Source organism: Microcebus murinus, chromosome 14 (assembly GCF_040939455.1).
Source record: "Microcebus murinus isolate Inina chromosome 14, M.murinus_Inina_mat1.0, whole genome shotgun sequence".
NCBI classification, from domain to species: domain Eukaryota; kingdom Metazoa; phylum Chordata; class Mammalia; order Primates; family Cheirogaleidae; genus Microcebus; species Microcebus murinus.
The window spans coordinates 3,863,374-4,109,569 of NC_134117.1; the positions used below are offsets into that span (position 1 = coordinate 3,863,374).

General features: G+C 50.2%; 2 protein-coding genes and 1 long non-coding RNA gene across 11 annotated transcripts; 2 read left to right on the forward strand and 1 right to left on the reverse strand.

The window, feature by feature from the left end:
* The first annotated feature begins 61,575 nt into the window (after window positions 1–61,575).
* Window positions 61,576–94,421, forward strand: MKI67 (marker of proliferation Ki-67). 4 transcript variants are annotated; one of them, XM_076009701.1, is made up of 15 exons: window positions 63,345–63,679; window positions 66,605–66,781; window positions 69,462–69,540; window positions 69,636–69,751; window positions 72,425–72,491; window positions 74,413–74,458; window positions 74,951–76,024; window positions 77,398–77,573; window positions 78,539–78,854; window positions 78,943–79,061; window positions 79,175–79,346; window positions 81,207–81,362; window positions 82,280–89,760; window positions 90,625–91,068; window positions 94,307–94,421. In XM_076009701.1, exons 2-15 carry the CDS (start codon window positions 66,690–66,692, stop codon window positions 94,370–94,372), a joined length of 10,404 nt encoding a protein of 3,467 aa, XP_075865816.1. In that variant the 5' UTR covers window positions 63,345–63,679; window positions 66,605–66,689; the 3' UTR covers window positions 94,373–94,421. The 4 variants fall into 4 exon arrangements, with proteins under 4 accessions (XP_075865817.1, XP_075865816.1, XP_075865815.1 ...); XM_076009700.1 differs by lacking the exon at window positions 63,345–63,679 and adding an exon at window positions 66,179–66,306 and having other exon boundaries at window positions 66,582–66,781; XM_076009702.1 differs by lacking the exons at window positions 63,345–63,679; window positions 66,605–66,781 and adding an exon at window positions 61,576–61,660.
* Window positions 94,422–96,561: 2,140 nt separating this feature from the next.
* PTPRE (protein tyrosine phosphatase receptor type E) lies at window positions 96,562–240,983 on the reverse strand. Of its 6 annotated transcripts, none has more exons than XM_020280765.2 (21): window positions 240,783–240,983; window positions 183,545–183,567; window positions 136,919–137,037; window positions 130,668–130,767; window positions 130,330–130,403; window positions 128,527–128,663; window positions 123,442–123,532; window positions 119,370–119,446; window positions 118,660–118,696; window positions 116,797–116,894; window positions 114,219–114,338; window positions 112,947–113,110; window positions 111,441–111,576; window positions 110,812–110,961; window positions 110,371–110,464; window positions 109,171–109,247; window positions 108,564–108,698; window positions 106,514–106,639; window positions 103,667–103,833; window positions 101,822–101,957; window positions 96,562–99,452 (listed from the first exon to the last, which is right to left on the reverse strand). In XM_020280765.2, exons 3-21 carry the CDS (start codon window positions 137,028–137,030, stop codon window positions 99,378–99,380), a joined length of 2,106 nt encoding a protein of 701 aa, XP_020136354.2. In that variant the 5' UTR covers window positions 137,031–137,037; window positions 183,545–183,567; window positions 240,783–240,983; the 3' UTR covers window positions 96,562–99,377. The 6 variants fall into 6 exon arrangements, with proteins under 6 accessions (XP_020136354.2, XP_075865820.1, XP_075865821.1 ...); XM_076009705.1 differs by having other exon boundaries at window positions 112,947–113,107; window positions 240,783–240,884; XM_076009706.1 differs by having other exon boundaries at window positions 108,564–108,662; window positions 240,783–240,884.
* Window positions 124,346–126,489, forward strand: LOC142875414 (uncharacterized). Its single transcript, XR_012922769.1, has 3 exons — window positions 124,346–124,478; window positions 125,418–125,836; window positions 126,281–126,489. It is a non-coding gene; the product is annotated as an uncharacterized LOC142875414 (long non-coding RNA).
* Window positions 240,984–246,196: the final 5,213 nt, after the last annotated feature.

Consider the following 246,196-nt stretch of genomic DNA (forward strand, 5'->3'; position numbering starts at 1 on the left):
GGCGATGTCAGTGCCAGCTGCACCTCTGGGCACCGTTTTCGAGGGTTTCGTTCAAGCGGCTCGTGGCGAAGAGGAAGTGCTCCAATTCGCGCTGCAGGGTAGAGGCACTGCTCGAAAGTCCTGTTGCTTTTGTTAAAAGAAAGAAAAAGAAAAAAGAAGGCTGTTTAAACTACTTAGCCTGTTTTAAAGGGTTTTAGTCTAATTATATTTTCTCGGTTCCCATGCCTGTGACACCTGGTTCACGTGAGCTTCTGAGAAATGCAAGGAAAATGAAGGGGCAGGGGGAGCAGGAGCAAGAGGGATCCAGAGGTAGCACGGCACAGCACGAGATCAGCCTTGGGGGCCTTTAAGAGTGACATCTTTAGGGCACCCCCCCACCCCAGGGAGGTATGAGGCAAGAAAGTGTACCATAAAAACATGGCGGTTCCAGTTTGGCGTGTGGCAATGATCAGCGGTGACTTAGGAACATGCCGCGGCCACATGCGCCCTGGGCAAGTTGACGGGTCTGTTTGTACAGGAAGTTACCTTGGTGGGACGCCATCTGCTCCTGACTGAGGGTTTGCTGTGGGAAAAGTGCAGCATTCAGGGTCAGGATTTGACGGCAGGCGTACATTGGCCCCTGCGTCTGAGACCCTTTCTGAGCTTTCACGGCTGCTGGAAGTTGGAGATCAGGCTGCCCCACGGCACCCTGGGGAGACTGGGTGCGGAAACACCTAGGGAATGGCTTTCGGAGCCGTGAAGCACTCTACGCATCTCAGCGTGCATCGATTAACTCTAAGGTAACCTAATCAATACCGTTGACATAACAGGGCAGGACCGGTAAAGGTACCAGCTAGAAGTCCGTAAGGTCTCATATTCCTAACAAATTAGCAAACAAAGCCTTTCGCTTATTTTTACCAATTTGCCTGTGATAGGCTAGCACTCTCATGCACCCATTATGAATTGATATAATATTTTTGAAAATAAAACAACAATGAGTATTTGGACTAGGATATTATACAACTGTTAACGTTACACTCAAAACAAACTTGATCGGCAAAGGGAAAATTTTCCCTTATAATGTTAACAATCACACATATTATATAATATTGTATATATGTAAATATCTATATTGAGGTCAGCAAACTGCAGCCTGTGGGCCAAATTCATCCTGCTGCCTGTTTATAAAGTTTTATAGGCAACTGGCCACGCTCATACGCTTACATATTGTCTGTGGCTGATTCCAGGCTACAGGAGCAGAGGCGAGTGATAACCACAGAGACCTGCAAAGCCTCAAGTGTTTATGATCTGACTCACTACAAAAAAAATTCCAACCCTTGATCTATGTTAAGAGAAAAAAAAAGGGAAATACTCCCAGTTATGAATAATGGTTTGAATACGTGGTACCCTTAAAACATACTCCTTACACTCCTTTTATAACAACAATTGTGGGGTGGGGGGTGCGTAGAAGGATACTCAGGAAATTCTAATGCAGCCGCGTAGTACCTAACAACGGGGCTATGTTCTGAGAAACGCGTCCTCAGGCGATGTCATCCTTGTGCAAACATCACAGAGTGTCCTTACACAGATCTTCGTGGGACAGCCTACGACACACCTGGGCTCTGCGGGGTAGCCTGTGGCTCCTGGGCTACACACCTGCACAGCACCTTACTGTGCTGAACGCCTTGGGCAACCCTAACACCATGGCAAGTACTGTGGGGCTACACATAGAAAAGTCTTACAGTAAAAAGACAGTGTAAAAGATTTTTTTAAAAAAAATGGGACACTTGTATAGAGCACTAACTATGATCAGAGCTTGCAGGATTGGACGTTGCTCTGCGTGAGGAGTGAGTGAACGGGAGTGGATGTGAAGGCCTGGGACATTACTGTGTGCTGCCATGGACTTTCAACACTGTGCACTTAGGCTACGATAAATTTATAATAAGTGTTTTTCCTTCTTCAATAATAAATTAGCTTATTGTAACTTCTTTACTTTATGAACTTTTTAATTTTTGAACCTATTGACACTTTTGTAATAATATTTAGCTTAAAACGTACATCATACAGCTGTACAAAAATATTTTCTTTCTTTATATCCTTTTTGTATAAGCTTTTTAATATGTTTAATCTTTTTTGTTAAAAACAAAGATGCAAGCACACACATTAGATTAGCCTAGGCCTGCACAGGGTCAGGACCATCAATATCACTGTCCTCCGCCTCCATACTTGTCCCACCGGAGGGTCTTCAGGGGCAATGACACGCATGGAGCTGTCATCTCCCGTGATAGCAGTGCCTTCTTCTGGAATGTCTCCTTAGGGACCTGCCTGGCGCTGCTTCACAGTTAACTTTATTTTTAGAAGTAGATGGAGCATGCATTTAAATTATAAGAAAAAGTATACTATAGTAAGTATGTACACCAGGAATATGGCCTTTTATTATCATTATCAAGCATTGTATGGCGTACATAATCACACGTGTTATGCTTTTATACGACTGGAAGCAGAGCAGGCTGGTCTCCACCAGCATCACCACAGACACTGGGCAATGCATGGTGCATTGGTGGAAACTAGAAATGCATTACGATGGCCAGGGCGTCATCACCAGGTGACAGGAACCGTTCAGCTCCATTGAAACCTTAGAGGACCACAGTCATGTATGCAGTAGGTTGTTAACTGGAATGTGCATGACTGTATTTGAAGGTGGGGGACAGGAGAGGTGGATGGACAAGGTCAGGGATTTGCAAACATCCTTCTCTGATCTGAGAAGATGCCTTTGTGGGCTGGGGGTCGTTCACTGGAGTCTTGCACAAATCTGGTTGGTTCCTCCACAAGGGTCAGGAGAAGGTGAGGAGGGAAACAGGAGCTATAAACAGGGGCTACTTCATACAAGAAGTTTTCGGGGGAAAAAAAATTAAGCACAAGAAAGAGATGTGTCAAATTGTTTGTCTTAGGAGGAAGGAGATGATATCTGAAAGTGAAACAGTGAAAAAGTGGGGTTAGGCGCTCTGAGGTGGGGTCAGGCTACTGCACCCCCATCAGGATCTGCAGACATGCCTCCAAGGATACACCCCCTTTAAAATTAAAAACCAGTTTTCCATGTAAATCGACTTGTGTTCTCTCACTTTTCAGATTTATTTCCAGCAATATCTTCTTGTTTCTTTCATTCCCCTAAAAACATGACTTTTCCTTTAAAAAGCCTGTATTTCTTGGTAAAGAATACTTGGTAAAGACCAAGTATCATTGACTTTGCTTGCCAAAATCGAGCCCTTCTAAGATGTTAAGGATAAAACAACCAATATGTCCAGAAAAGGAAGCTATTATATAAAGCACGTTGTGAATTTTTTTCAGGATGTGAAAATATACACTTTAATTTCACAAGTTAGTAATTAGTATAGTAGGATAAAGTCATAATCCAAAACAATAATCTTTATTACCAAAATAGAGATTAAACACAATTAAAATGAACAATATTACCAGCCGTAATTGCTAATCAATTAGCTGGGAAGCTATATTACTGTAATCTTCCTAGTCCCCAATTTGCCCTTCCTATATCTTTTCAGTTTTTGTAATATAAGACAGAGACTAGTTCAAGGATCCATCTGCAAAGCCCTTTTTTAGTTATAGTCGCGTGTGCAGCCACCTCGCCCTCCGCCGTGAGAGTCTCCCCTCACCAGGTGCGGCGTGGGAGCCCACCCCCTTTTTGTGTGGGTCAGGGCCGGCTCCGTCAGCTCCGGCACCTTCCAGCTGCAGGTGGCCAGTCACACTCATCAGCAAACCCATATGGTGGCATCTATCCGCCCAGCTGCTCTCGAGTCTTCCTACTCGAAACACCCACCCCACGGAGACCAGCCCCCGGAGCACGCACGGGCCACTCAGGGAGTCCCCACCGCGCGATGTGGTTGGGCTTCAGAACAGCGGCTCGTCTCTCCTCACTCATGCCAAAGACTGACGCCGAGGCCCAATTAACTGAGAATCCAAAACTACATATGGAGTCTGCTTGGAGCAGTTCTCCGAATGTTCAAAGGGCATCAGCCACTTACAGTAAGAAGGAGGTTTTCAAAATCAAATTTCATTGCTCATCTCATTTTTATTTAAGTGTGGCTAAAGACAATTTCTGCAGCGCAGGCGCTGCCCCGCCCGTTGGCGGGATGCATGTCTCTGCACAGTAAGAGGCAGCCTCCGTGTCACCCACCATGGGGGCCGACTGGCCTCGGAGACTGGCCGGTTCAAAGGCCTGCGTGGGAAGAAGTCCCCGCTGCGGAGAGGCACGGTAGGGGCGGGAGTGGGGGAGCAGAGGGCCTCGGGTGGCGTCAGAGATCCCTTCCTCGTGCATGGCCCTCCACGGGCCTGCGGGACCAGGCCGCAGGCAGGACAAAAGCAGGCACAGAGCGCACCTGGTCCTCAGCCCTCCTCCCCGCCTCGTCCTCCAGCTCCGATGGAAAATGCATCCCACGTGCGGGCGCCCTTGCTTCCCTGCGCAGCCGCCGCAGATAACGGGTGGGTTCTCCACGCTGGGAGTGGAGGGCAGCGTGTCCGGCTCCTATGGCCTGCACTCGTGGGCAGACCTGATGGCCAGCGTGGGGGAAGATGCCACAGATGCCGCCCCTGTGCCTGGCTGGCATGCTGCCTCCTCCCCGTCTGTGCCGGCTCACTCACAAGCACGCGCACGGGTTTCAGACAAGGTTTCCATGGAAGGAAGCCACACCACGGGTTTCTATTGTGCGCGCCAACTCCTCCCACCCCAAAGAAGCACCGGGAGGGTAAACCAGTTGCCCAGGAAGGAAGCGCCCAAGGACCTCTCATTATTCCCAGTTGAATTTTAGGGCCGAGCAGATGCACTTGCTCTGAGAAGCCATGTGAGTTTTGAAAGAGAAACTGAGGCTCTGAAGAGGAAGGGGGCTTGCCGGAGGCCACACAGCAGGGGTATGGACAGACCCTTCCTTCCTCTCTCCCAACCCGCCCTCCCAGTCTCCCGGCAGCACCCTGTGCTCACAGCAGGTCCCTCCACTGCCCCTGGCCACCTCGACCCACGCCCTCCAGCGCCTGTGCAAAGAGCCCAGGGCTCCACTGCTCCTGGGCTGCACGTGGTCACACCAGGTCCTATCCGCAGCCCCGCTGCCTCCTGGTCTGTGTGTTTGGGCCCCACTGTCACCAAGGCTTGCCTGGGAACTCTCGCCGCCACTCCCTCACCCAACAGAGCAGCTCAGAGCCCCCAGTCTGCACGTCAGGGAAAACCCTCCACCCTGAACCAGAGCCCCAGGGCCAGGGAAGGGCTCTGGTTCATTTCTGTGGCTGAGCAGACTGAACAAGAGGGATATGAATCAAATCCTAACGATGGGTGACTCTCTGGTTGGGAAGGGAGAGACAAAATGGTGTTTTGATGTAAATTCAACCGGAAAGTTCTGTCTCGGGATCCTAGTGTGCTCCTTCCGCTGAGGCCAGGGAACAGGACGCCAGCTGATCCCCCAGGACACTGGGCAGGAAAACAGGGCATCAAGTATAAAATTAATATTGTGTTATTAACTCTGGGTGCTAAAGGCTTTGGAAAAACAGCGAATTTGAATCACCGAAACTTATTTCTCTAAGAGACATTCTTCCGTCAGCATTTAAATGCAACACCGTGCTGTCGTTGGATGTTTCCTGTAAGGAGAAGAAAGCAGAATATTTATTTCAAGGAAAAATAACAACCTGAGGATTTCGAAGGCCAGGGGAGTCTGGCAGGACCACGTGGGACGGAACGCACAACAACCGGCTGGCCCGGGCCTTGCCCATTTGACCCCCTGCCAGATCTCTCGGGGTCTCAGTATCCGAGACCAAGGTCTCTTCCGGAGGACGTCGGGGAAGAAGCAAATGTGAGACTTACAGCAGGAAGGGCATGACCTTGACCTCCGAAAGTCCCAACTCCACCCCAGTGACCCTGGAGACGAATGACCGGCTTTCCCAGGCGCCCGTACGCCAGGGGCTCCCGGGGCAGCAGGTGCCTGGTGCAGCCAGGGGGGCAGGAGAGAGAAACAGGATTTAAAAGTTTGCTCATAGATATTCTTCCGGCGCCGTTGAATACGCTGGCTTTGTTTGTTCCGACAATGGATCTTATCTTTCGGCGAGGGCTGTCTGTGTTCAGGACCATTATTACCCTGCATAAAAGGCCCCCGGCTTCCTCCCTTGTTCAGCGGCTCCGAGTGGCTCGGCGAATTTAATCGAAGAACTAGCTCCTGGGAGCGCCTTCCGAGACTCTCCCTTTCCTTCTAATGCCGTTATCTCCCCTTCCTTGTGTCGGGGAAGCATAAAAATCACAAAAAAGTCATTCTGAGTATATTCTTCCCGATAATTATTGTCAGACGCGGAGATAAGCGCGGCGCGTGATGGAACGCGTGTCTCGCGGCCCCCGTGCGAGCCGGCGGCCCGCGGCCGCACAATGGCCGCCCGGCGTCACCGGGGCCCGCGATCCGCGCAGACAAGAGAGCGCTTTGACTTTTTTGTGTTTTGATAAGGCGCAATCTGGGGGCCTTTATCTCGGCTGTTCTATTTAAAGATGACATTCTCGCCCTGCCGCCTTACCTATTGTTTTGACCCTGATTATCTCCAAATGTTGTTGTTTAGTCAAACTCACCAGCTTAATGAAAGGCCTGCTCCCCATTTAAGGAAAATTATTTAAATGCAGAGTGTCCTATACACTGCGGTTTCAGAAAGAACTAGGTGGTTAATCAAAAGTTAATTGTATAATTCTCATGCAGATTAGGGCCTCTTGCAAATGAATCCCAGGTTGTGATTATTAAAAAAAAAAAGAGGCGAGTGCGTGGCGCAGCACACAGAGGCCCGCAGTCTGGTAAACAATCAGCCCCGGTTTAATTTGTGGTAAACAAAGTGATGATACACTAGGGGTCTCCAAAGGAGAAAAAAAGGTGAAAATAAATTAAAGCACAACATACAGATATGATCTTTTTGTTTGGGGCCATCTTTCAAAAACATAAGCTAAATGAATAAAAGGCAGCCCATTAATATTTACCGGAACCACGAACAGCACAAAGACCAGCAAGTCCATAATTACACTGCAGTTTTAGGTGGGGGCACGGGACGGCAGGTGCCACTCTCCTCCACCGCCACGACTTCCTGTGCGGCGTGGAAAGTGACACAATGCCTGCGCCCCTCGCGGAGGCTTAGAGGTGATGCTTTGTCTTCTCGGCGGCGGAGGTCAAAGGCCCACCCTGCCTGGTGGATGGCTGGTTGCGAACAGCCTGTGTCCGATCGAAGATGAGCAGCAGGGACCCACCTCAGGCTCCCGGAAGAGGCAGGGGCATTTGCGAGCAGGCTAAGATCCTACTGGGACTCGGCAAAACAAAACAAGGGACCTGAGCGTCTTCCCACCCCACTGTCCCCGACAACAAGCTTCCCCATCCTTAGGCCGGCTGGAGCCACGGCCCTGGCCTGGCTGGGTGACCGACGCCTCCACTACAGCTTTAGCAGAGTGAGCACTGCGGGCTCCTGTGATTCATGCTTGGGGCGGGCGCAAGCCGCTGCATGGGAGGCACCACCGCGCTCCGGGCCCCGGGGAGTGAGCAGGACGCTGCACCTCTCCCCTGCTGCGTTCACAGAGCAGCATGCGCGGGCAGCACCCAGGACAGGTGGGAGGCCTTATTTGCCAGACGAGCTGCAGAAATCGGCGGTGGGCTGTGCATCCCGGCGGCCCTCCTGACAGGCTGCATCAGTTCCTAAGTTTCCCTGCTCCCAGACTCCGAGCTGAATTTTGAAAGACTAAAAGAAGCCTTCCTGCTCTCCCACCGATCAACTCTGTCTCTGCGTGGAGGAAACAACTCTGAAGACCATGAGCAGAGAGAAGGGGCGGCGTGAGGGTCACTCTGTCCTGTTCACTCTGCCACCCTCCGCCCCACCGGAAATGCCTTTTGCCTGCCCCTCAGCCCCACCGCCCAGGGGGTCAATCCAGAGCCACTGCTTCCAAAGCAGGAATCGCGATGCCTCCTACTTCCACAACTGGCACAGAGAGTACGAAGCCGTGTGGGCGTCCCAGCAGCACGCGCATGGCACCTCTCTCAGACAGCAGCTGCTCTTGCCTTTCCCCTTTTCTGTGTGTAAAATATGCAGCCTCCCTCGGCTGCTGTAACAAAGTCCCACGAATTGGGTGGGCTAAAACAGCAATGTATCGTCTCACAGTTTCAGGAGCTAGAAGCCCCACCCCGAGGTGCTGGCACACCTCTTTCCGAAGCCTCTGGGGTTGCAGCCTGCATGGCCTCTTCCAGCTCCCAGCAGCTCCAGGAGTTCCTGGTCTTGTGGCCTTGTCACTTCAGTCCCTGCCTGCAAGGTCACACGGCATCCTCCTTGTGTGTCTCTTTGCTTCTCAGAGGTGTCTTCTGACAAGGGCACCACGCATTGGGGTAGGGACCTGAGCACCCACCTGCTCCAGTATGACCTCATCTTAACTAATGAAATCTGCAAAGAACCTAATCACATACAGTCACCGTCTGAGAGCTGGGGGAAGACACGCCATGCAACCGGCAGCAGAGCAGCAGCACTAGCTTGGGTGCAGCCTCCGTCATTACTCACCTGATTACTAGCTCACACCCCTCCATTAATGGGGTCACCTATGCATGGAAGTTACAGCCGGGGAAAGCCCTGGAGCTCCAGACAGAACTCCGTGAGGGAGGAAGTCGCTGTGCAGAGGAACCGGATGGGAGGAGATGAAAGCAATTCCTCCAAGATGCTGGTGCTCTGAGGGGCAGCCTCACCCGCCCTGTTGACATTACCACCAGCCCGAACCAGGCCACCTTCCTGCAAGGTGCACCAGGCCCGGTGGCCCTGGGCTCCTTCCAGACCCCCGGGCTGCCCAGGCCACCAGCAAGCGCCTTCGCCTTCGAGCGGCCGTGCCAGAAAGCGCTCCTCCTCTCTCCCTCCCTCTCCAGCCCTGGAGGGGACCTGGCCACCTGGGAAGGAAGGATGCAGAAAGGCAGGCAAACTGCCCACGCTGGCCACCCGGTGCCTCTTGGGGCAATCTTACAGGGCTGTTAACTTACGCAGAGCAAATCACTGCGTCTTAATAACGCACAGAGAAGAGCTCCGCTCTGAAGTGGGACCATGGAAGACAACATCACCGGGCAGCGCCACCAGGACCTGCAGGTGCAAGTCACACGGCTGCAGCCACCTCATAAATCTCAATAAACTGACATTAGAGAGAAACCTTTGAAACTAAATTGTCCAGTAACACACATTTTCCAATCAAAACACACGGGAGTCTTTAAATATTTACCACACACAAATAACGTTAGATATCTGATGCCTTTGTTCGCCTACACGTGCCACATATCTATCGACACTGAATGTCGATATTGGTGTATGAAGAATAATATGAGCACAGAAATACACAGCTTCTAGAGAGATCGAATCTCACCGACATTGGTCCCCTGGAAAGAAACGCTTCTCGGGGCTGTTTCTAAAGGTTCTGAAGGCCGGACATTTGTCCCCTTGTCACCTCGCTCCCCCAGGACGTGAGTCACCTGCCTCCCTGGCCATGAGGGAATAGGAGCCAGGTGGAGAAGGCCTGAACAGGAATGGGAGCAGGGCCCCAGGGTGCCCACTCCCCTACCCCAGAGAGAGAGGGGTGGCCAGCTAGGGTGGGAGGTTTCCCCCTCCTGCAGCCCAGCAGGGCCTGGGCCTCCCTGGCCTCCACCCCCCAGGCTGTCTGGGCCACCCCAGGACCCGGCCCACAACTGTGCTCACCCTGCAGCCCAGCAGGGACATCCCGTGCTCCTGCTCGCCCTCCAGTGGCAGAACCGTAGGGACACCGTCCCTGTCCCCAGGGACCAGACTCCACACCTGTCAGTCAAAGAGAACAAGGTCAAACGGGGCGTGTTTGTAAATGCCTCCTCTGGTTACTATGGCAACTGGAGGAACTGTTGAACCCAATGTCTGATTAAGCTGCTCGCTGCTCCATATTAATTTGGGAAAGAAAACAACTTCATCTCCACTTTTCTGGGCCCAGCTCTCTGCGACAGTGCGCCTGTGCCCAGGGTTGCAACAGCAGCTCAGCGCCCCTCCAGCCGCAGGTGCCAGGGCGTTCCTGTGGGCAGCCCGGGGACCAGAGCAATTCCTCGGCAGTTTAAGGTGGGCTGAACCAGCTGGGAGCGCCGAGCCCACCTCCCGGTATTTACAGAGCAGTCACCTTTGACCTTGCTGTCTTTGTACCCTTGGCTGACACTGCCACTCACCTGGGACCTGGGGCAAAACGCCGGCTCTCCACGTCCCCACTCCTCAGGGACCCACAGGACTATCGGGAGAATTAAACGAGAAATAGATGAAGGGCACTTTTTTAAAAAAAATTTCATTTAGAATAGTTTTATGGAAAAGTTACTGGTAGTACAGAGGCTAACCCTCCCCTCGTTTCTGTTGTTGTCAACATCTCACACGAGTGTGGTATGCTCGCTACAACTAATGACTCAGTAGTGATGCCTTAGTATTAACAAAAGCTGCAATTTATCCAGATCTTTTTAAATTGTTACCTAATGTCCCTTTTCTGTCCCAGGATCCCATCCAGGAGTGCAGGTGACATCTAGTAGTCACATCTCCTCAGGCTCCTCCTAGCTGTGACGGTTTCCCAGACTCCCCTGGTTTTGTGAACATCCTGGCAGTCTTGAGCGGCACTGCTCAGGTAGCTTGTCGACCGTCTCTCAATTTGCATTTGTTTTTGTGATTTTTTCCAATGATTAGATTGGGCTTGTGAGGTTTGGGGTGCCAGACACATAACGTCGAATCACTGTGCACCGTCTACATGCTCTATGACAAGGGATATCAGCCTTGACGGCCTGGGTGACACAGTGTCTAGGTCTCCATGGAAGGCGACCCTCCCCATCCGTGCCATGCCCCGTGCAAGCGTCTTCCTGCACAGCCCACGGTCCAGGGGCCGGAGTTGAGCTGCACCTCCTGGACGCAGAGTCTCTACACACGTTACTTAGAATTCCGCATGAAAGATTTGCCTCTTCTCCCCCGTTTGTTATTCATTCAGTTGTTTATTTATATCAGGAGGGACCCCTGGATATTTATTTTATACTTTGAGTTTTAATTCGGCACACTATTTTTGGCTCAAATGGCTCTAGCTTGGCCATCGGGAGCTCGTTCGGTGGCTTCCTGAGTCCCTTGAACACACTCTCCTCATTTTGCGCTTTGAGCACTGTGTCACTTTCTGGCACTACAAGATGCTCCAGGCTCATCTGGTGCGTTTCCAGCCCCGGTCCTGTGAGCACCCAGCGCCGTGAGCAGCCCTGCCTCCTTTCACTGGAGAATGGGGTTAGCACGGGATTAGAAACCAAGGTCTGGACACGGGGCATGCTTGTTGCTATTAGGAGTCGTTGCTTCAAGAGGGGCTTTAAAATATCCAGCACACAGCAACTGCTCTGTAACTGTTGGTTATTAATGTTGTTATTACGTAGCAGACTTTGCCCTGAGAGCAGGGGACCTGACTCGCACGTGGCATCGGCCCTCGGTGGGCTCACAGCCTGCGGCGAAGATGCATTTGTGAAAAATCATGCTGCACTGTGAGAAGGCTTTGATGGAGACCCAAGGTGGTACGGGGTACAATAGAGTAGCATTAAAGACACTACCACAGAGGACTGTGAATGTAAATTATCATCTGCTGCATTGTTACACCAAAAAAGCAAGCTAAACAATAGCACGAATCGCACGATCCCACCTTTGTTACATAAGTGCATGCATGTGTATTGCAGCAGGTGACTTATATTTATAGTGTTACATATCTCGTGGAATTAACTTGTGCAGTGGGACTCATGTGTCCTGTGATAGTCACTGTCCTCATCTCTGAGCAGAGGTACTATGGATAATTTGTATTTATTCTTTTGGGGCGTATTTAAATTTTCTGAAATAAAGTCTTTATTATGTTAACTATTTTAAAAGAATGCTTGGGAGCTAAGAGAAGAAAGGAGCTGATTTGCCTGGGATATTTGCTGGGTTCCACAGGTCCCTTCTGAAATGCCAGGCCAACCTGTGGGAGGGGCAGTGACCCGGGCAGGTGGCGGATGTGAGTCCCAGTCTCTGGCACCTGCAAGCTGTGCCTGGGCACGAACTGGCCGGAGCTGCTGTGTCCCCCGCCAGGCTGCTGCCCACCCCCTGCCCCAGTGAGCGGTAGGGCCAGTGGTCTCTGGGGCTGACAGGCACACGGGGGAATAGCGACCCTCCATGAGGGCTGTTCTAATCGCTGTTGTGTCCACTGCTATCTGCAGGGCACAGGGCGGGTGCTCAATCAATTCCTTTAAATGAATTTGCTTGAGAGCTGCTAAAATGCTGCTACTTACAAGGTCATCATCAGAAACGTGAATTCTGCTTTTGGACCAAGAGGGCTGTTCTCAGTCATCCCTCATTTTCTATCGTCTGGGTCAAGTTCTCTGGTCTATTCAGCTTTCTGGTGGCTCTCCCATCAGGTCCGTTCTTGGAATTCTAGGGGTCCTTGATAAGTTTGGACTCAGTGCCCTGGGCTGCCAAGGGGAAGGCTGCCTGTGCTTGCTGCCCCTCCCACCCTCCCCTGCCCTTGGCCCCAACCACACACTCAGGGAAGAAAGTGTAGGACCAGCTCACCTCCCGTGCTCCAGCTCACCTGCCGTGGGGGTGAAGAAAGCTTTGTGAGTGGCCAGATATGGAACTAAGGGTCTACACACGCTCAAGCCTGGCCAGCAGCCCCTCCTAGTGTTTGGGCTAGAGAAGGACCTTTCAAAATAAATAAAAACTCATAAGAACAAAATGATACATTTGGTCACATAAATTTCTAAATGGTGAAAAACACTCTATCGAAGTGTACTACCAACAATGGGTTAATATGTATTCTACATAAAGCTTCCTTACAAATCAATAAGAAAGAGACAAACGTGCGTTAAGGATAGGGACAGTTCATAGGAGAAACTTAACTGGCCAGAAATGTTCAGTCATACAAGTTAATCAGGAAAAATGCAATTAAAATAAAAATGGATTGGCATTTCTCTATTTATCAGTTGAGCATTGAGAATATATTTTGTTAGTGGCAGTGTGAAGAAACAGTTTCACTCAAATAATGTTGATGGGAATTTAAATCAATATCATCTTTTTAGAGGAATTTGCAATAGCTATTAATGTTTTAAATGCACACATCCTTTGACCCAACAATTACACAGTTGGAATTTTACTTACTAAAATTCTTGCATATTGCAAAAAATATCTAACTGGATGCCTACTGTGGCACTACTTTTTGAAAAAATGTGGAATAATCTAATTTTACCTTATTGAAGTGTGCTTTAAATAATCTATAATATACTACATGCTATAATGTCCTGTCATTAATAAAAGAAGTAAGGAGGCTTTATCTGTCCTACAAAGGAAAGACATTCATGAAGTGGTGTTAAGTGGTGGGAGGGGGAGAGGGAAACAAGTTGTAATATCATATCATATCTATGATTGTGTTAGACTTCTAAAAAAAACTTCATTGTGTGCACTTCATTTCTTCTTTCTTGTTAGTAAGGGTTTGAATTTACCTCTGTTTTCTGCTTGGGAAGAAACCAACATATTTATGATGCATAAGATCCTCATTTCAATTATTTTCTGTATTTTCCATGTTTAATTGTACTTGTATATTCTCTTTGACAATTTTTATTTACAAAAGTGATTTTTAATGTTCTGATTAGTAGGTTGAAACACTTGTTTGTGCAAATGCATATTCATAATTTCTAGTTTTACTGGCTCTTAATCAGAGAATATGGCCTGGTCAATTTCTACTTTTGGGAACTTTATGAGATTTTCTTTGATTGCTGGCGTATGTTTTATCATACTTGATAACATGACATATTCTCTATCAGTTGCATCAGCACCCATATCATTACATCTTTATCAATTGCACTACAAAACCTTCTACACCTTAATTTATTTCTTACCTCCTTGTTCTACCATAGACCAGCAAAGGTATGTTAAATTCTCCCATAAGTGTTGTGTCTTGTTCTCACATTCTCCTATTCTCATGTAGAATGTTTTGAGTCCATTTCATAGAGGTCACACTCTCTCACAACTTTTTGAAAATGACAAGCATTAGATTTCTAAATTTCCATCTGCTTCTCACAGGAATACTTTTAAGAGGAAAGCTCTTCCTTTAAGACTTCCTGAAATACAAACAGAAACAAGTGACTACATTATGTATTTCAAATAAATAACATAACCACACTGAAGAAAGAATAAACAAAAACTAACTCAAGTTGACTTTTGGTCGCGGCATTGATTGTGTTCACACTTTAGCACTTCAGGTTAAAAACAAAAAAGAAACAAAAAGCTATAAAATAAATACATAAAAGATTGAACTCCAATTAGTCAATTTGTTTTTCACGGTGGTGTGGTTAGCAATTCCAAAACTATGTATATTTTGGGGTTGAGCAAATAGATAAATTACATAGCGAGTAATGACAGCCATGGTTTTCACTGTTGGAGAATGGAGTTGCTAAAGTGGGAAGGGGGAAGGTCGGGAACCCCGTGATGTCGGATTGGAATTGGACATATCAGTATGGACAGATACACACACACACACACACACACACACATACTTCCTAGCTCTGTCTGCTTATTAGAGGGTACAGAAGGTGTAATGGGCACACCCAGGGCCTGGATCTTGGTTTCTAACTACCATTGTCCAATAAAGGGAACCAGGGCTCCTTGGAGAAATTATTGAGTTCTAGGCTGACACAGGGAAAGAACAAGAGAAACGTGGACTATCATGCTGTTCTAGAAATTACAGAGGGTGCAAAGAAAGATGGGGCATGTCAGAAGGACACAGGAGCCAGCTTGAAGGGGGGTCCGATGGCCTAATCTGGGGTACTTTGAGCTCCAAAATAAATAATAATAGTAATATGTCTCAGCCTGTAGAAAGCAGTAAGAATCCATGAGTCTACATAGAGATAAAAACAATAAAAGATAAAGACTCTCTCTTATAGTAGATTCTAAGTAAATGTAGAAGAAATGATGGTGTTTGGTGTTTTTTTTTCTTTTTAAATCACCATTGGGCAACCACCACAACAATAATAGTTTCAGGCAAAAAGCCTCAATGGGTGCTAAACTAGTGAGTGAAAATTTCATAAGAAAAAGGTAATTATGGAGTTTCATAGAATCACTTCCAAGATACTTAATGATTACAAATAGCTATAAAAGTAACAATAACGGTGAAGAACCTTCAGCATGGCAGACACGCCCTACCCAGGCAGAAGTTTGCATCTATAGTAATGGGACAAACAGGCATTATTTTATCCCCGATGTGACGCTCTGAGAAGGACAAATCACTTTATTTCTCTAGAATTCTTGTCAAAAATGCACAACCTGAATTTAGTGAGAAGGAAACATCAGACAAATCCAGATCGAGGGACGTTCTCTAAAACGACTGGCCTGTGCTCAAACCTGTCAAGGTGACGAAAGACAAAGAATCAAGGGAGGGTTCCAGGTCAAAGGAGTCCAAGGAGCCGAGAGCAGGAAGCACAGCCTGTGATTCCAGACGGGCTCACGGGCAAAGAGGGAGACAGAGCCTGCTCTGAAGGACAGCTGGTGACATCGCAGAGAGGTCTGTAGATGAGATAATGTCATCATAGGAGAGCTTATAGCTATACGAGAGAATGTTGTTGTTCTATAAAATGCACACAGAAGTATTTCGAGATAAAGAAGCATCTTGTCTGCAATTTACTCTCAAATGGTAAAAAACAAAAAAGGAAAACGTCTATCTAGAGAGGGGAAGAATAATAGTGCAAATGTGGTAAATTATTAACGTTTGGGGACTCTGAGTAAACAGATCATTTGTATCATCTCTGCAACTTTCCCAAGAGTCTGAAATTATCCCCAAAAAGAAAGGTTTTTTTTTTAAAAGTGCAGGTATCTCTGCACGTGGTCTGCAACAAGCCCCTTGGAACTGACACCACTGAGGCTTCCCAGCCAGCCTCCCAAAAATAGGCTTGTTCTGCTTGGATTAGAGGTTTTGTCTAGGATAGAGGAGTCCCAGGAGCTTCAGCTCGCTGGAAAGGCTCTTTGGCAAATTTCCTCAGTAGAATCTTCTAGGGCTTCCGAAGAATGCCCAGCTGTCCCACTCTGACACCCGCAGACCTGCTACCCCGGAGACTGATGGGAAATTCAGGGAACTTCCTGTAACAGAGTCTAATGAGAAAGCAAGTACAGGCAGGTCAAGCTGTCTCAATATTTCAGACAGATAATATCGTCCTTCTGTTTTCTGGTTGGGAGTCTTTCCTTCCATGTCCTGGAGCAGTTTCTTGCCCTCGGCACTGGTGACATCCGGGCTGGGTGGTTCTTGCTGAGAGGACTGTGTTTGGTGGCCTTACTTGCCGGATGCCAGTAGGAGTGGGGTCTGCCCTGTTTGAGAACCATTGCTACAGAGCCAGCTATTTGGCAATTTTGTCATGAAAATCCAAACTCATTTTGCCTTTGGAAATGTCTCCTAGGTACACAAATTCCATCTTGATGTCCTAACATTAGTGTAAATCTGGGTCCGTACCTGCCAGCAATTTTAGACATGGTTTTGGTGGTTTTTTATTTGTTTGGGTTTTTTTTTTTTTAATAACATGTATCAAGAACATAGTGGGTACCAAACAATGCAATAAGCACTTTACATGCATTTTCTCACTTAATTTCCCACTCAAGTCTATAACAGGCCTATTTAACAGATGGATAAACTAAGGCTTAGGAAAATTGAGAGGCGAAGCTGAGAGTCAACAAACTACTTCATCCTGAAACCCATGTTTTCAACTTCTAAGTGTCTGGCCTTCTTCTATCTGTTGAGTAAGCAACTGAATGAAGTCGTGTCTAGTCACCAGTCACAGGGCAAAGTGCAGTGGTTCAGAGTGCCATTCAATATTCTGTCTAGGCTATGCTCCCCATACGGTGACCAACCTGCCCCGGTTTGTTTGGGCCGTTTCCGGTGCTAGCACTGAAAGCCCCTCATCCCAGGAAGCGCCTCGGTCGCTGGGAAGCCAGGGCGGCTGTCACTCTACTTCTGCGTTACCAGCCTGGCCAGTACACAGCGCAGCCCCAGCACGAGAGCCCAAGACAGGTTGGTGCCCGTGCAGTGACGAGCAAACACCGCCATCCTTGGGATGTTTTTAAAGGGCAGAGTCATTGGGAGGGAGACTTAACCTCACAGAGACAAGGCCAGTGTCATAACCCCTGGTCTTCCGCACGAGAGGGGAGGACTTGGTGGTCGGCTAGAGAGGGAGCAGCCTGCCAGTCCCCTGGCCGGGCTCGGGGTGAGCAGCTTGGAAACTCCCTGGAGTTTTGTGCCGTGGGTGACCTGGGCTGGCTCCGTCTCCTCCTTTAATCACAGGTCTGAGAACGGCGGCTCTCAGCGGGCTGCCCCGCCCCGTAGAGTGGAGTTGGTGTGTGCTTCCGGTAGCTTCATGGGCCCCCTGCTCCCTGCTGGTGTTGTCCACACGTCCACTCCGCAGATGAAGGAGTGTGGCTTGTCCTCGGAGTTTTCGGACTCCGTGGGCAACCCTCTTGTTTCTGCAAGGCGGCCTGTCAGGTGGGCTGGCTTTGGAGAAGAGGCCCCATGACTTCCAGTCCTCCTGTTGCTCTCTCGGGCCTGCTCTTGCCTGGGAGGCTCAGCATGCGTTCTCCGCTTGGCCAGAAAACAACCAGGAATTACAAGCATTGTATGAGCCTTCCCACACCTACTACACGCCAGCTCTTGCAAAGTCCCTGGCGGCATGGCCGGCCCTGAGAGGCACTTGTAACCCTGAGGTCTACCAGAAAGGTGCCCAAAATGCTGACGATGTGTACCTCTTCCCTGGTTATAAACAAACCCGATTATCCTCTATGTTCCTGCACCATTTTTTAACCCCTTCAGAAGACAGATGGAAAGCTAACTAGCTATTGTCATTTGCCAAGAATTGTTGTTAGTTTAAAGGAGAGGCCAGCAAACTTTCTCTGTCAAGGGCCAAATAGTAAATATTTCCAGCTTTTCGGGCCACAGAGTTGTTACAACAACTCAACTCTGCCTTTGTGACATGGAAGCAGTGACAGGCGATATGTAGATGCATGAATAAGGATCATGTGTCACGAAATATTATGCATTTGACTTTCTTTTCCCAACAATTTTAAAGTCATTCTTAGCTCCCAGGCAGTACAAAAGCAGGCAGCAGGCTAGATCTGGCCCAAAGGCTATAGTTGGCCGAACGCTGGTTTAAAGAAAGGGATGTCTTAATCCCAACAAACTGGGAGGGATCTTGGACATTAGCTCAAGGTAAGGATGAAGGAGGAGAGGCTGGACTCAAGAAAGAAACAAGCACACGCATATATGCTCATCGCACAAGAGGCTTGCACACAGAACACTTCATGCAGTTGGAATGCGAAAATCAGAGCACTCAATGTCAACGTGCTTTGACGCTGCACCATAATAATCAGTGTCCACACAAATGACTTTTCTCTGAGCTTGGGCTGATTCGAACAAGACACACACCCGTTTCCAAGCGCATTGATCACCGGGATTATGCTCTCCGAGCAGATGCATTGGTTTCGCCAGCGAAGTGCGCGTGCAAGCGCCTCTTCCTGGGAGTGCTGGGCTGGACTCTGCAGAGGGAATCGCACGCCCAGTCCCCGCTCCCCAGGCCAGCGGGGGAGGGGTCACGGCTTACAGCAGAGGAGGCTCAGGTAGGCAGCAGGCAGGAGTAACAAAATGCAGGCGCCAGGCCGCTGCCAGAACGCCGCATTTGATGAGCCGCTGAACGTCCGCAGACGCAGGGGGAGCATTCCGCGCCAGTGCTGTTCCCACTTAAGCGAGCAGCAGTCAGAATCCTCCAAAAGTGCCAAGAAGGAAAAGGGGGAAATGCAGTGTTTCAAGTCTGCTATGGCAATCGGAGCTGCCTTTTAAAGCAAGGTGAAATTTATACAAGAGGGAATTCCTCAATAAAATTCAGCTTGCTGCTTGTCCAGAATTGAAGCAACTAGAAAATGAAAAATAACCCAGTTTTCCTTCTGCATCTGTGGTGCTGTCTGAGATGTTTCCAACACGGAGAAGCACTCTGAGAATACTAATATATTGATACCTTAATACTAATTCACGTTAATAAACTCTAACCTGTATCGGCCGTGCCAGGCCCCTGGGCAGTGCCGGAGCTGCATTAGCCGGCTCAGCCCTCAGAGCTCCGTGAGACCAACGCTCCTAAGCCCTGTCTTACAGAGAGGGGCCTCCAGCTCAGAGGTCAGCTAACTCACCTGAGATCTCATGGCTAGGGGCTGCGTGAGCCAGGATTCAAACCCCGCTGCCAGCCCCAGAGACCCTGTTCTCTAGCCCTGGTCTACCCAGCCTACTGCAGCAGATACCTGCAACCTATGCTAATTCGTCAGAGAGTGGATTGGATGTAGGAGATTGTTGGTGTTAAGTGCATTTCATTTTCCTTTACTACATAAAAAATAGTAACAAGTATTTATGATGACTCTCAGTTAACCAGGGTATTCCATCAGCTGCAACTGCCCAGGTACCAACCCTCCGTCCATTCGTGTGGCAACATTCATTGATCCCCATTCCTCAGTGCTGGCGAAAGAGAAAGATGGTTGTTTGTCCTCGAGGACCTCCCATTCAGAAGAGGAGCAGACAGGAAAACGATTTGAACACAGTCTGTTACAGGGGGTAAATGGCGTAAGTGTAAGGAAAGAGAAACTAATCCAACCCAGAGAAGCGTCAAGGAGAACAAAAGACACGGGGTGACATTTGAACGATTATTGAAGAACAAGTAACAGTTTGCCAGAGAGAGAAGGTGAGAAGGACGTCCCAGGCAGATGGGCCAGGTGTGAAAAGCATGGCCACTTCTCACATCCCCTGGGGTGTGGCTGGACCACAGGCTGTCCACGGGGTGTCACCAGGATGCAGAGGGAGGTGGAGCCTTGTTGAAAGGCTATCTTGTCACATTAGGACTTGGACTTTATCCGGAAGGTTACTGGGAACCACTGGAGGATTTAAGGCAGGATGAAGTTCCTGGCCAGGTTTGCATTTGGGATCGAGTGATCTCTCCCCTGGCAGGGCAGGGGAGCAGGACAGGAAGAGCTGTGAGTAGGGGCGGGGAGCTGTAGAAGCAGTCTTCCAGGTGAAAAGTAACAAAGCACTGATTTAAGCCCATTTCGTCAGTGGAGATAAAGAGAAATAAATATATTCAAGAAGTAGGCTGAGACATTAACTGTAGAAATACATGTATGTTGTAGGAGGAAAATGTGAAGAGCCTATCTGACAAGCAAAACACCAGCTGATGGAGCTAAGGATGAATGTGTGACCTCAAGACGGTCAACCCATCGGCTGGCCAAGGACTTACGTGACCTGGCTCAGGGAAGAGCCAGGCTGGTCAGATTGTGTCTTTAGAGACAAGACTTTCAAGCTGAAAGTTGCAAAGTCACCACTTTGCAGAAAGTGGGCGAGTCACCATGCTGGGTCACCAGTGAGAGGAAAAGGCAGAGGAAACCCTGGGGGGGGGGGGCTGGAGCAACATCAGGAGAGGCACAGCAGGTGCGGCTATGTGGCCTTCAAGAGCTGGGAGAAATGTAACACATTGCTGGGTTCCAGATGGCTCCCAGCCCCCTGCGCAGGGAGCCTGGGTTTCCTCTCTTCTTGGTCCTCTTGATATCACCGCCCCTCACAACCAACTCCATTTTTACCTGGTCTAACTTGAGCTCATTTCTCTCTTTTGCATTTCCAAAGTCTTAATTAGAACAAGTCCTTCAAAAACCAGTCAAAAAAGGAAAACCACCCAATAGAAAGATGGACAAAAGACATGAACAAGCAATTCACAAAAGAATACAACTAGCCAATTAACATAAGAAAAAAAATGTTCATCCTCACCTGTAATCCAGGAAATGGAATTTGGCAAAGATTTGGAAACTCATAATAAATGGGAAAATGTTACTCATTTATTGTGGAAATGCAATTTAGTATTCCTTTCTAAAGAGCAATTTGGCAGCATGTAACAAAGCCTTAAGATTTTTTACATTCTTTGAACCATCAAATCCACTTCTGAAAATTTATCCTAAGAAAATAATAAATCAGTTCTAAATTGATACTATTTATGAGACAAACCTGAGCTAAGAAAATATAAATATTTAAATACTGAAAGAGGATTTTCATTGCAGAGGTTGCTTGTGGAAGCTAAAATTCAGAAACAGTATCAATATTCACAAATAAAAAATTGATTAAATTAAGTACAGGATAAATAGATTGATAGAACTCCTATGCTGCCATTAAAATGCTGTTTAAGAAAAATACTAAATAAACTGGATGTTGGTGTTATTTTTAGGCAAAAAAATACATATATACACACATACACAAACACACATATAGATATATAGAATATGATCCCTCATTTTTGTAAAATAAAACTCACAAATATATATAGTATACCTATGTGTTACATAGGGATACACCCACACACCACACATACCATACACACACTATACACACACATGCGCGCACACAGTCATGCCTCAGTTATCAATGGGAATATCTTTCTGAGAAATTCAACCTTAGACAATTTCTTCCTGGGCAAGCATCCTAGAATGTACTTAAACCTAGACGGGGACGCCTACTGCACACCCGGGCTATATGGTACAGCCTGTTGCTCCTAGGCATGTCACTATACTGAATACCGTAGACAGTTGTAATACAATGCTCAGTATTTGTGTATCAAAACATAGAAAAGACACTGTAAAAATTATGGTATTAAAATCTTATGGGACCACCATCTGTATACAGTTTATCATTGACCAACACATTGTTATGTGGTATGTGACTATATATATATTATTAATACTGCATATAATATGTACATTTTGGTACATACATCATATATACCATGTACATATATGCGTGTGTGTATATAAAAAACCCTATAATCTCTCTAGCAAGACTTTTTGACTAAAAAAAAAAAAAAAAAGAAAAAAAAGAAAAAAAAAAAAAACCCCTATAATCATCCACTACATAATGATGTTTCTGTCAACAACAGCCTGCATATACCACTGTGATCCCATAATATTATAAAGGAACTAGAAAATTCCTATTGCCTCGTGACGTCGTCACGTCACAGTGCAACGTATTATTCACATGCTTATGGTAACGCTTGAGCAAGGAAACCTGCGCTGCCAGTTGCATGAAAGTCTAGCCCAATTATGTACAGTTCGTAGTACTTGATAATGCTAATAAACAACCACCTTGCTGCTTTATGTTCTCACTATGCTACACTTTTTATCGTTAAAGTGTGTTCCTTTTACTTGTTAAGAAAAAAGGTAACTGCAAAACAGCCTCAGGCAGGTCCTCTCGGAGGTTTCCAGAATAAGGCGTTGTCACCATAGGATACGACAGCTCCATGCCTGTTACTGCCCACGAAGACCTTCCAGGGGGCAAGATGCGGAGGTGGAGGACAGTGAGTGATATTGGTGGCCCTGACCCTGTGCAGGCCTAGGCTCATGTGTGCATTTGTGTCTTAGTTTTTAACGAAAAAAGGTTAAAAAGTGAAAAAAAAATTTAAATAGAAAAAAGCTTACAGAATCAGGATATAAAGAAATAAAATAATTTTATATAGCCGTATGTATGATGCATGTTTTAAGCTAATGGCATTACAAAAGTATCAGAAAGTTAAAAAAAATTATAAAATTTATAAAGTTAGAAATCTACAGTAAGCTATCATTGAAGAAAGAAAAATATTTTTAGAACTTCAGTGTCGCCTGCGTGTGCAGTGTTTGAAGGCTACAGCAGGGCGCAGTAACGCCCCAGCCTCCATTCGCTCGCCCTTGCTCGCCGGCTCACGCACAGCAGCGTCCAGTCCCGCGAGCCCCATTCACGGTAAGCGCCCTACGCAGGTGCCCCATTTTTCATACTTTACACCATACCTTTACTGCGCCTTTCTATGCTTAGATACACGACACTCACCACTGTGTCACAGTCGCCTACGGTGTTCAGTACACTCGCACGCCGTGCAGCCCGGGCGTGTGGAAGGCTGCCCCGCCCAGGCTTGTGACGTGTGCACCAGGACAGAGTCACCAAAGCATGCTTTTCTCGGAGCTTATCCCATTGTTAAGTGAGGCAAGCCTGAATAGAAATAATATTATAGGTGTGATATGGAAATAGTAATGGTGACTATCAGTGAAGGGTGGAATTAGATATATTCCTCTTGCTTATTCTTTTTTCCACATTCAATATTCTACAATAAACATGCAGGAATTTTCTAACAAGGAGATGATTTCCTAAGAAGTTGAAAACTTTCCGTAGAGAAGAGCTGGACAGGAGGGCGGATGAGCAGCCCTGGCTCACTCCCTGTTCCTTGTGTCCCTCCCCCGCCCTCACCCCCAAAACATCTCCTGACTCTGTCCCTTGCCCTCCCGCTCACCACTCTGCTGCATTCCGAGCCACGCAGTCCCTTGCCAATGCCATTAATATGGGGACATTTTATCATCGCCCTCCCCTTCCGATTCCTCACCTGCCCTGCAGCAAGAGTGACCTTCCTAAGAACCACCAGGGGCTTCTCGCCGCTTTCTCACCCTACTGAAGACCCTTCGTGGTCTCCGTTGGCTAAGGAATAAAGGCAAAATCTGTAGCATGGCCTGAAGAGACCTCCAGGACCTAACTAACCGAAGGACGTCTCGACCACCTCAGCTCAGGGTGGTGGTTAAAGGTGCCCACTCCCAAGTCTCACAGCCTGGGTTCAAGTTCTGCTTTTGCTCCTACTCAACTTCTCTGTGCCGTGGCTTCTCCACTTGTACCCGCCTGCCTCATGCACAGCCCTGAGAATGGTGTCGGCGCCTGGTGGTGAGCGCTCAGCCAGCGCGTGCTGGCGTCGGCCAGCTTGCACGCCCCTTGCACACAGCTTGTTGTTGATAAAGGAAAAGGAACACCTGGGAAGACTCCCAGGTTTCCGACTTTGCCACTAGCTGGGAAGCAGAGATGTTTACCAACGAAGCAAAATTGCCCGGGGAAGATAGGCTCGACGAGTTCAGCTTTGGGCTTGCTGAAGCTTCTGGCGGCGGGGCAGTGGAGCTCAGGGTGGACCTGCAGCTCAGAGGCTGGCTAGAGTCGCCCGCCGACCAGCCCACGCGGAAGGCACGAGGTGGGAAACCCATCATCCAGGGCACATAGACGGCAGAGTGAGCAGGACCTTGCAGAACACACGCATTCAAGGAATCCAGTGACAGAAAACAAACCCATGCAAGAAGTAAGAGGAACCGGTCTGCGAGGGAAAAAGGCAAGAGGCTAGCGTTCAGCAGCAAGCCGGAGGACAGCGTGGAGGAGAACAGGGTGGGCTGGGGCTGGGGTGAGGAGCCAGTGCGGGTGTGACCCGTCCGCAGGTACAGGTGCGTCGGCCGCAACCGGGTGCAGTGATCACAGCTCGCTCTTCCCACGGTGCGGCCCCCGCAGGGTGGAAAGGACCACACAAATCTAAGCGTGTTCCCTGCTACATAGCTGGGATTTCTTGTTGTTTGTTCTGGGAGGGGGGTTCTTGCTTAAATCTCACCTGTTCTGTGAGACTTATCCCCGCTATCCTTCAACTGTGCTCCCCGGCACCTCCGTTGCCAGCACCCTCGATCCCTGCTGGGTCCTGGTTTCCCTGCTCGCTGTGGCACTGCCACCATCTGGCACGCCCGCAGCCCACGGGCGCTGGTCCCGGCTGCCTTCCGACCACTGTGCTCCCTACACGAGCCAGCCAGGACGCTCCGTCCGTTTGGTTCACTGATGCGTCCCGAGCACTCGGAGGGAGGCTGGTGCCCCGGGAATATGCAAGAAGTATTTGTTGAAAACCCAGCTATGATATGACTAAAGAAAACACAGTCAGGGCTCAGCCGCGGCTGGGAGGACAGCCCTGTCCCCAAACCCGCGCCCACGTGGAAAAGCTCTGAAAACACCTTCAGGGCCAGTCTCCTCTCTTCTTAGCAGACACTGATGAGAACAATTGTCTGCCTTTCGCGTCCTCCCCATCCCCAGGTACCCTTGGGGTTGCGGTTTCCACTTCTATAAAGCCCTCGTGGGGGCGAACGGGACGCTGTCCCCAGACAGCGCCCCTCCGTGTCCCGACGAGGGAGCAGACCCGAGCGTGCTCAGCTCGTCGCCCCGGAAGAGGGTGCGCGGTAAGCAAGGGACCCCGTCACCCTCCGCCGCACCTCATTATTTCTCAAGACCCAAAGCAGCTCTCCCGTGATTCCTTTAATGGAACACAGAAACTGTTCTTTATCAAGATAGAGCAGGGCAGCCGTGTGCTTTTCATAAACCTGATTACAGAGACCAGATGAAAGAAGTTGATGGGGTCAAACTGCGTTTCAAATCCCCTCGGTGTTCTGGGATGGGGAAATGTTTTTTATTATATTCGTTAAGAGTTCACCACCACCTGATAAAAATCTTGAGAAAGGGCATGCGTGTTGCTAAATTAGCTCTAAAAGGGGACAACTTAAAGTAAAATAAATTCTGAGTTAAACACGAGCTCAAGTTACCTGCCTCAGACTTCCAGAAAGGACGGTTACTAGGGAACCTTTGAAAGGGGCTCATTTAGCCAGCCAAGGCAGCACCCCAAGGACCGCAAAGGGCCGGCAGTCTTTTTGCAGTTATAATAACCAGGACACGTTCGCTTTTGTGCTTCACGGTACAAGCTGTGAAGGCCTTTCACATTGTCTTATGAGTTGTAAACCCTCTCACAGATTTTTAAACCCTAACTAGTCATTTTTCGCTGTTACTATATCAATCCATCATTTATTCATTCAACAAACACAAACTGAGGGACAGGCCTCTGTTTCAGGCGAGGCATACAAAAGACACAGGGCCTGTCTTGTGTGACAAGGTCTGTTACAGTGGCATAAAAACAAAACAGATAGTTTAGAAACGTCCAAATAGTTTTTAAAAAATCATCATCCAGAACTTCCCTCAGAAATAACTATTAACGTTTGGATGAAGATTCTTTCCAACATTTTCTGTACATAAACACAGAAGGCAAATGGGTGATCACAAAAATTAAATATTCTGCATCATATTACAGAGCCTATTTTTTTTCAGGAAATACTATTTGTTTTATTTCATTAAATATTCATCTATAAGGACATTTTTAATGACTTAACGTCTCAAATTACTTTCCAGCATTTTCATTCCTCGGTCAGTTAAAAATTGTTTCTTTTCAAACTACTGCGGTGCTAGAAGTTTCATTAGGCTATGGAGAAAGCAGGAAGAAAAAACCTGAGGACCTCACAGAGTTTTCAGGGAAGGTGGAGATACCCTACCCTGGCTCACAAGAAAGAGGGGGAAAGATGAATTCCTGCATAAAGTTGTACGGGGTTTGACAAAGTTGTCCCAGAGGTTTGACAAAGTGTCGGATAAAGTTTGCTTGGGGCAATTGGGGAAGATTTTAATTTACAGGTGAGTTTACGTTGACAGGAGTAGACATTCAAGCCAGAAAAAAAAAAAATTAAGAAATTTTAGAGGATAGAATATTTTTTATTTCCTCCCGTACCTCATCCTCTCTCTGGCAACCCTAAACAGTTCTGCACCTCCGAAGCCCAACACGTTTGCTAATCCTGTCCCCTCAAATTGAAATGCCCGACGCCCTCATCCATCGCTGTCAAACTCCTCCTGCTTTTCCCACTTCCTGCAACAAGATACCTCGGACCCTTTCCCTGCGGCGCCCTGTGCGGATTCAAAATGACTCACGTAACTGCCACTCCGAAAAAACAGGTAAATACAAAGAGAACCACCACGCGGGAAAAGTTTGTAGAGTGCACTAAAAATAAAGTATTGCAAAAACTAATGAACACTCAGAGAATATAAAATCGTGAGCAATGAGCATGATTGGATGTTTCCAGCCAAGACAAATACTCTTTTATCATGACGTCACGGGTTAGTGAAAGGAACCAATTACAGAAATGTCTGAGTCCACAGTAGTTGCTTCCAGAGAGATTTCACGCGACACAGGTAAGCTCGGTGGTCCGCGCCCAACAGCAAAGCCCCTTGGAGGGAGGAAGGTGAAGCAACGCTGGAGGGAGTCCCCCGGGAGGTCCCCACACGGCCCCTGCCACTCCCCGAGGAGAAGTGCAGGTCGTGCGACGGATATAACGAGGTGTGGAAGTGTGGGTAGTGTTGCAATGAGTCCAAGATCTCATAATAGCTTAAAGGCTGCGGAAGCACTTTCTGCTACGTGTCTATATGCTGAAAAGAAACCCAGAATGTTTTTCTGACAAAGGATCTATTAATAGAAGAGAAACAGCCCGAATGTCCACTGATGGAGAATGGATTAACAAAATGTGGTATGTACATATGATGGAACACTCTTCAGTCATAAAAAGGAAGGAAATTCTGACACGATGCACCATGGATGAATCTTGAAAACAGTATGCAAAGTAAATCAGCCAACACCAAAGGATAAATGTGATGCTATTCCACTGTATATTTTAAGAGGTACCTAGAATATTCAGATTCATAGAGACAGGAAGGGAAGTGTTGGTTTCCAGGGGCTGGGGAAGGGTCGGTGGGTAATTAGTGTTCAATGGAGACAGAGTTTCAGTTTGGGAAGATGAAAAAATGCTTGAGAGAAAAAAGTTCTGGAGATGGATGGTGGTGATAGATGTAGAATGATGTGGATACACTTATTGCCACTTAACTGTACACTTAAAATATACATAATATATAACTTTTGTTGTGTACATTTTACCACAATAAAAACAATTTGTCCATCCAAAAAACATAGCCAAAGGGGAAAAGGCATTGATGAGCACTGCCAGCTCTCCAGAGAACAGATAAACTCAGTGCCTGAAATACCAAGAGTGGAGTACTAAGAGTGAAGTACCAGGAGTGCAGTACCAAGTATGCAGTACCAAGAGTGGAGTACTAAGAGTGGAGTACCAAGAGTGAAGTACCAGGAGTGCAGTACCAAGTATGCAGTACCAAGAGTGGAGTACTAGGAGTACAGTACCAAGAGTGAAGTACCAGGAGTACAATACCAAGAATAGAGTACCAGGAGTGGAGTACCAAGAGTGGAGTACCAAGAGTGGAGTACCAAGAGTGGAGTACCAAGAGTGGAGTACCAAGAGTGGAGTACTAGGAGTACAGTACCAAGTGTACAGTACCAAGAGTAGAGTACCAAGAGTGGAGTATCAAGAGTAGAGTACCAAGAGTGAAGTACCAGGAGTACAGTACCAAGAGTGGAATCCCAGGAGTGGAGTACTAGGAGTACAGTACCAAGAGTGGAATCCCAGGAGTGGAGTACTAGGAGTACAGTACCAAGAGTGGAATACCAGGAGTGGAGTACTAGGAGTACAGTACCAAGAGTGGAGTACCAAGAGTGGAGTACCAAGAGTGGAATACCAAGAGTGAAGTACCAGGAGTACAGTACCAAGAGTGGAATCCCAGGAGTGGAGTACTAGGAGTACAGTACCAAGAGTGGAATACCAGGAGTGGAGTACTAGGAGTACAGTACCAAGAGTGGAGTACCAAGAGTGGAGTACCAAGAGTGGAATCCCAGGAGTGGAGTACTAGGAGTACAGTACCAAGAGTGGAATACCAGGAGTGGAGTACTAGGAGTACAGTACCAAGAGTGGAGTACCAAGAGTGGAGTACCAAGAGTGGAATCCCAGGAGTGGAGTACTAGGAGTACAGTACCAAGAGTGGAATACCAGGAGTGGAGTACCAGGAGTACAGTACCAAGAGTGGAGTACCAAGAGTGGAGTACCAAGAGTGGAGTACCAAGAGTGGAGTACTAGGAGTACAGTACCAAGTGTACAGTACCAAGAGTAGAGTACCAAGAGTGGAGTATCAAGAGTAGAGTACCAAGAGTGAAGTACCAGGAGTACAGTACCAAGAGTGGAATCCCAGGAGTGGAGTACTAGGAGTACAGTACCAAGAGTGGAATCCCAGGAGTGGAGTACTAGGAGTACAGTACCAAGAGTGGAATCCCAGGAGTGGAGTACTAGGAGTACAGTACCAAGAGTGGAGTACCAAGAGTGGAGTACCAAGAGTGGAATCCCAGGAGTGGAGTACTAGGAGTACAGTACCAAGAGTGGAATACCAGGAGTGGAGTACCAGGAGTACAGTACCAAGAGTGGAGTACCAAGAGTGGAGTACCAAGAGTGGAGTACCAAGAGCTCACAAGAATCTGCATGACGCCCAAGAAAAGCCTCTGCTCATCCAAGGAGGCCTCCAACATACAGACCAGTCAGAGGAATGAAAGGCAAGAGCTCTGGTGACTAAGTGAGCACCAATTCTTCTTGAAAGCATTGTAGAAATAGAATTTTATGCATAGTTTTCATTTTTTTCCAGAGAAATATCATAAGCATTGAGTTCCCTTGGGAGCTGTAATGGGTCTGAAATGTTTTCTGGCTGAAACATGGTAATATACCATCACCTAGCAATGGAGGTTCTGAAAAAATCAAGGCAAATTGGTGATTCTTTATAGGGATCTTTCTAAACTATATTTGCATTTGGAAAATAGAAGAAGAGGGAAGATGTCTCAGTGCATTTTTTTATGAGGCCATCATTATCCTGATGACTAAACCAAAGAAAACACAAGAAAACTACAAACTAATATCACTCATGAACAGCAATATAAAAATACTCAATAAGATATTATCAAATCAAATCCAGCAATGTAAAATAAATTATACACCTTAATCAAGTGGAGTTTATTCCAATAATACAGGACTGGTCCAATATTTTAAAGCCAACCAGTATAATTAATCCACCATATTAAAAGTATAAAGAAGGAAAACCACATGATCATATGAATTGATGTAAAAAAAAAAAGCATTTGACAAAATTCTACATCCATTCATGATTTAAAAAAAAAAAAAACTTCCAGAAAGCTAGAAGTAGAGGGACTTCTTCAGCCTAATAATGGCAGCTAGAAAAAGATCTCCATCAAACATCATTTAATGATGAGAGACTGAATATTCCCCCTGAGATTGTGAGCAAGGCAAAATGTCCACTCTCACCACTCCTCTTCAACACTGTATTAGAAGCCCCCACCACTGCAATAAGGTAAGAAAATGAAATAAAAATATTTTGGACTAAATGTTTGTGTTTTTCCCAAAATTCATGTTGAAGCCTTTACCCCTAATGTGCCCATATTTGGAGACGAGGCCTCTGTAGAAGTAATTAAGGTAAATGAGTTCATGAGGCTGGGCCCTGATTCAACAGGATCGATGCCCTTACAAGGAGAGACACAGAGAGGGTAGCCATCTGCAACCCAAGCAAAGAGGCCTTGCCAGACACCAACCCTGCTGGCATCTTGGTCTTGGACTTTTCAGCCTCTAGAACTGTGAGAAAAGTCAATTTCTACTATTCAAGCCTCCTGGTTTGTTGCGTTTTGTTATAGTATTCCAAGAGACTAATACGACAGGTATGCAGATTGAAATGGAAGAAATAAAAATGTATGTATCCACAGGCAACATGATTGTCTGCATGGAGAATCCCAAGGATTACAGGCCCATTAATGTCATATATAAAAATCTGTACACCGATCAGCTTTCTAAGTCAACTCTGTCTGTTTGTAGTTTGCCCAAATGTAAATGATGCCATTTGCTCATCCCCAGAGATACTGCCAGTGTAGACAAGGTATTCGTTTGGAGCAACTATGGGTATAATTGGGACCTCTCGTATCTGGCTTTGTAATGCAAATTTCTGACTTGCATTTTTCTGAATACTTGAAGTTTTCAAAATCCAACAGTCCTATAATTGAGGTCTTGTTGTATGTACTGGCATTTAATCCCGGGTATAATTCTCAGAGGTTTATAAAATACACATAATACATGTGTTTTATTATGAAACCAATACCATCCAATATATATCTTAAAGATTTTTCCTATGTCTATTATTCAAAAGGTCAGTGAACTAATAGACACTTGGGTGACACTCAGAGTACCTGTTTAATCCACACGCTAGATACTGACTGGCATTTAACGCATAGTGGGACTCCTAGTAGGCGCCTATGATGGAGTGACAGCTATTAAACTCCTGCTGGAACTTTCATTTATAACCACGGTTTCTTTTACTCCTTGAAAACTTCAATACAGCCGTAGCCCGAGAGACCATTTTTTTCTGATTTCGCTGTCGGCTGGCAGCCCTATTCAGGAAGACCCTCCGTGAGTGTGCGCTGTATATTCAGGGGCAATTAAGTGGCTAATAGTCAGCTATTTCCAAAGTCGCCTGCTGCAGATGATGATACATTATGGAGCATCTGATGCCAGGAATGTAACTGGGACACGCGGGCTATGTTTTTGCTCAACTCTTAGTAATGAAAGAATCCAGTGTTTGTCTGGAATGAAGAGCCCAGTCTGTACTAAGTGCTCCACATCGAACTTACAATACAGCTAGGCGTTGCCGTGTGAACTGGCTTGTGATGCGTGTGGGAAAAGAAAAGGGACCAATGTGCTTTTTTCCCATTTAGTGGCACCAAATCCTCTGCCTCTTTCCCTACAAATTTCTTCTGAAACACTTCAGCCAGATAAGATGCTCTCACTACCCCAGATAGAAATGTTTTAGCTCATTAAGTCCTTTCTTCCAGAATACTAATTCTGTGCTCGACTGGTGCTTTATTACAGATAAGAGAATAATTCAAAATTAAAAGACGTGAAATGAAGCTCTTCTACGCTATCACTTAGGCCATTTAAGGGGAAAAAAAATACTCTTATCCAATGGGATTTTTCAATAATAAAATGGACACAACATTTGTTCAAAGTTCTGATAGCCTGATTTTACCTCATTTTTCCGAATAGTGTTTGATGTGCAATGTAAATAGCTTTTCAGACTCCTAAAGGCGCCTTTTCAGGACAGAAGGTTTCTTGAGCTCCCTTTCCCTGTTCTTGGCAAAAATCTAGCTGCCTGCTGGGCTCTCCTCGGGACTCCGGGACTCCCCCTGCTGGCCAGCAAACACATTGCCACCCGTGCTGACCGGAGACCAGTGGGCTGGGCCAGGCAGGTGTCCTGCAGCAACTTAGCTTAGTGCTCAATGTCATAATGCTCCAGCAGGACTTTTCATCTCTTTTGGTTTTGGTGAGTGGTCTTTGGGACAGATTTGATGAGAGCTTTTGTCATTAGGTGCTTACAAGGGGCTCCAGTGAGGGTAGCTGAATGGATTAAACACGAGAAGCAGCAAATGTCACCTGAGGCTTGCAAAAATGTCAAGAAGGTGCTTGCTTCCGGTGACCCTCCTCTCCACTCCCCAGTGCCGCCTCCTCCATCAAGCTCGTCCTTAAAGCATCTGACCTTGAATCCCATCTGTGCAGCAGGCAGGACATAGGCAAAAGGAGTCCGCTGGCAGAGAATCAGGCACTTGAAACCAGCAGTGGAAATGTGGAACAAAGGGCTTTTTCCTACAAAGACATTTCCAGAATCTTCCCACACACGGAGCATCCACTCCACCCCCACCCCCAGAGCAAGGGAACTGCACTGAGAGGAGCAAGCCCGCCGTCTCCCCCAGGGCCAGCCCGGTTATGGGGGCAGATCGCAAGGGGCCGCCCTTTGGCCTGCAGCAGAAATGCAGGCTGTGGAGCAGATTTCTTTTGTCCTCCAATATTATGCAAATAAGCAAATCAAATTAAGTACCTGAGATTTTTTTTTTTAATTAAGGGTTTTGATTAGACGCGGATCTGTTGTAGGCAGAAGAAGAAATTTTATTCCAAAACCCCAGACACCTCGGCTTTTCTGCAGGTCTTCAATCAGGGCAGATCTCCCAGAATTGCAAGGAGCTCATCCTTTGATTTCCAGGTGGGTGGGCACCTGGGACACAGGGGGAAGAATGGAGCCCGAGAATAGCAGAAGGAGAGAGCAATGTACTTTAACTTCATTAGAAATCAAACTGGGCTGCTCAGCTCCTGACTGTTTGTGTGTGCAGCATAAAAGGAAACAATAAGCTATAGTCCACATTTACCCACAAGAGGTCCACTGAGTCTCGTAAACCAGAACTTGAATGTTGGGAGCCCTTATAGCACCCACCATGACCAGAAACCAGAGATCATGGAATTGAAGGATTGTACAGTCTGAGGGTGTTGGAACCACTGGGTGTGACCCTTCCTCTCATCAGGAGGCATCTCTACCTGCTACCCCATGCAAAGGGGTTTAGTTCCTGCAGGAGGACAGAGGCCCCAAGGGAGAACTGCAGGCAAATCATGCACCGGGGCCAAAATAATTCTTTCAAATAGCAGAAGCCGGCTTTCTTCTGGTGTGTGCCAGGCACCGTGCTAAGCACCTCGCCTGCATCATCATCTCATGTGATTTTCACACAACCTGTGACACCAGTTGGCATTCTTAAATTCACCCCACTCTGCAGATGGAGAAACTGAGGTCCAGAGTATCTTGAACAGGATCAGTAAGAAGCCTGGGTTCAAACCCAGGGCTAGAACACTCCCTGGTGCATGGCAGGAATGCAGTAAGTATTTCCAGAGTGAATAGATGAGTGAAATGGGGAAGAGAATGCAGCTAAGAACACAGACTTTGAGCCGTCGTCTTAGCGATAATGATTAGGCAACGCAAGTGCATATTCCAAGGTGAGACACTGTGATGTGGGAGAAAGGGAATGAAAACCTGGATCTTAGTCATGGTGTTGCCAAGCCAGTCACATGCTCTTAGACAAGTCTATGCTGTCCAATCCTCTCCTCTTACAGCAATTGGAGCTTTGCTTTGGACAGCCCTTTGCTTTGGAGCACGGGATCCTGGATTTGGGCCAAGCAAGTCACGTGGAGCCACTTCAGATGGCCCGTCGGAGCAAGAATGTGTTACTATTACTAAAAACAGCATCTCCAGGAAGTGCCAAATCAGAAGCAAGAAGACCATGCAGACTCAGGTCACTGTCTGGAAGAAGGCTCGATGGCTCAGGTGCAGAGCCCAGAGCCCAGCAGAACCTCTGGGGGCCGAGGGGCAGACTCGCCATCTGGTCCCTGCCCCCGACGCCAGCCACAGTAGACAGTGGATGTAAAAGTGCAACCTTGTTCTCATCCCACTCAGAGGGACATTGATTGACACCATTCCATTCTTTATCTGATTGAAAAGTACAGATTCAAATGTGAAAGAAATACAAGTGGATAATAGATACACCGAAAGATGTTCTGCCTTCCTAATAATCAATTAAAGACAAATTAATAATGAGATACCATTTTCACCTACAAACTGAGATCAGAAAGACAGATAAAGCCCAGTATTGATTAGAGCGCAGGAAAAAGTCGCTGCGTCTATATTGCTGGTAGAAATACAAAATGACCCTGAAATGGCAACTCGGCGATATCTGACACAGGCCTTGACAATATCAGTGACTCTGGACAAACACCTGGAAACACACAGTAAAGGAATAACTGAATCAAGATGTTCACTGCAGTGTTGTTTATAGAAGTAAAAGGTAGACACAAACTAAATATTCAACAACAGGAGTATAGATAAATAAATATAGTAGAATGTTATGTTTTCATTATTATCATTAAGGACAAAAATATACATTTTTGTTTATTTGCATAGAGACACATCTAGGACTTCTGTTAAACAAATAAAAAAACACAACCAAACAGCATAAGAGAGCTACCTGGGCAGACATCCAGAAATGCTATTGGTCACACCACGAGCCATTTCCAGGAGTCAGCCCTGGATGATAAGGTGATGGCTCATTTTCACTTCCTTACACTTTCAGATACTGTCTGATAATCATGTATTAGTTTTATACTCATTGAAAAGCCAAACCGATGAAATTACTTTACTTTTGTAAAACAAAGGTACAGTGAGTGAGACAGTAGCTACTGCCTTCCTAGAAGATGAACATGTGCAGCCTCGAAATGACCAGAGGGAATTTTTTTAAAAATTAACAAAGGATATCATTAGGTAAAAATGAAAACAGAAAAATTTTTAAATGAAATAAAATATATATTAAAAGGAAACAACAAAGCACAATACGAGGAGACATAAACGTAAGCTATTTATAGGCTGAAAATAGAAAAGAAGGTGGTAGGAATAGCATATCAGATCACCCAGCCTTAACTCTGGCTTTACTGTATGCTAGAGGGTGTTACCAGGTGACGGTAGTTAAGGCCAGTGCACCGGTGCAGGGAAAGACAGAGCGATAGGTAACAGTATAGAGAACACAGACAATCCAAGAACTTATGGGAATTCAGATAAGGAAAGGAAAAAAATTTAATTTAGATCCCTGGCTATTACTCTACTCCCAAATAAATTCCACAGGAGTTAAAGATATAAAAAATAAATCCTTATGTTATTAAAAGAAAACATAAGTAAATATTTTTCTAATCTTGGAGTGGAGGATGTCTTTTTAATCATAATGCCAAGGTAGAAACCATAAAGGAAAAGATGAATAAATTTTCCTATAAAATATTAAGACATTTTTAAAAAAAAAAACCATTATATAGAAAAACAGGCTTTAAACAAAGATAAAAGACAAAAATGGAAAAACATTCGAAATATAACTGACAAACAATGATTTTACCCTCAAAATATAAAAAGTTCATGCCAATCAATAAATATGTGTATAAGTAGAAAATTAACCAAGAAAAGTGCCAATGGCCAATAAACATGAAAAGACAAAACTGAAGAAATGCAAATTTGAATGATGAGATCACAGACTTTGGCCTCTCAAACTGGTAACAGGAAACAGACTAAAGTCTGTTGATAATGCACTTCAGATAAAGGCACCTGGGTCCCAAGGCAGCTTTGCCTCCTGCTAAATCTGCTACAAATTACAAATGATCTCATTGTCTTCACTCAGCCCCATTAGTTAACTACTCTAAACAAACCTGTTTCCTCTATAAAATGGGGATCAAAGCAGAATTTGCACATTCATGTGCGAATGTATTTGTTACCCATTGCTGCTGTAACAAGTTACCACAAACTCCGTGTCGTATAACAACACAGATTTATTATCTTACAATTCTGAGTGTCGGAAGTGCAAAATCAGTCTTACCGGGTTCAAATGAAGGTGTCAGCAGGGCTGTCCTCCCTCTGCAGGCTCCTTCCAGAGTCTCTGGGGGACAATCTGTTTCCTGGTCTTTCCCAGTTTCCTTTCCCCATCTTCAAAGCCAGCAGCACAGCACCTTTCCGTCTCTCTGCCTCCCCCTCCCGTCTTTTAAGAATCCTTGCGATAACACTGGGAGCAACTGGAGGATCCAGGATAATCTTCCCTTCTCAAGATCCTTAACTTAATCACATCTGCAAAGTCCCTTTTCCCATGTAAGGTAGCATATATATTCACAGCTTGGAGGCATTAGCATGTGGGCATCTTTGGGAGGGGGCATTATTCTGTCTACCACAGAGAACTAAAAGAGTCAATGATTAAAAAGCACCAAACTCAGAGCTCAGCAAATGACAGTACTTAAACAGTGTCAGCTGTTATTATGTGTTAGTAGCAACCAAAGAGATGTCTACCTGGGGCTGACAGTGATGGGGAGAGCAGCATCTCCTGCACAGCTGGGGCAGGAGAGTAAATGACAGCAGCAATGAGCAGAGGTGCAGCTGGGGGCGGGGGGGGGGTGAGGGGGAGGGCTCCACGTCTCCCAACTGAGTCCCCGCAGGCACATATGCGGGCCCCACTCAACACACATGGACATGCCTTGAAGCCCTGTTTATAGTAGCAAACAATGTTCATGAAGACACCCTAGGATGTCCACATCATGCAATATAATACACCCATCTAAAATTATTGTGTAGATATCTAATTATTGATGTAGACGTTGCTTCACTATGTACTAGTCAAAAGATACCAAAAAAGTAATATCTTATTGGATCCCATTTTTTGAAAAACACATATATGTGTGCATCTGTGTGTCTTAGTCCTTTTATGTTGCTATGAAAGAATACCCAAGGTTGGGTAATTCACCAAGAAAAGAGGTTTATTTGGTTCCAGTTCTGCGGGCTGCATGGCGCCAGCGCTTGCTCTGACGTGGCTTCAGGATGCCTGCACTCGTGGCGGGAGGCGGGGGAGCCAGCGTGAGCAGAGGTCCCATGGCCGGAAAGGAGGCAAGAGAGAAAGGTGGGAGAGAGTGGGAAAGTGCCAGGCTCTTTGTCAACCAGCTCTCAGTGAGCAAGAACTCACTCACCCCTCGCCCCAGGGAGGGTGTTAATTCATTCAGGAGGGACCCGCCCTATGACCCAAACACCTCCCACTAAGCTCCACCTCCAACACTGGGGACCACATTTCAACACAGATCTGGAGGGTCAAACACCCAAACCGCCACACTGTGTGTACGTAAGCGTGAGTCTTTGCAGAGAAAGGAAGGAGGGCTGCACACAAAGTGCCACCAGGTGTGCTGCTGGGTGGTAGGACTCCAGGTGATCCCGACTGTTGTGTATTTCCCAGGGCTCCGAATGTTTTGCACAGTGGGAAGGTTTCCCTGGTTTGGGGGACAACAGGTTTTCTCTTCTTGGTGACCACCACCAACATCACCAAAGAAGAAACAGGAGGAAGATAAGAGCCAAGAGGCTAGGGGATCCTTGAATCTTCAATTTCTCTGCAACACACTCTCTACATATATAGAATCTTTCCCCTCCCAACCCTCATGGGGTAGGTGTTAGGGCAAGATGAGTAAATCAGAAGGTAATATAAAATTTTGAAAACCTAGACAAATTCCAGAAAGTATTCCTCTTGGAATCGAACCACAGGGTGGGGCACACAGCCCGACTCCTTCCCACCTTCTGGGTCCTCAGTTTAAATATTCTCTCCCTGATCCAACCGACTAATCACGAGCTGTCATAGCACCCTGCGTGTCTTTCTGTGTTTTCAAGCCAGTGCCCAACGTAGAGACATAATCCCATGGGGAAACACCTCAGTATTTTCCTGCTCAAGGGGCAGGGGAGCTAGAGTATTTGTACATCAGCTCCTACAGATGGAGCTGGGCGTCCCTCCCAGGCACTTCAGGGCTGCCATACCTGCTGCGGCCAGGTGGGCTTCCCACAGGTAGGGGAGGAGGCAGGAAAGGAAAAGCCCTTGGGCACAGAGAGGCAGGTGCCGGTAGCTGAAGTTGGGCACCCTGAAAGTTTCAAGGGATATAGGCGAGGCACTACTAAATTGCAACCAAATTCCTAATGACATAGGCATTCGGGTAAGTATTTGTCTGAAGTCGATTTGCCTTGTTAGACTGTGCGCTCCACAAGGGCAGCAGTTACAGCTGCAACTCCAGTGCCTAACACAGTCTCTGATGCAAAGTAAGACACTCAATTAATATTTTTTCAAAGAATGGATCAATGAATGAGTGAATGTCCCAGGTAAGACAATGCATGATACCAATCAGATAGTACGATGGAATTTCAGAAAAGACTTGAATTATTATTCAACTTGATTTCAACTTTTATTATTACCTCGAATTATTCAACTTGTGACCCGCTAAGACCTCTTGATTCTTGCCTTCTCATCAATGGTGTGGTTTTATCCAAGTCACATAGCAACTTCAAGTTCTAGAATTTAAAATAGACGCAGCTGATCAAGCAGGATATCTGCCCGTGGGGCTTCTAAGATGTTCCCACACAGCGGGGGCTGGCAAACCTCGACGGTCTGCAAGCCAAATCCGACCCTCCAGCAAAGAACGGATTTTACATTTCTAAATGGTTGAGGAAAATAAGAAGATCACTTCATCACACAGAGAAATTGTATCAGATTCAAACTTCAGTCTCCACAAATAAAGTTCGATGGGAACACAGCCGTCCCCGAATGTGTGACTTGCGCAGGGCTGCTTTTGAGCTGCAACGCAGAGCTACAAGTTTGCAGCAGAAGATACGGCCCTACAAACGCCCACGGTATTTACTCTCTGGCCCTTGCAGAAGTTTGTGGGGCAGACGACGTGCCTTCAAGGCGCTCGGTCCACACCAGCTGGAGAAACAACCTTCCACCTTTCCCACACACAACACTAGCTCGGATTCCCAGGAAAATCACCTTCCCATCTGCCCCAAGCGGTGCCTCCCTGCTGCGGCCACAAGAGTATCACAGGTAGGTAGCCTCTCCCCCCTCCTCTCTGCACCATTCCTGCGCCTCCAGATGCTTCGCTGACCAGGAACACCCGCCCTTCTGCCGGACCAAATCACCTCGTCCGAATCTCCTGGTTCAATGCGCTCTAACCCACAGACAAAACGCAGCGCAGAGAACAGCCCCAAACATGCGTGGCCACACACAGAGCTCTTATGAGATGCATGTCCCATGGATGTTGCTTAATCTAATAATTTTCCCTGTTTTAATACCATCAATTTCCCTCCTGATCAGTGCTACCCATCAGGAAGTATCTTCAGGTAATTAACATTTTTACATTTTTAATTATGAAATCTTTCCTGAGCTGGCAGGGTGTCAGAGATTAGAAGCGTCAGGCATCCAGGGTGCTGCGATCTAAGGGCTGCTGAGAAAATCAGCGCGGGCGTGAATTCGGGCCGCCCGCCGTGTCCACGCCCGGAACTGGACATGGGTGCAAAATAAAGACCTTGGCATGGGAAGTCCTGCCTGTGGCAACTTTGCTCTAAAACTTCGACTCCAACAGCAACTGTAACGTCCATAAGGAGACACCAGTGTTTGGTCCTTAAGGGGACAGAGCAAACCCACCCAGGCGGCCTCCACGCAGGGGCGGGGTACAGTGAGGATCCCCTCTGGTGGCCACTTTGGGTTCACCGTCCAACCTCTCGTCGGGCCTTGGCAGTCACGGCAAATGTTTCCCTCCCTCAGCTCCGCCCTTCCCGTCCCTCACAGCCCTCTGGAGGCCACATTCTGTTTTAAAAATTCTACTTAGGCTGGGCGTGGTGCCTCACGCCTATAATCCTAGCGCTCTGGGAGGCCGAGGCAGGTGGATCATTTGAGCTCAGGAGTTCCGGACCAGCCTGAGCAAGAGTGAGACCCCATCTGTACTATAAATAGAAAGAAATTAGCCAAAACAACTAAAAATGGAAAAAAAAAATTAGCCGGGCATGGTGGCACGTGCCTGTAGTCTCAGCCAGTGGGGAGGCTGAGACAGGAGGATTGCTTGAACCCAGGAGTTGGAGGTTGCTGTGAGCTAGGCTGACGTCACGGCACTCTAGCCTGGGCTACAGAGTGAGGCTCTGTCTCGAAAAAAAAAAACTTCTACTTAATTCCCTTAACATCTCAATAAAAGAACGTTGGCTGATCCTCGAGTCACGCCCTGCTGCAGAAGAAGCATGCCCACACCCACACGCCACAGAGGGCTGGGAGATCAGGACCAGAACAGGAGGAAAGGCAGAAAAACAGCATGCGCTTGCAATCCTGCTTTGTAGACTTGCTCATGTGGTTGTGGGGACAATTCTCCCGGTTTTGTCTTCATCCCAAGCTCACCTCGGCTTAGACCATCAAGGTTTCCTAAGCTCCGTCCTCAGCGTCCTGCGGCCGGGTCGTCACCTCGGTGTCATCACGGGCAGGTGGAGGGTGATGCTTCCTGGGCTAAGAGAGGCTCCAAGGCTTGTCCAAGACCGTGCCCCGTGGAGGACGGCCAGGGTCACTGCATGCTGCCTTCTCTACTTCTCCAGGGGCAGACCACGCACCCCCACGCGAGGTCCTTCGTCAACAGTGCCCCACCCCTGCCTCCATTTCTCTCCATTCGTCCAAAATCCAGCCCACTCTCTGCCGGAGACACTCTCCTTCTTCTCCCCCCCCCCACCTGCGCCCCCGCTGCTGCGCTGACCCCTCCAGGAGCAGGGGGACACGTCCACTCTCTCTGACCCCACTGTCCAGGGGTCAGAGGTCCAATACGTGCTGCCATAGCAACCAGCACATCAAAATTCCTGTTTAGGAGAAATGGACAAAGAAATGGGAAGGACAGGCTTGTCAAAGGGGGAGGGGGAGAAAGCTATTTCTTAAGTTCTCATGAAATGGCATCTCTTTCTCCTAATTTCAAAGGTATCAAGAGAGAACTGCCAGGGAGGTCTGGGCTACTATAAGGCTAACAGGTTGGCATCCTGGCTTGATAATTTGGTGGGGGGAAAAAATTTTTACTTGGCTTTTGCCTGGTCTAAATAATCTCATCTGCTTCTGAGTCAAAGTTGCCATCCAGCTAATGCATGCAAGTAACTCCTAGACAAGAGCTGTCTCACCCCGCGGTGTACTTAAGCCCCAGCACACAGCATTTGTTTCACAACACCCCTATAATAAAAGGCGAGTGCTGGGCATCCATTAGTTTCCCCATAAATGCGCTGAATGGACAAAAAGTCTATAAGGAGATCCATCAGCAATGCTTTTTAAAAAATTCATTCCTAGGGTCCTCGTGTTGATAGGTGGGTTTCTTGGTTTAAGTAGCAAGAAACATAACCAGTCAAAAAAGTTAAGAATCACCAGAAAATCACGAGGATTTCCCAGGCTGGAGAAGTCCCCATGCGCTGCCGCGGCCGGAGAGGCGACGTCCTTCCAGCAGAGGACGGCTTTGCAGGTGGGCAGCAGGGTTCTCCCCCTGCGCCAGCCTCGGGTGTGTTCAGTCACACAGTTCTCAAAAGTCTGAAAATCACCCACAACTCCTTAAAGTCATGTGACCACCTACCCCCCGAAAAATCTGCTCTGGAGCCCCTCTGGTTGAAAGCGATAAGAAAACAACTGTGCACACTCTCGCTCCGAATGCCGGCTGCAAGTTTGTTTCTAACTGGGATCAGGTTGCTAGACTGACAGGTGGATGTGTCACAGGGAAGGTGCCCGTGACCACGAAGCATCCTCACTTTGTTTCATTTGCGGTTATCGGAAAATGTAGGGACGCCAGGCACACATTAAGGACGGGGGAAGCCGAGGTGTCCGGTTGCTCCCTCCAGGGTATAAACAGCTAGCCGTCTCCCTTTCCTTCACCAGGGAAAACACCTTTGCTTAATCTTGGAAAACGAGTGCACTTTCAAAAAGATATTGGGATTACTAATGCATGTAGGCCATGCAGGCGGATAACTTTGCCTTGATTAGCAGGTCACAGTGGCCACTTCACCCAATGCCTACCTGTAGGTTCAAAACAGAACGAGGAACCAGTCCAAATGCCATCGACTTGCTCCTGCCTGTTATAAAGTTTTTTTGTTTTGTTTTGTTTTGTTTTGTTTTTTTCACCCAAGGCCTAAATCTCAAGCAGAGAAAAATATATGCAGTTAAGGCAAACAAAGCTATTTGAACAATACTTTCGGTCCTAAGAAGTAACATTTAATCTGGTGATCTGGTGTTGTAAAAGATGATACTTGCAAATACGGCTAAGCCATATATTCAATTCTGTTCAACTACTGGTGTGAAATTTTAATCAAAAAACTAGAGAGCTCATTCAAAAAAGAAATTAGTGAAAAAACTTTGGTCGTCTCTCATCAGTGAAAACTGATTTAGTTATGCAAATTACTGCTATGAATATTAAACCACTGATGAAAGGTTTTTAATGAAGGGATCTTTTGTTTTGGAAATGCAAGGGTATATGCTTTAATTTCTTGCTAATTTACTGTTCTTTGATAATGTTCACATTTTCCCCAAAGTGGCTTTGCTGATGGGTTTAATACTGTGAATAGAACTACAGACCAACAATACTGGTTTTGACAAGCTTTCCCCTGTGTAACTATACATCGTGATTTGCAGCCCCTTATGCACAATTCTATTAGGGTGAATTTTGTCTACAGGGCTTTCCCTGAAATGAATTCTCATTTTAATGTTAGCCTCCTGCAGTTTTTAATTTTTAATCTGTAATATGAAATTGCAAATTTTACAAACATCATTTGAAAAAGCCACTAGGACAGAACCGAATGCCAAAGTTTACATATTGCCTAATTAGACTGTTATGAGAGGCAGCTTATCAATGTCACGCCAAAGATCATCAAAAAATCCAATTACTAATTTGAAAAACACATATATTTATAGGTTCATTTTGTTTAATTTGCATCCAGTTAGCTCAATAATTGTTTTAAAATTGTATTAAGGCTAATAATTTGGGTTTTGCTGGTAAAGTACCTGGACTGCCAAGGTGGTGCCCTGCCCTGCTGGCCGCTGTGAGTGGCAGTGCTGCTGGCCAGGCCACAGGGAAGAGACCTCCCGCCAGGCAGAGCTAAGGCCCTCAGGGACTCCAGAGAGAAATCTTTTCGAAATGGAAAGACCTCCCAGGGCCTCTCCAAGGAGGCCAGGTTCCAGCGGTCTGCCCTGTGTTCTGCAGATGATTAAGAGTAAGTGGGAAGGAAAAGGAAGCAGCAAAGGGGAGGGGACAGGGGCCCCCAGAGACAGGTGGGCGGAGACCTCAGGTCTGGGGAGCTGGCCTGGGTCCTTCCAGAACAAAAGCAGCTTCCTTCAAACTTTGTCATTACAGAAAATGTCAACACGTACAGAAGCAGAGGGCAGGGATGTGGACCACCCCCCATCTCCCACCACCCCCAGGCCCCCAGCTTGAGAACTCGGCACCTCAGGATGGCCCAGCTTCCTCGGGCCCATGTCCGTCCCTCCTCACCCCACATTATCTGGAGCAAATCGTGGAGAACTTACCATTCCAACTGTAGATATTTTGAAAATATCTGGGAAAAGTCTTTAAAAGACTTAAAACATATAAAATTGACTATGCCTTAGAAAATTAATAAGAATTTCTTAATATCAATTAGATACCCAGAGATCAGCTTTCCAATGGTTCCATGAATATCCTGAATGATTTTTTTTACAGTTTGAGTCAAGATGCAAATAAATTTCACATGGTAATTGGCTGATTTGTTTAAGTGTCTTTTAATTTCTAAGTTCCACCCCTCTCCCTCCCATGCTCCCTCTCTGCATCTCTCTCTTCCTATCCCTAGCTCTGTCTTCGACGTGTTTATCTGTTAAAGAAGAGGATCATTCGTCCTGCAGAAGTCCCCTTAGCTTAGATTTTGCTGACCCTGCCCTTCGGGGTCCTTAACACTCCCCTAAACCTTCTGTGTTTCTTGGGAGTTGGTAGCTGAATGCAGAGCATGCATCAGACTCGGGCTTAATTTTTTTGGCAAGACTACTTCATAGGTGGGATGTGCATTTATTTCCACCAAGAGTTACATAAAAGTAGGAACTTATACATTCGCTTATTTCTTATTTCCCAGTGAATATTCAATGTAAACACTACAAATAATTCAAAAAGAAAAAGAAAAAAATGCGACAGGGTGCATCCTTCCAGGTATTTTAGTGTGTGTGCATGTTGTATTTTTTTCTTCCCTGTATATTTGTTTTCACACAATGCAATCATATTGCACATTCTTATCTTATAAATTATTTTTTTCACTTTACAAAATACCATATGCATTGCTTATTAAATTACTGAATTCTTCAAAAGCTGCTATGAGTGATCTTTCTAACTCTTCATTTTATTACAACAGTTTCTCAAAATAACCTGAAGTTTTGGTAGACTTTCTGTGTCAGACTCATTTTCCCCCAAGTAGGAAAAATGTGCACATTTTGAAGAATAAATCTCTAATTTGCTTAGTTCACATCCAAGCTTTTAAAAAAAATAAAAATAAAAAAAACAACACATTATCACCCTGTCACCCAGGCTGGGGTGCAGTGGCATGATCACAGCTCACAGCAGCCTCGGACTCCTGGCTCAAGTGACCCTCCTGCCTCAGCCTCCAAGTAGCTGGGACTACAGGCTCGCACCATCATGCCAGGTTAATGTTTTAATTTTTTTGTAGAGACGGGGGTCTCACTGTATTGCCCAGTCTGGTCTTAATCCTTGGCCTGAAGCAATCCTCCCACCTCTGTCTCCCAAAATGCCAGGATTACAGGTGTGACCTACCACACCCAGCCAATTTTTAAATTAATCAAAGTAATCATCCCCTTTGAATATAAAACATATTTTCTTACAAATTATGAGAAAAATCACCATCTAAGATTGGCGTTTTCTGTTCACATAAAATCCTAATGCTGCCTTCAATATTGATGACCAGCTTTTCCTAGAACCCTGAGCCGTGGACGGTGACAGCGCCACCCCGATAACCCCCCGGCCTGAGCGACACAGTAAGATGCTCCTTGGCTTTCGGTCCCTTCTTTTCCACTGAACTTCCTCCCACCGCCATTTCCCTCCTTGGGTTTGAGAGCCCAGCAATCTGTGGGGCCACCAGGAGCATCGCAGGGGACGATTCTGAGCAGAGACCAGAGGGAGCCTTGGTGTAAGGGGAGGCAGAAGGGAAAACCCGTCCATGGGGTGCTCACGGCCTGCTCGTGTGTCTGCCACGCATCGGTTCATTGAATCCTCACAGCTGCCCTGAGAAGCAGCCTTCACCCTTTCACACATGAGAAAACTCAAGGTTCAGCAAGGTCAAGTAATTCACAAAAGACCACACAGCCCATCACAGAACCAGGACTTCGAGCTAACCTGCTCCGTTTCAAGCTCCTTTCCACTCTACGTCCAACCTGAGCTCTGAGAAATCTGGGTCCTCCGCTAAACAAACTGACATCTCAACCCAGCTGCTCCGAGGCCCCACTGAGATGCCCCCGGTGGGTAGAGACCAGCCCACGGGTTAGCACGATGCAGGGCCACGTGTCCTCCCTGTTAGGGGGACTTTGTAAATGGCAAACCAAAGGCCAGATTGGTTGAAAAGTGAAAACACTAGGGCTCAGATAACAACTGTGCTGGACAGTTTGTGGAGACTTAGGTCCCCTAAGTCTCCTCCAACGCTGCAGAGCCTGTATTATCCCCATTTAAATATGGAGAAACTGAGGCCCACACAGGCTGCGTGGCTGCCAAAGCAAGGGAGGGGTTTGGATCCTAGGCGCCTAAGCACCTTGTCCTCAGATAACCAGCCCCGTGCCTTACTGCTTCTCTGGGTACCCTCGTGGGTCCCCCCCACCCAACCCACTCCACCTGCAAAACCCAGGTCAGCTCCCCACAGAACCAGGGGTCTGGGCTGCCTGTGGTGCTGGGAATGCAATGGAGGAGGGCTCCTCTGCCGGCCTGGCGCTGAGTGCAGGACAGGGACGCGCTAGATGATGCCCATCTATTCCCTGTCGCCCCAGCACGACTTCTGACTTCCGGCTTGGGAGTAAAAGGCAAGCAGCCTACTTTCTGCTGTTAACCCAGCGGGGCACTGTTTACTGCCCATACAGTATTTCCGTTGGCTGCCTGAGCAGTGCATTTACCCACATCTATGTCCACACTCCAGTTTACATTAGAGCACGCCAAAAAACACTGAGACCGAGTTTGAGATATTAATGAATTATAATTAAGTCTCTGTAAACTCATTTAGGTACCACCATTCTACCATTATTCTGAGCTCTTTTTTTTTTCTATTTTATTTTTTTCCCCCAAGTGGCATCTTGAACTCTGGGAGCTCTGCCACAAGTGGGAGGGGTGAGATGAAGTGGGACAACAGGGAAAGGCAGAACTGGCAAGGGTCCCTGTCCCTCCCACTCACCCCACCCCACCCCACCCCAAACACACCCCAGCTTCTATTCATTTGAATAATGGGCTTTATGGCTAAAGAAAAAGGTTTGAAAACCACATTAAGGTTTAAAGATAGGAAGCTGAGGCCCAGAGAGGATAATAACTGCCCAATGCCATGGGGGTCCAGTGCCCTCCTCTCACTCAGTTAGTCTGGAATAATTCTAGAGCACACAGTGCCAGCACCCAGTGGTCAGCGGAAATGCAGGGACTGATGTTCCTGCTCATTTCTTTAGCAAGCAGAGTTTGTGGGCCAACAGTGCACCTGCTACTGCCCAGAGCTGGCAGGGCCCATGGACACACCTGTGCAAGTCCTAAGACAGGGACAGATCAGTAAAATCAGTGACTGCAGGCTGGGCGTGGTGGCTCATGCCGGTAATCCTAGCAGTTTGGGAGGCCAAGGCAGGAGGACTTCTTGAGGTCAGGAGTTTTAGGCTGCAATGAGCTGTGATGACACCACTGCACTCTGGCCCAGGCGACAGAGCGAGACCCTATCTAAAAAAAAAAAAAAAAAAAAATCAATGACTGCAGAAGGGCAAAGAAGAACATGAATGAGAAAAGGAAAGTGAAAGTTAGGATCAAGGTTTGCAGGATGATTAAAGAGAGAGTGGGGCATGTGGGAATGGGTTTAACTCACTCTCCATGGGTTTAATGGGTTTAATTCAGCTCTCCATGAATTTGCAGAATATCCTGTTTTGGGAGGAAGCTAAAAGGGGGATAGTGTTCATAAGCAGGAACAAGCCAATCAAAGAAGCCCAGCCAACTTGAGTCCTACTTTGAAAAGCTGCAGATGCAACAAGTAGCGAACCAGGGCAGGAGGTGGCATGTCAAAGCCACGTGAGCACCACTCGTCCCCACCCGGCAGGTGCCCTGTACAGTCAGGCCAACGGTGCTTTCCTAGGGCCCAGGACACAGAGACCTTTCTTTATGAAGCCAGCGGAGTATTCACATTGATTTACTGTTTGGTGTTGAAACTAATAACTTTTGCTTTTAATACTGACGGGTTGCTGAGCTCTGAAAAGCCCTGGACTTGATTTAGCTGCTGTAAAAATGCACAAGTAAACAGTCCCCCTACCAACCCCTGTCGGTTGCCTGAGAGCAATTTATAAAATCACTTTCTGTGTTTACAAAGGAAATCGCCTTGGTGCAAGTGTCATGATGATAAAGAGACAACTCCAAACAGTCATCTCAACTTCAGCTGCATCTCACCTGGTAACTCCCTGCCTAAAATTAATGCTGCCTTCGGGTTATACGAGGTTTCCTGTTGCAAAACAAAGCTGCTTTCTGCTCCGGGAGAGGAGATGCCTGCTCCCTCCTGGTGCACAGCCCTCCGCAGCATGCAGACAGGCAAGCAGGCACATAATAGCCTCCTCCATCATCACTTGCCTTATTACTACGCCCATTACCCGAGCAATTAGGAGCAAGTGGGAGCCGGCCGCGGAGCCAGGGAAATGCAAACTTTTATGAACAGGGGGAGGCAGCATGGCTTCTGAAGTGGGAGGTCATTTCCATGATAAATCACCATCCTGCAGGCCTCGCACTCCGTCCGGGATGTCTGGTGGTATCTGCTTCCAACCCATGGAATTTCAGAGCCAAGGCCAAAACGGACCCTGTGATGGGCCAAAACCGTGCCAAGGAACAAGCCTGTAGGACCCGTGGTGCTGCCGAAAGCACCTCCTGTGCTCGTGTGCCCTCCTCTGGTTTCAAGGAAAGGGGAAAGGAGGCTATCAGACCGCAAGGCAAGGCACAGAGGAACATGTGGGGAATGCGGCTTAAAGTAGCACGTAAAGCCAAGCTTCTCACCTGCATACCCCAAGTCTCCGGAGCTTTCTTCAGACAACCAGCCTCCTTTACCAGGTATCTGCTCTGACCTCCTCTGTAGTGGCTCAGGGCCCAGCGAGGACGCACCGAGGAGAGGGTCATCTAAAAGCCAAGCAGAGGACTCAGAAGAAACCCACCCCGGCTAACGCCTTGACCTTGAACTTCTGGCCTCCAGAACTGGGAGAGAATGAAAGTCTGCTGCCTAAGCTACTTGGGTACAGCAGCCGTAGCAAACTGCTGCCGGGTTCACACCTTCATCCAGCTTTCCCAACCCCCCGGTTTCTGGCCCGTCCCCACTCCCCTGTGCAGCTCCCCCTCCCTGCTGCCCCTGCCGACCTGGAGCCTCTCCCCTCCAAACCCACCCCTCCCAGGGACCTTTCCGGACCACGGAGAAAGGGCTACCCACACCACCCCTCAGCTACATACGTCTGCATAGCGCCTTTTGAGTCTGATTTAATTACGTCTCTCAAACTAAATGTTGGAGTCCTTGAGGGCCGAGACCCTGCCTTTGCGGCACCTTATACACGTGGCATTAGATAAAGGCCAGTCAAATAATTTATTTCACAACTGGGAGAATTTAGCCTGCATGGGAATAACCGATCCGCTGTAACAGCGTTCGAGTGCATGGATGGGAATGCTATTACCGGGCTCTTGCTGTGTGGGCCCCTCTGTCCTAGGTGCTGCGTGTGTGTCAGCTCACTGAACCCTCGCCAGAGTCCCTGAGTACCCAGCGCTAGGGCCCCCTTGCACAGACGGGAACCTGAGGCTTTCGCCCTTGCCACGCTGGCCCAGGCAGGGAAGGAACCAAGAAGATAAAACCCTTTTCCTCCCTGAGTTATGGAGACCCAGAGTGTACAGAACCTGTCCTAGGTCCCCTAGCCCACAAGCAGGCTAAATTCCAACCGCCTGGAATGGAGCACGGGCCATTTGCTATTGGTTTTTACGTATCTCCACAGTTAGGTATCTAATTTGCCTGTTCTTTACTTTTTCTTTCTTTACTTTTGTCCTTATTTTTAAAGTATTAGATGTAAAGCTGTTGATTTATGAAATATTTTATACATGACACTTACTGGGTAAGTAGATACATACTTCTTATAAGTTATGTTTTTCTTCTTCTTCCCCCTCTCCCTGAGACGCGTCCCAAATGTGCCCAGCCCCCACCCCAGGCCTGCTGAGTCAGCATCTCCGGGGACCGGGTCGGAGAGTCCGGAGCCCCTGGGTGATCCTGTGCCCCGTCACGCTGAGGGTGCGTGAGGGGACGGTGGTGAGACCCCCCGGCTGTCTGGGGCTCTGCTTCCAGGGGAACGCTCAGATTGGCTGATGTCAGCAGGGAAGGGTGCTGTTATTTACTGGTAGTGCCTGTCACACAGGAGCAGGATTGGAAGTCGGGGGCGTGCATGTCACAGGGGGGACCTTAAGTCATCCATCAATGGTGCACGCTGTCATAGTTCTGCGTTCCTGCTGTCTCTCAGATTTTAGCTCCCATACGTTAGGCTTACCCATCAAATTCCCATTGGAAATACTTTATATGCCTTTTAAAAACTTCTCTATGTTCTTCCTAAAATATGTTAAGCACAGACTGTTCAGCCCTTCGCTGTGCTGCTTCTCCACGCCCTGGCGCACACAGGCAATGATGAAGTGGCTGTGCCACGGTCGGGCAAACAGACACATCTGGTCCCCAAAGAGAGCACCGCCGGGAGCCCCCTGCCACTCCAGGCCCCACCACCACCAACGTCTCAGCTCACCTGCATCACCCAAAGTCCACAGATGGGAAATTCTAGCGCGGGGAGCCTTAATGCCAGCGAGGAGCTCGCCAGCAGAGGAGCTTTTCTGCCTCCGGTGATCCATACTTCTTTGAATACCTTCCAGTTGAAGGCTGGCTTGTTAACACAGCCACTAATGACCTGCCTCACACCTCCTCGTCAAGACCACGCTCAGGCACCCTCCCCGATGCGCTTCCCTTGCCCCTGCTGGTCTTGTGCAGCCACTTTTCCAGTCCGAGTTCAAGCTCGCTGGGCTATTCCTGTTCATCATCTACAATGAACAGGTAGCCTGAGACCTACTGAGACCAGGTAGCCCATTCATGCTCGGTTCCACCTGGCCCAGCGCCCTGCCGTCCAGATGTCTGGCTCCCTCTCCCCCTCATGCCTCCTCGGCACTGACCGAAGTGTCCCTCTCTTGCTCTGCCTCCAACAGCTGGGCGTGCACAGCTGGCCGCCCTCTCCCCATGCTCCTCAGCCACAGCCCCTCACCCCAGCCAGCCCCACCTGTCTCTGCTCTCCACACCCAGAGGGGCAGAACTGCAGAGGCGGCACAGCTCGTGGCTCAACGTCCGGGGGCTGGAGCCCACGAGAATCAGGCTTTGCAATGAAATCACCAAAGGTACCACAGGAACGCACCTCGTAGTGGGAAGAAAGGCTGAGCAGGGCACGGTTGAGCACTGGGAGTTCCTATAGAGTCAGAAGAGCTGAGCGCACACGGGCAGCCCATTCCCCACCGGGGCTCCCAGAAGACTGGCAGCAAGTCTGTGCCCTCCAGGGAGGGGGCCAGGAGCATCCTCCCTGGGGAAACCGACCACCCAGGAGGAAGGAAAGGCCCACAGACACCCGCTCAGGGGTGGGTGCTCCAACTGACCGCCCAGGCTGCCCACCCCATGGCCAAGCTCCCAGTAGCAGCCCCAGCACCCAGGGAGGCCATGGGCATTTTGTCTGTGTTTAAAGGTGAACAGACAGAAAGAACCAGACAGCTAAGAAAAACAAATGACATGGAAGAGAGTGAACAGAATAGGTGACCACAAAGATGCAACTTGAGAAGGAACAAGGGAAGAAAATGATCATTAATATTTTCAGAGACAAGAGATGTTAAAATCATACTAGGACAGAGTATCATAAAAAAGAATATTTAGAGAGCAAAAGAGAGTTATTGGATATTGAAATATTATAACAAAGGGTAAAAAAATCAACAAAAAGATTGGAATTAAAAAAATCAAGGAAGTCTCTCAGATTGAGCAAAAACAAAAGGAAATTAATAACGGGAGAGAAAGGATAAGAAAATGAAAGAATTGATCCAGGAGGTCAAACATCCAAATACCAGGAGTTTCCAGAAAGAAAGAACAGTAAAGACCACAGGGAGGAATTTAGCTGACAAAATCATGGTAGAAAATGTCCCAGATTGTGAAATTCCACATTAAAAGGCCTCATAAGTAGCCCAAATGCAATTGATGAAAATAGGCCCATGGGCATGTACATTATGGGGACAATTCAAGCTCTGAAGAGAAGATGCTTCAAATTTCCAGAGAAGAAGAAGTAAAAAGAAAAACAGGTCACCGTAAGTGTCAGGAACCAAAGTGGCTTCGGGCCTCTTGATGACAAAACCAGGAGCCCTAAGACAATGGACTGAAGCCACCAAAGTTCTGGAGGGAGATTATTTCCTACCTAGGAAAGCAGGTGTAGGGAGAATAATGACGCTTTCCGACACAAGTGTCCTTTAAACTTATTTCCCACGCACTTTTTCACAGGCGGTGGCCTGTGGGTGTGCTGAGAGTAAACCGAGAAAGAAGGAAAGCTGTTGGGGACACAGGCGATGCAGGGTGGAGCCCAGGGAGGAGGAGAGAACCCCGGGTGATGGGGAGGCAGGTGCCGCAGGTGGATGCCCCGGCCAGAAGCTCTGGGACGGACTTTCCTCAAGGTGTACTGAGGGTTACGACAAATGGCTTGGTGACAAATGCATAAAACAAATGAGGAAAAAGTTTTTAAAGCAAATTGACTCCAGGAAAAACAAAAACTGTGCAATAACCGTAATTTCCTGAGTGGCTCACCTTGGAATAGCATTTACGCAGCTGTAATGATGTGCGCTGTACTGACCTAAACCACAGTGGGAGCCCATGAGGGGTGCGGGCGGGTAGGGAGGGGGTGGGTGTTTCGGGGGAGGTGGGCTCAGGGAAGACAGCAGCTGCTCTGGCATCCTCCTCCGGGGAAAGGGATGCCCAACCACAGAATTTACCGGTCCCGTGGTAGGAGTTATGGGTGGGGAGTGCCGGGGGTGGGGGGTGGGGTCTGAGTTGGACGGGTGTGTGCTTTGTAACAAACCTTTTAGAACTGTTTTGTTCTTTAAATCAGGTTCATGTACAGCTTTGATTTTAGAAGAAAAAAGTTAAGTTGCTGCTCTATTGACTTTTAGATGGGTGCCCACCAGCAAGGGGTAGCTTTATGACTAGGGTCCTCTACAAAAGGACCTTCCCCGCAGAATTTTGTGAAGCTAAACTGAGATAACCCATGGAATTTAGCAGATGCCTGACATATAGTTTGCACCAGATAAATACCAGCCACTGTTTTTTCCCCAACATGACTTCCAGGTAGAGCAAGGGCGGAGCAGGCTGCTCTGCTCAGGTGGGCTCTGTGGCTGGGACAGGGACTGCAGGGAAGGGTGAAGGGCCCCCAGGCACAGCTGGACCCTGCACCTCCCACACACGTGCCCCAGCTTACCTCAAGCCAAGGCCACCAGCTGTGAGTTCCCCAGTATTCTACCAACAAAGCACCCAGAGACCTCTCCCTCCATGGACAAAGCTCACTGGGAGATGGAGCCAACCGGGGTAGGGATCACCCCTAAATCAAGAGAGTGTGAAGCTTACTACTGACCAAACAGCTGAGCTAGTTTCTGATGGACCAGGAAGTCTTCGGGTTGAAACATCTTAGGAGCCTAAGGGATTCCGCTGGAGTAGAGGCACTTCAGCTGCCTTTCTGGGCCGAGGACCCAAGAGAAGACCTCTCCCCCTGCCCCTGGCCACAAGCTGCTTCTCCCATGAAGCGTAGCCAAGGGTTCCAGGGCCTCCCTGCTCTGGAGGGGCTGGAGCACTCAGAACCTCCCCAGGCAGAGAACCTCCCCAGGCAGAGAACCTCCCCAGGCAGAGAACCTCCCCAGGCAGAGGCCCTGTGTGCGGGGAGACGGTGTGGGGAGGTTGAGGCTGGGCAAGTCCCCTGAGAAGAGAGGAGAGGAGAGTGAGCACCTTTCTCTCTTGCAGGAGCTCTTTCCTTAGAAACTTCTGTTAAGGACTTTTCTTTTTCTGGAAGTTCCTAAGTTACTGAATCTGAAATAATTATCAAAAAGCTTACTAAGGAAGCTTTATCTCCTCCAGGAAATAAAATTGGAGCTCAACTTCATTTGCTTTTTTTTCTTTCCCCCTTTGGAATGTTTTATTGGACTATACCATACTTAGAGGAGTGTGCACACAACACAAGAACGGGGCTCAGTGGGCTTCTGCAAACTGAATCCACCCCGGCCCCAGGCACCCAGACCGGCCACCTTGTGCCCTTCCCAGCAAACCCTCCACCAAAGGCAAACACATGAAAGGAGTCTCACAACGTGTGTTCTTTTGTATGTGGCTTCTTTTCCTCAATAGCGTGTCTGAGACCCATGTGTGTTGTCACATGTCATTGCAGTTTGCTCATCCTTACTGGTACATGGCTTTCCACTGTCTACCGCTGGAGATTTTCTTGTATTTGGCTGTTATAAATATGCTACCTTCATTTGTCTTTGGTGAATAATATTGACTAGAGAGGATTTTAATGTAGGATAATAAGGAAAATGAATGAAAACAGCAGTGCACAAAATGAAATGTACATGCAGGTCTTCATTCATTAGCCTCCATGTAAATACCAGGCTTTAGATGCAGAATGTGAGGGGGAAAGGAATCACCATGGCCCATTATGAGAATGAGTTTAGAAACCTTTTTTAAGAGCCCTTGAAGAGTGTCCAGCCATGCTTGCACACTACATTCTCCCCTCACTAAAATAGGCCTAATTAGAAATGGCCATTTAAACCTCTGTGCTAGGCCACGTGCGGTGGCTCACGCCTATAATCCTAACACTCTGGGAGGCTGAGGCAGGTGGATCATTTGAGCTCAGGAGTTTGAGACCAGCCTAAGCAAGAGCGAGACCCTGTCTCTTCTAAAATAGAAAGAAATTAGCTGGACAACTAAAAATATATAGAAAAAATCAGCCGGGCATGGTGGCGCATGCCTGTAGTCCCAGCTACCCAGGAGGGTGAGGCAGAAGGATTGCTTGAGCCCAGGAGTTTGAGGTTGCTGTGAGTGAGGCTGACGCCATGACACTCTAGCCCAGGCAACAGAGTGAGACTCTGTCTCAAAAAAAAAAAAAAAAAGAAAGAAAAAGAAAAGAAAAATAAAAACTAACTGGTCACTGGCACTGTCTGTGGCCTTGCAGATCCATTCTGCTCCGATGAAAGTGACAGTCAGTTTTTGAGGCTGGTGTGGCCTGACTAAAGGACAGACGCCACTCCCCAGCACATGGGAGGGGTTGGCAAACACTCCCATGGCCAACTGAGCTTGGGAAACGTTAGGTCCAACAACATATTGTTTTACTGCAGAGCTTCTCAGCGAATCACATACTTGTGGGCAGTGTGTGAGATAAACCTTCAGGCAGGAAATACGCTACGCCGTGTTTCCCAAAGTCATCTGACCCTGGGCCCCTTTTCAAATGAAGCATCTTGTAGGACCCTCTGTCATAGAGCACACGTTGAGAAGCAGTGTCTGGATTTGTTCACGCCATAGGCTTTCAGTGCATGTCAGACACAGCTGACAGCAGGACGAGCACGACTCCGTCCCTGACCTTGAGAAGGTCACGGATTATTAATAAAAGTCTAGCGCCTCCTAAAAGAGGACAAGACAATAAAATAGAAAGTCACGCTTCCCGAGGATGCAACATGCACTGGGGCTTAGCTAACCATTCTACTAGTTTGGTGGGGCTGCCATAACAGAACGACACAGGCTGGGTGACTTAACGAATAGAGATTTATTTCCTCACAGTTCTGGAGGCTGGAAGGCCAAGATCAAGGTGCCAGCAGGGCTGGTTTCTTCGGAGGCCTCCCGGCCCAGGTTTGTAGAGGGCCAGCTTCTCCGGTGTCTTCACACGGCCTTCCCTCTGTATCTGTCTGGGTCCTAATCTTTTCTCATAAGGACACCAGCCACATCGGATTAGGGCCTACCCTAGTGACTTCCTTTTACCTTAATTACGTCTTTAAAGACCTACCTTCAAGTACACTCACGTTGAGGTACTGGGGATTAGGACATCAACATGCAAATTCTGGCAGAAGACAAAATTCAGCCCCTGTAAGTCATTCTATCTCATGTAATACTCAAAATCAACCCCTAACATCTCTGAGCTCTTTGGTAGCTCAGAGAAGAGTGGCACCACCACAACAAGAGGTGGAAAAAGGGCCTGGTTCCTAGTCTCACCAAAGCCCCGCTGCTCAGTCTCCAAAGCTGGTGCCGATTCGTGAAGATGAATTTCTAGGTACAAAGATGATGTTATGGATATTATGCATAATATAAAAAAAATCTGAATGCTTATCACCTCTGTAACAACTTAGAAATAAATCTGATTTTTTGCACTTCTAATTGTATAGCAGTTATTGATGGTTAACACGTCCCTCTAAATGTCTGGTCAGATAGTGCCACATTTTAGGACACGTGGAATAATTTGTTCATTATTCCTAGATGAGTACTTAATTATTATACAAAAAGGTATTGCTGATGTCTCAAAATGATATTTCCAAAATGTTTCATGATGAGGTTATTTTAAACATCAAGTGCCAAGTAAGCTGCCTGAGCCTTTAGGAGCCCAGACCCCATAAAGGACACAGCAGGCTTCCCCATCTCGGCCGTGTGGCCCAGTCTATTCCAGGGCAGGTGGACCCCGCACCACGAGCAACCTCAGCAACCACTCGGGCTGGAGGCCCTGGTTCCCCCTCAGCCACATGCTCACCTGCCAACACACGCGCCCTTAAAGGGCATTCATTCCATGTGTTCCCACCGTCACCGTCACGGGCTGCTTCATCAACACCCTTTGGAGAGATCTTAGCGGAGCATTGTCCTGACCAGCAAAAGCCAATGAGGCGCTGAGTGGTGGCCTTCCTCACTTGGAAGCAGACAGAGGTCCTTTCAGACACAGAGAAGCTGCAGAGAGGGGTCTGGGCAGGCGAATCACAGACACACCAGCAGGTCCCCTGCCCTGCTGCAGACGAGTCGTGTGACAAGGCCCAAACCACTTTATTCTCTGAGGCTCAAATCCCCGTCTGTGATGTGGGGATGATTCTTCTCCTAGGAGACTGTCAGGAAGCTTAATGAGATAGAACACAAAATGTAGGGAGTGTTGTGCCTGGCTTGTGACAGTAGGAGACAGCGCTGTGACTATCACTATTATTAGCGTCATTGTTAGCATCAAATTATAATGGGAAGTAAAGCTTGGGTCTCTGATAAGTGCCAAGAGGCAAGTGCAGCCTCAGCGGGGTGCTGAGAGAAGGCTGTGGGCCAGTTTCCCACTGGGCAGGCCTGGTGCACAGCCAGGTGGGTGTGCTTTAAGTGAGGCCTCGCCTGCTGCAGAAGCCTTCACCTATCAGGTTGGATGCTCAGCCCCAAGGTGGCCTTTGGGCCACAGCCCTTGAGTCCCAACCCACCATTCCTAGTCCAAGCAGTGACTCACAGCTCAGGCACCCCACACACTGCACAGAATGACCCCAGAGCTACCACCTCTACTGCTTTGTAATAAAAAAATCTGCCAATTGTTGAGACATCTGCAAAAAAAAAAAAAAGCAAGTTAGCCTTAAAACAAAAATAAGCACCTTGGGATCCAGGGACTCCCAGAGACAAGAGAGAGAAGAAACCAGATAACTTCGGTGTTAAGAGTGAGGACTCCAAAGTCAGACAAAACCACAGGATTCACATCCCAGCTCTGAAACATTCATGCTGCGTGATGAGGAAGCATTTTTAACCTCTCTCTGCATTAGTTGCCTTTTTCTTAAGAGGGGCTCCAGGGCCAGGTGAGAGAGGCACCTGGAGTGCAAAATTTAAGGAGGCGCCCACTCTCAGGTTTGTACGAATGCAGAGTCAGCCCTGAGAGTGAGTGCTTCCTTAAATTCTGGCCCCCAGGTGCCTCCCGGCCTCAGGCTGGTCTGGCCCTGATGGTAACAACTGACGTGCCTGGGGACAGGGTGGCTGGATCCCCGGGGAGGAACCTGCAATGCCCAGCAGAGCACCTGACATAGGACAGGCCTGAATAAAAGTTACGGTTCTGCTAACTCAACACACATTAAGCTCATGAAAATAGATTCCAACATCCTGACCATCTCTCCCAGTTCAGTCTTTCCTCAGAGTTTACCAGAATAACGTTCCCAGCAGCACAGAGCTAGAACCTAACCAAAATGGGTTAATTCCTTTCCCTGTCCCAGCCTTACTTCTCGGTGGAGGTGCTGCTCGGTCTGATCACCAGGACTGTCCTCTAGATGGCGGGCTAGTCCACAACTCTGAACAGCTCTCGGCATCCGCCACCGAGGCACCTGCCTCAGGGTCTCTCCAGCACCCACCCCGCAGGCTCCGTGCCTGTGGACAGCACGCTCTGTCACTCCTCTTTGTAACACCTTGCTCACATCAAATAGACAGCACATGCCTAAGACCCAGAATGGCTAATTCATTTCCAAATTAATAAATTTATAATTGCAGGCTAAAGTTTCCAGATGATAAGATTATTAACAGTAGTAAGTTAACCAAAATAAGTAGCTCAGCAGTGTAACACTGGCCAGAAAGTTTCAAAAGACAATTAAAAGGAATTCGTCCTATACTATTTTGGAACAGAATATTCCTTGTCTGCACTTACTTGGTTCGGGGCTTTTCAGCTGATACTGGTTTATAGTCCCATCAATCCTGTTCCAGCGGCATAGGATTGGGTTTTGGGTTTTGCTTTGGGGAGCATTCGCAGACCCGGGAATCCGAGCAGACGGGAGCGCCGGGGCCCCAGGCGCCCTCCCTGCACCTTGGCACAGGCTGCCGCGTCTCCAGCTCCGCGCGGCGGCACATCCCTGAAAAGTGCGATGACTTCTGGCACAAACGCCAGGTGGAAACTTGGAACTGTCTTCCTGGTCATGTCGCATAAACGCGGCCCTCGCTGGTCCGGCAGAGGCAGCCGGCCAGTCCCGGAGCCGGCAGGGCGCAGCTCCAGCCCTGCACCTGCGCGCCCTCGCGCGCCCACCTGGAGGGCGCGGTGCCCTGCCGGGCCGCCAGATGGCGCTGCGCCCCCAGCCACCGCGCCGCGGCCGGGTCGCCGGATCCGGCGCCGACAGGTGCAGGCGACACAGGTGACCCGGCTCTCCTCTCCGGGCGCCGCTGCGGCCCCCTGGGCTCCAGCAGGGGGTGAGCGAACGTGGCCTGACCCTTCGCTCTTTCTAGAGAGGCCAGAAAGCCGGATTTTGCTTGCGATGTTGGCCACTAGTGCACTTCGAAGTTTGTAACAGAAACTCCTTTTCTGAGGGGTGGGCGGGGTGTCGCTTGACCCCGGCTGGGTCTGGCCTTGGGGGAAGCCGCCTGGGGACGCAGCAGGACGTTGAAGCCGGGAGGACTAAGCGGGCAGGACCAAGAGGTCGCCGGTGAGGAAGGAGGAGGTCTCCATGCGTCCCTCCGGACTGTGCGCGCCACCCTGGCGTCACCTTGCCCACTGCACCCGAAGAACCCATTCCCACCGTGACTTACTTTACAACACTCTTAATGTTTGAAACACTTAATTTAAAAGCCTTTTTCTCATGGGAAAGTTTAAACATATACAGAAGCAGAAAGAGTAACAAAATGAACGCCACGTACCCATCTACAGCTTCAACAATTGATGTTCTTGGCTCCCTGGTGTCGCCGACACCCCGCCCTGCACACACTGCAACCGGCACTGTCTCCCGTCTTGCTGAGTTGTTTGGAGCCAAATCCCAGACGTCGTATCACTCCCTCCATAAATATTTCAGTGTGCATCACTAACACATGAGGACTCTTTTTAATACAGCAATGCTATTGTCACACTAGTAGTACTATTATCACACCAAAAATATCTCCTGAATATCATCAAATTTTAATCCGTGTCCATATTTCTCCAACTGCCTCATAAAAGTGTTGTTAACAGTTGGGTTTTTTCCAAGTCAGGTCCAAATAAGGCCCATAAATGGCATCTGGTTGATTTTAAAAGTTCTCTGAATCAAGGTAAAACTTTACACATAGTGAAATGAACAGATCTGAAATGTATAGTTTTACGAGTTTTGATCAATGCAAACACCATGTGTGATCAACACATTGATCAAAATATAAAGGTTTCCATCACCCCTGAAAATTGCCTCCCTTCTGCCCATCAACCCAGCCCAGAGGAAACCGCTGATCTGATTTCTATTATCACAGAGTTCTAGAAATTCACATAAATGGAAGCAAACAATATGTACTTTTCTGTGCCTGACTTTCACCCAACATGATGTTTTTGAGATTCATCCACAGTGCTGCATTACCAATACTATATTTCATTCTTTTTTATTCCTTTGCAGTATTCCACTATATGAATATAACACAGTTTATATTGTGATATATCCTATTAGGAAATACCCTATGATGGACACTGGGATTGCTCCCAGGTTTGGGATGGAATGAGTAAAACTGCTTATCCGGGTCATCTTGCAGCAATATGCTTTCATTTTCTCTTTGGCAAACGCCCAGTCGTGGAACCCCTGGATCATAAGATACATAGTTAACTTTATAAGAAACTGCCTTACAGTTTAGCAATGTGGTTGTACCATTTATGTTCCCACCAGCAAAGTGTGAGAGTTCCACTTGCCCCACATCCTCCAGTGTTTGTTGTTCTCCATCCTTTTAATTTGAGCCATTGACGTGAGTGTATAACTGTACCTCATTGGGTGTTGAAATTGTATTTCCCCGATGTGCTGGGAATGGTTCTGTTTTTATTCATCTGAGAACGTCTTTATTTCACCATTATTTTAACAAGATATCTTCCTTGGGTGTAGAAATCTAGGTGGGAAGATTTTTCATTCAGGAGCTATTCCCCGCAGACACTCCTTGCAGAGTCTTTCCCTGGACTTTTGGAATCCTGCCCTTGGCCACCCACAGCAACCCTCAGGCACTTCGCTGCCTGTCCCTTTCCCTTGCGCCTGGCTCCCACACAGTAGCTTGCCCCAGGACTCCGCCTTCCTAGCAGCCCCGAACTCAGGTCTCTGCCTCCTCAGCACAGTGAGAGCACACTGTCCACACGGTCCCTCTCCCCGCACCCGCCCTGAGCTCTGGAGCTCACATCGTATGCTCCCTCCTCTCAAGGATACTGGGCTTACACTGGCTCTGCTAGAATACCTGAGAACATCTGCCTCACCTATTTTGTCCAGTTTTGGAGCTGTTTGCCAGGGGAAAGTAAGTGTGAAACCAGTTCCCCTCTCATGACTGAAGTCCAAGTCCTTTCATCTGCTTTTTAAATATGTTTGTTCCCTTGGCCTCTTTGTTTCCTTGCAGTACCTTGAAGATCCCTTGTTTGTCCTGTTGAGTCACCCACATGCTGGACTTTGCTTACTGTATCCCACTATTGTTGTTTAACAGGAACACCCCCCACCCACCCCCGTGGTTCCTGTAAACTGGTAGTTCTGTCGGGAGGCTGGATTCAGTTCAGGTTGACCTTTTTCCAGACCGATCAGAGGTCGAGGTGGACACTTCCCACAGTGTGCATGTCATGTTTGCTCCGTCTCTTTTTGTGATGTGAGCAGCCTTAGATGTATATGACTGCCTAGATTTATGTTTTTATTATGGATTTGCATAGTCATGATATCCTATGTCAGTTTTCCTTCTCCACTCATTTACTGAGTGCATCTATAGAGACAAACTCCCCAGGGTCACCTGCGTGGTTTCCCTGAGGTGTGGTCGTTCCAGGATGGCAGGTGAAGGTCTGGTCCTCTTCCTTTCTTTGCCAGAATGGCTGGTTTCCTCATATGGTCCAGAGTTCTCCAGTGAGTTTCTTTTCCTCCCTTCTTCCTTTCTTCCATTTTTTACAGCATCATTGTAGAAACTGAAAAATTTAAGCACCTTTGATGTGTTTTAATTCACAGCATTTTTACTGAAGATCAAAGTTTCCCAGTGTTGAACAGAGGGAGCCTATTCAAATTGGCTCCTGGGTCCTTCAGACATGATCCCAGTAGTTTTTGAGAGCATCCTTGCTCTTTGGTGTGACAAAATGTTCTAGGGTCATTCTGTATGTTTCCATCTGGAATCTACCATTTCTTCAGGGAAACTTGTCTCCTTTTAATGAAAAATAGTATTTCAAGACCATAATTTAAGAGGTAAAGACATTCATAGATATTAAATAAATTCAAGGTCTCTTCAATGAATATATAAGGAAACATATTTTCTTTTAAATTTTAAAACAGATAATACATTATGGGTTCATACTGACATTTCCAGTTCAAAATTTACTAATGTAATAAGGGGTCAGACCCCATTTTTCGATGTTTGATTGCTAGTAGCTTTAACACCTCGCCCTTCCCTCCCCCTCTGCTCCACATCTGGGCAAGCTGATAAGAAAGCCCATCCCCTCCCCCAATGTCCCTGTCCCCCACCACCTGCCACCAGCCCTCAACAGCCCCACCCCTACCCACAGGCCAGTCCCCTGTCCAGCTCTCTCAAGCATCTTTCCAGACCTGCGTGGGAGGCCTGCATGCTTCCCCGAGAGACCTCAATTATGTGAGTAATAAAACCCTTTCATACCCTATTGGTGAGAATGTGACACCATTAGAACCAAAATACAAACAAAATTTTGAGTAAGAATCCCTTCTGCTTTTGCACTATGGCTATAGAACACTTAACTTTTTGATTTTATATTTATATTCTTTTTTCCTTGGGCTGAAAAACTCCATTCCTAGATATATTCACATAATCACTTATTTACATTATCTCATTATAATCTGTAGGTTCAGAATAATGACATCAATATTACTATCAATACAATTATTGAAAACTGATATTTTTCAGTTATATTATATTTCATATATTTCTGATATTATGTTTCATTTTATCCTTAGGAAATGCCATATTCTATACACAACTTTTTCCACCCTACCTTTTGTACTTAATAGTATCTGGAGGCAGTCACACCATAGCAATATGTTGTAATAGATTAATGAAGGCCACTTAAATTTATTGAATCAATCGTTATGTCTGGTACCAATTCTGTTACATCATTTAAGATACATAGATATAGACACATAGTTTTTCACTGTGTTGTCTGTGCTGTCTCTCTTTTTCGTTTTTGATTCGTTCTTTTTAATTTGATATTTGAGAGTATGCATTTATCACCTGATGCTTACATTAGCCCCTTGTTTTTGAGTCTGCTAGTTCCTTAAGTACTGAGAACATGATCTGTAATACCAAAACAAATTTCTCTCAAGACATTCATCTGGCGTTATTTGTAATAATAAAATATTAAGGAAGAAAGTTTATTATTAAAACACAGGGATGGGGAGTGCTACTCACAAAAGTGAATGAGTGAATGTTGAAGTTATAAAACTCAATGGCAGCATGAAGACTGAAATGGTGTGTACACTCCTGCAGTGTGGAGTCTGTTCTAGAAGCAGTTAGAAAGAAGCCTCTTGAGGGTGCAAGTCTAGAAGTGGCATGATCTGGTGTGAGTTGGCTGAAGACCACTGTTCAACGGCGATCGCCCTACATAGGAGCCTGCGTCGAGGTCCCCGAGGTCAGCGGGCGTTAGAGCACATCCTCTTCAGAGCTGGGATGTATGGAGTGGAGAGGTGCTAACGGAATTCCACGCGAGGGAAGAGGTGTGTCCCACCCGGGACAGCCAGCCTAGGTACAAAGGCCCAGGGGACTAGGCAGGCACAGAGACTAGGATGTCAGGGAGGAGCAATCCAGCAGACCCCCTCACTCCCCACTCCCCACCCCTGGGGTTGCTAGTGAAGGGGAAGGGAGGGAGGAGCCAGCTTTGGACCAGGGTGGGGGTGCTTGGGCCCTGTTCAGGGAGCCGGGGACATGGGGCCACCAGGAGCTCGAGCCCCTGATAATGAGTTCAGCTCTGGGGCAGGGTGGAAGGCCGGCAGGTGCTCTTGGGTGTTGTGTGTGCCTGGGCTTCAGGGCCGGAGCTGACAGCCTGCGCACATCCGGTGTCCGCAGCGGGCTCGCGCGCCCAGAGACTAAGAGATAAGGCGGGGAAGTGACGTTTGCGAGCCCCGAGCTCCCGGATTGGCGCAGCGACCCCTACGGGCGCACGGCCTGGGTGCGGAGCGGCGCCTTCCGGTGGGCTCGGCGGCACCTGTGGCCCGCCACCCACCGTTCCGGGGCTGGGATGAGACTCCACCCAGATTAACCGCCCTTGTGGGCGGCACCTCCAGGAGCTCGGGCGCCCGGGAGGTGGAGCCCGGAGTGTCCCCGCCCTGCGCTTCCGCCTCCCGCCGGGGAAGGGGGAGCAGTCGCGGTTGGCGACTGTAAAACCCCGTCCCCAAGCCTAGCGGGCTCCGACGGGCCCCTGGCTGGCAGTGGTGGTGCAGGAAGGAGCCTTAGGTCAAGGTCACGAAGGACAAATACAAACAAAGGAGACAAACACCGAAGTTAAAGAGACGCCCTTAGTGATTAAGGTGCCCCCACCTGCCCGGGCCGCGGCGGTGATCTCAGAGTGCAGTTCGCCACCGCCTTCCTGCTTCCTTCCAACTCGCATTTCTACTTCAATTCCCCACCAGATTTTATCCTAAGGTAACTCACAGACTTTGTGCTTAAGAATCTTTTATTCACTGCCATTCTCCTTATCTGCAACTGTTTCTGTTTCTCTCTGTCTCTCCTCCCTTCTCTATACTATTTATGTTTACTTATGTGTATATAAACAACACACACATATTTACGCACGATATTTACCAAGGCAGTTTAATGAAACAACATGAATGTTTCAAATTTTAATAAATATTTATTGGCAATAAACTCAAAATTTATTGGACATATACTCTCTACTCGGATGGGCAGGGAGTTAGGGGAATTGTCTAAGGAGCCCTTTTTTGTTTGCCTGAAGCCAACGTAGATTGTCAATACGGACACTTGCAGGCAGGACTGGCAAGTGGGAGAAGGAAGGAAGTGTGAGAAGGGCCCAGGGCAGGAACTCTCTGGACACACTGTCCCTGGCTGACTGATTTCCCCGTGTCAGTTCCTGCAGAGCATAAGGATCTGGAAATCTACTCCCTGAACGCCCCAGGCCCACATAATCCTGGAAAAGCTTTCCCTGCCCATTCTGAGTCACTAGAGCTCTAACTGCGGCGTTGGGTTCCAGCCCTATTAGAGAGCCAGAAGCCAGCCTGATATAGGGACGCATAGGGTTCTCCTCCCAGAGCCACACTTAAAATCCAACGAGAGCACCACTGCAAAACGTCTGTCATAAAACAGTCTGAAGATGGGTTCTCTCACAGATCTCAGACCCACTTCTCTAACCATTCTCCCCTGTCTTTAACTTCCTGCTCTCTCTAGAGAATTGTTGGTCTGTATTCTCTAGTGTTTGTAAGATTGTGGAACACACATTCTAGCACCTCCTAGTTCTAATTAGACTGTCTCCTTAAAGGTGGAAGAACTGTCCCTGAAAACAAGCAGTAATTAGAGTGACAAAAGTAGCATTTTAGGGTGTGTGTGTGTTATTCAGTGCTGAGTTTTCTTTCATTGTTTAATGGGGGAGGAAATGGAAACCAAGGACCTCAACAAAATGATTTATAGTGTCCTCCTATTTAATTTTTCTGCATCGGGAGTGGCTCATACAATTTAGTTGCTGTCCTACACAGTCTTTTGCTTTCCTAGGGTTTCTGCATTTCCACAGGCAGTCTGTTTCTTTGTTGTTGAGTCCCTCTAGAGCAGAAGGGCTCAATCTTTTTGGTCTCCTGGTCTCTTTAAACTTAAGAATTATTGAGAACCACCTAGAATTTTTATTAACATAGGTTATATCTATACTTAATGTACTTTAAATTAAAACTGAGGAATTTAAAAATTATTCATGCATTATTTCACTTAAAAATAATGATGAACTCATTTCATACCAACACCAATAAAACTTATTTTTATGAAAAAAAATCTGTGTTATCCAAAACGAAAAAAAATAATGAAAACAGCAGCATTATTTCACAGTTTTGCAAATCTCCAATACCTGGTTTAATAGAAGACAGCTGGATTCTCACAACTACTTCTGCATAGGGTGAGCTCCACCCCACAGACTTGAGAGAATAAATGAAAGGGCAAACAATATCAAGTGTCATTGCATCCTGTGATTTGACCTCACAGACCCCTCTGCCAGGATTAGGAACCCTCGGGGTCCCTGACACTGTGAGAGCCCCCTCTTTTGATCAAGGAAGCCCAGCTCCAGTTCGTCGGGATTATTTCAGGATTCATCCACGTTGTCAGGCACGTTATTTTAACTGGAGAATTTTTTCGAATACCAAGACATTGTAAACCTAAACGTGTGGCAGTAGTAATGACTAAGGCGATTATGGTTTCCTAAAGCCAAACACTCTGCAGCCACGGAACAGAGAGGCAGAGGATGTGCTCCATGGAAGTAGGGCTGTTTTAATGCAGAGAACACAAAGTACAGAACGATGTGTATATTATGATCTTGTTTTGTGTATTTTTGAAAAGGAGAATAATATGTGTATGACTGGAAAAGACACATGAGAGTACTTTAGATAATTGGTTATGTTTGGCTAGATGGAGAGACCGGAGAAGGTTTTTAATTTTTAAAAGTTTCCGCTCTCCTGGCAGTGAGTAACCTATGGTGTTCCATGTACTCGGTCCCTAGAGTAAGGGTGGCAAGAGGGGCTGCCTGGGCGACGGGGCTGTCCCATTTCTGCGCTCTCTGTGAGGTTTGGGGGACCGCAGTGAGGTGTTTTTCTTCCCTGTGGCAGCGCGACCCCCCTCCGCGCGGAGCCGTTTCCCCGCCTCCTGCCCCGCCCACGCCCCTCTCGCCCTTCCTATTGGTCGCCCGCCGCTCCGCCCCGCCCAATCGCAGCGCTCAGCGCCAGAATTCGAATCGCCTTTTTCGTTTGAATCGGGCGGCGGGTGGCGGTTGGCGGCAGTTGGCGGCGGCGGCGGCGGCGGGTTAGCTGACGCGGCGGGAGCCAGCGCCCGGCGTCCGGAGACGCGGCGGGCAGGGCCGCTGGTCTTCGTCGGGGGCGGCGGCGGGAGGCGCGGGGCCTGCGGGCCCGGGCGGGGCGAGCGCGGCCACGCGCGCGGCGGGCCTGCGGGGCGCGCGGCGGCGGGTGACGCGGGCGGTCGCGGCGCCGGCCCCTGCGGCGGATTTGGGCGCGACGCGCCGGGCGGTGGTTCGACTGGCGGCCGTGCGGGCGGACTCGCTCCAGGTAAGCCGCGGCCGGAGGGCGCTGGGGCGCCCGGGCCGTCGGGGGGCTCCGGGGTCACGCGGGGCTCTCGGGGGGCCTGCGCCACCGGGACCCTGCCAGCCGTGCGGGCGCGGGCGCGGCCGGGGCCCTCCTGGGGGGCGCGGCAGGACCTGCCGGCGGCGCCGGTGCTGGGGACAGCGTCGTGGCCGCAGGACTCTGGGCCGCCGGGAGCGCCTCGGGGTGCGGGCCTGGGCGGCCGGGCGCAGTCCCTGCTGAGCGCCCGCGTTTCCCTTCAGAGTGGCTCCCACCCCTTCTGCAGCGGAGGAGTTGTCGCATACCGGGTCCTGCAAGCCTTTGGACGCCTGTCCTTCCCCTGCGGATATAGTCAACGCCTTGCTTAGAAAATGGGGCCTTCGAGACGCCTCATTACCATCAAAAGGAGCGGGGTCGACGGCCCCCACTTTCCCCTGAGCCTCAGCACCTGCTTGTTCGGAAGGTGAGCCCTGCGCGCGGTCTCGGTCTAGGTAAGAGGACAAGGACAGTCTCGGCAACAGTGCCCTAGACACGGGCTCTAGGGTCCGGTCCTGCGCCCAGATCGCCTTGGCATTTTCCCTCTACGGTGCCCACACAGTCGTTTGTGTAGTTAAGTCGGTTTTTTAATCAAACAAACATTTAAAAATTGATGCGGTGGAAAGCTTTCCACGGAGAAAGATGCAGGTGACTGGCCTGGGGTCCCCTTTAGGAGTCACTGTGCGCACCTGCCGCCCTCCTCACAGGGCATGGCTGGCTGCTCCGTCCGCTGTAAGAAGGAAGGAAAGGAGCTGTGTGCCTGGGTTTTGGTTGTTTTTGGAAATATGAAAATGGGAGGGCAGGTCCTCCCGCTTGTGTTGTGAGAACGTCTCCATTCCTGCTGCCTTCGTGTTTGGTGGTGTCGCAACCGCGTCGCAGTAGCACAGGCACGATACTGACGGCTCCCCTATCAGCTTCCAACGCGTGTCCCTCTGGAGGTGTGAGAAGGTTGCCCTCCCTGTGTGGTCTGGTCCCTGAACCCCACTCTGGCCTCGCCCCATCCTCCAACTTCACCTACCGAAGGCAGTGCATTCCTCCGAAGGCATTCCTAGCTCTTGTTCACTTTGGGACTTATGCTCAGAAAAGTCTACCCTACTCTCAAACGTGAGTGCTCTGTTTCCATCCTCGCAGTGTCAGGTTAACCACTTCCGGTCCGGCGCTCACGGCAGCCAGGCCCTGCCCGCAGCCGGCGCTCGCAGTCCGCTCGGCAGCGTGTGCTGTGCGTCCACTCGAGTCCGAGTTGCTCTCGTGTGACGAGGAAAGCTTTAAAGCACTGAGAGCCGGTTTTACTATACAGGCAGCTTTACTTGTCATGTAAATCAGAATAGGTAACATATACATATATGTTTTTATTGTGTTATTTTTAAATGTTCACAATTTTATTTTGATACATGAAAAATTAGAAAAGTCATATCACGGCTGTCGGCTAAAGTTGCTGTGTGCGTTCATCTGTGGCTGTCGACTACAGTCCAGGCTGTTACCGGAGTGGCTTTAAAGAGTACCTCAAACTAAACTTTTCATGAAAGCTTGTCTTTCTAACAGCACAAGTTCAGGGATGAGTTTTTGGTTGCTTTCTCCCACTAGCCTAACCTCCCCACAGGCAAGGACTATCTTGTTAATCATGGACACAGGACCAGGTATGGTGTCTGGCATATTATATGTGGTCAATATCCAGTGTTCTAGTAAGTGTCCAGTAGAAATATGGACTGGAGATTTAGACTTGCAATCAGTTGATAGTGGTGGTTCTCACAGGGCCATTTTACTTTCCAGGGGCATTTGATAAGATCTGGAGATATTTTTCCATGTCACAATAGAGGAGGGGCGTGTACTATTATTAATATCACTGAGCAGAGGTCAGGAATGCTGCTAAGAATCCTACAATGCACAGAGCAGACCCCACAATACCAGTGTATCTGGTCCAAAATGGCAACAGTGCTGAGGCTAAGAATCACTCATCTGTATTGATTCTGCACCAAACTATTCTCAGTTCTATGGAGATAGTCTTTCTTTTGCTGGGATATTCCAGGTGTCTTAAAATCTCTCTTTGTAGGATTAAAGAAGCTGTTCATTTTCCATAGCTTGCTTCCTCTTCAAAAAAAAAAGTAAACATTTGGGTCTCAAATTGCAGTCATTTTGGTTTTTGTACAGTAGTACTTAAGTATATTTTTATGTAAGATTTTTATCATTTAGAAACTAATTCATAAGTGTTTGGTCACATGATATGGGTAGGAAGAGATATTCTTAGACTCCAAAGGTTCATATGGAGAACAGACAGGCCATTATTACACAAGTTGTTCAAACTTTTAAGGTCACAGGATGAGCAAGAATACCAGAGACTCCAGGAACCTGTTAATGAATTCTTCTGACTGTTAGTTTATGTGTAGGTTTAGGAATTGTCCCTTCCTCTGCTTTGTCATGATGTTAGCTTTCTGTGGAAAGACAAATTGAATCTAGATATTGTTATTTGTTGCTTGCAAATTAATATTTTTAATGTTTGAAAACTGTCAGTTAATACAGTGTAGTTTTAAAACAACAATGAAAAACTCACTTGTAATGAGCATTTAATATGTGCCAGGCAAATAAGTGACATATACAACTCATTTAATTTTTTGAACAACACCATGGTGGAGGTGCTAATGTAACCTCTTTTTTGTATATGAGGAAACTGAGGCAGAGGTGCTACCATAAAATACAGCACATTTGGGAATGATTATGATTAAATCTTTAAATATGTAAAACATTACAAATAAGTATAAACTGTTTTTAAAGTACAGTATTAAAAATAGTCATTTGCCAAAATTGATACAAGTACTTCTTTATGTCTTTTAAGTATAGCTGTTTATAAAAAAGATATTTATATTCTAGCATTTTCTGTTATATTTTTATGTACTCTAAGTTTTAAATATCTAAAATAGTTGTAATACTTCCAAAAATTCTTTGTAAAATACAAATATTATTTACATTGCCTATTTTGTTTTGTTATTCCTTTATGTCATTACATTTACAGATCTAGCATACTAGTGAAATTCTGTTTGATTTTGAGAAATTGAGGTAATTTTTTTTAAAGTTGTAAGAACCCAAAAAAATCTTAATTCTTTTGCATTAAGGGGTATCGAATGTGACATTCGTATCCAGCTTCCTGTTGTGTCAAAACAACATTGCAAAATTGAAACCAATGAGCAGGAGGTAAGTTGGTTTTTAGAAGTCAGTTTTTAAAACTTTTTAGTTTACTGTTTATTTATTCATTAGTTGCATATTTTCCCTCTTCTTTTCACTTGTAGGCAATATTATATAATTTCAGCTCTACAAATCCTACACAAGTAAATGGGTCTGTTATTGATAAGCCTGTACAATTAAAACATGGAGATGTAATAACTATTATTGATCGATCTTTCAGGTAGGTAAAAACTCATTTTGCTAACAATGAGTGGCACCTTCTGATTTACCATAAACTAGTCTCACAGTTCAACAGTGATCCTTCTTTAATGTTGATGAATATCAAAATGTTTCATGTTTTTATTTTTAATGCTAGTCTTAAATTAAAAGCACGTGGATCTAAAAGGATGACAAACAGGGCTCAAATCTGATAGAATCCAAGGATTTGAGTGCACAGAATTGTGTAAAAGAAAGGTGACTTTGTCCTAAAGAAGTTTGTTATTTCCTTGTAAGTGTTGTGAAACTGCATGAGATTTTTAGTTTCTTTTGTATTTTAAAACAAAATACATTCATAGAGGAAGGTATAAAACGAGATGTATAGGTCATTTTATGATGTGAACACCCTCAAAGTACTACCTGTCAGGGACTGAGTTGTACTCTCCCAAAATCCATGTTTTGAATCCCTAACCCCCAGTATCTTAGAATGTGACTGTATTTGGAAAGAGGGCACTTAAGGGGGCAGTGAAGTTAAACTGAAGTCATTAGTGTGGGCCCTAATCCAATGACCGGTGTCATTATAATAAGAGAAGATTAGGATACAGAGACAGCAAGGGAGCAGGTGCCTAGAGGAGAGACCATGTGAAGAGGCTGCGGGAGGGCCCATCTGCAAGACCAGGAGAGGTGCAGAGGAATCCAACCCTTGATCTTGGACTTCAGCCTCCTGAACTGTGAGAAGTAAATTTCTGTTGTTTCAGGCACAGTCTGTGGTATTTTATTATGGCAGCCCTAGCAAGCTAATATATCCCCAACTCATAAAGAATATTTCTAGAAGTTTTTCTCATGCTGTCATCTAATCACTACTTCTTTCCCTCACCAAGTAAACCACCATTGTGGCTTTTATGATCCCATGAAAGTCTTTGGAGTTTTACCACCTAAGCATGTATCTCTAAACACTGTAGTTTTGTCTGTCTTCTTGAAACACCTTAACAGTGAATTAATAATGTACATATTTATGTCTAACTTCTGCTCTTATGCATGTGGGATTCATAGCATGTTGGATGTCTTTGTATTTTGTTCTTTCTCGCTGCATATTTGTTACATTGAAAAAATATGTACAATATATACAATAATATACATAATGATACAGAATCCATTTGTTCTGGCAGGACATTTGGCTAATTTTCAGTTTTTGAAATATGTCAAGGCTTGCTTTATAATCAGATATAGTTAAAATTTTTACTAATCTGTTTTGTGTACTCGAAAACAGTGTATGTTCTATAGCTACCAGATTCAGTGCTCTATCTGCATATGCCTGTTAGAGTCAAATCTTATATATTCGTAGTAATTGCTCTCAGAGATATGTAGAAATCACCAACTGAGGATTTATTTTTCTTTTTTTTTTTCTGTCAGTTTTTGCTTTAGATATTTTGAGGCTATACCATGGCATACAAATTTAGAATTATGTCATCCTGGTGCATAGAACTCTGTCATTTAGAAAAGTCCTCTGCCTTTAGTAATGCTTTCTGCCTTAATGTTTCTTCTGGATGATAAATATAGCTAAACTAATTTCTTTTTGATTTGAGCTTGCATAGTATAACTTTTTCCATCTCATTAATTTCAACGTTTCCTAATTCTATGGTTTAAGTTGTCTCTTGGAACCTGCCGTCAGGTGAATTTTTGAATCCATTCTGCTAAATAGATTTCTGCCTCCATTACTGCCTTTATTTGTATTAAGTAGATATTTCCTAATCACCACTTAAATTCCCTGGACATTTCTTTTACTATACTTCTTGGGAGTTTGTCTTCATTTTTAAAGGATATCTTTTATTGAATATAGACTTCTAGGTAGGAAGTATTTGATGTGGACTGGAGACCTGAATTATTATACTTCCCCAAAACTAGATACAGTTCAAATTGAGATCAACTGATGATTTAAAGACCTCCAGCAAAGATTAAAAAATGGATTTTAAAAAGAGGCACTTGATTCAGAACTCTGTTTACCATGAGAAATGTTCCAGGTGCCTGACTGCTTCTGGTCACATCTAAACTGAAATCAGGTCATTTCTGAGGTTGAAAAGTTTTCATTATGTAAAATAAAGGATTGCTTCCATGAATTGATCACTGATATCTGTCAGAACAATTATGTATATTACTAAATATAGTCTTTCTGAAATGTGCCTGTCTTGTTGGAACAGGGATTGAGTACGTGGGAAACGAGTGATCACATTGTTCTGATATATAGCTTTACGGTTACCCTAAAGTATATGACTTTACAATGTGATTAAGAGTCAGTTGCCTGCAGGCTTCATGGTTGACTTTCCAAACCATCAGATGACTTCAAAGCATTGACATCAACTAGAGAAAATCCGATTTCAACCTCATATGCATCAGTTTTGCACATAGACAATGCTCAGGAATATGGTTGAATCATACCCAGACCTAGTCAGTGATCAGAAGTTAATTGGTCGCCATCCCCTGGCAATGGTGTTTCGAAACTAACCTGATGCAACTTATCTAAGTGTTTAGTGTAAAAACATTTTTCTAACTCTAAATTTATTTGTTTGTATAAGGTAATATCTTGAACAAAGCCTGAAGTTTGTTACTTGTTCCTTGGACATAACCCAATATAGAGACTTCAGTTCCTAGGGTATAAAGCATTAACCTGGATCTGTGTCTGTCATTCTATGCACTGCAGGTATGAAAATGAAAGTTGCCAGAATGGAAACAAGTCAACTGAATTTCCAGGAAAAATTCCAGAACAGGTAATGGTTAATATTTTCTAAATTTGGGCTGTGATTCTTTTTGATGAAGGATTTCTCACTTCAAACCAGTGAGAAAGGAGAATGGCTTACTGGTTATAGCAGGAAAATATAACTGGAGTATTAAAAGAAGTTGAACTTAGACATATTAAAATAATCTAAAGCTATATTTCCTCTTTATTTTTCAAAATGAAAGTACTAAGCCAGTCTTAACACTTTTGGTCAAATAGGATACTAGAGTATTTCATGATCCCATCTTCTGGCAAGCCTGTGGTTAGGAAAACTCCAACATATAGAACTAAAATTCAGGAACTATATTATCTGGCAGGTCATTTTGTCTCCCAGTCATTGTACTCATATATATTTATGTGTCTGAAATAATCATGTTATGAAAATTATGAGTGGCAAAGATGCATCCTGATTTTGATAGACAAGATGACTTATAAAACTGGAAGAGAGTTCCTTATACTTTGTCCTTTGAGAAAATGCTATAGCTTGAATACGTCAATGCCAAACAGGTATTCCAGTGGTATAGCTTATTAAAACACAATCGTGGGCATGTGCTTGAGGATTTAGTGAGATTTAGTAGGTTTAGGATAAGTTCTGAGAATTCCTACTTTCTTATGTTTTAGGTGCTTCTCAAGCTAGTTTCATACAAGCCTGTTGGAATTTTTTGGCTTAAGAGACTTATCCTATGTGCTGCTGAAATTAGCTACAGGGCACTTGAATTTTAACATCTCTGCCTTGTTAAGTATTGCTTCTTCTTTATAGGAGCAAACTTACTGTTGAGCCTGGTGTTCATAAGTTCCTGTGGTGAAAGCTAGTTTCTGAAGTACCTCACATAGTCACCATGTAACTTGTTAGTAGGTGGAAGTAAATACCAAAAAGCTAGTTGAACTGTGGATTAGACATGTGCACTCAACAGTCCCCGACTGTTTGTTTTGTTACTGGTCTATGATAAAATAGGTGTTAAACTTGAGTATATAGGAAATAGCAATTTGAAATGTAGGGTTATATATTTTATGTATTTTTAATTTTATTAGTAGTTCATTTATATTATTTAGTCATAAGATTCTTAGTCTACTTCATATTGGAAATAAAAAGCTCTCCCATCACATAGACAGTTTTAGAAGCAAGGTGTTAGATATGAAGAAATTTGAAATCGATTGATTAAAGAAATTAAATTCTTTGGCTTTGGTAATATTTCTTGGATTTTTTTCTTAATAATCCAGATGATATAATTTTCCTTCTTTGGAACATTAGACTTTTATATCTTATAGAGTCATTTAGTTCTTCCACCCCTCCAAAAAATTCCACATGAAGAAAGTGCAGGCACTATTTACCGGGGAGTGAGTGGTGGCGTTGGGTCTGATTCCCAAGCTATGGGGTGGCATTGCCTGTGGATCCACTTGTTTCTGCTGTGCATTCACTTTTAGGCTCTCAGATGTACCCTAAATATTTGGCTGCCAATAGGGCACACGTGCTCAGTGGAGCCTCGATTCACCGACAGGTCCTGTGACCCGTATCTGTTAAAATTGATTCTCTGAAGTCAAGAATTCTGTGCCTATGGTGGGTTATAGGTCTTCAGTGTAGGTGATGTTTAATTTTGGTTCTTCCCTATGATATTGGGAAATAACTAAGGAAGTTATAAAAGCTCACTGAGGTTTGAGTTCAGTAATTTTAAGCCTAGAATTTGTTTTCTATTAGATCACTTACTATATTTTTTTAAAAGTCAATTAAGAAGTACTTATATCAACCACTAGCTCCCAAATGACTTGGGTTCATTTCTCTAGTAAAATCTCTAAAAGTCACATAAGAGAAATTTGGTAAAGGAAGCTGTCAACAAGAAGAATATTTTTATTTGTTATGACTGTCAGTATTTAGAAAACATTTAAGTCACTATTTTTATTTTCCTAATTTATAGGGACCATCACGCCGTGTGTCAAGATCTAGCTTCTCTTCTGACCCTAGTGAGTAGTGGTTTGGTTTTGTTCGGGATCCTGAAAGATCAGGTCTTTGTGAAATGATGGCAAGGAAGGGACAATAAGAATGCAAGTGTAATATATTGTCTGTTGAAAAATCTAAGAGGTGTCATTTAACATGTGAAAAACAGGCAGATTCCTGAGTTAAGTTTTCCCTTAGTGATTGCTGGGGTACTGTACTTAGGAGAGAGTCCAAGTATAAGAAAATTGCTTGTTCATTTGTCAACTCAATTCTCAGTAGTTTGATAGCATATATGATATTTCTTTCATACTGGTTATCCGAGACTAATGTGATTTATTTATTTGGATCGTAATAATAGATTCATAAGAAATACAAATTTTAGGCATTAAATAATTTGTAGATTAAGTGAAAAGCTAGGTTATAAGATAATTTGAAACAATTAAAATAGTAAATTCCAATGTTAATCATTGAGAAAATGTTGAACTTCTGTTTCTTATTTTATATTATTCATTGCCAAGATGGGGAAGACCAAGATCTCAAAGCCCATCCAAAAGTCACTGCAGAAAATGTTTCAGGAAGGCCTCAGGTCCATGTCAAGAGTGTCAGAAGAGACAGTTCTACCTCAGGTGGCTCAAAAGGCAATGTTGCCCAGGAAACCCCTAATGTTCATTCCTCAGAACATCCTGAACATAATGACAGAAATGCAAGTGATCACACTTCTGGTGACGTTAAAGAAAATGCCAGGGTACAATTAGTGAGCTATCATGGAGAATTGAAGTCTTTTTCCTCTACACAATGTCTTGACGGTAGTAAGAAAAATGATTCTCCCTTTAGGGAGCTTTATCGGTCAATGAAGGAAGAGTTGAAGGTAAAATCACAAAAAGAAAATGTTCTACAATGTCATAGAAAATCAAGGTCACAAACTGATTATACAACAGAAAAAGAGAGTGCTTATGATTTACAGAGGGAGACCCAACTATTGGTTTCAGTTCAACCAAGAGAGAAATCCGGCAGAAATACCTCCAGTAAGGCAGCTCCTGCTTCCCCTGAACTAGATTCTGGTCAGAAGGAGGGAAAAGGAAGTGACACGGAGTCTGTTCCGACTTCCAAAGAGGCCGTGGGTTCCAGCATTCCTTTCTCTGACACAACTAAAATGAAGACCCTGAGACGATATTCACAACAACTAAATTCTTCACAGAAACATAAGAGTGAAGACCTGTATGTTCTTAGTGGAAGAACATCTGTGAATCTGGGTAACTTCAAGGCAGATGATAAAACACTTACTCCTAGGAAGCTTTTAACTAGAACTCAAACACCAACTAAAGTTGAAGATGCTGCCAACTCTGCTGGTAAACCAGGAAATCTTTCTTCCAAAAACAGGAGGAGTGTTCCTACAAATGCACGAGTTCTGCCTACACAAACAGAAATTCAGAATGAACCTCTTTTAACTCTATGGCTCACTGAAGTTGAAAGGAAGATTCAAAAGGATTCTCTACACAAGCCTGAGAAATTGGGCATTACAGCTGGACAGATTTGCTCTGGTTTACCTGGTCTTAGTTCAGTTGATATCAGCAACTTTGGTGATTCCATTAGTAAGTTTATTTAACTGTAAATTTATTTTTCATAAAAGAATAACACCTACCTTATATTTAGACAGGAATTAATGAGACTATCTTGCAATCAGTAATGACTATCTTTGTGGTAGATAATCTAAGCACCTAGGGTAAATGGTGAGACAGGCATGTTCATTGTTTTCGTTGACAGATGAATACCTAAGGCCTGGATAATTGTAACAAGGAATGATAGGGGAGTTGCAGGTTGTCAGGGGCTAGTTAAGGAGATAGAGTGGTCCAAGAGCATATCCGATTCTCCTTTTCCATCTATCACAAAACAGAAAGGGGAATAATCATAATTGCTTTCACATTGGGTTGAATTCTGAACTATAATTAACTATATCATGAGTTTGGTCATTTGGAATAAATCACTGGAAATCCCATGGAAATCATAGAACATAGTGGTAGCTCCCAGGTATTTATACGCTGTTCTCAGAGTCTCCTACAGGCAATTAATTTGGTATCAACAATGGACCATACCAAGGGATTATAAATGCCAGGCAAAGGTCTATGTGCTTCCCAGACATTAACAGCTTTGACCCTCAGTACATTCCATTCCCAGTGTCTGTGGGTTGGTTTCCTTTTTATCTCCATGATGTAAATGAAGAAACTGACAACCCTTGGTCTGTGTGGCAGCTCCTTGGCATCTTCCTACACTTTTCAGGGTTGGCTTATAGAAAGAAAGAAAATATCTCTAGACATTCTGTGGCAATAATCTTAATATCAGGACTCTATTTCCACAGATGGCCCATAGTGTTGGGGTACGTGGATATCTATAAAATGAGACCTGGAATGTCAGTCCATGCTCCACTGAGTCTCCCAGAAGGGTGCCATCTCTTAGATAAGAGACCTACAACAACTAGTGCTTCAGGAAGATGCATGATGGGGGTGGGTAACATGAGTTGACTGTCAGAATCCCCTGGAGTTTTCACAGTTCACATTCACCTTTCTAGGTAAGCCTGGGTGACGCCCAAGTGCATGTCTTTTTAGAAAGTTCTCTCAGGCCATCGTGCCCCCACCACCACCACCACACACGCACACTTTAAAGTAAAAGTATCGTTGCAGACTGATCACTTTCTTAAGCTATATCCACGTTTAATCTTCCAATGTTTTAAAGAAAACTTCTGTACTGTGCAGTAGTACCTGATGTCTAGTGATCTCTCCTGAGATTTGTCAGGGATTCTTGAAGCAGCTTTAGCTTCATCAATATTGCAAGAGAATGAAGGTGTGCTGTGGGTGTTTGTTTTTAATGAACTTTCTACTGGTTCATCTTTAGTATGAATGTGAAATACACTTTAGGTCTTGGTATGGTTTTTTCATTGCTCTTTCCATGTTTGTATTCATTACTCCAGATAAGAGTGAGGGAAGGCCTTTGAAAAGAAGGCGTGTGTCCTTTGGTGGTCGTCTAAGACCGGAATTGTTTGATGAAAACCTGCCTCCTAATACACCTCTCAAAAGAGGAGAAACACCAACAAAAAGAAAGTCTCTGGTCGCTCACACTCCAACTGTCCTGAAGAAAATCATTAAGGTGAGTTTAATAATTAGTGTTCCCCATTCCTGCCTGATGGCTCACTCGTGCAGGTGCATACTCCTTCCAAAGTCTGACACAAGTAGAATTACAATGAAGACCCTTAGTTTTTAATAATTATGATTTTTAAGAGGCTAAATGAAAGCTCATTTATTTGGATGCTGAAGAAGGAGCGTCTGGGTCCCTCACTGTGGTTCTGAGGCGGCTGAGCAGGGCGTCCTCTGAGCTTCCCCTGCAGTGCACAGGTCCCCGCCACCCACGCACACAGCCCCACCAGTCGCCCTGCGGTCACAGTGAAAATGGCAAATTAAAGAGATGCTGAAGACATCGCCACATATAACCATAAGAATGGTTATTTTCTTTAGAGTCATAAGGTTATAGTTAAGGCATTTAACTGGGGAAAAAGAAAATCATTGGTGGTAAAACATCTATCTTTGGCACATTTGGCTTTTTAGAGCTCAATCACCTTTTCCTACACTGTGCTGTCCCCCTTTTTAGATCTCTGGAAGCGAATGGCCCCATGGCCCACCTTCAAAACAGGGCCTGGGCAGTCTTTGTTTCTTGTCTTACTGACAGGGAGGAAAGCAATACCTATTGCCCTTTGCATTTCGCACTGGCTCCCCAAGGAGAGCAGCCCTCCTTTCATGGGGACTGCAGGGGGCTGGGAACCCAGCTGGTGTTTGCAGGGACAGATCAGAGCAGGCTTGTCTCACTGGTCAGGCCTTTCCTTCAGTCCTTCTTCCTAAATATCTCAACTTGGATCTGTTTGCTGTTATGTCACTTTTCTTGCCCTTAAATGACTAAGGCAGTATTACCTCTACCTTAGTCTTGAAAGACACTAGTTTAAACATTTGATACTTTAAGATTTAAACAGCTGAAATTCTTAATTAAGTAGGTTTCTAATATTTATTGTGGAGATATTACATCCTTGGTAAGGTTTCTCATGACTATTTCTGTCCTGTCAGGAACAGCCTCAAGCATCAGGCAAAGAAGAGTCTGCTTCTGAAATCCATGTGGAAACGATGGCACAAAACGTGTTCGTGCGCTCTCCAGCTTCCAGTCCTAGGACCACTCCGGTTGCCAGTGCACAAAGCCGGAGGTCATGCAGAGAATCCTCTGCTTCAGGTGGCAGCAAATCTCAGACAGATATTCCTAAGAGAGGAGGGAGAAAGAGTGGCAACCTGCCATCAAAGAGAACTTCCATCAGCCGAAGTCAACATGGTATTTTACAGATGATTTGTTCCAAAAGAAGGAGTGGTGCTTCTGAAGCCAATTTAATTGGTTAGTGTTGTATTGGCAAATATGTATTAAGGTGCATTTTCTCATTAATTAGTTTTTGAAAAGTTTCATCATCTTTTCCCTTTGATAGTTGCAAAATCGTGGGCGGATGTAGTGAAACTTGGTGTGAAACAAACACAAACTAAAGTTGTAAAACATGGCCCTCAAAGGCTAAAGAACAAAAAACAAAGAAGACCCAAAACTCCAAAGGTATGAAGCTCCACTGTGAATTGCATGTTTGCATGTGCTTATATTGTTTAAAATTGCACGACCTGTGTATTTATGCTTTGAGATTTTGTTCATCTCCTTCCTGTTTTCTACAGAAGCCTGTGGACGATGTTCACAATCAGTTTAGTACCGGCCATGCAAACTCTCCTTGCACCATAATAATAGGGAAAGCTCATACTGAAAAGGTAAAGGTGCCTGCTCAGCCCTACAGAATGCTGAACAACTTTATTTCCAACCAAAAATTAGACTTTAAGGAAGATCTTTCAGGTAAAAACAACCTCAGCCCTTATAAATAGTAACCCTTTGGGTCCTACTATTTTCTAGTTTGTGGATATTTGTTTTGCAACCTTTTGTTTAATCTGCTGTGAGCAAGATTATGTATAAACAATTGAGTCAACTTTCTAGGGTCATAGTATTCAAGGAACAAAGCTGGTTTGGATTATGCAGACAGCTCTGATAATTTTTGGGATCAGGTGTCCTGCATGAAGTAGGAATGGAACAGTTAAATGCTTATATTTACCGGAGAGCAGCCTGCCTATAGAAAACTAGAAAGTGCTTTATCATAAAGAAAGGCAGCTTATTCTTAAAATTGCTCCTCTCCCAACAGCTATACTAATAGTTTATTGTAGACGTGGATCAGTTGTTTTTGAGCAATATTTTGCTTTTTCAAGATTTACTTTTTTTCTAGGTAGTTTTAACTGTTTCTTAAAAGAAAGCCCTATGAGGAGGTTCCCTTAAACAATTAATAGTTCAGTGGAAACAATTAATAGTTTCCATTCAGTTCCCACTGTCAGTAAAAGTATGGCCTGACTAGCTTAATGTCATAGCAGTTATGAATGAGGCCAAGAGAGTAGATTTTAGGTTTCAAAGGGGTATAAGTGGTTCCCACTGTATACACCTTGGAAGAGAAGTAAGATTTAAACTGAATAGGTCGAATCTTATTTTTATTTCCTGGCTGGTTATAAGTTGGAAGAATTGTTATACTCTTCAGTATAATGCATGCACATTACCCTCTAATTAGAATCATAGTTGGATTAATTCATTTATCTTTTTTAAAAAAACTAACAACAAAACCCAACAAGACTAAACAAAAATAAAAACAAAATAAATGTAGATACACTTATATACCTTACAGATTATGAACACATAGGAATGTACTGATATATGTGTAACAAAATGTTTAAAACAAACCCTGAAAAATACTTTTAAGAAAAAATAAAATGTTAAATAGTCTGTGCCTGGAATCATGAGTTGCCTCAAGTGTTCCTTCTTCTAAGATGCTTCCTTAGAGTTAAACAATTCTCTGCTTTCACTGTGAGTCATTTTCATTACAAAACATTACTATCTGCTGACAACTACATCCTGGGCATTTTAAGTTCGACCCTAAAGGCTATAGAAGGAGGAAGTTTTTAAGTGAAGGGAGTGTTCTGGAAGAGAGTCCTCAGAATAGGCTTCTCAAACATGTTGGTAGGTGCCTGCCAGATGGAAGAAGCATTGCCATTCACTGACACGAAAATGACAGAAGTATGGAGAATGTAGGGTTATGTGAGTCCTTCAAAAAGTTATACCTTCTATATAAAGTACTATATTCTTTTTATTCCTGAGATGATGTCAGTACTACTTTTTTGATGTTAAAATGGAATGATGATATTAGATTTTTTAAAACTACATGTCATTTACTTGACAGCACTGAAAATGGGCAACCTCTGTCATTTCGTAAAATGTGGGTGCATGTTATTTGTACCCAAAATCTAGAACTGAGAAACCCAAGAGTTTCAGAAAATGTCATGAAGGCACTTGGCTTCTGGATCCTGGAGGAGAGGCCCTCTAGGATAGGAGCTGTGACCAGAACTCAATGTCTACAAGACCACAGGAGGTCAGCTAGTTTCATTTATTTCCAAGAAAAGCAAAGAAAAGAGCATAATATATCTTCTCTTTGCTCTCATTTGACAAAATGTGTCCACTATTAATGGAATCACCCTTTTAATGAGATCTTGTATACCAGGAATTCTCAGGAAGGATCTATTGTTATTTTCCATAATTTGCTTACTGTATGAAAGGACTGGGGTGTTTGTTTGGATGTATCAGCAATATGTCAATCATTTTTCAAATATTTTCATTCAATAGGACTAAGTGAAATGTTCAAGACACCATTGAAGGAGAAGTCACAATTGATGAGCTCCAGTCCTGTCACTCTTTCAAGTTCAGAGAATTTGCTTGGAAAAAAGTTTCAAGTGACTAATTCAGGAGAAAAACCTATGCTACCCACTTCCGAGAGTTTCGGTTGGTTTCCTTATTTTCCTAGACTGTGATATTTTTTAATAGAAGCTTATAGATGGTATTTTTTTGATATAATTTACTAAAACAAATGTTCCTGATAAAGGAACATTTCATCTTCTCTGTTCTTTTTTTGAAGGGGAGATTCCCATCATCAGTTTAACTAACATTGGCATTCACTGACTCAGTCAATAAGTTTAAATGATCTGTGTACACTGTTGGCTTCCTTATTTACTATAAATAAAGAGGGTGACATAGCACAAAGGTACAATGGTGTCTCATACTTACATATAAATTACTCAAATTCAAAATTACTAAAAATTACAAAAAGGAAAGATAACATTTTGTGTACTATGCAGTTATTCCTGCTAGCTTCTAAGTGGGAGCAGGCCCAGGGTGAGTGTGAGATCAGAGAGGGAAATGTGTCTTCCTTTCTTATTTGCTGCTGGTCACGGGCTTCCTGTCATGGAGAGTGGCTTGCTACCCTGAAGATGCTTATTGTAGTTAAATATTGCCTGTGTAATAGGGACCCTAACCGTACCAAAGTATAAGCCATGTTATTTCATTGGTGGTTTGGGACAAGAAACAGCTGTTTCTAATGTTTGAAGAAAAAAATGGCTGTATTCTGGTCAAGGACACATGGCATAGCAGCCTTCAGAGGATCCTTCTTTAGGAATTTTTTCCGTTAAATAATCAGCATGGAGCCTGACAACCCCGATAAATCACCAAATAACAACATATTCTTAAGTGTGCATAGCTCTTGTGTAAGATAGATTTCTAGCCACATAAGTAGCCTCATGTCCTCAGTCAGGGAGATATGAAGCTGAATATTTGGTCCTCATACTGTTTTTCATGAGGATAAGATATTAAATTGGCATAAGACAGGGAGCAGAATATATTTATTGTATATTTTTTTCTCACAGGAGAAAATGTACTCTTCTGTACTCGGAATGGAGCAAAAGAGCCTGATACACACTCTGCCAGCCCTGCCTTACAGTGGCGGTGTGTAAAAGAAAATGAAACTCTAGTGAAAACTCCAAGGAACATCTATAAAGCGACTCCTGTTAAGATGAAAACCTCAGATACTGAGACAGAGCCTTCAAAGACAGTATCCGGTGCAAACAGATTAAGAAGGTCCACGGAGCTCAGAAATCTGCAGAAGCTGCCTATAGAAAGTACGAATGAAGAAACAAAAACTGGCACTGTTGAGGACATCATGGGCAAATGTCTGAGGAGGCCACCACTACGAGAAAAGAAAATAGAAGGAGAGATGAAGGAAACTGAAAGACCTTTTGAAACACGTAAGGAAATTATCGAGTCAAAAGAAAATTCTGAAATGATGGCAGCTGGAAGGGGATCAAGAAGAAGTTGGGGACATAAAAATGAACCAGCTTCCAACCCAGCAGGACTCAAGAGATGGCCAAAAACTGCATCCATGAAGGACATGACAGACACCCAAGATCTCCAAACACCAGATCTCACAAAGGAACCAAGGAATGAGAAGGATAAGACCACTAAGCTATACCAGACATCTTTACAAGCAGAGCCAGTCAACACTCCCACAAGCATGAACAGACAGCTCAGAACATCTCTGGGGAAAGTGAATGTGAAAGAAGAGCTTTCAGCACTTGGCAGGCTCTCACAAACACCAGGGCCAACCGTGAACACACACAAAGAACCAGTACCTCGAGGCACTCCACAGCAGAAAGTGGATCCAGAAAATTCTGTAACTGGAGTGAAGAGATGGCCAAGAGCAGCTAAGGAAGAGGTCCATCCCCTGGAAGGTCTGTCTAGTTTCAAAGAACTCTTCCAAACACCAAAACACAGTAAGAAGCCCACAATTGAGGACAAAACTCCTAAAATACACAGCAAATCTTTACAGTCAGAACCAGTGAACATCCCAAGCACAAAAAGATGGCCCAAGACATCTTTGGGGAAAATAGCTACAGAGGAAGAGCTGGCTGCACTGAGGAAGCTCTCAGAAACACCAGGAGAATCCACATACACCCCCAACGTACCAGCTGAGGACAAAGACATCAAAGCATTTAAGGATTCTGCAGAGCAGAAACTGGACCCAGCAGCAAGTGTAGTTAGCAGCAGGACAAGACCAAGAGCAGCTAAGAAAGAGTCCCAGACCCTAGAAGACCTATCTGGCTTCAAAGAGCTTTTCCAAACACCAAATCACAATGGCAATGGCACAACTGATAACAAACCTACTAATATATCCAGCACATCTCCACAACCAGAACCAACAAACGCCCCAATAGGCACAAAAAGACGGCCCAAGACATCTCTGGGGAAAATGAATGTAGAAGAACTGTCTGCATCAAGGAAGCTCTCGCAAACACCAGGGGAAGCTACACACACACTCAAGGTACCAGGAGAGGACAAAGGCATCATTGCATTTAAGGAAACTGCAGAGCAGAAACTGGGCCTGGCATCAAGTGTAACTGGCAGCAGGAAAAGGCCAAGAGCAGCTGAGAAAGAGGCCCAGCCTCTAGAAGACCTGGCTGGCTTCAAAGAGCTCTTCCAAACACCAGGTCACACTGAGGAGTCAATGACTGATGGCAAAACCACTAGACTACCTTGCACATCTCCAGGACCAGGACTAGTGGCCACCCCAGTAAGCATGAAGACACAGCCCAACACAAGTCTCAGGAAAGCAGATGTGGAGGGAGAATTTTTAGTACTCAGGAAACTAACGCCATCATCAGGCAAAGCCATGCATACACCCAAACCACCTGTAGATGGTGAGAAAGGCATCAGAGCCTTTATGGGAACTCCAAAGCAGAGACATGACCTGGCAGAAGATTCAACTGGGCACAAGAGGAGGCCAAGAACCCCTAAGGAAGAGGCCCAATCCCTAGAAGACCTGTCTGGCTTCAAAGAGCTCTTCCAAACACCGGGCCACACTGACAAAACAATGACTGTTGACAAAAGCACAAAAGTACTCTGGAAATCTTTACAACCAGCAGCAACCAACACTCCAATGAGCACAAGCAGACAGCTCAGGATATCTCTGGGGAAAGTGGATGTGAAAGAAGAGCTCTCAGCAGTTGGCAGGCTCCCACAAACACCAGGGCAAACCGTGCACACACACAAAGAACCAGTGCCTCGAGGTAAAGGGACCAAAATGCTTCAGGAAACTCCACGGCAGAATGTGGACCCAGAAAACTCTGTAACTGGAGTGAAGAGATGGCCAAGAGCAGCTAAGGAAGAGGTCCATCCTCTGGAAGATCTGTCTGGCTTCAAAGAACTCTTCCAAACACCAAAACGCAATGACAGACCTACAACTGAGGGCAAAACTGCTAGAATATCTAGCAAATCTCCACAACCAGAACCAGTGAACACCCCAATAGGCACAAAAAGACGGCCCAAGACACCTTTGGGGAAAATGGGCACAGAGGAGGAGCTGGCTCCACTGAGGAAGCTTTCACAAACGCCAGGGAAATCCACACACCCCCCCAAGGTACCAGCTGAGAACAAAGATGTCAGAGTATTTATGGAATCTGTAGAGCAGAAACTTGACCCAGTAGGAAGTGTAGTTAGCAGCAGGAAGAGGCCAAGAGCCCCTAAGGAAGACACCAAGCCCCTAGAAGACCTTTCTGGCTTTAAAGAACTCTTTCAAACACCAAAACAGAATGGCAATGCCACAACTGAGGATAAAACTACTAAAATACCCGGCAAGTATCCACAACCAGAACTAGTGAGCACTTCAACAAGCATGAAAAGACGGCCCAAGACACCTTTGGGGAAAACAGCTATAGAGGAAGATCTCTCAGCACTGAGGAAGCTCTCGCAAACACCAGGGGAATCCATGCACACACCCAAGGAAACATTAGAGCACAAAGGCATCATAGCGTTTAGGCGATCTGCAGAGCAGAAACTATACCCAGCAGCAAGTGTAACTGGTAGCAAGAAGAGGCCAAGGGCAGCTGAGGAAGAGGCCCATCCCTTGGAAGATCTGTCTGGCTTCAAAGAGCTCTTCCAAACACCAAGACACAGTAAGAAGGCCACAACTGAGGACAAAACTACTAAAATACCCTGCACATCTCTACAAGCAGAACGAGTGAACACCCCAATATGCACTAAAAGATGGCCTAAGACACCTTTGGGGAAAATGACTGTAGAGGAAGAGCCGTCTGCATCGAGGAAGCTCTTGCAAACACCGGGGAAGCCCACACACACATCCAAGGTACCAGGTGAAGACAAAAGCATCAGAGTGTTCAAGGAAACTGCAGAGCAGAAACTGGGCCTGGCAGCAAGTATATCAAGCAGCAGGAGAAAATCGAGAGCAGCTGAGAAAGAGACCCAACCCCTAGAAGACCTGGCTGGCTTCAAAGAGCTCTTCCAAACACCAGGTCACACTGAGGAGTCAATGACTGATGGCAAAACCACTAGACCACCTTGCACATCTCCAGGACCAGGACTAGTGGCCACCCCAGTAAGCATGAAGACACAGCCCAACACAAGTCTCAGGAAAGCAGATGTGGAGGGAGAATTTTTAGTACTCAGGAAACTAACGCCATCATCAGGCAAAGCCATGCATACACCCAAACCACCTGTAGATGGTGAGAAAGGCATCAGAGCCTTTATGGGAACTCCAAAGCAGAGACATGACCTGGCAGAAGATTCAACTGGGCACAAGAGGAGGCCAAGAACCCCTAAGGAAGAGGCCCAATCCCTAGAAGACCTGTCTGGCTTCAAAGAGCTCTTCCAAACACCGGGCCACACTGACAAAACAATGACTGTTGACAAAAGCACAAAAGTACTCTGGAAATCTTTACAACCAGCAGCAACCAACACTCCAATGAGCACAAGCAGACAGCTCAGGATATCTCTGGGGAAAGTGGATGTGAAAGAAGAGCTCTCAGCAGTTGGCAGGCTCCCACAAACACCAGGGCAAACCGTGCACACACACAAAGAACCAGTGCCTCGAGGTAAAGGGACCAAAATGCTTCAGGAAACTCCACGGCAGAATGTGGACCCAGAAAACTCTGTAACTGGAGTGAAGAGATGGCCAAGAGCAGCTAAGGAAGAGGTTCATCCTCTGGAAGATCTGTCTGGCTTCAAAGAACTCTTCCAAACACCAAAACGCAATGACAGACCTACAACTCAGGACAAAGCTGCTAAAATACCCTGCAGATCTCCACAACCAGAACCAGCAAACACCCCAATAGGCACAAAAAGACAGCCCAAGACATCTTTGGGTAAAATGAATGTAGAGGAAGAGCTGGCTGCACCAAGGAAGCCCTCGCAAACACCAGGGGAACCCAGAAACACACTAAAGGTACCAGTTGAGGACAAAGACATCATAGCGTTTAAGCAATCTGCAGAGCAGAAACTGGGCCTGGCATCAAGTGTAACTGGCAGCAGGAGAAGGCCGAGCGCAGCTGAGAAAGAGACCAGGTCCCTAGAAGACCTGGCTGGCTTCAAAGAGCTCTTCCAAACACCAGGTCACACTGAGGAGTCAATGACTGATGGCAAAACCACTAGACCACCTTGCACATCTCCAGGACCAGGACTAGTGGCCACCCCAGTAAGCATGAAGACACAGCCCAACACAAGTCTCAGGAAAGCAGATGTGGAGGGAGAATTTTTAGTACTCAGGAAACTAACGCCATCATCAGGCAAAGCCATGCATACACCCAAACCACCTGTAGATGGTGAGAAAGGCATCAGAGCCTTTATGGGAACTCCAAAGCAGAGACATGACCTGGCAGAAGATTCAACTGGGCACAAGAGGAGGCCAAGAACCCCTAAGGAAGAGGCCCAATCCCTAGAAGACCTGTCTGGCTTCAAAGAGCTCTTCCAAACACCGGGCCACACTGACAAAACAATGACTGTTGACAAAAGCACAAAAGTACTCTGGAAATCTTTACAACCAGCAGCAACCAACACTCCAATGAGCACAAGCAGACAGCTCAGGATATCTCTGGGGAAAGTGGATGTGAAAGAAGAGCTCTCAGCAGTTGGCAGGCTCCCACAAACACCAGGGCAAACCGTGCACACACACAAAGAACCAGTGCCTCGAGGTAAAGGGACCAAAATGCTTCAGGAAACTCCACGGCAGAATGTGGACCCAGAAAACTCTGTAACTGGAGTGAAGAGATGGCCAAGAGCAGCTAAGGAAGAGGTCCATCCTCTGGAAGATCTGTCTGGCTTCAAAGAACTCTTCCAAACACCAAAACGCAATGACAGACCTACAACTCAGGACAAAACTACTAGAATATCTAGCAAAGCTCCACAACCAGAACCAGTGAACACCCCAACAAGCATGAAAAGGTGGCCCAAGACACCTTTGGGGAAAACGGGTACAGAGGAAGAGCTGGCTGCACTAAGGCTCTCACAAACACCGGGGGAAGCCACAGACACCCGCAAGGTACTAGGTGACGACAAAGGCATCAGAGCATTCAAGGAATCTGCAGAGCAGAAACTGGACCCAGCAGCAAGTGTACCTGGCAGCAGGAAGAGGCCAAGAGCAGCTAAGAAAGAGGCCCAGCCCCTAGAAGACTTGTCTGGCCTCAAAGAGCTCTTCCAAACACCTAAACACAATGACAAGCCCACAACTGAAGATAAAACTACTAAAATACCCAGCAAATCTTTACAGTTGGAACCAGGGAATACCCTACTAGCCACCAAAAGAAGGCCCAATAGACATTTGGGGAAAATATCTACAGAGGAAGAGCTGTCTGCACTGAGGAAGCTCTCGCAACTGCCAGGGGAATCCACACACTTACCCAAGCTACCAGGTGAGGTCAAAGGCATCAAAGTGTTTAAGGAATCTGCAGAACAGAAACTGGACCCGGTAGCAAGTGTACGTGGTAGCAGTAGAAGGCTGAGAGCAGCTAAGGGAGAGGCCCAGCCTCTGGAAGAACTGTCTCACTTCAAAAAGCCCTTCCAAACACCAGGTCACACTGAGGAAACTCTGACTGTTGACAAAAGAACAAAAGTATCCTGCACAACTCTACAACCAGAACCACTAGACACCGCAATAAGCACAAGGAGACGGCCCAAGGCAAATCTCAGGAATGTGTCTGCACTGGGGAAGCTCACAGAAACGTCGGGGGAATCCACACACATGCACGAAGTTCCAGTAGGCAACCACAAAGGCATCAAAGCGTTCAAGGAATCTGCAGAGCCGAAACTGGACCAGGCAGCAAGCATAACTGGTAGCAGAAGAAGGCCAAGGGCAGCTAAGGAAAAAGCCCAGCCCCTAGAAGACCTGGCGGGCTTCAAAAAGCCCTTCCCAATACCAAGTCATACTGAGGAGTCAATGACTGTTGATAAAAGCACAAAAATGTCCTGCAATTCTCCACAGCCAGAGCCAGTGGATACTGTGGTAAGCACGAGATGGCCCAAGAGAAGTCTCCGGAAAGTGTCTGCAATGATGAAGGTCACGCAAGCCTCAGGGGAATCCACACATGCCCATGAAATTCTAGTAGTTAAGGACAAAGGCATCAATGTGTTTAAGCAATCTGCAGAGCAGAAACTGGACCTGGCAGCAAATATAACTGACAGTAGGAGAAGGCCAAGAGCAACTAAGGAAAATGCCCAGCCCCTAGAAGTCCTGGCTGGCTTCAAAAAGCCCTTCCCAGCACCAGGTCACACTGAGGAATCAACAACTAGTGCTAAAACCGCTACATCGCCACTACCAGAACCAGTGGACACCACAGCGAGCAGGAAGAGACAGCCCAAGGGAAGTCTCAGAAAAGTCTCTGTCCTGCAGAACCTTATGCAAACATCAGGGGAAACCACACACACATCCACAGAACCCCAAGGTAGGGGTAAACGCATCAGAGTGGCTAAAGAATCTGCAAAGCAGAAACTGGACCCAGCAGAAAATGTATATGGCACCAAGAGGCAGCCAAGCACAGCTAAGAAAGAGGCTGAAGCCCTAGAAGTTCTGGCCAACTTCAAAGAGCTTGTCCCAGCACCAGGTCAACCTGGGGAACCAAGAAAGGACGCTGAGAGCCTCAAGACTACTCCAAAGCAACCCCCTGACAGTGGGGAATCTCTGAAAACATTCAGGAGGGTCCTTAGGGCCCCTAAAGCACAATCCATGGAAGACATGGTGGGTACCAGAGACCCTATAAAATCGCAGAGCAAAAGCAACACTGCCCTGACCTCCAAGAGGAAGTGCGGAAAAGATGACTGTGTCTTGGGAACCAAGAGGCTGCGCTGCATGACTGCCACAGAGGGAGTTGTGGAGGAGGAGCCAGCCAACAAGAAACAGAGGACTGTGCCCAGGGAGAAACACTCACCAACTGAACTCTTGGTAGTAATGAAGAAAAGTCTGAGAACTTCTGCAGAGAGCATGGAACCTGTGGGAGATCTGAACAGCAACAACATGAAAACTAAGAAAAAGGAACACGAAGCGGAAGGCTCAGTCACTGCAAATAAGGTAATGGAAAGTGTTACATAATCATTAAATGTCATCTTGGATAGACGTCATCAGTTTTTGCATAATGATTTGCATATAACCTGAATTTGTAAGTGGATATCCTTTTCCAAAGGGGCGTCGTATAACACAGTGAGTAACTGCAGGCTGTGATAAAGAATGTTCCTGGCATCTATAAAGGGAATAGACTAATTTGGGATAAGAACTAGTCAAAATGGTTAATGCAGACTTTAAGAAGAATTTCTCAAGTATCAAATGAGTTTTGTTCATCTTCAAATGTTTGAAAACTTGATCAAAGAAAAGGTGGGCAATTGAGTTCTGTGTTGTCCCAGACAATGACACCATGACCAGGACCAGGTACAAATACTACCCATGTCACTGCTGACAATCAGAACAGTGTCAGTAATGTGTGTTCTTGAGAAGAACAGCACTGTTGGGACTGTAAGCTCACTATTGCATCTTGGGAAAATTCCAGAAATGGGAATTTCCTGTTCTGTTTAGCAGTGATTGTTAAAGGGTTAGGAATTCATTTGCTGCCTGTAAAATGGGGGCATTTTCCTATAATGTAAACTATAAACATTAGATTTGGCATTTATCATATTAGGCTTGTTATTGAAATTTATCCTGAATTTCTTATTTCTAATTTGTTAGTAGAGCTAATCATTCCTCCATAGGGTCAAAGTACCAAGGTATTACCTTGACTATCTTAGATGAGGCATTCTAGAAATATATCTTAGAAAGTTAATGAATATAAAATTTTCAAAGGATTTCTTTTAGTTTACCTTGGATTGTTGTTTTCCCTGTTGAATTTTGAGATTTGTTTTACTAATATTTGGAATTTTTTTGGCTATCTTCTCATTTCTTTAGGGAATATCTCTGCGCCCCAGACGCCAAAATAAATCTGATGTAGAGCAGCAAAAAACTGAGGTTCCAATAGCAGCAGAAAAAACTAAAATAAAGAGAAATGAAAAGAAGTCTGTGAAGACCTCCCAAGAGTTGGAGACTGAAAACCCAGGTGACAGGGCCAAGGAACCCACAGCAAGGGGCAAAGTCAGTGAAAGCAGATCATGCTCAAGATCCCTCCGGCAGAGTAAGAGCTCCCAGCCCATCGCGGCACAGGAGGAGGGAGCCAAGCAAGGTGTGGGAACCCACACACAGAACCAGAGAGAGAAAGGAGTAAGAGGAAATTCAGACTTCATGCGCTTGAGGTCAAGGAAGGTTCAAATCCAGCCTGCAGTTAACATGCTGGGGAGCGAACCTGAGCAGAGAGCAACCCGGGCTATGAAGAGACGTGCAGAAAATCCAAAGGAGGTGAGTAATTAATTTGTTTCAAAACAGAATGTTTTAATATATTTTTGCCCAATGTTGCAAAGGCAAACAAAAAGCATTATATTGATATAAAACACCCTCCTGCCCGCTGATGGTTATACCAATGGAAAGAGCACTAATCCAAGCCGTATATGTTTTGCCATTTTAGCTATATTTTGTCTGTTTTGAGAATACCACTTCAAATAGCAAATTCACACAATGAAGACTATTCAGAAGAGCTAGGAACTTCCCTAGCTGCTACTTTCAGACTGCTGATGACATAAGTCATATGGCAATTGTAGGTAGATGGCTTCAGTCTTTCCATAGTTTACAAAAACTTACTAATGCAGAAAGGTGGTCGTGTATGGATGTTCAAGGAGTCCTTTGGAAAGCTAGGTTGGACAAACACCAGGGGTGTCCTGAAAGCCAACAGCGCAATGTGAGAGTTCCCGTTCAGCACGGAGTGCTGCTTTCTCGTCCTCCCTCCGCCAAAGAATATCTAAACTAATGATCTATGAATGCTCCTAAAATAATGCCATATTTAGCTGCTCATAAATTATCTGTCATATGAACAAATCCATAATTTGTGATTACATTTAATTGGTCTTCCAGGGGATACTTAGTTAGCTAGTTTAAAATTAAGATAGCTTAAATTGCTACTTTTTTGTGAGTGGTATAAATTTGATTTATACCATTAGGGACACAAAATTTGGACCTAAAAGTACTGTATTTTGAGTTCAAAAAATGAAATTAATATAGTAAGAACCTTTTTAGAGACAGATTGAGTATCTAAGATAAGTGCAATTGTCCAGACCCGCACCCTGCAGAACAGACTAGGAGGCCAACACTGAGATTGCCAAGAAGAGTGACAGATGCTCAGGTGTCCCCAATACATGCTATACAGACAGGGACGGAGCTGAGCATGAGGACCTGTGTTTCTGGATGGTGGGATGGAAGTTCTAGGGGAGATACTGATAGAATGTGCCAGAAAGTGAGGAGGAAAGGCTCAGAGAAGTACATCGATGCCCATGCAGATGTTGTAAGTCAGAGATGGCACTGGGGGCTGGCTGGAAGCAGAAGACGTCTGACAGGGCAAGATGAGATCCCCGAAACCACGAAAACAGCAGGAACGCAGACAGCCGACTCGCGCTGACACATTCACAGGTGTTCACTTGACAGGCTCTAGACACCAGATTCACAGTCTGGAAAATAGTACTTTATCAGAGCAAAACTGAAGAAGAATAAAAGCAAATACTCTTTTAACTGGGATTATTGCTAAACACACGATGGCCAATCCCCAAGGCTGAGCTAGGCCTGTGTTCTGCATGGGGGCATTCAGGCCTCTTTCTCACACACAAGTATCCAGGAGCCCCCTAACCCTAAGTGGTCCCCAACCTTTTTGGCACCAAGGACTAGTTTCATGGGAGACAATTTTTCTACAGATGGGGGCAGGGGGAGGTGGAGCTCAGGCAGTGATGCCAGGGATAGGGAGCGGCTGTAAAGACAGATGAAGCTTCACTTGCTCTCACCCACCGCTCACCTCCTGCTGTGTGGCATGGTTCCTGAGTTTCGTGGAAGACAATTTTTCTATGAACCAGGGGTGGGGGAGGGTGGAGCTCTGTAGCCCAGTTCCTTACAGGCCATAGACTGGTACTGGTTCACGGCCCAGGGCTTGGGGATCACAGCCCTAACCCGAATGGACGTGCTTCTCTAGCATCTGTCCTGTGCTTGCTGAGTGTCTCTAGACGTCTGCAGGCCCAGAAAATGCATGTGTGACATGGATGTGTTCTCAAGGAAGAAGTTTTAGCTTCCCTGTTTTCTCACAGTGGTGTCTTCCCCTCTGAGCTGAAAGAAATAAGAACCACTTCAATAGTGAAAACCAAGGGCAGCCAAGAAGTGACCGGGGTTCCAATGAACACGCCCTGGCCTTACTGAGCAAGGGGAACACTGGCCCTATCAGACCCCACTTCATACGTGAAGTGTGATGTGCAAGCTTGAGGAAGGACCACACGGCGGGGTGGTTGGAGACTGTGGGGCCAGAGCTGTGGCCGCAGCTGTAACATGTGAATTCACTGCTTTACAAATAACTGTCTCGTTTGGTACCAGCTGAAAAGGCAGGAGAGATTTGTTTGCTGTCTGCTAGGATAGTGGTAATAACACTGACCTAAACCCACATTCAGAACTTCATTGAGTGTCCCTGCCACCCTCAGAGTCCTGAAGGAACAATGACAGAGCAGGTGAGGTGACCTGCCCTGCTCTGTGGTCGGCAAAGACAGCAACAGGGATTCCAGTCCAGCCAATGTGTCAGAGGAGTGAGTCTTCCCTTAGTTAGCTGTGTCTTTGCCACTCAGTCGTCATCTGGAATGTGGTTTTCGTACTTCATTCCCTCCTGACATTTGACCTTTCCACATGGATATTTCAGTCATTAGGATGAACATGTGTGTTGCACCATGATATGGTGAAGCCTTCAGACAGTATGAATCTATTTACGATCATTTGTATCCAAACAAAGTCATAGACTTTTTGAATTCCTGTCTTTTGTTTTTCTAACTATTCTCTCCTCTACTCTCGATGCTCACCACACAACGTTGTTTCTGAAAAATGCCTATTGTCATGCTTCGCTTTTTCTCACTGGCTGTTGTGTGGGACTGCGTTAAGTCAGAGTACAGACACCAAGGTTTGAGGGCACCCATTCTGGAAAGGCAAGATCTTTTGTTTTCTTGGGATTTGATCCAAAATCAATATGGAAATGGCTCTATCTCCCAGCTGCTCCTAAGCAAACACTGCCTGGCATAGGGGATGGACTTCAGAAGGCCTCTGGCCACAGTCAGCTGGAATATTGTCCTCCTCATGGGGATAGGTTGGTTTAGGAGATGCAAAAGATTTAATCCTGACTGTACATTTGAATTCAGGTTTTCTTAATGCCATTTTTTAGTTAGTGAAAATGTGTACATTGGTGAAGAAATTTTGTGGGTTTTTTGTATTATGTATTACCTTAAAAATATATTAGAAACTTTTATATGAAAATATACAATGTTTAAATGTAAATAATAAAAACTGTTTAAATAAGAAAAATATCTTTAACAGCATATATCTTAAAACTCTTTTACAACATCAAAATTAATTTTCTAGAATTAAAGACTTGCATAATACCTAGTAAGGGTTTGGGGTTTTGCAGAGTAGGGTTGACAAAAATGGTTCTTTAAATTACTTAAGAGTTATGTTTTTTCTTCCCAAACAGGGTAAAGACATTGTGTTCATCAAGAAAATGAGAACCAGAAGTCATCGGGACAGTGAAGATATTTAGCAAAGAAATTTAAGTGGGAAAAAATATAATAAAATTAGTTTTGTGATAAGTTCTAGTATAATTTTTGCCACCAATTTGAAAGTGAATTTTGAAAGTCATGCTATCAGTTTATCATATAGTTTATCAGAACAGACTACTCTGGGTCTCAGTGGGCTTCACGGCGCCCACAGGGAGCTCATGAAGTGGGTCCCTGTGGCTCCTGGGGTGGGAAAACTGTACATGGGGTGTGGGGAGCCGCTGAGCTTTGCCCTCAACTTTGCCAACTAAAGCCCTGAAGTGTGTCATCTTCCAGAGCGTCAGCTGTGACAGCCCTGGCCAACCCAAGTGCCACTGCTGATGTGTTTGCCTGTGTTTCCTTCAGAACATGCAAGGTAGGAACCCCTATTCGGGTTCAGTGCCAGCGCTGAGCAGGTGCTTAGTAAGCATTTACGAATTGATGGTGAATAGATCAGTGAAACTCACAAGATCTGTCTCAACAAAGGACAGGGACTGGGGGTGGGCGTTGGTCCTTGTACTAAGTCTGTTGGTCACTTGCAGAGGACAGTCCAATCCTTGGTGTCCTTGTCCCTTGAGAGAATAAAATTGAGATTTGAAGGATGACTTACAAATCTATCTGTAGGAACAAAGGGTGACTATTTTAGGGAGTGACTAGTGGCTTGCCTTTTTCTTGTTAAGAATACTTTTCTAACTAGGTCTGCTCTCATCTGAGACGGCCCTACCCCACTAAATCTCAGGTCCTTTTGTGCTGCCATCACAGAATATATGAGACTAGGTAATTTATAAAGAACGAAGGATTTATTTCTTACGGTTCTGGAGGCTGGGAAGTGCAAGGTTGAGGGGCCAACAGATGCGTCATTCCCTGGCAGGAGGTGGCAGGGCAAGAGAGGAGAGGAGGCAGACTTATCTCTCTATGAGGAACCCCTCCTGCAACAACGGCATTGATCCACTGAGGCAGCGCCTTCATGACCTGGTCCCCTCTCAGGCCCCACCTCCGCACACGGCTGCACGGCTGCACAGCTGATTCGGTTTCCAGCACATCAGCTTTGGGGGACACATTCAGACCAGGGCAGCTTCTGCCTTCCTGTCACGTACATTTTCTGAGCTCTTACTGGATCTGCTTCTACCTGTTCCTTTTCTGACTGTGCCTGGCAGCCTGATGTCACCTGGTATAGGACACAACACAGATACTCAGAATCTAATTGCTGTTCCCAACAGACCGAGGACAAGACCCCTCCCCCCACCATGTCAGGATGGCTGACTTGGGAGGTGAGGCCTCCTGAATCTCATCTGAAGCCCAGACCCGTAGGTGTAACCGTTGCTCCAGTTTTGTTTCCTGCTGTGTTCTCTGTTCCTTTTTCCATGTCCCTAAGCCTGCCATCCTCTGGTCACCTATCTGGACTCTTCCCCCTTTGCCTGCCTTTCTCAGTGCTGCCCTTTTCTGCTTCTTTAGCTATTGAGAACAGGCTTTTATTAGGGCTCTTTTAGGTCTGTGCCCATTAGTGGTTCTGGGTTGCTGGCTGCTTTAGATGCAAGGCTGGGGCGTATTAGGCAAAAAGTCAAAATAAAAATACCCTCCCCCACCCTTGTCCTCCCAGGGAACTCACTACTGTGTCATTCCTCTGTTCCTAGGGTCCCTCACTGGTCTACCCTCTTCTAACTTTCAGAGTCTTAATGTTTGTTTTATGTACAGTGCCCAGGGTTTTTAATTGCTCTTAGTGGGAAAAATAGGAAAATGTATGTTAATTCCATCTTCCTGGAAGCACAGGAGAAGGTCTCTCAAGGGGAGGCCTAATCCGGTTTTTGAATTTAGGAAGAAAGACAATGTTTTCCGAGTCTACCTTGCTGTGGACTTCAAAGTGTGAAGTCATCTTCCTCGGAAACTCTGGGTGGGATTGGGGTTGGGGTTAGGGTTAGGGCCCACAGTGCACAGCTCAGAGTCCTGTTTGGACCTGAGGAAGAACACGGGCCGCCTGGAGGGGGCGCTGTTTCTGTGCTTCATGCAGACCAGCTGACACCAGCCAGCCCACTGGCCACTGTGCCCACTCACATCTTAGGGGCTGTTTCTGTGCTAGGTCAAAGTTAAAACCAATCATCTGTCTAAACAATTCTCACCTCCTAATGAATGTCACGTCTGAAAGTACATAAAGCACAGCAGTGAAATGAAGAGACGTGAAGACAGAAACACAGGCTCGTATTCAAAGTAAAGGTTTATCCTTGGGTTGGAGTGGTTTAGATCTTGCAATTTGCATATACAAAGAATTCAGCAACATTCACTGGCATTATAATCAGAGCAAGATCAAATTATAAATGTAACAAAAGAAAATATAGTTGAAACTGTCATACATATATTATAAAGATTGCACATAAATTAAACACAACTTAGTTAAACAAAGAAGTATCAGTAATCATACATTTAAAAAAATAACACGGGCATGTCTCCAAATGCTGAAACACAGGTGTCAGGCTCTTTAAAAAAGTTTTTAAAAACACATAAAAATACCTTTTAAAACACTGGTATGCGTTCTTCGTTCGTGTAGCATATGGAGAGAAACCCTAAAGTCAGTCACACAGTGACCGATAAAGCGTATAGATCAGAACGGTTGTCTTCTAATCGCTATTTGGCATTTGAATGCAACTGCATGCAACATAGAAAGACAAGAAAGGGACAATGATGTCGTCCACAGTGGGCTGTTGTGTTCTGTACAAGGGACTTTCTTTGACTGAAGGGAAGAGGAGATGAACTTAACATCGCACAGAGGAGATACGGATCCCCTCTGCACGCAGTTACCCCCAGCAGACTGTCTGAACCGGGCGTGGGCATAGGCTCCTCTGAAGGGCAAGTGTTGCCCCAGATCGGGGAGGGGGCAGGTCCTGCATCCCAGGGAGGGTGGTTTCTGCCTTGTTTCTGGAACGGGAAGGGGTTGGGAACAAGGCAGAAGCCTTGCAGTGGACATCTAGGACGGTCCAAGCAGGCATAAGCGGGCACTTTCCTGAGGACACTCTGGAACGGTCTATCTTAAAAGGTACTTCTTGATACAAGAGATGCCGGTTAGACCACCCAAGGGCTTCAAGGATCCCGACAAAGAGCTCCTAAACTTGGACCAAACCTGTGCCCCTCCGTGTTGACTGTGCACTCTCAAATAAATCAACAGTGTAATGTCGCCTTCAGCACCACAAGCTTCTCTGTTTAGGGCTCAGTGCTGAGAAAAGCTGCTTTCCCTCTCTTCTCCTTTAGTCAAAGAAAGGCTTTTGGGTTTGGGATTTTAACAATGAGAACAAAGGGGACCAATTGGCGAGCATCAAAAGGCTCCTTCCGTTGTTGTCTTCCACCTCAATGTTTAGTCGCCACAGCAGGAGAGGGGATGCTGAACTTCAGCAGTGTGCAGCCCAGGGACGCAGCTGGTGGTGATGGTCACAAAGTGTAGTTCATCCTTCCTGCGGGCACCGACTCTTGCCTTTGGATGCGGCTCAAGCAGCCTACTATTAGAATGCGAACCTATCCCAGGGTTGCATTTGCACACACTGTCCTTGAACAGGGGATAAACACTGAAACTGGAGGGTGGTGCGATCAGTTGTCTGGGAAAATGTCAGATAAGGCCTTTAAATCTATATATCTCTTTTAAAAAGCAAAAATGTACCAAAAATGCACACATTAAATGCTTTGAGTAAGGTAGACCAGCTGTCTTCTTATCTATATTGTGCTCATCTGCTAGGTATCTAATGGTCATAGGAAGATAACTGGTAATAAATTAAATGTTTCTACATTCACACCCCCTGCCCTTTTTGTGCCCCATAAGCCAATCCTATCTGGCAATGGGATCATTATCCAGTGTCAAAGGTCTCAGTAGTATTTCCATCCAAAAATAAGTTAGCCTTTAGAGTAAGGATTTCTCTTTCTTTTATTTAACATTGAGGAGTGGGACTTTAAAAAACTGTATAAATCTAGATTTCAAGGTTTCTTATAAACAATCTTAGCTTTGTACAAGAAATTTTTAAATACCAAAATGCTTCTCAGAAAATTTAAAGTTTAATCGCTCGAGGTCATTCTGTTTCTGCCCCAATGTGTGCTCCTCGACTATGTGTACGTAAGACGCTTGGCCTCATTTGGACGTTTGGATGGGACGTGGTTCTGCATCGAGCCTCAAGCATAGCTCAGGACCAGCATGGGCAGCGGTGCCAGAAAGGGAGGGGGGAGTGGGAGAAGCAGCTGGCTGGACACTCTGAGGGTTATCTGGGTCAGACAGACAGACAGATGGACAGCAAGTGGTTTTTGGAGTGCAGCTCCAGTGGCTGGTGTTGGTGTACCCAAGGCCATGGGCCAACTGGACGGCACGGCATTTACAGCTCTTCTCATCCAGCCACCATACTGTAGACATAGTCTCGAATAAACGCATTTTTAAAATATTACTGTGTAGTCACCAACTACTCTAATGTGTTCTAGACCTGGATTTAGGTGCAACATCTTCCTGGACCTGTAAAATGTGAGATAAGCCACATGGGTGGTGACCGAGGACTTTACAAAAGTCCCTTTTTACATTGTAAGCGTCACGAACAGTTTGCCTTCGAAAAATGCTGCTCTTCAGAGTTGTACATCAGTGTTAGGAAAGAGAACTTTCAAATGACTTCTGAGTCCTCAACTGTTTCCTTAACAACGGGCATTGTGTTTAGTACTTGCACAAGCACACTGGCACATTAAGACTTAGAACATTTAGAGGTGCTGAACGTGTGAAATTAGATAGTATGAATGTGATGAAAAGTTAAGATATTTACTGATATTAGCAGAAATATATATTTTATGGTATATTATTTCACCTTAATACATTATTCCAATTTTTAAAAGGGGTATTTAAGATTTAATAACTTTATAGCAGGTAGCCTTGAAGGCATAACAAAGTATATACAAAGAAATTAGGAAGGATATTAATGTCAACTGTGAAATAAATTAACATGATTTTTACAAAATATACTGACCATTAAATTAAAAAATATTTTAAGGCAGGAATCTTCATTTGAAATTAGCATAATCAGAAAATATATCAATAAAATCTTGTACCACTTTGTAGCAGAATTCATACTGTTCCTGAAAAGAAAAACAAGAATACATTAAAATGATATTTCAAAAACTATATTTGATTACCTTAGGAGAAACACTAAATAATAAGGCATAAATAAATCTATTTATTACAATACCGGATACCTTTATGCACATCAGCTTCTGTTACATAATTTACTTTTTAGGCACATGAAAATTTCCAAATAAAGCTGTTTTCCTATATAGAAAATGTCAATGTTTAGTTTCAAAGTGGTATTTTTTAGAATGGTCTGAGTAAAATATCTTTAGTTTTCACATTTAACTGGAAAACAACTATTGTTGAACTGAAAAAAAAAAAAGCAGAGTACTAACATTGCCAGATAAACTTCATAATGCAACAAAAAGTAATCAAATAAAATGAAAATCTAGATTATTTTAAGCCTAAATTTACTCTATAAAAGGGACAATGTTTTATATACATTTTACTACAGTTCAAAATAACAATGCCGTGCAGTTACATAAGACACTCATCTCATTAAAATGCTTTTGCACCATGCCTGCCTGTTTTCCCCCTGCAGCCCAGTGAGGGACACAGCCTAAGGTTAGCGAGTTGATGGGTGGCCACTGGGTGGTGCCAGTGGCACCATCAATGACGGGCTCTCAGTGGGGAGAAATGAAACAGGCAGAGAAAGTGACAATTGCCAGACTGGAAGAGCCGACTGTGAATCTTTGGAAAACCAGGTGGGCACAACAGACAATGGGCAGGGTACAGACCCCAGGGCTCCAGTCACAGCAGACGGCAGCTCACCTGCCTCTCCCAGGGAAGGGTCTGGTTACTTGCAGACCCTCGAGTGGGACCTGTGAGCTTGGGGCTGGGAGAGGAACTCGGGAGGCCCGAGAGGCCAAGAACTGTCCTCAGCACCTGCCCCCTCTTTTTCTAATACTGTGTCCTCAGCCTCTTCTCAGCACACGGTGAACCCACGTCTGAAGCCTTTCAGGCTGAACGATGCCGGACATGTGCCCGATGCCGGACATTGGCTAGCTCGGCCCTTCCTCAGCTCGCGGTCTGGCAGCATGGGGTGGAGCCCGGTTTTCCAGAGAAAGAAAAGGTGGTCCTGAGTTTGCAAGATGTTGTTGGGAGAACCAGATTTCAGGGGTCCACACTTCTGGCGACTAAGATTCCCGCCTGATCACCCAGCCCTCACAAAGGAAAAGGAACTCGAATTTCCAGAAGGAATTCCTAATAAAAATATAGGCTCTCTTTAAAGGAATAAGCGTTTTCATAACCCTCATAAAGTGTTACTTGCACAAACTGGCTTTTGACTCGACTTCCCCAACTTCTTCTATCTGAACCCACATCAGCTGGATGTCAAGCTGGCTCCAGTCTGGGAGGGACGCGGAGGTAGTCATCACCCACTCGCTGTTGTCGCAAGGGACACACGAGCTAAGTGCTGGCCATGCGGTGCTGTCTTGAGCACATGTGCCTGGTGGCCAGGGACCGACGAAGTGTACTCAGCAGTGTGCTGCCTAGTGGCTCCCAAACCTGTATTCACTGTGAGACCACCCGGGGGCTCTAACTATGTGGGCATCTGGGTCGCACCCCAGAGCTGCCACCTGTTTGGTCTGAGGGGCAGCTTGAACAACTGGGGACAGGGTGAGCATCCCCTGGGTAAGTCTGACGTTCGGCCAGGTAGGGGACCAGCCCTGCCTGCCCTTGGCTCTCCCCAGCTGCCATGCTCTGCTGTGGCGGGAGGTCTCAGAGGGACTGTGCTGGCGTGGAGAAGGAGCAGGCTGGGAAGACAGGTCCTCAGTGGGAAGCTCTGGGGAAAATAAGGAGTTGCAGCGGCCTTTGAAATGGTGCTTGCTGGTTTGGCATGAGCCGTCGTCAGATTTGGAAACCAGAAGGCGTGCGTCCGCGCAATGGGAGAGAACGTGCAGGGCAAGGGTCCCCGAGATTGCTTAAGCCCCCTCGGCAGTGTCTGGAGGTTGAGTGAGACCCAGCCAAGGACGACAGACCAGATGGAAGAGTATAAAATTGAAAATTACAAGTACCAGGATTCTAAACGTCAGTGCCGCTTTTGAACTTGACAATGGTGCATTTTTTTAAACGTGCATTAGAATTTCATAGAATGGCTCACTTTGACACAGAAGCTCACACCAGCAGCACCTCCATCCCGGTGGCCTTAGTGGTTAAAATGTGTGGATGGCTCCCCGCTCCTCCCTCCTCCCGCCCGGAGGACAGACCCGAGCCGGCGCCCGGCGGAAGGACGGCTTTACTGTGAAAAGGGGCAGCGACTCTTCTCCTCGGGACTCTTCCCTCCTCCCCATACACTGGAGCCCCGCTAATGAACATACATCAAGTACGACACGGAACCGTTCCCACTCTCCGGTAACATCCTCGTCATTCAGACTCTTACCAGCGTTTGCACCATATGTGGTCTCTGAAGCCGTAAACTCTTCACAGCTTGAAACACATCTAACAGTCCCTCTGCTTTTACTCGTTCCAAAATGTTGCTGAGGGCTATGAAGGTACCTGTCCGCCCAGCTCCAGCGCTGCGGAGGAAAAGCGCTCAATGCAGATAACCAGACTTGCGCTCGGGGAAGCGGACGGCTCGCCCCAAGCCCTGCTCGTCAGTATTGCAGCAACCACCCCTGCAGATGGCCAGACTTTGACCGGGTTTCTAAGGATCACTGTGTGTCGCTTAGCTTCTGAGCAAGACTCAGCAAAACATGGGTCAGGACCACTTATGCGTGTTAAGTGAGGGTAGCCACCTCGCCGCTCCTCGTGTGGGCTGGTGGTTCTCAAAGTGTGGTCCCTGGACCAGCCACCAGCATCACCTGGGAACCCGTCAGAAGCGCAAACCCCCCCGTTCAGGTCTAGGGAGGGGTGGACCTGGCACGGCAAGGAAAGTCTGTCTTCTGAAACGGCGGGATTGAGGGGGTGTCAAGAGGACGTCGACTGCCAGGAACAGTCAGACAGTTGACACTTCCCAGCAATGACGATCTGGGTCACCTCCGTTGAACATGATCACCTGCTTGACAAATCCCCCAGGAGCACAGCCCAGGCCTGCCCAGGAGAGCCTAAGTGAGCAGGGCTAAGGGAGGCGGGTTGGCTGCCCTCTGGGCCCCAGAATGTCCCGTGTGGGCTTATTCTAAGGCTCCTGTCCTGCTGGGTGGCTTGTCCCCGCACCTGCCTTCCCACAGGTAGGACGCCCTCGTGGGTTTTTGTTCACCTTTGCACCCCAAGTGCCCCACACCTGCTAAACCCACAGCCTGGGGTTGCAGAAGCAGAGTAGGAACTTGTTTCTAGTTTATTCTAAAAGACTTCTCGGAAGGCACCGGGAACTGAAAACCAAGGTGTGCGCTCCACCTGCTGGCCAGGCCAGGAGTGCGCCAGGTGGTTCCAGATGGGGAGTCCCTGACCCTCTAAGCCACGCTCCTTGGCTGCAAAGGGTGGGCAGGGTAGACGGCAGCCACAGAGACCTCAAGCCAAGCTGTGAGAAAACAAACAGAGCTGCAGTCTTAGGAGCAAACGAGCACCTCTTGGGAATAAGAACGCCCCAAACCGCTGCTTGGAAGAGCTTTGCAAGTGTGTCCAGGGCAGACCCGGGTCTACACAGGTACAGAGAGGTGAGTGGGCAGGTGGGAGACTCGGCCAGATTCACCCTCTCAACCCTGTATGCTGTGTGCCGGGTCCTCACTGGGGGCTCGGCTGTCCCTAAGGGTGTCCGTGGCTGTCCCTAAGGGTGTCCGTGGCTGTCCCTAAGGGTGTCCGTGGCTGTCCCTAAGGGTGTCCATGGCTGTCCCTAAGAGTGTCCGTGGCTATGTCCCTCTGACCTTGGGGCTGACTTGGGAGCCAGTGTGGCTCCAGCCTCCTTTAGCAGTCCCCGCCTGGCCCTGGGCTCCCCCAGCCCAGGGAGAGGACGGGCAGGCGGCAGGTGGGTGCTGGGGCCAGAACCAGAGTGGCCTTTAGCAATGAACATGAGCCACTTGAAGTACCTGCGCGCGCTTGTCCAAGCTTTGCTCGGCAATTTTTCACGACTTCAAAAGCACATGGAAATGTGTGTATGAGTCGCTTCCCGACTCCTCCCTCCAAAATGCATGTATGGTAAGATGACATTTATGCATCTGTGTGCAGTTATGCATGTGTGTAAGGGAAGGTAAGTCTGGAGAATACTGTTGCTGGGCACAGCGACTCGACGCTGTGGTGTGTGGCCCTTGCCCGCCCGCCCAGAGGCCCCGCCCGGAGGCCCGGCGCTCACCTGCAGTGCACGGTGATGGGGTGGTTGCCCGTCTGCTGCTGCTGCTTCTGCACGGCCGCGATGAGGTCGATCATGCCCTTCCCCTCGGCCGGGATCCCGATCTCGGGCCAGCCGTGGAAGTGGAACTGGCGCACTATGCGGACCTGCTCCTCCTGGCGGGCCAGCGGCTGCGCGAGGAAGGGGCATCTCGTACCACCCCCAAGGACAGTCCCAAGTCCACCATCCTCCCCTCGCAGGGATCGGCTGAGGCGTGGAGCCCTCCCTGGTCTTTGGCATGGCCAGGATCCCTGCCTACGTAGCCTGAAGGTTGTCGCACGCTCGCAGTTTGCTGTTTCCTTCTTAGTGGGGAGCAAGATATCACGGGTATGTTCCCTGGTGTCCCAGCAGCCCCCTCCCCAGCCCTTCAAGGGACCCTTTGGAGCTCTGCTTGAGAGAACAGAACCATCTTTCCCAAGAAGCCAGGCCACTGCGTTCCCCATCAGAGGCTGGGGGTGAGTCTAGTTAGTGGACCATCAGAGGCTGGAGGTGAGTCTAGTCAGTGGACCATCAGAGGCTGGAGGTGAGTCTAGTCAGTGGACCATCAGAGGCTGGAGGTGAGTCTAGTCAGTGGACCATCAGAGGCTGGAGGTGAGTCTAGTCAGTGGACCATCAGAGGCTGGAGGTGAGTCTAGTCAGTGGACCATCAGAGGCTGGAGGTGAGTCTAGTCAGTGGACCATCAGAGGCTGGAGGTGAGTCTAGTTAGTGGACCATCAGAGGCTGGAGGTGAGTCTAGTTAGTTAGTGGACCATCAGAGGCTGGAGGTGAGTCTAGTTAGTGGACCATCAGAGGCTGGGGGTGAGTCTAGTTAGTGGACCATCAGAGGCTGGAGGTGAGTCTAGTTAGTGGACCATCAGAGGCTGGAGGTGAGTCTAGTTAGTTAGTGGACCATCAGAGGCTGGAGGTGAGTCTAGTTAGTGGACCATCAGAGGCTGGAGGTGAGTCTAGTTAGTGGACCATCAGAGGCTGGGGGTGAGTCTAGTTAGTGGACCATCAGAGGCTGGGGGTGAGTCTAGTTAGTGGACCATCAGAGGCTGGAGGTGAGTCTAGTTAGTTAGTGGACCATCAGAGGCTGGAGGTAAGTCTAGTTAGTGGACCATCAGAGGCTGGAGGTGAGTCTAGTTAGTTAGTGGACCATCAGAGGCTGGAGGTGAGTCTAGTTAGTGGACCATCAGAGGCTGGAGGTGAGTCTAGTTAGTGGACCATCAGAGGCTGGAGGTGAGTCTAGTTAGTTAGTGGACCATCAGAGGCTGGAGGTGAGTCTAGTTAGTGGACCATCAGAGGCTGGAGGTGAGTCTAGTTAGTGGACCATCAGAGGCTGGAGGTGAGTCTAGTTAGTGGACCATCAGAGGCTGGAGGTGAGTCTAGTTAGTGGACCATCAGAGGCTGGAGGTGAGTCTAGTTAGTTAGTGGACCATCAGAGGCTGGAGGTGAGTCTAGTTAGTGGACCATCAGAGGCTGGGGGTGAGTCTAGTTAGTGGACCATCAGAGGCTGGAGGTGAGTCTAGTTAGTGGACCATCAGAGGCTGGGGGTGAGTCTAGTTAGTGGACCATCAGAGGCTGGAGGTGAGTCTAGTTAGTGGACCATCAGAGGCTGGGGGTGAGTCTAGTTAGTGGACCATCAGAGGCTGGAGGTGAGTCTAGTTGGTGGACCATCAGAGGCTGGGGGTGAGTCTAGTTAGTGGACCATCAGAGGCTGGGGGTGAGTCTAGTTAGTGGACCATCAGAGGCTGGAGGTGAGTCTAGTTAGTGGACCATCAGAGGCTGGAGGTGAGTCTAGTTAGTGGACCATCAGAGGCTGGAGGTGAGTCTAGTTAGTGGACCATCAGAGGCTGGAGGTGAGTCTAGTTAGTGGACCATCAGAGGCTGGAGGTGAGTCTAGTTAGTTAGTGGACCATCAGAGGCTGGAGGTGAGTCTAGTTAGTGGACCATCAGAGGCTGGGGGTGAGTCTAGTTAGTGGACCATCAGAGGCTGGAGGTGAGTCTAGTTAGTGGACCATCAGAGGCTGGGGGTGAGTCTAGTTAGTGGACCATCAGAGGCTGGAGGTGAGTCTAGTTAGTGGACCATCAGAGGCTGGGGGTGAGTCTAGTTAGTGGACCATCAGAGGCTGGAGGTGAGTCTAGTTGGTGGACCATCAGAGGCTGGGGGTGAGTCTAGTTAGTGGACCATCAGAGGCTGGAGGTGAGTCTAGTTGGTGGACCATCAGAGGCTGGAGGTGAGTCTAGTTAGGCCGTTCTGTTGTGGCGTGGAGAACAAGGCTCCGGGCAAGTGCGCTTTGCTGTGCTGATCACCTTGAGCTCAGAACCAAGTCCAACAGGGGAGTCATGCTACCCTGCGATTGACCTGGAGTTCTCATCCTTTGCCAGGGAGACAGCGTGAGCAGAGCCCAGGCCACAGTGGGGACAGGGACAGCTGGGGGCTCTGAGGAAGCACCTGCACTCGGGCCCTGAGAGGCCTCTGTGGCTTCACTAGTCCCCTTTGCTCCTCCTGCCCCGGCTAATGTCATTCTCCCCAGACAGGACCAGGAAGCAGTGAAGCACAGTGGACGCCCTTCAGAGTCACCTCTCTCTCCTGCCGTCCTCGGCCCCCTAGCCAGGAGGCAGGTGTCTATGGAGGCATGAATTTTATAAGAGACCTGCCACTGGGTACCCTGGCTCCATATTAACCCACAGGGCATTCAAAGTCACCTGGGGCTCCAGAGGAGCTCAACAGGTGCAGAGCCACATTCTGGCACAATGACAAGCAGAACCTGAGTGGCTGTGGCGGTTCATGAGGTCTGCAGGAGTTTAAAGAGCTACGGCAACAGTACCTGATTGAACGTGACCAGGAAGTCTCGTATGCTGATGGCTTCAGAAAGGGTGTCGCTCTTGATTTCAATCGTTATATCTCCGTGAGTAACTGAGCCCTCTGTTGGCCAATATTGGTAGCATTTATCCTTTGGAGATAAAATAAAATTTTAAGTCTCCTAATAAATAATTTGCTGCTAGCAGTTTTGACACTATGATACAGAATTGCTCTCAAATCATTTAACGTATTTAATCTGACCCAAAAAATTAGCATATGAATATGAATGCCTGTGAAAGCCTACTGATCGAGGGAACAATGTAGAGTCCCAAAACAGACACATGCATATGGAACTTTGCCATATGATAAAAAGGAGAGATTATTCAATAGATCGAGCAGGAAGAATTGGTTTTCTGTATGAGAAAAGTGAAATTGGATCCCTGACTCAAGTCCTACCTGGGTTGATATGAATGCTCCAGCTCTGCCTAGAGTTGGCAGTATACAACCTGCACCACCATATATAGCAGTCTTGAACCTTAATATAAATGAACCAAGATGGGTTAAGACTTAAGGCCAAAACCAAAACTATCAAGCCCTTGGAAGAAGAAAATATTTTTTTTCACTTTAAGGTATACAAAGATTTACAAAACAAGACCCTGAAAGAGTTAACCAACCATGACACAAAAAAACCTGAAACATCAGCTTACAATAAAATTCACTTTTTTGCATCAACAAACATTATTAATAGAGTGAAAAGACAGGCACAAACTATGATAAGATGTTTGCAATACATAAAACTAACAAAGGACTAGTATCAAGAATATGTAAAGAACTCCTACAAATCAGCAAGAAAAGGGCAAACGACTCAAAGAAAAATGGGTGAAAGGCAAGGCATTGTGTGCAAGAGGAAATATGTCATCCACAAGTCTATACGGTCATGCTCCACCTCTGGGAATCAGAGAGACGCAAATCAAAGCCACAAAGAGATAATATTTGCATTTGTTCAATTATGAAAATCAGGATGCCTGAGAATGCCGTATAAGGTGTGTGTGTAGATGAATGACATCTCTTATGCATTGCTGGTGTCCACTTTGAAACCATATCCACTTTGGAAAAGTACAAACAACCCAGTGTCCATCAACTGGTGAATTGGTAAACAAAGTGTATATCCATATAATAGAATACCATTTTTCAATAAAAAGAATGAAGTACGATTCATACTACAACATGGGTGAGCCTTGAAAAGAAGCTAAGAACTCAATCACAAAAAGCCATATGATGTGATTCCATTTATATTTGTGTCCAGAATAGGCAAATCCATAGCATCAAAAAGTAGAGTCGTGAGTGGCGGTTACCAGGGGCTGGGGGAAGGGAGGGATGTGGAGTGACTATTAGGGAATGGGGCTGCTTTCTGGGGTGATGAAAATGATCTGGAATTAGAAGTGATGGTTGCAGAACTCTGCGAATATAATAAAATCTACTGAATTGTACCCTTTAAGAAGATGAATTGGATGGTAGGTGAATTATATCTCAATAAAGCAGTTTTTTTCAAAAAAAACCAAAGAAATCAAAAGGCAAATTTGGGATAGTAGTTATGTCTTGGGGAAGGATCTGGATTAGAGGTACATTATTTCCAAAATTTGGCTTTTCTGTTGGACGGTGGGTTTACAGGTGTTTATTTTGTTATGTTATTAAATGAATACATGAAAGCCAGGGATGCATCTCTGCGAAAAGGGAAACATTGAGCTCATTCAGCACAACCAGGACGGATACCAGTTAAGTACACATATCGGTGCGTGTGTCTTTGTCTTGAAAAAAGTGAATAAATGTCTTTTTCTTCCACAGCCTGTGATCTCTGCCAATACAAACTGGCAGAATGTCAGGGCAGGTTAAATGAAATGCAGGTTAAGAACAGAAGACAGTGGGTAGTTATGCTAAACCCACGCCCTCCCACAAAAGGAAAGGCTGCCCAATCGCCCTGGCTCTGCCCACCCAGGTGTCTGCAGGACTGACGGCGGGCGGGACGGCTGTGGAGAGTGGCCACTGCCCCGCAGGTGCCCAGACGGCCCCCTCACCTGCTCTCTCTCCTGCACCTCGGTCAGCATCACGATCGTGTGGGACTTCCACTCCCAGACCATCCTCCAGAAATCCTCCACCGTGTGCGCCAGGGGCCCCTGGGTGGCGATGAAATAGTCCTTCTGTCGGTAGCCCTTCAAATGGGGGAGCAGGGGTTAAAATCTGGCTTCCTTCCACGCCCGTTCCACTCCCTGCCACATGCGCTCAGGACAGCGGAGACCCTCCAATCTTCCACGGCCTGAACCAGCCCCAGCGGGCATGGGTGCCACGAAGCACAGGAGAAAGCTCTCAGAAGCGCTGGATATATAATAGATGTGTAATGGATATGTAAAAGAAAAATAGCTATATATTGAAAGCAGAATTTAAAAAGCAGCCAATTATAGTGAGTCTGTATCCTTCTATTTCCAGATCTTACTATTCATTTTTTTCTTAATCCCATGACACATTATCATTTTTTTTTTTTATATATAGCAAGTAATTCTGCTAACACAATTGTTGAGTTTCTGGAAACGTGCAAATTCTTTCTGATGGAATCGAGAGTCCGTGTGGCCAGAGGTGAGGGAAACGCAGGTTCGCGCTAAGCACAGCGGGGGCCCCGGTACGTACGTCTATGAAGGAGGCGTTGATGTAGTCCGTGTATTCCTGTCCCCTTTTCATGGAAAGGATAACTCGATTGAAGTCATCTGCAAAGCAGTGGTTTCTTCAGTTAGTTCCAATACTGTCCTGCCTGGCAAACTTTAATCTGTCACTACAAGCTTCCAAAATAGAGCCTATTAATAAAGTCGCTGAGCAAAGCCGACTCTTTGGAAACTTTATCTTATGAAATAGGTTAATTAAAGTGACCCAGGGAAGTTTGGTTTATATTTTTTTGGTGGGAAAGCTCTGAAAATAATCCAGTTGTCATTTTCATTGTTCATGAATCAACACAATAGATACCAAAACATAAGCAGTGAAAAAAACACTGCATTTAAGGAGTAAAAGGCATGTGACCAGGCAGGGCCCGAGAGCAGCCGGCAGGACACCAGAGCCGCAAGGGGTGTGGGGTCTGAGGCTGGGAGGGCTTCCCCAGGCCCCCAGGAACCTTCCATTCCCCGCAGTGCACGCGTGACCCCCAGAAAGCAGGCCTGGCCACAGCCCTGTGAGGGTGGAAAATATCTGCTGGGCTGCTGCCCCACTGAGGATGGGTCCATAATGACATACATCCTGTCTTCCTCAAGGGGGCACTGTCCCACACCCCTCTGTGTGCCTGGGATGCCGGCAGAGTCCGCCTCCTTGCTGGCCTCGGCCTCTGCACTTCCACACCCTGCCAGGCCTGACCCCCAGCCCCAACCCCATCTGAGTACAGGCCAGAGTCCCGACTCCACCCTGGGCCCGTTTCCTGCCCTCCCCAAGGCCAAAGGCTCTTACTAGAAGGTCTCAGCTCAGTTCGCCTGCATGGCCTTGGCCCAAGCACTCACTGCCCTCTGTGTAAGGGGTGGGGGGTGCGCACCCCCCCAGGCTCCGGAAGCACCGAATGGCGTGGGACTCGGATTCCGATTCCGGAGGCCCCAAGGCACGCCTGCCCCAAATCTCACCTCCGTGAAGCCCTCCCTGGCGGTCCGGCCCCTGCTGCACTTCCTCCCCCTAAGCCCATGACCTGAGCTGCCTGTCTGGGTCACCCGGTGCTTCACAGGTGGGCCTGTCCTTCCTGACACTTGACACAGCATGCAAGAGCCCTAGCCTGGGCCCGGAGGACACCCTGCCGTGACCGGGCTGACACAGGTCGGTGGCCCTGGCCTGGTAGCCGGTGCCGCCCGCGGGCCTTACACGGGATGATCTGGATGACTCGGGCCTTCTTCATGTTGGCTGGCAGGTTGCCCGTCCTCATGTTCTCCTTCATGATCCGGACGTTCGTCAGTTTCTGCGGCCCAGAAGGACATAATGACGCAGTTACGGCTCCGACACTCGCGAGCAAAGCGCTCACCCGTGGGCCACACCACCCGCGAGGGCTCCTGTGCACAGGAAGCGTCTGTCTGTCTCGGTCTCAGGACGTCCGCCCTGGGACACTGACGCGCCAGGCACATGCCCCTGCCCGGCCGCCAGGCTCTGAAACGCCCCTGAGGCCTCCCGAAGGTCGCTGACCCGGGCAGCTCCCTGCTTTCTCTGGGGTCAATTCAGACGGCAAGTGCCTGCAAGAGGCCTCATTACACGGCCGGCCCCCAGCTCCCCGGCCTCCCGCCCCAGGGTGCAGACGCAGCCCGCACTCACCCTGAACTCCTCCTCCAGCCCAATCTTGTCGAAGTGGGCGGCGGCGCCGTGCAGCGTCTGCAGGTGCTTCTCCAGGGCGGACACGTCCAGCTCCGTGTCCCCGTAGAGGTAGTACTCGAGTAAGGCCTGGTAGATGAACGTGTACTGCATCTGTGGGACACAGGTGGCCACACCCTCGACTCTGCCGGAGGGGGCCTCTGCCCCGGGGCGCAGCAGCCCAAGGGGCCTCCGTTTCCCTTCTCCTTTTGCCAGCGCAAGGAGGTTCGGGGCAAGAGGCAGACCAATGGCCGCGCATAATGACCATCCACGCCACCGGGTGAAGACGATGGTGGCAGCTGGCATTTCCTGAGCATGCCAGGCGCCGTTCTGCACCCCCGGGGGGATACAGTCACCCCGTCTCCCAACAGGACGCACCAGACAGACGAGAGTGAGGACAGTGAAGGAGCCCCGGGGTCCCACGGGGAGGGAGCAGAGTGGGGAGTGAAGCTGGGGGGGCCCTGGACGAGTCGCGGCGGCTGCCACCTGCCGACCGTGTGGGCTGGCCAGGCAGTGAGTCCTGCAGCCTGTGTGGCCGCGGCCCCAGGTCCCTTGCGAAGCTCAGGCCGGGACGGGCAGGAAGCAGGACTCACGTCGGTCTGGACCATCTGCGGGCGCTGATTGCGGATGCGGGACACGAACTCGAACACGTCCACCTTCTGCTCCGCGAGCATCATGTCCATCATGGCGTCGATGACGATGAAGGTGCCCGTCCGGCCCACGCCCGCGCTTCAGGGAGGAAGGGAGAGGCCCCGGTGAGTCACATTCCCCCCGAGGCAAACAGCAGGCCGTGGATGCCTGCACACGGAAACGAAGGACACGCCCTGCATCCAGGTCCCCGAGCGCAACTTTTTCTTTGGTCGATAAAGAGCAGACCTACGGCGCGGTCACCAGAGGGCGCTGCAGTCTCAGCCTCGCGATCCCGGCCGTCCTCTGCCGGCCCGGGAACTACTCCCAGGCCCATCAAAGCGCTGTTGTTGCAGCCAGCTTGGCATAAGGCCGTGTGGATAACTTCTCAATTATCAGACACTACTGCTTGTTATCACTTTTGTGACTGGCATCCTGGGTCTGCCCCTGGGGACCCTGGATCAGCTACGCAGCCTCTCTGGGACTCAGCCTCCCCCTCTGCCAAACTGAGTGAACAATTTCACCCGTCCTGCCTAGGGCATTAAGTGAGGTGTCGTCTGACAGATTCCTGTTACCCGACCTGCAAACTCCACCAGCACGGGCTGCACTGGAGGGTGTGGGGGTGGGGACCAGCCCTGCTTGGCCCTGGTGACAGGGTCTGGCTCAGAATTGGCGAAAGCCAGTTCTGCTAGAGTCTCGGGACTGCTTCTCCTGAACATCTGTGTGGGCACCTGCATCACCGCACGCAGGTGGCTTTTGTCCCTGGCAGTGCTGTGGTTCTCAGAATGAACCCCTCTGTAACAGCTGGAAACAACGTGTCTCATCAAAGTGGCCCCCGGGTGGGCCACAGGCCGGCAGGAACAAGCAGGGCTCCCCAGGGGTCAGGAGGACCCTGGCCAGGGGGCCGCAGTGGTGGCCTCAGCTTACAGCTGTTTCGTGTGTCATGCAAAGCCCATCTAGACACAAGGCCCAGGCCCCTCTGAGGTTGTCCTTCCTATCACAGATGGGGAAACTGAGGCTGAGAGTGGGGAAGTGGCAGCCCGGTCCTCTGCCTGGTGCCCAGGATGGCATGCCCGGAGGACGCTGTGCTTTGGGGGCATCCATGGCCTCTGCGAGGCTTGTGTCAGGGTGGGGTGTCTTTCCTGAAGACTCACGTGGTTTTCCCCTCGGTTCCCCCGAGGTGACCTGGGAGTCCCTGGGGGAGGTGGCAGAGAGTGGCAGCCCCCTTCCCACTACCAACCCGGGCCCTCAGCTTTCGTTGGTTTTCCACACTGGGGTGAGGAGGGGGCTCTGCTGCTACAGAATGCACCGCCCCCACCCCAGCTCTCTGCCCGTGGGGTCTCCGGGCCCCCGCGCAGTCGCCACACATTTGTGTGCACGCCACCCCGCCAGCCCCTGCCCACCGCACCGTCGTGGCCCGGTCCTTCCCCACGTGGGGCATATCCTCCCAGCCGCCCGCCTGCCAGGGGTACCTGCAGTGCACCACGATGGGCCCGGCGTGCGCGGGGTTGAGCGCCTTCACCTTCTTGAGGAACTTCAGCATCCCGATGGGGGTGAAGGGCACCCCGAAGTCCGGCCAGCTGGTGAAGTGCAGCTGGGAGACCAGCCGGGGGGCCTTGCAGCCGTCGGGCAGCTGCTGCGGGGGACGCAGAGAGGAGAGTGGGCGGGGCGGCCGTCCCCACCTGGGCTCCCTGCACCTGTGCCGAGTGTGCCAGGGTCCCGCCAGCGCTTACTGCTGCCGGCTCTGGGCGGGCGCCACGCAGCAGGGCCCCCGGTAGGCCCTGAGGAGCCAGACACAGGCCTGAAGCTGGCCCTGACGCCCACGGACCCCGCCTGCAGCAGGTGGCCCTGCCCCACAGTGCCTGGACGGCCCCACTGCAGCCCTGTGGTCCCCAGCAATCGCCCGAAGCTCATCCTTTCATGTTCTAAAACGTCTTACGTCTGGGAGAAAAGAGGGTGTGCTCGGCCTGCTCATCAGAGACCCCCAGACCCTCCCTCAGAGCCCCCCTCAGCTTTCGTACCCAGAGCCCACGAGTTTAATTCCCCTGCCCTGGACCGTGGGAGGTTACGCACGGCGTGCTTGGAAGTACAGCATGTGCAGGTGAGTGCACACGTGTGTGTGTGCCCATGCCAGGGAGAGGGGTGAGCAGGGAAAACGAGCAAAAAAAGCGCATCCTTTTCCCTTCTTTGCTGTGCCTTCTAGGAACCACAGACGCACGGCGTGTGATCTAATTATGTCAATCACTCTATCTTCAAATCCTGGTAATATGACCTTCTGTTTCCTCTGTGGTTTTGAAATCTCTCTTAATTCTTCATTTCATCTGCTTTGTATGCAGGCATTTTTATTGAAGTCTGCCTTAAGTCTGCCTTATGGGGGGAGCAGTAGGAAACAAGTGTGAAAAATTATGAGATTTCAGACACACTCTAGAAAGTGTTAAAAAATGAAAAATCCCGCCTCACAATTGCAGGGTGTGGAATGACACTGTGCTCCTGTGGGGGCCCCGCCCTGGGCTCCTGCACCTGACTCTTCCTCCTCCTGGGGAGGCCCCGATGGTCACTGGGGGCCAGGAGCGCCCCGAGTTCTCTGCAGACCCAAGTGCACGTGCCTCTCAAGTCTCAGCCCACTAACTTGCCCAGCCCTGTCACAGCCTGGCCACGGCCACACTTGGCCACGGCCACGGCCATGGCAGTGCTGGGGTGGGGGGCGAGCATCATCTTCAACAGGTGTGCTCCCCCGCGCTTACCGGCTGTATGCAGAACTTCCGGATGGTGTAGTCCACCAACACCACGCAGTCTTCCACGCACACCCGGATGTTTCCGTAGGTCCAGCAGCCCTGGTCGGGCCAGTACTGATAGCACTTTTCCTGCACGTGACAATTTAACAGAAACAAATAGATCCTCAGTCACCGTCCTGTCCTGTCCCCCCAGCCACCCACACAAGGCCTCACGCACACCGGCCGAGGGTCAGACTGCTCCTGGAGCGGCGACAGTGCACGGCAAGTGCTTGCCTTACAAATGGGGAAACTGAGGCCACACGCCTGGTTCCAGGAGGCCCTGAGACGATGCCTAGGACCCTCGAGGCTTCTGATTTCAACGGCATCTCCTCTCTTCACTCATTCACTGATCCACACGTTGCACTGCACTGACCACAGAGGGGCGTGCTGAGCCTTCGGAGCCGGGCCCCTGACCCAAAGTGCCCCTCGGGCTGGGGTGTGAGCACCCCTTCCCCAAACATTTCCCGTCGAATGCAGCACTTTGCTTTTCCCTGCTCAGCTCACTAAGACAGACAACTTGCATCACTGCCACCAGCCTGCTGATCACGAACCCGTGACCGACCTCACGATCCCCGTCTTTCGCTGCGAGCCGCCGCGAGGTGTGCAGAAGACGGCGTGCTGCCCGCCCTCCGAAATCAAAGTGACCCAAATACAAGCTCCAGGGGGCCTTTTGCTCTGCCCCCTCCCGTAAGTCCTCTGTCGGCAGGGACCTCATGAGGGACGAGGACACACCTGACGTGGGAAAAGCTCTGCTTAACGTGCCACGGCGCCGTCTCTGGCATTCCACGAGCCTTCGGGACATCGGGCATCTATGCCAGGAGCGGCCCACGCCTGGCCCAGCTAACTGGTCAGGCCACAGGACTGATATTCTCAAGAAACAGAAAGTGTCTGGTGTTTGCGGGACACCAGCCTCCTTGTGCCATGACATCCTTGTGACAGACGCCCCCTCCGCAGGCTGCTCCAGGCTGCTCTGTGCTCATGGGCGTCTCAGCGCAGCCGCGGACACCTGAGTGTCCTGGAGTTCCGGGCCCGGGAGCCTGGAGACGTCCTGGGGAGTCCTGCCTGGAGAGGCTCTCGGTGGGGACAGAGGACAGGTCCAGCCCCCAGCCCGCTCAGTGTCCACAGCTGTTCTGACACCCGGGCTCCCCCACCCCCGCCCTCGGCCAGAGCGCGCCAGGCCCGAGCAGCTGCCCCGTGCGACGCGGCCCCAGGACGTGGAGGCCGAGGAGCCCGCAACCGGCGTGTGAGCAGCCGAGAAAAGGGAACTGATTGAGAAATGATCTCATCCGAGATGGTGAGACTCGAGCCGCAGCAGCAGCCCGGCTCTGAGTCACAGGAGTGGAAAAATCCAGACACAAAATGCCAAGTGACGAGGCAACGGAGTGACCGAGGGGGAAACGGGGGCGTCCTCCGCGTCCCACTGCTCCTGCGCCGGCCCCATGTTTGGACGGCCAGCCCCCGGGAAGACCGGTCCCCGTGGGCCCCGTGTAGCCGGGCACGGCCAGGCCCCGGCAAAGGGCCGGGCGGTTTTCCTATGGCGTGGGGCTCCTCTGCTGCCCCAGCCAGGCCAGGGTTAAGTGTCCCGCCCTGGGAATCCCCTGCTTCCTTCCCGCCTCTCTCTCTGGTGACAACGATGACAAGGGCAGGGTTCGCGCACAGTGAGAAGGGGTGGCCCTCCCCAGCCCTGTCCCAACTCGCGTGAAAATGAAACAAAACCCCCATCCTATCCCAGACCAGAAATGGTGGCTGGAGGGTTTTTTCCTGTGCCTTTTGGTGGGGACACAATCAGTAGGGTGGCGCTCTGGGGACCGCTGTGCCTCAGGGCCTGCCCTTCCCCGGGCTCCTGCCTCCGTCTCTGCCCCAGCTGAGCACCCCAGGGCCTGGCACTTCCGCGTGAACACGGCAGCCCTTCCCGGCGTCCTGGCCACGCCGCCTGCGTGCTGCTGGGGCCGGGCCGGCGTGCGAGCCCCGTCCTCGCTGGGACCCGGCTGGCCCCGCAGCGCAGATGCCGACGGGCACGCGTGGCATCGGGAGACAGGCAGGTCAGCCTCTCTGCTTTGTAGCGTCCCGGGTTCTTACACTGTAACTGGCACGCATCCCTTTCTGCATCAGAAACTGCTAATTCAATACACGCGATGACACGTCAACATTCTTTCAACACACCTTGACTGTCACGTGCCTTTCTCTAGTCTGGACAATAAGCACGAAATCATTTTCAGTTACAGGCTAGGCCCGCCGCGCTGTATGCTCAACACGCTAAACGTCCTCGTTCTAAGCGCCACCGCTCCCTCCCCGCAGTCAGAGCCAGTGGGGGCCGGGACCCGCTGGGGACACAAGAAAACTCTCGTGCCACTGCTACGCCGCAGGTCACAGTCCCGAGACGCTGCGAACGCGGGGGGCTTATTTCATGATAAAGACGCTGCCACTGAGTGCTGTGGGTTTTTTTTCCCCCTGCAGCGATAAGAAGAGAGGGAGGAGGAAGAGGAAGTGGTGAGCGCCTCCCCGGCCAAGCAGCGGCCCACAGGAAGTGACATCGCGCCGGGCTCACCTCTTTCCTTTCTTTCAGGTTGGTCAGCATGACGATGGTCGCGGACTTTTGCTCCCAGACCATTCTCCAGAAGTCGTTAACCGTTTCCTGTTTGGGGCCTGTACGCGGAGCACAATGCCAAGGTGGAAAGGCATGAAGAGCAGTCGCTGGGGGTCCCACCCGCACCCGGCCGGCCGTGGGCCCCGCGATGGCTGTTCCCCTCCGTCTCTGAGGCGCAAAAGGGGTGGTGGGCTGGCGGGACAGGTCTCGCCCTGACGTGCCGCAGAGCCGTGGAGGCTGAAGGGACCAGCAGGTCTCCTGCCTTCCAGACCCGTCCTGCCTCGCTCCCCCCACCCCTGCCAGGAAGGCCCCGGAGCTACGCAGTGGCACCCGGTTTGGGTTTCCCCACCCGTGGGCAGGGAGGAGGTGCCGGGTGAGGGCTGGGTCCACGCGGCCTGTCGATGCGCTTGTTAAGGCCTCCGAATGCAAGGCCCCACTCCAGAACCCTGAATCAGGACAGAAACGTGTTTGTGTGCGTGTGCGTGTGCCTACGTGTGTGAGAGAGAGAGGGGGAGAGAGGGGCTCACTCCCGGCTGACTCATGCTTCATTGCTAACTCCCTTTTCCTTTGCGAAAAGCTCACTCTCTCACCACGGTGCTGCCAGTAAGATAAGAGTGCAAGTCCCTGGGAAGGGGGCCTGAACAAGAGATAAAAGGTCGCTAGAAGAAAGTCCTGTGCCCTTTCTTTGTCTACCTCCTGTCTGAATACAGACACCGTGCCTGGTGGCACAGCAGCCATTCTGCGGCCTGAGGGTGGGAGCTGCACTCGGAGGATGCGCGGGAAGGTGAGAAGCTCCTGCCCTGAGTGAGCTGTCCTTCCAGCCCTCCCTTTGGACGTCTGCTTACGGGAGAGACATACGCTACATCTGTTTGGGCCAGAGTGTGTCAGGCTTGCTGACGCCTGTGTGTGTGACATGTCTGTGTGTCTCCTTTTGTCCCAGGAATCTGCATTAGTAACAAGCTCCCCAGTTGATTTTTATTTTTCTTCTTGAGACAAGGTCTCACTCTGTCACCCAGGCTAGAGTGCCGTGGCGTCATCACAGCTCACTGCAACCTCACGCTCCTGGGCTCAAGTGATCCTCCTGCCTCCACCTCCCGAGTAGCTGGGACTACAGGTGTGCACCACCACACCTGTTTAATTTTTCTATTTTTAGTAGAGGTAGGCTGGTCTCGAACTCCTGACCTCAAGTGATCCTCCCGCCTCGGCCTCCCAGAGTGCTGGGATTACAGGTGCGAGGCACTGCACCTGGCCTCCACAGGTGATTTTGATGTACACTTTTAGACTGGTGGCCTAAGAGTGAGGATGTGCGAGAAGTCTAGTTTCAGCTGCACTGACACCTAACTGCACGTAGATGTGGTCCCTGCAGATGACAACCTGTGGCAGAATGAAGTGACAGACTGGGCTGAAAGTCCTCAGTACACAAGGGAGGGTGATGTGTGAGGTTAAGGGAACGTTTTCACGGCTGAAGTAACTTCTTGGTTATGCATTTGATGTGGAAAGCTACTCGCTCCTCTGTCCCCAGACTTGGGCCCCTGTAGGGCCCAGCCAGCTGGGAGACATTCATTATCTAACGCGAGCATCAGCATGATGGATGGCAACCAGTTGCCACCGTGTACCTGTGTTTAAATCACATGGGTATGGAAATACATGTGTGTGTCCACACATATCACAGACATCTAACATGTCTGTTACATGCATACAAACACACCTTAAAAAAACCTGATGTAAATCCTTGGTATTGTTGGCATACAAATAAGGAAACAATAGCCATTCACATCATTTTACCAAAATTATGTTCAGAAATTAACGTAATAAAAAGCTTACCTTGAGCTGCTATGAATTTGTTCTTCTCTTTGTAACCCTGGAGAAACAAAATCAGATTTGTAAGTTTTCCGTGTTATTTTTGCTGAAAGAATTTTTTTATTGCTGTTGTTAGGAAAGGAACACATATTCGCCATGCAAAATTTGGAAAACACAGGGAAAAGTAAGAAAAAAAACACCTCACCAATAATTTCAGAAATAACAAATGCAATTTCCTATGTTCCCTCACTGCTCTTTTTTTCTGTGAATACCTGCCCAGCCATGCAGACAAGCAGATGCACAGACATTTGTATATTCTGATTGGGTTAATGCGTACAAATTTTTATATTGTATTTTTAATGAGAATTTTACAATTTAAATTAAATGATCTTTTAAAGACCAAGTAACATGGATTCCTAAGAATCCATAAACTACAATTTGTTTAACTGGACCCCTCCTGTTCTATTTTGTCAGTGATATAAACAATCGCGTAACGAGCATCTTCCGCGCTCATCTCTGTCTCTGGAGAACAGATTCCCAGAGGCGGACGCTGGCTCGAAAAGCCAGGGCGGTTCCATGCTCTCCGTGCTTGGGGCCAAACAGCCGGAAAGGCTGTGACACTCTGCACTCCTGCCCCAGAGGAGAAAGTGCCCCTGGTCACGACTCACCCCCGGCCCCCACATGGCCCGGCGAGCGCGTCCCGCAGGCCGGGGACAGGGACGCCGCCCACTTACGTCTATGTAGGAAGCGTTGATGTAGTCGGAACAGGGGGTGCTGTCCACTTGGCTCAGAACCACCCTAGAATGATCATCTGGAAAAACCCAGAAAGCCAGGATATCAGGACCAGGCGTCACACGCGCTGCACGTATTTGTGCGTCCACAGCACCAGCCCCAGGGACCACGCAGCCGGTCTCCCACGGGGACAGGGGTGGAAGGGGCCTGCTGCCTCAGCTTTCCCACGGAGACCGTGGTGCTATGGGGGGGGGGCGTTGACGTCTGCACGTGTGCGAGTGTGTGTACGTGTACAGCAGTATGGCATGTGCATAGCGTGTACTGTGCACACGTGTGGCGTGTATGTGGCGGGGTAGGTGGTAGCGGAAGGGTGTTTCCCTGGCAAACACTGCAATTCACTGAGAGAAAACAGCTCGTCGTCCCGCTGGTCCCAGGCGTGCTCAGCTGTGCACTAGAGCGGAGCGCTCGCGTTCTCCACACAGCCACAGACCGGCCAGGAGAGCTGCTCTCCCCGCCAGGGGCTCGCTCATAGCGTCCGGACAAGCTCCCTGTCCATGCTTCTACTCGGTAACGGAGATCAGATCAGAAGCCATCTTTTGGGAAGGGTGCTTACATCTGTGTTTGATTTATTTATTTATTTATTTAGAGACAGAGTCTCACTCTGTTGCCCAGGCTAAAGTGCCGTGGTGTCAGCCCAGCTCACAGCAACCTCCAACTCCTTGGGCTCATGCGATCCTCCTGCCTCAGCCTCCCGAGTAGCTGGGACTACAGGCATGCGCCACCGTGCCCGGCTAACTTTTTCTATATATTTCTAGTTGGCCAATTAATTTCTTTCTATCTTTGGTAGAGACGGGGTCTCACTCTTGCTCAGGCTGGTCTCGAACTCCTGACCTTGAACCATCCACCCGCCTCGGCCTCCCAGAGTGCTAGGATTGCAGGCATGAGCCACCACGCCCGGCCACGTTTGTGTTTTAGAACAAGACATTCCACTAGGCCTTATAGGCTTCTAAGAGGAGAAGAAATGTGTTTTCACAGCAGGGGGCTTTGGTGGGAGGGCGGACCACAGAGTGCTGTGTATGTGTGTTGTGTGCGGTATGTGTACATGGTGTGTGTGTGTTGTGTTGTGTGTGTGTGCATGGCATGTTTGTATGTCTAGTGTATGTGTGTGCACACGCATGTCGGGAATCATCCGCCGGGCTCCGTGGTGACCGCCGTAGCCCAGCCACTCTGCCTGCAGGGGCTGCTTCCTCCATAGCGAACGGCAAATGCTATTTTAGGCTGTTAGTAGTCGGTGAGAAGGTGACTGTAATCCAGGCTGGATTGCGTCTATGACTTTTTCTGATTGTAGAAGAAACGAGAATGTTTTCAGGGGCCCTGGGCACGTCCCCCCCCCATGTGATGGGCAAGTGGCCCGGGCATGGGAGGAAGCCCTGGGCACAGGCTTTGGCACTCGGGGTCCTCGGTGCCTCTGTATCGGGTTATTACTGGAGGGGTAATCCTCCGTCCTTGTCCCAGCTTTCTCCCTCTCCTGGTCCCCAGCACTGGTGGTGGGAGCCCAGCAGGGCCTCGGGCACATGTGGCTTTGTCACCTTCACCTGGAAGGCTGTCGGGGGACACGGGCGGGAGGCCTGGGACCCCCATTGCGGGGCCACAGCTGCCTCGCTGCTGGGGGGCGGGGCACACAGGGTGGTCGGGGGGGTCACACCCTGAACTTGCAGCCCTGGACCCGGCCGTGGGACCCTCTGCTCGGGGAAAACGGCGCAGGCTGCACACGTGTGGCACCAGCTGAGAACAATCTGGAATCATCAGCGGCGAGCACAGCTAGAGCAGAGCGGGTAAAAAATAGCCTCTGGTTCGATTTAGACTCCTGCCGTTTCTAAGAGCTTCCTGTTTTCTTTTTTTCTAAAAAGTCACACTTGACTTTCACAACATTATTTCCTAAAATTATCAGCTGCTGGCATCTTCCCAGAAAAGAGGCCTCGCTTGCCACCCGGCCACGGTGCCTTTCCTCGGGCAGAAGTCCCGCCTGCCTGACAACCAAAGCGCCCCGGCCTCTGTCCTCCGGGGCCTCCGGGACACAGACGGACGGGACTCCCGGCCCAGGGTCAGCTTGTGAATCTGGTACCACCTGCTCCGGGCTTGGGGAAGGTCGGGAAAGGCAGGGAAGGTGCATGGGGTTTCAAACTTGGGTCCCCCCCTCCCCGCTCCCAGCCCCACCCCAAGTAAGAGCAGAGGCTGGAATCTGAGTCGGGGGGCAGCCTGGGCCTGGGGAGCGGCCCTGAGAGCCCCCCACCGAGCCCAGGGTGCAGCCCACCCATCCTGGCCCCAGGGCCCCCGACACACTGCCCCTGCAGCCTGCAGCCCTCCCGACGCCACCCCGTGGGTCCTTGCCAGGGTACAACGGCTCCAGGCCACCATTCCATAAGCCCATCGTCCCACCAACGAGAAACACGCCACGTCCCGGCAGAGCCCCCGGCCCTGATGGCTGCCAGCACCTGCCAGTTCCCCGGGCGTGGCGCCCCTGGGCAGGGAGGTGGGGACAGAATGTACACGGGAAGCTGAAAAGGCCTGTTCAGAGTCCTGCTTCGCTGTGTGCTGGGGGAAAGCAGCCGTCGCACACGCTGGGGACACAGCTCGGGAAGGTCTGCGGAGGGCGGAGTAGGCTCGGCCTGCTGCAGGTGGGGACTCCCAGGGGAGGGGAGGAGGGCCCAGGTGTAGATCATTCCCACACCTGGCCACTGACCCTGCTCCCGCCGAGGTCCCCCCTAAGTACTGACTAACAACGGAAACGTTCCCTTTAGGGGGTGAAGGGTTTAGGGATTGAAAGAGAAGCAGACACCTAGGAAAGGGCTGGCACTGGGCAGGTCCTTAAGCTTTGCATCCGCCAAGTCAAGGCATAGTGTGAACTCATCAATTAAGGTAAGTAATTAAATTAAACATTGATGCTGATTTCCAGATACCCCAATTTGTACAACACAGCTTCTCTGACAAACAGAGCAGATGGACTCAATTCAAACCCTAAACATGCAGCCAGGAGCCAGCCTCGTCTGTCCCATGGAGGCCCTGTCCAGGAGGGGCGACCCCGTGGAGCAGGGGGAGGCCTCAGGTTCGGGATTCGAAGCCGGCCTCAGTGGAGCCCTTGCAGGCTGCCACTCTGTGAGCCCACGGGCAGCACCCACTATGGGAGGGCCCACGTGGGGCCAAGGAGGGCGCAGCATTCCCGGGTCAGCTCTTGCAAAGGGGAATCAGAACCTTCCGGGTTTGGCTGGGCGCCGAGGTGGGTTGTGAGAGCCGCCCCAGGACACGGCCTGCCCTGCGGTAGCCCCGGCACCCGCCTGCCAGCTGCCTGGCCCTGCCACCCCGCGCCCACACTCACCAGCCCAAGGCCACCTTTCGTCTTTGGGGTTAAATTGGGGTGGTTCTGAGCCCTCCCATGAAGCTGCTGAAGCCCCTACAGGTTTCTTTTTAATTGTTTTTGAGACAGAGCCTCCCTCTGTCACTCTGGGTAGAGTGCTATGGTATCATCATAGCTGACAGCAGCCTTAAACTCCTGGGCTCAAACGATCCTCCTGCCTCAGCCTCCTGAGTAGCTGGGACTACAGGCCCAAGTCACCACACCCAGAAACGGAGTCTTGCTCTTGCTCAGGCTGGTCTGGAAGTCCTGAGCTCAAGCGATCCTCCCGCCTCGGCCACCCACAGGTTTCTTATTCTGTCATTTTTGTCCTCAATCCAGGACCCCAGACAACTCAGAGGAGTTGGCGCCTGTGGCCAAGAGCACTGAGTGTGAGGGAGGGGGCTGCTCGGGGCCACCAGCAGGCCCGAGTCCGACAGGGGGCCCTGGGGAGCCATGGCCATGAGGGAGGCAGCACCCTGCCCTGCTTGTCCCCCGGCAGCCCAGGCCTTGCAGCCAGACCCGCCAGCAGCAAAGGTGCCCAAGGCCATGCAGGAACCTTCTAGAGCCCCAGCTGAGCAGTCTTCCAAGCACCAGGAATGTCAGGATCTCAGGGAGCTGCAAAGCAATGCTGAGTTTGGTGCAGACGACATCGATCATGCCAAAAAAAAGTAAAATCTTACTGGGAAGGATGTTGGGATATCGGTTTTTTTCTCTGTTTTCTTCCTTGTTTGCCAGTTCAAAGCTCCCTTGTGTGTGTCCAGATGGCAATGACTGGAAGGAAACGTAGAGTTAGCATAAAGGTGATGCATCCAGGTACCGCGCTTGCCTCAGTTTCCCTGTTGAGCACAGCAATTGGGAAAGTTAGTCTCTGAGCAAACTGCCTCCCGCCCACGGCCCGGCTCTGTCTCGGGCCCCGTTCCAGGCACGGGGCAGAGAATGAACGGGACACAGACCCTCTGTCCTCAGAATGCTCTCTGTCTCTGAGCCAACAGCTCGGTCTCACAGGCCGGACCCTAAGCGCATGAAGGCAGAGACTTGCCGCCCAGTCCCACCGTAGCTCAGGACCCTCGGGTCCTGGCAGGACAGGTGCCCCACAGCTTGGTACGGACTGGCCAGGACGGGGCTCCGAACCAGGAGACTGAGGAGCAGGGAGGGACAGGTGCGTGCAGGGTTTAGAAAGGGGTGCTCTGACCTCGGCACTGGGCTGACGGGCGGAGGGGAAGGGAACTGTGCTCTGCGACCCCCGCTGGGGGGCCTGGGAGCGAGCCTGTCAGAAGTGCAGACGCCGCCCCCTCCCACCCCCAGACCTCCTAGACCAGCACAGACGGCACCAGGATCCCAGGGGACTGGGCGCACGCAGCGTTTGAGAAGCACCACCCCGACCGACCGCTCTCGCTCAGACAAGGAGGTTGGGGTGCGAGAGGGATCGAGGGACCCCGCCCCAGCAGGCAGCACCAGCGGGTGCACACGCGGTGGCCTAACTTCCGGTTCTCTCCGCCGCTTGCAGCCATGACCTCTGACTCTTGGTTTGCCCCAGCCGTCGTGCATTTGCTCACTGGTGAGCCCAGGTGAGCGCCCCGGGGCACAGTGTGAAGGGCTTTTCAACCTGAGTCTTTAAACCTGACCGCTGGCTGGACCCTGTGGCCGCTGGGATTCCACACCAAGCGTTAACATCTACCGAGTGCTCACAACGTGCCAGGCGTCGGGGAAGAGCTGGGTATGTGCCCCAGCCGTCACAACCCGCCTATTAGTAGGTGACACTAGGATCACCCGGCTTTGTGGATGAGGACACAGAAAGCCACGGCAAGGCAGGGTCACCTGGTGGGCTACGAGCAGACACGGGGTGGGGGCCAGGCAGTGTGGCTGCAGCCGCCGCAGGCAACCGGACCACAGGGAGGGCACTCACTCCTTCAAGCATGGAAAAAGGGAAGACATCTGTGCGTCCCCGTCAGTCCCCAGAGAGTGGGGCTGGCCTCACGGTGGGCCCTGGGTCAGAGCCACGTGGCCTGGGGGTGGCTCATCTGCGGTCAGGGCCTGGCCTGCCACCCATGGGTGCCCTGAGCCTTCCTCTCCGGGGCAGGAAGCGTCTCCAGTTGCAGACAGAGCCCCACCCAGCTGGTGCTCGCAGCAGGCACCCCAGGCCACCCTCCTTCCTCTGCTTTGGGGCCACCAAACCCCATGGCCACAGGCTGAGGCTCTGCCGTGCCCGGTGTGGAGGGTCCGCCCGGGGGGCGCCTCCCCAAGGTCAAGGGTGGTTCTCAGCTTCGTCCAAAGCCACCAGCACCTACTCCCCAGGGAGCTCCTGAGTCTTCCTCGGAGCTGTCTTAATACTGGCCTTCTTGACTGAACCTAAACATTGCATTTGTGGTAACAACCTAGAGTCTTCTCTTCTACCCTCCAAAGCTTTCGACCCCAGTGCCGAACACACAAAGGAGGCGTGATGCTTGGTGGACTCGTGATGCTGCGTGTGTGTCAAACCCACAGAGCCTGAGTGCGGTCTCCAGTTAGGGGCACTGCACCAGCGCCGTGACTAACGCGGCACCCCAGTGCACGGGGCAAATGCCAGGGGACACAGTGTGCAGGGGACACACGGGGTACGTGGGCCCTCTGCACTTTCTGTATACCTAACACTGCTCTAAACTGAAGTCTATTAAAGGGTGAGAGAAAAGAAATTGAGACGTCTCCCTGGAGCAGTCCGAGTGGTGAGGACGGACTAGGCTGTGACACCCCCAGCCATGTGGCCCTGGCAGCTACCGGAGAGTCAGACATGGAGATGGCGCAGCGCTGCCCAGCTGCACAGAGGGTGGAACTTGTGAGGGGAGCACCCGGCTCTGTGCCCCGCACACGGAATACCAGCCCCGCCCACTGGGTGGCACCTTCTCGGCTGTCGGTCTGCCAGGTTCCCGAGTCTCAGAGCTGTACAGGTGGCAACAGGGGCACGCTGGGGGCCCCTGGCACCCCACAAGCTCTGCAGCAGCGCACTTCGGCCTCACACATAGCAGCTGACTGATAAACAGCTTGCGATTGACTGTCGGTTATGCAGATTGTCCAAAGCGGGTTTGCTGTGTGCTGGAGGTGAGATTTCATTCATGAACGCAGGTGCCCCATTCCCTGCCCGCCCCCCGCCCGGCAGTGCTGGGAGATGGCAGCACATGGACGAGGAGCCAGCGTGGGCAGCTTTGCAAGGGGCCCGAGCTGTCCAGCAGGCCCAGGGATGGTTCCGGTTTGTTGGCTGTGCTGGGTTTATCACCTTTCCCGGTGACACCTCCTTGTGCGTTTCCCCAGCGCTTATCAATGGGTCGGCCACCCGGCCTGAAGTGAGTGGCTGGGACAGGCAGGGAGGACCTTGCCTGGACAGGGGGACGTGTCCTTGGCCCAACGGCGCTGCTCACTCGCCAGGACTTAACCTGGGGAGCCGATGCTAGCAGGACAGGGCTCTGCCACTGCAGAGCGGAGACCACAGAGCTCATCCTGATAAGGACCGGTTAACATGTTGCATGTCATCTCACCTCATTACAGGTCACCACAAGCCCGTGAGGGGAGGGAGTATCCCCATTTCACAGATGAGGAGACTGACGCACAGGTTAAGTCCATTTCCCCGAGTCCTCCAAGCCGGGACAAACATTCAGCATCCAACTCACTTACTACCGCCCCCAATACCAAACCCTTGTTACCCTCGTCAAATCCACCTGAGCTTTGGATCAGGAAAACATAAATGTCCAATCCCAGCTGTATTGACCTCTTCGAGACTCCTGTGTCTCCTTTTCAAGACTGTGGGAGTGGCCTCAGGCCAGCGGGCAAGAAAAGAGAAAGAAGGGGTTCGAAAGCCAAACCCACGCGTGTCCATCTCAGGACCCAAGAGGGGGCTGGCCGCGCAGGCGCCAGCGCTCTCGGAAGGGGGGTGCTGCAGGCACGTGGCCCGAGGGCGTGGCCAACCCCTCCCTTGAGAGATGAGCAAACCAGCAGCTCACCCGGGGCTCCCCAGGGGCAGATAAGGCTCCGTAGTCTAGACTCCGACGCCAGTGCTCGTGTCTTCCTTCGCATCTCCCGCCCCCGTCACTGGGCAGAGAGTATTTAGCTGATGGGTTGCAGGGGGTGAGGAGTGTAAGGCACAAAACTTAAAGGGGTACCCCAAACCTCAAGAATTAAATAAACATCTAATGCAGTATTTATTTTAGAAATCCAAATTAATTTACAAAATCCGTGATGGCCAAAATATTAAACTTTTGAGTAACGACAGGATCTGTAAATGTGTGTTGACAGGTCAGATCAGAGCTCGAGGCAACAGAAAAAATCAGTCAGCAGATCCTGTCTTCATTTACAATTAGGTTTGCATTAATTCTGATACATTTAAGGATTGCATTAAAATATGATTTATCCCAACTATGGAGCTTTTCATCCCAACTATGGAGCCCACTTAAACCTTGTGCCTGGAGCAAGTGCCTCACCCCCAACTCCCTCTTCCCAGCCCCCCTGGGGAGCTGCCCCCACTTTTGAGTGGGTGGCACAGCCAGCTGGTTCTGGCTCCCAGCCCCTCAGTGTGGAGGGGAAATGGGACGAGGAGGGAGGGGACATCTTCTAGCCGCAAACTTGGAGAGTTATTTGAAAATGGAGAATTAACTTCTCTTGTCAGCTGAGAGATTGCAAAACAACAGTGCTTGGAGCTATCTTTCAATATGACCTAATTTCTCAAAAAAAAAAAAAAAAGGGGGGGGGACACATTTGGAAACAATAAAAAGGAAGCAAGACAAAGGCAGATGAGGCTTGTGCTCAAAACTTAGCAACGAACGGTGTCGGCGTGCCATCGCCCTCCTTCTCTCTCCCATGCAGCTTCGTTGTGAAAAGTCACATATCTGCAGCCGCGTTCGTGCCACCCTTAGATGTGACGATTGCACCACACTCCACTGCTTGCAAAATCCATGGGCTGAGCCTCCCGTTCCAGCTGGGGGTGACTAAGACGGGCCCAGCCCGTGCCCCCTCCCTGGACAGCGGAAGCCGACACAAGGGCTAACTGATGTGCCGGGGCCAGCCCGTGCCCCCTCCCTGGACAGTGGAAGCCGACACAAGGGCTAACTAATGTGCCGGGGCCAGCCAGCACCCTGCCGAAAACCTCCCTGCGTCCGAGCGCGACACTCGCACAAGGCCATGCACGAAACGGTGAAGATGCATAAAACGAAACTCAAAACACCGTTGGGGATAAGCACGGAGCAGTAAAACCCAGGACAACACTCCCTGGGGCTGTCTCTGTGTCTGTCTGTCTGTCTGCCTGTCCACCCATCACCCACCCGTCCGTCACACAGATGCACATGGCAGATGGGGCCAGTGTCCCCTCGAGGCGGCCCCCGAGGCACTGGCTCAGAGGAGGGACATTTATTTCCCGCTCCAGCTGGGCACTCGAGCCCCCGACACTATGATGGTCTGGGGCTCTGTCGCCTTCACCAGGAGACCGTCCCACCACGCCACGCTCAGGCCCTGGCCCTACACGTTATCGGGATAACAGTGTTTCCGTCACAATTGACATTAGAACTCAACACTGAGGTCGGAGCTGGAAGGAGCCTTCCCCGACCTCTCACTCAACGGTCTCATCTTACAAACGAGGACTACCTGTCCTGGAAGGAGCCTTGCACCAGAGAGCGGCTTCGTGGGCCAGCGTCACCGGCGACGAAGGGTCCTGAGTCCCCGGGAGGGCCCTCCCACCTGTGACGCTGTATCTCCTCGGGCTCTCCCACAGGGCATGAACGCAGAGGCCACCCGGCCACACTTACGTTGAACTCCTCCCGGAACTGCTTGCAGTCGTCGGCCGAGCGCAGGCGGATCTCCTCCTCCAGCCGCCCTACGGGGATGGGGAAGTACTTCTTGGGCCCCGACGGGGACCTGCTCAGCAGCATCACCCTCTGCTGCTCTGTGGGACGGAAAGAGACATGGGGCCATTTAGTCACATTCCTGGCCGGGAGGCCCAGTAACCAAACTGACTGCCGACTCTGAGGACGTGGCAAGGCTGCAGGCAGGGACGGCCCTCTCGAATCGCAAGGCCACCGCTGAGCCGGGCCTGAGCCGCTAAATCCCAGTGTCTGCCTGCTGTGACAGGTTCGTGTCATCAAAGGGCGGGCGTCCCTTTGTCCGGCACTACCTGGTCCCCTCATCGTGGACAGTCTGTCCCCTACCCAGACCACTCATCCGGCCACCCTCCCTCCCGCCTCTCCTTCCCGCAGCTCCTGCTCCTTCCACCAAGGACTGGAGGTGGCTCCGTGTTCCAGCTCAGGTTTCCAGGTTTGGACACAGAGAAGAGCAATTACAGTTTCTGGGTGCAAGCTCAGAGCAGTCCGGAAATCGGTTAGGACAGGAGTCCCTGGCGGCCTTCCTTTCCTTGTAATAATCAGCCCTGGTTCTTCAAACCCCATAAGCTCCAAGGGAAATAAGAGAAACCATCCCTGTTTGGGGAAGGGGACAAGAAGCATCGAGAAGGAGGACAGGCTTCAAGGGAGTGCCTGGACCAATCGCCTCCACCAGCTCAGAGAGAGAAGTCACCGGCATGTGCCTCTCTCTTCCTGCGGAATGAGCCGGTTGTGACGAGGTGAACGTGATAACTTGGCTGGCACACTTGCAAAAAATAAGAGCCTGTTCCCACCTGCGGAGCCTTGCCGTTCTGAAGCCCGGCCAAAAGCTTCGCCCAAGGCTGGCTCCGATGACAGGCGGGGGAAGAATGAGTGCCCGGGGCCTGCGTGCCTGCCACGCCCTCTTCCCTCCCGCCCCGCTGTGGCAACGTGCAGGGTAGGAGCGGGGCAGGAAGGTGGCACCTGGGGCCACACTGCCATGTAACCGGGGCCACGGGTCCCCCAAGCACTCCAAAGCTGCGTCTCGGCTCGGTGTTTTGCTGATACTCTCTTTACGACCGCAGGGTCGGCCTTAAAATGCTATTTGAAGTCTGTCTTCACATGTGTTCCCCCAAACCGCGGGACAGGGAGGTAGGAAGCCGACTACAGGAAGCTGTAGTCACGGGGGTGAACCTTTTTCTTAAAGCCTCTGCTTGTCCACCTTCCTCTGCCATCTCTGAGTGCAAGAACCCCTCGCACGTTAGAAACTGAACTTTGAGTCTAAAAGTTGGAAATGCCCCCAGCTGACTCTGATCCTCTGCGAAGACGTTAGTAGAGCAGTTCCCCTTCTTTCAGCTTGACCCTGAAACAGTGCGATTTCGGTGGAAGGGTTTGCGACTCAGTCTCGTCTAACGTGCTCATAAGGCTCACTGAAAAGCGTGCATGTCACAAGCCCGTGAAAACGACAGGATGTGAACAGTCTCTCCAAAAAAGCCACAAACACAATGTCTCAAACATCTGTTCCAGACCAGAGGGAAATAAGCCTCTAAGTAAAGTAAAAGTAAAGTTTTGAAATAGTGAAATTCTACAGTCATAAATAAACGACAGCATGATACCAGGTAGATCGAGGTGACGGTGGCAGAGCTGAAGGAATTTAAACTTTACTTTAAGTGTGAAAGAAAGAACACAGCCCGCTGCCTGCTAGGAAAGAGCCTATTTTCTCCCGAGCCCCGGCCCGGAGAGCACTGTGCGTACCTTGCTCTTCTAAGATTCCGTTGGGCATCTTCTTGTCGTTGGCGCTGACCACGGCTTTCCTCTGCTTCCGGAACCTTAGGGGCACAAGACGCGTTAGGTTTCAGCACGGCTCGGTCTCCAGGGAGCCCAGAGCCCCCGCACCGGGATACCCACCAGGAGGGCCGGGAGAAGCTCTTCCTGCTGGTCATGGCTGAGCCGCGACGGGGCCCGGCAGACCCGCGTCCCCCGCCCAGCTGCCCGGCCGCCCTCTCTGCCCTGCCCACGCCCCGCAGCCTCGAGAAGGCTCATTTCCTCCTCCGAGCCGGTCGGGGCAAGTCAGCAGCCGGGGACACTCCTACCTGAAGAAGTAGGCGGCCAGCAGGAGGAAGAGCAGCAGCAGCAGCAGGGGCAGCAGCAGCCAGGCCAGCAGCGGCTGGGCAGTGCCCGGGTCCCCAGGGCCTGCAGGGGGAAAGGACGCCGGGTGGCACGGACTTTACAGTTTGCAAAGCAGTCCCCGTCCATCAGCCCTTCTGCCTGGCCAGCAGAACCCCACTTTAGAGTTTGCAAAGTGGTTGCGCCATCCCCACGAACTAACAGACGGACAGCTTTTGATGTTGCTGTTGACATGAGAAAGAAACCGGGACTGAGGAGTGGGTGGGGTGAACTGTCCTAGGCCCCTGGGGAAGGCACCACAGGGACGAGTCCCCCAGACCCTCCTGTGGCCTGCTGGCCCAGCTGCCCGGCGTCCTGAGCAGGCAGGGCTCCTGGCTCTCCCCCAGGGAGGCGGAGGAGGGCGGAGGTGCAGCTGCTCGCTGCTCGGACCCGGGACCATGCTGGGGGACTGAGTCAGCGCAGCCCAGCTCCAGGCCCGGCGTGGGCAGCGGCTGAGGCAGGGGAAGCTGCGTGGCCCTGGGGCAGGGCGGGGCCTTGAGGCCTGGCATGCTGTGACCAACCTCCAGAGCTGCTAGCTCCCCATTCCACCTGCCGGAGGGCGAGCGTCACCAGGCACTGCCCTCGGTCCGGCTCGGCCCTGCACACCTGCCAGGCTGGCCGTCCTCAGCCAGCAGGGACCCACACCCCCGCCCTGCTCCCGAGAGCAGGCCTGTGGCCTGTGGCTTCCCAGACCTGCCCTGCCCCACATGCCCAGATTCCGATGAGCACCGGCAGCGTCTTGGCACCCTCACCCCCCACCTGCCCTCCCAACGTCTGGCTCCGTTCCTGCCCCTCCCAGCCTGCCACATGGCCCCCTCCTCACCAGAATGTTCCCACTCCTCCAAGGCCCCCTCCTCCAGGAAGTCCCTGGGCTCCTCTCCTGCCTATGCCTGAAAGCACAGACCCCCACGATGCCGTGTGTATGTGTGTGTATGTGTGCGTGTTTGCTTACACAGATTCCGGCCCTGAAAACTGACAATCTTAGGCTTGTGTGTGCGTTGGGAGGAAAGGGAGAATGGCAACCTGATTGGAGTGTGGCCGCCCAGTGCCCTGTGCCCAAGCTCGCATCAGCAGCCTGGTCTTCCAGGGGCCACCTTGTCTCTGCCCCAGACCACAGCTGCTCTCACTGTGTCCCTACCTCCTGTCCCTCCCTCCTCTCCTCTCCCGCCTTCACCCCAAATCTTCCTTCCCCCAGGAACCCCCAGAGACAGAGAATATCCACGTTGGCAAGAGGCAGTTCACCCAAGCGTTGGTGTGGGAATGAATGGTTTAAGGTCCCAACTCACCCTCAAGCCTAGGATTTTCAATTTTCAGGAACCCTGTCTCTTTCCAAGAGTTAAACATAGTTAAAATATTGCAGTGTATTTTTCCTGACATTTTCTCCTATAAATTTACATTCATAAATATGTAGGTTTGGCAAATAAATAGATTCATACTACTCTCTCATTTCATCTGAGGCTTCGTGGATTGTAAGAAGTACAGTTATTTTAAGAACCACTATGAAAGGAAAAAAGATACTAATTATAATGGTGAAGAGCTACCAACTTTAAGATGCATCCTGATATAGCGATGTTAAATATGAAGAAAACAGACGACACGCAGGATCGGGCCGTTCCGCGGCTTGCCGTTTCATCCGCTGCCTGTCTTGGGGACTTGCCACGACCGTCCCAACGAGCTTCCTCATTCTGTGTAATCACAGTCTCCAGGTAGACCAAATGGGATGGACATTTAGGGCTGCTTCCCACCTTTTTACTATTACCTACAATTCTGCAAATTATTTATCTGTCTTTGTGTGTCTCACCAGCATTTCCGTAGAATTGCCAAACTGCCAGCCCCAAAGATTGCAACATCTGTGCTCACCGTAGTGCTCATGGGTATTGGCAATTCTTTCCATTTTGTTCAATCTGATAGGTAAAATGGTAATGTCATTTTAATTTGCATTTCTCTAATTTCTAGAGGGTTACGCATTTTTCTCATGATTAGTGAAACCTAATTCATTCGATATTTGTATTTCCTGGTCATATTCTCTCCCTATTTTCCTACTGTGTTCTTTCACATACTGGCCTTTAGGAATTCTTCCTATATAATATGAATAATGACACTTTGTTACATAATTCGTAAATACTTACCTTCAATTCTTTGTGTCCTGATGAATATTGGATACATTGTGTTCAATGAGCAAATGGAACAATTTCCTGTTGCTTTGGCAGGTCGTGGCAACGTGTTATCCTCTCAGATGAAACTTCATACATCTTTCAGGGATCAGGCGACCATTTGAAGAGCGCTTCCCAGGGTCGGGCTCCTCGCCCCCCAGAATTCTAAGCCAAAGCAGCATCTGCACTTACAGCCCGAGACCCGAGACCCGCTTCCCTCCGGCTTATGGGACCAGCAGCTGCGGCTGAGCCGGGAGGCCCCGACAGAGGCTGAGCCGAGCTGACTTTCACACGCGATTCTGTTCTGGGTGCTGAGGTCACATGACGGTCCCCTCTTCCTGAAAGTAACCCCCTCCCAACCATGCAATATTATGAGCCAATGACTTTGTTCTCCAATAAACTGAAGAGCCCCAGGTGTGGGGCGGACATCCCGACAGTGCCCACGGCGCCCCCTGCAGGAGAGCCCGTGCAGCTCCCGCAGATCCTTCCCACTTTTGGGCAGGCGCACGCTCTGCCGTCAGGCTCCTGGATGTGAGCAGGTGCCTCCGGGCGGCTTGCCAGGGCCCCGTAAACGGCCAGTCGGCTAGTGTTGGGAGGACAGGCCGCGACTGTGGGGTGGAAGGTTTCACTGAGCCTCCTGCAGGTGCTGGGCGCCAGCCGGCAGAGCCCCGCTCCTCTCCGCCAAGCGCAGGGGCTCGTGGTCCCCGGGTCTCGAGGGTCCCAGGCTCCTGGGCACCACCAGTGACCCCACCTGGAAGGCCGGCTTGCGAAGGGGCGGCATGGGGAACGCAGTTTGCATTTGCTGGCAGCTTCTGGCCTTCCTTTTTTTGTGGTTTTGGATTTCTTTGGAGTTTCAACGTGAGGAGGAAAAGGTGGGTGGACTCTGACGACCGCTCTCCTAGCCGGGGGCTTTGCCAGCGAGGGGGCTTGGCTTCCTCCCTCCTCTTGGGCCCAACGGTGCATTCGCAGGACATTTGTTCAGGGTCAGAAAACCATGTGAGGCCCATGGGCTGGGAGGGGACTGAATGAACCCTTGACCCAGCCTGCATGGTGCCATCTTCTAAGCATTTTCTAACAAGGGTTTTCTGGAAGGAGGCGGATGTTAATAACTTTTGTCTCCCCTAAGCCTTGCTGTGACCAAGTATGATGCGTACTTTCTTGTGCCAACCTGACTAGGCCGTGGGTGCCTAGATATCTGTTAAAACCTTATTTGGGGTGTGCCTGCCAGGGTGTCGTGGATGAGATTAATATTTGAACTGGCGCCCTGAGCAAAGCTGATTGCCCTTCCCAGTGTGTGTGTGGGGGCTCCTCCAATCCCTGGAGGCCTGAGTGGAACAAAAGGCAGCCCCGTGCCAGTCAGGGAGGGGTCTCCTGACCGACCCCTCCACTCTGTGACATCGGCTCATCTCGGATGCGTGTCAGCCCCGGCTCCTGCAAGTCCTGGACTTGCCGATCTCCCTAACTGTGCGAGCCAGTTCCTGATAATAAATATATATATATGTTCTTACATCTCCTTACATTACCATGTTTCCCCCAAAATAAGACAGGGTCTTATATTTATTTTTCTTCAAAAAGACATCCTAGGGCTTATTTTCAGGGGATGTGTGTGTGTGTTTTTTTTTTAAGTACGGTACAACCATCTACATTTATTCAAATAGAGTTAAGTCGTCTTCTTCTGGAACATCATCCTAACTCTCCAAACCCTGAATTCCGTCCTGAATTTCTCGAGACTCTGTTTCCTTTAGAACCATCGGCCCCAATCTCTCATGTGGAGCACTAGAGCTTCCATGGGGTGGATGAGAAGGGCCACTGGTCTTCTTTCCCTCTCCGAGACCGCGACCAAATGCACGGGTTGTGCAGATGCGCTGCGTACGCGCCCATCACTAGGTCTTATTTTCAGGGTAGGGCTTCTATTGCGCAAATGCTTAAAAATCCTGCTAGGGCTTATTTTGTGGGTAGGTCTTATTTTCGGGGAAACGTGGTATATATGGTATAAATACATAAGTTTCAACTCCTTGTAATAAACACATGTGTACATGGGATATGGATACGCACACACATATCCTACCCATTCTGTTTCTCTGGGGAAACACACCAAGCGACACCCTGCCAGGGAGGCCGCCCAGCATTAGGTCCCTGCATGTTGGGGACAGGGGGGAAGCGAAGGGAGCAGGGGTGCGGGGAGGGCCTGGCGCCGGCCCGGTGCAGAGGGAGGGACCAGCCATTGCTGGACACGGGCTCCTCCTAAGGCTCCCGTGGGCGGCGGCGGCAGCCTCGGAGGGGCCTGGGTGCCTGCAGGGAAGGCACGAGGAGCCCAGGAAACCCTCGCCCAGGCAGACCCCGGCTTCTCTCTGTGCCAGGCAGCAGCCAAGCGGCAGACAGGGGGGACTGGAGAGCCAGCTCTCTGGGCAGCAGGAGACTGGCCAGGTCACCGGCCACCCGAGACACGTTCCTTCTAACCACAGCGAGGGCTGGCCAATACTGTGAGTCCTTCTCCACTCCAGGGAGTGTCTCAAGTGCAGTCATCTCTTCAGTGCTCACAGCACTGCCCGGGGCAGGCACTACTCCTACCTCCGCTTCACAAATGCGGACACTGAGGCACAGAGAGGTTCAGTAAGTTACTCAGGGTGTCACTCAGCCAATAAGTGGTAGAGCTGGAATCTGAACCCAGCATTCACTCTTATTTCTTCTTCTTCTTCTTCTTCTTCTTCTTTCTTCTTCTTTCTTCTTCTTCTTCTTCTTCTTCTTCTTCTTCTTCTTCTTCTTCTTCTTCTTCTTCTTCTTCTTCTTCTTCTTCTTCTTCTTCTTCTTCTTCTTCTTCTCCTTCTTCTTCTCCTTCTTCTTCTCCTTCTCCTTCTTCTTCTTCTCCTCCTTCTTCTCCTCCTCCTCCTCCTCCTCCTCTTCTCCTTCTCCTTCTCCTCCTCCTCCTCCTCCTCCTCCTCCTTCTCCTTCTCCTCCTTCTCCTTCTTCTTCTTCTTCTCCTCCTCCTCCTCCTCCTCCTCCTCTTCTTCTTCTTCTTCTTCCTTCCCCCTTCTTTCTTCTTTTAACTTTGCATAGTATTTATTTCATTGAGGTAAAATTTACATATCATTGAATGTGCCCATTTTAAGTGTATAATTCAATGATTTTTTTTGTAAAGCCACAGAGTTGTGTAACCCTTACCATAATCCAATTCTAGAACATTTCTATCAGCCCAGTAAGATCCCTCCTGCCTGTCGGTGGCCACAGCCCATGCCGACCCCAACCCCAGGCAACACTAATCCACTCTCTCTCTCTGCAAACGTGCCTGTCCGGACGTTGCCTACCAATGGATAGGATCATATGTGGCCTTTTGTGTCTAGCTTCTTTCACTGTGCACGTAGTTGCATGTGTACCACTGTATTCCTTTTCTGCCTGCTTTTTTATTTTTCAAAATATGCAAAAGGTGAGAGAGAATAGAATAATGAACCTCCTCTCCTGGGTATCTGCCTCCCAATGTTCTTCTTCTTTGTTCCAGCATGCCCTCTCCTTCCCATGCACTCTTTCCTAAGTGATGCCTAGACTTCACAATACGCGCACCCCTGAAAGGTAAGGACTCTCGTTTACTTTAAATAAACCTACCCACCACACTGATATCTCACCTAAAGGATTAACAATAATTTCTTAATTAATATCATCGACCGTCATGTCAGCGTTTACACTTCCCCCGTCTAGTCCACATGTGTTCATGGCTGGTTTTCTGCACAATGGGATTTTTTGCTCTCCCGCTTCTCACCAAGGCTGACACCAACCCCCGGCAAGGGGTGTACATCTGTCACCCCCGGAGCACTAAGCTTTGCTGAACAACCAAATACCCAGCCAGCCTTTTTAGCCTGCCTGTTTTTATAGGCATGAAATATTAAAAGCATACTGAGGAGGTCAGCTACACCTTTTTCCTCTGACCCTCCCCCGGCCATCACCCCCTTCCGCCGAACACTCCCAGGAGCTCAGGCGGTGGCAGCAGGGGAGTGGCCAGGACAGGTGAGAGTGAGGCGGCGGGTCCTTACCTGAGGTCGTGGTGGTCCAGTTGCTCTCCGCGGTGGTGGTCTCGTTGCCCTTGAGAGCCCTGGCGAGCGGCAGGCTAACACCCGCCAGCAGGAGCGGACAGAAGGGCTCCATGGCGCACCTGGGGAGAGGCAGGGACAGGCTCAGGGGCGCGCCCAGCAGCCCTCGACATGATGACTACGGGGGAGGAAGAGCTAACTCGTGCCAGGGCTTCCTCTGAGCAAGAGCTTGGCTGTCACGTTCCCGGTCACCTCACTGGACCTCTCGACACCAGGGTGTCTCACACTCAGAGGAGGGGACCTCAGCTCAGAAGCCCAGCTCTGCTGATGGTTAGTGAGGGCTGGGCAGGGACTTGGACCCAGAGTGATCGTGTCCCAGACCCCTGCTGAGTGTCCCAGACCCATGACACTTGGCAGAAGTCACATCTAGGTGACTCAGCCTGGCATCCTGGGCCCTTTATTGTCTGTCTGTCCCCCACTCCCCCGGGTAATCCCACCTCCCATTCGCACCCTGCTCTCTGGCCACACTGTCCTTTCCACACCTCTGTTCCTTCGTCCTCCTCTCTCTCCTCTCTCTGCCTGGGGAATGTCATCCCTTCAAGCCCAGCCTAGTAGCTGCCCAGGCCTGGAAGGTGCCTCATCACCCAGCAGAGACAGTTTCTGGCTCTCCGCTGCCCCTACACTCCCGCACTGGCTCTGGCAGCTTCCACCTGACCTCGCATCTGACTGCACTCGGGTCCAGACTCTCAGGGGAGGCATACGTCAGCCCCCTCCGAGAAGGGGGCCACACCTGGCTCATCTTGACAGAGCCAGTTGGGCACCCGGAGATGGAGGTGAGCACTTATTGTGGGGAGGGGGATGCACTGGAGAAGACCCAGATTGCAAAGTGGAATCCACGGCGGTCACCTCCCCCTCCCACATGGAGCTCCATTTTGCCAAAACATCTTAGGTCATCAGTAAAGGTGACAGGGACTCCTTAGTGGCACAGAAACCCTCACGAGAAGTTCACCGGCAGGCGAGGGTGGGCGGTGGTACCTGCCCAGGGAGCTATGCTGGTGACAGTGCAGACATGCAGTAAAGGTACGGCCCCTCCCGCTTCCCGCCCACTGAGCCCCGTCCAAGGTCAGCCTGGGGCACCCCGTCCCCACCGACAGCACTTCCCTGCAGGCACCTCCCTTGGGGATGCGAATGGACCCCGTTTCAGAGCCGAGGCCAAGAAACACTCGTTCCTGGGGCTGCTCGCATGGTGAACACTAATGCTCGTAATTAGAGAAGGCATCCGAATGAGCGTGAGAAACCCTCATTGTTTTCCAGTAATCGCCACTATTAAGATGAAACCATTACGAGCACATTATAACAATTAGCCCAGAACAGCTATGATAGCGGCAATCAGCACTTTTACTTCCTTCCTCGTTTTTATTTCCAAAATATACATTTCCGATGCATGCAGTGAGCCTTACACACACAGAGAGCTCTCCCTGCATGAGCACCTACCGTGTGCCGGGCCCGCTATGTGGGTGTTTTCCCTGCTCGGGCTGAGAAACGGGGGCTCCTGGGGGGAGGGGGACTGGCCCAGAGCCAGGTTGCAGGACGTGGAGGGGCCGGGATGCGAACCCAGGACCACTGGAGACTGTCCTGCCCTGCACAGGCGGCTCTGCATACGTTGCCACACGCTGTTTTTTAAAATCCAATTGCACACTGGCCTGGATACTTTTAATATGCTCGAGTAAATTACAGAGTCACTGGGCAGTGTTCATGGTTTAATCCAACTCCAGAGATGCAGAATTCCTGGTTGAACCATCTTTCCTCATCTCATGCATTAATCTGACAATCCTCCTCTCCAAACCCTCGCTGATCCAGGAGGACAGAGACCATCTCCTTCATCCACGGGGCACCCAGGTCTGAAGCGCTGCTCGGAGCGCCAGGCGGCTTTTCCAATGTGACCAGCAGAGGGCGATAACCCTGGCAGCATTTAAACCTGTCCTGTCACTGCCCTATTTCTATGCCAAGGCCCAGGACAGCGCCCCTCCCTGGCCATTCGCTCTCAAGGGCTCGCGCAAGCTCCCTGCTAGGCACAGGCACACATCCGAACAAAAATAACGCTGGAAGCAGAAATTAAAGCCATGCAAAAATTTAAGCATTTGTATTTAATCAGTGTCTGCTGTGAGCCTACCAAATGCTAAGTACGTAGAGCATGAAATATGTGTGATCTCCAGAACCGAGATGATCAAAATAGGGTATTTTTGACAAGGCAGATTTTATTTTTACTCCTCTCAAAAGTCAATCAGCCATCAACTCGATTAGAAATTTGTCTTTTTATTCCATAGGGTGCCTTTTTAATACTCTTCATTGGGCAACTACTCGGGTTATGCAGGCTGTGAAGCCCTGGAGCTCACAGGTGAGTGCAGCTACCCATCCAGGTCGGGACAGGTGGCGGCTGGCCATCCCGACACCCCCTGCCACGCTCCGGAGCCAGGCCACAGCGCCAAGGAACAGGGTGGGGGACAGTGATTCCACCAGGGCAGCCCTTCCCCAGAAATGAGGTGCAGCGTCATTTGGAAGAGAAGGTGGAGGGGACACGGGCCAGGGGACAGACGCGTGAGGGAAGTCCAGGCAGGCCCCGTCACCCTGGCAGTCCACAGTTCGGTCTGCGGCACCTGTGGAGTGTGACAGAGCCCAGACGAGTGAGGATGGACAGTTGGGGCCAAACCGCGAGGGCCCTGGAATGCCGTGTAGGGCCAGGCTCGGTCCTGTCAACAACTTTCACTGTTAGCACTGCTGGAGGTGCTGAGGGAAGATGCCCGTTCCTGGGGCCAGCGCCAGATGCAGGAAATCTGAACATGTGGAGGGTGAACCATTTGCACAGACTGGAGTTTGCAAACCCTAGCCGTGAGCGACGCTTTGAGGGAGCCTGGAGGCCAGACCTCGGCTCTGCACAGGGGAGGCTGTTGCTGCCCAGAGTGGCCCAGGAGCTGGAGAAGATGCAGAGTCTCAGGCCCCCCAGACCCGCCGCCTCTTACGATTCCCGGGTGGTTCCCATGCTCGTGAACATCTGGGGTGCACTGGTCTGAGCATGGAGTAGGGGGCTGGGCAGGGTCCCCAGTCGGGTGTGGGTGCCAGAGGTGTTGGGGTTTCCACCTTGGGGTGTGGAGCGGGAGAGGCCCCGTTCATCAGCTGAGACAGGGTGGGTCGGCCTCCAGTTTGAGGATAAAGATGGCTTTTAACTTGGAACGTAAAGCCAAAATGCAAGCTGTGATTTACAGATCTCCTGTGAAGTATGATGAGCTTCCTGAAGTTCTGAGATAAATGACCTCATGAGCCCTCATCACAATCCTATGAGCAACGTCCTGTTGTCCTTGGAGTGAAGATGACGTGTGGAATTTCAGAGGACAGTGGGACGTGCTAGGGGGGACTGCCCACGGGGGTTGCGTCTGGGGCTTGGTAGGAAGGGAGGAGTGGGCAGTGGGTGCAGGGCGAGGGTGCAGGGTGAGGGCGAGGCTGCAGGGGGCTGCCGGGGAGGGAGGCTCCAGGAGAGGAGCCGAAGGAAGTCGCCACACCAGGGCAGAGCAAGGGAGCCAGCAGGAGACTGGGAGGCAGGTGGAGGCCACGGAAAGCAGAGGAATTTTCCCCCATCTCCCCGCCCCCACCCCTGAACCCGCAGCCCTGCTCAGTGACCCCCCCTCTCTGGGGTGCCCCGCCCCCTCCTTTCCCTATCCTGGATCCCACCAGCCTCTGACCTTGAGCAACCTGAGACAGAGCCTTCCTCCCTGGGACCACACTACCTGGGGCTGGGGAAGGTGATTTGGATGCTGGGCTCTAGACTAGCTGCCCGAGGGCAGAGGCCGTCTCTCGTGCCCCCCTCCCCATTCTCAGCCCCCGACTTCCTCCCCACCTGCCTGCCCCAATGACTGGGGCTCTCAGGACACTTGAGGGCAAGGACCCCTCCTGTCCCCCAGGGACCCTGCACTTTCCAGCTGGCTGGGTGTCCAGCAGTGGGCTGGACCACACTGCCCCCTGCAGCTCCAAGAGGGTAGTGTTTTCCCTCTGCAGCCAAACCCGTCACCTGCATGGCCAGCACCTGCGGCTCCTTTGCTCTTGATTCTGAAACAGATGAGGTTCCTTCACAGAGAAGCAGGGGATAACGATTTGGGAGTTGCACTCAGGTTTCAATGCCACTGCACTTAAAGAGAATTTCTCACCCAAACCAGGACCCCTCTGAGAGTGAAGGAGGGTGCTGAAACAAAGTTATATGCTTCTCTAAAACACGTATTGAACACGGATTTGATTTTATTAAACTGGGAGCCTATTAAGTGGGTCCTATTCACAAACTACTTTTAAAAATTAAAAAAAAAAGCTTTCTAAAAAACAAATTAACATATCTGTATTGCCATTACAGCAATATTTTTTAAAGCATTTTTGTATTATCTATTAATAAAAATGAGAATGTAAACAGAATATTCTCAGTACACATCTACTTTCCTAGCTTTATCTGTTAATATTTAACTCTTAAGGTATTTTTATATGTCCTTAATATTTTAATTTTTTCATAAAATTGCCTGCAATTTTTTCAAATTAGCATTTTGTGAGTTTTCATCATTCAATTCGCTTTATTCCTTCCTTGCTCCTGTAGGAATAAATTTTAATGTCTTCTTGTTCATAACCTTTGTTTTCTTTTTTTTTTTGAGACAGAGTCTCACTTTGTTGCCCAGGCTAGAGTGAGTGCTGTGGCGTCAGCCTAGCTCACAGCAACCTCAATCTCCTGGGCTTAAGTGATTCTACTGCCTCAGCCTCCCAAGTAGCTGGGACTACAGGCATGCGACACCATGCCCAGCTAATTTTTTGTATATATATTTTTAGTTGGTCAATTAAGTTCTTTCAATTTTTAGTAGAGACAGGGTCTTGCTCAGGCTGGTTTCGAACTCCTAACCTTAGCAATCCGCCTGCCTTGGTCTCCCAGAGTGCTAGGACTACAGGCGTGAGCCACCATGTCCGGCTATTTTCAATAAGTGTAATACTAAAAAAGTTTCAAAGTCAAAAGTTGGTGTGTGTGTGTGTGTGTGTGTGTGTGTGTTGGTGCTCTATTTGTTGAATTCGCCTGCCTCGGTCTCCCAGAGTGCTAGGACTATAGGTGTGAGCCACCACGTCTGGCTATTTTCAATAAGTGTAATACTATAAAAGTTTCAAAAGTTGGGGTGTGTGTGTGTGTGTGTGTGTGTGTGTGTTGGTGCTCTATTTGTTGAATTCTTCTGTAATATATTTACAACTAGTTTAGAACTAAATGCAGCCAACATTTAGGGTCTTGTTTGCAGAAAACTTCACCATCTTTGTTTTGGACACTTAGGTTGATTTACAAAGTAATTCTCCAAATGCCTAAACATTTCTAAAATCTAACTGATGGTGAGCAGTGGAGAGAAAGTGCATGCTACCAAGCTGAAGTATTTTTGAAAATTCAGCATCAGCCTCATGACCATGAATTAGCAATTTAGTTACTCTATATATGTATTAATATAACTATTTATAAATTTTGACATCCATAGCTTCTGTTTTAACTGATAACATATCCAGTTTGTTTGGATGCAATTACAAATGATGTACACACCACAATCAAATCCAAGCATAACACATTTACCACAAACGCTGAGCTTCTCCAGCATTTATATACTTGTGTTCCTAATTTGCACGCAAATGATTTTATCACCCATATGATCATCAATTGCATGTCTAACGACATTAGCAATTAAGTCAAGGTTTCACCTTTGGCAGAAGGAAATTCTAAGCTGTTCTTGGATTCCACGAAACGGATGAAAAAAATAATAAAACCACTATCAGAGTAAACTAATTTTCTGTTTGAAAGTCACTGAAAATGACACTAATATAAAACCGGCATCATGTGATGGTTTATGAAGTTATTCTACTATTGGGAGCATAAACAGCCTTCACTTCATCTTCTGTAAGGGCACAACGAAGTTTTGAACTGAAGGTGAGCGAAATTAACTGAGAACAGTCATTTGATCTAGAGGCACAGTCGTGCTCCCGGGGCAGCAGCCAAGGCACGTTCAGTTCCTCCTCCTCGGGCACGGGTTCTACTAGCCACTCAGCGGGTGTTGGCGTTCTCTTAGCAGCTTTTTGTTTTGTTTTGTTTTTCCTTTCTGGCTTCTGTGTGGTCAGTGATACCATTATAGCCCCCCCCCCCCAGTGTAGATGGTAAATGCTGATAAATATTTTGTGCAAATGACAACAAATTTTAACTTTGTCACTTTGTTACTTTGCCTTTTCTAGTTTATTCCTCACCCACAAGTTTAACGAAAATTCAGAAAGTGTTACTTAAACAGTTTAAATAAACAGGTGTAGGTTCACACCGTACAATAAATGCCCAAGCGTGTGAGGGACGAGAGTTGAGACTGTTCTCTTGAGTTCTATGGGCAAACTCTTCGCCCTCTACTTCCCGCAGATGTCTCAGAACACAGAACCTGTCATTCCGCGTGCTTCCCGCTGACTGTGACGACCAGCGGCGTCCCACGGGCCACGGCGTGGGCCACAGCTCCAGGGGCCGGGGCAGCTCGTGGCCAGCGGGAGCCCGGGCTCAAGGACCTCTCCCACCATGACAGGAGGCAGGAAGGGGTCAGCGTCATGTCCGGGGCACTTTTTCTCTTCTAACCTGCCTGCTGTCCTTAAAGGGGAAGTGTCCCCAGTGTTACGTTAGGCCAGGGAGGGGAGAAGAGAGAAGAGGGTGGCTGTCACCTCGCAGACTCAGTCACTGTGGAAGAGAGACTGCTCCCTGCAGGTGTTTCCATCCTGCCATGAGAACACGGCAGGAGCGAGGCGGGCCGTCGCCCGAACCCTTCCTGGGTCTCATTGATGCAAACGTCACTTTATTGTTAAAAGTTTAATTTTTAATTTACTATCAGGTGAAAACTATGGGACACTGTGAAAAGGGACAGGGCCCAGGAATAACAAGCGGGGAGCGGGCCTGTCTCAGCCACAGGGTGCACCAGTCCCTGGAGAGAGAGATCGCAGACGGAAGGGCCGGAACCGAGCCCTGGGGCTCTCTGAGAGCCATCCTGACAGAGCTCTCGTTCTTCCTTCTCTCCCCAAACCACACCTTGACCCTCACCTTACCCAGTCTCTCCCACCTGCTGCCGCCCCGCAGGCTGGCACCTGAGCCAGGTGAGGAAGACAGCCCCACTCAGGTCCAACCGGTCTCACCAAGAGGGCCAGGCAGACCCCGTCATCCACGGATGAATCCTAGAGCAGAAGTCACTCAGCCTCCACCACCGGGACACTTACAAACGGGGAGATGAGCATCCTGGACGGGGGGCGCTGCCTTCCCACGACCACTCAGGGCTCCCCTTTGCCTGGCCCGTGGGGCGCTGGCCAGCGAGGGCCGAATGCTGGGGTGCTGGGCATCCCTCCCCCCACAGGCCCAGCACAGGCGGCCAGGAGGGGACAGTGCTGGGTCGAACCCACAAGACAAGTGGGCGTCGTCAGGACGCTCGCATAGGAAGCACAGATCAGGAAGGATGCATTAATTTTCTGGAATAATCGCTAATAATACAAAACGACTCTTTTGAGCACTGTCTACGTGCCAGGCGCCGCGAGCCCCTCCCGACCTCACCTTGCCCCCAGGTGGGCCCTGGGCAGTCAGCTCTCTCCTGAGCCGCCCTGCCCACAGGCAGGGGCGCTGCGGCTGGGGTGACTCTTGGTCTGCACCTAGTATCATGCACTTATTTTTACGAAATCGGGACAATGTGGCTCATAGGACAAGATTGTTATTTTTTTAATGCTTTGAGGAAAAACAAAAACTCAAATAAAAAAGATATGATTTCTAAAGGAGGAACAAAATCCAAACATTTTCCAAGCTTTAGGTATGACTATACAAACATGGATGAGAGATTTAAATAATAATTTTTAAAACCCTTAGCAGTAAAATTTGTAGACTCAGCGTGTTTCAGATGCACCCGCAGTGAACCTGCCTCTTCAGAGAAGGCTTTGCTTGTTAAAAGGAAAAGAAAGAAAGGGCGTGCTTCTCATCTCCACTGGCGAAGGTCTGGACGTAATTGCTTTTGAACAAAGGTGACTGCACACACCTAAGTGTAAAATCATGGAAACGACGTTAAAAGAGACGGGCAAAGAAGTCCACATGTTAGGAGAGAGAAAAAAAATATCAGGCTACTAAGCAGAGAATAAAAAAGAGGAGAGACTTGGCGGTGTCTCTGGCTTGGCTTACTGTCTGTGGCCAGGGACCCCAACTGGCCCACAGTGTCTGCCAGGGTCTGGGCAAGGGACCAGCTGTGCTCTGGACAAGCGTGAGCTGACCCACTGGAAGTGGACGCTGTCCTGTGTCTTCCTTCACTGAAGATGGACAGGGTGAGATCAGGTGCAGCCGGCTGGAAGGAAGAGAGGGAGGGAAGGATGGAGGAAAGAAGGAAGGAAGGAAGGAAGGAAGGAAGGAAGGAAGGAAGGAAGGAAGGAAGGAAGGAAGGGAGGGAGGGAGGGAGGGAGGGAGGGAGGGAGGGAGGGAGGGAGGGAGAGAGGGAGGGGAAAGAAGGGAGGGAGGGAGGGAGGAAGGAAGGGAGGAAGGAAGGAAGGAAGGAAGGAAGAAAGGAAGGAAGGAAGGAAGGGGGGAGGGAGGGAGGAAGGGAGGGGAAGGAAGGGAGGGAGGAAGGGAGGAAGAGAGGGAGGGAGGGAGAGGGGAAGGAGGGAGGGAGGGAGGAAGAGAGGGAAGGAGGGGAAAGAAGGGAGGGAGGGAGGGAGGGAGGAAGGAAGGAAGGAAGGAAGGAAGGAAGGAAGGAAGGAAGGGAGGGAGGGGGAGGGAGGGAGGGAGGAAGGGAGGGGAAGGAAGGGAGGGAGGAAGGGAGGAAGAGAGGGAGGGAGGGAGAGGGGAAGGAGGGAGGGAGGGAGGAAGAGAGGGAGGGAGGGAGGGAGGGAGGGAGGGAGGGAGGGAGGAAGGGAGAGAGGAAGGAAGGGAGAGAGAGGAAGGAAGGGAGGGAGGAAGGGAGAGAGAGGAAGGAAGAGAGAGAGGAAGGAAGGAAGGAAGGGAGGGAGGGAGGGAGGGAGGGAGGGAGGAAGGGAGGAAGGAAGGAAGGAAGGAAGGAAGGAAGGAAGGAAGGAAGGAAGGAAGGAAGGAAGGAACCCCTGCACCCATGCTGGCCAGCATGGGTGCAGGGGTACCTTCGTCTAACTCTCCTCTGACAAATCCCCAGAGTGGCATCTGATGCCACTCTGCCTTGGACAGGTGGACAGATGAGGACAGGGAGGTCGGGGAAGGTGAGGTACCTGCCCGGCACCTGGCTGGCTGAGCAGAGAGACGCTGGGGTGGGGGGCGTTGGGGACAGCGTGCTGTGCTCCCCCTCTGTGGCCTGGTGGCTGCCCACCACACACACATGCCTCGCCTGCCAGGGTGCTGTCCTGCTGGGGTCCCCCGAGACACAGGGAAGAACTCCCAGGGCTCAGGAAGCTGAACTCCGAGCACAGCCGGGGAGGCTGCTCCTCTGCAAGTACCTGCGTGTGGTGTCAGGGACACAAGGGCCTGCCTCCCTCCCACACACCCACGTCCCCTGTCCCCCCATACGCAGAGGCCAGGTGTGCTCGGAGATGCCCGAGGTCCACAGGCACAGACGGAATGAATGTCCTGGGAGAGGGGGAGCCCCGGGAGGCCGGGTGGGGGCTGGGGAGGGCCGCGCCCCTGGAATCCCTGCAGCAGAGCCCGGTGGGGAAGCCCGGCCGACGTCCAGACAGTGCTGGCCTGGGACCGGCACGGGCAGGGAGGGCCCAGAGTGCGGGGAGTCCTGTGGGATGAGCAGCGCTGCCCCCCCCAATCAGGGCTGTGTGTGGAGAAGCCGCGGGGTCCGGGGAAGCTCAGGATTAGGGCGGGGAGGTCCCGTCCGCCCCCCCAGCTCTGCTCCTGACTGTGTGGGGACCAGGGAGGTGGCATCTTCCCTCCGGTCACGTTGAAGTGAAGCAATAAAACCTGTTGTTAGTCCACACCCAGCTGTCCACGGGCTCCGCCGGAGAGAGGGCTTTCCCTGAGCAAAGGAGCAGCTCCGCCAGAGGCTAGGACGGGGAGGCCCACGCTGTGACCTCACTTGGGAGTCGGACACTGCCCTGCTCCCTGATGCTGACAGTAACAGAGCAGGAATTTGTCAGCCAAGTTTTCAGAGAATCTATTATGCGCTACACAGCGAGACCCTGCCTCTACAAAAGATTTTAGAAAATTAGCCAGGTATGGTTAGTGCACACCCGTAGTCCCAGCTACTCAGGAGCTGAGGCAGGAGGATTGTTTGAGCCCAGGAGTCGGAGGCTGCACTGAGCTATGATGACGCCACTGCACTCCAGCTTGGGTGACAGAGCGAGACCCTGTCTAAAAAAACAAACCAAAAAACCCCCCAAACCACTGCTACAGTCCATTGTGCATGCTTGTTGTGGATTATACGCTAAGGATTTTACACCAGCCTTGATTTCATCAATGAATTAAAACACACACACACACACACACACACACACACACACACACACACACAGGGAAATGTTAAAGCCCGGCACCTCCCAGTCCCTGCCACGCTTGCCCACACTGGGCTTCCTGCCGGCTCTGGCAGGACCAGGTGCCCCGTGGGTGGCACCAGCACAGGCGAGGGCCCCTGGGGACAAGCGGCACTCTGCCCAGGTCACCGGGAAGAGCCTGTGAGAACACTGGCACGTCAGTAAGTCTGCGGAGGGATAATTTCAGTTTCCTATGTACCACATGCTCATTTGCATAATTTCAATTATGCATCGTGTCCTCTTGAAGATGAATAGAAAGTGAAGAGTTTATTCTGTGAGAATTAAGTCTTCCTCCTCCGTTCCAATAAAGGCGACAGCCACCGATAGCTGAAGACACAAGGAAGCTTCTCAAAAGCATATCTTCACACACCCTAAAGCCATACTTGATTCAGTTAATCAAGGACCAACGAGCCACTGACCAGTTGCCCACGCAGGGACATGACGCTTACAGTCTTTCTGCTGCCGGGGCCAAGTAAGACAGCACGGAACTACGTAGAGACTTTTATGGGATCAATTTTTTCCCTGTAGATGACAACCATCCTTGTCTGGAAAGAACAAAGCAAGGAGCCCCAAGGAAACCTACAAGTGGTAACTCTTGGGATACTGAACAGGGGTCGCATAAAACCAAGGAGGAGAGACAAAGGTTTTGCTGCATAATCTCAAGTATTAGGCTACAAGGCACAAGGTCTCACAATTTTTTATGACCTCCAAAAATTACCAATAATTATTTTTTCCTACCCTTTTGTAGTAGCTGATTGTCATTTTCAAATAAGATATTAACAGCATTGAATCCTTTATTTATGAAAAATTACCACCTAAGCAGTGACAAGACGATTCTGTTTGGGATGGTCTTTGGATCTTATCAAATTATTATTACAGAGTAGACTACCTATGATCAAGAAAAAATGCCCTGAGGACAGCAAACAGTAATTAACAAACGCCAAAGATACTGCCCTCAACACGGTCTCAGTCTGTTACTTTTTCAGTGCGAAACTGCCGTGGCCCTGAGGGAAGGCGCCATCAGTCCTTACAGGTGGTCTCCCCTCATCCACAGGGGACAGGTGCCAGGACCCCCCGTGGATGTCTGAAACCTTGGATAGAGCTGAACCCTATATATACACACTTTGCTTTTTCCTATACATATATACCGGTGATAAAGTTTAATTTATAAATCAGGCATAGTAAGAAATTAACAATAATAAGTAATAATAGAACAACTATAACTATACACTGTAATAAAAGCTGTGTGAACGTGATCTCTTCTCAGAATGTCTTATTGGACTGTGCTCACCTGTTTGGGACTGTGGCGGACACGGGCCAGGGAGCCCACGGATGAGGGGAGAGGGCAGCCGCACAGCAAGCCCACACGCCGGTCTCCACTGCCGGGAAAGGTGCTCGAGTTAGTGTTCGTTCATTCCATGGTTGTAGTTTCATTTGCACGAAGATGTTCGAGCGTCCCGGCCTGTCAAAAATGACTCCGGTTTTAAGGGTGACGTTGGAGTGGTGGTGGCTTCCTTCCAACTCAGCTGACATCTCTGGGTCCTTGTTCACACGACTATTGTGGGCAGACGCCCTCCTCATCCTCTCCACGTGGCATCTCACCCCCCTCCAGAGCCCCTCCCTAAAGATGACGGCCCCAGACGTCTCAGCTGGCCGTCTGCCGCTCCACGTGGCCCTGTCTGCACGTGCACCCCTGTGAGTGAGGGCCCTGCCGTGGTCTTGCATTTCCCGGAGGGGTAGGGTGGCATCCATAGCAGCAGAGCCAGCAGAACTGTAGGCGTGCTGCCAGGAGAGGGGGGGTACTGTCAGGAGAGGGGGCTGCTGCCAGGAGAGGGGGGTGCTGCCAGGAGAGGGGGGTGCTGCCAGGAGAGGGGGGTGCTGCCAGGAGAACGTGGGGTGCAGCCAGGAGAACGTGGGGTGCAGCCAGGAGAACGTAGGGTGCAGCCAGGAGAAGGTGGGGTGCCTCCAACTGGGGGAGACAGCATTGGGCAGGGCAGCCCGGTCCCAGGGCTTCTCCTGGGGGGCATCGAGTCTGGACCTGCCGCCTGGCACCTTCTTTTTCTGCATCTGCATTTCATTAACAGCCTGAAGAATGCCCGGGGGGCCGTGGAGCTCCCCGCAGGTGCAGGGGTGCTTGTGTGGGAGGCAGATTTCCCATTTTCACCAGGCCCAGAGGCAGGCCCGGCCCTGCCTGTTCCCGCCCTGGGCATCCACTCAGGTCCTGTCCCCAGGGGGCAGGTGTGCTGGATGCACCTGGGGACGCAGGTGCTGCTGACTCGGGAGGGGCTGTGCTTGGAGGGTGGCGTGGTGAGAGCTCTCCAGGGCTGCAGAACAGTGTAAAGACAATTCCTGCCGGTACAATGATCAGGTAGAACCACCTCCTCTGCCTTGTGACCTTCATTTGACTTTACCTGGGCCGTGCCAGGGAATCAAACTGTGACGTCCTTCAAGCAGAATCCATAAATACACCCAGACCTCCATGGCTGCTTCCAGGGGAGACGCTGTGGTAGGGCCATAAACTAATGTCCTCTTGCTGCCACCTTGGGTCCATCTGTCTCAGCGAACATGCCAATCGCCTGGGCACGGCTCTGTCAGTGACCAATAACTGGATGCATATTCTTCCATTGTTCCTGAAAACGGAGGCTGACTACACTGGAACTCAAAGCCCGGGGAAATTGATGTAGAATCAACATCAAAGTCACAGAAAGACGCCCAACCTTCAGCTAAAGGCAGCCTCACTGAAAGCAGGTGCCAAAAGATGCAGCGAGAAGCTTAGAAGGAACGTCAGGATTGCTTTTCCCTGTGCCTTTCGACCTTTCTCTCTCTTCGGTGGCAGGAACAGGTGGTGGTGAGACCCTTGGGCACAGCCCAGCAGCAGGTCTGTGTGTGACCCCGGCCAATGACCGGAACAGGAGATGGGTCATTATCGACCATCACCTGGCCGTGGAGGGTGTTATACACTTTGGGGGGCTGAGTATGTAGTTCTACCTTCTTATGAGCGAGCGCTCCGATTGTGCTAATCACAGACAGGGACTGCGTTCTCTGGGCACTCATGCCCGGGGAGGGCGGAGAGGTCCCCAGGGAAGCGGGATGCAGACGCTGTCCTTACACTGCTCGATGACACCCAGGCAGACCGAGTATGTCAGAGTCCACTGAATTCAACCTGCTCGATTCAGTAAACAACAGCTCCAAACACGCGGGGTTTGCTCGGTGCTAAGGAGGCTCGCAGGATGTCGGGGGCCCCATCCCTGCCCCAAGGAGGCCACGGTCTCTAGAGGCCAGCACAGCACACGGGGAACTGGAGACTCGGGCCCCCAGTGCTGGCAGTAACTGTGACGTGCGTAAATCCTCTCGCCGGGTTTACTACAATTCCAGTGGACGAACGCTGTGCTTGCAGGGCTGAGACAGGGTTGAAACACCCCTATCAAATCACGCAGCTTCCTCCAAATCCCTCACCCGCATGGGGCTCCCCACGGCCCTCGGGACGGAGCAGGGGCAGCAGCGCCCTCGGAAGGCAGAGGTGTCACCGGGGCAGCTGGGAGGACCAGGAGGACCGCACAGCCCGGGGGCTGGCCAGGTAAGAAGCCACTGGCCCTTCTGTGATTCCAAACAGAGTTGTTTTTCTTTTCTGGCCCTTCACAGCACTCACTCAGAACTCCAGCAAGCCAATTCCAAATTGGGGCTGGTGAGGGGGTTGGGGGGCAGCCTGATGTTATTCCTGACTCAAAGCAACGTGTTTTAGTAATCTCATGTGCAACAAATGCTTCCTCTAAGGCCCCCGCTATTCAAAGTTACAGGAGATTTTTTAATTTGGTTCAGTCTTCCTTAAAGTGCCACAGATACACAGATTTTAATCTTCTTTTATTAAAAATAAATCCACCCTCCTCGCTCGGGTCTCTTGTGTAAATATCTAATTAGGGCAGGCGTGTGGCCCAGCCCAACGGGGGTGCCCGATGTCCCCCTCGACAGGCATCGAAAGGGAACGACTTCAAAGAATCGCCCCCAACTTCTGAAGAATGTTAATTGGGCCAAACAATGTGGATGAATTATTTATAACTGCTCCACTGGTTATGTGGGAAAAAACTTGCCCCCAAATTGCAACTCAGGAAAGAACTCTCTACAGTTCACTCAGAGAAGCTGCCTCAGAACCGCCCTGGACGGGCAACTGTGAGGGGTGCACAGCCTGCCGGTGCCCGGCGGGGACGTGTGTGGCCGGGGCCCGTCCTGGTCCACTGCACACCTGCCAGGCTGGTGCAGCTCTGGCCCCACCGGCCAGCCCGAGGTGCAAGGGCAGCTTCCCGCCAACCCCAGCCGGAATTATCCCAGATGTCCCAGGCAGGGCGGACTGGACACCGGGAACACTGCGTGCTGGGTGATTTTGCAGCCCCTCACCTCGTGCTCAGCCAGCCTGGGATGGGGGGCCCGGGTCCCCTTCTAGAGCTAGACGACCACGGCACAGAGTACAGGCCATTCGGCCCCAGTCCCACCCAAGAGGATGGCAGACGCAGGGCCACATCGGGGTCCGCCGAAAGTCAGTCCATGGGAGCTTCTTGCTGCCATTCCTTCATTCGACTACTTCCTGACACCTACTTATGTTCAACAGGGAACAAAACAAACATAGCCCTGTCTGGAGACAATTCCCCTCACACACTCGGCCAGCTCAGGCTGCTATGACAAAATACCTTAGACCGGGTGGTTTATGAGCAACAGAGATCTCTCCCAGTTCTGGAAGCTGGGAAGTCCGGGACGAAGGTGCCGGCACGTCCTGTGTCTGGCGAGTTCTTTCCTGCTTCCTGCTTCCTGCTTCACAGACGGCACCTGCTTGCTGTGTCCCGCGGTGATGGGGGGCAGGCAGCTGCCCCGGCTCTCGTTTAGAAGGCCACTCACCCCATTCTAAGGGCTCCCCCCTCATGACCTAATCACCCCCAAAGACCCCTGCTCCTAAAGCCAGCACATTGGTGATTAGGACTCAGCATGTGAATTTGGGGGGGACACCAACACTCAGACCACAGCACCTGCGTCTTCTGTCTACTGTGGGACTGTTTATAGGGTCGCTTTTCCCAACAGGCTCTGCCCCTTAATGCCGCCTTCTGTCACGCTCCTTCCCAACCCCAGCCCCCCCGTGACACCCACAAACAGGACTCTCCCTCTAACCCTACATCATCCCAACACGCGTCCTAGCAGAGCGTCCGCCGGCTATTAGTTTTAGCTGCACAAGTGAGAGCTGCAGGGCAACTCCGTGTTTCCGCTACTCACAGTTTTGGGGGAGACTATCCTCTTTTCCACCCTGATTAGTTTCCGGTTGGTAGGCCACGCACTGTATGTCATGTAGTTCCAGGGTGACAGTTTTTCTTGCTGATGCTCTGTCGGTAAACTACAATCAATACCATGTAATTATAGAAAATTATAACAGCGGCACAGCAGCAAACCAAAAAGCTACCCTTTGGGAATATTAATAAATAGATACTCTCCTCTTTAATAGAAAATTCATGCCCGTTTCACAAGATGGTTTGCTCCCACACTGGGAAACATTACGGAGCTCATGAATTTTTAAAGAAATGCTGATTTTAGTACGACCGGGAGCCAGTAATAGAAATTTGTTTATTTGTTCATTTATTGAACAAATATTTACTGAGTGTCGACTGGACACAGAGCAGGGAAGGAGGTCTTGTTTAACTGACAAGATTAGACCAACTTGCTGCCCTCTGGGATTTCTACCCTAACTAGGAGACCACACTCCCAGGAAAAGGACCCCAGTGGGTTCAAGGTGAGAGTGTGGGGAGTGGCTGGTGCCAACCCATTTGAAAGTTTTCTCGACTCCCTGCATTCAACGCAGACGTCCTGGGTGGTGGAGACGCCATGGCAGGGACGAGGTCCCCATCCCTGCCCTTGTGAAGCTCCTACTGGGCAAGACATGGTCCATCTTCCATGTCTAACAAATAGTAGATATGCCGTGATGACTCCCCAGATGGTCACCAGAATGGCTGTCGGATGGCAGGGGTCTCTGGGGAGGCTGGGGAGCTTTGCCGCTGGGGTTCGGAGCTTCCCTGGGGCTCGTCAGCAAAACAGGGGCAGAAGGTAACTGGATAGTCTCACCGTTTAGGGTCATGGGAGGCTGGGGCTGATTCCACCGGCAGAGGGAAGAAGAAGTTTGGTTTATCGGCCAGGAAGCTGTGGGCTCCTGAGTGCCGCTGTGGTCAGAGCTGTCCTGGAAACTCTGCTATCCTGAAATCACCCTTGCAACTTGCTGGGAGGCTCCGGGAGGCAGTCAGCACCCGGAAAAGAGCCCCAACATGGGAGACAGGTGGCCTGGGTTCTCTGTCTTGTCACCCTGGGCAGGTCACTTGTCTCTTGGAGGTTCTTTGTGATCTGAGGGCACAGTTTTCCCCTTTAGGATGGGCAGGGACGGGATGCCGCTGGACTCTGTGGCCCAGGCTCTGCTCGGAGCTGGCTGCAGGGGGACAGGGACCTCCACATCCCAGGCCTTTAGGGCAGCGCCTTTGCACTGGCACATTCAAGGCACCCAGCTGTACCGAGTACCTTGTCTCGATGGGCACTGACCGTGGGACCTTCCCGGGGTGCGGGGGGACCCCAAGATGATCCCAGCCCAGTGGGGCAGACAGACACTTTTAATAAGCGTGGTGAGCGCTAAACACAGGAATCACAGAGTGACAGGACTGTCCAAGAAGGTGATTTCAAATAATAAAAGTATGATAATTTTATATTTTATGGGCTCACCCTAACAGCGGAATGCAGGGATGCAGGCGGGTTGGGGCGGTCCCCGTTTCTGCGCACGCGCCGCGCTCGAAACCCAGGTGCTATGCCAGTGATGGCCAGCAGGTGGCGCCGTCAGGAAGCCATAGAAACGTGCCCGCACACCAGCAGGTGCTCCTGACCCCCGACCCCCAGGCCAGATCCTTCCTGACCCCACACAGCCTCCAGGCCAGGCTCTCAGCCTGCATCTTCCCGGGATCACTCCAGAAACGTGGCTTCTGGTGCTTGCACTCTCTTAAACAACGACTTCACCAATGCCAGGGCAAACGTTTGCTCTGAAATCAGTTTTTCTCTGTATTCACTCACTATGTTGAAGGGATTAATTGGCAACTAGCATTATAAGATGCATCCGAATTCTGCTCAATGAGGCACCCTCAGACCCATTTCCCAGCCCGGAATTTTATTTCATAATCTTCGGATCCATTATCTCTACCTCTCCCCTCCACCTCTCCCCTCCCCAAGAAATTGAACACTTGGATGGAATTTCCTTGCTTGAAATGAGAGAAATTACCCATCACATAGCACGCGCCAAGTTCAGGAAATTGGCTTTCTTTCCATAGCATCAGCTCTTCCATACATATTAAATTAAAATTAAAATTAATTATTCTGGAGAGGATAACTCCAAGTATGTACAAATAAAGTGATGCACTAAGGGTGGAGGTGGCAGTTCAGGAAGCTGGGAGACTCCTGGGACACTTGCCTTCTGCCTCATGGATCCCTCGTCAGCTATTTAACAAACCGACTGATGACAACTGCTCGGCTCTGCCGTCTGCGTCTGGGGACCCAAAGTGGGGAGAAAGACGGGGGAAGGCTGGAGGAGAGAGCAGAAGACGAATAGAGGGGGCTGTGTCGGGGCGGGGAGCGGGGAGGCCAGGCCGGCCGGCACCTGGGTTAAGGACGTCCTGGTCTGTTCCCCGAGGTGGTGACAGGACCTGTGCCCCAGTGAGGAGAGCAGCCTTTTTCTTCCTCAGTCGAGGAAAAGTGTCAGTTCCCCGAGCCAAGCTGTCCCCTGCTCTCGTTGGCAGAGGCTGGGAACACGGCGAGCACCTGGCTTCCAAATCCCTGGCCTCTGCCACTTCCTGCGTGCGGAAGCCTGGGCGAGTTGTGTCTCCCGTGAGACGGGCGTGATCGCTGGCGGGAGAACAGCGGGGCTGCAAACCCCTGGGTTCCACAGGCTGGAAGGGCGGGGACAGGTTGCCGGGTCCACAGCCAGCTGCAGGCCTGGCACCGACGAGCTGCCCAGAGGGACTTGCGGGTGGACGGGCAAGTGAACGGACGACCCTCCTTACTGCCGCACATTCTATAAACGGGGTGACCGCATGCCCCTGTTTGCCCTGGACTGTCTCAGTGCATGGCTGCTGCTCAGCATAATTAATCTTTTCTCTCTCCGGAAGGTCTGGACGGTCTATCAGAAGTCCACCCGACCGTGAGCCCTGGGGGGAGGTGAGGTCACCGCCCCAAAACAAGAGTGAGATTTTTGTCGTCTTGATGTGAAACTGGACCATGCAATAATGCGCTAAACGCATCTGCCCCGTTTGATGAGTGACACTTAAACAATCGAGGACCTGAGGAATCCCAAGTTTTTTTTTTTTTTTTTTTACTGGCTAGCCAGGGTCCAAGCCCCAGAGCACCAACGCAGTGGCCACTCTCACAGGCAAGGACGGAATCCCAAGTTTTAAAGCCCAAATGACTGAATTCTTTCCAGCGTTCTTCCAAACCCAGCTTCTCTTTCAGCAGCAACGGTGCTGGCGAGCTCATGGGCCTGAGTCCACGACAGCCTGAGCGCCAGCCCCCCCGCTGTGCGGCCCCGGCCAGCTCTGCCCCTCTCTGCGTCTGCGCAGTCTGCACAGCAGCGGCCGCGCCGCTGGGCTCAAAGCGGGCAGAGAACCTGCCCCGCCCTTCAGCTCCCTCCAAGGTGTTCCCTAACGCGGGAAAACATCCCCGACTTCTCGGGAAGAAGCCCAGCATCGGGCTCATCTGCTGTTGATGTTTACCCTTTCGGGAATATAAATAAACACTTTCAAATATGTTCGGCTCAAAGGCAACGGAGTCGATGTTATTTCTCTTATTATGCGATGGCATTCCGAGAGCAGAGGGAAATCCAACAGAGACCCCAGCCCCAGAGCAAGCCCCCAGAACTAGCAGGCTGCTGGGCGGCGAGATCCCGCCTGGACACGGACCTCCTGGACGCTAGGAGGAAAGGAGCTTCCGCCGGCCGGTGGCGAGTCAGGGACGGCACCACAGTGGAGGTTACGCGTTGGCTGGCCTCCAGCAGTGAGTTCCTAAGCAGCCCGGGACAGGAAGGCTCACTCCCGGTCAGATCTGCGGGGGACGCACACTGTGTCCCAGCCTCAGCCAGACCAGAGCCTCCCCTCTCTCTCTGTCCCCTCTGGGGCTTAGCACTGGGCATGCAACTCAGGCAGGTTTGTTGCCTGACTTGCTGGCTGGATAGGATGAGCATGTGGCCTGGACGGTCCTGCCTATGGTAGCCGGGTCCACAGCCAGCTGCAGGCCTGGCACCAATTGCCCAGCTCTTACCCAGCTCATCTGCTTCTGAGAAAGAGCTGGCGTCTTCACGCCTCTTCCTTCTCACTCCTTGACTCCCCACCAGTGGCAGGACGCAGGACAGAGGTCCTGTGCAGAGGTGACCTCAGCTTGCCAGGAGGCAGGAAAGATCAGACGGGCAGGGCTTCCTTCCCATGCCGAGACCAAAGCAGGGGCGCTTGCACCCTGCTGGCCCTGCTGGCTTCGCCACAGGAATGTCACCCCTCATCTCAGAGACAGCTACGTACTGAAGCAGAGCAAAGGGTGCAGATGAGCAAAAGCACAGAGACTGACGCTGATTATGACATGTTTGCACCGCGCTTCCTCTGGGCATGGACATGCATCCGTGGGCTGTGCACAGAACACACCTGATCCCACAGCAGCTCTCTGAGGCAGTGCGAGGCTGAGGACACAGAGGATCAGAGAGGTTAAGTAACCTGCCCAAGGATGCTCAGCTGGTAAAATGGCAGAGCCTAAATTCAAACCAGGGCAGTCTGAAAGCAGCCAGACTTTAGAAACCCTCATCTCCTCATTAGACCTGGGAGTTATTCTGAAACATTGTAAGACTTTAACGGGACAAGCATGGGGCGCATGAGTCTCTATCTAAACAGGATAGGTGGACACACGTTTTGTAAATTCCAAAAATTTGCTGAAAATATTTACTTTAACTCCTCCCCCTATCCAAAAAAATATCCATGACTTATTTTGGTACTAACAGATGTTAACATTTTGTGGTTTCTGGATTCTAAACATCTCCGCTCAGAACTTCAATTTAATTTCAGCCTACTTGGAAAAATCCCTTGCATCATTAAAATAGGCGCTTAATAAATATTTGTTCAATGAGTGAATGAAATAGCCAAGAGGTTTATAAGAAAAGGCCCGAGTCAAGCTTTATTTCCCCCCAACCAATGTCTCTATAAACACCAGCCTCATCCCCTCAAATATTTATCTACACAGAGACACAGGACTTTATGTCTCTTGAAAGAGAAGTCCGTGCTCTGTTACCAAAAAAAAAAAAAAAAAAAGAGAGAGGAAGAAACCTCAAAGGAAATGAATGTCACAGTCCGCTCGAAAATCAGGTAATAGTAAAATAGGAAATAGGTTGTGAGAATCCGTTTCAGTTTATTCAACTGTGTTTAGGGATGTTTGGGTCACACAGGGCCAACCTCTTTAGGAGTAGAGAAGTTGCACGTGAACCGTGCCAGACTTAGGAGGATCCTTTTATCTGCAACTCGGTGAAGATGAGGAGGTGGGAGGAGCAACACTTTGCTTAGGCAGAGCTCGGATGGAAACGCCTTTCCCTGATGAACAAGAGTCTTTCCTGGGGCCAGTCTCGGGGTCTCAGGAAGGGCCCCTCGGTTTTCCCAGTCGGTACCTTCCCCGTTCTTGCATCCGCCCAAACCTCTTCTGATCTCCTTTCTGCTGCGCCCCAGGTCTGGCGAAGCCAGGTGACAAAAGCCAAGGACACGGTCCCTGCACCCAGATGTCTTCCGACTCCCCTCGGCTAAGTTTTCAACACGGACGTGACTCTGTATTGACAGCGTAAATACTGCTCCATCTCTCGTTTTTAGTTAGGAACTAAGCAAAACACAATTCGGCAACCTTGAAAGACTGTCCGCCTCCTGGAGTCTGTTCAGCTCAGACGGGAGGCAGCAGACTGAAATGCAGCAGCGGTTTTCAAGTCCAAGTCAGTTAAGTGCCCAACAGGCACCCAGAAGTTGATTATGTGTAAACGTCTCGTGCTCTGATTTAGCCTCCTCTGTGACAATCCGCTTCCTCCTGGGTCTGTGGCATTGCCAGGGACCCCAGGCCCCGACTCCGTGCAGTCCACGTCAGAAGCTCAGCGTGACGGTGCACGTGCAGGTGGTCTCGGGAACCAACAGTGTCAGAAATATCAGAAAACCACGACCTTGAGTTGAGGACAAGCAGCCGACCAGCCGAGGGTGCTGTCCTGGGATGGAACAGTGTCCCCCGACTCACGACCACCCCGAAGCTCAGAGTGTGGCCTTAGGTGCAAACGGGGTCCCCGCCAAGCTCATCAGTCAAGGGGAGGCCTCAGTGAATGAGGGTGGCCCCTGTGGCCAATGACAGCCATCGTTATAGGACGAGGAGGAGCCCACGGGCACTTACAGAGCAGGCAGCAGAGACTGGGGTGACTCAGCCACAAGCCACAGAATGGCCCGGAACAATACTGGGAGCCAGCAGGAGCTGGAAGGGGGAAAAAAGGGTCCTCCTCTAGCACCTGCCGAGGATCACGAGGGCCCCGCTGACCTCACCCTCTCGGTCGACCTTCACCCTCTGCCCTCCTCTCTCTTCCCTCCCCTCTCCGGGCGGCTGGGAGGACCGGGAGAGAAGGGTGCAGAGCGGTGCGCAGAGCGGCTCCTGGACACCCGGCTGCGCTCACGGCCAGGCTGCCTGGCGTCCTCCACACGCCCCACGCCTGTCACCACGTTCGGTCCTTGGCTCCTCTCCCCCGTCTCCCGCTCAGGGGCACCACCAGCAGTTCTCACGCTCTTACCACCTTCACGGGCTTAGTGACAACTTCATTCATTCATTCATTGTTTTTAAACATCAGATATGTTTATGTTAAATGAAATTCGCTGTCACTGGTGTCGCCGGGAAATCCAGTATCAAGGGGCAAATGCAGAGACGGCTTCAACAATCAATTCGGTGACGATTACGAAATTCTTGTGAAATGGCCCTGCCGAAGGCCTGCAGTCCCTGTGTTCAAAAGGTAGATATAGACCAGGCTCAGAGCCACGCCAGGCCCAAACAGGAGCCTTTCTCTTTGGGGATGAGAAAGACTGGGAGGGGACCGAGCGCGGAAGGACTGTCTGCCTTTCTGACTCGGTGTTTTCCACGGCGATGCTCAGACTCTACCTAAAATCACCTCGGGACTGTTGTGCATCAACAGAAACTGTCAATGAAGTGAAAAGGCAACGTATAGAATGGGAAAACATATTTGCAAATCATACATCTGATAAGGATGTAGTAGCCAGAATATATAAAGTCCTCTTAGAACTCAACAACAAAAGACAAATAACCCAGTTAAAAAATGGGCAAAGGACTTGAACAATTTTCCAAAGATATACAAACAGCCAACAAGCACATGAAAAGATGTCACCATCACTAACCATTAAGGAAATGCAAACCAAACCCACAATGACATTATCACTTCATACCTCTTAGGATGGCTTTAATTTAGTGGGGAAAAAAAAGGGAAAACAACAGGTGTTGGTGAGGATGTAGCATTGGAATTCCCCGACATTGCTGTTAAGAATGAAAATGGTGCAGCCACTGTGGAAAAGTTTGGTAATTCCTTAAAATTTAAACATAGAATTATGTTTAAATTCCACTCCCAGGTATTTACCCAAAAGAATTGAAAACAGGTGTTCAAACAAAGGTTTGTATATGAATATTCATTAACAGCACTATTCACAATAGCCAAACGTCAGGAAGGACCTAAATGTCTATCTGCTGGTGGATGGATAAACACAATGTAGCGTATCCACACAGGGGACTGTTATTCAGCCTTCAACAGAATGCAACATTGATGTATGCCACAGCACACATGGACTTCAAAACATATTGCTATGTGACAGAAGCCAGACACAAAAGGTCACATATTGTATGATTCCATTTATATAAAATACCCAGAATATGTAAATCCAAAGAGACAGAAAGCTGGCTGGACTTTACCAGGTATTGGGAAGAGGGGAGGTGGCGATGGATTGCTCAGTGGGCTCAAGGTTTCCTTTTGTGAGGAGTGAGGAAAATATGCCCTAACTAGGTAAAGGTGGTCGCACAACATCGCAAGCGTACTAAATGCCGCTGAATTATACACTTTAAAACGGTGAATTTCATGTTGTGTGAATTTTGCCTCAATAAAGACAATCGTCGCAGGAGGACCGAGATCCTCGTGGGTGATGACATTTACAAAAACGGTTATAAGCGACATTTGTTGAGTGCTACGTACGATGCCCTTTCCTAAGGGCTTTGCGTCATTGACTCCTTTAATCCTCACAACAGTAAGAATCGGGGCCATTATTCTGCTCATTTTACAGAGCGGGGAAACTGAGGCACAGTGATGACACAGCTTCCTCTCTGTGGACCAGGCAGATGCTGTGGGGTGGGAGCAGGTGGGGTGACAGAAACAGAGTGACATAAATGGGAACACCCAATGGCATCCCCGGGAGCCCCTGCAAAAGCCTCCGGTCTCTAAACTTTGCCCTCTCCTGCACTAATCATTTTTCCTGATTAAATACTAGCCGTGCATTCCGTGGGTCCCATTGTGCTAAATTACATGGTGAGCATGTACTGCAAATTGCACTCATTATTAGGAGTTACACAGTGACATTTATACTAATTAAGTTGCGTCTCATTTCCTTAGTTCTAATTTTAAAACGCTGGCAGAACTCCAGCGCCTGTGTCCGCACGTGAACTGCCGCAAGTGGACGGAGTGAAAGATACTTTGCATTTTCTCAAGAACATTTCACATCAAAAAACTGCTCACTGACGCTATGTTGCTTTCTTTTTTGCTTTCTCCTGTCCTTTACACTATTGTCAGAATGAATGTGACAGAGCATAGTTTCGAAATGAGAGTTACATGGCATGCTTTTAGAAATTATACTGCTATTAGATAATATTTTTAGTATATTAGGAAACATTTTTAAAAGTCCGTTTTTCCAAAGCATAGCTGACTTAAGAAAAAAATTTTTTTTTCCCCAAAGAAATAAAAAATGACGCCCACCCAGTGTACTCAGGAGAACACGAGGAAAGAACCGGTGCCAACACTGATGTCCACGCTCTCGGGGGCGGCTCATGTGCAGGGGTGCTGAGTGGTTTACAAGCAGCATCTCGTCATTCCTCTCAGTCCCCCAGTGAGGAAGCTGCTGCCTTACCCAGGTCAAGTCACTTCCCCAAGGTGTCATAGCAAGGAAGTGACAATCCAGGATTTGAACCTGGTGCCTGAGCCAAAGCCCACTCCTCTGTTCAGTACGGGCGGTCCCCGGGTTGCGGACGACATAAGTTCCTGAGAGCATCTTCAGGTCAGATTTGTGCGTAACTCAGATTCCTGATGAACTGAGTCTGTACAGTATGATAATAACAACAACAACACTATCATGGCCCACGTGTGGTGGTGGTGATGCCATGTAACGCTATAACAGCGCCCCTGTGCTGTAATGATGAGTTCATTGATTTTAATTTGCCCTTTCTTTTAATTCAAACAAAGAACATAAAACAAACTCATACGAAAAGTTTACATAGGAGACAGGAGGAATTTCAAAGAAGACTATGAAAGGTTAACACTCGCCTAATGTAGCATGAATGCCAGGCTAATAGGAATGTTCTGCTTATTTTGATCTTCTAACCAAATCAATAACTTGTCCATTTCAGTAATCAATCCACTGCTGGGTAATAACGGATGCTTTCACTGGAGCCTAGCCCCTCGCACGTTCCATTCCTCTCACTTCATCCTGTGTGACTGTTCCGATAGTCGAGCGGCTGCGGCCGGACGCCTTCCCACTGAACGATGCAGACTGGCCCTCCCCCAAACGCTTAATCATTTCCCCTCCCCTCTCCCTTGTCATCGCCTTCTTCGCAGCAGGCTCACCTGGACTTGCAGGGGACTCTGTGGAGGTGTGGTCATCGGGGCAAACACAGACTCACGAAATCGAACAAATGAGAGGGAAGAGGTGCTGTGCATAAGTGACCTCGTAAACAGCAAGACCAGACGCCAGCGCTGCACCAACCAGCCACTTAAGGCACCATGTGGGGTTGTCTACGTGCGTGGAAAAACTAGTTCCTGAATCATTAATGCAATTAATTATTTAACGATAAGTTATCCTTGTGGGGGAACCCCAGGAGCCCATGCGTAAACAGGGGACGCCGTGAGTCAGGTTGCCGCAACCCGGGGACCGCCTGCCCTTCAAACTCCGCAGCAGCGCACGCATGTGCGTGGGGAGACAGAGCACACCACACGGGAGACGCGGCGCCCAAACACTGCAGAGTGACGTGCAGTTGCCTCATCCATCCCTTCTTTTCCATCCATTCGGAAATGACTGCCTGAGCACGCGCCGTGTGCCCCTCGGGGCTCCAGGATGTGGGAAGACAGCAGCGAGCAAAGCGGGCACTGGCCCGAGCCGCCGGAGCACTTCAGAGATGGCCGACTTTTCCTGCCAACCCACGCTCCGCTGCACCCTCCCTGCTTGGCGCCTGGGATCAGCCGGTGCGCCCCACTCCTGCCTTTCTCCTGGGGAGCACTGTCTTCCCACGCCCTGCCCCGGGCAGCTTCCCCGCAGGCGGCCACCTTTGCACAAACACCCTGAAACACCCTGTCCTCACCCGCTTCCTCGAGACGGCCTTGCTCCCCCTGAAGCCCCTGGGCCCTGGGCGGTCGCAGCAACAACAGGCGGACGGGGCAGCCCAGGGGTTGCCCAGCACGCCCTCAGGACAGCCCGGCTCGCCCATCGCGGACACACCGGCTGTGGGCTTCGGAGGCGGCGATGGGTGGGACCGTGGCCGCCCAGGGACCCGCAGTCCTGCCTCCGCCCAGCCTGGACCCAGAGCTCGGGGCGGTGGCAGGGCTCTGCCAGTGCGAGCCCGCCAGCCTGCAAAGAACAGACGAGCCGGAGCCCTGCCATCGCCCTGCTGCTGCCAAAGGGACAAGGGGGCTTATTCCTGAGGGACAGGAAAGAGAAAAAGCCAGGGAGACCACAGCCCCTTCCGTCCTTGGAGCCCCGATGACGTTTCAGACGCAGACCCCTACCACAGCGGGACAGCACCGTCCTCGCACTGGCCCAGCTGCACGGCGTCCTGTGTGCCCGATACTGAGACCTTTCCCGGACGTCATCTTCCGGGACATTTCAGCACCCCGTGCAGGTCCCCAGCGTGAGGACAGGGAGGGCACAGTCCTTAGTTTGCTTCTGTGAGGAGTTTCCTCGGGGGACCGGGCCCTGGGCAGGTGCCAGCCCCGCCCGGGCTCCGGGAAGGGGGCCTGCCTGGGTGCAGAGGCAGGGGGCACCCCAGGGCCTGAGGGGGGCGACTGAGCTGCACGGCACCACCGAAAAGCCACCAAAGAAGCGATTCTGAGAGTGAGGGGGATTTGAATCACCATCAAAACGAAGTTAAGTCTTAGAAAATGCCCCAAATCCACCCGGTGCTTGACTGGGATAAAATACTATGCAAGGAAAGTTCTGGCACAGCAGCTGCGCCCACGTCTTACTTACTGTGAGTCTCTCCCCAGCACACCAACAACCAGGCTGCTCGGTGCAAAAGCAACTTCAAAACCGAATGCTCCAGAAGAACTTCCCATTTTCACAGTGGTATTCCCTCGCTTGCTTCTGCGTGCTGTCCCACGCATAGTGTGTGCACACACAGACACACACATGCACGCACATGCATGCACACTACACACAGCAGCTAGATCAGAGGGTAATGGAAGCCTTTTCACGTTACAGGTGAACCACGATGAGCTGTTCGCCCCCAGCCTCTCTCTAGCATGAAATTGTCCACTATTCTCTCTTGGTGTGAACAGAATACAGCAAATATTTAAAGTGAACTGCAGAGCCCGCTCGCGCTGTTTTACCTGGAGGCTCAAATGCACAGAGACTCTCCAGCACCCAGGGCTCTGAGCGAGGAGGGCAGGGCCCTGAGGCAGCAGCTGCCTGTCCCTGGGCACCGACTGTCACCTGCTGAGGTGTGAGGTGTCTGCACACTGGTGAGCACTTCCGGGCAGTTGCCCACGTGAGCCAGCCTTGGTAGAATTCTCACGGCACCTGCAGGACGACTCTTCCTCCGAGAAGACTGCAAGAGCTCATGGGGCCTCCCCCACTTTGCCGGAAAAACACTGAGGTTTGGGGACAAACTGACTTAAACGAAGCACCCGCAGAGAACGAAAGCTAATATTTATTCTCAGCAGGAAGCTTGTTCTCATCCTAAGTATCAAAAACAATCCATAGGTGAGCCGTACCAGCTTACCCACAGAGTCGCATTAGCAATTTAAAAACAATTTGCGCATTTGTCAAATCTACAACCTCATTCAGTAGGATATGGGCTTAAGCCTTCAGCAGCGTGCTTAGAAAGGAGGAGGGGGAGAGAGAGAAGAATCGAAAATAGAGGAGATCTCTTCCTCCCGTTTTGTGTTGTGACATTTCAAATCATTGGTTAGGCAGCTTCCATATCAAGTATTTCCTAAAACGCCTTCAACGTTTTCCTGTTAGTTGAAGGACACATGTCCAAAATTTTAAGCGTGTTTCTCTCTGCTTATGGAAAATTTAGTTTTTATATTTTAAGTGAAAGAGACATTATTTGCATCTTAAATAGCAATCGAATGAAGTAGGAAGACAAAACAGGCAGAAACCATTTGTACAAAACCGCCATCCCACCACCTCACGGATGTTACATTTTACAAACTGGTAAAGTAAACTCACGCGCGGTCTTGGCAAGGAATGGAAATTGCTGCGACGTTTCTAAATTATCAATGAGTAGCAACATTCGAGATTCAATTAAAAACTGTTGGAACATGCATTTTTTTTCTCACCATCTAAACCAGCCATAGAAGGAACGTTCCGGAAATCCCCTTTCGCGTCTGCACCGTGCGTCCATGGATACTCACAGAGCCCCGCTCTCTGAGTAGCCCCTAGGTGACCACCTCGTCCAAACCCATGTCCGCCGCTGCGCAGGCCGCTGGCGGCTAATCTGTGCATTTCCAAGCAGGCTACTGATGCATGAGGCAGGACATTATTTAGCGGGCATTCATTCCCTTTGGGACTTTCCTTCGGAGGCTCGCGGCCGCCGGCACTCACGCTGTCATCAGAAACCACAGCAAAACCCAGCAAGGAAACACTTACAGGTGAGGCCACTCATCTCCGGTTGAAATACATGCTTAGAAATAAATTTATCATTTATAGCAGCGTGGTGACTTTTTTTTTTTTTCCAGTTTAAAATAAATCTGTAAGGAAGGTGGCATAAAATCCGGTCTAGCTGCCGGGAGCAACGTGAGCGGTCGTGCCATGCTGCAGTCAGAGCCAGCTGGGTAGCCGCAGCCCTTCCCAGCGCTGGGCACGGAAAGGAGCAGAAAGCGGGCCACCCTGTTCCCGGGACAGGCCGGACTCCCAGCCCGCGGGGAGGAGGAAGGGACAACGAGCAGCCTCAGTTGCGGCTCAGATTTACTTTTCAAATAAAAGTAATCACTGATATACTTTCAAAGGATGCTTTCAGAGCAGAACCAAACTGAACCACTGCAGCGTGAAGTGGGGAAGTCAGGAAAAGGCTCTCGAGCATATGTACATATGGTGAGTGCTTTTCCCCAAATATGGTCTAGAGGCTTTTTTTTTTTTTTGACTGTACAATAGTTAACACTGGACGTGAGATCCACCCGTTAACCAAGTTTTAAGTGCACAACCCGGTGTCAGTGACTACAGGCACGAGACCGCAGGGCGATCTCTGGAACTTGCTCCTCTTGCACAACTGAAACCCACCCCCGCCGAATAGCAGCTCCCGTTTCCTCCCTTCTCAGGGAAAATAACAGCGCTATTTCAGGCAAGGTGCTGCTGTGAAGAGATAACTTCTCTTATCAAAAATACCGTTTTTTTTTTTCTTTCGGTAGCACTTCCCAAAACAAAAAGGGAAATGCACTCTCAAGTTTGGTTCTTTATTCTGTTTTCTGAAAACCTGAAGCTCCCGCAGCTGCCTGCTCTCACCGGCTTCTCCTTCTCTGCCACGGAGCGAATTTGGTTTTTTCACACGCCTTCTTCATTTCACATTCTGGGGATTCCAACCGTGGAACACGGCAACTTCATGAAGAAGTGCCCTTCCCAGTGGCGTGGTAGTTACCGCAGGAATGATCAACGTACGCTCTTTGCACGGATGCTTCTAACACAATTTCGAGTCCTTCAGATAGAACAGGGGCATAAAGGCGCCACAGCAGCACACTGTATTGGGAGAGCGGTTTGCCACGATGCCTTCTTTTATTTTAAACACTATTGCAATTCCGATGAGCAGTCCCAGGCAGTCACTTTAATTTTGTCCCAAGGTTTTGATGTGAAGTACTGTTTGCTGAGTGCCTGCCACGTGCCCAGGACTGTGCCAGATATTTATACACTCCATTTCTTTCCATTCACTATTATTTTTGCCTCCGATAAGGACAAGATCCAGACAGAAATGGAAAGGCTCTAAAAGATGGCAGCACAGAGCAGCAGCGTTCCCAGAGATGCGTCCTGCCTGGCAGGGACAGTGACCGGGCTCTTAGCAGCCGCTGGAATAGCAGCGAGGATGGAACGCCCTTGGTGCTTCAGCCCCAGCCTCCCAGATCTCAGCCTTGCCGTGCTGGCTGACTTAGATTATCACACGAGTTGTCTGCAAATCCATTTATTTTCTGAAAACTCCCCTTCCCATTCATTTTCTGTTGATAAGGAATTTCTGAAACAATCACTGAAAACCATCTCTGCTGCAGACAGCCAGTACTACTGACTGCAACAGGATTGGAGATCTCTTTTATTCCCGAAGGGGACCATTATTTCCACTGGTTGCCATGGTGATGCTGCAGTATTGCTGCTGTGTGTTCCCTGCTTCCCATTGCAGTCACACCAGACACTTAAATCAAACCATTTGTTTCCCGTGGTACTGGCTATATAAAACTTAGTCCATCCAACTCTCAGATTCATCTCGCCGTGCTGACAAATGGGGGCAAATGGAAGTGTCTGTGCATGCCAGTGTCAATGTGATGGGTGCACAGGATTTAAAAAAAAGAAGAAGAAACATTTTAAAATACATTAATTTATTCTTCATTAAGCAATTTACAGAGAGAGTTCTTACTATTATCAATATCGTGAGAAATGGTTTGCAGAAGGCAGGAATGACATAACTAGAAATGAGAAACTACATGTTTTCTGTGGTTGGGGGTTCACATTAATTGAACTTTTGACACATTCACTTTTAAAATATGCTTAGTTCCCCCATTTGTATATCTCCTAGCTTATCTTTTTGTAACTAGCACACACACACACACACACACACACACACAAATACATATGCATGCACTTCTGTGATTCCTGAGGTCTCTAATCTATGAATTCTGGCATAAGAGTATACATGAATATTACTAATGCTACTTTCCAGTGCTCTCAGTGCCCTGGTTTCCCAAAGAAGAGTGGACTACTCAAGTGCGGAACCAGACTTGAACTCGAGGAAGCTGGCGCCCAGGCTCCAGCCCGTGAATCCAGGGTGCGGGAGGGAAGCTGGTGCCCCACCGCCCACGGCAGCAGAGCCACGTGGAGATCACCCGGGAAACGGAGTCTCCCTTTGGAGTCCCCGGACTTGACAACTACACCGAGTGCTGGGTGCTCGGGCCCGCGGTCGGCTGTCCTTGGTGCCACTGCAAATGCTCCTGAGAGCTGGCGTGGACTCCTGGCAAGGGTGTCAAGCCAAACGGGAGAAACGGCCTGGCGTGGACTTCAGAGGCTGCTATTTGGAACAGGCAGGGAATTGACTGAAGACAAACTTCAAGGAAAATGTTAACTCTAAGTCTGGCCCAAATTCATGAAGTTAGCCTGACTTTGAATTAAGGTGACTGTCGCACTGTGGTCTTCCCCCTAACCCCAACTTGTTTGTTTGGCTTTTGCTTTGCATGTTTTTATTTCTTTTCCCTTTCTTTCTTTTTCTTTTTTTTCCTTTTTAGCACAGCACTGTTGAGATTGACCCAGCTCAATACTGAGGAGGTTTGTTGTTTTAAAAATAAAAAGGAAACTCTCTCCACATTGAAAAGAATGCCGTGGGGGGCCTCTGAAACTAAGGCCGACCCGGTGAACAGACACACTTCATAGGACACCACTTCAGAAAGAAATGAGAGCTGTGGCACTCAAGCCACTCCCAGCAGCTGGGACGCCCCAGCCCTGTTTCTGCGGGCGCAGAGCCTGAGTGTGCCCGGTGTGAGCCTCCGCGCCCCTCCCGGCCTCCTCCTTCACCGGCAAGAAGAGTGTCCCTGAGCTCAGCCGCTGACACGAACTGAGGCCGAAAGGCCCGAGGGACACCAGCTGGGCAGGAGTGGACTGGCTCGGGTTCCACGGTGAGGCGCCACAGTCAGAAAACCTGGGGAAGCTGCAGATGTGTACGTTTTGAAGGGGATTCTCAAGGTGGAGATTGTACTACTAGAAATGAGTAATCAGATTAAACTTTCATCCAAAAGTTAATGTGACTTGGGGAGAAAATGGGGGTCCCATCGCCTCCTTTCCCACCCTGTCTGCCTCCTGCAACACGCAAGCAGTCCCCATCCCAAATCCTCTCTTAAGTGTTTATTTTCTACTGTGGAAATAGTGACACGGACAAGGCAGGCTTTGAGATCTTCCCCTTAATACACTAACATATGAATGGGTGTCTTTGGCCCTTTAAACTGCCTTTGGTGAAACATAGGTAAAGTTATCTGTTGCCAGGCAACAGAAGCTTCCACGACATTGCATGTCCTTAGAAAAGCTCTCTCCCTTCCAAATAATTAGACATCATTCCCTGCTCCACATCCACGCTGGGAATAACACACAGGAGAATGCCACCATCCTGAAGTGAAAAGTGAGTCACACTGATTCCTGGCAACAAGATGTCCACGACATGAATTTTCCCGGAGAAACTGGGCTCTTGAAGGCCGAGGCTGGCATCTAAGGCAGGAGTAGGTGGGCTGCTGGCTGGCTGAGCTCTCAGAGAAAGCTCCTTCTTTCACACTGACACATATTTTATACACAGAGGTCAAATCCTTTCGGTTCAAGGGGGTCTGAGCTATTTTTCAGTGCGTATGTGGGTGCAGAGTCAGAATAGACGTGGACAGAATGCTAAGTGGAGCACCGAAGAATGATTAGGTTCATAATCTGACAGTTTTCCTTTAACACTCAGCAAATTCGCCACAACTGCAAGCAATGCTGACTGTAGGCATCCTGCTATCCCATCCAGAGGAATTGATCAAATATCGCAGCATCACTGGAAACAGGTTTTCATGAAGGTGTTTATGACAATGTACTGCTTGATGCTATCAATGAACGCACAGAAAGCCTCAGATTCTGTCCAATTCTAAACCCAGGGTCTAGACCCTCAGCTATGCACCAGCTGGGGGATTCTGTGGTCCTGTTCTGGCTCCGCACACCCTGAGCGGGTAGAGACCCCAGGGTCCTGTCTACAACCTTTCAATGGAGGCCCTAGAATGGAGGCACATGACTCATTTGCTGTCAGACAGCCCGGGAAGAGCCGAGCTGGTTTTGAGCTCGGTGTCCTGTGGGCCACGCCCACATTCTGGCCAGCCCGCTCTCTGCGCTTTCCTTCCTGGCGGGGGGCCACCGTGGACGAGCCTCCTTGGCTTCAGAAGGGAGAGAAATGGCTCCATTCCGTTTGGACATTAACAGCAGAGACTTAGAAGTCAAATGGACCCAGGTTCGAGTCCAGCAGTGTGACGCTGGGCACAGCACAGGACTGAACCATGAGGGGTGTCAGGCAGACCCAGCTCGCAGGTTTGGGAGGGAAGGTACGCCAGGCACCTGGAGCCAGAGAGCTCTCGGGCCCTGGGAGCTCTCAGATTCCCACTACATCAAGCTGCCGGAATCACTCGTCCTACCTTCCAAGTCCTGGGAAAAATATGTGACTCGGGCGACGGAAGGAAATACTAGAAAATTAGGTGAAGAGAACTGGATGTGCAGAATGAGTCGTGCAAGCCTAAACTGAGCCGGTGTCATGGTTTGGGAACACAGTATCAACACTCCGCGGTTTTCGGTTAGCAGATCTCGCCCCCTGAATTCCAAGCAGCCTTTGGTGTCTCTGCAGCCTGTCCTCATAGAAGGAGGAATGTCCAGAAATGGAGTCTCACCTCCTCACTGCTCTTCCCACAGCAGGGGCCCCGTCATCCCTGGGCAATGCCCAGGACACTCACTTGCGCTTCTGTGACTCTGTCTGTTGGTCACATCTCCAAAGCTTCTAGCTGCAGAGGCTACTCGAGTGGGGACATTCCTTGCCTCCTCCTAGCTCGCCTTCGCTTCTGGGTAAGTGTAGTAGGAAGCAGAGCCAAGCCCCAGGTCTCCAGGGCAGTGAATGGAGGGAAACCAAGAAGACCACGTAGCAAGGCCCACTTGGCACTCGATGCCCCTCTCATGGCCACTGACGGGGGGAGGGGGATATCTCAGCAGTGGATTTGGTTTCTTCATAATTCCCTCATCCTCGGAGCTCAGGAACTGGGAGACATACTCTGGGATCTCCTTCTCCAAGAAGAAAGCTGTGCAGGTCTGTGTGGCCCGAATTTGAGTACTGGGGCCATCCCAGGTCCCTGGAGCGGGGACCCTCTTGCCAGCTGCTGTTCCTCCACCCCATGGGACACGGGTCTGCAGGACTGGAGCCTCGGCCAGGCCCGCTCTTCCTGGATACTCTACCTATAGTTTCATGCACCGAGAGGTCTCCTGTTAGAACACCTCTCACAGTGGCTGGTTTAAAGACATATCCCTTTTCGAGGACGGAAGTTCAATGCTAGTAGGTGGCTCTAGGGTGGGCATGCCCCTCAGCTCTCAGCTGCCAGAGGAAAGAAGCCCAGATTGAACTGAAAGGTGCCGTCCGGTCCCGTGTGGGCCGACGCAGACCTGGAACCCGGCTGTCCCCTCGTTCAGGCGGAGTGAGTTGGAAGTACCGTCGGGCCCTGTTTGACCCTGGCCTGCGCGGCCACAGGGTGAAACAGAGCAAAGTGGTCCAAGTCAGGAGAGAAAGCACCGGAGCCAGGCCGTCGAGGGACAGAGAACAGCACTGAGACCTGCTGAGACGCCTGGGTGCCAACTGACCTCATCGACGTGTTTACATCCAGCTTGCACCAAAGAGGATGGGAGGCAGTGTAGGGAGTGTCACTGCACTCATTCACTGTCACTGCACTCACTCATTCACCTGAACTTCGCCGGTGCCTCCCTGTGAGGTGACAGGGGCTAAGACTCCTGTCCTATGGGGGGCCTACATTCTAGCGGCGGGGGGGGGGGGAGCATCAATACAGCAGCTGCAGACAGTGGGAAGTGCTTTAATGACAATATAAAGGAAGCAGGGTGGCGGAAAGTAGCCTGGGGCTGGGCGTTGGGTGAGGAGCACCAGATGGGGTGGGCAGGGAAGGCCTTTCCAGAAACTCATGATGGACGCAGGGAGAACTGGAGCTCCCCTGGGGGAGAAAGTCCTTCCTGCCAACCACCACGGGTGAGCACTCCCCGCCCTGACCCCCACGTGAGCACTCCCCGCCATGACCCCCACGTGAGCACTCCCCGCCATGACCCCCACGTGAGCACTCCCCGCCATGACCCCCACGTGAGCACTCCCCGCCCTGACTCCCACAGGTGAGCACTCCCCGCCATGACCCCTACGTGAGCACTCCCCGCCCTGACTCCCACAGGTGAGCACTCCCCGCCATGACCCCCACGTAAGCACTCCCCGCCATGACCCCCACGTGAGCACTCCCCGCCCTGACCACCACGGGTGAGCACTCCCCGCCCTGACCCCCACGTGAGCACTCCCCGCCATGACCCCCACGTGAGCACTCCCCGCCCTGACTCCCACAGGTGAGCACTCCCCGCCATGACCCCCACGTGAGCACTCCCCGCCATGACCCCCACGTGAGCACTCCCCGCCATGACCCCCACGTGAGCACTCCCCGCCCTGACTCCCACAGGTGAGCACTCCCCGCCCTGACCCCCACGTGAGCACTCCCCGCCATGACCCCCACGTGAGCACTCCCCGCCCTGACCCCCACGTGAGCACTCCCCGCCATGACCCCCACGTGAGCACTCCCCGTCCTGACCCCCACGTGAGCACTCCCCGTCCTGACCCCCACGTGAGCACTCCCCGTCCTGACCCCCACGTGAGCACTCCCCGCCATGACCCCCACGTGAGCACTCCCCGCCCTGACCCCCACGTGAGCACTCCCCGTCCTGACCCCCACGTGAGCACTCCCCGCCCTGACCCCCACGTGAGCACTCCCCGCCCTGACCCCCACGTGAGCACTCCCCGCCATGACCCCCACGTGAGCACTCCCTGCCATGACCCCCACAGGTGAGCACTCCCCGCCATGACCCCCACGTGAGCACTCCCCGCCATGACCCCCACGTGAGCACTCCCCGTCCTGACCCCCACGTGAGCACTCCCCGCCATGACCCCCACGTGAGCACTCCCCGCCATGACCCCCACGTGAGCACTCCCCGCCATGACCCCCACGTGAGCACTCCCCGCCATGACCCCCACGTGAGCACTCCCCGCCATGACCCCCACGTGAGCACTCCCCGTCCTGACCCCCACGTGAGCACTCCCCGCCATGACCCCCACGTGAGCACTCCCCGCCATGACCCCCACGTGAGCACTCCCCGCCATGACCCCCACGTGAGCACTCCCCGCCCTGACCCCCACAGGTGAGCACTCCCCGCCCTGACCCCCACGTGAGCACTCCCCGTCCTGACCCCCACGTGAGCACTCCCCGCCATGACCCCCACAGGTGAGCACTCCCCGCCATGACCCCCACAGGTGAGCACTCCCCGCCATGACCCCCACAGGTGAGCACTCCCCGTCCTGACCCCCACGTGAGCACTCCCCGTCCTGACCCCCACGTGAGCACTCCCCGCCATGACCCCCACGTGAGCACTCCCCGTCCTGACCCCCACGTGAGCACTCCCCGTCCTGACCCCCACGTGAGCACTTCCCGCCCTGACCCCCACGTGAGCACTCCCCGCCATGACCCCCACGTGAGCACTCCCTGCTCTGACCCTGACAGGTGAGCACTCCCTGCCATGACCCCCACAGGTGAGCACCCCCTGCTCTGACCCTGACAGGTGAGCACTCCCCGCCCTGACCCCCACAGGTGAGCACTCCCTGCTCTGACCCTGACAGGTGAGCACTCCCTGTCATGACCCCCACAGGTGAGAGCACTCCCCGCCCTGACCCCAACAAGTGAGCACATCCCACCCTGACCCCCACAGGTGAGCACTCCCTGTCATGACCCCCACAGGCGAGCACTCCCTGCCCTGACCCCAACAAGTGAGCACTCCCCACCCTGACCCCAACAAGTGAGCACTCCCCACCCTGACCCCCACAGGTGAGCACTCCCCACCCTGACCCCCACAGGTGAGCACTCCCCCAATTCTCTCGCCCAAGGCTGGCTTCAGGGCCGTGAGACCAGAGCAGTCCTCAGTCCCACACTCAGAAGTGCTTAATGCCCTGCAACTGCTGCCTTGAAATGCGTCATAGTGAGTCTGTCTTCCAATTTGTGTTTTGTGGGTGAGGTCTGATGGGGCCATGGCGCATGTGCCAGGGACCTGGTGCCTCAACTCACACCTGGAATCAATTTTCCCTTCCTGGCCCCACCAGCACCTGAGAGCAACCTCTGCCCCAGGCCCTGGCTGGGTTGGGTTAGGCTGGACGCCGCCCTCCACCAGAGTGCCCTGGAGCCTGGGGGAGTGTGACGTTAAATAGAAGGAAAAAGGAACCACTATGACAGGGCCAGAGAGAGCCCACAGAGGATGGAAAAGCTTTTAGCCCTGCTTTGTGAACAAGCCACCCTGGGTTTTATGCGCGCTAAGAGCTGCCCCGGGCGCTGCAGAGAATGCAGAGATGGAACTGACTTTTCCCCACTGGGCACGCGCCACGCCCGCCGTCATTCACTTGCCCGTCCATCTGCCCACACGGGCTCCTGGGCGCCGCTGGCTGCTGGGAGAGCAGGGGCTTCAAAGCCCACATGTCCACTCGCTGTCCTGCAGGAGCAGAGACCCGGCCCCCACCCCGGTCACTGTCAGGCAGGGACCCAAGTCAGTTGTCCTCTCGGCCTCTGCAGTGAGCCAGCCAAGCAGTAGTCTCAGGTTTGTGTCTCCCATTATATAAATTATGCGTAAAGTAGAACACAGGAGGTAGAGAAAATAATGCATTTCCTACAGTCGAACTGATGGCTCTGTGTCATTGGGCCATTCACTGAATTGGACTTTTCATTTCTCAAGATTAGTATTTAATTCTCTTTTAACCATGTCCTTGAAGGGAACTTTCCAGGGATTTAGGAAACTTACAGAAGCAGCACCGGGCTTGCTGAGCCAGCCCTGGGACGGTCTCTGTCTTAAAGGATCTGGGTTCAAAACACCCGCCAGTCCCTCCCCTCAGTCCCCTGCTCATTTCAATCAGACCACTCGGTTCTGAGACCAGAGGTGATTTCAGATTTTTCAAACATCCCAGAGACACTGTGATATATGCAGCAGACACAGTCTTTAAAAATGCATTACAGCCCAGCTGGAATAAAACCATTAATTTCTTTTTTCCACCTTTAAGATGAATTTCAGAAAGGGGCCCCGTGTTCCTGGTGAGAAACGAACACTTCCATTGTTACAAACGCCTGGACGGGCCTCAGCTTTCCAAGCAGGCATTTGGGTTTCTGAAGAGGTATTTGGATTTGTTACACAGGACTTAGTTTTCTCACCAGGTGCCTGGACTTCTAACCAGGTATTTGGATTACGGATGCATATTTGGATGTCAGACATGGTGGCCAGGTCTCTAGAGGGGGTGTCCGGATTTCTGAGGCAGGCAGACAGCACAGGGAACGATCCCGGTGTCTGCCCCAGGCCTGCAGGCTGGCCCCGAGGGTGCACAGGAGCTCCCTGAGCTCCACCAGTTGGGGGAGCCAGTGAGCAGCTGCCCTGGTGCAGGTGTCTCCTCTCCAGGGAAGCTCAGCCGGAGCAAGCCCTGCACCCAGGCCTAAGATCCTGGATAGAACATCCCGAAAGAAAAGCACCCCCCAGCCACTGTCCCTTGTACGTTTTAGTGTCCTCAGCTCTAACAGAGACCACCTTTTGTGTCATTAACTTTGTGCTAGAACTTTTCCATTTCTCCGGAGGCCCCAGCCTGGATGGACGGAATTCTGTAGGCTTGCAGAGGGGGCTGCAGCTGCCCGCTGGGCAGGCAGGGAGACCAGCACCCTGCGAAGGTGGGGACCTGCTGGCAGCCACACACCTAGATAGGACAGACACTCGGGCTCCTGGCCCCTGGCAGGCCCGGCCTCTGCTGCCTTTCTGATTCCGATGCTTTCCCACCCCTCGCCCCTGAGCAGCGCACCTGCCCCTCCAGGTTGCCTTTATTGTTTCTCTGTTGTCAGTGCCTCCAGCTGCTGCCTCTGGACACTCTTCATGGGCTAAGCTTGCCGTCCTCGTAGATATCCGACTTCAAGGTGCCACGGGGTAAAATCTGTCGCTGGGAACCAGAGCTGCTGGATGCAGGGGACGAGCTCGGACCGCTTGTCTGGTGGGCTTGCTGGCCGTGTTCAGGCCAGGCGGAGGGCCTCATGGTAAAGAAGGAACGGCCTGTGCTTCAGAGTCACCCCGAAGGAGCGGTGTTGAGGGTCAACGAGAGGAAACAGTGGGCAAGGGGTGGGGCCCAGGACAGGAGCTGAGGAGCCCCGACAGCTCCAAGCACCCCGGGGGCTGTTCTCAGTGAAGGACCAGAAGGGACTGCCAGAAGCCACTCACAGTGACCAGAATGGACGGGCAGGAAGCCCCACAAGCACTGTGGGGACACAGATGGTGTCACAAGGCTTTCCGCAAGGGAAACCTGACACATGGCTGCCCCAAATGGACTGGATTGGTACTACCCCTTCATAAAATGTTAAAAAAAATTACACAACTTTAGAAAACATTTTTATAGAAAGGAATGTTTTTGGATATTGAATGAGACAGGCTCCTTCTCTGGACAGCACGACAGTCGTGCGGTGATGTCATCACTGCCGTTTCTTACGAGCCCCGGGCAGGTTTGATGCCTTCTCTTAAGTCATGCTACTTGCCCCCTTGCCTCAAACACCAAGCACCACGTTACTCAGTTTGCATCAAAAATAATTTTTTTAAAGGAATCATGACTTAATTCTCAGCTCAACAGGAGGAAAACATACAGCCATGGGTAGTGAATCACTCATTAAAAATTAAATCAATCCGCCCACAACGGAAACAGCAAAACAGAATGTCGGCGGCGTTGGCTTCAAACTGGAAGGAAGCCAAAAACAGGTTTCGAAAACAGTGATGCCTCTGAATTTGATCTTGCTCAAGTCGTGTGCATTCGGGATCCCTAACTTCATCTCGGCGACATGCACTTTCCAGTCTGTCTTCTACGGAGAACGCCCCTGACCGGGGAGCAGAGTGGTGTTGGGGTTTCCATGGTTTCTGATGGGATTAAGCGGTCTCTTCCTGGTGAATCACTCCTTCAAGTAAAATAAACCATCACTCGGCCCCCAGAGGCACTTGCCAGAACGGATCTCAGAACAGTGGGAAAAACACCTTTGTTTTATTAACTAACGTTTCTGCTCGAGTTTTAAAATCAAAGCCCACGGATTCCCTGCTTTTACTTCTTGATTACAAGCAACATTATAAAAAGGAAATGATCACTTTTCAAAAAAAATTTTTTCCACTAATAAAATTCTCCTTTTTTTTTTGTTCCCACATCTTTGAGAGAGCATGAGAGAGCAAATACAAATGAGGGAGGGGGGAAGAGTTGGCCCCACAGGACAGCACTGTCTTTCTAAGGGAAGATTACAAAACATTTACATCGTGGGGTCCAAACCTCATCCTGGAAAAGAAGGAGAGAAATGCAGCTAGCTCCGTCAGTCATGGCAGATGCAGAGGTAGTCACTTTGCAGGGATTTATGCTGTTAATGCCAAATGCGTACAACCATCACCCTACGTCATGAAACTTTATGTCTCAAAGAGATCTTTAAGCAATTCTCACCCAGCCCTTTATGTTCTGGACTAAGAACGCATGACTCAGGGTGGTGGTGAAGGTACAAGTCTAAGTCATTGAACTTTCTAGAACTAAACTATTCTGTCCAACCCCTTTTCTAGGCTCCTGAGCAAAACACACGTTTATACTTACTAGAAAAAGGACTCAAATATCAGCCTTACAAGCAATATTCCCTGGAATCAAAAGTAGGATGTACCACTTCATTTTCCAAGACCTTGCACAGTTAGGAGCCTGCAGGAGACACCTGGCTAACCCTCGGTGAGTAAATGCACAAACTGTTGGTTGTGCTGGAAGGAAACCTGGCAAGTGTGTGAAAGAAAGATTAGCACGCTGGATTGGGTCAGCAGATAACATGCCGAAATAGTTGTGAGCCCTGGCCAAGATCAACTCCAGTGATCACTCAACTGTTCCAAAATACAATTATCTACCAGCAAAGTGTTTGCAGAATCCACAGGATATGTTTTTATTTGTTAATGTTCTCTGCCACTTGCATAACTGTAAAATAATATTTTTCATAATGGAAAACTTTTTTCTTGGCAAGTCTGAGCCTCACCTTTGGCGGAGCTAATGAGAGCTGATTGGCTTTTTGGCGGGAGAGGAACGCCGTGTGAGTTTGCGGGTACACGAGGGGGCACGGCTGCTTCCTTTCGCTCTGGCCTCCCCAGTCACCTCTCGGTCCGCCTGGTCTCTGCCCCCTCATCCTCAGGTGGAGGTGGCAGTGGACACCCAGCTGCCTCCAGGGCATCCATGAGGCTCAAAGGAGGTCACAAATTGGAGCATGCTTTGTGAATTGTGAATTGCTCTATGCGTCTTATCATAAATGCAAGTTGTATTTTAAGCATAAGGCATTTTTAGTCTGGCAAAACAGGAAATAGATCAAATCCTGTTTTCCCAAATAATTTCCACAAACATGACATTTAAAAAAAATTCATTTCTTAACAGCAACATGGTAATGTGACAGTTTTTATATATATTATATTAAATGTAACATATATATATAGCTTTAATATGTGTGCATATACACACACCCATATATATTTATAGAACCTGAAACAGGAAATCTGCACCATTTCTAATAGCAGATAATCTTGGTAGAGTTGCTTGAAATCAGTTAAATACCATTGAAGTGTATTTAAAAAGTTTAGAATTCAATCCGCCCTTATCATAAAATAAACACAAATCCAATTTGGGGGTTTTTTGTTTACGCTCATTTCTATTCAAAACAAGAACAGACGGGCAGAGGACCCATTGTATGACACATTTTGGTTCGGCAATCCCAGAAGGAGCCTTCCTCTTCTAGCACTCTAAACACTCTATACCAAACTCTGCACCATAAGAAGTCGAAAACTCACTTCAAATTGGCAATTTTTGAGCAGAATGTGATCGAACCTCCTGCAGCTCTGCGTCCCGATTTGCGTGGGCCAGCCCCCTGGGGTGCAGCTGCAGGCGAGGGGGAGCCGGTGCCAGGTGGGGCTGGCCCACCCATGACCCCTGCACTTGACACCGGAACTCGTCCTGCCGCAGCAGCCCAGAGTGCCTGAGGCCTCGCTCTGCAACTCACACTCCCAGAGGGTTTATAGGGTTATTGCCTTCTTGTCCCCAATGTGAGTGACGCCACCCTGCAGGCAGCTGGCAAGGGCACCTGTCTCTGCCACGTGACCTCACAGGCAGGACAACCTTCGCCCAGAAAGTCGGCCCTAAACTCAGGACCTGAAGGCAAGCTCTGGGAAGACCAGCTCATTGTTCCACTGACACTTTCTTAGTGTCACTTTTAATTAAAATGCCACTCCACAAATCTAGCTGTTAAGAAAAATTAAGAGGGCAAGCTTTGAATACAAAAACAGAAAATGTCCAGCTTCCGATGGGTGGAATTTTCCTGTGTCATCCAGCCAGCCTTGGGCCTCGACAATCATTGGGGATTGTTTCTCTGAAAAGGTGGCCCTCACGTTGATCACCTGCCCTCTGACAGGCCACCAGGCACAGCAGGACAGACAGTCCCCTCCCGGCCATCCCCGGCGCCCTGGTGGCTGAGCTGCGGTGGATTAGAAATGGTTTCCGGGAGCACAAATCCCAGATTTCCTGCGCAGAGCTGGATAAAGTTGACCAAGGCACTTGCCAGGTTTTCATTTAATGAAGGTTTCCTGATAATATTCTTTAGCCTAATTTTTAGCTACTTCAGCAATTAGATTACAAGCAACCACGACATAAATCCAAAGCGGCAAGAAAGGTTCCCCTTTACCTCCTCTCCTGCCGGGGTGACGCTGGGAAGCCATTGTGTCCGGGGAGAATCCATGTTCCCCCGTCAGCTGAAAAGGGATTTCTCCGAGAATTCCAGCAGCAGGTCTGCCGTGCTCTGGCTGAGGGACGGGAGTTTATATAGGAAATCTGTGTTCCTACTTCCTCTAAGTGGAAGCCGTGACTGATTAATACCCATGCCTTTGTTCGGTGACGAATGACTGCCTCGTAGACTCTTAGGAGGTACTTCTTGGAAGAATGTGGAAACTCTGCCGGGGAGGGGAGGGATGGACATGGAAACCCACGGGGGACTGATCTGTTTGTCGCCGTCAGATCCAAAGGCGTCTTCCAACCTGCTGCCAGCGTCTGACTTCATTCAGTGGGGGAATGGGTTCCCCTGTCGGGAGAACCACTGGTGCCCGGGGAGGAAGCCCACGGAGTCCATCCGTGCTAATAAAAAACCCAAGTGCACGGCAAAGGACGGGAAAAGGAATCAGGTATCTTAGAAAGTTTTCGTTTTTCCTGTGCTGTGCACATCAGGTTTCTCGTTCCTTTCTGCAACCCGGCCGGCCAGCACGGGGCGTGTGGCTCCTGCTCCGCCAGCTGGGGCGTCACTCTGCTGGCGCGGCCAGGAAGCACGCTCAGGGAGGCCCCCCTGCCCCGGCAGGACGTAGACTCAGCCCTGAACTTTATTTTAAAACTTACAGATTTTTTTTTTTTCCTGCCATGGTGGTCACTCAAACCAACGCCTAAAAACAAAAACGAGTCAGAAGAAAAACATCGCACTTGGTAAAAGCGACAGAGGAGGAAGCAGAGATCACTGAAGAAGATCAAGCCAGTGAACAAATGTCCTAAGTAGATTCCGAAATGGAAATTCACCGCGACTTAATACTAGCTCTTTCATTTAGTTTTCTTTTACTCCTAGGGTAGTTCCATGAAGCAAGTGAAATAGGCAGGTTTCAGTATCATTTAGTTTTACCTACTAGTGGATACCCTTAGGCATAATAATCTAAGACCTCAAAGAGTCTGGAGAAAATATTTAAACCTTAATTATGTGTCATTTATAAATTCTTAATTCTACAATTCCATTGCATTAAATACCATGCAACTGACACCCACAGAGTTGCAAGCATTCTCCAGTTGCAAGAACTTTGGTCCTATTTGATCACCAATAGGAGCCACAGTATTCCACAGATCTATTGTTAAATGGGAGGAAAAAGAAAAAGAAACATCACAATGAGCTGCCTCACTCAAAGACCCCTCATAATCTAGTTTAACAGGGAAAAAGACTTATTTTTAGAAGTCAAACATTAATATGGAGGTTTTTAAAGTGAAAAATCAGGGATTAGTGCTGGTAAAGGAACTCCTTTTGATACGTGTTACAGTACCAGCACGCATGCTGCAGCCCTGTTGAGTGCCTTCCTTAAACGTTGGAAACAGCTTCCACAATTCTGGATGCCGTTGATAAGAGTGGCAGTGACAGCAGCTGGCATTTATTAAATGCTTACCTTGGGCCATCTCACTTAAACGTCACCACGATCCTAGGGAAGCAGTGGCAGAGGGGAGAAAGGAGGCTGTCACAGGTGGCAGTGTTCCCTCAGCAGGTGCTGACCAGGCTGTTCTGCGGCCAACCCCCCAGGTGAGCACAGGTGCGCACAGTGGCTGCGGCACAGTCTCCCGCCGCAGGGAGCCTCCCTGCCCTGCCCGACTACTTACTATTTAAATCAGTTTAGTTCTCACTGATTCAAAAGTGCGTCTCTAATCCCATAAGTTAGAAATAAGTTCCCGCTATTAATCGAACTCTTGGAGCTCTGAAACAAGTCTCAAACATGTAGCCATGAGAACGCAACAGGCTAAGAGACCAATCTGCTATTTCAGCCTGGTGGCCCAGTGGGCAGATTCCAAACGAAGGCAGCAGATAAGGTGGCCCCGATAGGAGGTTCACGTTCCGAACGCCTTTTCCTCACGTCAAAGAGAAAGACTCCTGCAATCAGAAGCACTTTAAATCTAGGAACTCAGCACCTCCCTGAAGCAGAATTTACTCTCCCACAGAAATGGAGGCACAGGATGGGACCAGGGCGGTGTGGAGTTTCGGCCCAAAGCTTCTCTGGCTGCCAACTGTCCGGGCGGGGGCCGGGAGGCACCAGAAGTCAGGTCCTGGACAAACGCTCGGTTACCTCCGGGCCGGGCACCAGCTTCTGAACCCCTTGCTGTTTCCGAGACAGCGCTGGGGAGGTGAAGGAGGCCCGGAAGCACCTGTCACCGGCTCACTCCGCTGACAGAGCTGCGGACGCCCTGAAAGCCAGCAAGCCAACTCGGCAAGAGGCCAGGAAACCCTGGACGGGGCAAAGGCAGGACTGGGTGTGGAGTGGCCAGTACCCAGTGTAGAGTCGGTGGGGACAAAGGTCACACGCTTGTCATAAACTATACTCTGTGCCCTGTATTTTGGAAGGAGATAAATCTAGGGGCTCTGGACCCTCAAATATTTCATTCCAGCCTGGTAGGCACCTTCAATAAAGCCCCCGATCGCTGCTTTTGACGAATGTGGTGTTTAACACGCATTCAAACCTACGTCAACAAGCCTGACGCTTCTTGACTAGGATTCCGAGGCATTAAGGGATTGCAGACGTCTTGTAATTAAGACTCTATCCCATAAATATTATCCAGTAATGATCCTTCTCTTTGATCCCACTGTTGACATTTACCCAAGTAGGGCATGCCATTCAGAACCAACAACAACATCCCATAATGATGCAACAGAGAACACGGACAACAAAATCAGCTTAGTGGGTAGCTAATGAAGGCTTCCCTTCTCTCTGGCTTGATAAACTGTTAGTTATGTTTAATATTCTTTACCGAGACAGAAAGAGACAGTCCATGCAGTCGAAATGCATGTGACCGCACCAAGAACAGCCACAGCATTTATGCCCGGATGGACTCGGGCCACCAAGGCACCCTGCCTAAGGGAGGGCCGGCAAGGGCAAAATAACTGATGCATTGATGTTAAAGTGGTTCCAGGGCAGAGTCGATGCCTTTCGAGCAAGGTCACGCGTTTAGGAAACGCCCGCTCCCCGTCGCCAGCTCGCGGCGATGGCAGAGGCCAAGCACGCGCAGAGCGCGCCCCGAGCCGCCTGCCCGCAGGCTGCAGCCACTTCGAAACCTTGTAGACTGTTTTTCCCCTCAATTTCTTCAGGAAATCGAGCAGCATGGAGTGGATTGAATAGATCGCCAAAAGGCTACGTTGCTTAAAGTGCTCTTTATCTAAAGACACGAAGGTCATGTCATTTTGCCATAGCCAGACCCAAAGGTCACGAAACAGGGTGACAGAGACACTATTCACCCAGAGCGCAACCCAGACAAGCCACTTGTCAGCAGTTTCCCTGCAAAGCAGATCAATTTAAGAAGCAATTACCGTCAGAGCGATGACATGCCCCGTGCTCCCTAATGATCCTCCCCAGACGTGAGCCGCTGAGATAAGGCGAGGCCCTTGCAGAGGGAGGGAGAAGGCGGTGAAAGGGGAGCATGAAAGGGGAACCTGTGTCCTCCACAATACGGCTCGGCAGGCCAAGCAGAAAATGAGCCAAATTTTAGACACGCACACAAAGTGACGTAACAAAAAGCGGGATATGAACCTGTTTGAGCAAGTTAAGGCATAAAATTCAAATATAACACACTGACCATATGGTCTTCTTTCTCAAGAAAATAATCCTCCCCTACCCATTAAATCCCACGCATTTTTTTTTTTAGCTAGTTCGCTATATATCAGAAATAATTTTTAAAGCGTTTTGTACTCACCAAAGGAAAACGGAGGCTATAGTCTGAAAAAGAAGAAAACAAAAAAAAAGAAAGAAAGCGTTAGTTTTCTGGTTAACAGGAGTTAACTGCTAATTATAGCCACTTCTTGCTCTGCAGCCCTGGCTGAATATGCTCATTTTTGCATCATCGTTCGGGGTCTTCTGCAGATCTTTGCATCAAGATGGTTACTCGTTTTTGCTGCAGTCACCAGCTTTCAACAGTGTCCTGCTCCAGAGTCTCCTATGACCCGTATTGTCAGTGGATGGGGGTGCTTGCTGCCCAGCCCCCAAGACGCTCCATGAGCTGGCTACCCCTGCTGTGCCTACGGGCTCCTTCCCCCCAAAACAGGCCCCTCAGCCCCAAACACAACCTTTTAAAACTTGGCCTGGGGCGGCGCCTTTGCCCCAGTTTTCCAGCTTAGTCAGTATCCAGCTGAATCGTTCCCATTCATTTAGCTCCCATGTTCCTTTTAAAATACAGCTTTATGGAGATATGATCTACACCCCATAAAGTGCACCTGTTTCAAGTGTACAGTTCAGTGGTTTCTAGTATATTCACACAGCTCACAACCATCACTATAATCTAATGCCAGAACATTTTCATCATCCATAGAGAAACCCCAGGTCCCTTAACGGATTAGTTCCCCAGCCCTATTCTCCCCACATCCCTAGGCAACCACCAATCTTCTCTCTATCTCTACAGATTTGCCTATTCTAGACATTTCATATAAATGGGCGCATATAAATGTGGCCTTTTGCGACTGGTTTCTTTCACTAAGCATTATGTTTTTGAGGTTCATCTGTGCTGTAGCATATACCAGGACTTCATTCTTTTTTATGGCTGAATAATATTCCATTGTTTGGATATACTGCACTTGTTTACCCATTCCTCAGCGGAAGGACTTGGCTCTCAAGTTCTGGTATGTGCGGCCTCACTCTAGTACTATTGGTCTGCCATCTACTTTTGGATGAGGACCGTGCTCAGTAGTCACTGCACATGTGCACCACTAAAGAGTAGAAGCATGTTTTGATTGTCATTATTTTTAAATAGCTAATGTAGTACATGACATTTTCTGCCAAAATAGATAACTTGCTCTCTTAGTCCTGGCAAGGCTAGATATGTCAAATCAAATCAAACAAAGACTCCACAGTATACAATTCTAACAAGTTGTTATAAATTGTTGCATTGTTATACATTAAAAAGTTGACCTGTGAAGTAGGTTTGAAGCCAAAGAAGCAGAAGAAATAGTGTTTGTTACTAAGGCATTTTAAATCTAGTTGGGCAAATCTAAAGAATACTCTAAAACTATTCTTAATGGTGGGAAGACTATTTCCCCCCAATACTGGTGCAAAGCATGGATATCTGCTCTCACCACTCATATTTAACATTGTATTGGAAATCTTAGCCAATGCAATAAGGCAAGAAAAACAGTTAAAATGCATAGGAATTGGAAGGGAAAAAAAGACTTCATTCTCAGATGACATGATATTCTACATAGAAAACCCAAAAGAATCTGCTGACAATATGATCTTGTATCTAGAAAAACCAAAAGATTCTACCAATAGTCTCCAAGAATTGATAAATAAATTCAGCAAAGTCTCAGGATACAAAATCAATGTACATAAATCAGTAGCATTTCTATATACTAAAAACAGTCAAGCCTAGAGTCAAATCAAAGACTCAATACCATTCACAGTAGCTACAAAGAAAATAAAATACCTAGGAATATACTTAACCAATGAGGTGAAAGATCTCTACAATGAGAACTAGGAAACTCTGAGGAAAGAATTTGCAGAGGATACAAACAAATGGAAAAACACAACATGCCCATGGATAGGTAGTATCAACATTATTAAAATGTCCATACTACCCAAAGTGATTTACAAATTCAATGCAATCCCCATCAAGTTACCAAAATCATACTTCACCTATCTAGAAAAAATAATTCTATCCTTTGTTTAGAAGCAGAAAAGAGCCCAAATAGCCAAAGCAAACTTAAGCAAAAAGAACAAAACTGGAGGCATCACATTACCAGACTTCAAACTATACTACAAGGCTACAGAAAACAAAGCAGCATGGTATTGATACAAAAATAGAGACATAAACCAACGGAACAGAACAGAGAACCCAGACAAAACCATTTACCTACAACCAACTGATCCACAACAAAGCAGACAACAGCATACAATGGGGAAAATAAATTCTATTCAATAAATGGTGCTGGGAAAATTGGATAGCAACATGCAAAGAATAAAACAGGACCCCTACCTCTTACCACCCACAAAAATTAATTCAAGATGGATAAAAGACTTAAATATAAGGCATGGAACCATAATAACTCTAGAGAAAAACATAGGGAAAACGCTTCTAGATATCAATGTAGGCAAAGAATTTATGAAAAGGACCCCAATGGCAATTGTGGCAACAACAAAAAAATAATAAATGGGATTTGATTAAACTAAAAAGCTTCTGCACAGCTAAGGAAATAATCAACAGAGCAAATAGCCTACAGAATGAGAGAAAAATATTTGCAGGCTACACATCCAATAAAGGGCTAATAACCAGAATTTACAAAGAACTCAAGCAAATCAACAAGAAAAAAAAATAATCCTATTAAAAAGTGGGCAAAAGACATGAATGGCTGCTTCTCAAATGAAGAAAGACAAATGGCCAAGAAATGTATGGAAAAAAATGCTCAATGTCACTAATCATTAGGGAAATGGAAATTAAAACCATAATGAGACATCACCTTATCCTAGTTAGAATGGTTTTTATTAAAAAGTCCAAAAACAATAGATGCTGGCATGGATACAGAGAAAAAGGAATGGTTTTACACTGTTGGTGGGACTGCAAATTAGTACAACCTCTATGGAAAACAATATGGAGATTCCTCAAAGTAGACCTAAAAGTAGACCTACCATTTGATCCAGCAATTCCATTACTGGGTATTTACCCAAAGGAAAAGAAGTCATTTAATCAAAAAGACACCTGCACTCAAATGTTCATTGCAGCACAATTCACAATTGCAAAAACATGGAATCAACCCTAGTTCCCATCAATCCATGAATGGATTAACAAAATGTGGTATGTGTACACCATGGAGCACTACTCAGCCATGAAAAAGATGAATTAATACCTTTTGCAACAATCTGGATAGAACTAGAGACCATTCTCCTAAGTGAAGTATTGCAAGAATAGACAAACACATATCACATAAACTCACTATTAAATTGGAACTAACCGACGAGCACACAGGGCATGGAAGGAAGTAAAACTCAGTGGAGAACAACCAAGGGGAGGCAAAATGAGGGGAGGGGAACAAACCCACCTAATGGGTACTGTGAACACTATTTGGGTGACTGGCACACCTATAGCCAGGACTCAAGCATTACAAAAATGATACATGTAACCTAAAACATTCGTACCCCCTTAATATTTTGAAATTAGAAAAAAAAAACCAAAGAATTGATAAAAAGCAATTGGAGCTAATATGTGAGTTTAAGTCACAAGATAAAAAGTTAATATGAAAACTAATAATATTTATATAAACTAACAATGAACACTTATTTATTTATTTATTTTGAGTCAGAGTCTCACTCTGTTGCCCAGGCTAGAGTGCCGTGGCATCAACCTAACTCACAGCAACCTCGAACTCCTGCGCTCAAGCGATCCTCCTGCCTCAGCCTCCCGAGTAACTGAGACTACAGGCATGCGCCACCATGCCCGGCTAATTTTTTCTATATATTTTTAGTTGTCCAATTAATTTCTTTCTATTTTTAGTAGAGACGGCGTCTCATTCTTGCTCAGGCTGGTTTTGAACTCCTGACCTTGAGCGATCCGCCTGCCTCGGCCTCCCAGAGTGCTAGGATTACAGGCGTGAGCCACCGCGCCCGGCCTGAACACTTGTAAATAAACATAAAAGAGACTCTACACCATGCCACGGGCATCTACTCGGGATGCCAAATGACACAGCTGGGCGGCAACCTGTCAGGTAACACGCAGAGGAACAGAGGCTTCAGCGTGACACACAGCACAACTGCAGAGAACTGGGAGGGCGGGCGCTGGGTTTGGGTAGGAGGTGATCACTTGGGAATCACTGTAGGGGTAACTTACAACAGGAGTCCACCCCTTCCACTTCCCAGAAAGAACCGGGTTAGACGGTGGAAAGAATGACTTCCGGTCTGACTTCCAGGGCCACGCAAGGGGAGAAGCCAGGCATGGACGTTACTTGCGGTATCTCAAAAGGACTGATGGAAGTGCTCAAAAATACCTTCTGACGCCACACCGATTCATTTTAATGTAAACTAAAACCCGGTGATACACAGAAGCTTCTGGAGCAGGGCTGTAGGCAGAGGCAGCTGCTTGAGTCAGCCCAGACTGAAGCCACGAGGGAAACGAGCCCGACCGGTGCAGAACCAGGTGGACCCTTTGTCAAGGGCTGGTTAAATACACGAATAAGCGTGATTGACGATACCCAACCAAACACAATTACAATCTGAAACTGAACTTCTTTTTTTTTTTTTGAGACAGAGTCTCGCTTTGTTGCACAGGCTAGAGTGAGTGCCGTGGCGTCAGCCTAGCTCACAGCAACCTCAAACTCCTGGGCTCAAGCAATCCTCCTGCCTCAGCCTCCCGAGTAGCTGGGACTACAGGCATGCGCCACCACGCCCAGCTAATTTTTTATATATATATATTAGTTGGCCAATTAATTTCTTTCTATTTATAGTAGAGACAGGGTCTTGCTCAGGCTGGTTTCGAACTCCTGACCTCGAGCAATCCGCCCGCCTCGGCCTCCCAGAGTGCTAGGATTATAGGCTTGAGCCACCGCGCCCGGCCTTGAAACTGAACTTTTAACTAATTTTTTCTCTAAACAAAGCAAGAATACAGGGAACAGTGGGAACTACAAAGAGGTCACGTATTTTATTGGTTTGTGGTTCACACGTGATGCTATGAAACCACAACGATCAGTTTCTCTAAGCAAAGAATTGCAGCAGAAACCATCATTCTTTAAAGTGAACCTTTACCAAGTGAACACTTCCTCTAGCCCAAGGCTCTGATGCAGCTTCCTACTGCGCTGAAAACCTGACAGTCACAGCTAAAAAGCAGGGCTGGGGGAGGCTGGCTCTTGTGGACGTATCTGAGAATCGGGGTCGCTGAGCAGCCTGCACAACATCCTCCCACGAGCTGGAAAGCTTCCTGCCCTTCATCTGAACGGCACCATCTCCAGTAAGGGGAAGGGGGGTGTTAGATTCACCGAGTCTGTCGAGTGCCCGCTCGGCTGCTCCTGGGATCTCTCCTGCACCTCGTGACTACCGCAGGCGGCAGGACGAGACCCATTTTAAAGCCGAGGACGCCGAGCATGTCACGGAGTGAGGAAGCAGGGCAGCAGGCATGCTAGCCCAGAGCTGCTGAGCCCACTCCTGGCTGGGCACCTGGGAAGCCATCCTCCGTTGCAATTTATGTTTGTTTGCTTGCTCCCTCAAAGTGGAGCCCTAATGCCTTCAGGGCGGGAATGGCCCAGGAAAGGCATTCTGCAGAGGGCTACAACCACACTGACATCGGATTATTCCAGAAAATCCCTTGCAACCCCAGGAGGGCGTCACTATGTTTTATGCTCCAGGAAGATCTGGAAGGGCCCAGGCTGGCCATATACTTCCTGTGGGGAGAAGTGGGTCTCTGGGAGCAGCCTGGCTCGCAGAGGCCTGGGCGAGCCTGGCCACAGCGCTGGGGCACCAGCTGGTTCGCCCCCAGAGCGGCTCTGCTTCCGGGGAGTGGGGGCAGGGAGGATGCCCGGCATGGGAAAGAGGCAGGGTGACAACATCGGAACAGGGGAAATCCACCCTCGGGAAGGGGGAGGGCAGGGCAGGCAGGGGCAGGCAAGGTCAGGCCAGCGAGCGCCTGCAGGAAGTGGCCAGGCCGCTGGGTTTGGTCCTGATCCCTCACAAGATAGGGAAAGGCCCCGCAAAGTCATTGTGCCTCCAAAGCTTGCAAAAAAAGAAAATAAAACTGCAGCGTTTGGAGTCGGTCCATTGGAACTGTTCCATTTGAGGGAAACATCAAAATTGCTTCTGAGAAGGGCAGAACTGGCCGATCTTTCCAAACACCGTCAGACAAAAGCAAAAATGTCTTTTATACACACCCTTGGCCTCCAGCCCCAGAAGCATCGAGTGGGCAGCGCTGATGGTGCCGAGTGCTGTGTATGTACAAGCTACTCTTTTAGATGGGTGGCAACATTCAAACATTTTTTGGATGCACATTTACATTTTATTTTAAAGTGTTTACATACACATTTCTACATGTATAATGTATCTGAAATGTCAACTTTTTATGATGGATTCAAACCCATAAAGCAAAGGCACACGTATAAAACTCCAGATTCATGCAGTTAAATACCACTTCATGCAGCAAATAACTACTGATGTTGACCTTGAAGCAATCTTGCTGTGAATGATCAGACCCCAGAGCTCAGTTCCTCAATCCCGCCTGCGTCCTCTTGGGCTCCAGTTTTCCCCAAAGACACTGAGTTGTCCTGATCAATTAGTCAGAGGAATGAGGTGGCAAGAGCCATCACTCGCTCTCGAGCATAGCGACGGGCAAGTACAATGAGGATGACCATTGCTGCAGACGACTGGCCAAAGACCAGGACCATTACCACGAATAAGAAAATAGCGGAGACCTCACCTCACCGCCTGGACTAAGTGCAGCGGGAGCAGACCAAACCCCAGCAAGGGCCCCTCCGGCTGTCTCCGCATTCTATCTGACACTTCACTCCGCTTCCAGGGGCTAATTCAAAGGATGGGAGAATGCAAAACGTTTCTGAATCATCTCGTCTTCAGATTCTCACTGCTGTCATATGCTGCCAAGTCTCACAGTTTCCTTGTTTACCTTCCAGGCATCAGTAAAGCTGTTAATTTCTATAATTTCTAATGCATGAAAGAGAGGCTGGAAGGAGACACTGAACTTGGGGGAGGGAACCGTCCCCGAAACCAAGGAGTTCAGTAGAATCCTCTTCTGCCTACCCGGCATCCTCAAGCCACTTTGAAAAGAGGGGTGGAATCTTTAAAACAATGTTGCAAAAGGCTGGAAAAAGAAGATCCATTTTCCCCAACCACCCATTTTGTCAGTCTATGACAGACAAGCGGGGCTGCTAAATATTTGGCAACTTTTAGGAATTATTCATGGGCAGCTGCTCAGCAAAGAACTGTGTGCATCTCCGCCTGCCTCCCAAGCACGCTCCTCCCCCACCGAAGCACACACGCGCACCTCTCTAATTACTCCGCGGCTGGGGGTACCCTCTTTGAATCAGGAAGCTATGCAGATCAGCAAGCCAGACAGAATCCTTTGCAAGTACCAGTGTGTGCTGGTTTCCATACTGCCTCCCCGTCTGCGCCATTGTCATAGCGTGCAATCCGGGAACACGGCAAGCGGATTCGGGGCTCCCCTCCGAGGCGCAGGGGTGCTCTCCCAGCCGCAGTGGGGACCGCTACCCACCTGCCCCCCTCTTGGCGCTAGGCATGTATGCTTCTCAGATAGTGACAGTCATTGTCACATTTTAAACAAAAAAATCTTTGTCCCCTGAGTAGCCTCTTTGTGGGGGCAGCAAAGTTGCGAACAGCCACCAAGGAAAGATGCTCGGAGAAGAAACGTGAACTGTCAGGACAGGCACGCTGAGCTGGAGTCCCGGCTAAGCACCCCCAGGGATCCCTGAATCCTCTCGACATGCAAGCCAGGAGTCTGTTGTTAGATGCACCTTGCACATGGGAAACCAAGGCCAAGAGACACAGAGCAACTTGCCACAAGGAGTCCCCACCAGCAGGCAGTGCACTGGGGCCCCGGAGCCTGTCCGCAGGCCTCTCTGCCTCCCCGAGCAGGTGGGGAAGGCAACTGGCTGCTCTAAGTGCTGAAAGACAAAAGGGCCCTCCAGCTGGACTGGTGTCCGTGCATGTCCCCAGGCCAGCCTGTAGCCGCGCCGCCTGCCGGGGCCTCTCGGCAGGGCCTGGTCCATGGCACACGGCTAGGGCACAGCTGTAGGACACACAGCCAGCTCCTCAGGTCCCTGGGTGCCACCTTCTAACTCCTTGGCGTTGTCAAGCGCTGGGTGGGAGGTGGGCCGTCCGTCCTGTGGGTGCGAGTGCTCCCGGGCTCCTTCCGCCTGGGCCTCGGTGCTCCTTCGCCCCGATCACGCAGAGCTGGGCTCGGAGCCCCGCAGAGACCCCAGCCCACTACGGCCTAAAGAGGGCCTGGGCCCACTACAGCGCAGCCTCTGGTAGACCTTGGCTCCCTCCAGACCCTCACTCCCACCCACCTCCTAAATCCAGTCCTGACTCGGGCCCGGCCTGCCCCGGCCCGGCCAGCACTCGGCCCAGTTCTGCTTCCTTTGTGTTGCCTGGGGAAACCGCCAGGGCCCCAGACCGCCTAATGTTGGGGGGCGGAGGGTGGGTGAGAAGCGGATTTTATATTTTCCCTCACAAACTTCTAGGAGGGGAAAAAAGGGGGATATTGTTGGGAATGTTCTAGAACTGTCAAAAATGCACGCTGCCTACTACGTAAATAACAGACCTGCCTGGCCTACAGCAGCACATGGCGGGGATCTCTCCGGGAGAGAAGCCCTCGCCCCTCGGCTCGCCGGGAAGCCCCTTGCCGCGCCGAGTGCTGGCGGCCTGCCACTCCACAACGCGGCCGCGAGCCTGCCCCTCTCCCTCCCGGACCGTTCTTAGTGACCCTCCGTGACCGAGCCTGCTTCGCTTCGCCACACTCTTCTCGCGAAATGCGCCCAGCCCTGCGCAGCGGCCCACGGGCTCCACGCCCCCTGGCGCTGACTCCTGTCCCCTCCACCATCCCACCTGACTACAGTAAACTGAGTCACGCTCAGCTGTGTCCCACCATGACGTTGGCCAATCCCCTTCCACCCCCGCCCCCAGTGGGTTGGGAGATGCCAGGGCTTCCCGCGCCTCCCACCGAGGGAAACACAGGCTCCTCGCGCTGGGTCGGGGCTCCCGCAGAAAGCATCCGACACCGCGTCTTGCTCCAGTTTGCGTGGAAACTAAAACCAAGGGGCATAGTTTGAGCACTTTACTTTTTCTCCGCTACTGCTTACTTGCTGGTGTGTGCTATCTGGAATAAAAGGACTGAAATAAAAACTAACCATCAGTGAACAAACCGGGCACCAGCTGACCACAGTAGGGTTCCCAGCTTGCTTTTGTGGAGACGTGATTTTATAACGTGCACACAGAGCCATGTTTGCTTTTTTTTTATACTAAACCTGGAGAGAGAGATCCCACAGTCTTAGTGCAGTCCTTGGCCCCAGAGAGGCATCCATCCCCCTTTGCTGAGCGGATGAATGACTTTCATGGTGCTCTAAGGGGCCACCAAGGAACACTGTGACTCCACACCTGCCTCTGCCCAAGTCTAGGACCACCCTCACCTTCCAGGTGTTTCTTTGAAATCAACGTATCCTCAGGGTTGGCACTAGAGTCTGGGTGTATGTGACACCAGTAGAGTATGAAGGGGCTCCAATGACCACCTGAACAAACCTAAATGTCCCCACCATTTGGGTGAGGCAGGGGAGAAGGCGGGGCCTGTGTCAGAGCCTTGGTCACACCATACCTGACACTGTCTCTACCCTAGCGTGGGTGGGGTGGCTGGTGTGGGCAGATCAGCCTTCCCTGAGAACAGGGCTTGGTTCTACTCCGCCCTCTCTCTGTCTCTCTGGCTCCTCGAATCGGGCTCGGACTGTGAAAGGTGCTGGGGACGGGCTTGTTGGCTGCATGATGCTAATGGTAACTGAACACTGAGCCCGTTTCAAAACACATTTTTCTTGAACTAATTCACGTTCGATGAGCCTCAGAGAAAATGATTTATCTTTAACACTCAGGCATGTGAAACCAGTGTTTGCAGGTTTTCTTTTTTAAAGTGCCCACTGGAAACGCCCGTCTGTGGCCAGGCTGCTAACCACGGGTGTGAAGGGTGAGGTTGGTGACAACCTCGACACTGGGCGGGCCGCACACGGCGACATGTGGTCAGAGGCCCAGGGCCAAGCGACGTCCACCACGGCCATGGAAATGATGAGCCACGGTGTTAAATAAGTACTCAGAAGGATCCTTGCTCTGTGAAACAATAGTGGCCACTGTTCACGCATGGAAGAAACGGCGTGTTTGCTGATCACATCGGCATGGACGAGAAGAGTGGAAGGTGCTGGTAAATGACCCTCTGGACGGCTGGGCGGGGTCTGGAAGCTCCCAGGGAGGAGCCTCGGAATGGGCAGAGGCCACGTGGCCTGCTTTTGAGAGGCCTCTCGTCCACACAAGACCGCATGCCACCAGCCTCCAATCACACCGGCCGTCCTGCTTGTCCCGTGCCGCTCCCTGACCCACAAAGCCCCAGCCCCACCCAGACCCGCCAGACGCCTCCCATGCCTGCTCTCTTCTTGACGTCCTGCCTGAGCCTCCGGGCCACCCTGCTTGAGTCCCTCCTGGTCCCGCTGCTCCTTGTCCGCCTCTCCCATCTGTCTGTGTCTTCTTTCTCCAGCTGCACCTCCTTGACGACACAGGACGGTAGGACCTCGGATGACGAATGAGCCACGTTTGCCGCCGTTGCAGCCGCCCTACGACGTGGGCAGGTATAGTGCACACTCTGCCGGTGACAAAAGCAGGGTGCAGACCCTCACCCGAGGCCACACCGCCCTGGCTGGCTCAGCGCTTTCTGAATAGCAACTCTCTTAGCTCCGGCTTGAACTGCTTTTCTTTTTTTTTTTTTTTTTGAGACAGAGTCTCGCTTTGTTGCCCAGGCTAGAGTGAGTGCCGTGGCGTCAGCCTAGCTCACAGCAACCTCAAACTCCTGGGCTCAAGCCATCCTCCTGCCTCAGCCTCCCGAGTAGCTGGGACTACAGGCATGCGCCACCATGCCCGGCTAATTTTTTCTATATATATTAGTTGGCCAACTAATTTCTTTCTATTTTTAGTAGAGACGGGGGTCTCGCTCTTGCTCAGGCTGGTCGAACTCCTGACCTCAAGCAATCCGCCCACCTCGGCCTCCCAGAGTGCTAGGATTACAGGCGTGAGCCACCGCGCCCGGCCCCTGAACTGCTTTGTTAAACGAACTGTTCTGTGCACAGGCCAGCAGCTCCAAAAATACTAGTCGGGTGAATGAATCAACGTGTTAAACCAGCCATTTAGCATTACTGAGCATCTACTATGTGTTAGCTCTGTGCCAAGTACTGAGGATGCAGAGATTTAGAAAAAGGAATACGTGGAACCTCAAGAATAAAGGACCTTAAGATCTTTGCCCTGCAAGGAGTGCGAAAGGCAGGCTGTGAACAGGTCCCTGAGATGCTGGGCAGAGCAGCACTGGGTCGCAGCGAGTCCACAGGGCTGCCAAAGACGGCAGTGGCAGCACCTAACCCGTGTGTGGCCAAAGTTAGGGCATCTTTCTAAAAAATAAAATTCCCAGGCAGACCACATGAACTCAGGTAAGAAAGCCAGACAGTGCAAGGAACATTCCAGAAATGGCAAATCATTTGAATCCTGGCTTTGACCTTGGAACAAGTCACTTAAGCTTTTTGAGCCTACGTTTCTTTATCTGCAAAAAAGGGACAATAATATTTAGCTTGCCAGGTTAATGAAGGAGATGAGGACCCAACTCTGAACTCAGCATAAGGTTGAAGCTCAATAAACCACTGACACGGTTGCAAAGGCGTTCGGCTCTAAGCTGAAGCCACAAGGGGCTGCAGAAGTCTGCAGGCCTGAACCTGCCTGTTCTGCTCTCTGCAAGGAAGGTCACCGGTTGGCTGCAGAGAGGAGGAAAAACAGAACAGGCTGGGTGTGGACTGTGGATCGCTGACCAGTAAGGAGACCACACCTGTGGTCCAGGTGTGGGCTGGAGAGCTGCACTCACGGCAATGACAGTGGGGGTGGATTTGGGGCAGGGGCTGTTTAAAGATCAAGGAGGCAGAGCCTTGGGGACATGGGGGAAGGGGAAGTAAGGGAAGGAACTCAAAGGTGACCTCGGGCCTGGCTTGGGGCCTGGGTGGAAGGTCTGGCATTGGCCCAGGTGGATGTCAGCCTCAGAGCCACCAGGAAGTGACTTGTGTGGCATCCTTCATAGACACGCAGTGGATACTACCAAGAGACTAAGAAAAGACATCACAAGAGAAGTGGAGAACTATCCTGGAAACAGCTTGATTCTTTTTGGGAATAGGGTACCCAGAACGGTTTGCTAGATATTTCTAAGAAAGACCTTGAAAACTAGGAAGCCAGTTAAGTGGAAGGTCTGTCAATCAGCTCATCATTTTGCTAAAACATTCTCAACTATTTTGGTTTAAAGACACCCACCCCCAACCTAACTGGCTGATCTGACCCATTAACTAAACAAGTTCGTTAATGAGAATCCCGGTAAACTGCACGAAAAAGAGGCTAGCTTTAAAGCAAGCAAGAGACGGGTACAGAAAACCCCGAACATCAACCGTAGCCTCTTGGGGAGGAAAAGCCAAACGTCTCCATCTAAAACAGAGCTCACGACGAAAGGTGAGCTGTCGGGAAAATTCATCATCACTGAGCCACCCGCAGAAATGCGTCCGGGCTTGACAGCATTCCGAGGACAAGCACCTATTTTTCCCCACCACTGAAAAAATTCTGTGAACTAGTAATGAATCCTCCTCCACATGAAAGAACACTGCAGTATTCATTGGCAAACAAAAACCACATTCTAACAAAAATATGCAGTGCTCCATTCTGGAACAATATGCTGCAACAAAAGTGTAATGTTTGACTGGCATTCTGTTTTGTCTACCTAGAAAGGTCAGCTCCTCTCTGCCACGGCTAAGCAGAGCATCCACAAGTCTCAAGGAAAATTATTTTCTTTCTCTACAACTCAAGGAATCATGTCAAAATGCTCACGCTGAGGCACCACTCAGGCCCAGGCCCCCTTGAGCCCTGGGCATATCCCAGGCCATAGGCAGAGGGGCCGCGGTGTCCCCACACCCCTGCAAGGCCGGCCCCACCCGCCGCCGGCACAGCCACGGGTCTTTCCTGTGGTCCACAGTCCCCGCGCTCGCCAGCCCCCTCCCCCCCCCAGCCTCTACACACGAGGTCCCCAACACTCACGTTTCCCGCAGCTTCCTAGTGATGACCCAGCGAGGCAGCGCCGTGTGCGGGGCATGACTTGGAAGCAGTGACAGGCAGGTCCAGAAAGGACACTGCTTATACCTGGGGGCGGCCACGGGGAAGCCACGTGACCAGGGGTCAGAGCAGCACCCCCTTGCTACCTAACAAGCACATTTGCTAAGGACAAATGACCCGCCAGGCACAACGCTCGACACGCTACATGCAGGATCCCATCTCTTCCTCACCATGCCCCGAAGTAACTCGCATGAGGCCACATGGTCAGCAAGGGGCCAAGCCAGGGTGGACCTAATCCAGGTGGATCTGACTGCAAATCCCATGCTCTGTGCCCTCGGGCACTACGCCCCTGACGTTAGAAAACCCTGGGCCTTTGGTGCCCGGGCCAGGAACCGCTTCCTGAAGACAAGCTGCGTGCAGAGGAGCAGCCCCCAGGCCAAGGTCAGGCGAGGTGGTGGCCACTAAGCAGGCCCAGGAAGGACACCAACAATGACACCTCGTCCCCCATGGTGCCCTTGGTCAAGCAGCACCATTTCCTTAAAAAGCCAACAGTTTATCTGCTGTGTCCCTGCTGAGGACACTGAAATGCCACATCCTACCCAACTCCAGACTCATCTGAGAGTCACGAGCAAATTCAAACAAAGGCCTCCGTTGGGCTCCTTTAAAACTGGGCATTGGTCTCTGAAAAGATAAAAGCTCTGGAAGTTAAATTTGGGGGAACTGCATGGTTCCCCCAACTGCGCCCGAATGGGCCAGGAGGTCTCAGAGGGCGCTAAAGGAAACCCTCCTCCGGTGCCCCGGCTGCCCTGGCAGGAACCCCCCCTGCTGGACAGGTGGAGAGTTGGGAGTCTCATTCTAGAGCCGCCAAGATTCTAACAAACCTCCTTCCATTTAAACTAAACTGCAAATCACACGCTCCTGAGAGCTTCCCGAGGAACCACCTTGTGCAGCTGAAGCGTTTGCTGCAAGCCTGGGTGGGAAGGCACCCATCCGGGCGCTTGTCCCACCAAGGAACCAAAAGGCACTAGTGACCCTGAGGACGGCGAGGCCGGGACACCGAGCACGGGCTGTCGTACCTCGTGGCAGCACCGTGTCCAACGCTAGGCGGGCGTCATCTCGCAAGCCCCTCCCCACCGTGCGGGGGAAGCAGAGGCTCTGAGCTCGTGGAGACGTCCCCACGGTGTGTACATGTCAGACCTGGCTGTAGCCCCAGTCTGTTCCTGTAACGCCCGTGCTCCCAACAGTCCCCTGATACCTAGTCTTGGGCCGGACTCCCTGCGCCCTCTGGGGTCTTTGAGCTGGGTGTGAGTGTTTGAAGTGAACCGTCTGTTCCAACACGCAGCCCTCTCAAGAGTGTCACGCTGGCATCGCGTGGACACGCGACAAATGAAGCTCACACTCAGGGTGTCTTGCGATCCTGTATCCAACATCGCTGTTCAGCGTGAGTTGCAGGCAGGACCTCTGCACGTGACAAAGGACACGGAGACCTTTGCGGGTGCATGTAGACGGCAAGCACCTTCGAGGTCCCGCCACAGACGCGGGCAGGACAATGACTCCAGCGGAATCTGCTACATCAATTAATTTTAATGACATAGAAGCCCGTCCAACCACTAGTCCCAGATAGATTCCACCTGGGGGGATGGTTTATTTTAGAAATGACTAATAATTCAAAACATAATTGAAGTGCAATGACCCTCCTTCTCCAATAAATGATTCCTATGGCATGAATAGGAATATTATCCACCTGAAATGTTTAATAACAAGGGGGGAAAGTATCAGGTTATCTTTTTCGTGAATGCAGCCGTAATAAGAACTCGCGTGTCCATCAGTAAACTTAGCCCACTATAGGATTAACAAAAGAATGGCCCAAACCGTCAAGTTCCAGAACTTGAGTAATAACAAAAAGAGTTTTGTTGGCGCTTCACAGGATCATTCCATCCATTCCATCCGGGGCTGCGCTGTGTAATCCCTTGACCGGCAGGTATTTATCGAGCGCCTGCTGTGTTTGAGGCATTTGATTAGGTGCTTCAGGCTACAACACAGAGTGCAACAGCCATCAGTGGTGGCTAGGGGAAGGTCTACTCCTGGGGACAGGTTGTGAGGGAGGAGAGATCAGCCGTCCTCAAATGACAGGAATCAAGTCCTGGCTGGGGTGGGTAGAGGGCGGGAGGAGAACATTCAACGAGAGCGTGGAGCTCTCGTTGCAACTACTTCTGCAAATACAGACCTTTCATCCGAGAATCTGGGATCACACTGAAAAGACCCCGACTGCCCTTGCATTGACTAGCTAGCTTCTGAGATTTAGGGTGCTCTTGGGGCCTTGGAGGATGGACTCCCTGAGGACCCCATCATTGTGTGGTCCCCCCAGCTCCCTCACTTTTGTGTCCCCCTGTTGGAGTCTGCAAGTGTGAGCTAGGCTCCCAGGCCACGGAGGGCTGGGGAAACACCTCGGTTACTGGCTCTTCTTTATGTGTGAGCACCTCTAAGGGAAAAAAAAAATGGACTCAACTTCAGTATTTTGAACATTCAGCTTGAGGCTGCAAAGTAACCCAAACTCTGGAATTTCTGCACAGGGGGAGAGAGAGAGGGGACATCCTCGCCTCCCTAACGCCAGTGTCTCTGCAAAGCTCAGGGCTGGGGACAGCCCAGGCCACCAGCCCTGGGAGCAAAGCCACCGACGCTCCTGCACCAACGGCTCTTTCACTGAGCAGCGATGACACATGCCAGCAGGTCGCTCAGCTGCTGGCCAGCCAGAGTGTGCACGCACCGACTCTACAGCGGTGCACCCCTGTGCCAGAGGAGACCCCAGTCCGACTGTCTCCTTTGCAGATGCGAAGGCAACAACGCACAGGACGCTCATGGGCATGTGCTCCCTCCATCCTCCTCCATGTAGGCGCCAGGGCGTCCTCACGTCCCCCGTCCTCCCCAAGCCCCAAACCCGGCAGCATCAGTGAGCAGAGTGAACGGAGGATTCCCTTTGTCACTGCACACTTCCCCTCTCCTTGTATGTCATTGTTACGGGACGTCCACTGAGAAGAGATGGTGAAGGAGGTGGCGGGACAGAACTGAATTCGAACTGCAGGCCACTAGCCGTCCTGACTTGGTATTGAGAGGCAGGTAGTCCTGCAGCCTCAGCTTGGCATTTTCAGTTAAAGGGCTGACACGTGGAAACAGAAAGGAGAAAAGACGGAGAGACAGGTTTCTCCATCTTCTGGGGAGAAAATCATCGTTGCAAACTTGAACCACGTCTGGGCTTACAAAACAAAGTTGTCTTAAACCTTAGCACCGGGAAATTATGTTTCCTGAAAAACTGGGGACATTCTTTTAATTAGACTAGAACAATACAAGCCATTATGTTTCATTTTTGCCTTGTCAGCCAGGAAGCTTAAGGCACAGAATTCAAGGCACGATCGCAATCCCTTCTTGTCTCCAGGGACAGGGAGCTGGCATTTATGAAATGTCTACTTGTGTCAGGTGCTTCCACAAAATACTTTTAAATTTAAGACTCGAAACCACCTAGTTATTACTATTCCAACTTCACGGATGAGAAAACTGGAGTTCAAAGGAGAAGTCAGGAGCTCCGTCGTTTGGCCAGCAAATGGTGAAGATATAACAGCGTCCGAACCAAATCCACCTGGATTAGGAGCCATCCTGATAGAGTGCTCCCTTGACACATTCCCCACACCCTTCTTGGGGGGCAAGAACGCACACTGCCAGGAAAGAACAGCCTGCGAGATGGAGGTGGTGGAAGCTTCCTGCCCCGGCTCCAGCTGACAGCTCCCTGGACATCAGAGACAGGACCCGCCAGCTGCCTCGGTGGACAAGGGCTTCTGCTGGGTGGCCCCTGGGGCTGGAAGGGAACTGTCGGTTTTGATGGCTCTGTCTTCATTGGGCATCAGGTGTCCTACGGTGGCTGCCGGGAAGACTAAATGCCACTCCCCTGGCCCGCAAACCTAACAGCCACTTCCCTCTTCATTGTCCTGACTTGTTTACTCAAGCCCGGAGTCCAGACCTCAGCGCTCAGAGAACTTTCCAACAACACGGAAAGCAAGCTGCCCTATGAATTCGTGGATATGCCAAGTCTTCCATGACACTGACACAGCAGCGAGGCTTCCCTGAGCACACGCGGCGTGTGAGCCGGTCACCCTGGGAAGTGCACCCTGTGGGGACTGACTGGGGACTGACGGCTATGGCGACTCTGTGGCCTGTGTCCGGGCACACACGTCTCCATGAAAGCAACCTGGGATGCCTCAAAGCCGAGTCACTCAGAGTCACTGAAAAGCTCCACAATGCCCTGCACATATAGGTGTTCAGAAAACACACAAGTACTTTGACGTAATCTATGATTTCATTTACACAAAGTTCAAAAGCGGGCAAAACTAATCTGTGGTGCTAGCAGTGGGGGCGATGGTTACCCTGGGAGGGTGGGGTGGGGGGTGTCACATGCCTCCATCCGTGCGCTGGTCGCACAGCCGGGCTCACCGTGGAAGTTCAAAGTTCCGTGTGCCTATGACTAGTGCCTGCTTTTCTGTAAGTATGTTGTATTTCAGTAAAATTTACAAAAAAAATTAATTTGAGCTACTATTTTGGATTATAGCTGGTAGTGCTTCTTACTCTGCATGTATGTATAAGCAAAAAAACTAATTTGTATAAAACCCCCCATGCCAGCAAACCCCTCCTCCCTGGCTAATGGGTCACCCTACGGCTGTGCGGCGTGTACAATGCAACGTCTACATCACCTTCCACGGCATGTACCATAGACTGACTTTCATCATGATCACGACCTTCTCTGAAAAGTTTCCCTCTGTGTGTGTTTGGCTGTGACACCTGTTAGTGTATCACACCCGAGAAACCTCCCAGAGTCCTGTTTCTCCTTCGGCTTCCGGACCCGCTTTAAAAGATAAATGACCGGCAGCTGCCCTGCGATTCCCGACACAGCGCTGTATCCTGCCGACGGGAAGGGATGCTGGCCTCAGGGGCAGCGGGTCCTGGAAGCAGAAAACCCCGCTGCCCCAAGAGGCAGCATCTGACCTGGTGGAGCTTCCATCTCCTCGCCTGCGAAAAATGGGATAAACGTGCCTGACTGCTTTTCAGGGTTGTCGTGATGCTTAGTGAAGACCACTCCCGGTGAGCGAGTGTGGGGCCCTGAGCGAGTGTGGGAGCCGTGACGGTGCTCAGTGGGGGCACCTGCACATCACCATGGGCACCGATGGCCTCACAGAGCCCTCTGCGGAGCCCTGGGGGACCCGGCACTGAGGCCAGGAGGAAGGCAGGCGAAGGGGCCAGGGTGGCAGCAGACAGGAGAACACAAGTGTCCAGGCGTCCAGGGGCGTGGCTCAAGCACCAGTGAATTCGGTGTCCAGTGCCCCACCGCTGGACAAGGTGAGAGGCTGGCCGAACCCCGAGCTGGTGAGGGTCTGACGCCTGCACCAGCAGCCGGGCGGATCCAAGGTCGGCGGGCTCAGACTCTCACTGCACCCGGAGGGGCCCACACTGAGCTCAGATAAGCCAGTATTATCTTCGGATGTCTGCCACTCAAATGCCTTTCTATTTATCCTTCGATATGCACTATACAAGGAATATAACATGAAATCATTTGTACATTCATGTTTCAGTATAAACTGCAAAAGGAATTCAAGGGGAAATCATTCTTTCTTCCTCATTTAAGGAGACATAAACACTCAGGATTAGGAGCTGGCTCTTACCTTCTCTGCAGTGCTGGGGGGTGGGGAATAGAAAGGACATGACACACAGAAACCCCCCGCACCCCTGGCGGAGTGGACGTACAGGATCCAGGCTTTTCTCACATTTCCACAGGGATGTAAATCAATTTAAGTATTTAAAATAGCCACAGAAAGGAAAAAAAAAAAAAAGAGAGAGAGATCGAGCTCTATTAGTTACCATGGGAATTACTAATTGAAGAAACTTCTTTTGTCTTTTAAAGATCCTTGCCATGCTTGTGACATTTAGAATGATACAATAAAGGGAGCCAGTGTCTATTTCCTGCCATTTGATAATTATAAAAATATCGTCATGGAAATTCAAATTAAAGACACTTCTTAAGAAGGAAGGGGCCATTACTGCACCAGTGACATACTTATGAAGGAATTCCACCTTGGACCGCATTTCAGAAGCCAAGCGTAGGATCTTCAAAGAGTTCTGAGAAACTGGGGGGAAAAAGACGTTCAAAGCCCAAATGCTCTCCTGCCACTTCAGTGGGAGAATAAAGAAAAGGTGGCTGGACGGTGTCTGTCACTCGCGGAGACAGCGGTTTCCTCGTGGTCCAGAGAACTCCTGGACCTTCAGCAGCAGAGCGAGGATGGCCAGGAGTCCGCTGACCAGCCTCACCTGCGTACTGACAGTGAGACTTTTCACGGCATTCACTGGTGCAGAGAGGTTTTAAAAAAAAAAAAAATCATTAAACAGAGTTTGTATTCCCCAGAGTCATATTCCCAAATGTCACCAGCCTGTGTCTTACTGGGGGTGGGTATTAATTGCCATGTAATGTGATCGCCCTTTGAATATGAAAAGAGTCACCAGGGCCATGAGGTTTATTAACAAAGAAGTAAATATTTCCCTTAAAATCGAGAATTGTCTGCAGTTGGCCAAGGGCTGGGAAAAAAAATGGAACCAGGAACTTCATTAATTCTCAGAGATGGCTGGAAACATCAACTATGAGAATACGTTCCTAGGAGTTTAAATTTAATAAGAGCAAAGGATACCCTGGCTGGGGGGTGGGGGTCGCTGGCTGCAGTCTCGCTGGCCGCAGCTTCAAATGCAGCCATCTCTGCAGACAGTGGGCTCGGCAGGAAAGGGCTGAACACAGGAGGCAGATTCCAAAACCCAGGGCCCGGCGCTCACCCCGCCGCTGGCTTTAAGAAAGTAAAACTGGACACTTGAAAGGATGGAAAGCAAGAGGGATCAAAGGCATGGTGCCTGGGTTCCGCTCCAGGACAGGGCAACTGTGAAATATCTTCCCGTCTGGGGCCCGAGTGTCAAGGCAGCTCTGCAGACGGGTGACCGGTGATGGCCACTGCCGCAGACTCCGGCTTCTGCCCCCAGGGCCACCGGCTTTCCAGAGAGTGACCTCAGGCTGCACTCGGCACCAGGCTGCGAGCCGGCTGCCTCAGACTGTGACAGACGTCCCCCACCCGGTGGCCCCCACGCCTGTGTGCACGCACACTCGGCCACCCTGGGTGCGGGGGAAGGAACCAGACCCACCTGCGCCACGGCTCACCCACCACGCCACGAGACTCCCTCCCTGCCCTCCTGGGCTTCTCGCCCCGGCCTGCCTTAGGGGCACTGCAGGGACGCCTCTCTTATTTATCAAGGACAAAGTGTGCTCATGCAAAAAACATTTTCTGAGCACCTACTATGTGCTAGGCTCCTGGTGAAGACGCCAGGGAGGGCCAACCCAGAAGCCAGTTCGTCATATGTTCCCATCAACAAAGGACGCGAAATCACACACGGTTCTTCGAGAAGGTGCAACGTGGCTCGGGCCTGCAGTCAGGGCAGGCTTCCCATAGGCAGTGACCTCGGCTGACAGCAAAGGGGGAAAGGAGCTAGTGAGACGCAGGGGTGCTGGGGGAACGTGGCATGGAGAAAGGGCACACGGCGGCAGGCCTGTGTAAGTCGCCCCAGCCCCTCCATGGATGGCGAGCAGGACCCTCGAGTGCCGCAGGCTCACCTGTACCTTTGCGGCCTCAGTGGAGCTAGCTGCCCTCTCAAGCCTTTCGCACGGCCTCGGCCAGCGTTGCTCAGCCTGAGGTCCTCAGCCAAGGTCTTGAGACCCAGGTTCCCCCCACATGGGTCCTGAGGGCACCCCACATGACATATCCAAAGCCCCCAACCCAGCTCCTCTCTCTCTCAGACCCTGTTCCTGTCGATGGCAATACACACCTGGGCACTGCCCAAGGCCAGGGCTCCTCCACCTTGGCGCTGGGGACATTTTGGACCAGATAACGCTTTGGCGGGAGGGCCTGTCCTGGGCACTGTAGGGCGTAAGCTACATCCTGGCCTCTCCCCACGGACTGCCGGCACCATTGCACCACCTCGGTCCTAAAACCAAGCGTGTCTGCAGATGCCGTCCTGGTGGTGGGGCAGGGGCACAGCTGGCCCCGGGTGAGAAGTGCTGGCGCAGGCTCTGCTCCCCCCACCCACACACGGCACCCGGCTTCACTCATGCCCCGGGAGATGCCAGTGCTGGGGCAGGACTGGGAGGGAGGCCACCCCCGCCCTGCGTGCCCTGCGCCATGGGCCACATTCCATCAAGCCCCTCCCCATCCAAGTGGCCTCGGCTTCCCCAGTGGCAGGTCTGCACCCAGTGCAGCAGCTGCAGGGCGCCAGTCCGGGGTTGCTGTCCTGCAGCTCAGCCACCAGGAGCAGGTTACTTTTGGGCCTAGTGGCCTCACCTGCTTCCTGCTGTTGTGAGTTACAAGAAAGGACCAGAGTGCCCAGGCACGTGCCCAAGCTCGCATGCCGTTTGCGCTGTTTCCGCAGGTGCAGGGAGTGGAACCCGGGGCTGCCTCTCCAGCGGTGCCCGGAGCCCCGTGCCCCAGGTGACAGCCCTCTGCAGCCTCTCCCTCAGCCCCACGGGCCACCCAGAGCAAGGAGCCGCTTGCTGCTCCCTCAATTCCTGGCCCCGGCAGAGACGAAGAACCAAACATTGACTGTGCTTCCTGGCTGTCATCTAGAGCTGAAAAATTGAGCAATAAATTCCTATTGCTCAGTGAAATTAAAACCACCCAGGGATACTCAGAGGCAAATTGGGAGCCTCTCTCTCACCCGCAGAGCCGGTATCTCCTAAGTGGTTCTCTTATGCCAGGCATCCAGCAAAGCCCACTGCATATCTTCTTCCAACCTGCTGAGTGCCCACAAGGTGCCCGGCCCTGTGGTCCTGGCAGGAGAGCATGAGCCAGGTGCCTCGGTCTCCCCAGTGCTGCTTACAGTCTTGCGGGGGAGACGGGCTTGAATACAGAAGGCACAACTGAATATGTGACCACCAAGTGCAGTGACAGCTAGGGAGGGACAGGCCATCTGGTGCTGGGGAGGGGAGAGTCTCGCGGCTGTGGAGCCCGGCCAGGCCCAGGGGCTGCGGCATTTTCTCTCACTGTGGCTGGAGCACTTGCCGCATGGGAGCCCCCAGGCAGCCCAGGCCACTCCGGGAGCCTCCTGGGAGACCCCGGTTCGCTGTCCTGTTGCCAGTCTCTGGCGCCGGGCAGAAGGAGCGGCATCCTGCTGGAGAGCAACTCGAGGCTGGCTGTGGGTGTTCACCGTGCCCTGTCCCACCCCCGCCCTGCCCCCGAGAGAACCTCTAAAGGGGCATTTTCAATTCTCCACGCCGGGCGCCTTCCACGGCTCCCCAACAAGCCCACACTGTTCTCATCCCACCTCCCACCACCCCTGCTCCAAAAAAGAGGCGCTGTCACCAACGACCGTAGGAAATAATTAGCCTGCAGCTGGGATGCTCTGCTGAATGTCTAGCCGTTCTCAGTTGTGTGGCTGAAATAAGCACTTCTATGCCCCCAGAGAAGGGCACATGCAGGCTGGCCACGTGGGGGTGGGCAAAGACCCCTCGAAAGCCCCCGGCTCTGCCCAGAGAAGCCGGCTCCGTGGCATCGCCTGAATGTGCACTCACAGCAGAGAGGAGGGGCAAGTGGAAGCCGCTTGTTTCTGTGCAAGAAAAAAGCCTCACAGTTTTGGACTAATGGCTAAATGTGCACAAATTAAAACGAGACCCGAGTTACGGCAAATTTACACATTTGCTGTGCTAAGAGGTCCAAAGATGACTCGGAACAACTCCTACAGTTGTTGAAAGATGGTGCGAGTGTGTGTGTGTGTGGGGGGGCGTCCAGGAGCTCACACGGGACCAGGGAACGGGGAGTGGGCAGTGAGAGGCAGACCCCAAGGAGACACACCTGCAGGAGCTGAGTGCTGACGGGCAGGAGAGAATCCACAAGCCCCAGGCACCCAAGGCAGAGAAGGTTGTCAAAAGGCCCAGGCTAGAAGAATTTGACAAAGGACTTCTCAAATGAGCCAGTAAGAAATCCTGGCTATTAGCAGAGAGAGGAGGATTTCCTGTTGATGTGCAATGAGATGAAAAAAGGAAAGAGATGGTGGACAATTTGGGAAGTAAGAAATGCAACTATTTTTCTTCCTAGATGACATGATCATCTATGCAGGAAATCTGAAAGAATCAACAAAAATTAGCCAGGTATAGTGGCATGTGGACGCAGTCCCAGCTACTCAGGAGGCTGAGGCAGGAGGATTGGCTGAGCTCAGGATTTTGAGGCTTCAGTGAGCTATGATCATGCCACTGCACTCCAGCCTGGGTGACAGAGTGAGACCCTGTCTAAAAAAAAAAAAAATGTAACAAAAAACCCTCCTGGAACTAATAAGTGATTATTATAAGGTTGCCGGGTACAAGGTTAATATTAAAAAGTTAGTTGCTTTTTTATATTCCAGAAGTGAATAAGTGGAATTTGAAATTAAAAACACAATACTATTTATATTAGCATCTCAAAATATGGAATGCTTAGGAATAAATCTAATAAAATATGTTCAAAATCTATATGAAAACTATAAAACTCTGATGAAAAGAATCAAAAAAGAACTAAATAAATGGAGACTTATTCCACGTTCATGAATAGGAAAATTTTAAATTGTCATGATATCAGTTCTTCCAACTTGATCTGTAGAGTCAACACAATCCCAATCAAACCTCTAGCAAATTATTTTGTGGACATCACCAAATTGAATGTAAAGTTTATATGGAGAGGCAAAATACTAGAATAGCCAACGCAACCTTGAGGAAGAAGGAAAAAGCTGGAAAACTGACATTACCCGACCTCGGGACTTAAGCTATAATGCTACAGTAACCAAGACAATGTGGCATTAGTGAAAGAACAGACAAGTAGATCAACGGAACAGAATGGAGCACCCAGAAAGAGACCCGCGTGAATATGGTCAACCGTCTTTGAAGAAGGAACAAAGGCAATACATGGCAGAACGACAGTCTTTTCAATGGATGGTGTGAGGACAACTGTAAATCCACATGCAGAAAAAGGAATCTAGACACAGACTTTACACCCTTCCCCAAAAAAATAACTCAAAATGGATCACAGACCTAAATGTAAGATGCAAAAGTGTGAAACTCCAGAAGGTGGCATGGGAGAAAACCTAGCATCCAAAACACGACCGACCCATAAAAGAAATAACTGATAAATTGGACTTCTTTAAAGTTAAAAACTTCTTTTCTGCAGAAGATGCTATTAAGGTAATGAGAACACAAGCCACAGACTGGGAGAGAAAAATTTGCAAAAGATATGTTTGATAAAGGACTGTTATCAATAATGTACAAAGAACTCTTAAAACTCAACAGTAAAAAAATGAGCCACCTGATTAACAAGTGGGCAAGGACTGGAACAGACACCTCCACAAGGAAGACATACGGATGGCAAATGAGCATATGGAAGATGCTCCCCAGCATCAGGCATTAGGGAGCTGCAAACTAAAACGACAATGAGGCACCACTGCACACCTACTGGAAGGGCCGAAATCCAAAACCCTGACAGCACCATATGCTGGCGAGGATGTGGAGCAACAGGAACTCTCACTCGTTGCTGCAAATGCAAAATGGTACAGCTCCAGTCCAGACCATAAAAGAACACGCACAGTGATGCTCTGGCATCCCACGGGTCCCTCCCGGTGGTCTCGGGTGGTCCAGTGAAAGGAGACCTGGTTAATCTACAGCAGGGTGGCCAGACACAGGGAAGGTATGCTCTTAAACTCTGTGAAAATCTGTCCAAAGGCAAGGTAAAATGACAGGGGCATCTGAGCATGTAAGCACTGAGAGATAAATAAATAAAATGTAAACACACCGGACTCACTGGAACGCGTTCAAAAGGGAAAGGGACTTCTAAGGTAGACCACGAGGAAGAACAGGCCCTGGGGCACAGCAGCACCTCCACGCTAGACGGGAGACGGATGGGGGCAGGTGTCCCAGGAGAGGAGCGTTTGGATGTGGGGGAGGCCGGCACACTTTGTAAAAGCAGATGCCTTTGGGAACTGTTATTTATTTTGTTTTAAAATCTATGCTATTTCATTTTTCAAAAGTAGAATGTATCTTCTTTTCTGATCCCATAAATAAATGTGATCCCTGTGAAATGCCTATTATAAAAACAACTGAACAATGCAAAACGGTATAAAAGGAATGTAAAACTGGAGTGCTAGTATCTCAGTGGCCGCCCCGGGGCATAAATCCTCCTCCATGCATGTGCAGATTTTACACAAATCACAGCATGTGGGATATTTTAAAGCACACAGCTTTCTACAGTCCTTGTTTTCCTTCCCCCTCCTCTCCCTCCCCTGTGTGTGCCCACCCCCGCTCTGTGCAACCTTTGGGATAATCGGCGTTTTTGCACACCTTTGTCCCTGTGCAGACAACTCCAGACAAGCACGCGTGCACAGGTGTGACATGCGAGTGCACCTTGCTCTTCTCCCTCACCAGTGTACGGCAGAAACCCCACCCTGTCAGCCCTAGAGGACTGATGGGCTGCGTATTGATCCCTGATACAGAAGCACAATCAATCTTTTTCCAATCTTTCCCTTTTGACGGGTCTTCATATTTCTAATTTAATTTTTTTGCCACAATAAACAACCTTGTGCACATGACCTTACTTACTGGCCCTGAAATGAGAGTTCTCTCCCTGCGGAGAGTTCTCTCCCTGCCCGAGGCCTGGAGCAGGTGATCAGGAGCAGTGAAACGGTGCAGGCACGAGTGGCCACTCGCCCTCCGTGCATCTCCACGCACGGTTTCTCTTTGTACCAGGGCCCTGTTGCAGAGTCTCGGATTAAACAAACTATTTAATTTCACAATTAAATTAGATAAATACATATATTCATTTTTAATCACTAGAGGATTTCAATGCAATTTATGCATTTATCCTTTAACATAAACATAGACTCGTTTAGAGGAAGAACTGTAATTTCACTGACACCACAACATGTGCCCCAGAGATGATGCTCCCAGTGGAGAGCACAAACAATGCTCCCACATCTCTGGGACAACAGATCAAGAACACTGAAATGTCTTGGAAGCAGGATAAGAAATGTGTAAGAAACAAAGTTTACGTTGTGGGTTCGCTCAGAATGTGCAGAGTTTGTGGAAGAGTCTCAACAGGAAACCTGGCAGCACAAGCCCACTGACAGCAGCTCAGTAATTTCATTTCCAAGGTCAGCTGGTGACCGCCCTAAGTCGTGTCTGTCTCAGCACTGTCCAGGGAAGCGAACTCATGTCTGAATGACACTGAGAGACCCCGCCACAGCACTGGACTGTGTGCCTGGCTCCCTCCATGCACAGGTGCGGGAGGAGCCCGTCCTCCTCCTGACTCTCAAGGGACAGGACGGCCCAGGAGGAGGAAGCCACACACCTGCACCCCACCCCCCACCCCACCCCCCCACCCCCCCCCACCCCCCCCCCCCTCCACCAGGCGCTTCTCGGCGGCACTTCCTGCCCCACAGCGTCTGATGTCGCTTCTCCAGCCTCCTCCCTGCAGGCTGCTGGGCCCCTCCCAGCCCTGCACTCCGGCCACATTCACCTTCACCTGCGGTGCCAGGTGCAGCCACACGCCAGTGCCTCTGGGAAACCGTGAAGAGCTCTGCAGGGGACACTCCAGGCTGGGTCAAAGGCAGAGGGTCCCAGAAAGGTGATCCGCAGCCTTGTCTCCATGAGCTGCAATATGTGAGGCCAGGAAAGAATCTAACAGTGACCCCCCAGCTTAGCTGTGACCAACACTCTGGCCCCGGTGAACTGTGACTCCCACCTCCTCCCTCCAGCCCCCGGATAGCCCATTCGACTTTCCCTCTGTACAGATTTGACAGCTCTGAGTGGAGCCTCGTGAGTGGAATCCTAAGTGTCTGTCCATTTGTGACTGGCTTATTCCACTTAGCACGCCTTCCACATGCATCCAGCTTTTAACGTGTGACAGCTTTCCCTCCTTTTCGCGCCTGAACACTATTCCATCCCACTGATGGACACTTTGCATGATTCAGTTTTTAACCTAAAGACAATGGATCAAGCAACATAGGTTTGTTAGTAGATTTGCTTTTTAGATCAAAGATCCCATACATTTAAAGAAAAACTTATTTTTAAAAATTCAATTTCAGGCCGGGCGCTGTGGCTCACGCCTGTAATCCTAGCTCTTGGGAGGCCGAGGCGGGCGGATTGCTCAAGGTCAGGAGTTCAAAACCAGCCTGAGCAAGAGTGAGACCCCGTCTCTACTATAAATAGAAAGAAATTAATTGGCCAACTGATATATATATAAAAAATTGGCCGGGCATGGTGGCGCATGCCTGTAGTCCCAGCTACCCGGGAGGCTGAGGCAGAAGGATCACTCGAGCCCAGGAGTCTGAGGTTGCTGTGAGCTAGGCTGACGCCACGGCACTCACTCTAGCCTGGGCAACAAAGCGAGACTCTGTCTCAAAAAAAAAATAAAAAAAAAAAATTCAATTTCAGACAGGTTGATGCACAGCACCTGAAGCTTCTTCGATTTCTTCCACATGAGAGAGAACCTTCTCGTTTCCTCGATATTCTTCCTTTTCTGGACACCTTTACAGCCTCAGCCTTCTAGCAGGGGTAGTAAGATTCCTTGGTTCTCGTTGCTTAAAATACCTTCCTGGACTTTGAGGCTCTCTTTTTACTTCTCCTCTCTCTCTCTACTTCTGCCACGGTGGCCTCGGGCTTGCTCACGTGGCTCGCCGTGCTCGAGACGCCCCTGCTTAGACAGCAGGAGGCGCAGCCTGCATTCTGGGGGACGCGGATCTATTTTTTCCCTGTGTGATGCTATTAATATAAAAGGACACTTGGCTCTGCAGATAAACATCAACACTTTGCCTGTTTTCTTTGCCTCTTTCACCACTGGTGACATATTGTCTGGGCGGCACCGATGACATCGGTGGGTGTCCACCTGCTGCTCACCCACAGCTCTGTACGTGACCTGGAAGGAGGGCTGGGTGGCCCCATCCTTCCCTGTTCCCCACTCTGAGAATCACCAGGTGCTGGGTGAGGGCTCCAGGGCCTGCGCCCACGAACCAAGGGGGTCTGGACACGAAGACTGAGTGAGCCTTGAAGAGTGCCGATGGGGACTCGGCCCATGTGGCTTTAGCGAGGTGGAGGAGGGAGGGAAGCCAAGGGAATGGATATCCGGAAGCAAAGGAATAACCAAAATTCGTCCACCAGGTGGACAACTGGCTGTCTGGAAACCAAATGCAGCCAGGAAATGGAGCCTAGTTAGCTCACCTGATACAAGATTTTTAAAAATTCAGTTGTTTATATTTTTAAATTGCAGCATTTCACACAACTATCTAGCCCAGCTTCCCTTGAAGGATCCGGTGTGTGCCCTGGGGCTGCAGTCTCGTGCGTCCAGGGCGGGTGCTGCCCCTCTCAGCTCAGGCCCACCTGGCTGTCCTGGCCCGTGGGCGACACCTGGCTGACTTGTGCATTTGTGACGCCTCCTGGGTGCCAGGGCTCAGTGCAGAAGGGACACTCGGTAAACAGGGGCTGTCCCCGCGGCTGCTGAATGGCGGCTGCCCGGGAATGCCAGGATGGGGAAGGAGTGGGCAGAGGGCTGTAGTCAGAAGGGAGGTGCAACCTGAGGTCCTTGATTTTACCATTTGGAAAGACAGCCCCGCCTTCTCGGTGGCACTGACCTTGACCTCAGATGCCTCAGGGCCTCCTCCTTGCACCAGGAGGGGAAGACCAACCTCGCGGCCGCTTCCCGGCCCGTGTTCCGGGAGCACCTCCAGGACAGAGCTGGGCCTTCCCAGCTCGGTGCTCCCGCCCTGCTTGCCCTTCCACTCTGCCGGGGCTCACGGGAAACCCTCCATTTGTTCATTCCCCGAGCAGGTGCCAGGGCCCCTGCCCGAGTGCCCGAGTGCACCGAGGGCACGCAAGAGAAGGCGCAGCCCTGTGTGCGGGAAGCCCATAGTCTCCCGGGCCCACAGACAAGTGAAGTGGGGTCACAGCACCGTGGGACAAGTGTCGAGACAGACAGCAGGCCTGTGCATTGGTTTATTCTGTATCCTAAATACATCAATCTAGGTGGACAATAGAACCTGGGAACCTCCATCTGGGGCTCAGCCGTGTGCTCAGCGCCCAGCACCAAGCCTGGCCCACAGCGGGAGCCACAGCAACACCTGACACAAGGGGTGTGCTGGCTGCATGGGTAGGAGGGGGCCCTGCCCCTGCAGGAGAGGGCGGAAGTCCCCGAGGGCTTCTTGGAGGAAGATGCCGTGCATGAGAGGTGCATGCAGGACTGGCACACCAGGCTGCATGAGCAGCACAGAGCACAGTACAGCCCATCAGGAGGGCTAGGGGCCTGCAGTGCCTTGGGGACCACAGGGTGTGAGGTGTCAGAGGTTGGCCAGGCTCTGGTAGGGTCCTTGTTCATTGGCCTAGGCAGACTGCATTCTTGCATAAGGCCAACAAGGAGATTCCAGGGTGTTTAATCAAAGAAATGCCAAAATCAGAGTGGGGTTTTTAGACAGATGTTCTGGGATGGGTGTACAGGATGAACCAGAACCAAGGTTGGGCAGGGCTGTCAACCACCCTAGGCAGCCTGCCTCCTCCTGCCTCCCCTGCCACCTCCTGCCTCCCCCTGCCACCTCCTGCCTCCCCCTGCCACCTCCTGCCTCCCCCATCACCCCTCCCTCCCCGTACCTCCCCCTCCCTTCCCTTATCTCCCCCTGCCTGCACCTGCCTCTCCTTTGGAGCCAATCTCTTCCCTCTGTTTCTCTGGGCCTTGGCCCTGCTGGGCTTAGCTTGGGCTTCACCTGCCTTGGAAGCCCTTCCAGGCAGCCTTGACCACCCTCGGCAGGAGGAATACACCTTCTGGGTTGCTCTTTCAGTTTTTGTGCATCAGAACTGCTTCCCTAGCCAGGGGAACCTCCATGAGAACCTGGGACATGCTATCCCCACGTATCCCTGTGAACATGGAGATATAGTGACCTGCACCCAATTGACCCTTCAACAGAACGTGCCCAGATTGCTAACGACAGTGAAGATTCCTGTGTTTGGGCCTCTGGCTTGCTTTTTCTGGAATAACTAGACCTAAAATGTGAAATCCCTGTTTGAAAACCACACACCGCATGCATCTTCCAAAGATGAAACCCCACTAGATGTTTGCTCTAGAGGAACAGGAAGTATTAAAAAGAAAGAATGATGAAAAAAAATAAAGGATTACAAGATGAATTCTTTAACTGATGAAATGATTTCCTTTACTAGTAAGAGGGAAAAGTTCTCAAGTCATATGTTACTGAAAAAGCTATAACATGAACCACAAATGGTTTCACTTGCTGAAACATCTGGAAAGTCATTTCACTGGAATGTTATGCTATTTAAATATAATGAATGGTGGGGATTAGTTCATAGCTTTTGTTCAGAAATGCATTCATAAAACTTTGTTCAAAGGGAGGGGAAAACCTCTCTGCAGCAGCCAGCGTTTGCACGTTGGGTTCCTGGGGTTTTTCAGGGAAGATCTGCAGACAGAACACAGAGCGCCCCGGGATTCTCAGGGTCTAGGCGGAATTGGAGATGAGAAAGTTGGGTTCTAAAGGACATATGCTGCCTCCCGGTAATCTCTGCTCTAATAAAGGTGGCTGGCTCAACTCCTATTTTACCAATTCCAGGTAGTTCCAATAGCATCGGCCCTAATTTTATCGATTTACACATGCCCCACCTATAGCAAAAATAAGAACATTAAGAAATAATATCAATGTGAAATATATCTTAAAGCTGTAAAGAAAAGTAATACCAAGTCCAAAATTACTTCGAACTCAAGGGAACACAAACTTATTTTTTTCAGAAAAACATCTGCTTAACCAGCAATTACAGCCACGACTGATCCGAGCCCCACGACGAGAGGGCAGGAGTGCTTCGGCACGACAGCCATCTCCGAACCACGGGGCCGCCGTTCTGGCTCCTCCGCCGAGGACATCTCATCCCGGGGTCGCTTTTGTCTCCGTCAACTCCCTGCGCGGCGGAGAAACCGGGTCCCCGACACACGAGCGATTTTCCGCGCGATCAGTCACGGCAGCGCTTGGCAAGGGTTCGTCCCCTGACCTTCAAACCAGCATTGCTCCCTAGCCGGCTGCTGCTCTGAAGCGGAGAAAAACGGCCGTTGGTTTTTCCTTCTTTTACAAAGAACATGTGCGAGAGTATCTCCTACTTGAATATTATTCTCGCGTCTTTATGAGTGTGTCTAGGTCAGGGGCCATGGAGTTCACACCCACGCCTTACACATAGCTTTATTAGAAAGAGGAAAGGCAGGAGTGTCCCCCCTGTTCTCTGCTGACACATCGATTCTGCCTGGGTCGGGAGCAACCCGGGCCTCTGTCTCCTCATCCGCACAACGCCAGCCCCGGCTTGGGTAATCGCTGGAACCCCCTTTCAGCCCAGAAAATTCAGGATTCTTATTATAAATTCCAGTCACGGTTTAATTTGGGCAAGTGTGGAGTTGCGAGTCACCTGATTTTCAGCAATTCCAGTATGAGGGAACTGTCCGGGGTGCCGGAGAGGAATTTTAATGGAATGATTCATGAGGACATGCCTTTTCCTTCTTCCTGGTGGAGGGGGGAGATGTGGATTTTTCATGTGACTAGATAGATGCCAGTTAAGTCACATATTTAAAACCTCGACCTCGTTAATAAAAGCGAGGCAGCCGGGTGGCCGGCGCGGTTCCTTCGCTTTGCATGTTCTGTGCCGCCCGAGCCTTTCCAGGAACAGGTCTGCGGGGGGAGGGCATTGCCGACGGAGCGAGACGGACGGGGACGGAAGAATTACGAGCCTCGGATCCCAACAGCCGAATCGATTCTCAGGCCACCTCCACCGAGACAGGAATCATTAATAACGTCCTTTAAAGAGCAGCAGCAACGGTCACTTGGTCATCTTTGAGCTGAAATTAGAAACACTCAGCTAACTGCCGACTAGCCCATCCGCCAGGGGACGGTACTAAAGGTTCAGGGAGTCGGGACGGGCAGTTCTGGGGGTGGCAGCCTCTGCCGGGCCTGGGATTCACAGTCAGACTTCGACGGGGCTCTGATATTGGAGTGACTCGTGGCGCCTCTCAGCCCCACGGCCCCTCTGCAGGATGGGGCTGCGCCTCCCCCGTGGGGTGATGCAAGGGGGAGACCGGTGGGTGCTGGAAGGCTTCATAGATTCCAGAGCCATATCTCAACGGGGAGAGCCTGGGACCCACTTCACGCCCCTTCCCAGACCCCTGCGGAGGGTGCTGCCCCTCCCAGGCAGACGATACGGGCCCTGGGTGTTCCGGTGGGACAGCCAGGTGATGGCTGCTGATCTGGGCAAGCCCAGACACACAGAAGACACACTACTTATTAAATACCACAAATGTCCAGTACACCGCTGGGGTGGGGCAGAGGGACGGTCTGGACGTCAGACAGAGAAGCAGTCTCCATTTGCCCACGGCACGGTGAGGGGTCCAGCAGTTACCAGGCTTACTCCAAATGCCGACTCCTCTGCTTCACCCCTTCTGGGAGATTCTGCCTCATCATGGACCCTGGGGGAGGGTCCCTGTGACTGTCCGGGCCTGTAGCAGACCCTGTGCTTGGCACCTGGGAGACGGCAGCCCCCGGGGAGGGCTCGTTAGGGCCTGATGCCTCCGGCGCCTGAGGGCCAGGTCTCCTGGCCTCCTGACGATTCTACGTCCGTCTCCCGTCAGTCCCTGGGTTTCCTCAGCAGGCCTGCGCGAGGGAGGTGACCTAAGCTCCAGCCTCTAGGAAGCCCCATCCTTCCCAAAAGATGTGACTTCTCCTTGGGGTAGAGTGCAGCGTTCTGCAGAACGAACTATCACCAAGCTTCCCACGAGGCGACTTAGTTTCCCAGCTCAGAGAGGTCGGCAAGCTCGATTCGAAGATAGCATCTTATTTCTTGAAGCATTGATTTTCAGAGGCATGTCCCTAAGGCAGGGAGTGTGACTCTCTCTCCAAAGCAAATAAATATTCTAACACATTAAAGGACAAGAATATCATCCTAACACAACAATGCTCACACTCAGGCCCTCAACGGCGAAGCAATAAATGAACATCAGCAAGGCGAGAACTCCTCTGTAGACGCGCTTACGGTGCAGAGAAACAAAGGAAGCCGGAATTCATCTTTTCTGCTTCTAGTTCCAAGACTGTCCTCTGCAAAGAACCTCCATTTCAGAAACCTCATCTACTCAAACAGTCCCAGGAGTTTTCAGTTTTCTCACAACTGTGAGAAAGATAAGTGAGTTGCAATCACCAGACTTGCGTGTGTGTGTGTGTGAGTGTGTGCTCTTGCACACATGAGTGCTTGTGTGTACATTAACCAGAGGGTGGTTGTTTAGCAGGTGCCTGACCCTTCACAGGTTACAGAGTAATTTTCTAAGACATTACTGTATTAAATCCTAAAATCAAGATTATACAATTGAGGCTTAAAGCAACCATGGGACTTGCCCAAAATGGCCCAGTCTGGAGAGTTGGAGAGAGACAGTGAAATCCAGACCATCTAACCCAAACTGCAGGCTCTTCTGCTCGGCCACGCGGGGTAGATTCGCCCATCCCAGCTGAGAAGGGTCACCCCTGAGCAGCTGCATGGAGGAAAACGATGATGGGTGCTTAGGACAGCTTTCTCTGCTCAATGCCAGGGAACCTCAGACACATTCTTGATATTATAATTAAACAGCTTTTAAATATTAATTTGTGATTATGATTGTAAGGAAAGTCCTCGGGAACTTAAAATATGCCATACATCTGAGCACATTACCATACATCAGAATTCTCAGAGTTTAATTTGGCTCAGGGTGTAAACAGTTCCTCATTTTAATCCAGAATGTGTGGCACGCTGCTATGTTTTCAGGAAAGAGAAAGCCATCTTAATTTATGTAAAGAGTATTCCTGAAGATATGTATAATGTAGTCCAGGAGGATTAAACACCAAATGTGTAAATATCACAAAATTAGCTCAGCACATATTGTCTCTGAGATGGCAACAAATTCCTTCGCTGAAAACAGTCACTCAGGAGAACCTTGAATTCTGTCTTCCTGCTGTTTATGTGTGTTTGGGGGGGGTGAGGGTGGCAGGATTCTAAAAATGTCCCCTAAGATTTCCAGCCCTTGGTTTCTTCCACCACACAGTAATCTAGGCACTGCGGTGAAGGGATTTTGCAGAAGGAATGAAGTCTGCTAATCAGCTGACTGTAAGACGGGGGCTTATCCCGGATTATTGGGGTGGGCACAACCTCACAGGAGCCCTTAAAAGCAGAAGTGGGACAGCAGAGCCACAGAGCTGGGCGGGAAGGGAGGTGCAGAGGGACTGGAGCTGTGACCGGAGCTGCTCCCACGTGGCTGGCTCTGAAGATGCAGGGAGGGCCCCCAGCCAAGGAAGGGCGCAGCCCCCAGCCCCAGGACCACCCCCTGCTGAAAGCCAGTCTGGAGGAGCAGGGACCTCAGTCCTACCGCCTCCTGGGACTGCATTCTGCCAGCGCCTGAATGCCTCTGGGAGAGGACTCATCCCAGGCACAGGAGCACAGGACCGAGACGCAGGACGTCGTGCAGTGGGACGTGAGTCGAGAACCAGGGGGCGGGTGTGCCGGGATTCTGACCAGGGAAACCGTGCGATAAGAGATGGCCACCGTCTAACCACTGTGAGTGGTGAGCACAGGACCGAGACGCAGGACATCGTGCAGTGGGACGTGAGCCGAGAACCAGGGGGCGGGTGTGCTGGGATTCCGACCAGGGAAACTGTGCGATAAGAGATGGCCACCGTCTAACCACTGTGAGTGGTGACGTGTCACAGCAGCGGCGAGAGCCTGGTTGCGGGTGTGTGGGAGGTGGCACCCGCGCCGTCACTGCAGATGAGCAAGGACGCCTTTCCCCGCCCTCCGGCCTCTGCCGCCTACGGGAGGCAGAGCACAGGTGGACACTACAGCGGGCAGGTGCCACGCCGGGCCTGCGTGAGACGGCGCCGCTCCATCACTGCTCTAGTTCTTCCCCTGTGTGCGCCCTCATTTTCCCAGAAGGACTGCACACACCTGGAGCGGAACAAGATTTTTAGCATCTCTCATACCCCAAACACTTAACATCAATTTGCATATTTTTGGACACAATAGGCCAAATATAAAATTTATGACACCTGTTTGTCACTAAGGCTCATTCTAAAGCAATAATTAATACATGGCAGAGTTCGTCAACATGTCACATGAATGCTTTTCTATTTTATTATTTTTTGTAATTTTAGAATATTATGGGGGTACTAGCGCTTTGGTCACATAAATTGCCTTTGCAACACCCACGTCAAAGCTACAAGCGTGCCTATCCCCCAGACAGCGCGCACCACACCTGTTAGGCGTGAATTTACCCATCCCTCCCGCCCTCCCACCTGCCTCTTCCCTGATGAATGTTACTTCCAGATATGCACATAAGTGTTGATCAATTAGCACCAATTTAATGGTGAGTATACGTGCTGTATGTTTTCTATTCTTGTGATACTTCACTTAGAAGAATGGGCTCTGGCTCCAGCCAGGATAACATGAGAGGAATTAGTTAACCATTTTTAAAATATATATAGTGATTTAATTTTCATTTTCAGCTTTTTTTTTCTTTCTGATGGGAGTTAGAGAATTGTAAGTAGGATTTTCATTGAATTAAAATAAAAATCATATAGCACAACTTTCTGGGCCTTACATTCCTTAATAGAAGAACTGCAAAGTAAAATTAACATATTGATCATAAATAAATAAGCGTTATGGTTCTGAAAATGTTAACCGTTAGAGACGGTATTGAAATTTGACTTAGAGAATCAACTATGACTGAGTCAACAGTTGGCTGTCCATTTAAAAGGGTCCACAAGAGACTTTTTTTTAAAATCCCAAATAGAAAAAAACACATTTTTGCTGGGAGGTGAGTTCCCACTGGGAAGTTGCGATGAAAAAACAGAGATCTAGGCAGAAAAACAAGTCAGTGCACGGTGTGGCGGAGACGACGAAAACCAGCAATAAAACACGAGCGCGCACTCCTGTCCCGCAGGAAGAAAATACTCTTATTTCAAAAGGTGGAACGGGGTCGTTTCCCTGGAATACGTTAGTTCACATTTTCCCTGCAACCTGGGATTCCTTCCATTGGTGTAAAGACTCAAAGCGGCTGCAGAATCTCAGGAACGGAAGTAGAAGAAAGGCCACTCACTGGAGAGGAGGGAGGCAGAGGGGAGAGTCCCCTGTATTCGCTAGAGGACGTGGGGGCGCAGAGAGGACATGAGGGCGGGTCTGCCCCATGCCAGGCGAGCTCCACCTGGGAAGCGGCCTGCGGCAGGCAGGCTGCGGGCAAGGCTGGCGGCCACGAGGAAATGCCACAGTGCAAAGAAGAAAGACGTTTCAAAGATACTGTGTCTCTCGAGGGCGCTTAACCTTTTTTGGTACGGGAATCCCTTTGACCGTCTAGTGAAGCTTATTGTCAGACTAATGATTTTAATTGCATAAAATAAGCTATGTAGGATTAACAACCCGACTTTTAAAACGGGCGAAAGATTTGAACAGACACTACTAAAAGAGATAAACAGCTGAAAACGAGCACACAAAAAGATGCCCGACACCACTGGTCATTGGGGAAATGCAAATTAACACCGCAGTGAAATACTGCTACTCACCCACAAGAATGACAAAGATTTAAGAAGAAAAAAAAAATCCCTGATAATAGCAAAGGTTGGCAAAGATACAGAACAACTGGGATTCTCACACACGGCGGGGGGGGGGGGAGCAAATGGGACATGCGCTACGGAAAATGGTTTAGAAGCTTCTTATCAAGTTAAACATACTTAGCACGTGATCCAGCAATCCCATCCTACCTACCTCTCCACATGAAATGGAAACCTAGGTTTACTTGAAAACCTGTATGCACATTAACATGTGCATACAGCTTATGTTATTGTCATAACAGCCACTTTAATCATTAAGAGCCCAAACTGGAAACAACACAAGAGTCTCCCAACTGGGGAACGGATAGCAAATTGTGGTGCATCCATACAATGCGAGACGACTCAGCAGTGAGACAGAATGAACTACTGACACACACAGCAGGGATGGTGTTTAAACCCATGTGCTAAGTGAAAGGAGCCAGACTCAAAAGGCTGCATACTGAGCGATTCCACATGCATGACACTCCAGGAAAGGCACAATTACGAGGCTGGAGGACAGATCCAAGGTTGCCAGGGACCAGGGGTGGGGTTAGAGGGTCTGACGTAAGGGAGCAACATGAGGGAATTTTTATTCTGGGGGGTGGAGAGTGGGGCGATAAACTTGTGTGTCTTGATTGTGGTGGTGGTTACACAACTCTATGCATTTGTCAAAACTCACAGAGCTGCACACCAAAAACAGTGACTTTTACCCCATACCAATTTTAAAACTAAATTCTAAAAAAAGAATTTTTTAAAGGCATGGGGGAATAAACAGGAATACAAGAGAAGACAATTATATGGAAATAAAGGTGAAAATGTTTTCACCATCTAAAAAGTTTGTGAATTCCCCCTCTGGATTTTATCCACAAACTCTTAACCCTTTGCACTCAGCTTGCTTTTTCCTCGATTCTTTTATTCTACTCGGGATTTAATTTTTTAAATACCCCAGATTTTACAAAGCACGGCAGTAGAACAAAAAACTGGAGTTTCTTTTCATACAAACTTATTTATTTAGATTTTTTTATATTTCAAATTATTGATACATTCAAAGAGTAATTTTAATCTCTATAATTTTTGCTAACCGTGTCGAGTCACACTTGACATCCGCGTGCAAAGGGTTAAGAGAGAGACTCCAGCAAGAACCGTGGCACCCAGGCCAAGACACTTGGGAATGTATGGAGAAGAGTCCTGTGGTCCAACAGTTTAGAATGTTGGTGTTTTTCTTGCACCTTCGAGAAGGAGCTCACAACTCACCTGCCCACGCCTGGCAGAGCACTGGGGATCCAGGGAGCCCTCTGGACACTCACACAGATTAGCAGATTCTTGAAGGCAGTGCCCATAGTTTTCAGAGCTTTGTGTCCCCAGGTAAAGACTTGATAAATATCAATCTTAGTCAAACAAATGAAACATATATCTGCACCGATCTCTACAACAAAATCAATTTTACCTACTTGTCATGCAACTCATAGTTCTAAGTAATTTACTTAAAATAGTTTATTGCATTAATGTTAAGGATTTATATAATCATTTAGATGTATTAAGGGATTTATAAGTTTATTATTTACACAGCATACATCATGGAAGAAATTAGCCTGAAAAATGACAGTCAATTGAACCTAATCACATAAGCAACCATGAATGCAAAGCACCTCCTAATTCTATTTTACAATGCATATTAAACTCCTTCCCACCAAAGACAATGGCTTAATGTTGTGGCTCGAATTGTACACCAGTCCAAGGTTTAATTTCTCTTTTAAAATTAAGTACCACGTATGTAATTTAAAAGTAACTTGAAGCAGCAACAGTGTTACTGGGCTTACACCTAATGAGGTTCTGACAATTGCAAACCACTTGAATACATAAAGCAATTCACAACAACTTCTGTATTTAACAGCAATGTCACTTTATGTAGCTAGACAATTATTTTTTGTTTTCCACCACGAAAGCTGATTGGCCATGGCCTTAACTTCTAACACAGTTCTCAGTGTTTTGTCCAGCTATAAAATTGGGCCGAAGGAAGGTTGATATAAAAACGAATGCTATGATTTTTTTCTAATGTGACATCATCCATACAGTCCTAATTAATAAATACTGTGCCTTCTGAGATGCTATTTTGAAGGTAGATGCACATTTCCAAGTATACACCTCCCAGCTTGTACCCACGATAAGATGTCGGCTGTTTACTGAGCGTTGGGAGCAGGACCACAGATAAGCGTGAGAGCCAAACCTGGAACAGCAAACCTGTCATCCACCCACAAGAAAGGGGTCTAGGTGAACAGAGAGAAACCATCAAAAATCTGAAAAAGAGGAAATTAATGGGCACTGGAAAACTTCCAGGGAAAGAAGAACAAATCGATACAAACCGATGATCATGGGTACATTTAAAAACAGTTGAAGACTGCTGTATCTGCATTAAGTTTTCTAGCATTTCCTTCCTGCTCAGAAATTCCAGGCTCCACAGGAACAAACACAGGCCTGTCGATGGCAAACAAGATTTACTGAACGAGAGAGCAGGCCAGGAAGCTGGGAACAGAGGACGACCCGACAAACAAAACAAAAATGAATCAGAGGATAGTTTCATTGCTAAACTAAAGGAATTTTAAAGCTTGTTCAGATGTTGCAGGAGGTTGGCTGGACAAACAAGTGAAAAATAGCAAATGCAGATGATGGAAACTTTGTGAATTGCCCAAATTATGCTTCTTTGACGTTTTGCCTTAACTATCAATCCGAAGGCTACTGCACATGCAATTTACAAATCTTGAGGAAAGAAAGCAAATCAGGACGACTGTACCCCAGAAATCAATATTCTCTCTAATAGCTTTTGAAAGGGTACATCAATTCTCCTAGCCAAAAAATGATGATGCTCTCTGTGTTTTATACTTAAATACAAGGTAAGATATAGAAAAAGCCATTTAGGAGGAATACAGCCATCACACTTTCAATTATAATACATAATAACAAATAATTCATTAAAACGTACCAGGTGAATAGGAATTATTGTTTTCTCTTAAGAGTACAATGATATCAAGAAAGTGATTCCGTTTTACTGATTTAAATGACTAACCCACTCAAAAATGTTATTTTCTAAATTTTCTTTAGCCATATATATTATTCAGAGACGTGACCATCTGAAAGAGTGGTCTAGAAGGTGGCGCAAAACCAGCTGCCCAGATTCCCGCATGGCCCCCTCCAAGGGGTGCCTCTCCCTTGACGGAGACTGTTCTTGGGCCTGGCCAGCTGCTCGGGTTTGGGAAGCAGGAAAACCCAGGCTTGAATCCCAGCTGCTACCCTCTGGGCACGTGACCCTGAACAACTCATTTTACTTCTCTGAGCTTGGCTTTTGCTGACCATAAAATGGGATGACATCCTATGCACATTAAGCTCGAGAAAACACAACCACCGCAAGTGAATCCGCGGCACCGTCCCGTGCCCTCTCCGAGGGCAGCGTTTTGCCGCAAAGAGTAGACGCCAGTGTGTAAGGGAATGCGGTTTTTGGAGGACACAGCCCCAGAAAATACAACCTAGAACTTCACTGTGTGTCAGCCAACGACATCCGTGTGCTATTTTCCAACACCGGAGCAGAAAGCAGCCAAGTCGGACTCACTGAGAACACATGGCAGGTGTCCATCGTGCCAGCTCCCTGGGGTGCCGGGGAGTCTAACCCCAGGGTGGGGCCACCCAGGGCACCTGCCTGACGTGGTTGCTCTGTGGGCTAAAAGAGGCGACTCTTCCCTTCTCTGTTCTCTCACTCTCCACTGTCCCCCGACTCCTCTGGGGTTGTGACAGCCCCCTCGGCTCCCTGTCTGGTTCCCCGCCTGGGGGTCCTCCCCTCTCTCATGACCCCCAAGACTATTTCGGATGCTCAAAGCCCGTTGCTTAGACCCTGTGGAGCAAAGCGTCTACACCTCTGAGGCCCAGCCCGACAGGTCTAGTCTGATGGCCCTCACTCTTTTATCCAGGAAGCGTGAAAGCAACTCTAGGAAACTGAACAAAACACTTCTGTTATATATAGTTTGAAAGCTCCTTACAAAAGAAAAAAAATTAACATGGAAGGTGCATTTCCATATGTGACTTGCCATGTTGAATAACCAGAAACGCTGTTTCTTCACTCATTCAAATCCTCTCATTGATAGTGTTTAAACATGCTCTATTAAAACAGCCTAGCCAGTAAGAATTAAATAAATACGAGCTTTTTAAATTTTTTAACGATATGTACTTCCTTCCAGAAGACAGTCAACTACAGTGGAGATGAAAAAAGTGAAAGAAAAGAAAAAACCTCACTGTGTTTTCATTTTGCACGAAACACTGCAAGCAGTTATCTATGAAGTCGTGACATTGCCTCACTCAGAGCAAAAGAGGAACCCTAAATACTGGCTACTCTGCCTTGAGAAAATGCAGTATGTAGAGTCCTGATCTTAAAATAAAATGGTTAAGAAGCAAGTATTTGTTCTCTAAAAGGATTAGCTGCTTTACAGGAGGATTAGCTACAGGCTTCTGGAAGGTATTAAGCTTAGCCAGTGTATATAAAGCACGATTCAAATTAACATAACTTTTCAGGAATATATTAATACTGTAATACCGGATATACTTGTAGCCAAAAATAACCCTTGAGCTCTGTACAGACCAGACAGAGTGACTTTCTGTCTGTTGCAGACTGTCGTCAAAACCCTCTTCCTATTTTAGGTGCCTCTGACCTGCAGGTTGGTGGTAGGAAGCGTCCACCTCCCGGTGCAGGCTCCTCCCTGCCCACCGCCCCCACCTGCGCCCTCTTCGCACCTGCAGGCAGGGCTTGGCAGATGGGAGATGCAGACTCCAGTGGCCCAAGACGGTGACGCTTTAGGGTGATGCACACACCCAAGGATGCTTTAGAACTGCTGTCAGAGGCTGGGACGGTCTCCTGGCAGCAAGGCCCAAAGGCCTCAGCAGCCAGGGACCACAGGCCACATCCTGATGAAAAGCTTCCTGTGGCCTGGCCCTGACCGGGGCTCTGGCTGCAAGCTTCTCAGGCTCCTGCCCACTTTCTGAGCCTCATTCTCCAGCTTCACCATTGATTCTGAGAACTACCCACTAGCCTGCTGCCAAGTTCCCTCTCTCCCTGGATTAACCAGAGTCAGATTCAGTGGTGTGTTGCCAAGAGCTACAACCATCACGCCCAGGATGATAAAAGAATGAGGATTCCTCACCAAGCCCTGCTCTTTGGAAAGGGACAGCCGTTGTTCCCCGCATGAATACGGCTAACTCCTGTGACCAACAGGATATCAAAGCGACAACAAAATGTGACACCTGAGGCTAGGTCCTAAAAGACACGGCGGCATCGTCCTCACGTCTCTTCCACTGCTCTGGGGGAAGCCAGCTGGCAGGTCATCAGAACACCGAAGCAGAATGGATCAAAGGACCAAATGATGTGGGCCCGTGCCCATTTTTCCATACTTCTGTAACCCAGTGTGGCCTTATTGAGCATTTACCCAGGTGGTCCCTGCTAATCTTGCAAGTCTGTATCATGGGGTCATCAGACAGTCCGTGAGTGCAGTGGGGAAGGCAGGCAGAGGGGAACACAGTGAGTGTCACCCAGCGGTAAGAATCCTGCTAACCATCCCGTGTCCGCCTGATCTTGTGTCTTAAAAACATCTTGCCTGCCTTCCCTTCCCCTTCCTGATGCAAACAGTTCCCTGTGACCCTCTAACTTGTCCCCACTTTAGAGGACAAACTCCTTCACTATAAAACACGCTTGAAGGTTTGTCCTTGCGTGTTCCTTTAATTTGTTCAGACACCCAGTTTCCCAGAGACGCCGTCGGCCTCGACCGTGGTTAATTTTATCTGTGTGCATCCTGACAGCGTACTGAAACCTCCGCCCAAATGCACCCTGTCCTCAGCACGGCCATCTTCCAGCTCAGGCCTTCTGTGGGGCCCCACAGCCCCGGAGCCAGGCCAGACACGGCAGAGTCAGCGTGAACACCTCTCGTGGCATCTGTTCTGATGGCTCGGGGGCTCAGTTTCCACCGACCAGAAATTAGGCAGTGGGAAAGGAATGCAAGGCATTGGGGTCCCCCTTTTGAAAGTTAGCCCCGAATTCCAGACTCATCTGCAACCCTGGCAAAGATACCCGGATGTAAATGTGTGTGGTTTAGATGCTGCGTTAGAGAAAGACTGTGTCTCCAACACTGGGAGAATGTCCTGATAGATTTTTTTCTCAAAGCAAAAACTCTCCATGAAGCCCTTAAAAATAATTCAAAACGATTTTCACATCAGGAGCCAATGGGCAAGTCCCTCCATTATTCGGTTCCTCCCAGACCTGGGGCACTTAGCTCTGGATGGCCAGAGCTTGCTGTCCCCATGGTCCTCCTCACGTGGTCAGGCGGCCGGATTATCTCTTTGAGATTGGGCAACAACAGGAAGAGAACACTGGACGTTTCTTGGACTTGCTTTGCTATTACTCATTTCAGAAGAATGGCATGCCAGCCGCTGTGCCAGCTTGCCTACCAGCTCCCAAGGCCTCTGCCTGGGACAGGACTGCAGGGTGGGAAAGCGGCCAGGGGCATGAGGGCGGCAGCTGCCCACAGGGCTGTCCCCAACACCCCTGGGGCTGAGGCTGGGGTCAGAGCCCTCCCTCGGCCGACTCCAGGGCCCCCAGAGGAGGGCCTGCAGGAGCGGAGCTCAGCTGGGTCTGGGGCTCTGGAAGAACCCAGGGAGGCCTCGGCAGGAGAATCGGGAAGGTCTAAGAGGACCGAGGGCAGGGAAGACAGGACCGGGGGTGGGAGCCAGGGAACTGAGCCCAACCGAAGCCTGGGTCCCTCCCTGCATGCAGCTACTCACCTTGACCTAGGGTTCAATCCCCTTTATATGTCATGGCTGGAAACGGCATGGTGCGAACACCAATCTCCTATGAGCATAGTGGGGCTCTCAAAAAGGAAGCCTAGCAATAGTGTTATTGAGTGTGGCAGCTGGGGTTCTGTGGAGCAGAGAGCTGGGGCAGCTGCTTGGTCACAAACACCCACATGGCCAAGAGGTCCCTACTGAATATGCACCACCCATCCACCTGCAACAGAAGAGAGCACGGCTCCTGGCAGGAGATGCCCTCTTATTCCCATGCAGATAACACGGGGACCTCAGGGTCGACCACGATACACCCCACGATAATCCTCGGAGTCCTTGCCATGTGGAGTCTCCAGGGCAGGGCTGAGCTCGGCACGGCCAGCCTCTTAGGGGACCACCTCCCACAGGGCCCCCAGGGGCAGACAGACAGACGGGCTCGGAAGCCCAGATTCCAGGTAAGGCGACTGGCGGCAAAGGACGCGAGGGCACCCACGGGAGCCTCGGCACACAGGTCTTCCACTGCTTGTTGCTGAATGAATATGAGCCAGCGAATAATGAATGGGTGCGTGCAAATGACGTGTGGCCGGGCCTGTGGCTTACGGGGGGCTGGGAGTGAACCCCGGCATCACAGCTGCCCGGCATCCCAACATCAGCACTGCATTCACTTGGTTAGCTCTTGTCTTTCCCCAGTGGTCTTCTCTTAGAAAGCAGCCCCTGAAACTGGACCTCATTAATTCACTGACAACGTGCTACAGATTAGTCTATCCAGCTATTTTCCTTTAGCAATTTCGGTTCCCAGGAGAGCACAGTTCCAGCCCAATGCAGGGCGACGGGCGCAGCACCGATGCCCCTGCTGCACCACATCATCAGCCCCTCACCCCACCCATTCCCGTCCTGCCCTCCCCCTGGGGGAAAGTCCTGACCTCGTTCCTGGGCCCCTGCAAAAGCCCTAGCATTCTCCGCCCTGGCCACACTTGGAATTCCCTGGGGAGCTTTGTAATAAGCGCAGCTCTCCGGCCTCCCTGCGCAACTTGGAGCCAATCGTGAGCGCGAGTCCCAAGCAGAGGGGGTGCATGGCTGGACCCGGCTCTGTACCCCTAGCCCAGCCCCTAGGAGATGTCCACATCCTCCGTGTCCCTTCATCAGGACGTCTCCGTCATATTCCCTAGCCAGAGATGGAGCCCACGTCCCTCCTGTGACTCTAAAGCCTGTCCCAAGCAGGTCCAGGTGTCCACGTCCGTGCCAGCCTCCACTTTCGCTGCTCCCTGGGTGGATCCGGGGCCACAGGATGGCCTCTTCCCACCCCCTACAGGCCATGTGGCCCCTGCCCGCACACATAGGCCCAGTTCCTCCGTCTTGGCCATTAACGGTCCCAACCCCTTTGGTCTCTGGTGCCCGAAAGCCTGGGTTTAAATCCCAATCCCACCATTACCCTCTCTGGGCCTCTACCTCCTCCTGTCTAGAAGGGCCTGTTGCTGTTCTCACCGCATATCGCTGCTGCGGGCATGAACCAAGGCAACCCATGAAAGGTGTTTAGAACCAGACCTGGCACACAGCAAGTGCTCAGCCAACACCAGTGATCACTGGCGTTGTCATAGCTATTGTTCTATTTACTGCCACAAATCCCCACTGAAAACAGGGGGCGAGGGGAGCACTGACCGTCTCCACGGTGGCTTTGTGCGTCCACGGACTCTATGGCCCGGGCAGTTCTCAGGTGTGAATTTTTAAGATGGCAGTAGGTCACACCAAAAGTGCCAGGGACATCACCCTGGTGGCACAACCCTGCCACCTGCACAGACGGAAGGAGGGGCCCTGCTGTGCGCAGCGCAGGTGTTCACGTTGCCCTTTCCATGCCAGGTGTGAGGGCGGCTCCTGCCGGGCTGGACCACGGCCCCTCTTGGAAGAGCAGCAGCCCTGGGGCTCCCGGGGGAGCCGTCTGCCTTCCAGAGTCACACACACCTGCCGGTCCCGAGGGAGCCGGCTCCACCCCAGCCCGCCAGGAGGACGAGGGGCTGACGCCCGGCGGTCAGAATAGGCAGGCGCTGGTCACTGCGCCGTGCAAGCTCTGGGGACAGGCCAACTGCCCGAGCCTGGCTCGTCAGAGCCAAGGAGACTCACTTCCAGGTCGACCCACATTCCCCTCTGGGTGTGTCAGCAGGAAGGCCCTCTCCTGCCCTCGGAGGACAGGATGTGACGCTGCGGCTCCGAGCCCATCAGAGGAGGCCAGGGCCTCGGGGCCACGTCTGGGATCCTGCTGCTCCTGAGCTTGCAGTTCCGAGAGCTAAAGGGGCCCATGAACTTGAGTGAACTTGAGTCGTGTTTCTATCTCTTACATCCCTAAGGTCCCTGACTTAAACGCCCGACCCCCGCCAGTACCTGCGGCGACCTCACACACACCTTCATTTGCAAGGAGGCCCCAGGAGAGGCCAGGAAAGGCCGTGAAAGAAGCGGCTTCGCCACAGACTCAGGTGCAGGGACTACAGCAGAGCCTCCCGTCGGTGGCAGTCTGAACCGGCTACAGCAAACTCAGCCTTGGGGGCTGGCCCCTCTGTCCCGCTGCTGGGGCTCTGCCACCCCTGAGCGTTGGTGCAGCAGAGGCGAGGGCTGTGCTCACGCGGGCTGCAGCACGCCCGCCAGCTCTCTGGGAACTTGCACCTGGCTGGGGCTGGGGAGCAACGCGGATCCTCGGCCAGACTCAAAGCAGGGCAGGAAGAGGCTTCTCCTGTTAGGTGGGCCCCTCATCCTTTGGGGTCTGCCCCTTCCCCGTGGGGCCCGAGTGGCTCTTCTCACGGAGGCTTTCTGTCCTTAACAAATGCCTGTGGGCTCCGGGTGACCACACGCCAACTGCTTCCCTTGCTCACTGCGCTTACCATCAGCTAAGCCCACTAGGTTCAAACAGAGGACCAGTTCCTACCCGACACCACTCCAGCCGAGCAGCCACCCCCGGGGGACACGGCCACACTCCCTGCCTGCCGGGGCCAACGATGGACACAGCACGCGGAGCCTGGCTGCTCCCGTCCCCAAGCTGCCAAGCCACGAAAGGCAGCTTTGCCTCCTTAAAGCACTTACAACTCACTACTACACAGAAAAGGAAAAAATCCTTTGCTAAGTGAAATAACCAGAATTGACGTCACCGATTTCGGCTCAGCACTGCCCATTCATTCAGGATGTGCATTTTAATACAACAAATAATAAATCATCCGTTAAACAAAAGCATGCTACTCGTAAGGCACATGCACACGCCGCCGCCTTCTCAGATACCTCCTGGAAGTAATTTGCCAGGCGGAAACCGCACCCCAAGGACGAGACTGAGTGTTACCGAGGCCGGGCAGGCGAGAGACGGACGTGAAGCAATAAAGGAACCGCTTCTCGCCCCCAGGCCCTGCTCAAGGTTGCCACACGCTTCTGTCTAAACAGACAAACAACCTGGGCTTTCCTCTCCTGGAAGCAGAAGAGGGGCCCCGTTTCCTGAGGCCCAGCAACACTAACAGCGCTTCAGACCTGGGAGCGGGGAACCAGGGACCAGTCCACGGGGTACAGCACAGAACAGGGAAGGACACACAGCCCCCCCAGCCTCTGGGGCAGGCAGCCTGGCCCCAGGCAAGTCTGCCTTCCCCATCTGCAGCGGACTTCGGGCCCCGCTTCTAAACGGGGGAGCTCAAACCTCTCGCCAGGCTTCTCGAATATATAACATCTAAAGCACAAGGATAGATTTGGTTTTTGATTTGGTTTTTGGTTTGGTTTGGTTTTAATTTGATTTGGTTTTTGGTAAATTGAAAGACTTGTACAGAAAATATATTTCTAGTTATATTAAAACATATGAGGAAAGTTGTTGAGAAAATAACTGGGAATGCATAGAAGCGTTTTCTTTTTAAATTTGAAAATAAGGGCCGGTTCTTCAGTGCGCAATGAACTCAATGCCCTGACCACGGCAGTTGAGCCAGATCTGGGTGTCAGTCCTAGGCACTGCCCTGCAGGGAGGCAATGCCAGATAGAACATGCATCATTAACGCCACTGTGGCCATCGCTATTGTTTCTGACCACCGTGAGTTTTGAGATGTTTTACAACTTCCTCAAGGGAAGATAATTTTTGCATTTCCCAGTCAGGCCAGTTCTTTGCAATTTTGCAAAAAGTCTCTTTCATGTTCCTTGAGAAGTCCGCATCTATACTCAGCAACCGTCAAAAGCTCTTCCTCACGGGCAGCCTCCTCCTTCGAGATTGCTATCATTGTGTGTCTTTCCTCCGATTCTGCCAGAGTGACAACTGCCAGGGTGCTGGGGTTGCCCAATGCCATCAGACCACCGCTGAGACTCAGGCTGGCTTGCAAAACCAGCCATGATTCGTTTAGCCTTTTCCCCGAGGTGCTGTTTCTACCCCGTCAGTAATCTGCATGGCTTCCATGTAGACTGTCTCCATGTTAAAAGGAAACTTAAAATGTGGTGCTCCGAGCTTGACTGAAGTCTTCAGACAAGGGTCATGGTTGCCAGAGAGAGAGAGAGAGGGTGAGTCCAGGTTTGTCCCTATCAGAGGCTAAAGGTCACCACCCGGAGCTCCAGGAGGCCATCCCACCGGCTTTGCAAGTGGGAGCACAGAGACCTCACCCCTCCCGTGAGCTGACTCCTCTGATGATAATAGCCACCATCAAATGATTCATTCTGTGCCATTTTATTAGGAATATTGTCTAATCTCCAGGAAAGCACATTGTAACCCAATTTTTACTAAAAAGAAAGATGGACAGTTAGCGCAGTGAAGCACAAACATTGTCTCCACCAGTTTCATGCTGAAAACCTCTCTCCACCCCCACCCCGAGTTGGACAGACCCTCCCCAGTGGAATCAGCTGCCCGTATTTCCTAAGCTCCCCCCTCAGGCGCCCCACTCTCAGCTCACAGCCCGGCTCTTCACCATCCCTCAAGCCTGCGTCTGGTCCAGTCGCCCTGGCCCCAAACCGCAGGGCTTGGATGTCGCCCTCGTCCTCTCACCTGCATGATCACATCATCTACAAACCCATCCCGCTGACTCGGCCTCCCCCAGCTACCTGTGCACATCTGGCACACAAGGAGCAGGAGGTCCTTTCTCAACCTCACAGCTGGGTGTGCCGCTGGGCTCTGGGGGCTGGTCCAGGCCACAGGGCCGGGGACACACCTGGAATCCATCAGCCTCGCGTCTGGGGAAAGGCAGTTAGGCAAGACTCCCTGAAAACTGCAAAAAGAACTTTGTACACACATGCATTTTTCTGCAAAACAAATCCATAGTCTTCTTAGATGCTCAAAGGGAGCCGTGATGCAAAACAGGTTAAGAACTGCTGAATCAGACAGAATCCAGGCTCCTTAATCCCAAAGGTTCCCATCTCTGAGGCCTCAGCCCCTCTGTGCCTGGGCTCCCGCTCTACCCAGGCACCTCTGTTCCCCAGGCAGGACCTGCTACTTCTCACTGCTGAGCAAGCATGTGGAATCCCCCATCTGGAATGTTCTAGCCCTGTCAGCTGCCAAGGAAACACCCTAGTAAAACACACGTGTTCTATTTGGTGAAGCCCTTCTAGACCCCCATGCCACAGGCCAACACCCTTACTCTGTCCCGTCCCTGCACCCATCATTACCATTACGTTTAACACGCCCAGGGAATGACGGGTCCTATCTCCCTGTGGACACGGAGCACCCACAGCACACGTGTCATGCCTTTTTTCCCCCACTTCATTGGTAGGCACAATGTACAGGTGTTCCTGTACTTATAATGAGGCTACATCCTGATAAAGCCATTGTAAGTCAAAACTATAATTTGAAAATTCATTCGATACCCAATAGACCCATCATAAAAGTTGAAAAATTATAAATCCAATCATCGTGAGCTGGGAGGTATCCGTATACTGTAGGTACTGAATAAAAGTTTAACACGTCCACTTGTACATTCTGAATGATCTTACAGATGCTTAAACACTACTCACATTTGATGAAAACCAAGAAATATCCTTTGAAAGAATATTGTTGGCTCACTAAGAATAGGCCTAGCTTGGCACAACACAGCACGAAGTTATTAAATTTCTGGTTCTTGCATTTTCACATTACATTGCGCCAGAATTAGGACTCTGCTCAAGGAATTTAAATGGACAGACTGATAACATCTCCAATAGATGACTGAACTTTAGCTGATGTTTGCAACGCTGGCAAAAAGTAATTTATTCAATTACTGATGCCAGTAATAAACTGCTGCTTCTAGCCTAGGGAAGGAAGATGCTGAGTCAACAGCAGTTCAAAATTAAGGACGAGGTTACTGTTTCAGAATATTATTTCATCCAGTACTTAAATGTTTAGTTGTTTATGAAACTAAGGTTACTTTCAGAGTCAGAAAAATCATATGCTGAAAAAAGTGCTAAAAACAAGGAATAATTTTACTAGTAACAATGCAAGTTTTGAGATGATTCGAAATAATGTGGCTGGAAACAGAAGCTTCTATTTGGTTAGTAAACTTCATAGTGCAACTAAGATCGTAAACGGGTTTTATTTTTACATATTTAAGATGCTAAAATATTTTATTCTCTTTGGCAAAGTATTTACATGCTTTCAATACATTAAAGTAAGTACCTTAAGCAACATTTTGTTGGCCCAGATTGAGTTGCTATAAATCCCTGAGTGTATTAATAATAAAAAGCCACAAATATTCTTGCTTTTTATTAATTTATACTGATCTCCACCCCCACCCTCCAAATAATGGCAAGAGAGCCTCTGCTTCACAGATTCAGAGCGTTTGAGTCTATTAGCTCCATGCCCTGGCATAAGGATATGCCACGCGGGTGTGACACTGTCCGGGGTCACGCCCTGGTCCTTATCTCCAGCCCACATGTGCCCAGGACACGGGGCTCACATTCCGGGTTGAAAGGGAATGCACAGGCCTCCTCGGCTGACAAGCGTTGGAAGATAAAAGCCCAGCGTCTAAGAAACTCTCTCCCTGCCCCCTCCCCTCCTGTTTGCAGAGCAGTGGGAAAGTGCACCGAAGAAAGGAAAGATTCGGAAAGAAACACCGACATCTGTAGGAAGTGTTCTGTGCTGAGCGCCAGCCTCTCAGCTGCATCACTGGCAGGTCTCTGCAGTCTCTGCAGGATCAGGAGAATGGGCTGAGCGCTCCATAGGGAGGACGGACCCTGCCTCCGAGAGATGGGCCTGCTCCACGGACCACCCACCCTCAGCGACAGCCCTGCCTTTGACTGCGCTTTGCAACACGTGGACCGGCATGGAATGGCTGAGAGTAGAGCCAGCCCTGGGAAAACTGCTGACCACCAGGCCAGCGTCCTCCAGGTCCCTTCTGAGCCTCTGCCCTCCCATCTTCCTTGTGTCTTCACCCCCAGCCCCCCCAACAGAGAGTGAGTCCACAGCAGGACTCAAACGTCAGCATCCACGGAGGAGACACGGGCCTTCTCACAGGTCTCTTTCCACCCGTGCCGTGTGTCCAACAGCAAAGTGAAAAGCAATGTCCCGTGACAAGACTTGGCACAGGCTGGGGGGTGTGGCAGGGGCAGGGTCGGGAGGGAGCACAGGGCCAGGACATCAGACTGTGTCTGTGGGTGTCCACCTCTGAGGACGTCCCCCTTGACGGGGAGGAGAGAGGAAGCCTGGAGCTTCCCGGAGTTGAACCGGGAACCTGCCAGGACAGGAGCTTCCCCGTGTCGGGGCTGCGCTCAGCAAGTGCGGCCCCGGCCCTCGGGGCACACGAGTGCATGCAGCCGGGCAGTGGGGCCGAGTCTGCGGCAGAGCGCGGCGGACCCATTAAACCCTATTGTACAGACACAGCCAGGGAAACGCCGAGTCCTTTTGGAGGGAGAGACAAAATAAAAAGACTTAGTACAAAGGTCACTTAAAATAATACATTGTAATCAAGTAGCTACGTGATAGGACATTCAAAACTCTCCACTGAGAAGAAAAATGGAACTAATTTTCTCTCTAGTATAAAAACCGGTGACTAATGTTCAGCTGGAAACGTCCAAATGGATTTAAGGACATTAGTAACCCAAAATTATGTCTGCGTTTACAGAATAGAAATTGAGTGGCTCGCCTTGAGGACAAAGTGACCCTGGCCGAGAAGTCAGAGCTCTGATCAGCACAGGCCTCCGATGCAAGTCCAGTGAGCCCTGGCCTCATGTGACACCACTGTCCTGCGGTGAGCATTGGGCCAGGTCCATCTCCTCCACCTCCTCCACCGCCTCCACCTCCTCCACCTCCTCCACCTCCTCCACCTCCTCCACCGCCTCCACCTCCTCCACCTCCTCCACCTCCTCCACCCCCCCCACGGCAACTCCTCTGGGAGCATCACTGTCCCCACTACCCTCGCCTCCCCCAGAGCCTGAGCACCACGGCCCCGATCTGATCCCAGTCCTCCTGCTCCCGAGTCCTTGCTCTGAGCCCAGGCCGTGTCGCCTGCCCATGGAAAACAAAGCCCCGTGGCTCAGACTGGCTGCCGGCATTCAGGCAGAGTGAGATCACCGCTGGGAGAACCCCCTGCACTTGGCATCCTCCGCCCTGTCCTGGACGGGCTTCCCCTTAGTTCTATCACTTCCATCCATTCCTCCACTTCACATGCAACCCTGGGCGAGCTCGGAGCTCCCGGCACTGTGGGGACAGCCGTCCACCCCGGGAGCCCGGGGCAGAGTCACGCACCTGGATGGGGAGCTCACAGCCCAGCACCACTGTCCCACACGAGCCCTTCCACTGGAGCAGGGTTTGTGTCGTGGCATCCCGACCTGGCTCCCTGCAAGTTTTCCTACCAGTTCTTCATTCTTTACCCAATAAACACTAGCATCGAAACACCTGGCCGCAACACTCCATAGGTTTTTAGCACATAACAAAGGATCATTTTGTCTTCAACTGGTTCCCTGCTCCCTGATGGAATTGATACTTGTTTTGAGGGGAAAAGAGATTTCTCCGCCCCTTTCGTGACTTGGTACAATATACATTAGTAAGCTCGATTAATTAAACAGTCTTGATAGCATCTGAAAGATGCTTTAGACATCCTTTAAAACTATTTCATTTGTTCCCTATTTTGTTGGGAACCAATGTAAAAGGTTGTTTGCTTTTCCGGAATATATTGTTAAGAATTTTTATTTCATAAGCTTAATCAACCCCTTTGAAGTATCTGTACAGTTGAAAGAAAGATCTGGGGCGCCCATTTCTGGTGGTGAACCAGGTGCCGTGACAGTTCAAAGTCTGTGGACCACATCAAAACTCCCGAGTGCAACACCTGCAGGGGGCGGGGGGCGTGGTTGGCGTGATTTGGGGAAGAGCAGCTGGGACAGAGAGAAGAAAAGGAAGCTGGCGTGGTAATCCCCAAACAGGGGTCTCCCAGCACACATCTGCCAGCAGTCCCCGCCCCCCGCTGCTCACCTGGGTCTAGGATTAGCAACATTCTACAAAGTCCTAGTACTTCAGGTGCCACTGATGATCTGAAGTCCCAAACATCTAGAATATTTCCCAGCACTCTGCTTTTGCAAAAATAAAAAATTTTTAAAAAGCAAGTAACAAAATAATGACTCTCCAAAATAAACCTTTGATATGTCTGAGGCCAGTAACTAAGATAACAGCACATTAAATGGACCGTGAGCCAATTCTCAGTCTATCTAGGATTGGTATCCAGAGCAGAGAGAGACGCAGCCCAAGTGCTGACCAGAGAAACGGGAGGCAGCCCAGCCTAGACTGGGTATACAGAGAGTAGCCCTTCCTGGACCCACAGTAGGGAGGTGTGAAATCCGGCTGAAGTGCAGGAGCTAGGAGGCGCCCAGAGACAGCCCAGGGCAGCCCTTCTCTTTGAAGGTGAGCAAAGTGAGGTTCTGAGAGTTTCTGAAGAGTCCATAGCTTCATAGCTTCACCTGCTGGTGCTGGTCTAGAAGAGGCTCTCTCACTGCTTCCATACACCTTATTCTAGACCACACTGCTTCTTGGTGCTGGGTTTGGTTCACTTTTGCAATGCCTCACACCCAGCCTGCTTTAATTCGGGCCACGAGCCCAGGTGAATGTGCATAGCAAGTTGCATTTCTGCCTCATCGACCACTCGAACCCTGGAGTCGACAGTGCGTGTTAAAGAACGGATTCATTCATGGTTAAGTGATAACTTTACGGGATCAAAGTACTTAGTCATACAAAATTTACATAATCTTTTAGATTGTCGTGCAAAAAATAAAGTTATCTAGCATGTCACACCATACTGATCTGACCCACCAATCTGGATGGTGCACAAAAGGTATCTATTAATACAGACTTTGGCTTGGTTCATTTATTTGCTCAAACTTTGCTGGTTCTTGATGCATGCACTGCACAGCACTAGGTGTATTAGGGAAATAACAGCTACAGTTTAATGAGTGCCAGCCACGTGCCTTGTGGTTCACATGCACCATCTGTCCTCCCTGCAGCAGCAGGTGAAGTAGACATGACTACTACCGTGCTAACAGAGAACACTGAGGCCTGAATTTTGAGTCGTTTAGCCAAATGACTCAATGACTTTAGATCATCAGCGGCACCTGAAGTGCTAGGGCTTTGTTGAATGTTGCTAATCCTAGACCCAGGTGAGCAGTGGGGGGAGGGGATCTGAGTCCACACCTGAACCCAATGTGCAAGCTCTGACAGACACGCCCACTGTCCCCAAAGCACTGACTGCCTGATGGAGGAGATGAACTATTTGAGCTGGAAATTAAAATAGAGTCCAGAATTTTGTGACAGGCACAAATTACTCCCTGTGGAACCAAGAGTAAGAAAGATTAGTCCTAGGGAGGGGGGCAAGAAGGCCTTAGGGAGTCTAAGGCATTTCAGGTGTGAGGTGGAGCCCCTAAGATGGAGATAAAGAGGAAGGAGATTGAAAGCAGGGCCTGGGCCTGGGATCTGGAAAGCGCAGGGGCTTCCGGAAGGACCAAGCTATTGGTTCTCTAGGAGAAAAGCCAAAAGGAAAACTAGAGATGATCTTAGCACACACAGTTTTGTTTTTTTTTTCTTAGTGATATTCAAATATTAAGAAGGCCAGTCCTAATGGATATATTCATTTCTGGTTTGGCAGCAGAACCTCTATAACTCAAACACTGTAAATGAAAATGATGGATCCAACAAGGGAGTGGAGGGCAGCTTGAATCGTGTTGCCTCGCCGCTCCCAGACCTGCCTCCCGGGCCGGTCATGTGGGTAGAACTGGCCAGGTAACCCCAGGATGGACCGCGCTCATTTTTCCAGGATTCAAGTTCAAGCTATGTCAACAGAGATGTGTGGCTGTCTATCAACCACAGCTGACATCCACTAAAACTACACCCACGCACTCACATCAGCACAGGTTCTCCTAGAAGGTCTCACTTCCTCACTCGTTCACCTGTCCAACAGGTAGGTAGGTACCTGGCTGGGCAGTGAAGAAACAATATTGTCCTCACAGAAACTGCAGCCCAGTGTGTCTTCCTGAAGCAGTGTGGAGGTGGGTGCCATTGGATGGAGAAGACACTGGGCAAGTGTCCGGGGGGGAGGGGGGATTATAAGTGTGACTCTGGCACAATGAGCTGAAGGGCATTTGATAACCCAGGAGAAACGTCAAGTGGGCAGGTGGGCATGAGAACTGCAGAGGGGTGGTCTGGGCTAGAAATATGCCTCTGGCCTGGAGGGAGGGGATTTGGATAAATGGTGGCAACTCTGACTGGGATAATGGGGGTGGAGATGAAGCAAAGTGGGCCAACTGAGGCACGGTTTGGAGGAGAAGCACATTTTGACCAATTGACAACTCTGCTTCTGCCATCACCCCGCCACACCTGCACCTCCTCTCAGGGTCAAGGACTTGCACGCATGTAGCCCTTGCCCGGGGGGAAGACCGCTTTTTAAGCGCAGAGCTCCAGACCTCCTCCAGGTTTCCGTGGATGCTGGGCCCCCCCCGCACAGACGTGAGAAGTGGCCTGTCCGTGTGGCTTGTGGACTTGACCACACTGCTTTATCCTCACTGCCCCCACCACCCAGCACCCGGGGCTCCAAGAAGCATCACAGGGAGGCAATAACTCCCTCATCATCAACTTCCCTCAGCTGCTTTGGCTGGGGGTGATGAGGGACTATGTTATTAAATCTAAAACCATCTGGTTCATGCAACAATCTGGCCTTTTCCAGAGACAAATCTAGCTCCTAGCTCACGTCCACACATGGGAAGTCTGTTGGGGTGAGGAAGGGGGTGGTGCTGATTAGCAGACATCACTAACACCAATAAACAAAAGACCTTATCCCCAAGGTCATGGTCAGGGGCAGGGCCATGCCTGGGGGCAGGGGGGCTGCACCAGGCCCTCTCCCTGGGAGGGTAGCCCCTACTTCTTGGGCCTGTTCCTCTGGCCTTTTGCTCCCAGCCCAAAGGCCTCAAGCCTGAGTTTGGAAAGCCAGGCCCCCAGCCTTGGTCCTACAACGGAGCTCTGCCCCCACCCCAGGGCTGAGAGATCATGGGGGTCAGAGGCCTGCCTCAGCCACAGGCCCCCGCCATGCCAGCCTCTGGCTGAGTGTCCCAGTTTGGGGAAGACACCCCCCCACCCCCACACACAGTTTAAATGGACAGGGGTCTTTACTTTGCAGAGGCAGAACTTCATCCACCTTTGGGACACAAAGACCCCCAGACATCCCGGGTCGAGGGGCATCTGGGGTCAAGAGCAGAGAGGACTGGACATGGACACGGTAATTTTTAGAACATGTGACCATCCTTTGCTGGTTTTCATTCAACTCCGCTACACACTCATTCACTCTAAAATACAAGCACAGATCCATATTCTTTCCTTGAGTTTCAGGGATTGAAACTCTCCGGCAGAGTGGTGGTAACTCAAGACAAATCCCTGTCATAATTCTGCAAGTATAATTGCCTAACCTTTCTGGAAAGGTTTGCCGTGCCTCGAAGGAATTTAGGTCAGGTCCCGCTCGGTCTCCAGCCGGCTTGGCTCAGCCTCGCCATCCTGTGGGTTGCCCCGGCCTTCCCCAGCTGGTCCTGGGAGCGCGCAGCATTGGCACCGCGCAGGCCTCTGGCCCCAGGAGCTCTGCCAGGTCACCGACCCTGCAGATCGGGCCAGTCCGACCTGGCCCGTCCGACCTGGCCCACCTGCCAGGGTCTCCCTGCCGCGTCTCCAGCCGGCAGCACCCTCTTCCTCCTCCCTCCCTGAGAACGCAGGTGGACCCGGCCCCTGGCAGCATACCCGCACCCCGACCCTCCCGGAGTTGACGCCACTTTCTCCAAAGGCTCCGCTCTCAACCCCTGTGCGTGCGCGGCCCCAACACAGCCGCCGGCAGCCTTTCTCTGTCTCGCCGGCTTTCACATTCGTCGCCCTGTCGCCGTCCCCGCGCAGTCGCCACCCGCAGACTCCCCCTATTCTGTTTACCGAGAGGGAGAGTGGGAGCTGCCTGTGGGCTCGCCAAGTTGGGCTGGGGACTCTGGGGAGGGGTCGCACCGCGGGCCGGTAGCCGGGGTGGCGCGGTCCCCAGTCGCCGGTACCGGCGCGCCGCCGGAGCGGCCGGACCCGGTTCGGCACCCGGCACCGGGCGCAGCCCCTCCCTCCCGCGGCGGCCGCCGAGGCCGCGTCCCCGGCCTGCCCCGGCCCCGGGGCGCACGGCCACCCGCCCGCACCCGCGCGCGCTCACCTCGGGGGGGCCGGTCCAGTCGCGCCGATCGCGCCGCCGCGGCGGCTCCGCATCTCCTGGGTGTCGGTCCGCCGCCCTCGGGGGCGTCCAGCGGTCCCCGCCGGGCGCGGAGGAGGGTCGCGGGGACGCGCAGGCAGCGGGGTCCCGGCGCCGCGAGCCCGCTCCTGCCGCCCGCCGTCCGCAGCGGAGCAGGAAATTTGCCCGCTGGCCGGTCCCGCCGCCTCCCGGCTCGGCTCGATCGGCTCCGGCTCCGCGGCGGGGGCGGGGGCCGGCGCTGCGAGGAGCGGGGGCGACGCCTGGTGCCCGGCACGGGGAGCGCACCCAGAGTGCCCGCCCTCTTGGGGTGCGGCCCCGCCCGGCGGGGATGGCCCTGAGGCCCTGGAGCACCCAGGCACCCTGGGAGTCCTCCAGCCCAAGACTCGTGCCCCTTCCAGAAAGCCCTGGCCTGGGCCCTCTGCCTGGCCCCAGGCGCCTATGGAGGGTGTCAAGGTGTGACAGGCATCCTACAACCGGAAGGAAAAGGCAAGGCCTCTCCTATGGGCCTGGGCCCTGTGCACCAGGAAGTGGCCTGGCTGGGGACAGCGCTGGGTCTCACAGCGGAGCAGGGAAGCGCAGGGCACCCCAACCACTTCTGGTTTGAAGAAGCTGGGAGAGGCTGTGAAGTCCCTGGGCGTGGTGGCCTCCTCTGGAAAGAGGGGGTGAGGATGCCGCTTGGGGGGTGTGGAAGGGGGCTTACTTGTCACTGAGGCAACATCTGGCAAAATGAGGTACACACCAAGAGAGGAAGAGGAGCAACATAGGAGAGGTCTGGGCCTGCTGTCCCAGGCGACTTCTTTCCAGGTGATTCATTTAAACTACTAGGGAGGTTTCAGAGAACAGGAAATTGCATTGGAGGAGGAAAAACGACACCTGTGTCTGGTTCTGAACCTTGGTGCCTGCCCTCTGGGGTGGCCAGGGCCCGGCCCTCAGGAGGGATGCTGCCTTCTGTGGTAGGCTTGTGAAGGAACGGTGAGGACGTGGACTTAGGGTGTGTTGCCCACCTGCATTAACTGCTGGCAGCCAACTCTCGGGATGCATGGGGCCTGTTCCAGACAGAGCGACAGACCTTGAGGTCTGCAAAACGGTGGCCCCTCATGGCTAAGCGTCCACAGGTGACCTGCCCCAGTGTAGCTCCCCTCCCCATAGGGCAAAGGGCTGCCAGCTCCACCTCCCCTGCAGGGCCCGGCCCATGCCCTGTGGGGGTGGGGAGGGCCTCCTCAAGCCCAGAGCTTTACACCCCATCCCTGTGTGCGTGACCCGCACCTCTCCTGCCACGGCTGGCCTGTCCTCTGCGTCCCAGCCCTGACTCTCGCTCTTACTCAGTTTCCCCACGGTCAGCCCTGTGCCCACCTCCACTGCCCCCTCCAGTGGCTCTCTAAGTCCACTTCCCATCAGGCTTCTCTGTGCACCTCAAATGCGCCCCTTCTCTCCTCTCACTGCCTCTGCCTCTGCCTCTCAGGTGCCTGCGTGCCCCCAACTTCAGACCCACTCAAGAGGATCCGTTCCTCGCACACCATCGGGTGCCCTTATGAAGTGTAAACCGGTCCTGCCAGGCTCCTGCTTCAAAGCCTCCATTCAGGATAAAACCTGAACTCATGCGAGGCTCTGCCTGACTCCCTGGCTGCTCTGCGCCCCTCACCCCTGTTTGCTCTGCTCCCACCCGGCTCCTTTGCTCCTTCCTCTCAGTGTCAGAGCCAAGCTCCTTCCTGCTCAGGGCACTTCCTGCCTGTGCACCTGGCTGCCTCTTATGGTCATGGCTTCTGAACCATGGCCCTGCACCCCTCTTCCACTGCCACTCTCTTCCACAGCCCCATCAGGGTTTGGGATTGCTTATGGGTTTATTTACTCTCCCGGCTCCACACTGCTCCGTTTTGAGCCCCTGAGGCCACCCCGCTGGCCAGGAGGTGCTCCGTGGGAGGACAGATCCCAGCAGGCAGCAGCAGGCAGCCTTGTGACCCGGGAGCCCAGGGGTGGGCAGCTCCCTCCTGAGCGAGCCCCCAAGGAACAGCCCAGGTTGGGGCGGGGCCAGGTAGCCCTGTGACGTCACCAAGCTTCAGGTTTTCCTGCTGTCACGGCCTGCAGAGCCCGGCTTCTGAAGGCGATAATTTCAAAGCTCTGATGAGCATGGCTGTGCTTGTTAACACGGCAGGGCCGGGGAGGCAGAGACTGTGATCTCCGAAGAAAGAAGCGAGCTGCCGTTGTCGGACATCTGCTGCTGGAGAGCGAACAGCCTTAGGAACAGGATGGGGAGGCAGATGGCTCTCCTCTCCCTGCGATCTCCTCTCTGTTGGACCCCAAAGATTCTTTTAGGGATTAAGCAATATCTCTCAACTTCTTCTAAAGTCTGCAGACATTTGTCGTCGTCACACGCAAGCGTGGGCTGTGTTGATTCCCACACGGAAGCCCCTTCATCCTTCTTTGCCGTCTTCGTCTCGCCCCTCTCTTGGGCTCAAGGCCCCTACTGACGCCAGAGTGAATTCCCCATCCTCATCCTCGTGGGCTCAGCGGAGCTCCCTGCCTCTGGCCGTCCTGAGCAGCTCTCACCACCGTCCTATCCTGGGACCCTTCTCAAGTCCACAGCTTCCTCGTCAGGCTGTCTCAGGCCCGGCCGACACCTGAGTGTCAGCCCCACCGCACCTCGCCGCGTAGCCCCTTCCTCTGAGACGCAGCTCGGGCAGTGTTCCCGTGACTGCGACGTTAACTGTCCTTCCGCGTTTTGTCCCCACCGTACTCCAGGACCCGGCCTTTGGATTTCTCTGCAGAAGCCCAGCTAATGCTGGCCATGCTCAAAGGGCTCAGTAGATGTCAATTAAAATGAAAATGCTGAGGCCAGAAATGCTCCCCAGAAAGGCAAAAAAAAAAAAAAAAGGGCAAAATCAATGTGCGGAAAGCAAAGGAGAATTTGCTTTTAAATGTTACAGAGAAATACTAACATAACGTTACTCAGCTTCAGGAGACAGAAATCAGGTCTTGGTGACTGATGGTCCAGAGTCCTTCGTGATTTCGTGCAGGACTCGTCTGCACAAAGAGGGAGTCAGGATGGTTATTCTGACCCCTAGAATGTACCGGAAGGAACAACTTTAACAGGCCCAGAACTTACTGCTTTTACATCACTAAACAACTACTCTCTCTCCTCCTCTTTTTCCAAGTCACGTCTGAGTATTCCCAGTTACGACCCACTGAAATCCAGAGGACAGGCCCTGTGCTGGGACATGCCTCTACTTACCCAGAAAAGAGGATAGTTGTGCCCTCCTCAAGGTCCTCACAACCTTGTAACACTTTTTTCTTGGATTGCTTTTCATTGATGACTAATACACATGCATTGTATAGATCCTCGGGATCTATACAGTCAACCCCCCATTGAAGGGATCTGTTCAATGTACGAAGTCAAGTGCATTTTGAAGGGCATGCCCCCTTAAGATACAAAACATTTCTGTCATTCTAGAAAATTCCCTCATGTCCCTTCCCAAAAAGTCCCCCAACTCCTCCCAAAGACAACCATTGTTCTGGTGTCCATTACCATAGATAGTTTTGCCTGATCTGTGATTCATACAAATGGTATGTTATTTCTAGTTTCTTTCACACAGCTGAACCTTTTTGAGATCCATCTTTCATTGTCTGTATCAGTAGTTTAGGTAGTTTAGTGTATCTTTGTCCTCCAGTTGATTTAAAAATGTTTTCCTTACCATTGCTTTTTAGAAATTTGATTAAAATGTTTCTTGGTGCAGTTTTCTTTTCTTTTCTTTTCTTTTTTTTTTTGAGACAGTCTCGCTTTGTTGCCCAGGCTAGAGTGAGTGCCATGGCGTCAGCCTAGCTCACAGCAACCTCAAACTCCTGGGCTCAAGCAATCCTTCTGCCTCAGCCTCCCAAGTAGCTGGGACTACAGGCATGCGCCACCATGCCTGGCTAATTTTTTCTATATATATTAGTTGGCCAATTAATTTCTTTCTATTTATAGTAGAGACAGGGTCTCGCTCTTGCTCAGGCTGGTTTTGAACTCCTGACCTCGAGTGATCCGCCTGCCTCGGCCTCCCAGAGAGCTAGGATTACAGGCGTGAGCCACCGCGCCCGGCCGGTGCAGTTTTCTTTATGTCTGTTCTTCTTGGGATTACTTGAGCTTCTTGGTTTATAAATGTATAGTTTTCATCAAATTTGGAAAATTTTCAGCCATTATTTCTTCAGAAAGGTTTTCCCCCATCCCCTATCTCTGGGACTCCAATTACACGCCCACAATATTTGCTAACATTGCCCCACAAGTCACTGATACTTCTCATTTTAAGACTTTTCACTCTGTGTGTTTCAGTTTGGATAGTTTCTCCTGCTACATATTTAAATTGACCCATCTTTTCTCCTGCAGTGCTTAATATTCTTCCAAGTCCCTCCAGTGAATTTTTCATTTCAGAGATTGTGTTCTTAGGTCACAGAATTTTCATCTGGGTATTTAAAAACTAATTTTTATTTTTCTGAAGAGGTCCCCACGTTCACTCATTATATTCATCTGTCCTTTTAAACCCTTTGATATGTCTATAATGACACTTCTAAGTGTCTGGGCTGCCGATTTTAACATCCTTGTCATCTTTGAATGTGCGTCTGTTGACTGGTTTGTTCCTGATCGTTTCCTTGCTCCTTTGTGTGTGTATTTTTCTTGATTGCTTGTAATTTCTTATCGTTCGTTAGATGCAAGATTCTTGAGAGACTAGATGAGACTAGATGAGTTTTAGCTTTGTTAGGACATGACTGTAGAACCCTACTCCAGGGCTGGGGGGCCCCAGGTGTAAGACAGTCTTTCTGGGGTCCGGACCGGATGCCTACAGCAGTTGGCAGGGTCTCTCCACCCTGGCCGACGGGAGCTTTGCTGTCTCCCAGCACAGGACAGCCTCTGGAGCCTCCACGAAGCTCACGGCCCCCAGCAGACGTCTGATGACGGGTTCGGAGAGCTTCATCCTGTCAGGGCGCAGCTTAGCGCCGGATTCAACACTTGAGGGTCTCGTGCAGACTTCTAGGGCTCCCTTTCTGCCCAGCTTTGTTCTGCTTTGCTGTCCTGCCTCACATCCCAACCGTTCCAGGAGCCATAAACTTTGATTTCTGTTCCTCCACTCAGACACAGAGCCGCGCTTGTTTGGGCTGTATTTCTCATGCTGCGATTCAGAAAGCTTCCCCGGGCAGACAGCCGAGCTGTGTGTGCTCACCTCGGACTGAAGGAACAAACCTTTGCTCCATGTGCTTTTTCCAGTGTGTATATATATATATATATGATGGTAGGAGAGTAAGTATGACATCCATTACTCTGTCATGTTATTCCTGGATTTTCCACCTTTATTTTAAATAGCTATTTCATTGTTTTATAATTATCTTTCTGTGTCCCTTCCCCAGAG

Excerpts from the sequence above, each read along its gene's own strand:
- MKI67 (XM_076009701.1), top strand. The coding sequence starts at position 66,690 with ATGGGGCCTTCGAGACGCCTCATTACCATCAAAAGGAGCGGGGTCGAC. Across the intron at positions 74,459-74,950 it reads TAGCTTCTCTTCTGACCCTA|ATGGGGAAGACCAAGATCTC; the intron begins GTGAGTAGTGGT and ends TTCATTGCCAAG. Across the intron at positions 91,069-94,306 it reads GTGCAGAAAATCCAAAGGAG|GGTAAAGACATTGTGTTCAT; the intron begins GTGAGTAATTAA and ends CTTCCCAAACAG.
- PTPRE (XM_020280765.2), bottom strand. The coding sequence starts at position 137,030 with ATGGAGCCCTTCTGTCCGCTCCTGCTGGCGGGTGTTAGCCTGCCGCTC. Across the intron at positions 130,768-136,918 it reads CTGGACCACCACGACCTCAG|GCCCTGGGGACCCGGGCACT; the intron begins GTAAGGACCCGC and ends TTCCCCCTGCAG. Across the intron at positions 106,640-108,563 it reads AGGTGCAGGAGAGAGAGCAG|GATAAATGCTACCAATATTG; the intron begins GTGAGGGGGCCG and ends TTATCTCCAAAG.